Source organism: Rhineura floridana, chromosome 10, assembly GCF_030035675.1.
Source record: "Rhineura floridana isolate rRhiFlo1 chromosome 10, rRhiFlo1.hap2, whole genome shotgun sequence".
NCBI lineage: Eukaryota > Metazoa > Chordata > Lepidosauria > Squamata > Rhineuridae > Rhineura > Rhineura floridana.
The window spans coordinates 84,228,776-84,459,038 of NC_084489.1; the positions used below are offsets into that span (position 1 = coordinate 84,228,776).

Sequence of the window (230,263 nt, forward strand, 5' to 3'; positions counted from 1 at the left end):
TTTCTGTCTCCTAGGCCCCATTTCCCCACAATTCCTAATTCTTCTCTGTTCCCTACTTTTGCATTCCAATCCCCCATAATTATCAGCACATCCTGTTTTGGTATGTGATCAATTTCCTCCTGTACTTCTGCATAAAATCTCTCCAATTCTTCTTCTGCGTTTGCCATCGGAGCATAGACTTGGATGATGGTTATGTTGATAAGTTTCCATTTAATCTCATTGATACCACTCGCTCAGACCTTGCGTTGTAGCTCCTAATTGCTCTTGCTACATCACTTTTCACTATTAAAGCAACCCCATTTCTTCTTAATTTCTCATTTCCTGCATAAAATATTTTGTAGTTGCCTGATTGGAAATGTCCCATTCCTGTCCATTTTAGTTCGCTCACACCAAGTATTGTAATGTTGATGCATTCCATTTCTTGCTTGACAATTTCTAACTTTCCCTGGTTCATGCTTCTCACATTCCATGTTCCTATTGTGTGCGTCTTACAACTCTGGACTCTCCTTTCACAACTGTGTGCATCAGCCTCTGAGCTTCCTTTCAGCTTTGACCCAGCTGCGTCATTAGTCACAGCGCTACTCGTACTTGTCCTTTGTTCTTCCCCAGTAGCTTGGTGAGTGCCTTCTGACCTGGGGGTCTCATCTTCCAGCACTATCTCATGTTGCATTTTGGATACTCTGTTCATAGGGTTTTCGTGGTAAGAAGCTTTCAGAGGTGGTTTACCATTGCCTTCCTCTGAGTTTGGATGCATCTTAGTCTGGTGTCTCAGCTTTGACCATTCCGCCTTGGGTGCCCCTGCTAGAAGTCTAGCCTCTTGGTCTAGACTCTTGACAGCAGTGCTCTTAGCTTCGTCAATGCTCTCAAACCCCCTCACAAATGCTTATTATTCTAGCTTTGCAATCTAAATCTCTTTGCAACCACAAGGGCTCACAGGATCCACTGTGATAGGTTTTTAAACCAATCTTTAGTTGATTTCTTGTATTGCTCTTAAACCTATTGTAGTTTATTTGATTGTATGATTGTAAATCACACTGAGAATTGTGAAAGGTGATTCATAAATTAAAATGCTGATGACAATTATGAAAAAGAAGAAGAAGATTTAAGGACCAGTCCAGCAGCGGCACAGTCAAATGTGGTGTGCCACAGGGTTCTATCCTCTCTCCCATGCTATTTAACATTTATGTAAAACCGCTGGGAGCTATCATCAGGAGGTTTGGGCTGCAGTGCCACCAATATGCAGATGACACTCAGCTCTACCTCTCATTCAAGTCCTCACCAGAGTTGGCTGTGGAGACCATGTCCAAGTGTCTGGAATCTGTGAGTGGATGGATGGGAAGGAACAGGCTAAAGCTGAATCCTGATAAAACGGAAGTACTGCTCGTGGGAGACAAAGGAGGGTTGGGAAATATTGACCTGGTGTTTAATGGGGTAAAACTGCCCCTGAAGGACCAGGTCCGCAGCCTTGGGGTGATCCTTGACTCCGGGCTGTCCATGGAGGCCCAGGTTTCATCGGTGTGCCGGGCAGCTTGGGGTCAATTGCATCTCATCTGAAGGCTGCAACCCTATCTTCCTATCCATCAGCTACCACTCGTAGTGCATGCTCTGGTCATCTCTCGTTTAGACTACTGCAATGCGCTCTACGTGGGGTTACCCTTGAAAACAGTCCGGAAATTACAACTGGTACAAAACACGGCGGCTCGTTTACTTACGAATAGCCGCCGTTATGATCATATTACCCCAGTGTTATACAATCTTCACTGGCTTCCAGTTATTTTCCGGGCTCAATTCAAGGTGTTGGTATTAACCTTTAAATCCCTACACGGTTTCGGCCCAGTATACCTGAAGGAGCGCCTCCACCGTCATAAAGTGTGCCGCCCTACAAGATCGGCCACTCAGGGCCTTCTCTCGGTTCCGCCGACTAAAGTGGCTAGGTTGGTGAGGACTCGAGAGAGGGCTTTTTCTGTGGCGGCCCCCACGATCTGGAACTCCCTCCCAATGGATCTTCGTCATGCCCCTTCCCTAGATATATTTCGCCGGGGTCTGAAAACTTGGCTATTCCACCAGGCCTTTACGACCTTTGAGACTTCCAAGGTGAACTAGTCCTAGAACTGTAAAAACAATCTACTAAATACTGTAATTTTTGTATTATACTATACTGGCTATATTGTTTATTGTATTTTATCATGTTTTATTGTAAGCCGCCTAGAGTGGCCATTGGCTAGATAGGCGGCCTATAAATTAAAGTATTATTATTATTATTATTATTATTATTATTATTATTATTATTATTATTACAGCTTGATTCTAAGGAGAGATATGATAGCACTGTTCAAGTACTTGAAAGGTTGTCACACAGAGGAGAGCCAGGATCTCTTCTTGATCATCCCAGAGTACAGGACATGGAATAATAGGCTCAAGTTACAGGAAGACAGATTTCAACTGAACATCAGGAAAAACTTCCAAACTGTTTGACCGGTATGACAATGGAACCAATGACCCAGGGAGGTGGTGGGCTCTCCAGCACTGGAGGTCTTCAAGAGGCAGCTGGACAGCCACCTGTCAGGTATGCTTTAATTTCGATTCCTGCATTGAGCAGGGGGTTCAACTTGATGGCCTTATAGGCCCCTTCCAACTCTACAGTTCTATGATTCTATGTTGAATGCATAAAGAACAACAGAGCAGCATTGATTTCTGAATTTTTAAAAATGTGTTAGCACCATGAACTCGATGTTGAAACAGAATAAATGCATGGGGCACAATCCATGCAGCTAAGTAGTTTTCAGCTCCATTGATTTCCATGGGAAATATTTAAGTCTTGGTTTTAATTCCCCATTAAAATAATGGAACTTCAAGCACATACTTTTGCAGGATTGGGACCATGACACCCCCTCCCCCAACTTGCTTATCTTCTGGTGCAGAATGGGTTACTGTTGTAAGGTGCAACATCTGCTGACTGAGTAGAACGTGATGAGTTTGTTTAACTACTTAGCATATTAATCAAACGTACTTGGGCCTCATTAAACAATCAAATGAATCTGGTGTAATAAAGCGGGGCACCTCTTTAAACATCCTACAGCAATAAAATCAGGTCCAGAACATCTTTCATCAAACAGAATCTCTATGCTGAAAATGAAAATGGGATCAGCTTATCTTGTTTCAGCCTTAATCCCAATGTGCAAGGAAGGGTTTCACATATTTAAATCTACATTATTTATATTATATATGACTAGTATAACATACATAGCCAATAAATACACATGTTGCAATAAGCCAGTTATATCTATTAATGTCCAGGGTGAATATGGTGCTTGCAAAGTAATAAAGAGAAGCCATATTTTCTGAACACTATTTTTTTATCTTTTTATTTACTTGTATTGTCATTGTCCAACACCAAAACCCTTTCCCAACCTGGCCTTTTAATTTGTTTTGCCATTTCAGTGATATTCAAGGTTTTGGGTTGTAATCATATGCAGCCCAATGGGCTTACTTCTGAGAAGACATGTATAGGATTACACTGTAAGGCTGCAACGCTAAGCCCACTTACCTGGGAGTAAAACCCATTTAATTCAATGGGACTTTACTTCTGGGTAGACATAGTTAGGTTTGGGCTTCTAGTAATCCAATGATTCAATATGTTCTTTGGATTTCTATTTTTATTGGTCTCCCCATTTCTATGCAACCAGATTTCTTGCCTCCATTTATTTATTTCCAAACATATTCATGGTGTTCTGAACCTATTTCCTCATCTCACTTTACAAGTGACACTAGCGTTGGCATTATTTGGCACTGTATAATGGATCCTCACACTTTTAGTATTTAAATTAAAAGCTTTCCAATGTGTCTTACTTTAGGACGTGTCTCCCACATATGTAACATGGACAGACAAACACACACAGCTTTAGATCAACAGCATTTCTATCATCTATCTAATCCAACTGGATAGCGTTTACTAACCTGGGAGTCTGATGCAAACAATATAGCCGTTTCCAGGCTACATGTAACATAAAACCACATCAAATATTATGCAGCACCAATGAGATATAAAACCCATTAAAGTACACCTGCAATTATCAACAATTACGATATAGGTGTTGCCGATTAGGCAAAAAAATATCACACTGGCCGTCTTTAGGGTATATTTGTACCCATGAGATTTCCAGTGTAAGGATGAGATAACTTGGTCCTCCAGAGACAATTTTTGTCTGTGTTGTCATCACAAGCGTGCTTGATAATACCAAAGCACCTTGATCCAAAAAACTCTTATTCAGAGGAGGGAGAATTTTTCTGAGCAGTAAGCACTGGTGCCTTCCCCACGAATATTGCGTAAACAACACAATTTGTCTCCGGGGCTTTTTCCTGGGGTATACTTGGACTCCACGTGTTTTTCGTAAGTGGTAACTGGCTGAAATTTGGGGACATTGTACAGATGACCATTCTTGTAGGTCTACTCACATGTAGAAGTGTGCCTGAGGCAGAATTTTGTCCCTGGGGCTTTTTGCTGGGGTATAGAATCACAGAATCATAGAATAGTAGTTGGAAAGGGCCTATAAGGCCATCAAGTCCAACCCCCTGCTCAATGCAGGAATCCAAATCAAAGCATTCCCGACAGATGGCTGTCCAGCTGCCTCCTGAATGCTTCCAGTGTCGGAGAGCCCACTACCTCTCTAGGTAATTGGTTCCACTGTCGTATGGCTCTAACAGTTAAGGAGGTTTTTCCTGATGTCCAGTCGAAATCTGGCTTCCTGCAACTTGAGCCCATTATTCCGTGTCCTGCACTCTGGGATGATCGAGAAGAGATCCCGGCCCTCCTCTGTGTGACAACCTTTCATGTACTTGAAGAGTGCTATCATATCTCCCCTCAGTCTTCTCTTCTCTAGGCTGAAGGTATATTTTGGACCCTAGGTGTTTTTTGTTTCCAGAAGAAAAATGGTAAGTCGTACCTGGCTGAAATTTGGGGATTTTGTACCAGTTAAAATTTGTGATGGTAGGTGTAGTTATGTGTAAATTCCACAATGAAAAGTGCACCTGGGGTCCGAATGTACCCCAGAAGTCATCAAGTCAGACCGTTGGTTCAGCCCAGTATTTCCTACACTTTCTAAAGAAGTTTTGCAGCCTTACCTGGAAATGCCAGAGATTGAGCTTCAGACCTTTGGTATGCAAAGCACATGCTCCACCACTCACAGGAGAAGCTTGGAGTTATTTCTTTAGCCTTCTATAATTGCTGGATCAGGCCAGTGGCCCATCTAGTCCAACATCCTGTTCTCACAGTTGCCAAGCAAATGCCGGTGGGAAGCCTGCAAACAGGACCTGGGTGCACTCACATCACTCTCCCCTCCTGCACTTTCTAGCAAGTAGTATTCAGAAGCATATTGCCTCTGACTGTGGAGGCAGAGCATAGCCATCATGTCTAGTAGCCATTGTTAGCCTTATTCTTTCAACCAGCCTTATGCTGCTCCACTTTGAAAAATAAAATAGGAACCATTAAAACAGGATAAATGGAATTCTTGCTGTCAATGTTGAAAGTTAATAGCTGGTCCTTCTGAGGCAATGACAAAGTGAATGGCAGGGCTGGTTCCAAAGGGTGGCCAGGTGGGGCCCTGGCTGAGGGCCCCGCAGCCCACAGGGGCCCCTGAAGGTCCCCTTGTTATGGTGGTGGAGTAGCTCTCCCCTTCTGCAGCAGGCTCCCTGCCACGGATCACAGAGAGGGAGCTGCCCGCCCACTCGCCGGCCCGGCCATGCCCATTTGCTCGCTCTCCCCTGTGCCCACCCGCTTGCCCTGCACCCCGCCTGCTCCCTCCCTCACTCTCCCCCCACCTGCTTGCCCTCCCCCTGCCTGCTCACTCGCTTGCCCTCTCCCCCCACTCTCTCGCCCTCCCCCACCCCTTGCTCCTGCCTCCTGCTCACTCATTCAGCTGCCACTCCAGCTCCCATCAGTCCTCGTCAGCACAGCCAATGGTCAAGGAGGGATGATGGAAAAAGATGTTCAGCAACATCTTGCGAGCCAAAGGCTTCCCACCCTTGCCCTATGACATCATAAATGTGAAGTTTCAATCCAATATTGGACAAAGGGTCCAAGGGATGACAACTGCTAAGCTTCCTACTGCCTTATTTGTTGTGTGTTTGTTTGTTGTTTTATTTATATCCTGCCCTTCCTCCAAGCAGGAGCCCAGGGTGGCAAACCAAAGCACTAAAAACACTTTAAAATATAACAACAGACATTAAAATACATTAAAACAAAACGTCTTTGAAAACCTTTTTTTAAAAAGCTTTGAAGACTTTAAAAAAAGGTTAAAGACATAGTTTTTTTTTAAAAAAAAGGTTTGAAAGCATATTAAAAAGCAATACCAACACAGAAACAGACTATAACTTATGCTTCAGCTTGGACAGTTTTCATGCAATGAACTGTCTTTTTGTCAGTTTCAGAAATCCCTCCTATGAGACATAAATGAGAGAATCAAAATAAAAGGATTTAAATTATTTTCTAGTGCCTAGATTTTCATTTGTTTCTCCTAGAAATAAATTAGAAATGAATGGGGGTGCATTTGTTTTGCTTTTCATTTGCTTTAGAAACAAATGCACACCCTAAAGTGAAGATGATGAAAGCTGAAAATCTAGCGGTATTCTGCCACAGACAGTGGTCCCTGCTGGGGGACAGACTTCTAGCCTACGGCTAGGCATGGAGCCCCAGGGACAACCAGGTCACATACTGCTAGCACCAGTTTGAGGTCTAAGTAGAGTCAGGCCACGTTTCAGCAAGGCAAGGCCAGGTAAGCAAGGTAAGTAAGTCAGAGGTCAAAGGCAAAAAGGCAAACAAGCAAGGTAGGTACCATGCTAGATAGATCCAAGTAAGGCCATGCAGGTTTGAATGTTGCACCAACCAACCACTAAACCCAAACTAAGCCTTAAATAGGTCTGCAGCTTCCTTTGAGCAGCTAGCCCCACCCCTGATGAACATTTAATCTTAATCCAACCTGTTGAAGGAGCCATGGATTCTGGCATCATGAGGAGGGCTGTGGTCCTATTATGGCCTCCAACCTGGAATCCCAAGATTCTGAAGACGGTAAGGTGACCTCTTTAGGCCTATTTGTTTAATTAATATGCAGAACTTGTCATATGGAAAGCAAGATTGGACCAAGATGAAGGAGGTGTGAAAATGAGAGGGAGAAATATCAGTAATTTAAGATATGCAAACAATACCAAGAAATCAGAAGGTTAGGCCTGGGGAGGGCAACTATGAGAGAACTAGAAAAGGTTCCCAAATGCAAAGGCGTATCGTTGTTGTTATGTGCCTTCAAGTCGATTACAACTTATGGCAACCCTATGAATCAGTGACCTCTGAGAGCATCTGTCATGAACCACCCTGTTCAGATCTTGTACGTTCAGGTCTGAGGCTTCCTTTATGGAATCAATCCATCTCTTGGAGACTTCCGGGAAGGGTGACTTCGCTTGTGCCTGCTTTTGGGATGGGCTCCCGCCTCAAAAGAAGCTTATTCAGATATAAATCAGTCAGAACATTTTTTTTTTTGACTGATGAAATTTCTCCCGGGCAGGGAGAAACGTAGAGATCAACCTCAAAAGCCTGTTTTTGTTGGGAGGACTGGATTTCATTAATTTATGAGATAAGGTCCAGCCAACAATGCCGGACGGACTTCCTAACAAGCTCTATCTGCTTAAGCGATACGTTTATCTTTTCTTTAAAGAGAGAACGGACTAACAGGCAAGCACCCTTCTTTCTATTTTTTTTTTACTTGGTTTAAATTGTTGCATCAAAAGGAGATTTGTCAGATTGATCGGCTTTGGACAACTTCTGGGTGAGATATAGCTCTTCTCTGTTATTCACGAAATTAACAGCTTATCTCTGTTTCTGTCGCAAAAAGCTGTCCTGGAAGTGCATTCTAAAGATAATAAACAGAAGAGGGATTTCTATTCCTGATTTCTATTCCGAGGAATATTATATTGTCTGGGACTATTCTCTTTTTGGTCTATTTTATTTTGACGAATCTGCTTCTTCACGACGCCACTAACTGTTTTGATGCTGGGAACTAAATTTGTTTTGCATTCTTGAACATAGAGAGATAAGGCAGGTTGCTCTGTTTATACTGTGATGTCATCAAGCCTGGAATATTAACCCAATTGTTGCTGAAATAAGAAGTGGTTCTTCTTTATTTTTGTTTTGCTTTGTTTTTGTGGTTTTAAAAATGGCAATCAAGAAAGTGGCTGAGAATCTGGAAGTAATTATGTTTCAGAAAATAATGGATGAGATTGAGATAACGAAACAAACCCTGCGACAGGGTAGTAAGGAGCTGAAAATTGAACTGAGCAAAATGACGCAGGAGCTTAAAGAAATAGGGGATCCTGTGAGAGAGGAGAATGAGATCAGAGATGAGAAAAGAAAAAATAAAGGGAAGATACAAGCCCTGGAGATTGGAACAAATGTGGAATTGGAAAAAGATCTGGAGTTTATGGATTTTAGAAATAAAATCTACTGTTTGGAATTTAACGTTATCTCTGAAGAAATTAATGAAGATATTAGAGATAAAGTTATCAATGGCTTGGATAATCTTCTGGACTGGAATGATGTGATGGAGCTTGATATAGAGAAAATCTATGGAATTAACTGCAGCCATGTGACAATGGAAAAACTCTTAAGAGATGAGCCAGTGCATTTTGTAAAAAAGAAGAACACAGATATGACTTTACAACAGTATTTCAGCAACTTATTCAGAATGGATGGCAAGAAAATATTTGGGATAGAGGAAATTCCCATCAGACTCTTATTATATGACTATGGCTACAACAGCAAGATTATTATGGAATACTGATAATGGAAGATTGGACACTGAAATTACTGGACTTAACAGGACTATTGAAGAAGGAAGATGGAACTAATAGGGATAATGGAATAATGGCTATTGAAATTATTGGACCTAACAGATTCTGATGAGATGGATTAATCGAAATGTTTATTTGGACTATGGTTATGACAATAAGATTATTATAATTATTAACGAGATGGATTAATTGACATGTTTATTTGGAGAAAAATTGATAGATATATTTCTTAAAGAATTGAAACCTCTCTTTGACTTTTTGTGGAAAGAATAAAGTAATGTTTATGAGATTTGATGATTAATTAAGATAACTACTGGAGGAAAGTGATTTTATAATATGATTTAAGAGACAGGATTGTTATATATTGTAGACCTATAACTGATTTGATATGTGACAAATGGGAAGTCAACATTTTATTTTATTTTTTGTTTAATCATTTTTGTTTTGTTTTGTTTTTTGTCTTTGAATGTTTTATGATTTTGTTTTCTATGTTTTATGAAAATTTGAATAAAAATTATTGTAAAAAAAAAAAAAAGGAATCAATCCATCTCTTGTTTGGCCTTCCTCTTTTTCTACTCCCGTTTTTCCCAGCATTATTGTCTTTTCGAGTGAATTATGTTTTCTCATGATGTGTCCAAAGTATGATAACCTCAGTTTCATCATTTTAGCTTCTAGTGACAGTTCTGGTTTAATTTGTTCTAACACCCAATTATTGGTCTTTTTCGCAGTCCATGGTATGTGCAAAGCTCTCCTCCAACACCACATTTCAAATGAGTTGATTTTTCTCTTATCTGCTTTTTTCACTGTTCAAATTTCACATCCATACATAGAGATCAGGAATACCATGGTCTGAATGATCCTGACTTTAGTGTTCAGTGATACATCTTTGCATTTGAGGATGGACCTAGCTGCCCTCCCCAGTCCTAGCCTTCTGATTTCTTGACTATTGTCTCCATTTTGGTTAATGACTGTGCCGAGGTATTGATAAACCTTGACAAGTTCAATATCCTCATTGTTAACTTTAAAGTTACATAAATCTTCTGTTGTCATTACTTTAGTCTTCTTGATGTTCAGCTGTAGTCCTGCTTTTGTGCTTTCCTCTTTAACTTTCATCAGCATTCATTTCAAATCATTACTGGTTTCTGCTAATAGCATGGTACCATCTGCATATCTTAAATTATTGCTATTTCTCCCTCCAGTTTTCACACTTTCTTCATCTTGGTCCAATCCCGCTTTCTTTATGATATGTTCTGTGTATAGATTAAACAAATAGGGTGATAAAATACACCCGTCTTACACCCTTTCCGATTGGGTGTATTTTATCATATTCTGTCCTTACAGTAGCCTCTTGTCCACAGTATAGGTTAAATGCTATATAAATTATATAAATAAATAAATCATGGCTGGTAGCCATTAATGGCTTAATTTTGCCACATGGGTCTGATTTGTTATGCATCATGTTCTCTCTCTGTGTGTGTGTGTATGTCTCTCTGTGTGTGTATGTCTGTGAAAATGTGGTTGCATTGGGACAAAATTCAGCAATTGCTTAATTCTCTCCTGGAAATGTGAGATTTTATAGTATGTTGCACTTTCAGCTAGACTGTGCACATTGCATGTTTGTATCTATTTTTCTCTTGTGGTTTTCTTTCCAGATTGTGAGCTGCCTCAGAATAGGCATGATAAGACTAAGCAAGCGGATGAGCCAGGGCTGCTATCAATGAGAGACTGAAATATGGATTGGTTAGAAGCAGAGCAAGCACCTGCTCTTGAGAAGAAGAAAGCACGTACACAATTCTCTCCTTATCATCTCTTCCCAGGAAGGAACAATATTTTGGCCGTCATTGATTCCTATCCTCTATCTGTCCTTCACCTCAGCCCGCAGCCTAACCTTTCCACTCTCTGCCTGCCACTTCAAATAGAAGGGTTTTTTTTTCCTCCAGCAACCTGAGAAGACATCTTTCATTCTCATTAGTCCTTATAACAATTCTATAAGATGGGATTGTCCCCTGATGGACATTGTCTCCACTGAGGTGGGGGGAAGAAATGCAGAAGCTGAAACATCACGATTTTCCTGAATTGGACGTTACAAATTACAGGATCATAGAACTCAAGGGGGCCTTCTGGGCTTGGTGTGTGGCATCCAGAGCTTGCATATCCCCAAACAAATGTCTGCCAACCCTCTGATTAAATAGCAAAGGGGAACACGCCACTCCTGTATGTCATTGGCTCGGTTTCATTGTCAAGCTGCAATTATTGCCAAACGTTCCTCCTAAGGTTTGATTGAAACTTACCTTTCTGTCAGAGAAAAATCAACTCATTTGAAATGTGGTATTGGAGGAGAGCTTTGTGCATACCATGGACTGCGAAAAAGACAAATAATTGGGTGTTAGAACAAATTAAACCAGGACTATCACTGGAAGCTAAAATGATGAAACTAAGGTTGTCATACTTTGGACACATAATGAGAAGACCTGATTCACTAGAAAAGACAATAATGCTGGGAAAAACAGAAGGGAGTAGAAAAAGAGGAAGGCCAAGCAAGATTGACTCCATAAAGGAAGCCACAGACCTGAACTTACAAGATCTGAACAGGGTGGTTCACGATAGATGTTCTTGGAGGTCACTGATTCATAGGGTCACCATAAGTCATAGTCAACTTGAAGGCATGCAACAACAACAGATGTAGTTGAACTGTTCCTCTCCCTCAAACTGCCAGTTTCTTTCATCCCCGCTCCCTGGTCTTTTTACATTCACTTTAGAGAAGGACTGCAGTTCAGTGATAGAGCATCCACCTTGCATGCCGAAGGTCCCAGGTTCAATCCCTGGAATCTCCAGGTAGGTAAGGGAAGGAATCCTGCCTGAAATCCTGGAGAGGCCCTCCCAGTCAGTGTGGACAGTACTGAGCTAGATGGACCCAAAGTCTGACTTGAAGTAAGGCAGATTCCTCTGGTCCTGTGTCTTCCTGCTATGATAGCCTTCCTCTCTTATCCCCTTCCTTTCAAACCCCAGTTTGTTCATTTATTATTGTTTAATAATAATAGGTATCAAACTTTTATCTTGCTTTCAGGTTTCCTTCAATGCCTCTTGTGGTCTTTTCCCCTTAGATAACTTCCTTCTCTTGCTACAATACTGCAACCGAGAAGGATCTTGGGATTGTTGTTGATCACAAGCTGAGTATGAGCCAAAAGTGCAATGTGGCTGCAAAAAAGGCAAATGTTATTTTAGGCTACATTTACGGAAGTATAGTTTCTAAATCATCTGAAGTACTAGTTACCCTCTGTTCAACACTGGTTAGGCCTCATCTTGAGTACTGTGTCCAGTTCAGACAAACTGGAACAGAGGAGGGCAACAAGGATGATCAGGAAAGAAAGCCGTATGAGGAGACTGAAAGCACTGGGCATGTTTAGCCTTGAGAAGAGAAGACTGAGAGGAGATATCATTGCACTCTTCAAGTACTTGCAAGGTTGTTACACAGGAGGGCTAGAATCTCTTCTCAATCATCCCAGAGTGCAGAATAAAGAGCTCAAGTTGCAGGAAGCCAGATTTCAGATGAACATCAGAAAGAACATCCTAGCTGTTCAAGTGGTACAACAATGGAACCAAGTTACCCAAGGAGGTGGTGTGCTCTCCAACGTTGGAGGCATTCAAGAGGCAGCTGGACAGCTACCTGTTGGGGATGCTTTTAGTTGGATTCTGCATTGAGCAGGGGGTTGGACTCAATGGCCTTATAAGCCTCTTCCAACTCTGCTACTCTGTGATTCTATGATTCTTCTTTCCCCCTAATTGTCTGTCTCTCAGCCACCCATATTCAGCATGTAAGAAGTTGTTGGAGCTGGTACTGGCCAGTCAAAAGGCTATGACATGGCTAGGGTTGGGGCTGACAGGCAAATGAGGAGGCACTGGCAGGCTATGGCACTGAGGCCCACCTGGAAGAGGCCCAAGGCCCACTGCTGGTTTCCGGCCCACTGTCTGAAAATTGCGGCCAAATCCTTCTAGTGCAGCACCTAGACCCATCCCAAACACATGAAATTGCTACTGAAAATGAGAGTCCTGTTTCTTGTCCTCTCTCATAAACTCTAGAGGTGGTCAAAATGTAGTGACATAATGGTACGAATCCAGAGAGAGAGAGAGAGCAGCCAATGAAGCAGAACAGGGAAGTTTGCAATGGGATGGCCTCATGTTACAGCCAGTGTGGGTACTTTTGGCCCACCAGATATTGCTTAACTACAACTCACATCAGGCCTTGGAAGCATGGCCAATGGCCAGGGATGATGGGAGTTGTAGTTCAGCAACATCCAGAGAGCCAAAGGTTCCTCACACCTGTGTTACTAGGAATGAAAAGACAATCCGAACCTGCAGTTTGCGACAGCTGTCACATTTTTTGCCATAACATCTAGTCCCACTCAAATGCCACCAATTGAGTTTGTGGCTAGGGTTTGATTTGACCCCTGTCTGAGGCTTGGATCTCACACACAACAGATGGCATAGTAAAAGTGCATCTGGTGGACTCCATCTTTGTAGGTGAGGTCTCATGTGATGGGATAGTCTTCCATTAAAAACACAGAAAACTAGTATGTCAGTGAGTACCTTTCTCCCTGACATCTAGTTTTCAGTGTAGGACTGAGTAATCCACCATCTGAGGACACACCTTCAGCGTGAGATAGTCCTTTCAGAAACAGGTTTATTACTTTTGCTGCTGAAGGTAAGACTTAGGACTTAGCCACTTCACTACCCAACTTCATACATTGTTCCCACTTGTATGTTTAGAAGCCAATCAAGGATTTATGGGTGACAGCACAAATAGGCATTGCTGGCTACCCAAAGATTTGAGTTGCTGTCCATGGTGCTGATTTTTCAACGACTATGAGGTGCTGACATGCAGTAGCACCTTCACCATATGCAGCATATGTTGCAATATTTATTTATTTTATTTATTGAAATATTTATAATCTGCTCTTCCATAAAATATATCAAGACAGTATACAACACAAATATAATAAAATCAGTAAAAGTATCCATAATTAAAACATTAGTAGATAATGGGTGGCTTAAAAAGGAATTCATATTGCGAAGGCCTGCCAAAACAATACCATTCAGATGGTGACCAGTTTTGTACAGCTGAAGTCAACAGTCATTATCCAACATAGTAAGTAAGTTTAATGTTGTAACCACAGGTCAGAACACACATCCCACATAGAAGCCATATCCAAATATCTGCTTAGTGGTACTTGGGACCTAAAGCAATTTGCCAAAATGTATGTCTATATTCAAATAATTTCATCTTTATTGTTATATACTTACAGGAAAATGCAGGGTTAATACATAAACAATAGGGAAAACAACTGATTATAACAATATGTGCCATGGCTCAAGTACTTTTAAGACTGATTAATTCCAATGGATGAGATTTAAGCATGTGTTTCCTTCTGTCATTGAAGACAATGGGACCTAAAATATCTGAGTCTGGTAGTTCGTATCTGAAATTTATGCAAAATGTGGGATCACCTTGTTAGGTTGCTGTCAAATTAATCACATAATTTCCCCCCAATTCCAACAACACAATCCTAACCATGTTTGCTCAGAAGTAAATTCCACTGAATTCAATGAGGCTTGCTCTCAAGTAAGTGGGCTTACTATTGCAGCCTAAGTCTCCAAAACATTTTAAAATAGAAAATCACTTTTAAAGAAGGAAAGGCATTAATTAAGAACATACAAAATAGTCATCCATTCCTCCACAAAGCTTCTGGAGTGCTAATTGGCTGATGATGATAACCTTGGCCCTAATTAGCATTCCTTTTTGCATTCCTTTAAATACCAAAAGGATGAAACCTGGCAGAATAGATGACACTGAATGAAGGATATGCAAAAATAAACAAGCCTGCCATAATTTGGATTTTGGGGTGAATTAGTTTCTTTAAATAGGCTGATTGCAAAGGTCACAATTACACATTTCATTAGAATGAAAAACATTACAAAAATGATTCAAAAATATTATTTGATAGTTTGGTTTTAGGTCTGAACTGCACTTGAAACAAATTTGAGGAGTTTGATGGTGAGGGAATCAAGCCACTTCTAACTCAAATTTGTTAAAAAATATCCTGTTTGTTATTGTTTTTTAGAGACAGACAGACAGACAGACAGACAGACAGACAGACAGACAGACAGACAGACAGACAGATAGATAGATAGATAGATAGATAGACAGATAGATAGACAGATAGACAGATAGATAGATAGATAGATAGATAGATAGATAGATAGATAGATAGATAGATAGATAGATAGATAGATAGATAGATAGATAGATAGATAGATAGATGAATGTAAGTTGAGTGACTAATGTGCATAATAACTGGCCATTGTCCATATACACCGGACCTCATGGGAAATGTGCACATTAACCTTTCATGACGAGGGAATTGTGCACATTCCCCTGTCAATATACATAATCTCCAACAGGCTTTGAGAAATGTGCATATATCACCTAAATTTTGTATGTTATCTAGTCATTATGCACGGTTTGGGGACTGTGCATGTATCACCTAAATTATGTACTTTCTCTGGCCATTATGAATAATCTCCAACAGGTATTGAGGAATGTGCAGATCTTGACTACATTTTGTACATTCTCTGGCCATTATGCATAATCCCCAACAGGCTTTGGGGGATGTACATATGTCAACTGTATTTTGTACATTCTTTGGGCAATATGCACATTTTCCGGTCAGTATGCATAGTCTATGCCTTTTTTCCTTTCTCTTTTCAGACATGTACCATCTACATCACCACCCCCAGGCTCCTTCTGGCTCAGTGCTTCATCTTACATGTCCCACAACATACTTTCTCATGCCTGAAAGGGCAAGGATTAAACCTGGGACCTTCTGCAGGCAAATCATGTGCTCTACCACAGAGCTGTAGTTCAGTCAAACTAACATCCCTCTGCCCCACACAACTGTGGACGAGTGCTGCTAATTTGTTTAAAAAATGGCACAGAAATGTAGATCAGAGGAGGAAAATAATACACTCTTCTCTAAAATACACTTTTTAAACCAACTGCATCATGTTACTTCATGATAAGGCTAGCTGACCATAACTCCAACAGATTGCCCTGCTGCAAAAGAAATATGCCTTTAAATTTATTGTTATTATTATATGATAACAACAACAGCAACATTTCTTTACAATGGAAAAAATCATACATGTATCATTAAAAACTATTTAAAAGGTTGTGTTTTTAAATAGATCTCCCCAAATGCATATGCCCACATCATTAGTCACTTCAGTATAAATGTGTCCTTTGAACTGGAGTAAATTGGGTGCCAATTAATACATACTCATTAAAAAAAATCCATGTAAAGTGCCAAATGTGTTGAGCCCTGAGGTCTTTTTCAGCAGCTGTTTAACTGACGGCAATTTATTCTGTGTTGTGAAGGAGACCTGAATTTTAAAGTAAATGGCATGTGTTTGTTAACCAACCATTTTTCAGGTTACGACTGAGAACATTTTACATGTTGAGCTAATGAGTTGTGTTTTTTAAGTGGGTTTTGCTGATATAACTGGATGATTGTTTGCTGTAATCTTGTTCTCCCTAACTACACTTGCTGAATGTGTGAAGGGGGGAATGATCATGCCTACCAGCACCACCACTGGAATTCTGTGCATTTAACAGAAGACGTGGAAGCTGTTCTGTGTGTACATGTAGATTTCCACTGATAGAGCTCCTTTCACACCTTATGCTGTGAACCTGCAGAGGGCAGAGCTGGCAGGCATGATCCTGCTGCTCCCTCCAAACATTCAGCAAGCATTTGTATTGAAAGGGAAAAGAGGGCTTGTAAACCTTTAACTCTCCTTTGTATTAGAATGCTGTGGTAGAGGTAAGTTCCTCCCCCCTCTCTCACACACACACACTTAAGAATATAAGAAGTGCTTGGCTGCTGGATCAGAACAATGGCCCATCTAGTCCAACATCCTATTCTCACAGTGGCCAATCAGTTGCCCATTTATGGGAAGCCTGTAAGCAGGACCTGAGCACAACTCCCCACTTGCAATTCCCAGCAGCTGGCATTCATAGACATACTGTCTCTGACAGTGGACAGAGAACATAGCCATCTCCCCAAATAGGAGCCATTGACAGCCGTATCCTCCACAGATTTGTCTAATCCTCTTTTGGTTGTATTTTGCAGCATAAACAAAAACTCAGTCCCTAAGTGCTTCCTGATGTCTTTTCTTATGTTGAAGGCAGTTTTTTTTCTCCTGTGGAGGGCAGGAATGGAAAGATCTGTCAATTTCAGTTCTCTCAGTTTCTCACTATTCTAATGTTAAATTCAATCCTCCACATTTCTGCAGCAATCAGCAATTTTTTTTAAAAAAAAATCCTCATGAAAATTCTCCACCATATTAGTGCGAATTTCTCCAAATAAAAACATTTTTGTAGGCAGTTTTGACAAAGGTACACATTTTTGCAAGCCATTTCTCATCACATCATGCCTTTTTGCATGTTATTTTCACTCTATTATTAATTCACTATGGCGCAGAGTGGTAAGCGGCGGTAACGCAGGCGAAGCTCTGCTCACGGCTGGAGTTCGATTCCAATGGAAGGAGGGAGTCGAATCTCCGGTAAAAGGGGTCAAGGTCCACTCAGCCTTCCATCCATCCGTGGTCGGTAAAATGAGTACGCAGCATACGCTGGGGGGTAAAGAAAGGCCGGGGACGGAACTGGCAATCCCACCCCATATATACGGTCTGCCTAGTAAACGTCGCAAGATGTCACCCTAAGAGTCGGAAACGACTCGCACTACAAGTGTGGGGACACCTTTACCTTTTATATTCATTTTTATGCACACTTTCCTCTTACATATGCATTTCTGTAAATATTGTGTAGTTGGTGAACTGCATTCCAAAATTCTAATAAATGCAAATTTCGAAGAATGGCTGTGTTTCAGTTCTCATACTATTTCAGAAGTGCGAAATCAGAGTTCTGTGTGCCCTGTGCCTACCATTCACCCCCTAAGCTAGCTTGTTGTCCTCATGAGCAATGGTGGATACTGTCCAATTGCCTGCGTTTAAGTAAAAGTCAACTATCAATCTAGCTTGCTTCAGAGCTTGGAAAAGCTACTTTTTTTGAGCTACAAGTCCCATCAGCCCCAGCTGGATTGGGCTGATGGGAGTTGTAGTTCAAAAAAGTAACTTTTCCAAGCTGTGCCAGGGAATGTGTATAAAGGTGCATACGCTGAGACAGAGTGTATAGAAATGCACACATTTGCAAAAACAACATACCACAATGTATACGGTATGTTCACTAAAAGAAAGAGTAAAAGACGTTCGCACTAAACTGCTGATGTATTTTCATGAGGCCTTTTTTTTAAAAAAAAAATTGAAACGTGATGTGCAAACATGGGGAGTGGAACTTTCAGTTGGAAAAATAAGGAATGGAGAGAAACTGAGGTTGACACATTCATGCATCCTTCCTGTGAACTACGGCTGCGCACCCACGTTGGACAAAGCCCAAATGACAAACTGAAGCAGGCTGCTGTCTTGGTATTTGGACCTCCCCGGAAACAAAGCAAGTCTTCCCAGGGCCGGATTAAGCTGAGGAGGGCCCCTAGACTGATTCTGAGCCGCCCGCTGTCCCGTCCCATCCCATCCCCCCACTTCACCTACCTTTCCGCTTTTTTGCGGCTGCGCTCACTGCGCACGCAGGTTTGCCATCAATCAAGATGGCGCCCGAGGTTTCCCTAAGGGGCTGAAGCCTCTACTGCCATCTTGGTTGATGGCAGCAATGTGCACGTGTAGCACGCACATGTGCCATCAACCAAGATGGCGGCAGAGGCTTCAGCCCCTTAGGGAAACCTCGGGCGCCATCTTGATTGATGGCAAACTGCAAAAAACAGCAGAGAAAAATGTAAGTGAAGCGGGGGGATGGCAGGCAGTTCAGAAGCTTTTGTCCCATGATCCGCGGCTCCTGTCCTGCTTCTGCAGATCACGGGCCCCCAAGAGCTCCGGGCCCCTAGGCTTCAGCTTACTAAGCCTAATGGATAATCCGGCCCTGAGCCTTCCCTGAAGCAGTTTGGTGCAAAGTAGACTGGTCCTGAACATCCAGCTTCCTAGGGTATCAGGGCAACTGTCACAGGCTAACTCTCCTTGCATTGGCACTGAAAAAGATTTCGCTCTGATACGCCATATCGTTTTCCTTGCAAGGAGTTTTCTTTCTCTTCTTTTGGCTTGCATGAGGGAGCTAGGGATTAATATGTAGCTCATACACTAACTCTCCTTGCATCAGCACTGAACAGGATTAGAAGCAAATTTGCTGTGCACAGCCATTATTGGGTTTATTTGCTTGCTTATTTTACATTGTAAACATTGCAGCTAGTTTTATGTATTTAATTTGTGTATGGCTATATTACATGCTGTTTGTAAGTCGCAAGCTCATTTCCCTGCTTTATAATGCCAATGAACACAAACAGTGATTCGGGGGGAAGTGGTGCTGGCTGGCTCATTAGGGCAAGTGGGGAGCTGCCCCGTCAACCTCAGTCTGCCAGCTCCTCCCCGCCCGTCTTCTTATTTACAAGCAGCCAGAGGGAGGCAATCGCTTTCAGCTTCCTCCTTCTTAGTCTCAGTGTTGCCATTGCAGAATTCAGCAGGGAGAAAGGGGGGGGGGGCAAACCAGAATTAGTTGTCTGTGCCTGTCATTGGCTCTTCCTATTGGTGGCCTCCCTGCCTTCCACCCTTCTGGTCCTAATGGGCATCAGCCACCATGGAGAGGGCATTCAAAAGTAGGTCCCCCCACCTGCATTCTGAAGTGGTACGGCCCATCTTGCAACCTTAATGCAGCAGGTCCCAGGTTCCATTCCTGGAATTTCCAGGTAAGACTGGGAGAGATTTCCTCCGCTGCCAGTCAGTGTAGACAATACTGAACTAGATAGGTCAATGGGTCTGACTCAGTATAAGGCATGTTCCTACGTCAATTATGCATCCCACCCCTCTGCCCCATCCCCATCCCCCGCTGTTTCCTCGAACTTTTGCCTTTGATTAGTGGGGGGAAATATTAAAATGATTCCTTTCTTTTCTGGACTGCCTTCAAGTCGATCCCAACCTATGGCAACCCTATGAATAGAGTCTTTATGGTGAGCGGTATTCAGAGGTGGTTTACCATTGCCTTCCTCTGAGGCTGATAGGCAGTGACTGACCCAAGGTTACCCAGTGAGCTTCATGGCTGTGTGGGGATTCAAACCCTGGTCTCCCAGGTTGTAGTCCAATACTCTAACCACTACACCACACTGGCTCTCTATTGAAATGATATGATGGATATGACAGATTAATTAGTAAAATGATGGCTTTTCATTTTTCTGCTATTGAAATGCTATTATGGTTATGATTTTAAATAAATAGATACATATTCATCCAATTTCCTTTGTTTTTACAAGTAGAATACCTAAAACTTGAAACCTTGTAAATAACTTAGCCTCTCCTGAACAGAACAATTTAAGTTTTTCCATCTGGCTTGAACCTGGAAAGGAAAGAACCACAGTGGCTCACACATACCTGTTAAGAAGAAAGGGCCATATCGTCAGTGAAGCAGGCAAGTTGGGATGAAAGTCTCAGTACAAATTGGAACATTCCCATATTGTGGCAGAGGTCTAATGTCGTTACTCCTGAAGTTGGAGTAGGTCATTCCAAATCATACCACGTTCTTGCAAAATTGTCTAGTTTTGTTATGTCCATGTAGAATACTGAGTTTGGAAGTCAGTTGTTCGGGGAGAGCAAAACTCCCAGACCTTGTTATACAAATATGAAATTGCTGCCCCTGTAAGATCTTTCCAAACCTGGCTACCGTAAAGTGAGCTGTAGCCAAAAGGGTGACCTATACGCTCCTTGGTGTGCAGTCTCTCATTTGCACCAACCAAAAGACTGAATGGTGCCGGTTAAGGGATCCTGTCATTCTGTTGGTGTGTGAAGGAGAGTTGCAGTTCACTGAAGATGCGTCTGTGTTAGAATTGCTTAATATGTTTTTAATAATGTTTTTAACCCTTTTTAAAGTTGTTGGGTTTTTTTAAAAAAATGTTTTTAACGCTGTTTTGTTTTAATGTATTTTAAGATCTGTTTTTATGATGTTTTAAAGTGTTTTTAGCACTTTGTTTGCCGCGCTGGGCTCCTGCTAAGAGGAAGGGCAGGATATAAATCAAATACTAAATAAATAAATAAATAAATAAATAAATAATAAATGAAATGAGCGTCTAGAACTGTTACTGTTGTGCATGTTGACAAAGCCACCAGATGAGGTGGAAGGTGCCCTTTGCCCTGTGTCCTCTCTAGCAATTTGCAGAGATAGCTTGGGTGACTTGTGCAATCATTCCTTGTGCAATCATTCATACCACCTATGAATCTCATTTTACAGCATGTTAGCAGAAACAGATTTCAGTTAGGGTCTAGCCCAGGAGTAGGGAACCTAAGGCCCAGAACCTAAGAGGCCAAATGTGGCCCTCCAGGCTGTCTTCCTGGCCCTCAGAACTCTCCTGAGGCCACACCCCTCACTGGCCCTGCTGTGCACCCCGAGTGTTTGTGCCTGGCTGAAATGTGTCCTTGAACTCTGCTCATGCCTCTTGCTTGCCCAGATGGAGGATAGAGAGGGGATGTGTGAGTGTATATAGAAGCTGGCCTATTGCGCAAAGATAAAATGTACATGCATTGCTCCACCCACTTTTCATCTGGCCCCACCCACCACTGGCATGCGGCCCTCAGAAAGTTGCCCAGAAGGACATGAAACCCTCAGTTTGAAAAAAGTTCCCTCTCCCTGGTTTAATCCAGACTCCAATGTTTGTGTCCCAATCCTTTTTCTATATGAGTTTTGAACTTTTAGTGGTGCTGGTGTTGAGTTCTTTCTTTCTTTTCAATGTCGAGCCCTATTAGCAATTTGTAAATGCTTGAAACGAACCCCTTTTCAGATTATTGAGCAAAATTAAAGACTTAAATGGGGTTAAAGCTCTTGCTGCTTGACTCCTTGCAATGTTCTTTGTTACAGAAATGCTTTGAAATGCTGGATTTGTTCTGCTATTTATTGTTTCTGATTATTTGCTTTTTCTGAGCTGTGAGCGACGAGAGTGCAATCTTTTGTGGAAGAGCAACCTACCAAATTAGATGATGGTGGTGATCACACACAATAACTTATTATGTAAACTCAAATATCAAGAGGCCTGAACTTCCCATGAGGTAGATGAAGTTTAATTCAATTCCCTGCCACCGCCCCCCACACACTTCCTTGATGTTGCAATATTTGGCAAAACAATTTATATATAAAAAGAACCTAAGCTGACAAACATTTGCAAACTCTATTTGAACTCCTTCCAAAAAAAGCATTTGCACACAAAAACTGGTCAATCTGAATTACTCTCCGTATTCAAAGTTAATTTATCTTGACTAAGAAAACCAATACTCTGCCCCCTGCATGGGGCTATGTGAGGACTTGCTTCTGTCCATTGTACATACTGAACCAAAATTAAGCCCCTGAGCCAAGGGCTTCTTTTTTTTTAAGTGCTTATTTGCAAAGCTGGTGTAAGGCCAAGATATATAGCCCGAGCCATCAGTTACAAGTCACTGCAACCTTATGAAAACTATGTTCAGCAAGCTTGAAAGCATAAGCCACGATGGCGCTACTAAAAACTGTGTTTCTAGTCCTGCGTAGCTTAAGGCTATAGCCCTGCACACGGGTCCATGGCACAGATTTGCATACAATTTGTGTATGTTAATTTATATGTATCTATACAAATTCAGGCTGCCTTTCACGGGGGGAAAATAGCTCTGGTTGTCAGGGCTTGCTCTGAGCTGCAAGACACCAACAGGCTTTTCCACAAGAATCGATTGCATCTCACAAATGCAGAGAATCGAAAAAGTATCTCTTCTTGAGCTTCTAGGGCAAAGCCAGGCACCCATGATGTCACTGTTATTATTATACCTTCATTTGTCACTCTGTCAGCTTTCTTTACGTAGGGTTGTACACCATTTGACAAGATGTACTGGGCCAAGGAGACAGACTGGGAATCTTGTTGGTGTACCGCCCACCTTGCTGCCCAACAGCTTCCCTAGCTGAGCTGACAGAGATAGTCTCGGAGGTGTTGTTGAGGTCCCCCAAACCTGTGGTGTTGGGGGATATCAACGTTCATGCCGAGACTGTCTTATCTGGAGCGGCTCAGGACTTCATGGCCTCCATGACAACCATGGGGCTGTCTCAATTTGTTACTGGCCCAACGCATGTGTCGGGTCACACTCTTGATTTGATCTTCCCCACTGGTCATGGAGATGGTGATCTGGAGGTGGGGTATTTTTCATCTACTCCATTGTCATGGACAGATCACCACCTGCTGAGTTTTAGACTTACGACGACTCTTTCCCTCTGCAAGGGTGGGGAACCTATTAAGTTGGTCCGCTCCCGGAGGCTTATGGATCCTATGGGTTTTCAGAGGGTTCTGGGAGTTTTTCCAGCTGATAGTACTGGCGCTCCTGTCGAGGCCTTGGTCGAACTGTGGAATACAGAGATGGCCCGGGCTATCGACACGATCGCTCCCGCGCGCCCTCTTCGATGCAGAGCTCATACAGCTCCGTGGTATACCCCGGAGCTGAGAGTGATGAAGCAAGAGAGAAGGAGGCTGGAGTGCAGATGGAGATGAACTCCAGACGGATGCAATTATGCTTTGGTAAGTGCCTCTACTAAGTCGTACATAAAAGCGGTAAGGGCGGCGAAGAAGTCCTACTTCACTGCCTCTATCAAGACATCTGTCTGCCGCCCAGCAGAGCTTTTTAGGGTTGTACGAGGGCTCTTACATTCTGGTCCTCAAGATACCATTGAAACATCTGAAGCTCGCTGTAACGACATTGCAGGGCACTTCCAAAATAAAATTGCATGCATCCGTAGGGACCTAGACTCTGATGTTACGACAGATGAATCCATTGAAGTGTCCAGAACATGGTCTTGTCTTTCATTATTGGATGAGTTTCAGTTGGTGCAGCTTGAGGAAGTGGACAAGGTGCTTGGAATGGTGCGGGCGACCACGTCTGCTCTAGATCCTTGTCCATCTTGGCTGGTCAAGGCTAGCAGGACTGGTACCACCGGCTGGGCCAAGGAAGTGATAAATGCCTCCTTGAGTGAGGGAGTAGTCCCTAGTAGCCTCAAGGAGGCAGTAGTGAGACCTCTTTTGAAGAAATCTTCCTTAGACCCAGATAACTTGAACAATTATAGACCGGTGGCAAATATTCCATTTTTGGGCAAGGTTCTGGAGCGGGTGGTTGCCAATCAGCTCCAGGTGCTCTTGGATGAGACCGATTATCTGGATCTGTTTCAATCCGGTTTTAGGCCTGGTTTTGGCACTGAAACAGCCTTGGTCGCCCTGTACGATGACCTCTGTCGGGAGAGGGACAGAGGTAGTGTGACTCTGTTGATTCTCCTTGATCTCTCAGCAGCGTTTGATACCATCGACCATGGTATCCTTCTGGGGAGACTCGCGGAGTTGGGAGTTGGAGGCACTGCTTGGCAGTGGTTCCGATCCTACTTGGCGGATCGTCGCCAGAAGGTAGTACTTGGGGAACATTGCTCGACACCTTGGACTCTCCATTGTGGAGTCCTTCAGGGGTCGATTTTGTCCCCCATGCTTTTTAACATCTACATGCAGCCTCTGGGTGCCGTCATCAGGAGTTTTGGAGTGCGTTGCCACCAGTACGCTGATGACACACAGCTCTATTTCTCCTTTTCATCTTCTACAGGTGAGTCTGTGGATGTGCTGAATCATTGCCTGACCGCGATAATGGACTGGATGAGAGCTAATAAACTGAGACTCAATCCAGACAAGACTGAGACACTGTTGGTGAGTGCCTCCCCTGCCCAGATGGTGGATGTTCACCCTGTTCTAGATGGGGTCACACTCCCCTTGAAGGAACAGGTTCGTAGTCTGGGAGTTCTTTTCGATCCTTCCTTGTCTCTTGAGGTGCAAGTGGCCTCGGTGGCAAGGAATGCATTCTACCACCTTCGGTTGGTAGCCCAGCTACGCCCCTATCTGGACAGGGATGACCTCGCCTCAGTTGTTCATGCTCTGGTAACTTCTAGGCTGGATTACTGTAATGCGCTCTACGTAGGGCTGCCCTTGAAGACAGTTCGGAAGCTTCAGCTAGTGCAAAACGCAGCAGCCAGACTGCTGACGAGGACCAGCCGGTCAGCACATATACCACCTGTTCTGGCCCGTTTGCACTGGCTACCTATTTGTTTCCGAGCCAGATTCAAGGTGCTGGTTTTGACCTATAAAGCCTTACACGGCGTGGGACCGCAATATCTTGTGGAATGCCTCTCCCGCTATGAACCTACCCGGTCACTTCGCTCAGCATCTAAGGCCCTCCTCTGGGTACCAACCCATCGAGAAGCCCGGAGGACAGTTACTCGATCTAGGGCCTTTTCTGTAGTGGCCCCCGAACTGTGGAACAGCCTCCCCGAAGAAGTACGCCTGGCGCCGACGCTTCTATCTTTTCGGCGCCAGGTTAAGACCTGGCTATGCTCCCAGGCATTTTAAGCGTTTAATGTTATAATTTAATTTTTTTATTTTTTATTTTTTTCTTTAGTTGCTGCTTGTGATTATTGTTTGTTGTCTGATTTTATTGTTGATATTTTGTATTTTAACCTTTTTGTACACCGCCCAGAGAGCCACTCGCTATGGGCGGTCTATAAATGAAACAAATAAATAAAATAAATAAATGGAAGGGTATGAAATTATGCCTGGCGTGGAGGAAGTGGACAGAGGAAAGTTTTTCTCCTCTCATAATACTAGAACTAGAGCCATCCAATGAAGCTGGAAGATTCCGGACAGACAAAGGAAAGTAGTTCTTCACACATGCGCAGCTGAATTATGGAATTTACTCCTACAAGATGTTGTGATGGCCACCAACTTGGATGGCTTTAAAAGAGGCTTATGGAAGATAACATTATCAGTGCCTGCTAGCCATGAAGGCTATGTTGTCCCTTCTCTGTCTAAGGCCATACACCTCTGAACAACAGTGAAGAGAGCCCTGTTGCATTCAAGTCCTGCTTGAAGGCTTCCCAAAGGCATCTGGTTGCCACTCTGAGAACGGGATGCTGGATTAGATGGGTCACTTGCCTAATCCAGCCAGGCTCTTCTTATGTGTTCAGGATTATTTTCTATTAAAGTTGTGAAGTGCTCCATGAGCACTGTTTAAGGTGACTGTTGCTGGGATTTGAACTGTGCTGGCATATTCCCACATGCAGGTCGCTTATCATTTGATAGTGCAGTCATCAAATGATGAGCAGGCATGTATGAACCTCTTCCATATTTATTCAAGGAGTGGCAGTCTTTCCATCTCCTAAGAGAGGGATGGAGAATCTGTGGCCCTCCAGTTGTTGTTGGCCTACAACTCCCATCAGCCCGAGTCAGCAAGGCCAAAGGTCACAGGTGATGGGAGTTGTAGTCCAGCAATATCTGGATTGGCACTGGTTCCCTATCCTGTTGACACCAACAGAGTGAAACATCCCAGGAGGTGAAGCTATCACTGTGTGAATAGTTCGTCTCAGTGTGTTCTGAAGTCTCTGTAGTTTTGGTAATGAGATGTTTTCTCAACACAGCTTCATTCTGGAATCCATCTGTTGCATATTTATCCCCCTTGCATCATCATCCAGACACTTAAAATCACTATCCTCCTTAATCCTAATATTATGGTGTTTGAAGAAAACTTGGATCATATAATGAGGCAAACAGCGGAATGATTCACTACTGACTAGGAGTCTGTTGTTTTTTAACAGCAGAATACTAACAGCAATCCTTCACTATGGCATTTCCTCCCACAAGATATAGAGATGGCCATCAACCTGGATAATTTTGAAAGAAGATTAAACAAACTCATGGAGGTTGTGAGTGGTTACTTGCCCTGATGGCGATGTTCTCCCTTCATTATCAGAAGCAGTGTGCCTCTGAATACCAGTATGCTTCTGAATACATGTAGGGAGAGTGCTGTTGCACTCAGGTTCTGCTCAGAAGTTTCCCATAATGAGCATCTGGTTGGCCACTGTGAGAACAGGATGCTGGAGTAGATGGACCCTTGGCCTGATCCAGCTGGGATCTTAGGTTGATAGGGCTATGTCACTGACTTTTTATAGCGAGTCTTGCAATATTAGTCACATTACTTAAAAGCCTGTTGATCTGGACTTGTGGAATTTAAAGAAATGGAACCTACTCCAATAGGTGCCAAACCTTTTGCTTTCAGGGAAACCTTTCCCAAAAACCTGGGAAGAGAACTTGGAACATATGAGGCATATCCTATGAAAAGCAAATTCATTCTCTGAATGTCAATTGTTAGGTAGCAAAAAAAGGCACCACCCATGCACAAGAGAGAGGAAACAGCAGGCTTGGGGAAATGTATCTGGGGGAGGGGATCCAACACCAGCCCGAAGAGGACTGAGCATGCATGATGGCCACAGAATGCTGACCAAGTCTATTGAGAGGCAATGGAATGGAGCAGCCTGGAAGAGGGAACCCTGAACAGGAATACAATCCATAACAGCAACGTTTCATTTCAGGTTCCATTTGTCTGTTCTGAGAAAGAAAAGTATGATTGGTGAGAAGTGGGGCCTGGAGACAGGGGTGTGATGGAGAAAGGGATGTGGCCTGGGAGAGAGTCTCTATGGCCAGAGATGCCTCAGGGCTGCATTTAGCTACTGGAGCTGAGGTTCTCCATACCTACTGTGGGTCCTCCCCAAATAATGACTTGAACGATGCTTCCCACCTGCATATGAACTCCACCAGCGCATTTGCATAGGTCTTCCGGTCTATGCCTGTCTTGCCGTATGGTCTCTGAATAGAACTGAGGTCCCTCCTGTCACAGCTGCCTGCTAGAATAATCTGTACAAACCTCCTGGTAATGGGCTTGGAAAACCCCTTTCCAGCTCCTCTGGTTTGCTACCCCCAAGAGACAGGTGGAAAAGAGGCACCATTATCAAGATGACTTGGCAAAACTGTGCATGATTAATAGACAAAAGTGATTGCTCTGGCAGATCTTAGGAAGTCCAGCTCCCAGAGGCTCATGATTCTTTGAGAATGGCTTTAAGAGCGGTGTTGCAATAGCTCACTTCCTTTGGAGAGGTGGGTGGATTGCTTGGAATGGGGCATGAATCATCTCCATCTTGGTTATATGAAAAATCCTGCCTATTCCCATTTATGAGTGTGGCAGGTGTATTCATGATGGATATCATGTACACCAGCTTTAATGCTCCACGGAGCTATCAGATGGTAAGCTCATCTGCACCTACACACCACTGAGGATTATGACGCTTCTTGAGAGCCAGCGTGGTGTAGTGGTTAAAGTGTTGGACTACGACCTGGGAGACCAGGGTTCAAATCCCCACACAGCCATGAAGCTCACTGGGTGACCTTGGGCCAGTCACTGCCTCAGAGGACGGCAATGGTAAACCCCCTCTGAATACCGCCTACCATGCAAACCCTATTCATAGGGTCGCCATAAGTCGGGATCGACTTGAAGGCAGGCCATTTCCATTTTGGGGGTCAATTGCTTCACCTTGCTATCCCAGCACTTGCTAAAGCTTAGGTACCTGGGCAACCAAGGCAGGAGATGGGGAAGATCATGGACAGAATCCGTTGTCAAGCTCTCCTGTGCAAATCCTTCACAAGTGCACAGGAAGAGAATGTGCCGGTGGACTGTGTTCACTTATTGGGATTGGTAGGGCGGAAGGCAAGAAGACCAACAGTAGGTGGAGCCAGAGTCAATGTCAGGCACAGCCACCCCGATTAAGTAAAAAGTAAGAAAGTGGGGGCTGGTTGAGGTTGGTGGTGGAGAGCCCCACTCACCCTCATGGACCAACCTCCACTGATCGTGTCATAGAATCATAGAATAGTAGAGTTGGAAGGCACCTATAAAGCCATCAAATCCAAGCCCCTGCTCAATGCCGGAATCCAGCTTAAAGCGTACCCAACAGGTGGCTGTCCAGCTGCCTCTTGAATGCCTCCAGTGTTGGAGAGCCCGCCACTTCCCTAGGTAATTGGTTCCATTGTCATACCGCTCTAACAGTTAAGACTTTTTCCTGAGGTTCAGCTGAAATCTGCAGCTGCAGAGTGAAAGCCAGTACTCAGAATCTGGAATTGTAGGCCAGGTACCAGGAATAATGAGTCTGGAATAGGGATGGGCAAGAAATTTGATTCAGTTCACATTTCAAACCAAGTCTATCAAATTGACACCTTCCAAAAGAATATGAGAACTGAAACTCGGCCATCCTACAAAATATGAACTTATTCAAATTTTGCAATGCAGTTCAACAACCAACCCATGTTTACAAAAATGCATATGGCTGGGGAAAGTGCCTGAAAAGGAATATATGAGTGAAAATAACATGCAAAAATGCATTATATTACAAGAAATAGCTCACAAAACCTTTATTTAATTTATTATTTAATTTATATCCCGCCCTTCCTCCCAGCAGGAGCCCATTAATGTGCACATTAGTCAAACTGCCTACAAAAATGTGTTTATTGGGAGAAATTTGCACTAAAATGCTGGAGGATTTTCATGAGGATTTAAAAGAGATCGCAAATTGCTGCAGAAATGTGGAGAACTGAATTGAAGACTGGAGAAATGAGAAATAGAGAGGACCAAAATTGAAAGATCTTTCCATCCCTAGCTGGGAGTCACAAACTGGGAGCCAGACACAGTGGACACTTGTTGTGGCCCAGGCAAAATCCTAGTCTGACTCAGAAGCCTTTATAGCCCTTTTAAGTTGGAGAGAGCCAATGGGCAGCCTGGGTGGGTGGAGTCCCTTTAGAATAGGGGTGTAGAGTCTCAGGCCCATGGCCCAATGCGACCCTCCAGGCCTTCCTGTCTGGCCTTGGGGACACATCCCCAGGACACATCCTCTCCTTAACCACGTTTGAATGTTTATGCCTTGCTGGAATGTGTTGACCTCTGATCATGCTGTTGCTACCACTGAAAAGGCCCGTTCCCTTGTTGCTATCCCTTAAACTTCTGCTGGAGACAGCACCCGGAGAAGAGCCCTAGATTATGCCTGCAGGGTCCAGGCAGACTTGTACAGAGAGAGAGAGAGGTAGTCCATTAAGCTGTGGGGTCCTGAGCTATATAAGGCTTTACAGGTCAAAACCAGCACTTTGAATTGAGGTCAGAAATGACCTGGAATTGGAAACAGTATAAGTTGCTTGTCCTGAGCACACACAATCAGACACCAGTGGCGGCTGGTGGGTCCATGCCAGTGGGGCAGTGTAATCCGCTGTGGGTTTTGGTCTGAACTTTCAAGGAGCTGTATCACAGCTTTTTGAAAGTTCAGACTAAAACCCGCAGCGGATTCCACTGCCCCACTGGCATGGACCCACCAGCCACCACTGATAGACACCCATATATACCACCCGTCATAGTGATTTTACTATTAGACATTGCACATCTTAGTTACATAGATTTTTATACACACGTACAGTGGGAAAACTTGGCAAATCTGCAAGAAGCCCAAAGCACAGTTTTGATAAAGCCTCATTGTCAGCATGCCAACATTTCCTCTGTTTGCCTCATTGTGGGTGGGTGATGTTTGCTAGTCAAACCTGTTATTCAGAAATGCCCTTCCCTATTCCCCCCCCTCCCATCTTCCTCGGTTTTTTTATCATTAGAAAATTCAGCATGCAAGAAGACAGACTATGGTCAGGCGAGGAATTCAGGGCAGAGGAGAAATGGGTTGCACAGTTATTTTCGCAGTGTTAATACGGATTATGGATGGTTGATGAAGATAGGAAATGAAAAAAGTCTAGCTCTCTTTCCTTTTAATGCAGCAATATCTATCCTGAGTGGCAGCAATCTACCCAGGTCCGAGGCAGAGACATGGTTGGATTTAAAAAAAAATAAAAATAAAATAGAATAGAATAACAATTAAAAATTAGATTTTTTTAAAAAATATTGGATTCTTATTTATCTAAAGAAATAAAAACTAGGTTAATAGAAAATAATCTGGATATAAGGCACATTAACCCTCCAGTTAACCCACTGCGGGGCAGATCTGAACCTACTTGCAGATTTCTGGATGCTTTGCAGTAGATCCACAAAGATTTCTGACTCTTGAAATGAGTCCTGACCCACAAGGGTTCCTTTTCTGTGGTGGGTGTATTTTTAGCTTCATGCCTATTTGAGCAGCCAAACTTGAACATTTCTACAGAGCCATAAGGCTCTGGATAACACTTCCATCACCAGAGGCTCTCAGTCTTCGTCCTTCAGTAGACCCTCATGAAATCAGAGCTTGGCAACGTTACTTTTTTGAACTACAACTCCCATCAGCCCACTCCAGTGGCCATGCTGGCTGGGGCTGATGGGAGTTGTAGTTCAAAAAAGTAACTTTTCCAAGCTGTGCTCATGATTGCCGCCGCCGCCACCATTGCTGACCAGTGGCTCTTTTGCCAAGCTGGTGATCAAGAAATAGCAGGAGCTGCTCCTTCTCCTCCCTGCCAAGGCCACTGTCTTGCTCATCCTCAGGGGAACATTTGGGGTTTTGAGCAAGTGCTGTGGACTCAGGTTTCTTTTCTCTCCCCTGTCCCGTGGATCAGCTCTCTCCTTGTCAGACAGAAAGAGATAAAGTGTATACGGACACACTGGGCTTTTTCAGGGGTTCTGGGTAAAAAAATTAATCTGGGTGTTGAAAAGCACATAGAGGTGAAAGATGACATGGGAAAGAGTGTCCCTCCTTATCCTCCTTTTCATAGGAGACAAGGACATCATCCTCACTCATGATGACAGAGAGGGAAGAGACTAAGAGGCCTTGTGGGTACCAGGAAAAGTCCTCAAGGGTGCCACTGACTCCACAGGTGTCTCTTTGGTGACCCTTGCCATACCACGTCATGGACCTCAGTGGGTGCCCAGCTATGCCAAAGTGCTAATTTGGCTAGTACAACGTATTAGAACTCTCTTGGGTTCTATGGGGCTACTTTATAAATGAATAGTGCAAACACAATTACAATTTTGTACAAAAAAAAAGGAAGTTTAAATCAGGCAGAAAAAACCAGCAGCAACAGTACAACATATCCCAACAGAATATAACATCAGTCTTAGTAATTCCCAAAGTTCCATGCATCCAACAAGGCACCCATGCAGGAGTTGCTTGCAGAAAAGTCTAGGACAGGAAGATCAGGGGTTCCCACAAACAAAAACCTTAAAGTCCTAAATAAAATACAAGATAGATACAAATACATAAAGCCACTAAAAGGAATTTACTCTCGCATTCCCTCCAACGTATATAAATTTAAACCCTGTTACATAATTCAACATGACAAGGGTCTACTTCTTGCTCCATAACATTAAGAGCTCCTTTCCTCTTCAGTTCTTTCTCTTTCTGAACTAAAACTTCCAAGTACAGCCCCTTCCTTAAGGTTCCCCCGCTCACTGGGCCAAACTGATAATCCAGAGGAGTTACACCCAGGGTTGCCAGGTCCATGGCCTGATCCTGATCCTGTATCTTTAGGGGAAGAGAAAGTCAGCCAAGTGCAGGTGTTCTTGCAACTCTGTAATGGGGAAAACCGCAAGGTGGAATTCTCCCTTCCCTCTGCACAGAAGACCTCTTGGAGGCTGGGCCTGGCAACCAAGAGGTCTTCTGTATCTTTAAAAGTTGTGCAGAGGGAAGGGAGAATTCCATCTTGTGGTTTTTCTCATTACAGTGTTGCAAGAACACCTGCACTTGGCTGACTTTCTCTTCTAAAGATACAGGATCAGTCTCAGGCCATGAACCTGGCAACCCTAGTTACACCAACACCTGACACCAGCCCAGAAATGTCAGAGGTTTAGCCCTTCCTGTGTATCCATCGCTACAGGATCAACACGGTAAATCTGCTAAACTCCAGTCCCAATGTCATAAGTTTCTCAACAAACTGTGATGGTGCAGAGTGAGTGAGCTGGGCTGTAATCCAATACATGTCTACTCCAAAGTAAGCTCCATTGGGTTCAATGGGACTTACTCCCAGGTAAGTGTGTATTGGATTGCAGCCTTAGTGAATGAAAGAGAATAGTAGAAGTAGAGCTACGCTTGTATATTAAACCCTTTCTGCTGGCTGGGGAGGGAGCCAGCCAGTAACTATTTTTAAATCCCTAAGGAATGAAATGACCATTTGGTGTCAGCACCAGCATTTATCAATGTGCAGTTAATGGCAATATGTTTTCTGGGGGAGAGGGTGTCAAAATATCTTGCCAGCAACTGGAGAAAATTCATAAGGATAATGGCTGCAGTTTATTAGGGCTAGTGTTGGGACTGCACACCCTTAATTAATTTAGGATGAAGATTCAAATTAGTGTATTAGATGGTAAAAAAAAAGATACCAGGTTTTCGAGCCCAGCTTCCTTCTGACTTCATAATCTGCACAACAGACTGATATATAAGTGACTCTAGCCCTGACTTGCTGTCCCATGCTTCAAGGGGGCTATCTTGCTACATATGCTCCCAACGGCATGCTTATATTTGTGTCCTTTTGTATGCTTATATTTTTGTGGAGCCACCCAATCCTTTTACCCTGGCCTACCTTCCTTTGTCTCCATCTCCCTCCTCCACTGGCCCAGAAGCTCTTAAAAGTCTGTCATCTTGCTGTAGTTTACAGCACCACCTGCTGGCAGCCAAGTGAACTGCTCCATGACAACAGACTTAGGCAAATATAGAATAGGAGATATACAATATATCTTCATGTGTTAAGGTTTATTACAATGATTTTTTTTCTTTTACAAAATTAAAAAGTTGCAAATCTGCTCTGGGAATTTGGAGACGAAGGTGAGTTCTTGATGTTACAGGGTGCTAGCCAATAAATTCTTCCATGAACAGAACTTCTCCATGCAAGTTACACTGTACTGAAAGCCTAAACAGGCAGGTTCTAGTTGGGTTGGGTTTTGGTTTTGAAAATAGGTTGCAGGAGGCTGGTACCCCATTACAGCGGGGTAGTGAATCTTCTTTCAATACCTTGGACAGCTCCTTGAAAGTTTTGAGCAGATTCCGGTCACTGCCTCACTGACATCAAAGCTACTGGCTTCCATTGCCTCTAAGCCAGAAATGAATCACTGAATGTGGCAGAGTCACTACACTACACTAGCTTCCCAGCAAGGGGGGGGATTGCTGTTGCTCATCAGAAGAGAGAATGAGAGAGGTGTGGCGGTGGCATGGTACAAACACACCATGACAGCCAAAGCGGTGCTCCTGCTGGTGCATTTGCACTGTGCCAACTTCCCTGCCACCACCTTACCCGTCCACCATTCCCGCCTGGTAAGGAACAGTGACCCACCTGCTGGGAAGCTAATGTAGGGGTTCCACCCCACCCAGCAGGCCATTTCTTCTCTAAACCAAAGAAATGCATCCATTGACAATGCATTGAAATGGCTTCTGCCACACCCACAGCAGTACATCCTAAATGCAATCAGCTGTGGAGGTTGTGTTTTCTGGTGCCCCCAAGGAAAATCATCCCACTTCTTTCTTGAGCCAACAGAGTGAACTACACAGGGATATAGGAAGGTGCTTTATACCGAGTTGAACCCTTGGTCCATCTAGCTCATTATTGTCTACACTGACAGGCAGTGGCTCTCCAGAGTTTCAGGCAGGAATCTCTCCCAGCCCTACCTGGAGATGCTGAGGATTGAACTTGGGACCTTCTGCATGAAAAAACAGATGCTCTACCACTGAGCTATGCGAAGTGGTGGTGGGTGCCCTTCTTGACTGTTGCTGCTGATAAGTCAGTGGTGGTTACATCTGTTGCCTTTTGCCATTGATTAGGAATCTGCAATGGGCTGGGCAATGTCTATGGTGTTAAATGCTAACTCAGATCAGAATTGGAAGGAGGTCATTGGAGACTTATTGGTATTTTGCAATATTAGTATTTCTATACAAGAATTACCTAGAGTCCTGAGCATCTTCTGGGAGGAAGGGCAGGATATAAATTTAATAAATGAAATAATAACTAAATAAACTAAATAAGCATAAGGGGAGACACGTAGCTTAAACATTCCAACCAATAGCCATTCCAACCAACCTTGGATCTCCAAGGAGACAGCCAGCAGCCTAAGATGTCTATAGCACCCAAGCTCAGCTTTGTCAGTCTCCAAAACTCAAGCTGCAGTTGGCCTTCTTTTGTTTCCTTGTTGCACAGAGGCACCCTACATTGCATCACCCTTAACAGTGGAGGGAGGACATTGCCATCATGGCGAGTAGCCACGGATAGCCTTATCTTCCATGAATTTGACCAATCCTTTTTTGAAAGCCTTCCAAGCTGGTGGCCATTACAACACCATACAGGAGCAAACTCCATAATTTAATGATGTGTTGCATGAAGAAGTACTTTCTTTTCTCTGTCCTGCGCACATGAATTTCACTTTGTAATGCATTATTTGGTTGGCAAATGTGTAGAAGATGCAGATATTTCAGCAGCTTCTCCATTTATCTCTTAAATCAGAAACTGCCATTACAGGGAAACATAGACTTTTTTTCTTTTCTTCCCTGGAAAACTCTCCTTTCATATGGTGCTGTTTATGACTTGCTTCTTTATATATCTATCCATTTGAGGTTTCACATGTTCACTCATTCTCTCTCTCGCATCATCCATCAGCCTTGCTGTAAACTTTTGAGACAGTTCCTGGATCACCGTCAGAAACGTTCATATTGTTTAAGAAATGAGCTGCAGGAGGAACCTGAACACTTGAAGTAACATATACATACGTCCTATTCTCTGGAATGTTCAGCTCAAAGAAAGAGAAGAAACAAAGAGGATGCATCTGCCTTGCATGTAGAAAGGCCGAGGTTCAATCCCAGTAGGGCTTGGAAAATTTCCTGTCTGAAATGTTGGAGAGCTGCTGCCAATCACTGTTGACAGTACTGAGCTAGATAGGCCAATGGTCTTTCTCTGTTTAAGGCAACCTTCTTTGTTCCTGTTTAAACAGCTCTTCGTTTAGAACCATGAGGACTGGAATCTTACTTTTCCTTTAATGGAAGAAACCACAGATCAGTAACAGAGGGCATGCTTTGTATGTAGGAAGTCCCAGGTACAATTCTTGGCACCCCCAGAGAGGGCTGGGAATGTCCCCTGCCTGAAACTCTGCAGAACGGCTGCCAGTTAGTGAAGACAATACTGAGCTAGATGGACCAGTGACCTGACTAAAGCAGCTTCCTATGGTCTATGAAAGACTGGGGATGTTTGTTTGGCTGACTCCTAGACTGTGATCAACAGCATCAAGAAGACCACTCAGCAGTATATACATGTTGTTCCATCCTGTCACTATGTTCTCTCCCAGTCTGCCATCGTCACCCACACTAAACTCTGTTTGGCCAAAAGCGGAATTTCCTCCTGTGCGTTGTGTTTGAAAGGATCTGCCATGTTAATGCCTTTGTTAACTCTGCTTGTCAGTTCCGGCTGCGGAAAGAGCTTCCTCAATACTTAAGCAGCAGAGCATGCGAGGGGCATCGAAAGCCGTCTGCTTTTGATCATCTCTCAGTGCCTCGGACAGCATTTCTTGCATTGTCAGGAGGACACAGAGCCGTAACTTTGTCACTTTACCTCCCACTCATCTCTTGCCTCCTCAGGCTCTGCAATGCCAGCCTCAGCTGTGGCGGGCTTTCCAGTCACTTGGCTTACCTGAAAATGCTGCAGTACAGAATGCCTGGTTGCGTAGAGCAATTTCCTCAAGGTCTTGTTGACTGGCTGGAGAAGTAAAAACAAATAATTAAATAAATTGCCCATCAGACTCACAGCATTTTCTAAAAAAATATCTCAAGAATTATCATCGCCACCATCTGGGAATTATACTTTGTTGCTTCTTGCTTAGAAACAACTGCTCTGCAGCACGGGGTGCGAAACCGCAGGTCTGGGCGGCTAAATGTGTCCCTCCAGGCCTCTTGATCTAGCCCTCGGGACTCTCTAAAAGGCCACACCTCCTCCCCAAGCCACACCCCTCACTAGGCCTGCTCCACAGCCTCCTCTACCTCTTTTGGCTGCCTGGAATGTGTCATAATGAACTGTAAAAAGACCTCTTGCTTACCTGGGTGGAGAGACTTATCTGTAAATACCCCGGACTTTGGTATGACTAGACTGTAGCCTACTGTATAAAGAGTCACATCCATTGCTGCACCCATCACTGGCATGTGATCCCCTGAAGGGCACCAGGTTGGGGAAGGCTGGTTTAGACACCTGCATGCTCTCTTGCCTGCTGGTGGACAAGCCAGGAATCCATCAAGCTTGCAAGTGCAGCTCCTCAGTGCCAGGTAGGTGACTAGAGAAACCTTCTCATCCCGGATTTAATCCTGGACAAGGATGCTGACTTGGCCTGCGTTAGAAAGACCTGAATTGGAGAGGAGGATGGAGCTAGCTTCTTCCAGCTTTGCCCACTGGGTTTCCAGGTGCAGCATCAGCATCAGATTGATGGACAGGAAAGGGCCGTCGTCCATGTTTCATTGAGTTTCCAGCTCACTGACTGGGTGCCCCATCCAACAGGCCACTAAATATGAGTGTAAGCAAGCATGTTATGTTGGGATTTTGCTGCCTCACAGTGTCCCTTCCTGAGCTGACACTAGTGGTCACAGAGGTGGTGTTGAAGACATCCTTATGGCAGGGATAGGGAACCTGTGTCCTTCCAGGTGCGGTTGAACTCCAACTCCTGTCACCCCCAGCCAACGTGGCCAGTGGACAATGATTATGAGAGCTGTAGTCCAACCACATCTGGAGGGCCACAGGTTAAAGCTGGCGGACTTTAACATCCATGCCAAGCCCCCTTGTTCAAAACAGCTGAGGACTTCATCCCCCCGCCAGCAACTATGGGCCTATCTCAAGTTATATGTGGCCTTACACATCAGGACAGATGCTAATGTTGATGTTCTGTCCTGTGCAGATCTAGATGATTGTGGTCTGTGGGTGGGGAAACCTTCACTGGTTTCACTGTCATGGACATAGAATTATACCTGGCCAAGTTTGGGCTGCTACTGATACCTGATGCACTCCGCAGGGATTAAGTTGGTCCACCCTCAAAACTTACTGGATTTGAATGGATTTCTAATGTCCTTTGTGGATTTTCCTACTGACCTGTCTGACCTGTCCCTAGTAGATCTCGGAAATAGGGAAATGGGGAAATGACCCAGGCTAGTGAAACAGTTGCTCCTAAATGTCCTCTCCTTGAACAATGATCAGACATCTCCTTGGCTTTCTGAGCAGACGGGAACTTTTATTAGATGAGCAGGATATAAGTAAATTAATACATGTTATGATTTAATCCACATTGCAAGGTCAGGGATATTGTGCCCTGGTATTTCATAAGGTGCTGGTGTTAGTGTATAAAGCCCAATCCAGTCTGGGACTAGGGATGGGAAGTTCTTTTTATTTATTTTATTTATTTATTGAATTTTTATACCGCCCCACTAGCATAGCTCTCTGGGCGGTGTACAACAAATATAAATGAATACAATAAAATCACATAAGCAATACAAAACAGATATATATAGAAATCCACAATCTAAAACCAGATTAAAACATATATAAGAAAAACTAAAATGCCTGATAAAATAGGAAGGTTTTAACTTGGCGCCGAAAAGACAGCAATGTCGGCGCCATGTGTATCTCTTCGGGAAGACTATTCCGCAGTTCGGGGGCCACCACTGAGAAGGCCCTAGTTCTTGTTACCATCCTCCGAGCTTCTCTATGGGTCAGAGCTCAGAGGAGGGCCTTCAATGTTGAGCATAGTATACGAACAGGTTCATATCGGGAGAGGCGTTCCAGTAGGTATTGTGGTCCCGCGCCGTATAAGGCTTTATAAGTTAAAACCAGCACTTTGAATCTGGCCCGGAAGCATATAGGTAGCCAGTGCAAGTGGGCCAGAACAGGTGTTATGTGTTCGGACCGCCTGGTCCTTGTTATTAGTCTGGCCGCTGCATTTTGCACCAGCTGTAGCTTCCGGACCGTCTTCAAAGGCAGCCCTACGTAGAGCGCATTGCAGTAGTCCAATCGAGAGGTTACCAGAGCATGAACAACTGAGGTGAGGTCCTCTCTGTCCAGATAGGGACGTAGCTGGGCTACCAACCGAAGTTGGTAGAACGCATTCCGTGCCACCGAGGCTACTTGAGCCTCAAGTGACAGAGAAGGATCTAAAAGTATTCCCAGACTACGAACCTGCTCTTTCAGGGGGAGTGTAACCCCATCTAGAAGAGGATAAATATCCACCGTCTGATCAGAGAAACCTCCCACCAGCAGCATCTCAGTCTTGTCTGGATTGAGCCTCAGTTTATTAGCTTTCATCCAGTCCATTATCGCAGCCAGGCAACGGTTCAGCACATTGACAGCCTCACCTGAAGAAGATGAAAAGGAGAAGTAGAGCTGCCTGTCATCAGCATACTGATGACAACGCACTCCAAAACTCCTGATGACTGCACCAAGCGGCTTCATGTAGATGTTAAAAAGCATGGGGGACAGAACTGACCCCTGCGGGACCCCATATTGGAGAACCCACGGTGTCGAGCAATGTTCCTCAAGTACTACCCTCTGGAGATGACCCGCCAAGTAGGAGCGGAACCGCTGCAAAGCAGTGCCTCCAACACCCAACTCCACAAGTCTCTCCAGAAGGATACCATGGTCGATGGTATCAAAAGCCGCGGAGAGATAAGGAGAATCAACAGAGTTACACTCTCTCCGTCCCTCTCCCGACATAGGTCATCATACAGGGCGACCAAGGCTGTCTCAGTGCCGAAACTGGGCCTAAAACCCGATTGAAATGGATCTAGATAATCGGTTTCATCCAATAGCACCTGGAGCTGGCCAGCAACCACTCGTTCCAAGATCTTGCCCAGGAATGGAAGATTCGCTACTGGTCTGTAGCTATCAAGATTTTCTGGGTCCAAGGAAGGTTTTTTCAGAATTTTTTCAATTTCAGTTCTCTCTATTCCTCACGTTTTCCAATCTTAAATGCAGCTCTCCACATTTCTGCAGCAATCTGCACATTTTCTTTTTTAAAAAAAATCCTCATGAAAATTCTCCAGCATTTGAGTGCAAATTTCTCCTCATAAACACATTTTTGTAGGCAGTTTTGACTAATGTACACATTTTTGCAAGCAACCTCTTGTTCTATAACGCATTTTTGTATGTTTTATATATATTCATTTTTATGCACACTTTCCCCGAGCATATACTTTTTTGTAAACATTGTTTGGTTAGTAATTACATTGCAAAATTTGAATAAGTGCAAATGTCAAAGGATGAAAATTGTTTCGGTCCTCATATTGTTTTGGAAACAGCAAATTTGATAGATGAAGCTTCAAATAAGAAAATTAGCTTTCTCACCCATCCCTGCTTGGGACCATGATACTTGAAAGAGCTTCTAATGTCCCTTATATACCCCGTCAATCACTACACTCTGCAGGTGAGGGCCTTCTGCACATCCTATCTCATCAGGAGGTCCGTTCCACACAACATAGGAAGCAGATCTTTAGTGCTGTGGCACCAACACTTTGGAATCCCCCCCTCTTAAATATTAGACAAGTGCCACCTGTTGTCTTTTCAGCACCTACTGAAGACCTTCTTCTTTCAGCAAGCCTTTGACGTAGATGCCCTTTTCCCTGTCTGCATCTGTACTGTAATTGTTTTTAAGATGTTCTGTTCTTAACGTATTTTTAAAGATGCTTTGTTCCTTTGTTTCTTAAAAAGACATTTTTACTGTTTTATCACTTGTTGTTTGCTACTCTGTGCTCCCTTTCTGAGGAAGGGCAGGATATAAATGTAATGAATGTAATAAATAGATAAGAAGAGCTCTGCTGGATCAGGTCCACTTTCAATAAAGGTGCACAATTTAGACTCTGAAACCTCTCCAAATCCATGTTAGGGAAATGCTTTTGTTAACCAAAATGTTACAAAATATTTGTTCTCCAGTACTCATCATCAGGAAGAGTGTTAAAAATGCAAGGTGGGGTCCGGGGATGGAGTAGAGATCTGCTGGTGTTAACTAAACCATCTTTATCTCCCTGAACATCTTAAGATGTCTGGGATGGGGGCTTGTAACACTCACCTTAGAGAAGAGCCTTGTTGGCTCAGATTAAAGGCCCATCTAATCCAGCATTCTGTTCCCACAGCGACCAACCAGATGTGTATGTGAAGTCCACAAGCAGGACGTGAATGAAATAGCACTCTCCCCATTTGTGATCTCTAACCATTGATATTCAGATGCACATCAGTTCTGATAGACTTTCCTTTTTTCCAGTCCCATTTTAATCAATATATTATAGACAGAGGAACTGAGAAGTTTCCCTTCAAGTTTGCCATTAATTTCAATGTAGGGATAGATGAAAGAATGCAATTGGGTTGTCTTCACAGAAATGAATGGGAATGCTTGCTCACACAAAAGATCTGTGTGCATCTCTGATTGTATGTGGCTTTCTACACTGGAATGTGTATCTGGGAATTCTAATGCATTCAGGAAAGCTCTACTGTTATACAAGTAATTTGAGCAGCCGCTTGAAACATTGGTTCAACTGTAGGAAATTAGTATCAAGATACAGTACTGTGTGCTAATTATATGCCTTGTGTACTCCTCAAGATACATCAGATTTCTTATCTGATGTGGATGAATAGGTCCAGTAACCACATCTGGCATTCAGAGGCATACAGTGCTTTGACAGTGGAGGTAGAACATAGACATTGTGGCTAGTAGCCACTGATAGCCTTATCCTCCATGAATTTATCTAAACCTCTTTTAAAGCCATTGAAGCTGGTGGCCATCACTGCCTGCCGTGGAAGCAAATTCCAAATTTTAACTATACTCTGTGAAGAAGTACTTCCTTTTGTTTGTCCTGAATCTTCCAACATTCAGCTTCATTGGATGACCCTGGGTTCCAGTGCTATGAGAGAGGAGGAAAACCTCTTCCTGTCCAATTTCTCCACACCATGAATAATTTTATACATCTCTGTCACGTCTTCTATTGCATTTTCTCTAAACTTGAAAGCCCCAAATGTTGTAATCCTTCATTGCTCTATCCCCTTAATCATTTTGGTTGCCCTTTTCTGAACTTTCTTGTCCTAGAATGAGGACATTTGCAATGATTTCATCTTTGTTCCCCTCACTGAGGAAGGATAATCACCTTCCTAGTTGTTGTTAGGACATTAAAAAGTGGATAAAGCTTTGTATATACCATTGTGGTGATTTAATATGGTAGCAATTATAGTAGCAATGATACATAATGATTTGTTTTAATTTTATTTTATTTATTTATTTATTTTATTACATTTTTAGACCGCCTTATAGCAATAAGCTCCCAGGGCGGTGAACAGCATAATAAAACAGGTTAAAATACAAAAACACAATAAAACATAATTAAAAATTTTCAATTTTAAATTCAAATTTTTAAATTTTTAAAAAATTTAAAATGCCTGGGCGAAGAGGTAGGTCTTTACCTGGCGCCAAAAAGATAGCAAAGAAGGCGCCAGGCGTATCTCATCAGGGAGGGCGTTCCATAGTTCGGGGGCCACCACTGAGAAGGCCCTAGCTCTAGTTATCGTTCTCCGTGCCTCCCTATGCGTTGGGACACGGAGAAGGGCCTTCGACGTCGAGCGCAGTGACCGGGTAGGTACATAGCGGGAGAGGCGTTCCGCCAGGTATTGCGGTCCGATGCCGTTAAGGGCTTTATAGGTAAGAACCAACACTTTGAATCTGGCCCGGAAACATATTGGTAGCCAGTGTAGCTGGGCCAGGACAGGTGTTATATGATCAAATTTTTTTGTCCCAGTAAGAACTCTGGCCGCAGCATTCTGCACCAGCTGAAGTTTCCGAACCGTCTTCAGAGGTAACCCTACGTAGAGTGCATTACAGTAGTCCAATCTAGAGGTTACCAGAGCATGGATAACTGTGGCAAGGTTCTCCCTATCCAGATAGGGTCGTAGTTGGGCTACCAGCCGAAGCTGGTAGAACGCATTCCGTGCCACCGAGGCTACTTGAGCCTCCAGTGACAGGAGCGGATCTAATAAGACCCCCAAACAAACAAAAAACAAACAATCCATCTCCATTTCAGAGTGGATAGGGACAGGGCTCTGTTGTGCCCCTGATAAGGGACATTATGGTAGTGCTGAATTTATTCATATTGGCTGAACATAAGCTGAGCTAGTTTCTGATTGGCAGGAAGTAAATTGCTTGGCTATTCTGAGCCAGTCTAAAATCAGTCCTGGGGAGCTCACTCATTGCTAATTAGACTGCTTTGGAGAGAATGATTTCGGAGCAGATTCTCCCGTTTCAGCATTGATGGCTTGATGTTTAGTCCTCATGTGGTAGATTAAGCTGGAAATGCTCCCATGTTAAATGATTTCCCTTCCCTCACGCACCACCTTTTCTTCAAAGAAGTAGTAACACTGAGGTTGAGGAGGAGGGAGTTGGCAGGCAGTGCAGTTCACTGGGCTGATTTTGAGTAAGAAGGGGGGGAGTTGTCTGAGGGCAGACTGAGGTTGGCGGGGCAGTGCCCCATCTCCCCAAATGGACTAGCCTCCACTGCATCTTTTGGAACAGCAGCAACAGTAATACCAATGAGAGCATATTTATTTATTTACTGTTGCATTTCTTCCCCCTTTCCTCCAAAGAGTTCACATGGTTCTTCCCCTGCTGATTTTTATCCTCACAACAACCCTGTGAGGTAGGTTAGGCTGAAAGGCAGTGAGTGGCCCAAGATCACCCAGGGAGCTTCATGGCCCAGCAAGGATTCAAATCCTGGCCTTCCAGGTCCCAGTCCGACACTCCAACCACTACGCCACACTGGCTGTCATGTAAAAGGAACGGCGACTCTGCCTTATGGCTTTTCCTTTCTTTTCCTTCCTTCCACCCCTTCCTTTCTTTTTCTTTTTACCTTTGCTTGTCTTGCAGCCTTCTAACTCGCATCCTCGGGTACCTACCTGGCCCCGGCCCACCCTAGCCTCGTCCTATTGGCCTTCTGGACCAGCCCCGCCCTCCTTGCTGCAAGCACCGCCCTCGGGGCGGAGCCACAGAAGAGAAGTCCCTCAGCGCGGCGTGTGCGAGCTCCACATTGATTTACGTGTCGGTGGCGCGTCTGCTCCGCTCGGCGGCTCCTGCAGCAAAAGGCGCTTCGCCGCCCCGCCCCGTCCCCGGGACCGGCGTGCTGCTTTTGCGAGTCCCCAAAGCAAAAGAGAGATTGGAAGACGCGGGTGGCTTTTAAAAAGATATATCTGATTTTTCTTGTTTAAGTAACTTCTGTCCCCCGCAGGACAGGATGCAAAGATCACTTTCTCCTGCGCGAAGTTAAACTTGGAGGCGCTTTTTTATTTTAAACGCAGGCGGTGCGATAATGTAATTTGATGCCCGAGAGAAAACCCCGCAGAAAAGAAGCGATTTGCCTCGTGCCTCTCCCCTGCCCCGCACCGTCTCGCTATGGAGTATAAAGGGGTACCGCAGCTGTGGGTTTGGGCGTCCCTCGTCGGCAACCTCCTCTCTAAGGTGAGTGGGCGCAGCCTTGGACGCTCCTTTTTTTCTCGGCAAAGAGGATGGGGGGGGGAGAGAAAGGGTGTCGAGCAGACGAAGCTCTACAATGGGAGGCTTTCTCCCCACGTCCTCATGTTAGGAAGAGAGGAAGCTGCCATTGGATCAGACCGTTAGTCCATCTCATTCAGTAGATCTCTCCCCTGACTGGCGGCAATTCTCCAGGAGAGGTTTCAGACAGGGGGCTTTCCCAGTCTTACTCGGTGATGCGGGGATTGAACCTGGGGCCTTCTGCATGCAGGGCAGATGCTCTGCCACTGAGCAACTACCGTTCCCCTAATAGGACCATAAAATGGAAATGGACTGCCTTCAAGTCGATCCTGACTTATGGCGACCCTATGAATCAGCGACCTACAAGAGCATCTGTCATGAGCCACCCTGTTCAGATCTTGTAAGTTCAGGTCTGTGGCTTCCTTTATGGAATCAATCCATCTCTTGTTTGGCCTTCCTCTTTTTCTACTCCCTTCTGTTCTTCACAGCATTATTGTCTTTTCTAAGTGAATCAGGTCTTCTCATTATGTGTCCGAAGTATGATAACCTCAGTTTCATCATTTTAGCTTCTAATTATAGTGTTGGTTTAATTCATTCTTGTTGTTGTTATGTGCCTTCAAGTCGAATACGACTTATGGTGACCCTGTGAATCAGCGACCTCCAACAACATCTGTCGTGAACCACCCTATCAGATCTTGTAAGTTCAGGTCTGTGGCTTCCTTTATGGAATCAATCCATCTCTTATTTGGCCTTCCTCTTTTTCTACTCCCTCCTGTTTTTCCCAGCATTATTGTCTTTTTAATGAATCCTGTCTTCTCATTATGTGTCCAAAGTAGGATAACCTCAGTTTCATCATTTTAGCTTCTAGTGACAGTTTTGGTTTAATTTGTTCTGAAAATGGAAATGGACTGTCTTCAAGTCAATCCCGACTTATGTTGACCCTATGAATAGGGTTTTTATGGTAAACTGTATTCAGAGGGGGTTTACTGTTGCCTCCCTCTGAGACTGAGAGGCAGTGATTGGCCCAAGGTTACCCAGTGAGTTTCATGGCTGTGTGGGGATTCAAACCCTGGTCTCCCAGGTCATAGTCCAACACTCTAACCACTACACCACACATAAGAAACTGCCTTATACAGTCAGACCTTTGTTCCATCAAGTCCAGTGTTGCCTGCACTGACTGCTAGCAGCTCTCTTGAACTGTCCAACAGGGGATATTCTTCACCCTACCTGGAGACACCACGGATTGTACCTGAGGCCTTCTGCATGCAAGCAGATGCTCTGCCACTGAGCCACAGCCCTGCAGTCTTGCCCTGTTTGGAATCGCTTAGTGGGAAGATGGAAGAAATCAGAGGTTTTCCGCTGCCCACTTAAGAGGTGCCGACTAGGGCAGAGGCTGCGTCTGTTGGTCTAAACATGATACAGCACCAGGCACAAACAACGTTGTCTCAGTGAGAAAGGGCTGTTTTCTACGCCTATCTGAAGTGCTGACTGATGCTTTAAAAGTCAAGTTTGTTTATGTCTGTATGCGGAAAATACATTCACTTTCATGCATACATATGTACACAAACTTGGATTTTTAAAGCATCCAACAGCACTTTGGACAAGTTTACTCTGCAACCCGGAAGGATAACTACTAAAACCTTGTATTTATTACAGTGACGATTGGGGGGGGGGTGTCATTCGTACATATGCATGAACAGGTGTATGTGTGTGGGATGAATAGATGGATCGATAGATATCACATATACATATGGTTATATTGTGCATTTTTATAATTATGTTTTAGTTGTATGCAGCGTAGTGGGTATTTTTCAATATTGAGTGGCACAGAAATGGTTTTAAATGAATAAATATTTGGCACTACAGATTTTTCATCTTTATCAGTCATTCATTTCTAGACAAACAGATGATGAGGCAGATGCTTTCTGCACATGCTCAGAAAAAACAAATGCTTCATTTGTTTTTACTCTGTTTCTGGTTTTGAAATCAACAGATCAGCCTTGGTGAGCCCGGGCACAAATCCAGCCGGCACTGAGGAATTTCATGTGGACTTTTAAAAATATTAATCCCATTTGGGGCTGGGGGAGAGAACTTCAGATTTTTTCCTTGGTGCAGTGTGGAACAAAGCATTCCTTTTTTGTGCCCTTTGAGAGAGGGGCTTATTTGGGGGCACAGTGTTCCACCTGAGGGCCAAACCCACACATGAGTTGTGGTTGGATTTCCTGATGCTTCCTTCTCCAGCAAAAAGCAACTGCTTGGGGGCTCTGGATGTGGTAGAGCGGTGGGGCTGGGGCTGTATGTAACCCTTCCTGCTCCATGCACATCATATTCTGGATCTAAGGGTTGGATTCTACTAACTTTTTACACAAAGTAGAAGACCCATTGAAATTAATGGTCATGACTAACTTAGGTCCATTAATTTCAGTGGGTCTACCCTGAGTAAAAGTTAATTGACGGCAACCCTAAATTTCCATCTCCGTGCCCTCCCAATTTCTACTGGCCCTACAGCGGGGGGAAACACAGCTGCGGTGACTCTCATCAAGAGTTTAATCAATAGATATCCAAGAGGTTTAGACACAATCTATGGGCACAGCCTAGCCACAGTGAAGCATTTCTGAGTCTCGTTGATTTCGGCAAGGAAGTGTAAGCAAGTGCTTAGTTCCGTTCTCTCCCCCCGCACCCTTTGAAAGTTAATAGAAGGGCTTATGTTTGGCTGGATTTTCTCTGATTTTCTGAATGCTACTCTGAATAGAGCGAGCGGAATGCATCTGGAAGTCCATTCATGGTGTTTGTGCAGCACGACGTCCAAATGCCTGTAATCATTCCATTGTCCTGCAAGTTCTATTTTTTTTCCTTTTTAAAGGTTGTTGATTGTTGCTATATTATTCTAGGGTCCTTTTTGAGAAGTACCCTGTCAGCCTGTAATCATTTGATTGTCCTGCAAGTTGTATTTCCCCCCCCCCTTTGTAATCACCTCAGTTTCCCCCAGTTAATGTCTTTTGGGTAGTTCTGTTCAACTACAACATGATATTTGTGCTGGAGAATATTCAGGCTGTTGCAGATTATGTATTCTTCTAGCACCACCATCAATTTGTACAGAGCTTTACAGAGAACAAAAGGGCAGGTCTGTGCCCTGAGAGGCTTACATTCTAAAATCCTACTCTACAGGGGAAGTGGAGGCAGTGGTAATTCAGGTAATTCAGGAAGGAATATACAATTAGTTCAGTTACACATAATTAGATTTAGTTCAAGTTGGGCAGGAGGATGCCCTACAGACGTTGTTAGACTATAGTTCCTATCAGCCCCAGCCAGCATGGTCAGGAATGGTGGGAATTGTAGTCTGCAACATCTGGCTATTCCTGAAGTAGGACATGAGAACAGATGAAGTTGTGGAGTGAAAACTGAGAACAATTAAAGATAAGAGATAAGGAGACCTCTTTGGAGAAAGCTGTTTGAAACTCTCTTGTGTTTTCTGTCATGTAGGGGAGGAATTGTCATTATGTTTCTCATCCACATCTCTTACTTAGAACACTCTCTTGTCACAGTGGGTCATGTGTTGGACAGATCTTGGAGATGGTGAATGCAGATTCCACCTCTGCCATGCATCACGTGGCCTCAGTTCTCCTATTTGTATAATGGATTTGTGCTGTGGATGCATGAAAAAGGGGGGTTGTTGTTGTTACATGTGCAGTGCATTTCTAGGCATGTTGACCCCTGAAGTAAGTCCCACTCAAGTTCAATGGGACTTGCTCCCTAGTAAGTGTGTTTTGGATTGTAGTTTTTTAAACAAAATTTATATGCCACTTGAATGTAAAGACTTCTAAGCGGTTTCCCCAAACAGTTTGAATCCTGTTTTAAATCCCTTACTGTAACCTTGAATATAAAGAGAGACAACTGCTTGATGGTAATTATCAGTAACGAAAGGCATGCTTTGGTACCTTGCCTTTCTTAAAACCAATAATTCTACAAAGTGATTAAAAGCTTGAAGGCGATTCTCTGCAAGCCAGTATTTACTCAGGGTCATTTATAGCTGCTCAATACTGGGACCTTCGCATGGGCGTGATCCATCATTTGAAGAGTGTAACATCAGTGCTGACTTGCATGTATGACTAGCCCATAAGCTCTGCTAGATCAGGTTGATGGGCCTTCTAGTCCATGATGCTGTTTCCAGCAGCAGCCAATCAGAAGCTTTCTGGATGCCCACAAGCAGAGCTTGAAAACAACAAGCTCTTGTGTTTTTCCTCGAGCTTCCTGGGAATGATGGGAATTGTAGTCCATACCATCTGGAGGGCACCAGGTTAGAGTAGGCTGCCCTATTCCAATGCTTTTCAGTGGAGTCCAGTTGCGAACATTCAGCGGGCAGTCAACAGGCATATATAGTTGTCGAGTGTCAAGATTTCAAGTGATGCATCTTTGCACGTGCAAATTGGACCTTGCGTATCTACCTAGCCTAGTTCATCCAGTCATTCCCATAGCCCAAGCTCTTGAGTCAAATTCTAATTTGTTAGCTGTCTGCATCCGAGTGGCAATCAACACATTCCCAATTTTTTCCACTTGTATCAAATTCCTACCTTCCATCCCTCAGTTGTCTCAGAGGGGTTACTTTATTTCACTACTTCATTACAATCCTGTGAAATTGGTTAACCTGCAACATGGGGATATGACAAAATAATAAATGGACCCCCAGATTCCTATATAAAAAAACCCAACTGATTAAGCCACTGTGCTGCCTCACAAGGTATTATTGATGGTTGGAAGCTTAAAAAAAGTTTCTGGGTTCTGTCGCTTGGTCACACACTACTGTGACCAAGAAATCTGAACCCAAGGCAAGGTCGTATAGACTGAAGGTTTCTTGGTTTTCTCAGTGGTCTCCATTTAGTTCCATGGGATAAAGAACACAATGGGAGAGATGTAAATCTGGGATTTGTGGAACAGAGGGGGTGAAGGGTGCAGCTTGGGGACCAGTGGGAACAAGGGGCAAGTTTAATTCCCAACAGTGAGTGTACAACCCTCCTAGCTTCGCCCGGGAAAACTTTTATCGGTTGGCCTTTCTCCTTCAAAACTGCTAAACATGGACTTTCCTGCCGCTAAGGCGGTGGTTAGGCGTAGGCCATTTGATATAGATAACCAAGAGCTATTGACTAAGGCATCTGGCCCTTGCTCTCCTCGGGCTTTGGGACTGAGTGTCTCGCCCTGTGCTGACGGACAGCGTTATCTGTATTGGCTTAAAATCTTTAAATATAGGAGGGCCTTTACTTTAGCCCGTTTTGATACTCTTCCCTCGAGAATTCTCAAGGGCAGATTTGACAAGACCCCTAGAAATTCCAGATTCTGTCCTTGTAAAGCACATGAGATAGAGACCGTTGCGCACGTTTTATTTCACTAAATTTTATGATCGTGTCAGAGACGATCTTTTATCTCCTATTTTTTTAACCTTTCCAGGCCGACCTAAAAATATATTGTTAACTTTTCTTTTACAGGGTACAGATGAATCTATTACCCTTTCTGTAGGCAAATTTTTAAATCAGGCCATGCATATAAGGAAAACCCTAGTTGGTGTTAAGCCTTGACCTTATGTTTCATGCACTTATTTGTATGTATTTTATTTGTTCGATGCTGAGGTCTGTTGACTGTGCAATAAAGAACTATTCTATTCTATTCTATTCCTAGCTTCGCCCATAAAAGCGAATGGGGACAAGAAAGCAGGGTGCTTGAAGATGCTGTTGTGCTGTGAGCAATAGCTTGACCTAACCCTTTGGGCCCAGACCCTTTGACGGTCCAGTCTTCATAGGTGTATGGGGAGCTGCCTTATACGGAGTCAGTCTATCCGTCCATGTAGTTCAGTACTGACGACACTGAGTGGCAGTGACCCTCCAGAGTTTCAGACAGCAGCATTCCTGGCCCTTCCTGGGAGATGCCAGATATTGACCCTGGGAGGAGGAGGTGATGATTACATGTATATGTTAAGGGGAATGTAAGTTGAGAGGCTGATGTGCATAATGACTGGTATCATGCTCTGTTATCACATCAGTGACTATGCACAGAGCCTGTGTTTCCCATTGTCCAACATCAGCAGTGTTGTCAGAAACGATAGCAATAAGAGCTGGAATGGACAGCACTTTTTTCCCTCAAGAGATGAATTCCCTTAGAGGTAATCTCAGCAGGGTGACACTTTCTCCATTGGTTTGCTCTTCCCTTCGCTGTGATTGCAGTGATGATTGACCCCACGGTGCTATGAAGCTTTCCCCCAAGCCTATGACTGTTGGCATGGGGGACAATTTTAATCAAGATTGTGGGAGGGAGAGGGAAGGTTTTAAATTCCCCCCTCCTTGCAATCCATCCTGTGCTGCTCAGCTGACCGGGAAACGGCTGAAAGTGTGGAAAAAGAGGTTGGACTGCAGAAAAATGTTAATCTGGAGTTCCATCTTTCCTTCCTTCTGGTCAGCTGCCCAGTGAAAGGCCCATGTGAGATTAGGGACCAGAAACAGCCCAGGGGCACAAATTTCACACTTCTGAACTAGAGATAGAAAACAAAGGGATGTTTCTTGGAGACTATGCATACTGACCGGAGAATCTGCATATTGCCTTGAGAATGTGCAAAATTCTCCAAACCCTTTTGGAGATTATACATAATGACCGATGAATGTACAAAATTCAGTCAATATACGCACATTCCCCAAGTCCTGTCGGGGATTGTGTACATTGACCTGGAAATGTGCACACTTCCCTCTTCATGGATGGATTATGTGCACATTCTCCAGGAGGCCTGGGGAATGTGCACAATGACTGGTTATTATGCACATTAACTGCTCAGCCTACATTCCCCTTAACATATATACCACCTTTCCTCCAAGGAGCTCAAGGCGGCATTCATGGTTCTCTCCCTCTCCATTTTATCTTCACAGCAACCCTGTGAGGTAGGCTAGGTTAAGAGACAGTGATTGGCCCAAAGTCACCAAGTGAGCTTTGTGGCTGTGTGGGGATTTGGACCCTGGCTTTCCTGGTCCTAATCCAACCCACTTCACCACACTAGCTCTCCAGGGTGGTGATGCCAGGGATTGAATTTGGGACCTTCTGCATGCAAAGCAGGTGTTCTGTCACCGAGCTAATGCCATTGGTCATCACCAAAAGATATTCCACTGTGTGTGCAGTGAGATCTGATACGTCTTTGATGTATCAAAGTCCTCTTTGCCCTCCCTCCTCCAGTTATAATGCTGGGGATTTACCTAATATACCAAAAATTGGCTGCTCACAACTGTTGTCGTCAGTTACCATCGTGACCAGCTACCAGTCGGCTCTTGACCCCTGGAAAGGCAGGTCTCTGGTCAGGGAGAGTTGGCCACAAATTCATGGCCTTTATGTTACTGTGGTGTGAGGTTCGTATACAAGCATGGAGTGGTACCAAGTCTCGTTGTGGCAGCAGATAAAGTTGTATCAATGCAGCTAAATGCATTCAGTGAGAAAGCCAGAAAACAAAAATCTTCTCTAAAGCAATTGGGACTGGGGGGTGGGGGAGGGTGAAATATTCTCGGGGGCGGGAGAAGTGCCTGGTAGTGCAAGATCTTAGACTATAAAAACAGTCTCCCAAGAGAACGTGATGCTTTTCTCCAGGAATGTAAACCTAATCTGGGTAAAATGCTAGGATACATAGCCTGGGGCAACACACACAATGAATCACTGGGCTTCCTTCTTTGACAAGTCTGCATGCTGCTGGCACTCATAGGACTGTGCACTGGCCAGATCTTTTCCCCTCTGCAGAGGATATTTACGTAGGGCAGGCTCCCTGCAACCTGGTTCTCTCTGGATGTTGCTGGATTACAACTCCCATCAGCCCTAGCCAGGATGGCTGGTGATCAGCCTATTTGTTTCCGGGCCAGATTCAAAGTGCTAGTTTTGACTTATAAAGCCTTACACGGTGCGGGACCACAATACCTTGCGGAACGCCTCTCCCGCTATGAACCTACGTGCTCACTACGTTCAACATCTAAAGCCCTCCTCCGAGTCCCGTCCCATAGGGAAGCTCGGAGGGCTGTTACTAGATCTAGGGCCTTTTCAGTAGTGGCCCCCGAATTGTGGAACATTCTTCTTGATGAGGTGCGCCTGGCGCCTACTCTTCTATCTTTTCGGCGCCAGGTTAAAACCTTTTTATTCTCCCAGGCATTTTAATTGCTTAATGTTAAGTTAATTTTATATGAAGTTGTTAAACGCTTAAGCTGTCTGTTTTAGAGATTTTATCTGATTTGTTTTTCACTGTATTGTATTTTATTCCTTGCTGTGAACCGCCCAGAGAGCCATAGGCTAGGGGCGGTATAGAAATGGAAATAAATAAATAAATAAATGATGGGAGTTGTACTCCAGCAACATCCAGGTTGGGGAAGGCTGATGCAGAAAAGTCACGGGCCCACAATAAAAAAAAGCTGCCTATTCTCTCCTTGTTGCTTATTTGGCTCCATTGAAAGGAAGGGTTTGTCTTCTTTTGGGTTTCACAGTGTAATTCTCAAAAGTTGCCCTCCATCACCTGGAACTCTTTTCCCGCCTCCCACGTTAAGGTCAAAACGTAGCCATAACATGAAATGCATCTTTTGCATTTAACGTGCAGGGTTGTTTTTTTTTAAAGCATCTGAAGGGAGAATGGGAGGCTCTTCCCAATTGCGATGCCAGCTTCAAAGTAGGGATTTTCATCAGAGCTGGAGCAGGGGAGGAAAGGGTTACATTCCCTCTTTATGCCTGCTGCGATGCTCTTAATTATCATCCCCCACCCCCCACAGTGCACCGCAGTTGTTGCAAAGGCACATGTTTAACTGCTGCGTACACGTTTGGAGGTGGGCTGTCTTTCATTTCTCAGAAGTGAGCACTGGCATTCAAAGCAAGTTCCAGGACTTGGGCACAAGGGTTGGTTGGCGTTCAGTTGGGAAACAGAAATCACTCTATGTATGCTCAGAAGACTTCTCATCGTTATTTTTCTTCCTGCTGTTCCTGCGGCTGGGCACTGGCAGGAAAAGTTGGTTCTGGTGCTCAGCCTGCAGTGTCTTGGCTTGGATGAACAATACGCTTGCAGCGTATTGAGTTAAAGCGCTGTCCCAGGATTCCCCAAGCTGGTGCCCTCCAGACATTTGAACTACAACTCCCATTATTATTGTTGTTATTGTTGTTGCTATTAATAATAATAAGTGTTCTTGGGGGATAGCAGCAAGAGACTGATATTCAACAGGAGAAGCATTTTTCCCAGCATGGGTGGCCATCAGATAGAAGGTGACTATCTGTTAACATAAGAATGTAGCTAGCTGCCTTATACAGAGACAGACCATTGGTCCATCTAGCTCAATAGTGTCTACACTGTTTGGCAGCAGCTCTTGAGGGTTTCAGACAGGGCACAGAGCTAGGACCCTTCCCTGTTGAATTGCTGCCTGTTAATGTGCCCGCTAAAAACAGAGGGTCGTATCATAAATGTCAGAGCTCCAGGATGTTCCAACTGGCTGAGCTTTGCCCTTTCATTGCTTTATTTCTTTATTTTGGTAGTATTTCTAACCTGCTCTTCATTGAGTAATCATGTGGTGAAGGGCCATAGCTCAGGGGCAGAGCAGCTGCCTTGCATGCAGAAGGTCCCAAGTTCAGTCCCCGGCATCTCCAGGTAAGGCTGGGAGAGAACTCTGCCTGGAACCCTGGAGAGCTGCTGCCAGTCAGTGTCAACAGTACTGAGCTAAAGGGACCAATGGCCTGACTCGGTTTAAGGTGGCTTCCTCTTTTCCTAATTTCAGTCCCAAAGCAGGAAACAATAAAGATAAACAGAAAAACTAGACTAAAACTACAAAAGCACATAAACGGGCCCAGTAAACAAATGAGTAATTCTGTCATAAGGCAGGCAAGCAAAAGAACATAAAGTTTCCAGTTGGATTAAATACCTAGGTAAAAACACATCCAGGACATTCAGATAAAACAACCGATGGTCTTAACAATCGCTCCCACCCCCATTTTTCACTGATAGCAGCCCACTCTCTCCCCTTCTCCGTCTCTCACCCAAAGAGGGCCCCACTCCGTGCCAGCAGACTCTGTGGCTTTTGAGCAACTTCTCAACCCAGCTCTCCAACGCATCCAGGCTCTTGCCCTGCGTTATCACCATGGTGATAACAAAGTATGCACTGCCTTGCGCTTATTCTTATTTATCAGATTGCCAGCTTCGTTTCCGCAAAGTTTTACTTTTGGCTTTTCTGTTGCTGTGAGTTTCTCAATGTCTTTTGAGATTTCACTGCAACTCAGCTCTTAGTCCAGCCGCCACTTCTCCCCTCTAAAACAGCTGTTTTGGTCAGAGCCCCAGAGCTAAAACTGCAGCGGACGAGTTACGAGTATGTTGGCGCCCAAGAGCCAAGAACCTTTCAAGAACCTGGCCTAAAAGACAAATGGACCAATGACACAATTGTTGCTCTGGACTTGCTTAGAGCTGCCAGCCTTGCTCAGGATTTACGGGGGCAGCATTTGAGAAGTTCTTCCAAAATAGCAGTTTTACCGGCTTGAGCAATGTCGAACTGATGTCATAAACCTGTTGTAAAAAGTGGCGTGAGCCAGGGTTTGCTGCAAATATTTAGCTCTGATGCTTCAGGACAGAGGAGAAAGTCAATTCCGTTTGCATTTAAAGGCAAGCCTACAAAATTTGCACTTTCTGAAACAATATGCAAACTGAAATACAACCAGAGCTTGGAAAAGTTAATTTTGAACTACAACTCCCATCAGCCCCAGCCAGCATGGCCACTGGATTAGGCTGATGGGAGTTGTAGTTCAAAAAAGTAACTTTTCCAAGCTCCGAATACAACCATCCTTCAAAATTGACATTTCTCTGGCTTTTGCAGTGCAGTTCCCCAGCCAAGTAATGTGTACAAAAATGTGTATGCTGTGGTAAAGGGTGCATATAAGAACATAAGAAGAGCTTGCTGGATCAGGCCAGTGGACCACCTAGTCCAGCATCCTGTTCTCACAGTGGCCAACCAGGTGCCTGGGGGAAGCCCGCAAGCAGGACCCGAGTGCAAGAACACTCTCCCCTCCTGAGGCTTCCGGCAACTGGTTTTCAGAAGCATGCTGCCTCTGACTAGGGTGGCAGGGCACAGCCATCACGGCTAGTAGCCATTGATAGCCCTGTCCTCCATGAATGTGGCTGATCTTCTTTTAAAGCCATCCAATCTGGTGGCCATTACTGCATCTTGTGGGAGCAAATTCCATAGTTTAACTATGCGCTGAGTAAAGAAGTACTTCCTTTTGTCTGTCCTGAATCTTCCAACATTCAGCTTCTTTGAATGTCCACGAGTTCTAGTATTATGAGAGAGGGAGAAGAACTTTTCTCTATCCACTTTCTCAATGCCATGCATAATTTTATACACTTCTATCATGTCTCCTCTGACCCGCATACCTTAGTAAGAATAACATATGAAAATGCATTAGATTAGGGGAAACTGCTTTGCAAAAAAAAAAAAGTTAGGCAAAGTTGCTTGCAAAAATCTCTGTGTTGGGAGACATTCTCACAAAACTGCTGGCTAATTTTCATGAGGACTTCAAGAAAGATTGCAAATGAACATGGAAATGTGAAGGACTAAAGACTGGAAAAATGAGAAACTGAGAATTTCCCTTTCCTGGTGATACTTTAGGCTCCCTTCATTGAGAGTTAGGCCTAACTAAAACGGGCCATGGAAATGCATGGAATGAAACCCCCTGAGGGCTAGTGTATTTGTTTGTTTTTAAAGAAAAAAGATGGAAGATGATAATTTTAGAGTGGAGGAAGGGGCCAGGGGAGGGCGCTTTTGCTTCTCTCTCTCCCGCCCCCAACACACACACTCTTCCTTTTCTCTTGTGACTTTGCAAACATGTAAGCATAGGCATCCACAGGAGTTTTTCCAAGTGAGAGGCAAAGCAAAACACTGAAAGGGATGAGCGAGCGGCTAGCTTCTCACAGAAAAATGACAAGGACAGTGCCTGTACATTTTGTCTCATATCTCCAGTTCTACAAATGCTAGGGGCTTACGTTTTTTTTTTTTTTTACAGAGTAAAAGCTGGGAATTATGGGCTATCTAGGAAGGGGGACTGCCCCCCTTGTCTCCCCTTGTGAATGCCTGTGGTTGTAAAGGTGAGCTCGTGCTTGGAACCCTGTAGAGGAAAATCAACTGGGGGTTGAGAATGTAAGAAGAGTCCTGCTGGATCAGACTGGAGGGTCTGTCTAGTGCAGAGTGCTGCTGGCCAGATGCTTCTGGGAAACTCTCAAGCAGAGCATGAGGACTGTAGCCCTCCTTTGGAGTTGTTCCCAAGCAACTGGTGTTCAGTGGTAGACTCCCTCTGCACATGGAGGTTCCATGTGTACCACCCCAGTTGCTGGTGTTGCTGCTGGGGGCTGCCCGGTTGGTACAGATACCTGACAGAGCTTTTTTTGTGGTGGTTCCCTGTTTCTGGAATGCCCTCCCTGCTGAGCCTGTCTCCCTCATTATTAACATTCAGGAGGAATTTAAAAACATTCCTGTTCACCCAAGGACTTGATGGCTGAACGGTACTATTCCTGGCGACCTTGAAATGATTAGGACATGGGATTGTTATTGAATGGCGCAGAGTGGTAAGCGGCGGTAACGCAGCCGAGGCTCTGCTCACGGCCGGAGTTTGATTCCAACGGAAGGAGGAAGTCGAATCTCCAGTAAAAGGGGTCGAGGTCCACTCAGCCTTCCATCCATCCGTGGTCGGTAAAATGAGTCCCTGGCATACGCTGGCGGGGTAAAGAAAGGCCGGGGAAGGAACTGGCACTCCCACCCCATATATACGGTCTACCTAGTAAACATTGCAAGACGTCACCCTAAGAGTCGGAAATGACTCGCACTACAAGTGCGGGGACACCTTTACCTTTACGTGCTATGAGGGTTTCAGGTTACACCAAGGAAACCGGGGTAAAGAACTCACATTGCCCAATTCCCCATTTCCTGGAAACATTAGATCCTGCGGCTCTCTTAGGTAACATTTAGACAACTTACAGTACAGTAAGGATGGACAAGAATTTTGATTCAGTTCACATTTCAGGCCCAAACTATTAAATTTGCACTGTCCAAAACAATATGAGAAACTTAGCCATCCTCTGAAATTAGCACTTATTTGAATTTTGCGATGCAGTTCACCAACCAAACGATGTTTACAAAAATGTATATATTAGGGGAAAGTGTGCATAGAAATGAATATATTACTGAAAATAACATGCAAAAAGGCATGATATGATGAGAAATGGCTTGCAAAAATGTGTACAATAGTCAAAACTGCCTACAAAAAGGTGTTTAATAGGGGAAATTCACACTAAAATGGTGGAGAATTTTCATGAGGTTTTTTTTAAAGGAAAATTTGCAAATTATTGCAGAAATGTGGTGAACTGAATTTAAGATTGGAAAAATGAGAAACAGAGAGAACCAAAATTTACAGATCTTTCCATCCCAAGCAGTAGAGTGGCAGAAGAATGTCCATGCTGGCTGGGGCTGATGGGAGTTGCAGGCCAAAACATCTGGAGGGCACCAAATTGGAGAAGGCTGACACACACACACACACACACACCCTCTCTCTCTCCCTCTCTGCAAAGACGGGCAATTAACATGTTCACAAATATCAGATGGTATAGTCTTCCTAGAATTTTATTATAGACTACAGTAGGGCCAGGATGGGTCTCCTGCACCTTTAATTATGTAGAAGAGAACATTTCAGTAGGATTACACAACTATTAAAGGTGCAAGAGCCCTGCCTTTTTCATGTGGCCACCTTAGGCTACAGGTGGAAGATTTGAGGTTTAAATGTCTTCCATGTGAAAAAGAGAAGAATTCTGGCTTTGCATTCTCTCTGACATGCTGGTTTTCTCCATGCAAAAATGTTGTTCTTTGGGGACTATTTCAGCATGTGAGTCCCCCTCTGCTCAAAACCTGAAGTGACATAGACCTAGGGCAGCTGTACACAACTGGCTATTTTTTTTTTCAAATGTAGATTAGTTCTCAGAGTAAAGTGTAGAGGAATTAAAATGGGGCAAAGAGCTTGTTAAACTGAAGTGACAGTGTGAAAATGGGTTTAGTCACCTTGGCCCCACAGAGTAGCATCACCGCAATATCAGTGTCAGTGAGATGAATGGATGTTTAGACAAACTTCATGTTTGACATGCAGGATGTGAGCTTCAGTGTTAGACAGAACTCTTCTTTGCGAGCCCTAATCGAGAATTGGTATTGCACGCCCAAGCTGGGTGTAGTTCCTTAAAGTGAAAAAATGGGTGTGGATACCTGTCTGGACATTTTGACGGCTTATATTGATGTATATAATGATATATTGATATAATATCAAATGAAGATGGATGTATTAAGATAGATGGTTATTGTATTTTTAATAAAAGCTGGTGGGTGTTTCCCCCCCCTTACTTTTTCTTTCTTACCCCTCCTTTTGCTTTTCCTCCTTTTTTTCTCTCTATTAAATTTGTCTATAAAAATAAAAAAAGCAATGAAAGGGTCTATGCATTGCAAACAACCTTCCTCGCTGGAAGAACCATGATACACAAGTCTCTCTACACATTCCCCCCCTAAAAAAACCCACACGTCACAAAGTAAGAAAATTTTCAGCCAAGAAATAAAAAGGAACTTGACTGAGTGCCAGATTTCCATCGCGCCTCAGTTTGAGTACATTGTTGACTGTGAACGTATCAGCCAGCCTTTGCCTGTGGAATTACAACCATGTAAATCCATCCTGCTTAAGAGCCAAATTGAACACATTGTCTTTTGGACACCCAATGTGTACAGTTGGCAAGTTCAGCTGTCTCTCGAGTACATGACAACCGCTTGTGCGTGTTCTCTCTCTCTCTCTCTCTCTCTCTCTCTCTCCATTTTCAGCTTTCTTCATTCTCCCGCCTGGTGTTACTTCCTCTGTGAGGAAGGGTCATAGTTCCTTGCTGTGAACCGCCCAGAGAGCCATAGGCTAAGGGCGGTATAGAAATGGAATGAAATAAATAAATAAATAAATAAATGAGTACAGTATCTGTTTTGCAAGCAAAAGGTCCCCAGTTCAATCCCTGCCATCTCTAAGTAGCGCTGGGAGAAACCTTCATTTGAAACTTTGGAGAGTCACTGCTGGGCTTTATAGATCAGTCTTCACCATCATGGGATCTCCAGGGCTTTCCTGATGAGAGTTATAGTCCAAAATATCTGGAGGGCATCCAATGGGAAAGTCTGGCACATAGAACCCTGAGCACCTTAGAATTAGTGAAAGGTTTTGGGGGGTTTCATGTGCCACCTGTGAATTGCAGGCTGGGGACTTGCAAATCAGTGCATAATGTTGACACACTTTGCACCGTGGCTGTAAGTTTAACTGGGAACTGGGAGTGTTCGTGCAACTCACTTCATTGAGTCTGTGACTCTTGAGGGAAGGCCCTGGCTACTACAAGAGATGTCTGAGATAGGATGGAGAACTTGAACAAGAACTGGATGACACAAAGGGCCGCATGTGGCCCGTGGCCCAATTCTGTATGGCCCTCAGTGTCATCCAACTCTTCAGACATTTGTTCTCTGGATGCTCCTCTTGGAATTGCTATGTCTATATGACATAGCCAGCTTTCTCACTATTTCTCAATAACATCTGAGCGGTGGAGGTTGCCCCATTAGGGTGTATGGAGTGTTGCCCCACCAGCCTCAGTCTGCTTGCAGCCGGCCAGCCTGTCATTGGCTGTGGCTCCACCTATTGTTACTCTCCCCGTCTTCTGCCCTACCAGTCCCAACACCAGCCACCACTGTATTTGAGGTTATTGCTTTTAGGCAACCCTAACTGGTTAAGTCTGTGTTGCCTTTTAGGCTCCTACTGAAGACCTTCCTCTTCCAACAAGCCTTTTAAGTAGATACCTTTATCCCTGTCTGCATCTGTATTGGAATTGTTTTAAAGTTATTTTTTTTAAAATGTTTTTAAAGATATGAGGGGTTTTATGTGTTTTTAAAGATGTTTTTAGTGTTTATCACTTGTTGTCTGCCACACTGGGCTTCTTCTAAGAGGAAGGGTGAGAGATAAATTTAATAATAACAATATTATCATCATCAATAACAGTTAATAAAATTAATAACTATTATTATTAAGAAAACCAATATAAGTAACAAAAATAGCAAGAATGACATTATATGACAATGCTTGATATAAAAAAATGCTTCATGTTTGCATTGTGCTTTCAATTGTCTAAAGCACTTTGCACATGTTATTTGGTTGCAATTCTTACAACAGCCCTGCAAGGTATATTATGAACCATATTGCAAGCCTATGGCCATACTACCCTAAACACTCCGGATCTCATCTGATCTTGGAAGCTAAGCAGGATCAGGCCTGGTTAGTACTTGGATGGGAGACCGCTTGGGAATACCGGGTGCTGTAGGCTTAGAGGAAGGTAATGGTAAACCACCTCTGAATACCTCTTACCATGAAAACCCTAAGAATATATCCAAAAAAAGATTAATAGGGTCGCTATAAGTCGTAATCGACCTGAAGACATACAACAACAACCACCATATTGCGAACGGAGAAACTGAGACTTGCCTAAGGCCACCCAGGGAGTATGTGGGGGAAGCCAGATTCAAACCAGGCACTTCTGATGAGCCACACATTTCAAACACTTATTTAATATGAAGGGAAAAGCTGAGAGATGTATTGGGAGTGAAAATGAATTTGAAAACATGTCATTTTGGGGCTCAGCATTTCATTTGCATTTCACCTTGATCTATGGTGCGGAGTATGCAACTTTAATAAAACACAATAGCTGTCTAAATATTTATGAGCATCATCAGATTTAAATCTCCCTCCTGCTTAGTGAATCTGTATGCTGGAGGTGAGTCTTGGCTGGCTGATCATCTTGTGCCAGTGGCCTTTGGAACTTCTGACCCTGAAAATGAAATTGCTGGAGAAGGAGGAAGATGGCAGATGAACTGCTGGGCTTTGATGAGGGAGTTTGGTAGTATTTCAGGGTTTGGCTTTATTTTCCGGATTGTTGTTATTAAAGCAAGATGGGAGGCTCCTATTCCCCTCACAGATCTGCAATTCCCAAAGTGGTTAACAGTCCATCCCTCTTCCGAGGGAACTCTGGGGATTGTCGCTCTGTGAAGGGAATTGGGGTCTCCTAATAATTCTTAAACTATAGTTCCTAGGGTGTTTTGGGGGAAGCCATGACTGTTAAAGTGGTATTGTGGTGCTTTAAATGTATTGGGCGGATGTGACCTAGCTGGCATTTAATATGTAAGGATGTCCGCTAGGTTAGGGCTGGTCTCCAGAGGTGGCAGAGTCCTTGAGTGGTGGAGTGGACTGTACCACTTCAGTCTACAGTGGGGCAATACCCTTTTTTAAAAAAAAAAATTGTAGTAAAACCAAAACACTTCTCTGCAGTTGGCTTCGTTTTCTGGGGCGCTCTAGCAAAAGGAACAGGATGGGTTAGGAACTCTCTTTGTGTTTTTAATAAGTATGTTTTCTTAAATGTATCTATTATCAACATAGTTTGTGGAGTTTTTAATTATGGGCAGCTTTTCATGCGGGGAAACATTAAAAAATGGCATCCCCTTCCATCTGTGATCTTCTAGCGCACCTCATTGTTTTCCTAATTCACACTGCAGTACGGACTAGACTTTGTATGGCTTTAAAATGGGAATAGACAAATTCACAAAGGAGTCCAGGGGCTACCACCAGATATTAGTCATGACAAGTCAGACCTACAACAAAATGTTGCAGTGTGGGATGCCCCTAGTCGTTCTTCCAGCCGGCCAGCCATGCCCTCCTCTGTAATGCTCCATTCCATTTCCCCTCCTTACTGGTCTTCCATTTCTCCACACACACTAATCAGCCAGTATTCCATGGCCACCAATCATGCTTAGTTCTCATCAGCCTATTTTTGGGTCCTATCGAGCCAGTGTGGTGTAGTGTTTAAGGTGTTGGACTTCGATCTGGGAGATCAGGGTTCAAATCCCTACACAGCCATGAAGCTCACTGGGTGACCTTGGGCCAGTCACTGCCTCTCAGCCTCAGAGGAAGGCAATGGTAAACCACCACTGAATACCGCTTACCATGAAAACCCTGTTCATAGGGTCACCATAAGTGGGGATCGACTTGAAGGCAGTCCATTTCCCTTCCCCCCCTTTAGGGTTATTTCTTTTTAATGTTTGTACTTATGCAAACCTTGATGTACTGCTGAGCCCTGCTGATCACCTTCCTTGTCAGTATGGATGGTGCTGTTCAGGCTTTGTAAGGATTGGCACTCACCTCTGAACTTTGGAAATAGAGAGAATGCTAGCTAAATGCAACCTCCAGGTTCATGGGCACTGCGCTTTCATGTGTCAGCTGCTGGGGACATGCTTCAAAGGAAAGCTGCAGCCTCCGCAGTCCGTACCCTGAGTGGAATTCTCGGGAGCATTTAGCTAACCAGTGTGGGAAAGGATGCTGAAGGAGGCAGGCCTTTGGTCTCACACAGCAGGACTCTTTTCATGTTCTTGCATCTCGATCCATGAAATCGTTACACTTTTTCCTTCCCAGACCTGAAAAACAAGGGTGCATCCTATTTAGAGCCAGTGTGATGTAGTGGTTAGACTAGAGTGTCAGACTGGGACCTGGGAGACCAGGGTTCAAATCCCTGCTTGGCCGTGAACCTCATTGGGTGAACTTGGGCCCGTCACTGTCTCTCGGTTTGACCAACTTCACAGGGTTGTTGAGAGGATAAAATTTGGAGGGGAGAGAACCATGCTTGTACGCCACCCTGAGCTGCTTGGAGGAAAGGTGGGATACAAATTTAGTAATAATAAGAAAGGATGCCATTGGATCATGTTCAAAGGAAAGGGTTCTAGCTCAGTGTCAGAGCATCTGCCTTGCATAGAGAAGGTTCCGAGTTCAATTCTTAGCATCGCCAGGTAGTGCTGGGAGAGGAACCTGTCTCAAACCCCAGAGGGCCACTGCCAGTCAGTGCAGACCAGCCTTCACCATCCTGGTGCCCGCCGTATGTTGTGGACTACAGCTGCCATCAGCATTCCAGCTGGAGGCTGATGGGAGTTGTAGTGCTGGTGGAAACCAGGCTGGCAAAGGCTGGGGTAGACAGTAATGAGCTAAATGGACCAGTGGTCTGACTTGGTATCTAGGGAGGCAGCTAGGAATGTTCCCATGTTTTGATCTTTGTGACATTTGGCTGATCTAACAGGCAGATCTATCCAGGGAGAGTTGCATGGGATCAGTCACAGCCCTGTGGGTCTTGCGCACCAGCCATGAGCAAAATGTTAGCTTCTTCTGCTCCTTCAAAAGTGGGTGCAGATGTAATTTAGAATTGCCACAGGAGGTTGACGTGGCCAACTGAACAGGTTCTCCAGTGTCCCACCACCTGGATATCATGGAGGATAAGCTGTTCAGTGGCCGCTAGCCACAATGGCTACACTGAGAAAGGCAGTAGGCCCCTGACTACCCGTTGCTAGTAATCACGATTGGGTAGAGTGTTCTGCTTGAGGGCTTCTCATTAGGGCATCTAATTGGCCACTGTCAGAACAGGTTGCTGGACTAGATGGTCCATTGGCCTGATCCAGCAGCCAGGCTCCTCTCGAGTTCTTATGCATCTTTTCTGCTGTTCTGAATAAACGTCATGCTTCGACGCCTATGCTTCATGACAGCATTTTAGCTCAAAGGTTCGCACCTGAACTGGGATGGTTTGAGCAGAATTAAATGGTTTGAAAGGCATGGAAGGAGAGGGTGAGGCTTACCATTGGCAGCCCTTTTTTCCATATATTTGTATTTCTTTGTTAAGAAGCAACTAATGCAAATAGATTTGAAAAAAGTCACCAAGGACAAAGCACATCACACGTATAAAAGGATGAAATGCATCACTCATCCTCAGTTATTTCTAACTCTTCCAAACCATTTATAAAGCTACATGTGATAAAAGTGAAAATTATAATCAGGGTAGCTGAGCGGAGTGAATCCCAACAAGCCCTGCTTGCAGAGGAACAAATGGGGGGGGGGGCACGTGTGCGAATGCTCCTGATTTTTCCTTATATTGCTGCAGCTGCAGCTGGGGATGGAGGAGACATGAAGGCCTAGAAGAAGAAAAGAAAAAAGAAAAATTCAGGGGAAAAAGAAGGGCCTTTTTGTTTTCTTTTGAAAAATTGGGAAAACGGGAGGGGGGGAGGTTCCCCCCCCTAATTTTTCTGTGCTGGACTACAACCTGGGAGACCAGGGTTCGAATCCCCACACATCCATGAGGCTCACTGGGTGACCTTGGGCCAGTCACTGCCTCTCAGCCTCAGAGGAAGGCAATGGTAAGCCCCCTCTGAATACCGCTTACCATGAAAACCCTATTCAGAGGGTCAACATAAGTCAGGATCGACTTGAATGCTATCTCACGCCTACAGCCATACTACCCTGAAGACTCCCAATCTCCTCTGATCTCGGAAGCTAAGCAGGGTCAGGCCTGGTTAGTACTTGGATGGGAGACCCCCTGGGAATACTGGGTGCCGTAGGCTTAGAGGAAGGCAATGGTAAACCAGCACTGAATACCTCTTACTATGAAAACCCTATGAATATATATATATCTAAAATTTTTATAGGGTTGCCACAAGTCGGGATCGACTTGAAGGCAGTCCAGTTCCATTTTCAGGTCTCTTTAGCTGAGTGGCAGGGCTGAGGCAAACTCCAAATGAATGGAGAAAGAACATAAGGATCTTCCATGGCACAACTGGGGATCCTCAAGGCCAGGGACCAAATGTGGCCCTCCGGCCCTCTCTTTCTGGCCCTCAGGACTTTCCTGAGGTCACACCCCTCATTGCCTTTGCAGCTTGAGGGTTTTTGACTGGCTGGAATGGATCCTTGAACTCCGATAATGCTGTATTTTAAAATTATTGTAACCCCTGGGACCTTTGGGTAAAGGGTGGGTAATAAATGTCATTTATTTAGTTGTAATGTTGTAATAATTCTTGCCTGGATGGAGGATAGGAAAGGATGTGTGTGTGTGTGTGCAAAAACCAGCCTAGTGTACAAAGGTAGCATTTACCTTTGTTGCTCCACCTACTTTTGCCTCCAGCCTTGGCATTTGCCACCTGGAAGGTTGCTGGGAAAGGAATGTGGTCTTCAGGTTGGAAAACAAAAATCCTCCACCCCAGCTCTATGGAGTTAGCTGTTGGGATGTTCGGAGTTTCTCTCTGGGGACTGGCAGCCTGTTGGAGGGAGCTGCTGTTTGCATATCAGTAAATAAGACAAATATTGCAAAGGCACCCCTGCCCCCCTCCATAACTCTCCAGTGCCCTATTCCATCTAGTGAAGGTCTGATGGCCCGTGGCTACAGGGAATTGGCTGGGGATTGCCAACATTTTAGCATGCCTTTCTTTCTTTTTTACATTGTTGTTCCTGTCCTCCAGGGATGGGTTTTTATTGATTAAAAATGCCATTTCTGCTGGATTTTTTAAAAATTGGCAATAAAGCTTTGAAAGAAAGAAAGAAAGAAAGAAAGAAAGAAAGAAAGAAAGAAAGAAAGAAAGAAAGAAAGAAAGAAAGAAAGAAAGAAAGAAAGAAAGAAAGAAAGAAAGAAAGCCAGTCCAAGTGGTTCATTCCGGTGCTTCCTGGTTTGAGTTCTTGATCTCCTTCAAAAGCTTGAGCTGTTTCTGCTCTGGACGTGGAGGAAAAAATCCTACATCCACCAGCAGTAAATGGAGCACTGTGTGTGCAGTAAGGGTGTGCTAGAATTCTGCCCCATTTGGCACTGAATTTTCCATTAATGTGCTTACTCTCAATCGCTGGGGATCGGATTTTAATGTAGCGAATTTTCGCGGCATCAGCCAACGGATCCCATCACTGGTGTACAGCACTGTGGCAAGGAAGAACTCATTTTATTTTGGGGTATTTATTTAAAAAGCATTTAGATAGCATTTAACATTTCAAAATCTCCAAGCGGTCTGTTGTCTAAAAACACAATCTAAAACCAGTAAAACAGCAATATAAAAGCACATAACAATGAATAAAACAGAAATTCAGAAGATTCAGGCCCATAAAACAGGGTCCAATTTTATGGGTCAGGGAAAGCCTGGGCAAAAAGATAAGTCTGAAGCAACTGATGACGGCTGCTTCACATATGAAGAGGGAAGGGAATTCAGCGTGCGGGGGCCCTAGTGGAAAATGCCTTTTATTCTGGGCACCTCCCTATGATATTCTGTAGGGTGTGTTGCCACAAGTAGAATTTCCCCAGGTGCTCTAAGTCTGGAGTAGAACCCTCTAGATGTTGCTGAATTACAGTTCCCATCAAACCTAGTATTTATAGCCACTAGCAAGGGATGGTGGGAGTTGTAGTCCAGAACATCTGGAGGGCCCAAGGTTCCCCACTCCTGAAGTGAGCGATCTTACAGGAGTACAGAGGGGCAAGTGATCTTTCACTTGTTCTAGGAAGGGTGGTATCTCAGCAGCAGGCTCTGCCCACAACCCAGAGTTGGCCTTACCACTAGGCAGAGTGAACTGGCTGCCTCAGGTGGCAAAATATAGGGGTGGCTGGATGTGTGTGTGTGTGTGTGTGTGTGTGAACAGCAGTGGCAGTCCCCCTGAGCTTCCTAGCTATGTTCCACTTTTGGATGACAGAACTGTGTGTAGGCCACACAGTCAGCTCTGTGCCCCTTAAGCTAGCCGTCTGCCCTTGGAGATGGTGAAGGACATAGTCCCATCACTAGTGTTGGAAGTAAGAGTCAATTTCTAGTCGGCTTCTCTAAATTGAATAGATTTCATCTTGTCCTTCACCTCAGACATCAAGATGTCTTGGGGTGACCCCCCCTACATACATGTGGGGGTCCTTGACAGATGTTCCAATGAATGTACATAGGATCGGGGCAGAAAGTTTGATAATTCTGTCTCCCGCATGCACATTCATTTTCTCCAATAGCCACTGGTGCTGAAAATATTTGACCTGTCCTCCTACTGTGCCCTGGATTTTTGCAGAACTCAGGCAGTTGGTGCATTCTGCTATCTGGCTCCTATCAAATCTAAGTGGCTCCTAAATTTTGCAAACCTTTTTGCTCCCCTTACTTTGCAGAGTCTTAAGAATTTGGCCCTGGGATAGGAGATCAGTTAGTTGCATACTGATCTCCACAAAAAGAACACATGTCTCTGGGAGAAAAGATTGCCACTTTGGAAGATGCGGGCCTGGTATCCAGCTCCATAATTGCTGTTTCCTTGTGGCTTCGCTTCATCTCCTTTCTAAAAGTTCACTACAAACTTTAAGTGCCTCTTAGATTCTTGCAGTGAAAGGGAGGACAGGTACGAAAGTGTCATTTGCCGTAATATTCCACACAGTATGACACATCTCATCATGAACTGCTGTTCCTTGAACAGTTTCACCGCATCAGTGAGAGAATGACCTTTCCCTCATTCAGTCTGTTTCTTCATTGACTTGCTTCATTTTGTGTATCTGCAGCCAAAGCCTGTTAGGGCTAGGGGTGGAAAAAACTGTCCATTTCAATTTCTGGCTGTTATGTGCCTTCAGGTCGATTTCGACTTATGGAGACCCTATGAATCAGCGACCTCCAATAGCGATTGTTATACCCACCCTGTTCAGATCTTGTAAGTTCAGGTCTGTGGCTTCCTTTATGGAATCAATCCATCTCTTCTTTGGCCTTCCTCTTTTTCTACTCTCTTCTGTTTTTCCCAGCATTATTATCTTTTCTAGTGAATCATGTCTTCTCATGATGTGTCCAAAGTATGATAACCTCAGTTTCATCATTTTAGCTTCTAGTGACAGGTCTGGTTTAATTTGTTCTAACACCCAATTATTGGTCTTTTTCACAGACCATGGTATGCACAAAGCTCTCCTCTAACACCACATTTCAAAGGAGTTGATTTTTCTCTTACCCGCTTTTTTCACTGCCCAACTTTCACATCCATACAATGAAATCGGGAATACCACGGTCTGAATGATCCTGACTTTAGTGTTCACTGATACATCTTTGCATTTGAGGACCTTTTCTAGTTCTCTCATAGCTGCCCTCCCCAGTCCTAGCCTTCTTCTGATTTCTTGACTATTGTCTCCCTTTTGGTTAATGACTGTGCTGATGTATTAATAATCCTTGACAAGTTCAATGTCCTCATTGTCAACTTTAAAGTTACATAAATCTTTCTGTTGTCACTACGTTAGTCTTCTTGATGTTCAGCTGTAGTCCAGATTTTTCTGGCACTTTCCCATTTTTCCAAGCTTAAGTCCTGTTTTCTCCATTTCCACATCAATCTGTGAACATCCTCATATACGAATTTTTGTGTGCCAGCTTGCACAGTGTGTGTATTTTTGCAAGCATTCCCCAGAATATAGTGTGCTTTGGTACATTGTCAGTTTAATTCAGTATATAATTCCCATCGTGTGCTGAAGATGCAGCTCTTTACCTTGGCTTTTGACACCTAAGATATATGTTTAGGACCCACCTTATTCATGTGACTGATTTGTTTTAACACTGAGGTTAAAATTGCTGTAGGATCTTATGGTGAAGGGCAGGCAAGATATCAAATAATTAAATAAGCAATATAAATAATAATAATTGAAAATATGCCATTTTTTAAAGTTAAAGGAGTGCAAACTCCGAAGAGCATCTCTGTGTTAGTTCGCTTATTGGTTCAAGAAGGGCAAATGAAGTAGGTTCACATTGAAATGTGAACTTAACTGCACAGATTTCTCCCTCCCCCATCCCTCATTGAAGCCAGAAGAAGTAATCCCTTGACAGTCAGAGATTTTCCTCCCTCTTTACTTGCAAACGCCATTTTGTGTCATTTTTCTCCTTCTTGGGGGCTAAACTAAACTAGCTGATTTGAAGAGGGGGCAAAAACCTAAATAACCAGCATGGAAAGGCATACCCCAGGTTGGGACAGTGGAATTTGGAGAGGAGGGCTGATTTAATTTGGGATCACAGTGAGGGCAAAGGGTTAAAGCCATCCCTCCCCATATGCCATCCTTCCCGTTTCGCTTGGGCTCTTCCATGCTAGCTATTCTGCTATGCAGCGCCAAAGACCTGAACTGCTTACCACCGCTACCATCTTGCATCATTCCATTTATTAAAAATCAGCTGTGCAATGCCAAGCCTATATGACACATGTCATGTTTAGTTTGGACCTCGGCTCAGGAAGTAGGAACTGAAAATAAGTAATGTAATCTTAACTTAGTCAGTGGGAAATCATCAGTGCTTGAGAACTCTTGTTTCAGAAACATCTCTGTCTTGATGAATTCACAACCCCAATTGCATTCTGGGTCTTATGCAATTGGCACTGCAACACTTACGGCTCTACTTTCATTTGCCATGGTCTGTAACCCACAGAGGTTGTTTTCTCCACATGCCTGCTATACAGTCCTGTGGCTGCGGTGATCTCTTCCCATTTCTGCACAACCCAGTATGGATGCTCATTTCTTTGGTGCAAAGGGATGTGTCTGGCTCCAGGATTTTCTGGGGGCCCAAGTCAGAAATCTTTTCTTTGCCTGTGCCCCACTCAAACAAATGCAGCTTTACCAAAATGAGCAAAGAATGATTCCCTTAAACTTCTTTTAGGAACATAGGAACCTGCCTCATACTTAGCCAGAGTATTTGCCTACGCTGACTGGCAGCAGCTCTCTAGGGCAGGGATAGCCCTAGTGGTACCCTCCAGATCTTGCTGGACTGCAACTCCCATCATCCCTGTTGCATGTGCTGACTTGGGGTGATGGAAGTTGGAGTCCACCTGCACCTTGGAGGATCACAGATCCTCTAAGATGTCAGGTAGGGACAGGTTATTCTCATCACCTGTTACCTCAGGGGTGGGAAATCTTTGGCCCATGGGCCAAGCTTGACACACCAGGCTTCACCATTTGGCTTGCTGGATCACTTCCTCAGGGTACACTCACCTGCCCCAAATCTGATATCATATGCAACATTAGGTGTGGTGCAGGTAGAGATGCAGCTGCAGAAATCAAGACTGAACCCCCTTCAGGGAGTTCATTCCTGCTCGGTTTGGAGGCCCCAGCCACTAGCTATATTCTCAAACTCTGCAGAAAGCAGGATTGCGCATCAGCTGATGTGTGGATCCTGCTTGGGCAGGATCTCCCCCAACCCAACCCTGTGAGCCAACTTTGACAGGCAGGTGGACAACAAACCTCACACAATTATGATGTCAGAGAATTGATTGGGAGGAGAGTTTCTTGCCCACCTGCCAGAGGAAAAGGTTTCCTACCATTGTGTTGCCTTCTTCTTTTGAACTGGAGATGCCAGGGTTTGACACTGGGACACAGAAACGTAGGAACTGCATTGTACTGAGTTGTCTGTCTTGGCCATTATTTATCTGCATTGACTGACAGTGGCTGTCCAGGATTCCCGACAGAATTTTATTTATTTATTATTTGATTTATATCCCACCCTTCCTCCCAGCAGGAGCCCAGGGTGGCAAACAAAAGCACTAAAACACTTTAAAACATCATAAAAACTGACCTTAAAATACATTAAAACAAAACAACTTTAAAAACATTTTTTTAAAAGCTTTAAAAACATCTTAAATAAAAAGGGTTAAAAAAAACCATATTGTGTAGGGGAAAAGGTTTTTCTTAAAAAAAAATATTAAAAAGCAATTCCAATGCAGAAGCAGACTGGGATAGGTCTCTACACAAAAGGCTTGTTGAAAGAGGAAGGTCTTCAATAGGCTCCAAAAAGACAACAGAGATGGCACCTGTCTAATATTTAAGGGGAGGGAATTCCACAGGAATTTGAACCCTATTTGAATCCATAGGCGGAGGCGGTATGCTTCTGAATACTAGATGCTGGAAACTGCAAAAGCGGAGAGTGCTCTTTGCATTCTGGGCCTGCTTGCGGGTTTTGCATTGGGACACCTGGTTGGCCACTGTGAGAACAGGATGCTGGATTAGATGGGCCATTCGCTTGATCCAGCAGGCTCTCCTTATGTCCTTTTTGAAGCTGGGACCTTTAGCATGCAAAGCAGATGCTCTGCCGCTGAGCTATGGCCGTTTCCCCGAACTGTAGCCTTTCCTGACCTTTTACTTGCCACTGAGCTATGCTTCTTCCCATCATGCAAGTTGAAAGAGAGCATGAAAGAGTTGTGTTCTGCTGCTGCTTCTAAGCCAGCTTCTCTTGGGTAACTGGACACTGTCCCAGCAGTGGGGGTGGGAGGATGTCTGGTGGAGCATATGACTCTCTTGCCAGCAGATTAAAACACGTGCATGTACTTCTCCCACTGAGAAACAGGAAAGTGGCCCAGTGCCTCTGGTCAGCCCTTTTCTGAGCTGTGAGCATTGGCACAGATGCCCAGCTGTGTCTACCTGTTACAGCAAAGCTGCATGGACAGCTACCTTCCCTTGCCCTTGCACTAGCTTCTGTTCTGTACTAGTAGTGTGTGAACTTTTATCAACGGCATGTGCAGGAGCCTGCTTTAGGAAACTTTAGAGAGATGCTAGAGACGTGAAGGGCATGAACAAAAACATGAAAAGCTTATTGGAAAAGAAATGCATTGATAGAAAGTTGCAGCAGTAGCATAACTAGCTTTTCATGTGCCCTGTGCAAGGTTTTATTTTTGGGCCCCTTAATTTTTTGGGGGGGAAAAATAATAATAAAACAAATACGATATAACAATTGTTTATAAATAATTTTCATTTCAGCAAATAATAATAATAATAATAATAATAATTTAATGTGTGGGTCGCCTATCTGGCCAATGGCCACTCTAGGCGACGTACAATTTAACAACAATACATTACATCATAATAAAATAAATCATAAAATACAATATAACAATAAAACAATAAAACAGTTCCAGTACAGAGTAGTAGGCTATTGGTCGTAAAAATTTAACCCTCCCCGTAAGTCCCAAAGGCCTGTCTGAAGAGCCAGGTCTTCAAAGCTTGGCGGAATACATTCAGGGAAGGGGCATGTCGAAGGTCATACGGGAGGGAGTTCCAGAGAGTGGGGGCCGCCACTGAAAATGCCCTCTCTCTTGTCCCCGCCAACCTAGCTGTTCTAGTTGGCGGGATTGAGAGAAGGTCCTGTGTGGCTGATCTTGTTGGGCGGCATGGTTGGTGGCGCTGGAGGCGCTCCATCAGATAAACTGGGCCGAGACCGTATAGGGATTTAAAGGTTAATACCAACACCTTGAATTGGGCCCGGAAAATAACTGGAAGCCAGTGTAGGTCGAACAACACTGGGGTGATGTGTTCCCGGTGGCGACAGTTTGTAAGTAGTCGAGCCGCAGCATTTTGTATAAGTTGTAATTTCCGGACCGTTTTCAAGGGTAACCCCATGTAGAGCGCATTACAGTAATCGAACCGAGAGGTGACCAGGGCATGTACCACCAGTGGCCCCTTCGTCCTGGGCCCTGTGCCTGTGCACCTGCTGCACCGGCCTAGTTATGGCACTGAGTAGCAGTACTATAGAAAGTGTTTTTCTTACATACAGAAACGAGCCAATAGGCCAACTGTGGAGTCAGCCTGGAGCATCTCTTTGCAAGTAGATTTGCTCACAGGTAGATGCGCCAGCCTGCCATTCCAAGCGGCAAGCACATATCTTACTTTTTACACCAATGAGGGTTATAAAAGTGGTCTGTTCTTACTTGAAATGAAAGAGGGACTGTCCTCACGGTACTGTTGTCCTTCCATTCTGTTGAATGGATACGGTGGTATGGATAACTCGGTCTCAATTTTGCTGCCAAATCCTGGGCACCAAAATGCCTCCGCCATTTCTACATAGCCTCCCTTTGCTTTGGCACAAAACAAAGAGGGCATTATGTTACTCTTTGCCTTCCTTTTTCTTCTTGCATTAATTTGGTTTTGCTAAGAATAATGTTAAAATTCTCATGGACAGTGTATGAACCTTGGCTCCTTAGCTGAGAAACTAGCCCTGGAGCACCTCTCTGTTTTGTAGATTTCATAAAGAGCTGGCTTTGTCTGAGACGTCTCTAAATCTATTTTGGCATCCCAATAGCACTGAATAAGTGGCTAGCCACTATATTACAAGCCTGAGATCTCTCTACTGTGGGGACGATTGTTACCTTTCCAGAGGCCTTGGGGGATTGATAAGATCTTTTATAAATGGGCTAGAGTGATCTTTTACTCCTGCTATAAGAACATAAGACAAACCCTGCAGGATCAGGCCAGTGGCCCATCTAGTCCAGCATCCTGTTCTCATAATGGCCAGCCAGATGCCTTTGGGAAGCCCAAAAGCAGGACCTGAGCACGTCAGCACTCTCCCCTCCTGCAGTTTCCAGGCACTGGAATTCAGAAGCATATTGCCTCTGACAGTGGAGGGACACCAAAACATAGGAGGCTGCTTTATGCTGAGTGAGACCATTGGTCCATCTAGCTCAGTGTTGTCTACACTGACTGGCAGCGGCTCTCCAGGATTTCAGACAGAGGGTCTTTCCACTACCCTGCCTGGAGATGCCAGGGATTGCACCTGGGACCTACTACATGCAAAGCAGATGCTCTACCACTGAGCTACAGCCGTTCCCTAAAGGTATTACGCTAGGACTGGCTGTAGTCAACATATGGAGAGTCTTGCTGGGTTAGACCAAAGGTCCATCTAGTCTAGCAATGAGGTTCCCACTGTTGCCGACCTCCTGCCTCCAGGAACCCCAGATTCAGGGCACGAGTGCAATAGCTTGCTCCTGCTGTTGCTCCCAACAGCTGGTATTCAGAGACAGGTTGCATCTGAACTTTGAGGCTGCTAGCGGTGCAGGTCATAATGTGAGCTGTCAGCTGGGAAGACTCAAGTTCAAACCCTAGCTTAGCTGTGAACAGGGCCAAGCCACTCTTCAATGGCCTGCAATGGCCCCACCTGCAGTATGTGGATCATGATACTTGCCTACCTTAGAGGGTCGTCATATGGATTATTGAAATAATATATTGTGAAGCCTCTAAACTGGAGAAAAGCCTCATGGAAGCAGAGTGAGTTGCCAATGGATGGGATTGCTCTCCTCCTCCATTGGCAGAACATGCTGTCCCTATTCTAGATGGTGAGGGAGGGAGAGGGAGAGAGAGAGGGGGGAGGGAGGGAGAGAGGGGGAGGGAGAGAGGGGGAGGGAGAGAGGGGGGAGGGAGAGAGGGGGGAGGGAGGGAGAGGGAGAGAGAGAGGGGGGAGGGAGGGAGAGAGGGGGGAGGGAGGGAGAGAGGGGGGAGGGAGGAGGAGGGAGGGAGAGAGGGGGAGGGAGAGAGGGAGGGAGAGAGGGGGGAGGGAGGGAGAGAGGGGGGAGGGAGGGGGAGGGAGGGAGAGAGGGGGAGGGAGAGAGGGGGAGGGAGGGGGAGGGAGGGAGAGAGGGGGGAGGGAGAGGGGGGCAGTGGCACAGAGAGATAAAGAGTATACCTGCCCATGTTTGGCTCCAGACCTGCCCACCACCATTTCTGTTTCAAAGGGAACGTGGCTGTCAACTTAGGTTTCCCTGCCCAGCACTATAACTAGTGTCTGGGTGCTAAATAGGATACAGACCATTGCAGGATAGAGTACCTGTTGAAAAGGCATACTGTTAAAACCTATTGGACCGATACAGGCTGGTTCTCCCAAGGACGTACATCCCTTGGTCCCTCATCAGCACTAGATGACTCTCAGCTGAAGGTCTGAACATTGTCTGTGGAACAGCTTTTGTTTTACTACATTGTGGGGCTGCCCATGAGGTTGGTCTGAAAGTGCAGCTGGTGCAAAATGTGGTGGCTCACTGGGGCAGGGTATTGCCAACATGTTACCCCGCTGCTTAAACAATTGCACTGGCTGCCCATTAGCTACCGGGCTAAGTTCAAGGTTCTGGTTTTGGTGTACAAAGCGCTATACAGCTTGGGACCAGGATACCTGAAAGATCGTCTTACCCCTTATATACCCAGTTGATCACTGCGCTCTGCAGGTGAGGGCCTCCTGCAGATACCATCTTATCAGGAGGTCCTTTTCGCACAACATAGGAAGCGGACCTTTAGTGTAGTGGCACCTACCCTTTAGACTTCCCTCCCCTTAGTATTAGACAGGCATCATTTCTGTTATCTTTTTGAGACCTACTGAAGCCCTTCCTCTTTCAACAAGCCTTTTAAGTAGAGACCTTATCCCAGTCTGTGTCTGTGTTGGATTTCCTTTTTTAGATGCTTTTGAAGATGTTTTTAAAGATGCTTTGTTAATGTGTTGTAAAATCTCTTGTTTTTAAGATGTTTTAGAGTGTTTTTAGTGTTTTTGCTTGCCACCCTGGGCTCCTTCTAGGAGGAAGGGCAGGATATAAATTCAATAAACAAACAAACAGATAATGCATTAATAGGCTCAGTGGTGGCTGGTCTATTTGGACAAGTGGGGCAGTTCCCCACCAACCTCAGCCAGCCCCCATCTTCCTGCTTTCTTACTTATAACCTATCCTGTGGGGTGACCCTGGCTGCCAGCTTCCTCTTCCTTAGTCTCAGTGTTGCCCCTTGTAAAACTCAGCGAGGAGGATGGGGACAAAACGCCCAAGAAGTTGGCTCTGCCTTTCATTCGCTCTGGCTCCAATTAGTTTGGGCTCCCTGCCTTCCGCCCCACCAGTCTGAACAGGCACCGGTTGCTGCTGGATAGGCTGCCTTTCTGCCAAAACACCCGAGGTGAGTTGCAGATTAAAATAATGGTCTGCATTCTAAAGAGATGAGAAGAAAGGGGGAAAGAAAGTGTGTGGGGGGGGGGGGGATGAGCAAACTTGGATACCGAAACTTTCAAACATTTACAAAGTGACCAGGATGAATGACTGCTAGCAAGGGGGAGTTCTGGGAGGGTAGGAGCCAAAAGGCATTTGATCCCAGGCTGATGGAGGAGGATTTACTAGCTCTCCTCTCTGATACAGCCAGAGGAATGGTTGCTGATAGAGACCGTTGGGGTTGGGGGTGAGGAAGGAAGAGACAAATGGTAACGGGTCCCAACTGAATTGATGGAGGGGGCCTTGCTGTCTCACCTGTGCTGCATATAAGAAAAAAAGGGGGAGAACCCCAGAATGTCAAAAGAGGGAAGTTCCAAATTATGTAGATTTTTTTATTGATTTCTATAAAAGAGAATAAATTTCTTTCAAATCAAATACCCAACGCGTTTCAGCCCTACACAAGGGCTTTCATCAGGGGATTTAAGTTGTTAAAGTGCTTTATTCAATAGAGTCTTCTGTCTTACTTTTGCTATGAATGGCATCAATGTCTTTATCCACACCTCGTATTTTTTGATCACCTGTGCTGCAGCCAGATGGAACAGCCATGGATGAAGGCTGTTCTGGGAGGGGAGGAGCCAAATGGTGGGTTGGTCCCTGCCAGGCCGACGGAGGGGGCCTTGCTGTCCTTCCTCTCCCTAAGATGAAGCCAGTGGCATGTCTGAAGTGGCATCGGGTGATAGGAGAGTCATTTTGGTGGTGATTGATCAGTGGTGGCCCATTCACACATTCAAGCTTGCCTCATGGACTTCAAGCTTGTAGACATGATGTGACAGTCAACAAGCAATGGGCTTGCACGGTTAAATCTGCCCAAAGATGTGGGAGCTGAGAGATTTTGGGATTTGACAAATGATACCAGGGAAAATCCAGTGTCAGAATTACTTGCCCTTTTGCTCTTTATATGATAAGGACTGGCTCCTTTTATTTTCTGGTGAGGCTTATGATTCTGTGACAGGTGGGCTGAAATCCAATAGGTGGAAATGCAGTAGTGAGGAACGCTACACCTGCTGAAATTCTCATCATCCAGCTGTTGCTTAAGACACTGGAAGAGCCTTTAGTGGCCTGAGCGTCGTTCTTTAGCCCTTTAAAAACTAGATGCCTCAGTTCCACTTTTGGCACCGTTGCCACCTGATAATAACAAATCCCTGTTTGTTTGACCAGTAGTTTTATGGATACTGTGGTCAGAGTTAAATAACTTCTGTGCATCATCTCTGACATCATTTCCTCAGGTTTATGAGATTTGGAATCAGCAACAGGCTGGCTTGGGGTAAGAGAATGTAAACGCTTGGGGCAGTGTGATTGGCAGCTCACTATGGAAATCCAGTCATGTTCTAGAACGTGTGTTTGTGTTTCTAAACGTCCAGCCTGGGCTTAAAGCAACTGAACAAACAATCGCCATGGGAAGGCAAGGGAGACCGCGTCACCATAGTCAGACAAATTGAGATAAGGAATGAAGCAAATAAATAACTGGTGAAGAAGGTTCTTGAAGGTGTCTCAGAACCAGGCCAAATGTGTTACGACTTTCACTAGTTCATCTATCCAGTGTTCAATAGGTGTAGCTTTGCTCATCTTTTTAACACAGGGGTTGCTAACATAGCACCTATGGGTGCAGTGATGCTCTTGAGGTCTTCCTCCTGGCACCCATGAAGCCTCAGAGCCCTCAACCATCTGCCTGCACTCACTGTCCTCTTGGTATCTGGTTACCCTTTTGACACTCTTTCCCACTTCCTCTTTCACTTCTACGGGCTTTTCAGAGCTCAGATTAATTCTTCTGGATCCAAATTTACACTGATTCCTTGGAAAATCCAAGGGTGTGTGTCTCTTCCTGTCAACTGGGTGGGGCAAGAAGTGACCAGAGAGGGTGGCACCCATGGTGCTCACTCAGAAATTCAAATGAGTCCATGGGCCCAGAGAAGTTGGTGACCCCTGTATTAACATCACACTGAATGCCAGTCGCTGGGGGACGGCTATTGCCTTAATGCCCTCCTTGTGGGCTTTCTAAGGCAGCATTGGCATCAGGGGTAGGCATTGTTGGGACCTGCCCGAGGTCCATGGCTCTCCAGGGGGCCCACTATCACTCTCTTTGGCTGAAGCTGCTTGCAGTCATCTGCCATCTTCAAGCATGTAAACAATGACAAATCGGAAGATTCGGAAGCACTCTATTCCTGCCTTGTGCTCTTCTTTTGGGTGGTTGCATGGATGGGGGTCCAGGGAGAAAGGGCAGTGGAGCCTTGAAAAAGAGTGAGACTTGCTGAGGGCACCTTGCCCAAATGCCCTTCAAAAGCCTGGGAATGACACTGTCTCAGAGACTCATGGAGTCTATATTTGGAGTCAACATATCGAAACAAATAGACCTAAGCTAGTCATGTCCATTACTTTCAATGGGTCTCCTCTGAGTAGAGCTAACTTGGGATGCAACCTGTCATTGGCCATTGTGGTAGGCAGGATAGTAGATCTGATGGCTCCTCAGTCTGATTCAGCAGGGTGCTCACATCCTTATCTTCACCATAATCAATCTACAGCTGCACACAAAATTTAAAGCAAGTAATAGCATTTAAAACAACAACAACAGTGTTTTAAAAGGCAAGTCACACTGAATAGTAGCAGGCCAAATCTTTGAGCACTATCAGTGTAATGGTTTCATTTGGTAAGATTTGGCCACAGTAGGTGTGACCATTCATATCAGGACTGCTTAGCATGTGTCTAGGGGTGGTGGAGAATTCCCATCAGAAACAGAAATCCCCGTGATTCACATGTTCGTCAGAGATCACAGAAGGAAATACAAGCAGTATTCACTGGTTTTTAGTCTGCAAATGTTACATTAAAATATATTATTTTTGATGTTTCCATTGAAATAAATTTAAATTAATTACACAAGTTTCAGCCATAGGGGATAGCAAGATGAATAAGGTTCTAGCGGAAGCCAAACTGTAGTGGAAAGGAAACGGTGCTGGTTGCGACAAACTGAGGATGGGACGGAACCTGCTGCCTCCTTACATCCCTTCTGTAACTTACTAAATTGAATGGTGGTTCAATACTAAATTGATACCAGGAGCTTAATAAGCCCGGTTTTGCTACCCACTTGTAAGATGCCTCCAAAGCCCTAGGCTAGCTCACCAGCACATATTCTGCCTTGTGTAGATTAAGCTTCAGTTTGTCAGCCCTTATCCAGCCCAGGGTTTCATCCAGCCATTCAATTCGGGCACTGAACCGCCACTCATGGATTTGAGGAAAATGAAAAATAGACATGTGTCCCATCCCTATACTGATGATGCTGTACCATAAGGACAGTCTATCCCAGCAACTGCATAGTGGTGCTTTAAAAGCACAGAGACAGTGGAACCTTAAAGAACCCCTTAAGGTAGGGGGGGTGGAACCTATGGTCCTCCAGATGTCACGGGAGTACAGCTGCCTCCGTCCCAGTCAACATGGCCAGCAGTGGCAGCTGGTGGCTCCATGTCAGTGGGGCAGTGGAATCCTCTTCAAGGAGCTGTCCAAGGTGCTGTTTGGACTAAAACCTGGAACAGATTCCACTGCCCCACTGACATGGATCTATCAGGAGTTGGAATCCAGAAACATCTGGAGGGCAACAGGTTCCCCATCTCTGCCTTTAGATAAGCCCAGGGGTAGAGCAGCTTTCACCCAGTTTGATCCTCTGGAAGCGACTTGATAAGAATGCAACAGTGCCCTTAAATCTCACCTGTCTCAGGCGATCCATGAATATTTGATGACCTCTGATGTCAAAAGTCACACAGAGATCCAGAAGAACGAGCGCACTTAAGATAAAAGATTGCTGATTGGGGCAACTGATGTAGGTTCACTTCTTTGCCTTGAATCCAGATGGTTTGGGGTCTAGAAAAATCATCTTGCCCAATAAATCCCACAGCTACCCCACTGCTATTTTGCTCAATTACTTCTCACTCAATTAATCCCAGAGCTGACCAACTGCAATTTTGCTCAATTACTTCCCCTAAAAAGACACTCTGGAAACTAGCTTATTATTATTCAGTTCAGCTAAGATTACAAGGAGGTTTTTTGTTGTTGTTTTAGAAGAGATCTAATTCTAGCTTTCTTGCAATTCACAAGAAGTGTGAAGCACTTGTTCCTGTAGTTTAAATAATTATGTACCAAAACTGTTGTGAGCCTAGTCGACTGTATAACCTGAGTAGATTTTGCTTGCCATGATAGTCAAGGATTGATGACCCTCAGCTGAGGGTTTCAAAACTCCAAGAATCTTTTCCACCCTTAATCCATCTAAACTGGAGCAGCTGGACCATAGTTCAATGACAGTGCATCTGCTTTGTGTGCAGAAGGCCACAGGAACATAGGGAGGATTGAACCTACTTTTTTTTCCCCTGCAAAATATTTTGCAACCTGGTCATGTCAAAGAGAGATTCCATTTCTGACACAGGCAGGCGCAGCATGCTTGTTACATGGGGACTGACCTTCCAGATCAGTCATCCTCCTTGTAGTTATAGAGGAGCTCTTCCAACCAAGCAGAGGGTGGGACTAATTCTCCTAGTCATGGCTGCTAAAGCCTAGATTTTTCCTACATTAACAGAGTTGCAGTTGCACAAATCTGGGATAAACTGCAACCCTTTTAGAGGATAAAGTTGAAATTCCAAACCTTGGCAGTAAACTAGACTCTAGTTGCTGGAGGGACGGAGAGCAAGCAAGAAACAATAGGCATGTGTATGTTTTACGTTGGTGCTTATGTGCAAACCCAAAATAAATGAGCACTAACTCTACAGGTAAATTACAGATTAGCTGAGTGCAACCCGGTGGTGTTGTGTGTGTTGTGTGAGTGAGGGAGTGAGTGAGAGTGAGGTCTGATGTATGGATGTGAAAGTTGGACAGTGAAAAAAGCGGACAAGAGAAAAATAAACTCATTTGAAATGTCATGTTGGAGGAGAGCTTTGCACATACCATGGAGTGCGAAAGAGACAAATAATTGGGTGTTAGAACAAATTAAACCAGAACTATCACTAGAAGCTAAAATGATGAAACTGAGGTTATTCTACTTTGGACACATCATGAGAAGACGTGATTCACTAGAAAAGACAATCATGCTGGGGAAAACAGCAGGGAGTAGAAAAAGAGGAAGACCAAACAAGAGATGGATTGATTCCACAAAGGAAGCCACAAACCTGAACTTACAAGTTCTGAACAGGGTGGCTCATGACAGCTGCTCTTGGAGGTCACTGATTAATAGGGTTGCCATAAGTCATAATCAACTTGAAAGCACATAACAACAACAACAACATATTATACTCTCTTCACCTTTCAACTTAATCCAGCAGCCTGGGCTTGTTTACTGGAATGCATTTTGCCCCTGGTAGCTGCCTGCTAAGTGATGTATGCTAAGAAGATGTGCACAAAATCACGATTGTAAGGGATGATATATCTGTGTGTTTGGCTCATCTGATGAGTGGGATGAGTAGAGGGAGAACAGGAAAGAAGCTGGGTGGCTGCAATGAAATTTTCAGCACATGCAAGTGCCCAGAGACCCCTGGGCAGTTTCTCAAAGGCAGCATGCTTCTGAATGCCAGATGCTGGGGATCACAAGAGGGGAGCATCTTTCTTGCATTTATGTCTTGTTCACGGCCTTCCCAAAGGCATCTGGTTCAAAACAAGCTACTGTGTTTTACCTCCACTGTTGGAGGTAGTATGCCTCTGAAAGCCAAATGCTGTTGATTGCAAGGGGGGGGGAGTGCTTGTGGGCTTCCCACAAGAGGCATCTGGCTGGCCAGTATGAGATCAGGATGCTGGACTAGATAGGCGATCCACCAAGGCTCTTCTTACATTCTTACCTGTGCAGTTAGGATCAGGTCCTCCGTACTCCCCCCCCCTGCACCTTTCTTTGCTGCTTAGAAGGGGGATTTATTGACATTCTGGTTCTTCCGACTGTTGGGTTTTCTTATCATTTTACATGTATCCAATCAGCCGCCGAGTGGTGGGTACTCAGGGCCTTGGATGACCTCCACAGCAGAAGGTCAGGATGGATGGGGCAGATCCAGCTTTTGGATGAATGCTCTGATAGCATGTCTCCATTACAAGCCTCAATCCAGCTCTTTTTGTGGTTGTTATGTGCCTTCAAGTCGATTACGACTTACGGCGACCCTATGAATCAGCGATCTCCAAGAGCATCTGTCATGAACCACCCTGTTCAGATCTTGTAAGTTCAGGTCTGTGGTTTCCTTTATGGAATCAATCCATCTCTTCTTTGGCCTTCCTCTTTTTCTATTCCCTTCTGTTTTTCCCAGCATTATTGTCTTTTCTAGTGAATCATGTCTTCTCATGATGTGTCCAAAGTATGATAACCTCAGTTTCATCATTTTAACTTCCAGTGACAGTTCTGGTTTAAATCCAGCTCTAGCCACACTTTAAAAATACTGTTTATTGAAGTTGTGCCGGAATGTAGGCGAGAATGTGCATTTCAATGTGCATTAAAATGTGCATTGCATTGCACTGTTTTCAATAGTATCCACAGTTAGATATGCGTTTCAAGATGCATTTGGATGCAAAATCCAATCTCAGTTTGGAATTCCTGACCTAGCAAGTACTAACACATTCAGAAGCCTGCTGACCTGATTGGATCTCCTTAGCTGGAGTGGGTCAATAGTCTCTTGTGTCAGACCTATGGTTTATTTTGCCCATTTCTGTCAGTGGTCTAGAGTTTTAACTGCAGTCTTTTCCAGGATAGATCCCCTGAGCACAGTAATAGAGTTGGTGATTCCTCCTTGTTGATCTTTTAAATAAATCCAGCATAGATTTTCAATTCCAATTGAGTTTGCACAGGTATTTCATTTATGTAAATCATTCCAAAAGTACTCTGGCGGAGGGAAAATGTCTGCTGGAACTGACTCTTAGCCTTCTTCCCTTAAATGGAAATGGATTGCCTTCAAGTCGATTCTGACTTATGGCGACCCTGTGAATAAGGTTTTCTTGGTAAACGATATTCAGAGGTGGTTTGCCATTGCCTTCCTCTGGGGCTCAGAGGCAGTGACTGGCCCAAGGTCACCCAGTGAGCTTCATGGCTGTGTAGGGGGCTGTGTAGGGATTCGAACCCTAGCCTCCCAGGTCGTAGTCAAAACTCTAACTGCTATGCCACACTGCCTCTGTTCTTCCCTAAGGTAAAGGTGTCCCCGCACTTGTAGTGCGAGTCGTTTCCGACTCTTAGGGTGACGTCTTGTGACGTTTTACTAGGCAGACTGTATATATGGGGTGGGATTGCCAGTTCCTTCCCTGGCCTTTCTTTACCCCCCAGCATAGGCCGGGTACTCATTTCACTGACCACGGATGGATGGAAGGCTGAGTGGACCTCGACCCCTTTTACCGGAGATTCGACTCTCTCCTTCCGTTGGAATCGAACTCCGGCCGTGAGCAGAGCTTTGGCTGCATTACCACCACTTACCACTCTGCGCCCTAAAGAGACTGTATAATATGTAATAGCAAATGGTAAAATCCTAAAGATTATGCTTGATGTGGATAGTGGTAACCTTCCCTTTCCTTCAATATGAAAAAGTTCTCAGTATTTTGTTTATTAAGATGTATTTGCTGCTTCTGAGCTCTCAAGGCAGCTTGCAATGCAATATGTTTAAAATTCGAAGATGAAAACTAAAAGAAACCTCCGAACAGCCAGCAGATATTACTGCCTGAGACAAACAACAACATTGATGATCTACATTGTATTTTGTCGAATAACACAAATGGAAGAAAGGTGGTCTCTGCCTCAAGGCCCTTCTAGTCTCAATGTTGACACTGTAGGGCAGGTGTCCTTTGGCCCTCAAGATGTTGCTAAACGACAACTCCCATCATCCCTGGCCGTTGGCCGTGCTTTACTGGGGCTGAATGTGAGTTGTCATTTGGGAGCATCAGGAGAGCCAAAGCTTCCCCACACCTGCTGCAATGGGACAGATGTGGGAGAGCGAAAAGCAGGTGCCCTTCATTGCGCTTCTCAGACTTTGAGGGTGGAAATAAACATCATAACAAAAAATAGGGGGTTAGAGTCCAAACCAGCCATCCCCCCCAGTTCAGTTCCCTCCCATAACATCTCATACAACTTCCACTCTGTTCAAGCGTCATCTCACGGTGGTGTTTCCTAGTCTCTGCCAGTGGTAGCCAATGGTGTTGAGTAGAAGCAAGGAAACGCATGGCACAATGAGGCCTGGGCGCAGGGTAGGTTGGGCAAGAGCACGGGGTTGCTGACCTGTGGCCCTCCAGATGTTAGATGATCATTCCTGACTATTGGCCATGCTGGCTGTTGCTCTTGGACTCCCACTTCCCATCAGCATCTGGAGCACCACAGGACAGGCACTCTGCCTTGCAGAGAGGAGAGCCTCCAATTTGTGGATCCCACCACTCTGTATCATGCAATGTTAAATTCCAGCCTTAAGGGAATCCACTTGACATGTCTCCCCAGAGCAGGGATAGCCAACGTGGTGCCATCCAGATGTTTATTATTATATTCTGCCCTTCCTCCCCGCAGGAGCCCAGGGTGGCAGATGTTGCCAGACTATAACTCCCATCAGCCCCGGTCAGCATGGCCAGTATGGGAGTTGTATTCCAACAATACTTGGAGGGCCAAAGGTTATCCCAGAGCAGGGGTGGGGAGCCTCAGGTCCAGGGATCATATGTGGCCCTCCAAGCCTTTCTATCCGGCCCTCAGGACTCCTGCTATGCCACAACCTCTCCCCAGTCACATCCCTTCTTCCTAGGCTACGTCTCTCACCTGCCCTGCTCCTTGAATGTTTTTGCCTGGCTGCAACGTGTGCTTGAACTCTGATTGTGCCTCTTCCTTGGCTGGATGAAGGATAGAGAAAGGGTGTGTGTGTGTGTGTAAACTAGCCTGCTGTACAAAGGTAATATTTACATTTGTTGCCCCGCCCACTACTGGGATGTGGGGCATCCCCAGATGGTTGACCAGAAGGAGATGTGGTCTCCAGGCTATAAAAGGTTCTCTACCTCTACCCGAGAAAATCCACTATGGCTTGCAGACTTCCAGCCTTGTTGCTGATGGTGAAGAAATACGGAATTGTGCTTTATCTGATGACCTCCCAAAGCAGGGAGGTTTGTAGGGGAAAAGGTGGCAATCCAGTCTGTGTGTGAGATTTGGAAGTAGGTTTGTTTGCCCAGTAGGCTGCAGAATATCCCTATCTGTATTAATAGCCGAGGTTCATCAGCCCAAGTACATATTGACTTTCATTTTTTATAAAAAACAGTTGGTTGATGCAGTAAGTATTTGTTCAGAGAGCAATATGTCATGCTGGGCAAATTTATAACCCACAAAAGGAGATATTTGCGAAGTCCACATGACTGTGATCTCATAAAAGATGATTTTGACTTAGGCAGAAAAAGGGCATTGCAATGATGGAGACAAGTAAAAGTTTATGCCAGGTAATTGGGCGGATCCACCACTCTTTTGCTGTGTATTTCTTGCCTTCTGGAGCAATTGTCAGTTTGTGTCTCTGTGTTTGTTTTTGCAGTAGAGCTGTAACTGAAAGTTGCCAGCAGCTGTTTCATCTGCAGCGCAACTAGAAGACAGGCAGAACAATTTCTGATTTCCACACATGCCTCCAGCCAACTCTAGCCCGCACAAACCCCTGCACTGAAAAGCAGCCATGGGGGGGCTGCATGGTTCCATTGGGGAATAGTGGGGGGAGGAGCCGCTTAACCCTTTATCTTCCTGCTGTTTGTCCACTCAAATCCTCCCTCCCCCAAACTGCATTTGCAGTCAAACTCATGGCAGGGGGTGGGGAAGAGCCAAACCCCATGTCAATCTTGCACATGCCATGGATGTGATAGTAGCTTGGAGGTGAGGATGCTTTTGAGTGGGAAATAGGCAGGAAGAGAAAGGGTTAAGCAGTCCTCCCCACCATTGCCCTTCCCGAAATGGCTTTTCAATTAAGTTTGGGGGAAATGGGACTGTTCACAAGGGATAAAGCTATGACTGGCTACTAGCCACGATGGCTCTGTTCTACTTCCACTGTCGGAGGAAATATGCCTCTGAATCAGGGCTGTGGAGTCGGAGTCGGAGTCGGAAGCAATTTTGGGTGGAGGTGGAATTGGTAGAAAGGTACCAATTCCGACTTTGGCTTCAAAATAAAATTAATATTTTAATATTAATATTATTTTATTAATATTAACAAATTAATATACATTTGCCATTTGTGAAGGAGTCGGAGTCAGACAGTAGAAAAACGGAGGAGTCGGAGTTCAAGGTTTGACGTACCGACTCCACAGCCCTGCTCTGAATACCAGTTGGTGGGAATCACAAGTGGGGCGTGTGCTGTTGCACTCGTGCTCTGCTTGCAGGCTTCCCATAGGCACCTGGTTGGCCTCTGTGAGAGCAGGATGCTGGTCTACATGAACCTTGGACCGGATGCGACAGGGCTGTTCATATACGTCTCTCCTGTATTCTCCAAAGTTACAGGATGATGGATTTTTGTTGAACGTTAGGAGATGCTTCTTTGCAGTTCGACAGTGGGACCAGTTACTTAGAGGAGCAGTGGGCTCTCTCGCACCGGAGGCCTCCAAGCAGAGGTTGGACTTCCTGCATGGAGCAGGGGGATGACCTTGAAGGCCCCCTCCGACTCTATGATGCCTTGATTTGTTTGGCTCTCTTGAATATGGTAGCTTGGCATCTTTACCAAGGTCCTTAAGTTCATTCCCAGTAAGGTGTGCCTTTGTTGTTTACTACAGTATTAACATGCCAATTTTATTGTAGCATACTTTTATTTGGGGGATATTAGCTGCCCTGGGAATTTTTAGACAGAAGGGGAGCACATTTTAAACAAAAAGACTCTGCCTATGGAAGAAAACTTTTCTCTCTTTCTCTCTGGATTTCCTGTAGGTGTCCAGCACATCTCCCGAATGCTCCATCATGCTGGCCATTGAATACGAACGGGAGAAATGCCTGGAGCACATCGACTTTGATAACCAAACTTTAGGTAATTATTTTTTTAAAAAAAAAATATTTTATTTTAATTATAAGCCCCATGCACCATGACTTACCAGATCACAGTGTCAAATGCAAGGCATGTTGCAGAGCCGTCAGTTGCTACGTTTGATAAATTGCTATAGAGCTGCAGTGCTCCGAGACAGGCTGGTGGTGGTGCGGGCATTGTATCCATTTCTCTGTAAATTTGATCTTTGGGGATGTGTGACTCTTAGTCCTTGGAAGCACGGCTGCCTAAACGATCAGATATTGATCGGAACGGTAAAGGTCTGATCAGCCTGAGTCACTGCTGGGAGTACCAGATGACCAGGTATTGATGCTGTTAGTGTTGTTAGGCTCATCCCACGTCTCCAAGTGCTTGCAGTGCTTGCCTTGGTTTGGTTTCCTTTGGCAGGCGGTCACTGGAGACTTATTGGTGTTTTGTGATATTCGAGTTTATTTACTAATGTACAGGTGAGAGCACAGCTTAAGCAGACAGCCGAAGTCTCCACATCAGATCTTTAGAGAGATAGGTAAGAAAAAGGTAAAGGTGTCCCTGCACTTGTAGTGAGAGTCGTTTCCGACTCTTAGGGTGATGTCTTTCGACATTTACTAGGCAGACCATATATATGGGGTGGGATTGCCAGTTCCGTCCCCAGCCTTTCTTTACCCCCCAGCATATGCCGGGTACTCATTTTACCGACCACGGATGGATGGAAGGCTGAGTGGACCTCGACCCCTTTTACCGGAGATTCGACTTCCTCCTTCGTTGGAATCGAACTCTGGCCGTGAGCAGAGCTTCGACTGTGTTACCGCCGCTTACCACTCTGCGCCACGGAGGATCTTAGAGAGATAGGTAGCACTCCAAAAAGCGGTTAGCTCACAGAGGCTAAAACTCTTTTCTCTGTCTCTTAGGGTAGAGACACACTTACTGTTTTGCTGATTCCGGTGTGTCTGCACCTCTCTTTTCTGAAAACGGGGGCACACAATGCTAGTCAGACTCCACCCCTTTGTACTGTAAAACCTGGTGAGATCAGCTCAATTGCATTTTTTTTATTCACTTCAGATAAATTTTCCAACTGATCGGTAGATCAACCCGTTGCCCCTCCAGATGTGGCGAAACATTTCTGCAGCTGACTACTGTGCTCACAGCCACAGTCTCTTCTAGTCTCGCTCAAACTGCAGTCTGTTGTTCCTCCTTAGTCACAAACACCTAGATCACATCATCCTTAGCTGGGAAATGGAGAGAGGACTGCTTTTGCCCGTTTCAGAAGACTGAAAGGTGTCTAACAATTAGTACTCATGGAAACACATCACCTATAGTTTTCCCTAACAAAAGGATGTGTCTGGCCAGAGCCTGGCATTTTAGTTTGACAAACTTTAAGTAGTTCGTTTGTCCCTATTAACTCTCTCTGGTCCAAACCCTCAGTCCTACAACAGCGTTATTGTGCCAGACCAAGAACTGGAAAACTGCCCCTGCCCATAGCATTTGGGAAGACCAGAGTGGCGTAATGGTTAGAGTGTCGGACGATGACCTGGGAGATCACGGTTCAAATCCCCAAATAGCCCTGAAGCTCACTGGGTGACCTTGGGCCAGTCACTGCCTCTCAGCCTCAGAGGAAGGCAATGGTCAACCCCCTCTGAATACCACTTAACATGGAAACCCTCTTCATAGGGTCGCCATAAGTCGGGATCGACTTGAAGTCAGTCCATTTCTATTTTACAGAGACTTAGTTCCTTCGGAGGTGGTCAGTTGATGTCTGGGCTGTCTCACACACATCCTCCACAGTAGAGAAAACCAGCATTTCAGGAAGAAGACTGGCCTTGAATTATCCTCTCTGTGTTTATTTTTCTAGTTTTGGGTGCAGGGCCATTTGGTCATGTGAGCCACCCGCCCACTAACTGTTGCAGACAGAAGTGGTACAACCAAGACATAGCTTTACACCTCACTGAGAACTCAGTCCTTGTGTGACTTTATTGTGCCTCTGGCTAAAAATGGGTGCCACTGCTCTGGTGCCAGATTCATGAAATCCAGTTGGTTTTGAAACCCAGAATGGAAGCTCAGGCGAGGGTGGCCTGGCCCAGGTCTGAGCTGCATAGACAGAGGGGATTTTCAGCCACAATAGCTTCAGCAGGTGTGTTTGACTTGTCTTCCCAATGTGCTTCTTCTGAGTCACCAAACTAGTTCTTGTTATTTGAAGGAGGCTTACGAAATGTGACTGGTTTGTATGCACCATATACAAACAGCTTTGTGAGTTGGTGTCAGCTGACAAGGAACATTCCCTGGTTTTAGTGTAGAGTTTCTTTTCACTTGCAGAAAGGGCACAGAAGATAACCTTTGTGCATTTACCAGCCTAATAGACTCAGCGCAGACTGTAATCAATGCTTTATGAATCAGGAGGCAACTTCAGGGACGCAAGTGCCCAGCCTTTTCCAAAACCACTCTTGCCCGTACATAGGAGACTGCCTTATCCTAAGTTGGGCCGTTGGGCCATTTAGCAGGAGTGGGGAACCTGCAGCCCTCAGATGTTGCTGAACTACAGCTTAGCCGTGGGCTTCTGCCGGGAGGAAGGGCGGGATATAAATCAAATAATAAGTAAATAAATATAAATAAACTCCCATAGTCGTAGCAAGCATGGCCAATGGCCAGGGATGATGGAAGTTCTTGGAAGATTCAGGACAGACAAAAGAAAGGATTTCTTCACACAGCACGTAGTTAAACTATTGGCCACCAACTTTGAATTGCTTTAACAGAGGATTCAGCAAACTCGTGGAGGATAAGGCTGTCAGTGGCTGCCAGCTATGATGACTGTGCTGTGCCTTCACAGTCAGAGGCAATATGCTTCCAAATACCAGTTACTGGAAACCACCGGTGGTGGTGGTTGTTATGTGCCTCCAAGTCGACTACGACTTATGGTGACCCTATGAATCGGCAACCTCCAAGAGCATCTGTCATGAACCGCCCTGTTCAGATCTTGTTAGTTCAGGTCTGTGGATTCCTTTATGGAATCAATCCATCTCTTGTTTGGCCTTCCTCTTTTTCTGTTCCCTTCTGTTTTTCCCAGCATTATTGTCTTTTCTAGTGAATCAGGTCTTATTATGTGTTCAGAGTATGATAACCACAGTTTCATCATTTTAGCTTCTAATGATAGTTCTGGTTTAATTTGTTCTAACACCAAATTATTTGTCTTTTTTGCAGACCATGGTATGGGCAAAACTCTCCTCCAACACCACATTTCAAATGAGTTGATTTTTCTTTTATCTGCTTTTTCACTGTCCAACTTTCACATCCATACATAGAGATCGAGAATACCATGGTCTGAATGATCCTGACTTTAGTGTTCAGTGATACACACCACAGGAGGGGAGAGCTATTGTTGGACTCAGGTTTGCAGGGTTCCCAGAGGCATCTGGTTGGCCACTGTGAGAATAGGATGCTGGAACAGGCGGGCCACTGACCTGATTCAGCAGGCTCTTCTGATGTCCTTAAGTTGTAGTTCAGCAACATCTGGATGGCCAAATGCTCCTACACCTGGTCTATAATGGCTGGCAGTGATGCTGCAGGGATTACTCCGACGTACAGTGATTTTTCAAGATCTCACACAAAGGGCTTCCTCAGATCCTTGGAGCTGGTGGCACCAGGGATTCAGCGAGGGCCTTCTGCAAATTTAAACACACACACACATTTAAATAGTACACAGTTCCCCCGTAAGATAATGGATTTCTTTATGCATTTTTGAACGGACACTGCACCGCAAAATCTGGAGAAGTGTGCGCAGTCCGTTTAATAACTACTTTGCAATCCACATAAGTCTGAGAACTGCCAATTAAGTCAGTGCTCTTTAAAATGCCAGACCATCTAAGCAACGCTGAGCCAAATGGGCCAGAGGTCTACTCTGTGTAAGGCGGCTTCCTGTGTTCCTATTTAAAATCAGCCCTTTATTCAGAAACCATGAGGACTGGAATATTATGTTGTTTCTAGGGGAGGGGCTGTAGCTCAGTTGTAGAGCACATGCTTTAAATGCAAAAAGTCTTAGGTTAAATCAGAGCTTGGAAAAGTTACTTTTTTGAACTACAACTCCCATCAGCCCCAGTCAGCATGGCGCTGGCTGGGGCTGATGGGAGTTGTAGTTCAAAAAAGTAACTTTTCCAAGCTCTGGATGGCATCTCCAGGTAGAGCTAGGAGGGTCCCCTGCCTGGAATACAGCAGGGTTACTGCCAGTCAGTGTAAACAGTCCTGAGCTAGATGGACTCAAAGATCAGGCTTGGAATAGGCAGCGTCCTGGGTTTCTGTAGAATCACTTCCTCCTTCCCTAGCTCCACCACCAACCTATCACATGACCTGTAGCAGAATCCCCATGCAGGCATCTCTGATCTGGTACTGCCTCCCTAGCCCTTAAAATGCCCTTTTGCTGTGGCAGCCAAAAAGAGAGAGCATGAAAGCCCTTGCTGCCCCAAACCTAATAAAACAGCTTCCTAGGCAGATATGCGAATGGGCTGCTTGCACGGTTTTGCATCCCATTGTCAGGCGGGAATATCAGTTATAGTTAAACAAGCAATTCGTTGCCCTTGGTTGATTAAATGAAAGGTGTCTTTTTTTTTAATAATAAAAAAGTCAACCATAATCAGTACAAACTGGAAAGAACATTGGATTTAGAAACCCCCATTATCAATTGCATTGATTAAAGGTGATTAATCTGTTTGGACAAGTTTGATTAGGCCAGTGACCAGACATTAATCAAGAGTGGCCCTCCACAGTATCTCATCTATCATTCCTGTACCTCTGGACACTGATTATAAAAAGCTGTTTCCTTCTATGAAGCAATCAAAGTTTGTTGCCTGCTGGTGGCTTGCAAAAGTGGCTGCAGAAACATCCGTTCAGCTCCATTGGTTACTGGGGGTGAAGACAGATGTAACATTTTAGGAGTGGCGCTGGCACTGCCCTCCAAACAAATTTGTGGTTTTTTCCTGCCAAGCAGTGAGCACTAGCTGGGGAACCTGTGGGCATCCAGATGTTGTTGGAGTCCAGTTTTCAAGTGCTCCAGCCAGCATGGCCAACAGTCAGAGATGATGGGAGCTGTAGTCCAGTAACATCTGGAGGGCCACAAGTTCCCCTTCCCCATTCTGAAGAAAGCTGGTTCTGGTGGGGGGTGGGGGAGGTCTTCATCATTATAACTGAGACTCGGTTTAAACTGGCGTAAAGGAGGGTGGGGTGTATTGGCTAGTGCCCATGCCAACATTAATGCACTTCCACCTCCATAAAAAAACCACCAGCAGCTTTGCAATTGCGTACAATGTGTGTATGTATGTGGAAGATTAAATATGAATGTGTAAATGCATCTGTGTCGCTTTCTCAAGGTACAGAGGCAAGATGGAAGGATGACGCATCCTTGCATGGGAAGCAATTTGCCGGTCTAGCATTTGACTTCTGTGTGTTTGAGAGAGAGAGAAAGATGCATTTGCAAAGCTTTGTTCATGCTACTAGGAAAGATGCAACCTAGAAGGCTGGGGCACCACAGCCTCCACCACATGGAAGAGTTTTTACAGCAGTAACGGTGTTATGGTCAGGTCAGAGCAGCCTTTTCCAACCTGGTGCCCTCCAGATGTTTTGGACTACATGAAAACATCAGCAGTAGGGGAAAGTTCCTTCCAAAGAGCTCTTTCTCAGACTTAATGATCTTCCCCGTAACACACAGGAACAGGGTGACGTTGGACACATACTGCAGCACATTCAATTTATATGAAGCAATGAGTAACCACATGAGGTCTAGCTAATTGTATTTGTACACTGAGTGAGTTCCTTAGACCTTCCCCCAGAACCCTTTGCAGGGTTGTATGAGAGAAACACACAGCAGACACATTGGTATGGAAAGGGTTCTGCAGTGGTAGAAATCCCTAAAACTGCCAGACTGGAAGATTAGAAATGTGTTTCTTCCATTTAGACTTCCAAACCATAGAAAGTGGTGCTCAGATCTTGTCATGAGTTTGGGGTGGGGTGGAAATTTGTTTCTATTTGCATTTTTATGTGAAACTATCTAATGTGTGAAAATGAGGTTCTAAAATTATCCCAACGGGCAAGAGGGTGGTGACCAGACAAGGCTCAAGAGGTTAAAATCCGTGAGAAAAGATTTATTTTAAAGATATCAGCAGAACACCAGTGAACTCATTTTCGTTAATGAAAAATGTGAGCATAATATTATCAAACAGAAATCAACAGCACATTATATATAAAATGAATCTTCAGGAAGGGAATAAGCAACAGTATATGCAATTAGTGGTTTATGGGAAAACTTTATTGTTGTTGTTGTTGTTGTTGTTGTTATTATATCCCATCCTTCCAGTAGGAGCCCAGGGCGGCATATGAATATACAACATCACATATAAATTTAACTCTATTCAAGGGAACAGTATGCACCTTAACTTTTATGAACAAATGTTACGGCATGCAAAACCAATAATATATTTTACTTTTATGCAATTCTATTTTTTTTGCCCATTTACTACTTCCACCAGGCAAAATTAGTTAAAAGCTTTACCAGTTTCAGTTATATAGTAACTTATCCTAGATATTACTCTGACTAGGGTAGGCACGTGTGTGCAAAGTGTGCTGGAGGAAGGAATGCTTCCCTGTATCAAAAGCAGAGCTTGGAAAATTTACTTTTTTGAAACTACAACTCCCATCAGCCCAATCCAGTGGCCATGCTGGCTGGGGCTGATGGAAGTTGTAGTTCAAAAAAGTACCTTTTCCAAGCTCTGATCAAAAGGAATGTTGGAGGACATTTTGCCCACTCCATTCAGGATAAATCATCACTACGCCTGGCAGGTGCTGGACACAGTCAGGTTTGTTGGACAGAAAGGAGCACCAAGAACCATTCAGCTGGGCAAGTGAACTGTTCACCCAACCCTGTCTGCCTGCTGCTGTTCTCCTGGAACCCACTCTGCCTGATAACACCGGCCTTTACACCAAGGGAGGAGAGAAAACATTTTACTTCTGGCTTCAAGAAATCTGCTTGCTGTGTCCAGCATTTGGCATTTTTGAAAAACTGGCTGCTGCTTATATTTTTGTTGATATTTCACCATACCCGAAATCTTTTTCATGTCTAACTCTGGTTCATAAGTTCTGATGGTGTATTTTAAATGTTATAACATGTATGTTATCAAAATGACTTCTTTATTTGGATTGTTATATTGGGTTTGGACAGTCGTTGGCCTGTTACTGTCATGTTATATTGATATGCATGTTTTCTTTTGTGTTGTCAGCCACTTTGGGCTCATTTGTGCAGAAAAGCGGTATACAAATTGAATGAATGAATAATATTAAGAAAAGAGGAAGGGCAAATATATCATAGCTACTTATCCTGGCAGAGATTCAGAGGAACCGGTGTCTGTGGGTTCTCAGGAAATAACATATAGATGAGTGGAGGATCCAGTGGGTAGGGTCCAGAGGAATCCAGATGAAAAGGTTGGAAAAATAAAACGGTGAAGTATTAACCTCAAAAAAGGGGTCAAAGACCAAGATGCTGGAAAATAGGAACTTTTATTATAGATAAAACCCAACGCGTTTCAGCCTGTTATCTGCAGGCCTTCATCAGGGGCTATGGTAAACCAAACAAAAGGGACAAGTTAACTCTACACACATATAAAATCATACACATATACATAGTACATATAAGTCTTTAGGACAGTCTGATACTCACATAATAGCTTATAAGATTATAAGACCAGCAAATCGCTTTCTGTACTGTGTCAATATCAAATGTCTCAATGAGTAATGCAATGGATTGTCTGTATATATACACAAGCAGTCCAAAGCGAAGTACAGGTGAATACAATAATGTTCCCTATAGCATGAGAAATTTTGAAAATTTCCCGTAGTCCCTCATTTGTTTCTTGCATCCAGGTGTTAGTTGTTTCTCATGCTAAAGGGAACATTATTGTATTCACCTGTACTTCGCTTTGGACTGCTTGTGTATATATACAGACAATCCATTGCATTACTCATTGAGACAGGCATTCAGGCTATTTCCATCATAACCCAGAGTCTCTTGGCTAAAGCTTTCTTCCATTCCATCCATAGCTTTTGGTGTGATCACCTTCCCGATGCATGCGGATCTGCCTGCCGATGCTGAGGCCATTCACAATATGCACTTCCTGAAACGATATGAACCTCACCTCTTCCTCAAAATTCACGCTTCTCTGAATTTTGCGAATTTTTAAAAAGAATTTGCAAACTGACATAGAAAATGTGGTGAACTGATGGTAAAAAAAGAGAACACGAGAGAAATCAAGATTGACAGATTCGGCCATCCTTCCTCGTGAGGATTTCTGTGGCTGTGTTGCCTCAATGCAAAATGCACACTCATCTGTTAAACACTTTGCACACCTTAATTATTTATAAAATTTATGTCCCGCCCTTCCTCCTAGGAGGAGTTCCTTTCCACCTGCCTTCTTTTCTAATGTAATGTTCCTAAAGCACAATAGAGAGCAAGGAAGGCAGAACTGGGAGGTGTGGAATCCTCTCTTCTCAGACACTGCACGGGTAGCCAACATGGTGCCCTCTGAGCATTGCTGGAATTTAGCCCCCATGATCCAGCCCAGCTAGCATGGCACAGAGTAGTCCAGCGATATCTGGAGGGTACCACATTGGCAACCTCTATCCAACGAATGGCCCCTGTTAGTTTGTCAGAAGCATTTGGAAGAAACAGAGGGGAGGGGAACTTATTGATGCAGGCAAACAATATGGCAGCCTGCCATCCCCGCGTATGATCTGATTATCCCATAACAGCTAATCAATTTCCTTCCTAAATGCTGATTCCATTAACACACAGAAACACACACTTTTAGATCTGTTCTGGCTCGTTTGTCAAGCTGCCGGTTCCTCAAGCGGACTGTTCCTTGGCTCCTATTCCCCTCAGCAGAGAGAGGGGGAGAGAAACTCCAGCACGGTACAGAGCTGTTTAGTGGACAAAGCTGGTCAGAAAGCAGTTGGGGGTCTCAGACCAGCTGGTTCTTTGAAAGCCTCACTAGCCCCTAGGTGATTGCTTTAACCAACTGGATGAAAAACAAAACTTAGGTTCCACCGGGAAGATTGCAACAACGCAAGAGAAGTGCCAACAGTGATGGGTTTTGGAGGTGTGAGGGTAACGAGTGAAGCAAGAAGGAATACAGTTTCTTTTGGCTTACAGGATCCTCGCGCCAGAGCTTCCCAGCATTGATTCTACGTGAGCGAGGCAGTGGAACACCCTGTGGAATTTGTATTTGATTTTAAATAAGGCACTAAAGAGCTGCCAAGGCTATTTATGAGAGCGTTGCTAAATTAAGTGGTCAGGCACAAGCAAGCGGGCAGGCACGATCTCCCAGACTTCTTAAGGGTTCAGCCTGTGACTGCAAAGTGCAAACGCACTTCCACTCACACATACACCCATTCCACCACACCACCCCCTGAATCCACTCCAGCTTTGGCAACTCGCACTTTTCCTGGCATAAAATTATGACAGCCGTTGAGGCAGGCCCCTTGTAAATGCTGCGCCCCACATGGTGAATTTGGTGGAGCATTGCATGCTCCCAAGCATCCACGCCTCTGCGCTAACATAAGAATGGAGTCATGATCCTAGCAAACTGCAGTGCCTTGATGCACATATGTGTCATTAAATGCACATGCATGCTTATGGGTGTGTATATACAGGGGCTGAAGGGCCTTTTAAGTGGTAGCTTCATGTATATGGAATTCTCTCCCCACTGAGGTGCATCTTGCCACTTCACTCCATTTTAGATAATAAATGCACCTCTTCCTCCACGATCCTGGGGTGGGGAGTAAGAGGGTTTGGGTGAATCTGATGAGCTTCCCCCCGTTGTACCATTTTATGACATTTTTGTTGTAATTTTAATTTAGCATCATTTTTATTAAGTTGGTACTTGTTTTGTTTCTGTCCACTGCCTGTGACCGTAAGGCAGGAGCTAGGGTAGCTGTGGCCTTCTAAATGTTGCTAGACTACAACTCCCATGACCCCTGACATTGGCCATGCTGGCTAGGGCTGATGGGAGTTGGAGTCCAAAAGCCTTATCCTCCATGAGTTTGTCTAACTCTCCTTTAAAGCCGTCCAAGTCAGTGGCCATCACTGCGTCTTATGGAAGCGAGTTCCATAACTTAACTAGGCGCTGCATGAAGAATAGGAATAGAAGGGTCTGCCAATTTGAGCCCTCTCAGTTTCTAATTTTCCAATCTGAAATTGTGTTCTTCACATTTCTGCAGCAGTTTGTGATTTTTTTTTTAAAAAAAATCATCTTGAAAATTATCCAGCATTTTAGTGCGAATTTCTCCTAATCAACACATTTTTGTATCCAGTTTTGACTAACGTACACATTTTGCAAGCAGTTTTTCCTGATATAATGCATTTTTGTATATTATTTTCACTCATATATTCATTTTCACCTAACATATGCATTTTTGCGAACATTGTTTAGTTGGTGAACTCTACCACACAATTCAGAGAAGTGCAAATTTCGAAGGATGCCTGCTCTTCATTTCTCATGTTGCTTTGGAATGTGCGAATTTGAAAAATTCGGTTTTAAATGCAAACTGAACTGAATTCCCCCCCCATCCCTTGTGAAGAAGCACTTCCTTTTGTCCTGACCCTTCCAGCATTCAGCATCATTAGATGTCCCTGAGTTCAAGCGTTATGCAAGAGGGAGAAAAACTTTTCTGTCCACTGTCTCTGCACCATATCATACTTTCTCCAGTATCCTGCCACTTTGATGTCATGAAGATTAAGGCAATCAGTGGCTATTAGCTATGATAGCTATGTTCTACTTCCACTGTCAGAGGCAGTATGTCTGACTACCAGTTTCAGGGAATCTTAAGTAGGGAGAGTGCTCTATCCACATGTATAATCTCCCTCCCACCACCATTATTTATGCATTTGTTACATTTATACCCCGCCTTTCTTTCCATGATGGAAACCCAAGGCGGCTTACATATAGTTCCTAGGCGGTCTCCCATCCAGGCACTGACCAGACCTGACCCTGCTTAGCTTCAGCAGGGAGCTGGCCTTATGTACCTTCAGACCATAGCCTTTTCTTTAAACTAAAAACCTCCACATGTTTTTATTGTTTATTTATTTATTATTTGATTTATATCCCGCCCTTCCTCCCAGCAGGAGCTGTTGTAACCTTTCCTCATAAGGGAATTGCTCCAACCCCTTGATCTTTTTGGTTGACCTGTTCTACACATTTTCCAGCTCCCTTCTGAGGTACAGCAACCAGAACTGTACATAGTATTCTGAGGGCAGTCTCACCATCTATTTGTATAACATCATTATAATACTGGCAGTTTTATTTTCAGTCCCTTTCCTAATGATCCCTAGCATGGAATTAACTTTTTTCACATCTGCTGAACTCAGGGGTGAGATCTTCATCAGGCTACCCTCTATACCCATGGCGGGCACTCTTGCTCTCTCTGTCTTTGGAAACTACAGGGAAATAGCACCCAAACGGTAACACAAGGCCCCATCTTAAAAGCAGTATTGTATCATTTCAAAGAGTCATGGCTCCACCCCAAAGAATCCTGGGAACTGTTGTTTGTTCAGAGTACTGAGGGTTCTTGGGAGATCCCTATTCTCTTCATGGAGCTACATTTTCTAGAGTTCTCTGGGAAACGAAATGGATTGCTAAATCAAACTGAGCATTGTAGCTGTGAGGGGGCTTGAAGTCTCTTCTCAGCAACCTTAATAAGCTACAGTTCCCAGGATTCTATGGGAGAAGCCATGACTATTTAAAGTGAACTTCTTTAAATGTATCGTGCAGATAGTGCCATAATGCATAATCCCGAACATTTGCTCATCTGCTTCTCAAAATGATTGGCAGAAATGAGATTTTGAAAGGATCTTGTCTTCGGTTCTTTCTGTCTTTGAGTTTTGAATGCGTCACATTGGGAGTCTTTTAAGCAAGGATATAGCACAGCATACAAAAAATGTTAAAAGAAGAATAAAAGCTGGCAAGAAAAGGTTAATGAGTTTTCAAAGGAGGCATCTGTTCTATTCCTCTGGTTCTTGTTTGTCATGTGGCAAGATAAGAAATTAATTAATATGTCTTTTGCTTCCTCAGAGATGAGATGTACATTTCTCACCCTTTCAAATCTAGGTCGCGGCAAAGCTGCTTGCTGGGGAGTGAGGGGAGTACCAAAAAAATTTAGTCTGCGAAACTTTCGTTGAAGTTGTATTTGAAGTTCAGAGATTTCATGTCCAGAACATAGCTTTCTTTAAAAAAAAGAAACGAAAAAGGGAAAAAGGAATAATAGTTTGTGGATGGTATTCAATGCTAGTCCTACTCAGAGTAGACCCATCGATGTTAATAGAGATGGCTAACATAGGTTCATTAATTTCAATGGGTCTACTCTCAGTAGGACTTAGCTGAGTACCGCCCTGTATATTTGGTGTTAGATGTTGACAATACAGAGTCTTCGCTGTAGTTATACCAAGAGAGAACAGAGTAAGAATCTTGTTCTCCCCTACCCTTATCCCACTGGTTCCATTTTTCAGGAGGGGCCTGAAAATGGTTGATGTTCCCACATATGAGGAACAGCCCCCTTGCCAAAGCCTGATACTGGTGATGCCCCATGAACCAGGGACAACCTTTCTGAAGCCTTCATTGGCTGAAGCTGTGGTGCTGGAGATGCACTGAAACTGTGTCTGTACCCTTTGTTTGATCTTTGCCTCATTATTATTATTATTATTATTATTATTATTTACATTTGTGTACCATATACTGGGTGATTTACAACAATTAAAAACATTAAACACAAATATACAAATTTAAAAACGCATGCTAAAATGCCTGGGAGAAGAGGAAAGTCTTGACTTGGCACCGAAAAGATAACAGTGTTGGCGCCAGGCACACCTCGTCCAGAAGATCATTCCATAATTTGGGGGCCACCACTGAGAAGGCCCTCTCCCTTGTTGCCAGCCTCCCAGCTTCCCTTGGAGTAGGCACCCGGAGGAGGGCCTTAGATGTTGAGCGTAGTGTACGGGTGGGTTCATGTCGGGAGAGGCATTCCATCGGGCATTATGGTCCCAAGCAGTGTCCCAAGCCATTGCTGGCACCTAAGGATGTTTGGGCTAATTTCTGCTCTTCCCCTGTTTCTGGGTATACTCTGTCTGGCTTTTTTTACTTAGGAGAAAATCCACCCATCGTTTTTCTTGGCGGGAGCCAGGACAAATGCTAGCTGCCTTTATACAGAGTCTCCCTGTTCGGCCATCTAGCCCAGTACAGTCTACTCTGATTGGTTACTCTCCAATGTCTGAAGTAGAGGGCCTCTCTGATCCCCAAGTGGTCAGGGTCCAGCAGTCAGGTTTCGGGGTACAGTTTCTCAGTCCAAAGGGCCAGAGGTGAGTAGTGCCATCCAAGGCTGGCATGGGTCAAGGTGCAGAGGTTACAGTCGAAAGGGTCACGGGAAGGGGTTGCCAGTATGGCACCCGCATGTGCCAGTGTGCACGCCAGTATCTCCTGTAGTACCCACAAAAGTAAAAATCCCCTTAAACAATTGAGAGTGTCTGAGAGTCTGTTTGCTCTTCCTTCTCACTTCCTCTTTGCACTGGCTCTGCCTCTCCCCTGCATTGAACCATCCTACTTAAACATGCCCACATGCTGGACATCCCCCATTTTGTTCTGAACGAAAGAGAAGTGGGGAAGAGCTTCTCCCTGTGAGCAAGCGCAGCGGTGACCAATGTAGGCGCCTTTCCCCCCATTGATTGGGAGAGGGATGCCTGCCTGCTCCACTTTGTGGTCCTGTCTTCTGTTCTTGTGGAAACCATTTTGTGTTATGCCACACACCCCATGGCAGCCATTTTGTGACTAGCACTTCTGGCACTTTCTCAGAGTGTCAACTGGACCCACACAGATTGACAGCCCTAAGGAAATAAGGGGGCAGGTAACCTAGTCCACTGCAGGAAGACAGGCAGTCGGTTACCTCAGCTCCTGTGAGTAACTGTTCAACTGTTATATAGTAGAATAAGAAAATAAGAAGAGCCTGGCTGCTGGATCAAGCTGGAGGCCCACCTAGTCCAGCACCCTGTCCTTACAGTGACTAGCTAGATGCCTATGGGAAGTCTCATGGCTCCCACCCTGTGGAATTCCCTCCCAAACAATCTCCATCATGCCCCCGCTATGATGAGCTTCTGCCGGGCCTTGAAGACCTGGCTCTTCAGACAGGCTTTTGGAGTGGGTTAGGTTTATCCTCCGTGGCGCAGAGTGGTAAGTGGCGGTAATGCAGCCAAGGCTCTGCTCACGGCCGGAGTTCGATTCCAACGAAAGGAGGAAGTCGAATCTCCGGTAAAAGGGGTCGAGGTCCACTCAGCCGTCCATCCATCCGTGGTCGGTAAAATGAGTACCCGGCATATGCTGGGGGGCAAAGAAAGGCTGGGGACGGAACTGGCAATCCCACCCCATATATACGGTCTGCCTAGTAAACGTCGCAAGATGTCACCCAAAGAGTTGGAAACAACTCGCACTACAAGTGCGGGGACACCTTTACCTTGAGGTTTATTACTACAGTTGAGATTTTAATGTTTTAATGTATTTGTATGTTTTTATTCTGTACGTTGCCCAGAGTAGCTGGACAACCAGCCAGATGGGTGACTAATAAATCTAATAAATAAATAAGTCCACAAGCAGGACCTGAGCACAAAAGCACTCTCCCGTGGTATTCAGAAACATACCGCCTCTGATTGTGGAGGCAGAACATCACCACTGTGGCTAGTAGCCGCTGATAGCCTTATCCGCCACGTATTTATCTAATCCTTTTTTTTAAGCTGTGGAAGGTGGTGGCCATTGCTGCCTCTTGTGGGAGCAAATTCAATAGCTTAACTACGTGCTGTGTGAAGGCATCCTTTGTTTGTCTGCCCTTAGTCTTCCAACATCCATCTTCATGAGATTGAATGACCAGCATGATACTAAGCACTGATCTATTTTTCTGACAGGCCCCGTGATTTTGTTCAGAACTGGCACCTGTTACTGCTTGTCTCCGACAAGCAAACTTGGGGAAAACATATTTCCCCTCCATTTTCATTTTCCACCTCATTGCTTTGTTTGTTTCAGGTTTACAACCTTGTTCCAGAAAGCATGACATTTTGTTTGCTAGATGGCTGCAATGTGAACATTTTTCTCTCTGTGTGTGTGTGCTGCGAAGGCAGCGGCATGCAAGCAAAAGAAGAAGGCTCCAGTGTTTGTTTGACTGGGGGGGGGGGGAATGAGGGAGAGAAAGACAGCTGTCCTCTCTCTTTTTGGATTAGCAGCCTTTTAGCAACAAATCACTTTATGAAAGAAGATACAGTTTAAGTTTGGAGCTGCTTCCTCTCATCCCTCCCCCCACTACTTCAAAAAATAATGTGCAAAGATGTTCGGCATTAGCAGTCGTAAGAACTGGGACAAATGCAGGCAAGCGTCCCATTGCTGCGGTGATTAATAGCAATATGTTGGAGTCATTCACTTAGAATCGTAGAAGAGTTGGAAGGGGCCTAAAAGGCCACCGAGTCCAACCCTCTGCTCAGTGCAGGAATCCAAGTTAAAGCATCCCCGACAGGCTGCCTCTTGAATGTCTCCAGTGTCGGACAGCTCACCACCGCCCTAGGTCATTGCTCTCCCTTTGGGGAAGCCGTGCCTTATCTTTTTCTAGAATTCCAGCCAGTGGGGCAGTTGAATCTGCTCCAGATTTTAGTCCGAACTTTCAAGGAGCTCCTCGAAAGTTTGGACTAAAACCTGGAGTGGATTCCACTGCTCCGCTGGTTTCAGCCACACAAAAGCTAGGGATTTTTATACACCAGGTGTGGGAAACCTGTGGCCCTCCAAATGTTGCTGAACTACAACTCCCATCATCCCTGATCATTGGCCATGATTCCTGATGCTAAGGGGAGTTGCAGACCAGCAACATCCAGAGGACCAAATGTTCCCCATGCCTGCTGTCCACAAACACACCACACGTCTCCATCTTCCATCCAGTGCTAGATGCCCTTTTCACAGTTCAAGGACACATTCCACTTCATGACCAGTGAGAAGCATGTCCGGGAAAGAGCGGATGGAGTCCAGAGAGAGTCCCATGCTTTGATTTGGATTCCTGCATTGAGCAGGGGGTTGGACTTGATTGCCTTATAGGCCCCTTCCAACTCTACTATTCTATAATTCTATGACCAGAGAGAGAGGCCTGGAGGAGCACAGCACTCTCCCCACCCGCAGTTTCCAACAACTGGTATTCAGAGACATGCCACCTCTGACCATGGAGGCACAGCACAGCCATCATGGCTAGTCACCACTGATAGCCTTCTCCTCCATGAATTTATCTAATCCTCTTTTAAAGCCATCCAAGTTGGTGGCCATCACTGCCTCCTGTGGGAGTGAGTTCCACAGTTTCACTCTGTGTTGTGTGAAGAAGTGCTTTCTTTTGCCTGCCCTGAATCTTCCAGCATTCAGCTTCACTGGATGTCCATGAGTTCTAGTGCTGTAAGAGAGGGAGAAACACTTTTTTCTTTCCATTCTCTCCATGCTGTGCATAATTTTATACACTTCTGTCGCCTCTCACTCACACTTAATGATATACAGGGTGCTATAAGCAGGGGATGTGGAAGACATGCAGGTCCCTGCCCCAAGGAGTATACAATATACATTTGGATGGCAGTAGAGATAATAGAGAGATAATAGAGATATTAGGGAGTCAGAGTGGTGTAGTGGTTAAGGTGCTGGACTACGACCTGGGAGACCAAGGTTCGAACCCCCACACGGCCATGAAGCTCACTGCGTGACCTTGGGCCAGTCACTGCCTCCCAGCCTCAGAGGAAGGCAATGGTAAAACCACCTCTGAATACCGCTTACCATGAAAACTCTGTCCGTAGGGTCGCCATAAGTCGGGATCGACTTGAAGGCAGTCCGTTTCCATTTCAGAGATAATAACGGAAGCAGGAGTGGTGTTTGAAGGTACAAGACGGGGCTCCCAGCCAAAGAGGAAACCTACAGGGCCGAGCTAAACATGACATTTCCCATGGAGTTTGGGGTTTGCGATTTTAAAAAGGCTAAATAGCTGGCATTGGGGAGTCAAAACAGGACTGCAGGGAATTTATTATTATTATTGTTATCTTTATTTTTACCCCGCCCTGTTTTCCAAACTGGAACTCAAGGCAGCTTCCAGATAAAAATAGATATAATTAAGAACATACAATAGTCTAAAATAAATAGAATTAAACTATTTGCAATGTTAAAACCGTTCAAACATACACTTAATAAATCATCTCAGTTTAAAATAGTACAATTAAACAATAACAACGCAGCACCCTCTTCAGGCCATGACCTTAGCAACCTTCAGGTCCAAAGGCCTGTTGGAATAAAAAAGTTTTTACCTGCCGAAGGAAGGATTGCAAAGAGGGGGCCATTCTTGTCTCCATAGGAAGGGAATTCCAGAGCCTAGGGGCAGCCACCGAAAAGGCCCTATCCCGCATCCCCACTAAACGTACTTGTGTAGATGTGGGGATTGAGAGAGGGGCCTATCCTGAGGATCTCGGGGCCCGGGCAGGCTCATATAGGGAGATACAGTCTGACAGATAGCCTGACAGATAGGGAAGGCCTTTTTACACTTAGGCCTCAGTTCAAATTGGGAAACCTCTCTATACCCGCTATTTGCAAAGGGTGCCTGACATGCCAGCAATTTAGAGGGAAATCATCTATGCATTCCCAGAATGGTGTGATAAACGTCCTGTCTATTCCCCCTGCCACTGCCAGTTTAAGTCTGCATTAGAGCTCTCCCTGTCCAAGTGGGAAACAGAGGCTGGATCCTTGTAAGGGAGTAAGTGCTGACCTCATGCAGAGCAGGGCTGGGATGTTGCTTCAGCAACAGTCAGCCTTAGATGATGCCTTCTATAGGAGCAGCTGTTCTGTTTCAGTTGCCTGCCTTTATTGAAAGGTGCCTCTTTGGTTAAAGGGACCCAGCCCACTCCAACAGTCTTTGAATCCAACGGACCAGGGGGAAAGATAGCTGTACTCTTAATTCTGTGATGGAGTCCTCTGAGCCAGAGGATGGCAGTGCAACATCCTCGGGCCGGAGATGCACTGGTGTCATGGGCTCATCTTGCAGGCCTGCTTCTGGAGCTGGCTCTGTGCAATTCCCCTTCTGACACAGGGTCTTGGATCTCAGCCCCTGGAGAAGCGGAATCTGATCATGACAATTTTTGTCAATCAGGGGAAACAGCTGGATGGTAGAGCACTTGCTTTGCATGCAGAATATCCTCTGGAGGGAAGCGAAGCATTGTGTTGCTCCTCCCCTGCAATGTCACAGGCACTAGCCAATCGATTCCTGCGATTCAAAAATCCATATTCACTGGAATTCGCTATTGCAGATGAAGTGCCAGCTGGAGACCAAGGGCAGAAATCAAACGCAGAGGATGTTGGGAAAAAAGCAGTTGTCCCCCACACCTTTATGGGAAAATATCTGGATTTCATGCAACAACTCAGTAACAGTTATTATGTATGGGGAAAATCCCATTATCTAGAAAGGCCCCCTCGCCTGTTTTGTACCCGTTTCTCTGGTTTACTCCTCACCTTTTTCATTTGACTTGATTGCCTTATTCTTGCCAACCATTTCAGGCAGAATGGGTCCAAGGAGTGGGGGGGGGTTCCTCCAGGAAGAAGCAACTTTATGCGGCTCTGCCTGTAGGCTCCAGTAGGAAGTGCCCTCCTGAAAGTGTTCCATGCCCTCTGGGAGTCTCTGGATAACAAATCACTTTCACCACTAATCAGCATCATTGGATCACCCCAATAGGGTTAATTATAAGCAAAATCTCTCTCTTTCCACTCTCTCCATACCATTCATAATTTTGCACACCTCCCTCATGTCTTTCCCCCTTAGTCGCAGTGTTTATATTTTGACAGCAGCATTTGAGAACAGCTCATTAGGAATCTACAAATCAGGATCCCAGCTCTGCTGAGTCTGTTGAGGTGTAGTGCAACAACATCTGGAAGGCGCTAGGTTGAGGAAGGCTGTTTTTGGGCAATAACTGTAGTGCACCATATTGCATCCTCCCTTCTTGGAACCAATGGAAAAAAACTAACACTTGCCACTTAGCGATTGTTGCAACATCAGCTTTAACGGAAACATTCTTGTGTTGTTGTTATGCAACCTGATGGATGTGTTGCTTCTTCATCCAATAAAAATATTTGACTTTTAAGAAAGAAAAGCTTGCATTTTTGGCTAGGAGATGTTGCCTCTCCCCCCCCCCCTTCACTCAAACAGCCATAAGCACTTGAATTTCTGATCTTCGTCTGGATCATAGCTTTATTTTGCTCTCCCTAACTGCCCAGGCTATGAGCAGGTTCAGCTGTCTCAATCTGGATCTCAGAAGCAATCGATATCCAAGTGGTCTGGTCCCCATTCAAGAGCGCTGTTTATTATGCACTGCAAGAAACACACCTATCTGTATCAGGTTATTACTGCCATCCTGTGATGGATTACTTCATGCTCAAGTATTGATTAGAAACTCGGATGAGCGTTTTTCAAAACTGTTGCTTAGGTTTATGCTGTTCTTTGCACCAGAGCCTTAAAGGGTGGTAGCAATGCTTTCCTGCCTCATTTGCCCTTCATAGTCAAGCTAGGCATGACACGTCTCAGGCAGTCAAAGGGCAGTCAAAATGATGAGGGGGATGGCTCCCCTCTGAGGAATGGGTTACAGTGTTTGGGGCTTTTTGGTTTGGGGATAAAGGGAAGTCAAGGTGGGGTTTTGTTGTTGTTGTTATGTGCCTCCAAGTCGGCTACAACTTACGGCGACCCCATAAATCAGCGACCTTCAAGAGCATCTGTCATGAACCACCCTGTTCAGATCTTGTCCTTTGCATTTTGGAGGCTCTGTTCACAGGGTTTTTCGTGGTAAGAGGTATTCAGAGTTGGCTTACCACTGCCTTCCTCTGAGTCTGGATGCATCTTAGTCTGGCGTCTCAGCTTTGACCATTCCGCCTTGGGTGCCCCTGCTAGGAGTCCAGCCTCTTGGTCTAGACTCCTGACGGCATTGCTCTCTGCTTCTTTGACACGCTCAAACCCCCTCACCACGTTAAGGTGTGCATCCTAGAGGGGGATCACAACTGAAATGTATAAAAATCCATGGTATGAAAAAAATGGATAGGGAGACGAAACACCAGTGGGGTCATCCAACAAAGCTTAACATTGGGAGATTCAGGACAGACAAAGGAAAACTATTTCACACAGCACAGAGTGCTACCCATAGAATGCCTACCACAAGATGCAGTGATGGGCACCAAATTGGATGTGTTTTATTATTATTATTATTATTATTATTATTATTATTATTATTATTGTTATTGTTATTGTTATTGTTATTGTTATATTCCACCCTTCCTCCCAGCAGGAGCCCAGGACAGCAAACAAAAGCACTAAAAACTTTAAAACATCATAAAAACAAACTTTAAAACCCATTAAAACAAAACATCTTTAAAAACTGTTTAAGAAAAGCTTTCAAAACATTGTCTAAGATTAAAAACATTTTAAAAAAGAAGGTTTAAAAACATTAAAAAGCAATTCCAACACAGCAGCAGACTGGGACAAGGTCTCAACTTAAAAGAGTCGTTGAAAGAGGAAGGTCTTCAATAGGTGCCAAAAAGATAACAGAGATGGCGCCTGTCTAATATTTAAGGGGAGGGAATTCCACAGGGTAGGTGCCGCCACACTAAAGGTCCATTTAGACAAATTCATGGAGCATAAGGCTATGAATGGCTACTAGCCACAGTGGCTATGTTGTACCTCTGCTGTCAGAGGGAGTAAAGCTCTGAATATCAGTTGCTGGGGGTCGTAAATAGGGAAGAGTGCTGTTCATGGTCTTCCCACAGGCATCTGATTGGTCACTGTGAGAACAGGAAGGTGGCTTAGCTGGGCCTTTGACCTGATCCACATTGTTCTTATGTTAGCCATCAGGTGTTTCCATGGGTAGCAGTAGAACAGCAGACAGGACGGATCCGTTGAGTTGACTGATGTGCATTGACAGCCTGTTTTCCCAGCGCATAAACCATACCCTTCTGCCAACACGCGTTGTATTGAAGCATGACCCCCGCATAGAAACCATCAAGATCAGGCAGGCAGATCCCTTTCTTTGGGAGGATGTTGCCTGCCCTGCTGTTTGCATAGGACCTTGGGGTAAATGATGAAACAGGTTTAGCCACAGTATAGTGTGTCCTCCCAAGCTTCCATGCATAAGCAGAGCTATTCTAAGAATATAACACTAGCCCCACTAGCAAACATGAACAAAGCTAGGCATTTAAAAATAAACATGATTGACAACACAGAAAGAAAAGGATTTTGAAACCAAAGAACAACTCTTGAGCTTCAGTAGCATGCAGCAAGACACACAACTCTGTTAAAATGTCAGAAAACAAATCAATTGATCCTTAAAGGGAGATAGTGAGAGTGTAGGCAGAGCTAGCTGCAAACATAAACAGCCTGAATGGACTGAATAGAGCAGTGATGCAGGATCTTTATGCTTGCACAGAGGGGGGAATTTTAAGGGATGCAGCTTTTCTCACTTTAACATGGCAAACAGTACTTGCGCAAAAAAAAAAAAAGATAGCCCATCCATTAAAGGTTCAGCAGTCCTGTCTATCATGCTGGTCACCAGTTGTTGGGTCATGACCTGTCCTAATCTGGGCCATTCCTGTCAAGCTATGACCACGTTTCAGGGAGGAGATTATGATGTCAGATTGGATTGCTGAAATGCAATTTGTGTGGGGCTGCCCTAGGGAGAGAGGAGCAGTCTGTCTGGTCCTTGTTTTAAAGTAAGCTGATGTAATTCCCTGGTACTCGACTTAAGTGTGTTTGAGAAATTTGATTCAGTTCACATTCAAAGCTGAATTTACCTAAATAGCACTTTCGGAAACAATAGAGAACTGAAACATAGCAGTCCTTCAAAATTTGCACTTCTCTGAGTTTTGCAGTGCAGTTCTCAAGTATTGTGTACAAAAATGCATATAGCAAGGCAGTACTTCCCACACTTTTTTCCCCACATGCCACTTGAAAATTGCTTATTGTCTTGACAGACCATAATTGTACTGCTTGTTGTAGCAACTGCAATCCTCTGTGTTTGGTGCTATATGATTTTTAATTGCATCTGTCTGGCTTCTTTTGCTTCTCCTGTTGTATGTTGCTGTGTTACAATATCTATTCCATAAAATTCAAATTGTAATACAACAAAAGACAATATAAGAAATACAAGAAGCAATTAAATTCAATTAAAAATGAATATGAACATTTAATGTGGACATGCCCTGGACCACCTGAATGCAGTTTGCGGACCACTGGTGGCGCAGGGACTGCAGTTAGGGAACCTCTATATTAAGGTAACACGTACATAAACATGCATTGCATATATTAGTGAAAAATGCTTTACAAAAGTGCACATTACGAGAAATTCACACTAAAATGCAGATGAGTTTTCATAAGAATTGTTTTTAAAACACACAGACGTTGATGTGGAGGTGTAGAAAATTTAAGAGAAAACTTAAGTGTAGAAAGCTTAACAGTGAAAAAATGAGAAACAGAGGATCCAAAACTGTTAGATTAATCCATCCCTAGTTATATGCAGGTCAAAATCTTTGATGCAGTTTTAGTTCAAAAAATGTGCACAAATATGTGTATTTAATGGGGGAAATGTATGCAAAAATGCATATTTTAGGGGAAAATACATACAGAACCATAGAAAATGGTTCCTTTTACCACAATAGTTGATATTAGTTATGTTATTTTATGCATTGTTGTTATTTTAATTGTATATGTTTGGTGTGCTGCCCTTTGGTGAGGCATTATAAACATGGGTGTATTCATCCATGGTCTTGGGGGTCTTAGACCCCTTACCTTTTTAGAGCAGGGTTCCAGCAGGGTCCCTATGTCTCCAGCATCCTACAAGCTAATGAGCATGAAAAGGGAGTGTGTAAATAACTGAGAAGAGTCTTCTAATATGCCTCTTTGTCCTTTCTTGCCAATCAGAGTGAAAGGAGGTGAGTCAGCCACTGAGAAGACTCTTCTCAGTAGCTAACACTCCCCTTTCATGATTATAGGCTACTAGAGATTCTGTTGTTGTGGGAGAAGTTATTAACAAGGATCTCGTTCTCAACTCAGCAGCAAAATGTGTGGTGGCTGTGACTAACATGAAGGGACCCCACACTTCTGAATTTGTAACTACAGTACTGGTTATAAACAAATATTTATTATTATTATTATTATTATTATTAAAATGTGCACAATTTTTTTTACAGGAAACTGCATACAATTTACATTTGAATTGTGTGTGTATGTTTTAAAAAAGGTCTTCAGAAAATGTGATGGAATGGACTTACGTTTGATTTATTTCTCCAGTGTATTTCAACCACCCTTTATCACAGCAACATGATCCCAGGGCAGTTTCCAACAAAGCACAAAATGCAATAATATATATTTTAAAAAACACTGTTCAGTTAATAGAACAAGCAATTGAACAGTAGCACGAGAACAATGAAACCAAAGGTGGTTACTAATTTGGGGTTACAGTCGAAGGGGGGGAAATATAACAACCCATAAAATTGCATGACTGAACGGACACATGTGACACTGACATGGCGCAGCAAGAGGCTGATGCATCATCTCTGGGCTGCCCTTGAAGACAGTCCAGAAACATCCATCGGTTCAACATGCTGTAGCCAGAAGTTGGTCTGGGATCAGCAGAACAGACCATGATTACCACACATGTGTTGTTCCAACCTTTTTGGCTACCAGCTTGTTTCCTGGCTCAAATTATTTTTGAGAAAATCAGCTATCCTCTTAGCCTGTTCATGAGAAGAACTGAAGCCACACACCCCATAGCCGTCCCTACGGCCCCCCGTAATTTCACAGAGACATGCTCCACCTTGAACTCATGCTGCTTTGCCTCTCTCCTTGACACACTGCCATGAGGTTCAGAGTGGCAGGAGTCAGCCTGACGGGCCGAGCAAAGTTAAAAGGCATATTGGTGCCTGCTGACTATATTTGCTTCGGACCAGACTTTCAGCAACCCTGAAATAAAAAGAAAGGCGCAGTGAACATTTAAGAAAGTTTAGCAAGGCACTGGGGAGAGGAGACTCATCTGCATTATAGAAAGGGCCATAGCTCAGTGGGAGAGCATTTGCTTTGCATGTAGAAGGTCCCAAGTCCAGTCCTCCTCATCACCAGGTAGGACTGGGAATGTCCCCTGTCTGAAATCCCAGAGAGCTTCTGCTAGTCAGTGTGGATGACTCTGAGCAGGATGGAACAATGGTCTCAGTATAAGGCGGCTTCCTGTGTTCTTAAATGCTGCATTATACAATACCCAAGAGAGCCATTCTGTATCATCAAGGAGCTTCTTTACATTACCTGTTTTTAAAATATTAATGCTTTTGTTAAAAGAGTTCTGCAGCACCCGTTTCTTTTTACATTCCAGCCCTTTCCAGGGATTAAGATAGCATGGCCTTGTCATGTTGACAAAATCTAGAGTAAAATGCTTAGTCTGAGTAATCGCAGCAAGAAGCTGCCTATATTGCATTCATGGGCAGACTTCTTAAGATCTCTAGTTAATCGCAGGCATTTGAAAACATCATTACTAATCAGAGTTTCTCAGCAGAGCTTATAAGCCCAGCTATTCCATTGTGGAGAGAAGAATCTTAAGAAGCGGACAGAATTTTGCTTAGTGGTTGTTACGGTGCCCTTATATAAGGGTGGGTGGATTTGAAAATAGCTGAACTATGGCCTGGCGTGGGGGATGATTGCCAGATTTCCGCTTGTAAAAGTTAGAATTGCACTCAAGGACATCCACTGAGGACTCTATCCTGATGGATATCAGTGAATGGATGCTTCCATACATGCAAAAAAATGCCTAGTGAATGGGAAGCCCTTGAAGGCAGAGTGCTTGTGGTCCTCCATGCGTATATAAAAGCCCACGTTCCTGCAAAGGATTATGGCAGGGACCACCAGCCATTTTAGGTCTATGGACACATTTTGATGATCGATTGAGTGCTGCGGGTGCCACTCCATCCAATCACATCTCTCCCCTTTCCCCCAAATCACCCTGCCCCCAAGAGGCAGAAAGAAAGCAAGTCTGTGCACACAGAAGTCACTTTTCCAAGGCACTTGGGCAAACATCAGATCCAGATGAAACCTGCGGAGAGTTGAAAAAGGAAGCGAGACAGAGCGTCACTCTTGCAACTTCCTCCTTCAGCCCTCCTTCAGATTTTCCTTACCTGCACCCATCCTTTCCCCAACGACATCCCTTCCCAGCAGCCAATGCACCACATTCTGAACACATTTGCTGCAAAATGGGATCCGTGCCAGCGCTGGTACGGAGCAGTCAGAGAATCCAACTGGGAAGGTGGCTTGTCATCACGCCAATGAGCCCGGCCAAGCAGACTGGGAGCAAGTCAAACGGAGAAGCAAGGCCCATGTCAGAAGCTGTATAGGACCAGGGGGAACCCTATTGGTCACCTGCATCTCCTGACTACTGCTAAACTGGCAGCTGCAGTTACCACCATCTGACCATGTGCTGTGGTGGTGCTGCTGTGCAGTTTCCTGCTAAGCTGTCATGGTAACCACAGAGCAAAAGGTTCCTACTAGGTTTTTTATTTTTTTATTTAATTAAGCTTATATACCGCCCGACTAGCAACAGCTCTCTGGGCGGTGAACATTAAAAATACAATAAAAATAACACAAAACTGTACAGTCTAAAATCAAAATATAATAATTTACAATTAACAGGAATTAAAATGCCTCAGAGAAGAGAAAGGTTTTAACCTGGCGCCGAAAAGATGATAGTGTCGGCGCCAGGCGCACCTCCTCGGGGAGACCATTCCATAGTTCGGGGGCCACCACTGAGAAGGCCCTAGATCTTGTCACCACTCTCCGGGCTTCCCTATGAGGTTGCACTGCATAGAGTCCCTGATGCCTTAGCATAAGGCTGAGGATCTGCTTTTGCTCCCTGGTCTACTCTCCAAAAGCTCCATTTTGATCTCCTATCCCCCTGAATGGGGTCTGAAGGATAAAACTTGAATATACTGAGATTGACACTGAGTTGCACTGTAAACTACTCAGATTTTCCTGCTGGCAGATGAAACACAGGGACAAATTAAGACGCCTCGGTGCTTATCAGATGAGCCAAGTTGAAATACTCCCACAGCACTTGTGAAAAAGTCCCCCCTACACACACACCCCACTGTTTTAAAAATGACTCACTTCATGGACTCTGTTTACTTTTCTTGCCTGAGGCGCAAAGATAACCCCCAAGTATTCATGCTGCTTTAATGCTTGCATATGCGTAAGTTGTGTTTGAGATCTAAGAAATATGAGTTCCTTAACGCAACTGGATGTAACTTTTTGTTCTGCTGTGCAAGTACAGCAAACAGAGTTAGGTGATGATGTACTTTGAGAAATGGCTGGCCCTGGGCTGTTTGTTCTTGGGTGGTTTGGTCTGAGAATCTTGCCTCCAGATTGAAGAGAAAAGCTTCAGAATCTGTGAGTAGTGTGTGCCTCCTAAGACAGGACTGGGAAAGCTGTGGCTCTTAAGAAGAGCCCAGCTAGATGGATCAGGCCAGTGGCCCATCTAGTCCAGCATGCTGTTCTCACAGTGGCCAACCAGGTGCCTCTTCTGGGAAGCCCGCAAGCAGGACCTGCGCACAATGGCAGTCTCCTCACCTGTGGCTTCCAGCAGCTGGTATTTGGAAGCATACTGACAGTGGAAGTAAAACAGAGCCACCAGACTCTCTCCCATCATCCCTGACCACTGGCCATGCTGGCTGGGGCTCAAGGGAGTTGTCATTCAGCAATATCTAGATAGCCACAGGTTTCCCATCTTACATGTTAGAAGGCACATACTGATCAATGAGGGAGGTATTGGGGTAGGGATAGGCAGGTAGTGGCCACAAAGCTTTTTCTTCTCTCTCTCTCCCTCTCCCCCCCCCTCCTAAACTGGAGGGATGTCACATTGTCCAAGCTCTGATGGGTATCTCATTGCAAACACTCAAGGAGATAACCTCAGTTAGCAGGAGGCCATCTGTCATTGGCTCTTACCGACAGAACATCAGCCAACTAGCCTGAGTTATTATTCAGCAACTGGCCTAACCAAGGAATTGCTAGTCTGCCCATTCTATTCCCTTCCAACTAGTTCTCTCTAGTTGCCAGCATGGTGCCCGTGGGCAACACGTTGCCCTTGAAGTTTTCCTTTGACACTCACAAATCCCCTGAGGCCCTCCACCCACTGCCCTCCTTTGTCATGAGTTGGCAAGAGTGGTTACCTTTTTCCTCCCTTGAAAAGCACATAGAGCCAAAAGAGGAAGTTGGAAGAATGGCACTCTTCTCCACTTCCTCTTTCTGCTCTATGTGCTTTTCAAGGCTCAGATTAATCCCACGGGATCCAACTTTTACCCAAGTCCCTCCTTAAAGTGAAGTGTGTGCACGCTTTTTCTCTTTCTATCTGGTGGGCGGCGGGGAGGGGATGATCTAGGGAAGGGAGAGAACAGTGACCAGAGTGTGTGGCTCCTTATGGCGCTCACTGAAAAATCCAAATGTGATTGTGGGCCTGAAAGGATTGGTGACCCTTGCTCTACAAAATGGGCTTGCACGTGCCGGGTGCGATCACATTGATTAAATTAGCAAAGCACTCTGAATACACTCTGTGCATTTGTGCACAGTTGTTGGACAAATGAAGTTTAAACTCTCCATCAACATTGTATGCGCTCTCCTTTGCTTTTTGCTAGCCTGACTCACTTCATCCCATTTTTTTAAAAAAATGCCCATCTCACCTTTTCCCTTCCTAAAGCAACTTTTCCTAATGAAGAGATGACTCGTCTCTTTTCTTATAGTATCAATGCGCTTTCCAAAAAGTGTGAAGGAGGCTGAGTCAGCAAAAAAACCAAAATCTGTTTAGGGCAAATTGGATCCCTCTGGCAGTGGAAAGGAAATGCAAGTGCCGCAGGGCTGCTAACATTTCTGAAGCTCATATGCTGTATGGGATTGTTGTAAGGTAATACTGTCCCAAGACATTTTTTCCCCCTAGATCACAGTGAAAATTGCCTTCGGAAATTGTCCATTGTACTCACACGTGATGGAATTGGGTGTGTGTGTGTGTAACATTTTACAGACATTGTCAGGAGCAGTTTCTTGCAACAGTTTAACACGCATCATTAGCTGCATTGGCGGCAACTGTATCAGTAGCCTGGCTGCCATTTTGCAACCTCTACAAGGCCTTGTTGTGTGCCGGAACTAGGATTGTTCTAGGGCGGGGGTCCTCAACATATCATCCTTGGGCACCATGGCTCCCTCACATACCCACAAAGGCTTTTTTTGTTTGATAGGAGGGGGGGTTGCTTGCATTTCCAAGGGACTGCTTTTTGTCTGTGTATTGTTTTGGAAGAGATGGAGGTTTTTTGCCGGAGTGGGGGCGGGGGGAAGGATTCTGAGTATCACCAGTTTTCTTTGCTAGAACAGTTCTTTTGTGGTGTCCACAATAGATTTCTTTGATTTCCAAATATACCTTCAGGCCCAAAAAAGTTTGGGGACCCCTGTTTTGGGCCATTCTGGTGAATGATAAAGAATGTTTGGAGACTAGTCAGCAAAATAGTCTTCTTATTTAGTGGAAGGGGACAACAAAGAGAGAGGAGGGAGTGATGGCCATCAGCTTGGAGGCTTTAAAAGATTAGGCAAATACATGGATAAGGCTGTCGGTGACTCCTAGCCACAATAGCTGTGTTCTCCTTTCATTGTCAGAGGAAGCATGCCTCTGAATACCAATTGCTGGAAACCGCAGGAGGGGAGAGTTGCTGTTGAACTCAGGTCCTGCTTGGGAGCTTCCCACAGACATCTAGTTGGCCCCTGTGAGAACAGGGTGCTGGACTAAATGGGCTACTGGCCTGATCCAGCAGGCTCTTCTTATGTTCTCATAAACATTTACAGAAAAATCATTTCAGAGTTACTTTTGCTTAGGTCTAGTTTTCTGAGAGCTTAGTTTTCAGGATCTGCAATTGCTTGCCCTATGATATATTTTTTAAGAGCAGCCATGAGCAACCTCAGGCCCAGGGGACCAGAGCTTGGAAAAGTTACTTTTTTGAACTACAGCTCCCATCAGCCCAATCAAGTGGCCATGCTGGCTGGGGCTGATGGGAGTTGTAGTTCAAAAAAGTAACTTTTCCAAGCTCTGCAGGAGACAGGTGCAACCCTCCAGGCCTCTCTAGATGGCCCTTAGGACTCTTCCAAAGCCACCGCCTCACTCCAGTGGGTGCCCTCAGGGGCTAGGGTCCCAGCCTTAGGAGATATAGGTAGGGTTGCCAGGCTCAGGGCCTGAGAATGATTCTGTAAGAGAAGAGAAAGTCAGCCAAGTGCAGGTGTTCTTGCAACACTGTAATGGGAAAAACCACAAGGTGAAATTCTCCCTTCCCCCTGCACAACTTTGAAAGATACAGAAGACTTCTTGGAGGCTGGGCCTGGCAACCAAGAGGTCTTCTGTATCTTTAAAAGTTGTGCAGAGGGAAGGGAGAATTCCACCTTGTGGTTTTTCCCATTACAGTGTTGCAAGAACACCTGCACTTGGCTGAATTTTCTCTTCGCTTAAAGATACAGAATCATTCTCAGGCCCTGAGCCTGGCAACCCTACTGTGCCGTCACTCTTTGGCCTGGAGCTGTAGCTTTTGGCACCGGCAAGCTTGAGGGAGGGAGGGGGCAACCTCATCTCCTCCTCTGACAATTCCAGGGGTTCTTTGTCATGTATCAACGCAGAGAGACCCCTCAAGGGAATCCTCAGCATTGCATTCAGGGGGTCCTGCCTGCTCCTCAAGGTCCTTGGCCTGTGGGGTGCCTTGTTCATCCTCCAGGGACTTGGTGTCTGGCACCAAACCCTGCTTCGCACCCTCCTCAAGTGCTTTCGCCTGGCTGGAATGTGTCTTCGAACTCTGATCATTCCTGTTGCTTGCCTGGGTGGTGGACAGAGAGGAGTGTGTGTAGAAGCCAGCCTAGTGCACAAAGGTAAAATTCACCATCGGTTGCTCCGCCCACTTTCACCTCTGGCCCTGCCCACTGCTGGCATGTGGGGCCCTGACCAAATTCGAAAGAGATTCACAAGAGCCCCGAGAATCAGGCAGAAAGAGGGAAACCTCTTTTGCAGGGAAAGAAAACCTTTTGAGAAATTGGAGGCCAGGTTTCAGCAGGGCGCTGTCTGCCACCACATCCCCCATGCGAACCTCCTCCTCCCACTGCTTTGCTGTCAGGAAGAGGCAAACCCTTATTTACGGCCAGTCATCCGGTTCTATAGCCCACCTGGAATGTGCAAAGCTTCCTTCCTTTCAATTGAAGTCTTTCTTGAATTTTTCTCTCCACAGGCTGCAGGAGCATGTGGGATAACCTTACTTGCTGGCCTGCGGCGAGTTTGGGTGAAATCAAAGTGTTGCCCTGTCCGATCTATTTCACCTTCTTTTCGGAGGCTTCAGGTAAGTGGCGCTGGACAGCTTCTTGCAAATCAGAGTTAACAGGGGGGGGTTGTCTGTGGGTTCTTCTGAGCGTCCTTGTGACAGAAAGTTTTGAAAAAGCATTTTATAAACAGGCACCAAGTCTGAGGACAGTCCTTTTGTAGTCCCGAGGCATCCAGAGTTTGCTTTACCCCATTGGCATACTATGGAAAAAGCTGGTGACATTCATGAGGCCTCCTAATTCCATTGATGATCAAGATCTATGCCTTGGAGCCAAACTGCCGGTTTAGAAATAATACATTCATATAGCCATCCTGGGATTTTGGGCCTAGGACATATGTCCTCTGTCAGAGGCAGCGTGCCTCTGAATGCCAGTTGCTAGGAATCACAAGTGGGGAGAGAGCTCTTGCACTCAGATCATGCTTACGGGTTTCCTGTGGGCATCCAGTTGGCCACTGTGAGAACAGGAAGCTGGACTACATGGGCCACTGGCTTCATCCAGCAGGGTCTTCTTACATAAATGGGGTTTATTTTGATTCAGTGATAGGAAAGGATAATACCTACTGTATATAGGGTTATAGAAAGCACGGACTGCTTCAGAGCTGAGTATATTTTGCCTGGAGAAGGATAGATTAAAGTGGGATTCACAAGTGGAGAGAGTGCTGTTGTACTCGGGTCCTGTTTTCAGGCTTCAAGGACCTCTGCTTCACTTTTGTGAGAACAGGATTTTGGACTAGATAGGCTCTTGGCCTGCTCCAACAGGACTTCTTAGTTTCTAACGCTCTATAGATACACTACAGTGAGGTGATAGGAGGTAGGGTAGAAAGTATTGTGGAAGGAAAACTCCTCAGACAAATTTAGGTGCTCCAAAGGACAGAGTTTTATTGTGGCAAGAACATAAAACCAATTATCATTGGGAGGAAGGTTAGCAAATCAGCTCTACCCAAAAGAAGCAAAGCAGGTGCTTATAAATGAGTTATACGTCACACATATGTCATTTCCAAAAGGATACATTTGTTACCATACATAGAAATATCATACACCTTTGGGGTGGTCTTATATCACGTTGGTACCCTGCCCCTTCCATGCGCCAACAGAGAAAGTCCCTAAAACAACTGTGATCTGTTGTCTTAAGTTCCAACCCTGCATTCACCTTAGCATTTTAAAAACAGCCATTTCCGTTCAAGTTCTGTGAAATAGTACTAACCACAACTTCTTTTTTGCTGCAAATTAGTTTCGTTTTTAGGCAGACGGTATTATATTGCTCTTTAATATGAGGCTTTTGCAAACACTCTAGCTAAAGCCAAAGCTATCCTGAGGCCTAATTCCCAGCTCCCAAAGCCAAACCAAAGGGATAAGATTATGAATTCTCTCCACAAATTCCCCCCTTTTGAAACTCAGTCTCAATTGGAATTCATAATCTCATCTAGGTAGCTCATATTACGCAGGCAGATCACACAGGTCTTCCAAGGAGGACATCTGCAAGACCTAGCCTCAGGCTCCGGTGGAGCCTTATACCTGCCCCTCACTATTCTTTGATGAGCGACTTCCGGGAAGGGTGACTTCGCTTGTGCCTGCTTTTGAGACGGGCTCCCACCTCAGAAGAAGCTTATTCAGATATAAATCAGTCAGAACATTTTTTTTTTGACTGATGAAATTTCTTCCGGGCAGGGAGAAACGTAGAGATCAACCTCAAAAGCCTGTTTTTGTTGGGAGGACTGGATTTCATTAATTTATGAGAAAAGGTCCAGCCAGCAATGCCGGACGGACCGAACAAGCTCTATCTGATTAATGCGATACGTTTATCTTTTCTTCAAAGAGAAAACGGACTAACAGGCAAGCACCCTTCTTTCTATTTTTTTTTTTTACTTGGTTTAAATTGTTGCAGCAAAAAGAGATTTGTCAAATGAATCAGCTTTAAAGAACTTCTGGGTGAGCTATAACTCTTCTCTGTTATTCACAAAATTAACAGCTTATCTCTGTTTCTATTGCAAAAAGCTGTCCTGGAAGTGCATTCTAAAGATATAAACAGAAGAGGGATTTCTATTCCGAGGATAAAAAAATAAAAAATATGAGCTTTGGAACATTATATTGTCTGGGACTATTCTCCGTTTGGTCTATTTTATTTTGACGAATCTGCTTCTTCACGACGCCACTAACTGTTTTGATGCTGGGAACTAAATTTGTTTTGTATTCTTGAACATAGAGAGATAAGGCAGGCTGCTCTGTTTATACTGTGATGTCATCAAGCCTGGAATATTAACCCGATTGTTGCTGAAATAAGAAGTGGTTCTTCTTTATTTTTGTTTTGCTTTGTTTTCGTGGTTTTAAAAATGGCAATCAAGAAAGTGGCTGAGAATCTGGAAGTAATTATGTTTCAGAAAATAATGGATGAGATTGAGATAACGAAACAAACCCTGCGACAGGGCAGTAAGGAGCTGAAAATTGAACTGAGCAAAATGACGCAGGAGCTTAAAGAAATAGGGGATCCTGTGAGAGAGGAGAATGAGATCAGAGATGAGAAAAGAAAAAATAAAGGGAAGATACAAGCCCTGGAGATTGGAACAAATGTGGAATTGGAAAAAGATTTGGAGTTTATGGATATTAGAAATAAAATCTACTGTTTGGAATTTAACGTTATCTCTGAAGAAATTAATGAAGATATTAGAGATAAAGTTATCAATGGCTTGGATAATCTTCTGGACTGGAATGACGTGATGGAGCTTAATATAGAGAAAATCTATGGAATTAACTGCAGCCATGTGACAATGGAAAAACTCTCAAGAGATGAGCCAGTGCATTTTGTAAAAAAGAAGAACAGAGATATGACTTTACAACAATATTTCAGCAACTTATTCAGAATCGATGGCAAGAAAATATTTGGGATAGAGGAAATTCCCATCAGACTCTTATTATATGACTATGGCTATGACAGCAAGATTATTATGGAATACTGATAATGGAAGATTGGACACTGAAATTACTGGACTTAACAGGACTATTGAAGATGGAAGATGGAATTAATATGGATAATGGAATAATGGCTATTGAAATTATTGGACTTAACAGATTTGATGAGATGGATTAATCGATGTGTTTATTTGGACTATGATTATGACAATAAGATTATTATTATTATTAACGAGATGGATTAATTGACATGTTTATTTGGAGAAAAATTGATAGATATATTTCTTAAAGAATTGAAACCTCTCTTTGACTTTTTGTGGAAAGAATAAAGTAATGTCTATGAGATTTGATGATTAATTAAGATAACTACTGGAGGAAAGTGATTTTATAATATAGTTTAAGAGACAGGATTGTTATATATTGTAGACCTATAACTGATCTGCGACAAATGGGAAGTCAACATTTTATTTTTTTGTTTAATCATTTTTGTTTTGCTTTGTTTTTTGTCTTTGAATGTTTTATGATTTTGTTTTGTTTGTTTTATGAAAATTTGAATAAAAATTATTGTAAAAAAAAAAACTTCTTTGATGAGCATGTTCACCTATGGTGGATCGAGGTACCCCATAAGCCATCCCTGCCACAGTCAGGCTCATAGCGTTAGAAACCACAGCTTCAACTGCATAATTCAGTGCCTCAAAGCTGTAGTTTCGCTGGTTGCTAAAAGACTTAACCCGGACTGGGTCTGTCTGGGTGGCTTTGTCACATTGAAGTGGAGGTGCTTTCTGAATCACTGGCAGCTGCTGGAGAGCACAGGAGCTCAGAAGAAGGAGATTTTCAGAAGCTTGATTTAGAGCTGCATCTCTGTAGTAACTTGTGCCTTCTGGTAGGGGCTGAGACATATAGCATGACCGGGACAAATCAAGGGGCGATTCCATCTTGACATAGGGGTTGTCTAAATTCGTAAGAGAATATCCCATCCTGTGAAATAAAGAGGAAAGAAACGTTCTTTAGTGGATGAGTCGAGAGGAACCTGAGGTGCAACCAAACCCCTACCCCCAATTCCATTTTGGATAGGGATATGATTCGGTTACAACCCAAACCTTCCTTCTTACTTAATTCTCCATCGGCCAAAGAATCGTACTTTTCCTAATTCTTTGAACTGGGGGGGGGGCCTGTCACGCCATCCTCAACCTGCTCTTCTTCTTCCACACTGGCCTCCTGAAAATCCTTCAGAAATTGCGAGGTAGGTGAAAGTGACCTCGATAAACTGGTTAACGAACCAACACTAGAAATCCTTCCAGATTTCTCACTCAGAGGGCTTGTATATTCTTTAAATCTGTTCTGGAGACCTGTGGGGGCATAGATGGGATCCCGAGTTGTCTCCTTTTCTTTCGGCTTTTCCTTGCAGATACTATCTTCCCGGAGGCAGTACCCAACCCCTTGCCAACAACAGCAGACAAGCAAACCTAAGATTATTAAAAGGAGTAAACCATGCAGTATTATTGACCCAAGGGACTTAGATATTCCCCAAAACCATGAACTCACATCCCAACCAAAATCTGTGTCTGCTATTTCTTTAGCCTCCTTCCCCTGATCCAGAATTCCTTCAGCTAGTGCCTGAATCTGAGAGAAGTTGTCAGGAATAAACACACAACATTTAGTCCCAATTATTTTGCAGACCCCTCCCTGCTTGGCCAAAATGAAATCCAACGCTAATAGATTTTGTAATACCATCATCCTCGTGGCCTGACTTTCAACATTTATTCAACAAAGTTACTATTCATGCTGCTGTCCAGGGTGACACTTTTGTATGCTCTCCTGTGTTCAAAACTCCCTGAAAGTTAAACAGCAACAACACAAAGACTAGAGAAGGTCTAGACCAGCCTGTTTCTTGCTGCACTAGTTTTCTGTTTGCAGGGACTTTTATACACAGGACTATTCTATAGTGGGGCTTTCCAACTGCAGTCCAAGACACTTCCAGGGTTACTGTCTGCAGGTGTGGGCAGCTGCCAGAACTCCAATGCTCTAGCAGGGCCCACTATTGTCTGGGTCCCCTTAAAAAAAAAAAAAGGCTGGCCCAGTGCTCCATGCATCACCAGGTGGCTGAGTCTAGCTGCCATTTTAAGTTCCCCCAATGCCACCCCCCCAAGTGTAGTGTCAGTCTGGGAAATATAAATGGCACCATCCAAATACGCCCACTCAGGTATGCCAAATTGGGTACCCCTTTCTGAAACAGAGTGTGCTTTGCCCAGGTAGCCTGGAACTCGCTTTGAGCATCCCAGAGCATCCCATCATCCCAGAATGATTCACACAGAATATGGGCCCTCGCTCAGTGACAGAACATCTGCTTTGCATGCAGAAGGTCCCAGCTTCAGTCCCCAATGGCAGCTCCAGGTAGGGCTGGGAAAGACGGAAACCCTGATGAGATGCTGCCAGTCAGTGCCGTCAACACTGAGCTGGATGGACCCATTGTCTGGTACAAGGCAGCTTTGTACGATCTTCATGGGTTATTGCTAGAATGGTGTCAGGATGCTTCCATCTCCTTCTGCTGTATACATAGGCTAGCCTCAAACCATTTCAAAATGCAGAAAAGGGTTTGGATGATTTCATTCTCGCTCGGCACATGCATGTCGAAACCTCTTTTGCCTAGAAATCTAGCATGTCAGGTTTGCACACACATCTTCCCTGATGTGCTACTTTTCTGTCCTTCAGAAGTTTTTTAATGTAGGGAGTTTGAATCATCCCCTCAACACACACACCAGAACTCCCTTTGCCTAGAAAGCTAGCATATCAGGGAGCAGGCTAGGCTTGCTTCACCACCTTCCCTGACCTTTAGGAAGTTTTAATGCAGGGACTTCAAACATGCCGCTCCTACTGCATTCTGGAGTGGCGTTGGTACCATAGGAAGATGCCTTGTGCTGAGTCAGGCTACTAGTTTCATCTAGCTCAGTACTGTCTACACTGACTGGCAGCGGCTTTTCTAGGGTTTCAGACAGGACTGTTTCCCAGCTTTGCCTGGTGATGCTGGGGATTGAATTTGGGACCTTCTGCATGCAAACCACATGCTCTACCACTAAGCTACAGTGGTAAAGCATGGAGTACCAGCTGGGAAGAGGGAAACATATTTGCTCTTCCCTTTTGGATGTCTACAGAGTTGTCCCATGCCCTTTGGAGGTCTAACCCCTCCAGTCAGGAGAAGTGAGGTCCTATGGCATTTCTGTGCCCGTTCATTTGGGGGTTCCCCTCCCCACATTTTTCCCCACTTCACACAGAAAATGCAAATAAACATCAAAAGGGCAGGACTGATAAAAGATTTAGCCTACCCGGAACGACAGCCTTGTCAGTTTCAAGTACTAGAAGTCCATGCATTAAACACATGATTGGCCAAGAATTTTTCTTTCTTTCTTTCAGGGCCTTGCAATCTGGAAATGGAATCTGAACATCAGATTTCTGCTCCATGCACAAATTCAAAAAGTATATTGTGATATTCGTCGATAGCAGTCAAACTCAATTATCAGAAAATATCAGAAAATGTAAATTATGCTTCATCACACTGAATGCCTGTCTGTCTGTATGCAGAGATTGCAAATGGCCTCCTGCAGAAATCCATGTGGAGACCACGAATATCATACATACTGAGCATGGTGGAAAGGTTGAATTATTGCACCCCATATAAAGTTAGCGGCTGGGTCTTGAGAAGTGATGTGAAGCAGATTTTTGCCTCAAGGGCTTTGCTTTTTTCACATCAGAAGTTAATTACTGAGTTACCCGTAGACTAGAAGTGAAGAATGGACTCATGCATCAACATGCAGCAAAACTAAGACTACCTGCAGGGAGAGGTTGAAGTGCAGAGGAGTCTAGTTCCCTTTGGGGACTGGTAGGGCAGAAGGCAGGGAGGCCAACAGCAGTTGGAGCCAGAGCCAATGATTGGTGGAGCCAGACCCAACGATTGGTGGAGGAGAGCCAATGAGCGGTGAAGCCAGATCTAATGATTGGTGGAAGAGAGCCAGTGAGTGGTGGAGCCAACCGATTCTAGTTTTCCCCCATCCTCCTCCCAGCTGAATTCTATAATCGCAACTTTGGGTTGTATTGAACTAATTTTTACTGAGAGCAGGCCAGTTGAAATCAACGGACCTAAGTTCATCATGGCATTAATTTCAGTGGGTCTACTCTGAGCAAACGTCAGTTGAGTACAACCCCCTGAGACTAAGGAGGAAGATGCTGACAGCCAGGGCCACCGCCTGGACGAGTTGTAAGTAAGGAGGAAGGCAGGTGGGGGCCGGCTGAGGGCAGAATGAGGTTGGTGGGGCAGCACCCCATTTGCTCTCATGGACCAACCTCCCCTGGGCTGAAGCAACAAAGGATTGTAAAGCAGCATCGGGAAGCATGGTAGCAAAGGTAGTGGCACTACTTGGAGATTTCCAGATCAGTCTGGCAGTTTTGCAAGGACTTAGCTGGGGAGGGAGAGCTACGCATACAGCCCATGGAGCTCCACCTCAAGCCCGTGGCCAACATGCAAGGGCCTCAGAGTGAGCAGAAAGGCTAGAGGTTAAGGAGGATTTACACCAGGGATGAGGAGCCTGTGGCCCTCTAGGTCTTGTTGGTCTCCAGTTCCCATCATCCATATGGCCAAAGGTCAGGGATGATGGACGTTCTAGTCCAGCAACATCTGGAGGTTCACACAAGTTCCCCATCCCCGATTGAAGTGAAGAGGTGACCGGATCTAAGAGAAGCCCCCTGGAAGGTGAGCCTGGGGAGGACATCAGTGAAAATCGAGCGCTGCTTAGCCCCTTTCCTTTGATATGGGGCCTAAGTGGGATCCCCGAGCTGAGAGCTCTGCTCTCCTGAGTACTTCTGCGGTCCCCCACACAGCCACTAATCCCAGGAAAGTGCAACATTTTGCTAGATTGCAACCGGTCTGGCCTGAGCTGCCTCACAGACGGATAGGTGGCTCAGCTATTTGCAGTGGGACCAGATGCATGCAAAGTGGAAACCAGCTGACAGTTGGAGGTTTCAGGCCTTGACAAGGAAGCCAGTACTGCATGCACCAGCCTTCCCCCAACCTGGTGCCCTCCAGACGTTTTGGACTACACCTCCCATCACCCCTGACCTTTGGCCATGCTGACTGGGGCTGATGGGAGTTGGGAGCCCTACAACATCTAGCTAGTTGACACTGGCATTGGCTCTCCAAGGTTTCAGGTTGCCTCCCTCCCTGATTCTTTTAACCGGAGATGCCAAGGACTGGAGCTGTGACGCAGGGGCTGTGCCACTGAGCTAGTTAACTACTGTGGTATGAGTGTCCTCAGGCTTCAGAGGTACAGAAGGAAATGGGTGTATGCAACATCAGCTCTTGTGATTGGCAGGCAGTATGAAGCCTCTGGATTGGGAGCCTGCGCTTCTGCCCTCAGAGGCATAGTTTCCACCAGCTCCCGCCAGTACAAGTGACCATAGGGACCCTGGGCACTGAAGATTATGGCCTCTAAGCCAGCCTTTGTTAACCTGGTGTTTTGGACTACAGCTCGCAACGGCCCCTGCTGGGACTGATGGGAGTTGTAGTCCAAAATATCTGGAGGGCCCCAGGTTGGCAAAGGCTGCACTAGGATTTTTTGGTGGCAGGCAGATCAGTTGGTGGCCCAGAAACAATCATGCTGTGAAAAGTGCCAGACTACAACCCAGAGAACCAGTGTTCAGATCCCCACAGAGTCACAAAATGTACCAAGTGACCACTGCCTTTCCACCTTGCTCACCTCACAGGGTTGTTGTGATGATAAAAGAGGGGAGAAGGCTGTATATTTTTCTGTGTTTGGAGGGAATAGCAGGATAACAATGTAATAAATAAAAAAGCGAGTGCTTTATGTATTAGTGTCCACTTTCTTTTGCACCTTGCAACATATGCAGAGCCCTGCTGGATCAGGTCAAAGGCCCATCTAGTCCAGCATCCTGTTCTCACAATGGCCAACCAGATGCCCCAATGGGAAGCCTGCAAGCAGGACCTGAGCATAACAGCATTAACCCCACCTGCAGTTCCCAGCAGCAGGTATTCAAAGGCAAATTGCCTCCGACCGTGGAGGCGAAACATAGCCATCATGGCTAGCAGCCATTGGTAGCTTATACTCCCTGAATTTGTCTCATCCTCCTTTAAAGCCATCCAAGATGGTGGCCATGACTGCCTCCTGTGGGAGCGGATTCCATAGTTTAACTGTCTGAAGAAGTATTTTCTTTTGTGCATCCTGATTCTTCCAAAATTCAGCTTCATTGCATGGACCCGAGTTCTAGTATTAAGTTTGAGTCTGCAATGCTAAATGCATCAGGTGGTCAATACTCATTGATCACAGTGGGACTTCCATCTGAGTAGACATGTATCAACTTGTGCGGTTAGGCCAATCAAGATGTTCCTCAGGAGTGCTATGAAACTTTCTTTCTTTCTTTCTTTCTTTCTTTCTTTCTTTCTTTCTTTCTTTCTTTCTTTCTTTCTTTCTTTCTGTCTTTCTTTTTTGGACAGTGTGCCAAGAGTTATTTTGAACACATCAGCACCAGTTGTGCCTCTGTCCCACCAGGAGCCCTGCAAATGGAACAGAGATCATTTTTATTCTTGCATCCCCGACTTAAAAGCTTTTCTGGCAAGTGCAGCTTATTTGACAGACAGGTTCGGATCTGTCCAAACACACCTGTGCCAGAGTTGGACTGAGCTCCAATAATCTCACTCCCGCTCAGGGCCTCCAACGCAATCTTCTGTCAGGGCAGATCATACAAACCCCATCCATCTCTAAATCTCAGCCTTCATTACAGTCTTCTGTTCCGTGGCAGTTCACTTAAGGCGGTGAGGAGAAAAAGATTCATCAGTTGCAAGTCGTTTACCACAAACACCTGATTCACTAAATGCGGGCCTGTTGAGGCAGGAGGGACCTACCCCTCCCTCTTCCTCCACCACCTCACACAGATCAGATCAGTTCAAGAGTTTGCTCACTGTAGTTATTCCTCAGTTGTGTGCCAAAGCAGATACGTGCTGGAGAAAAATTAATGAATCAAACAATACCCATCCACAGAGGAGGCTTCCCGCTCTGTCTCTGCATGATTTACTGTCCTTCTCTGGCATAGCATTCTGCTGGTCAGCTTCTGCCAGAAGGAAATCGACATGGACTGCCTTCAACTTATGGCGACCCTATGAAGAGGGTTTTCGTGGTAAGCAGTATTCAGAGGGGGTTTACCGTTGCCTTCCTCTGAAGCTGGGAGGCAGTGACTGGCCCAAGGTCACCCAGTGAGCTTCATGGCTGTGTGGGGATTCGAACCTGGTCTCCCAGGTCGTAGTCCATCACTCTAACCACTATACCACAGTGGCTCTCTAGGAAGAAGGAGGGAGGTAATTTTTAGTGCTGAAAGTTCTCATTTGAAAACGGTTTGCCAAATTTGGGGGACATGCAGAAGAGAAATAGCTTCTCCTCTTTCCCATTTTGGGGATGAAATTTGAAGTGAAGGGACAAAGCTCCTCAGCATTCATCCCCATGCCATTTCAGTGCCACCTCCTCACTGCTGTGCTCTCCCCAGCTGAACTGATGCATCTACTTCAGGGGTAAGGAACCTTTTCTGGCTGGTGGGCCAGGTCCTTATCTCCCCAGCCGAGGGTAAAATTTGACAGGTGGGCATCATTGTCAATCATCTGTGTCATAATGATGTCAGGTGATGCTGCGCTTTGAAGCTCCAACTGTTGGGACTTTGAAGCACAGCACAGGGCTATTTAAAAGCCCTTGTGCAAACAGTCCTGTGCTGTTCTTTAAACCTCTGTTTTTTGGAGTTTTAAAGAACGGGCTGCCTGCAAAATGGCTTTCAAATAACCCTGTGCTGCTCTTTCAACCTGTTTAAAGGGCAGTAAGGGACTGTTTGCAAAAGGGTTTTCAAACAGGCCTGTGCTGAGCTTTGGCTGTGCTCCCCAGTTCCCCTGCTGGGAACAGGTATGTGCAGCCAAACTGATCAGGATTTAACTCCTGCTCATCAGCTGATAAGCGGAAGTTAAATGCTGCTGCTTTGGCTCTGCATGCCAGTTCCCGGCAGTGGTTTTTTAAAAAATGGCCTTGCAGGTCAAGTTTAACTTCCCAGTTGTTGGGCCAAGATTGGCACACAGGCTGGAGGTTTCCCGTGCACACACACACTTTCTACCTTTCCGTGTCTCGGGGTGGCAGTGGAGAGGAGGACCAAAGGGGGTGGGGCCCATTGCACTCACAATTCTCAATGGGCCCAAAAAAGTTAGTAAGGCTAGCTGTGAAGTCTGCCTCTTTGATACACAGATCCAAAAGTATTGCACGGATTTGGTCCAGTCAGAAGAAAGGATGACCTAAAGAGAGATGACAAGACGCACTGTTTCTCAGCAGCAGACCTTTCCTGAGGTGTATTTCTCGACAGAGTTTGGGGCAATTTTTCCTTGCTACCATGAGGACTAGAAACAAGGGGCTAATGAGTAGTTTTGAACCAAATTGCATACTGGGCCAAGCTTTCATGAAATACCCATATCCCATGGAGAAGCCGTTCCATCAGCAGTGAAGTGGCACAAGCTGAAACTCTCCAGAAGCCTTGGGTGAAGGGATTTGTGCCCTCCAACAGCCTGACTGCAAAAGTGTGATATACCTTAACTAGGCAGGATGCATGCAAAGGCCAGCACAGAATTGAACGAGGTCAGAAATGCGGTCAGCCTTAGCTGAAATGATGCTGAGCTGTTGGTGCCTCCCTCATCCCTGCTGATATGTTGTCTACATCAGCAGCAGAGCTTCCTGGCTTTTCCAAGGCCTCTCTCCATCCTCCAGGGCAGCGGGCTTCCTATCGTTTCCCCATTTCCTGGTTGTCGGATGATATTCCAGTAAATCAGTTTGCTCTTGCTGTGTGCTCTTTTGCAGATAGGTTAATCCATTGACTTTAGATTGCATCATTTTTTTCTCCTACATATTAATTCCTGGCTGCATTTCTGCACCTGTGGGTTGAATTAGATGCCTTTCTCTTTTGGAAGTCTTTCTATGCTCTCCGAGTAATGTTAACAGGGCCTAATGAGTTTTATCCCCACAGCCGTCACATAATCTTATTTAGTTTCCTCTTATGGCACAGTTTTCCTGCTGGAGGAGAGGGCACTGGAGAACTGTGGTGTTATGTCTTTGTAAAAATCTGTTTGTTTACAAGTTTACAGGGTGAGACTGTTAGAAATAATAATTGAAGCTAGTGGGACCTGCAACAAAATGTTGTGGCGAGTCCTTCCTGTTTAAGATTCCAACCGTTTCCTCCCCATCCCCCAACACTTAGTCAGTGTTCCATTGCAACTGAGCATGCTCAGTCCTCATTTGGCTACTTTGGGATTTCCCTTCCCTCCTTTAGGGTTTTCCCCCTAGATTTTTTATATTTCCCACAATCCTATTGATACTTCTGTCTTGTGTATGGGTGGTGCCATTTTGGCTACAAAAGCAGCAGTACTCATAGGCTAGACATTGGAAATAGAGGGAAATATATAATATAGGCATGTGCTAATGAGCCTAAGCAGCCATGTTAGCCATCATGGTACCCTCTGGATGTTGTTGGACTACAGGCAATTTCTTTTCCAATTTGTATTTGACACAATTAGCACTGTTTCTGTTCTGCTGAGGTGCGGTTTCTGCCAAATGCTACATTATTTGTCTCGCTGTCTGCTATGTAACATAAGTCATGTAACTCTTTATGTAACTTACATTCATTTCAGTGTAAAGGAAAGGTCAAAACAATATAAAAAGAGAAGACATTAATTATATATCATTTGCAGACTTACAAAAACCCAACAACGGTGTGAACAAATACTGATTGTATTCATCTGACTGATTTCCATTCCTGACCATAGGCAAACACACAAACTGCTCCAATTTCTGCTTCCTTTTCCGTTTTCATCAGAATTCTCCAGCATCTGTAGCCCCAGACAGCATGGCCAATGGCCATGGATGACAGGGTGTAGTCCAGCAACATCTAGAGGGCATCACATTGATTACCCCAACTGAAAGGAAACAGTGCTGGTCATGGACTCCAAACCATTGTGAGCATGCCAGGATGCTTCTGCTAAGCAAGCAAGCCTGGAAGCTAATAGGGGTTGTCTCATAGCAGCTGATTCATCCCTGCAGAAACATGTGGCCCTTTTGGAGAGATCAAAGCAGAATTTCAGCTGTAATCCTTAGTTTAGGTTTATTTTTATTAAATTTGTACATCACTTCCCACCAAAAAAAGTTTGGAAGCAATTTGCAATAATGAAATCATGTATGTACTGTATGAAAACAAATTTACAATAGAACAACATATCTTCGGTGCTTCCCAAACACCTGAGCAAAGAAAAACGTCTTTACCTGGTTCCAAAATGGTGGCAAGCCTGGTGCCAGGGGGGGCCTCCCTGGGGAGAGCATTCCAAAAATGGAGGGCTGCTACAGACAAGACCAATTCTCTTGTCACCCCTCCAGACCTCCTTCAGAGGTGGCACACAAAGAAGGGCATCAGGTGAAGATATCATGGTCTGGGAACCTTGATATGGGGAAAGGGAGCTTTGTAGGTATTGTGGTCTTGAGTCGTATGAAGCTTCCAAGGCCAAAATCATAGGAACATAGGAAGTTGCCATATACTAGTCAGACATTGGTACATCTAGTTCAGGGGTCTCTCCCAGCCCTGTCTGGAGATGCCAGCGATTGAACCTGGGACCTTCCGCATGCAAGACAGATGCTCTACCACTGAGCTATCCCCTATCAGCACTTTGAACTGGGCCTGGAAACAAATGGGCAGCCGGTGCATTCGGGCCAGAATGAGTTCATTCCTTCTTCTTCCAGTTGAAAATCGGGCACATTCTGCGCTAGCTGTCTTTTCCAAACAGTCTTCAAAGGCAGCCTCTTGTAGAATGCATTGCAGTAGTCTAATATGGAGGCTCCCGACATCCTAGACTGTCAGCTGTGCTGGCACTGGGGCTGTTGGGAGCTGGGAGTCCGACAAGATTGTGAGGGCACCACACTGGCTAGCCATGCATTCTTTGCATGCAGAAGGTCCCAGATTCAGCCCCTGGAAGGTCCAGTTTAAAAAGGAAGAGGTGATGGGAAACATCTGGTCAGACCACAGAGAGCAAATCAGGATAGAGAAGACTGAACTAGATGGAGCAAGGATCTGACCATCTCACTCAGTATAAGGTGGATTCCTTTTTTCATATGATTGAATTTTCTGTCTCCAGCTAAGGATTCTCTTCTCTGGAAAAATGTGACCTCCCAAACAGACATTTTTACCAGATCAGAGTTTTGTTCTTCATTTCTTGGCCATGAACATTTATTCCAAAATGGATTGCTGTCTCTTTAGCTCCGCTTCCATATTGGACCACGTACAGGAGAATTTTTCTCCAACGGATCATTTTGTTCCCTTTCTGCTGTTTGCCATGGCAGAATCAATCACACCGGCTCCTAGAAACACAGCAGCAAACATAAACATTTCTTTACCATTTTGCCTCCAGCCCTTTCGTCTTCCAGCCATTCATGGGGAGTAAAAGTGATGCATTTTGGAACTCTTGCTTACATATTGCTGGGGAATGCTGGATAAACATATAATTTTGCTGTTAATTCAGAGTGTGGCCAAGTAAAATGAGCAACAAATCCATGGGAAAAAGAGCAGCTGGAATAAAATATCACTAATAGGCAAAAAAAAAAACCTTGCAGTTTAAGAACGTACCTATAGCCAACAGATATTTCTATCAAACTTTTAAAAACAGGTAAATTGGGCAGCTATAGTGAATGCACTAGGGGAGCGGGAGACCAGACCTCTCTGAGATCATAGAATCATAGAGTTGAAAGGGGCCTATAAGGCCATCGAGTCCAACCTCCGTTCAATGCAGGAATCCAATTTAACGCATCCCCAACGGGGCTGTCCAGCTGCCTCTTGAATGCCTCCAGTGTTGGAGAGCCCGCCACCTCACTAGGCCATTGGTTCCATTGTCATACCACTCTTAACAGTTAGGAAGTTTTTCCTGAGATTCAGCTGAAATCTGGCTTCCTGCAACTTTAGCCCACTATTCTGTGTCCTGCACTCGGGATGATTGAGAAGAGATCTTGACCCTCCTCTGTGTGGCAACCTTTCAAGTACTTGAAGTGTGCGATCATATCTCCCCTCAGTCTTCTCTTCTCAAGGCTAAACATGCCCAGTTCTTTCAGTCTCTCCTGATAAGGCTTTGTTTCCATTCCCCTGATCATCCTCGTTGCCCTTCTCTGAATCTGTTCCAGTTTGTCTGCATCTTTCTTAAAGTGTGGTGTTCAGACCTGGACAGAGTACTCAAGATGAGGCCTAACCAGTGCCGAATAGAGGGGAACCAATACTTCACGCAATTTGGAAACTATGCTTCTGTTAATGCAGCTTTAAAAAGCATTTGCCTTTTTTACAGCCACATTGCACTGTTGGCTCATATTCAGCTTGTGATCAACGACAATTCCAAGATCCTTCTCACATATCATATTGCTCAGCCAAGTATCCCCCATCTTATAACTGTGCATTTGGTTTATTTTCCTAGGTGTAGAACTTTGCACTTATCCCTGTTAAATTTCATTCTGCTGTTTTCAGCCCAATGCTCCAGCCTATCAAGATCACTTTGAATGTTGTTTCTGTCTTCCAGGGCATTAGCTATCCCTCCCAATTTTGTATCATATGCAAATTTGATAAGCATTCCCTGTACATCCACATCCAAGTCATTAATGAAAATGTTGAAGAGCACTGGGCTCAGGACTGAGCCCTGCTGTACTCCGCTCGTTACCTCCCCCCAGTTTGAGAAGGAACCATTGAGGAACTCTTTGAGTATGATTCTGGAGCCAACTGTGGATCCACCTGATAGTTGTAGAAACTAGCCTATTGTGCAAAGGTAATATGTGCATTCATTGGCTTGCCTGCTTTCGCCTCTGGTCCCACCTACATAAGAACATAAGAGCATCAGAACAGCCTGGCTCCTGGATCAGGCCAATGGCCCATATAGTCTAACATTCTGTCCTCACAGTGGCCAGCCAGATGCCTCTTCTGTGAAGCCCACAAACAGGACCTGAATGCCATTGGCATGTGGCCCCTTGAAGGCTCCCCAGATGATCGTGATCAGGGCCGGTTCTAAAGGGCGGCCAGGTTGGGCACTGGCCCGATGGCCCCTGGAGCTACAGGGGGCCCCTCAGCCGCCCCTCCGCTCCCCTTCTGTGATCTGCAGGCCCCCCACGTCCCCCCACGTCTCCCCACTTACCTGTCTGCTGTCTTTTACTGTTGCCCTTAACGAAGATGGCGGCCGTGGTTTCCCTAAGGTACTGAAGCCCCTGCTGCCATCTTAATTGATGGCAGAGATGTGTGCATGTAGCACGCATGCGTGCCATCAACAAAGATGGTGGCGGAGGCGTCATCCCCTTAGGGAAACCGCGGCCACCATCTTCGTTAAGGGCAATGGTAAAAGACAGGAGACAGGTACATAGGGGGTGTCGTGTGCATGCACGCACGTGCGCGCATGCGCGCGTGCACATACACACGCAACGGGGCCCAGGGCAAGCTGATGCCCAAGGGCCCCAGCATTCCTGGAGCTGGCCCTGATCGTGATCATGCCGCCCTTGGGCTGAAAGGAGTTCCCCACTCTGCCTTTATCAGTACTCCTGATAAGGGAGCCTATGTGAATCTCAGGCAAGTTGCTCTTATGTGGAGTGTCCTATTAAGAGGAGCTTAGTTAAGAAAAAGCAAATGTGTAGTGAAAGCCCTGCTCAGAGCATGCAGAAATAAAAGCAGGATGCATTTGAATCCGGGGGGGCAGGGGGGTAGCTTAATGTGATGCTGAAACATGACACTCCCCCAGCAATATTTCAACATTGAAATACATGATGTGAAATGTCATACATTGCACATTTCTTACCTCGGCCATAAACCTTCCCTGCCAACATAGGGACGTTGCTCTCATCTCCTGCTAGTGGGCTTCTTGCCAGCTCCTCTTAATATTCTTAGGTAGGCGAGAGAATTGCTTGATTTGTAAAGTGAGAGCTGGAAACCATGCGCCAGCTACCCTGGAGACTTTTCTTAATCCATGCATGAGGGCCAGTTGTGGGTTTTCTGTGGAGGAAGAAACATACTCTGCTCACCCAGTGAGCTCACCCAGTGAAGTGGAGCCACAACACTACCTTTCTGGCAGTGGAGGTTCTGCTGCTGGCTGGGAAAGAGAGAGTCAAGACAGTGGAGAGGTCATCATGGTGCAGGCGCATTGGGGGAGCCAATCTAGTGCTTCCACCGGTTCATGCACAGTGTGCTGACCTCCCTACTGCCTCGCCACTGTCATTCCTACAAAGCAGCAGTGCCCCCACTGTTGGGAAGCTAGCATTGCAGCTGTGCCCTGCCGGATGAGACACTTCTGCTCTGTGCTTGTTCAGACGATCCCCTTGTTCCAGGGGTCAGGCTGGGGAAAGATTCTGGGGTACAAATTAAGCCCTCGGTAAGAAAGGCAGACAAATCTAGAAAGAGGAGTTTCGAATTACTTGTGTGTGTGTGTGTGTTGTGTTAAAATCCAGATGTGGGTGGAAGGGCCGCAAGACTTTTGTGAATGGGAGGGTGCTTCAGTCAAGCGTAAGGAATAAGAGAACAAAAACATCACAGAGGGGATCAGCTTTTAAGAAGATACAGAAAGTGCGTTTAGATGAGTTGCCTATTGATAGCGGAGCCCACGCAGCAGCGCTAATACGCCTGGCACTTAGAGGCACAAAGCACATCACAAGCGAGGGAGTGCTTTTTTACTGTGCTGTCAAAATGTGGGCAGTTCATAACCCAGTAAGAGTTTCTGGGTGTTCCATGTAGAAATAAAGAACATGCCATATGGCTGCGCAGAGACTTTGGTCATGTTTGCAGACGCTGGCTATTGGGAACATCCGCCTAGAGCGCGGTTTGGCGGAACAGCGGGATGCAAATTTAAGATGTAAAGGGGCAAATAAATAATACAAATGGCTTTGCAGAATTGGATAAAGGATCCATCTGCTCCAGGATTCTGTATCCCTGGGATCATCAGACATGGTGCCCATGGGCACGTGTGTCAACCAGTATCTTCTGTGGCACCCATGAAAGTCAGGAAATATCCCCTCAAACATCCACAATGCATGGGAGATTGTTTACTCTTCCTGCTCACTTCCTGTTTGCATTGGCTCATCCTCTCTAACACTGAATTTGTTGTTATGTGCCTTCAAGTCAATTGCGACTTATGGCAACCCTATGAATCAGCGACCACCAATAGCATCTGTCATGAACCACCCTGTTCAGATCTTGTAAGTTCGGGTCTGTGGCTTCCTTTATGGAATCAATCCACCTCTTGCTTGACCTTCCTCTTTTTCTACTCCCTTGTTTTCGCCAACATTATTGTCTTTTCTAGTGAATCTTGTCTTCTCATGATGTGTCCAGAGTATGATAACCTCAATTTCATCATTTTAGCTTCTAATTATAGTTCTGGTTTAATTTGTTCTAACACCCAGTTATTTGTCTTTTTCGCAGTCCATGGTATGCGCAAAGCTCTCCTCCAACACCACATTTCAAATGAGTTGATTTTTCTCTTATCCGCCTTTTCACTGTCCAACTTTCATATCCATACATAGAGATCAGGAATACCATGATCTGAATGATCCTGACTTTAGTGTTCAGTGATACATCTTTGCATTAACACTGAATGTCCCCCTTAAATATCCCCACATTTCATTGATGCCAGGATTGGACAACCACTTTCCCTTCAGCTATGAACAGAGGAGAGGTGCAAAGCACTTCTCTCTGAGTGAGCATGGTGATGGCTGATGCAGATGCATTTTCCCTATTGATGGGGTCATGTTTGCGTCTTTTTGAGGTCCTGTCTCTTTCTCTGCTCTTTTAGATGTGGTGGCCATTTTGTGTGTCTGTCAGTGACCGTTTTGTGCTATGCCCATGGCAGCCATTTTGTGACTGTCGCCCACAACCTTTTCTCAACATTCCAAATGTGTTGACTGGCCCAATAAAGTTGCTGCCCCCTGCTGTGAGCGGCCTAGATAGATACCTCTGAGAAGCTGACAGGTGAGGCGTGTGACTTGTTGCTTTTCTTTTTTCAGCCTCTGATATTGAGGTAGGCTGTCTCCACCCAAGTTGTAAAGAAGTAAACTCAGCCCCAAGAGAGAAGTTCTACAGAGGAGCCCTCATAGCTCTGGTGTTAGAATAACAAGGTCACCCAAGGAAGTGGGGAGCAGATATCCTTACCTGTTAAGCACAGTGTTTGGGAGGCATGGGGGGGCAGAGTGAGTGAGTGAGTGAGTGAGAGAGAGAGAGAGAGAGAGAGAGAGGTGGGTCCCAAACTAGGGCTGTACTATAATTCCACCCAGTTTGGATTTGGTATCAAATTTTCCATTAATTCACTTATTCTCTGTCATTGCGGATTGGATTTTTATGTAGCAATTTTCCATGGCTATTCCAGTCACTGCCTCTCAGCCTCAGAGGGAGGCAATGGTAAACCCCCTCTGAATACCATTTACCATGAGAACCCTGTTCATAGGGTCGCCATAAGTCGGGATCGAGTTGAAGGCAGTCCATCATTTATTTATTTATTTATTTATTTGATTTATTCTTTGATTTATATCCCGCCCTTTCTCCCAGCAGGAGCCCAGGGCGGCAAACAGAAACGCTAAAAACACTTTAAAACAGCATAAAAACAGACCTTAAAACACTATAAAACAAAACAACATTAAAAACATTTTTTTAAAAAAAACTTTAAAAACATCTTTTACAAAAAAGGTTAAAAACATATTATTAAAGAAAGCATATTAAAAACAATTCTAACACAGACGCAGACTGGGATAGGTCTCAACCCAAAAGGCTTGTTGAAAGAGGAAAGTCTTCAAAAGGCGCCGAAAAGATAGCAGATGGCGCCTGCCTAATATTCAAGGGGAGGGAATTCCACAGGGTAGGTGCCGCCACAGTCCATTGAGATTTTCAAAAACAGGTTTTTTTAGGGGGGGGAAGATCCCTGGGCTCCAAGCTCCTTCTGAGAGGAAGGGCAGGATATACATGCAATTAAGAACGATAATTTTATCACTGTTTCAGTTATCAATATTTCCTTTCAAAATACCAATACTAATGTCAAACAATTTTGTGAGGGGCGGGAAAACCGATTGGTAAAAGCAGCAGCTAGCAGACAAAGAATGAACTCAAATTGATTCCAGCCTGTTAGGTTGACAGAATGCTTTCGAACTGGCGCTGGCCAACAGATGCCGTCCCAAGTCCCCACAATGACTTCACATTGCAAGGATGAGCAAACTCCCCCTCCCACATGTTCACCAAATGTGTAGGGTGCCGCAGGACCGCACACACCCAAACGCCGGCGCGCTGCAAGCCACGTCTCTGGCGGATGCGCATTTAGGACGATTGAGAATGGGCTGTGTGGATGTAGAGCTCCCCCTCCAGTCAGGAACTCTGATTTGCCCAAGGTCCCTGGTTGCACAGAAGATGGCACCTGTGCGCATACCACCTTTTCTCATGGTTGCTGTATGTGCAGCTTTTGGAGAAGCAAGGCACAAAGGCCATCTAGCTCAATGCTAGGGCGCATTATTCCTGCTCCTTCCTGATGCATTCACTAAGTGCATGGGGGTAATTCATGCTCATTAGATATTACAGGGGAAGGAGTAAAAGGACATAACCCCCATTTGTAGCCTTGGCAGTCTTTAGGCACCAGGCTAAGACCTTGCTATTCACCCAGACTTTTGGTTAATGTTGTCTCCTATATTGGTGCTCCACTTTTAGTAGGGTGGGCAAGACCTGGCCCTTATTAACTTTCTGATGGATGAACATTTTATGGATTTTTACGGATTTTGTATTGTCATTGTTTTAATTTTTTTCTGGTTTTAAATTGCTTTTTGGCTATGGCTGTGCTATCCTGAACACGCCTGATCTCATCTGATCTTGGAAGCTAAGCAGAGTCAGGCCTAGTTAGAACTTGGATGGGAGACCGCTGGGAATACCAGGTGCCGTAGCCTTAGAGGAAGGCAATGGTAAACCACCTCTGAATACGTCTCACCATGAAAAACCTTATGAATAGATAGATAGACAGACAGACATATACATATATATCTTATATATTTTTAGGTGATTAACGGAATCCTTACAGGGATCCAGAGCAAGCTTGAGTGAAGTTCTGTTTGTTGCTTTCAAAACTGTCTTATATATATACGTTGTAGGTGTGTGTGTCTATTAGATTTATTTATTTATTACATTTGTATGCTGCCCCATAGCCGAAGCTCTCTGGGCAGTTTACAACAATTATATATATGTGCTTTGATAGTAAAAAGCATACAGGGCAACCTTCGTGCCCAGTTTGGAAGTTCCAGCTGGTGCAAAATGCTGTGGCTAGACTGAAAGTGGGGACAAACTACTGCCAACATATAACTTTGGTGTTTAAACGCTTGCACTGGCTGCTGATATGTTACCGGACCAGGCTCAAGGTTCTTGTATGAATTTATAAGGTCCTTAACAACTCGGGTCCAGGATATCTTAAGGACCGCCTGGTCCCTTTTATCCTGTCCGATCACTGAGATCTTGGAGGGCTTCCCCCTCGGTGGTCCTCCATAGCTCAGATGCTCATCTTATAACTACTAGAAGCCGTGCATGTGGCGTTGTGGGCCCAAGCCTGTGGACCTCCCTCCCAAGGAAGATCAGACAGGCACCTTGCTGAACTTCAGACACGTGCCAAAGACTGTCTTATTACAGCAGGCATTTTAAAGTAGTATTCGGTTTTATGACGATTTTTTAATCATTTTGGTCTCTGATTGGTTTTTATGTTCGCCACTTAGAAATGCTAATGATTAATCAGTATATAAATGCCTTGAATAAATAATAAAGAAATGCATGTTCCATAGACCAAACGCCTGATGCAAGTCTCACGGATTCCTCCCAAATCCTTTTCTACAACTGTCACTGTCAAGCCTTGTAACCTTCTTGCTTTATTTCTATCTAGGTAACGTGAGCAGGAACTGTACCAGCGAAGGTTGGTCTGATATGTACCCTCCATATATAGCGGCTTGTGGGTATGATCCCAACAGCACAAACGCAGTGGAGCAGGTCAGTAAAATCTAAGCAAGGTGGAATTCAGTTAGGTTGACAAGAAAAACTGAATATTCGATTTCTGAAAGGTTTCAGCGTTAGGCTGTATTTGACACTACGAGAATTGCATCACCAGAGGCCTGGGTGAGGAACCACTGCCCAGTGAGGGATTCTTATATCCCGATGGTCTGTTTTATTATATTTAGAATTTATGAATGGGACCAGCAACAAAAGTTTGCAGTGTGGAGTGCTTCAGTCAGCCAGCTAGCTGTGCCCTTTTTCATGATACTCCATTCCATTCCCCTCCCACCCATTTTTCCATTTTCCCCACCCAGCAGTCAGTCAGTATTCTGTGGCCACCGAGCACGCTCACTCCTCTCTGGAGGTTTCCTCCCTGTTAAGGTTTTGTTCTAAAGTATTTCTGTACTTCTGCAAACCTTTGGGTTCCTCCCAGCCAAGATACTTCCCTCTTTTGCATGGGTGGTGCCGTTTTGGCTACAGAAGCAACAGAACTCATGCCTGAACATCAGAAATGATGATTACAAGATGGCTTTCCCAGGGTGAGGCTCATCCATTGCACTCTGGATGTGCTGAGCCCTGCGATTTCCTCAAATGCAGGAAACTCGACTGCATAATTTGTGGTATTGAGAACCTGCATTTAGTAGGCAGAGCATAAATATTTCAAAACAACTAATGAATACCATGTGAGACATGCCTTCCTCCTCCTCCCGGATCCTGCTTTATGAAGGACAGGGCTGTGGCTCAGTGCGTAGAGCACATGCTTTACATGCAAAAGGTCCTAGGTTCAATCCCCGGCATCTCTAGGTAGAAATGGAAAAGACCCATATCTAAAACCCTGGAGAGCTGCTGTTGGTCACTGTCAACAATACCGAGCTAGATTGGCCAATAATCTGACTTGGTATAAGTCAGCTTCCTATGTTCCATCTCCGATAACAAGAGGCAGAGCTGTTGCTCAGTGGCAGAGCACCTGCGTTGCATGCAGAAGGTCCCAGATTCAATCTCTAGCAACTCCAGGTCGGGCTGGGGAGACCATTATTTAAAACCCTGGATAGGCACTGCTGGTCATTGTAGACCAGGAGTAGCCATTGTTGAGCTCTCCAGATGTGGTTTGATTCCAGCCGCCATCAGCCCCAGCCAATATTGCCAGTGGCTGAAGATGGAGGTGGTTGGAATTCCTGGAGCGTGTCATGTTGGGTCCCCCTGGTGTAGACAGTACTGAGCTAGATTGGCCAAGGGTTTCGCTTGGTGCAAGGCATCTTCCTAGGTTCCAAGACTACCCAGAGGCAACTGGCCAGCCACTATGAGAACAGGATGCCGGACTAGATGGGCCACTGGCCTGACCCACCAGGCTCTTCTTATGTCCTCATGTGAAGGCTTCCTGTGATGAGCTTTCTTAGCTGGGAATACGCAGTAGTTGCCGAACTCCATAACTGCACACATGGTTAAGAAGCAGTTGCTGCCAACAGAGCTTGGCAGATGAAGGAGCAGAGCTATGGATGCATGAACTAGTTCTTGAACCCACGGATTCCCTGCCACATGACCGCAGGTCCCATGACAGTTGGAGCAACAGATTTACTCGTGTGTGTGTGTGTGTGTGTGTGTGTGTGTGTGTGTGTGTGTTTGGGATGGATAGATCCTATCAAAAGATGTTAAGCGCTGTCAAAAGAGACAGAGGCCTTACTGAAAAAGCAGCTCTTTTCTTAGGAGTCGGTTGAGGCCACACTTGTGCCAGCTCCATTCTCTCCCTGCTGGTAAAGACAGTTCCAAAGGAAGTGGTGACTTTGGAACAGGCCATTGTGGCCAGCATCATTTGGGGCACTCTTCGGAGCGGAGGTGCATGTTATTCAGGCCAGTGTTCATCCCAGGCCAGCTCATATTGGATGTCATCCCTTTGACCCTTCAGGAGAGTCTCCTAGTGTATAAAAACAGACTCTTCCCAATCCAGATCCAGATCTTGTGCTCAAGGGTTTAAGAAACTGCTGTGGTTCAGGACCCTTGGCACTTATGCTGGAACTAGCCATCTCAAAGTCACACTGAAGTTCATCAATTGTTAAATCAGTTGTCCCCAACCTTTTAAGGCCCACTGGCCCATTTGGATTTTTGAGAAAGTGCTGTGATTAGCGACCCCTCTGGCTACTTCCACTTGAATTAATCTGAGCCTTGAAAAATACATAGAGCTGAAAGAACAAATGGGAAAGACTTTCCTCTTCTCCCAGGCATTTTAGCATGTGTTTTAATTGGCTTTTAAATATGTGTTTTTAAATTTGTATATTTGTTTTTATGTTTAATTGTTGTAAACCGCCCAGAAAGCTTCAGCTATGGGGGGGGTATACAAATGCAATCAATCAATCAATCAATCAATCGTGTCACTCTTCCAAATTCCTACTTCAGCTCTAGGTATTTTTCAAGGAAGAAGCAGGTAACCCCACCTCGTGACCAAGAGTGCAGTGAGTAGTGGGGAACTCAGAGGCTCTGTGGGTGCCAGAAGAAGACCCTGGAGGCCCCATATTAGCAACTCCTGTGTTAAGTTGTTCATGTGGGATCTGGGCTGCAGGTGGTGCTATGCAGAAAATTTCTCCCACTTTTTAAAAATCATTTTCCATCCATTAATAAGAAAAGAAAATGCATCTGAAAATTACAAAAGGGAAGAGAAAGTTCTCTCAGTGAAATTCTCATGGGTGTGGGCTAGAGCTTTTTGTTGCGCTTACCTGACCCTAGTTTGGCCTCCAAAAGGGCCCTCAAGGCAGCTTCTAGAATAGACACAAAACTACGATAAGAATGATGAGATGAAAAACAAATACAATGTCCACAATTCAATTGTTAAAATATCAGCAAGAGAGTGAACTTGAAGGGGCCATCGACCTTTTTGGGCCAGTGGGCACATTTAGAATGTTAGAATGTTAAGGGGATGTGTACTGTGGCCTTTCGGAGCACCATGACAGACACAATGGTATTGTCTACTTCAACCTCTCAAAACCTGGCATCCTCCAGATGCTTTGCACTACAACTCCAATCAGCGTGGTCATGCTGGCTAGGACTGATGAGATTCGTAGCACAAAACATCAGGAGGGCATCAGGATGGTGGAGGCAAGTCTTCTCTGATGGGCTGCCATTCTCCAGGTTCTCATTAGCCTAGGCCTTTTCCCAACACCTAGTCATTGTAACTGGAGATGCGAGGGACTGAACCTAGGGCATTCTGGAATGCTTCTACCACTAAGCTATGGCCCCTCATCAACTCTTCACCTGCCCCCTCAGTGCCAGATGAAACAGTGAATTCAATCAGCTAAACTAGAGCCACGGAGCTGTGTCTCCTCAACAGAGCAATGTGCAATGTTGCTATGGTCAAAGCCACCTTCTCCCAAACCATCACCTGTATTGAAACCATTAAGGAAGAACTGGGAGGCAGCTATGTGTGTGTTCTCTTGACAACGGAGCATTTGTACAAGGTGATCCACAGCTTCCTGAAAGCACACGCCAGGCGTTCCTGTAATCACTTTCAGCCTTTACTATGAACTTCAATCCGCCGCCACCAGAAGGCCAAGGGCCTTCAGCATTTCTGACAGTGAGCAGTCACTTTTAAAGCTTTTCCCTGAGCATTGGAGAGTAACAAGGTGTCACCTGTTGTGATTTCTCCATTAACATTTGTGTGACTTTCCCGTCAACATTTTCAAGTTTTGTACCGAACTGCTTTCAAACAATTAAAAATGCAGATTATGCTATATTATTCAGATGCATGCTTTCCATGCAAAGTCTTGTGATATTATTTGACAGAATCCAGCTGTAATTAAACACTTTTAACTATCACTAATTAAAGCTGGGGAATTTAAATACATTCCGAAGGCCTACAAATTGTAATTCAGTGGTAGAGCAGATGCTTTGCACGCACAAGGTCCCAGGTTCAATCCCTGACATCTCCTCTTAAGAAAAATAAAAGTATCAGGTAGTATGAAATGGGAAAGATGCTCTCTCCACCTGAGATCCCAGGGAACCTCCTTTGGAAGACCCTCTCTGTGCCTGAGATCCCAGGGAACCTCCTTTGGAAGACCCTCTCTCTGCCTGAGATCCCAGGGAACCTCCTTTGGAAGACCCTCTCTCTGCCTGAGATCCTAGAACCTCCTTTGGAAGACCCTCTCTCCACCTGAGATCCCAGGGAACCTCCTTTGGAAGACCCTCTCTCTGCCTGAGATCCCAGGGAACCTCCTTTGGAAGACCCTCTCTCTGCCTGAGATCCTGGAACCTCCTTTGGAAAACCCTCTCTCCACCTGAGATCCCAGGGAACCTCCTTTGGAAGACCCTCTCTCTGCCTGAGATCCTAGAGAAACTCTTTTGGAAGACCCTCTCTCCACCTGAGATCCCAGGGAACCTCCTTTGGAAGACCCTCTCTCTGCCTGAGATCCTAGAACCTCCTTTGGAAAACCCTCTCTCCACCTGAGATCCCAGGGAACCTCCTTTGGAAGACCCTCTCTCTGCCTGAGATCCTAGAGAAACTCTTTTGGAAGACCCTCTCTCCACCTGAGATCCCAGGGAACCTCCTTTGGAAGTCCCTCTCTCTGCCTGAGATCCCAGGGAACCTCCTTTGGAAGACCCTCTCTCCACCTGAGATCCTAGGGAACCTGCTTTGGAAGACCCTCTCTCCACCTGAGATCCCAGGGAACCTCCTTTGGAAGACCCTCTCTCTGCATGAGATCCCGGGGAACCTCCGTTGGAAGACCCTCTCTCCACCTGAGATCCTAGAGAACCTCTGCCAGCTGCAATAGACCAGAGATGGGGAACCTGTGGCGCTCCAGATCTTGCTGGCCTACAGCTTCCATCATCTTTGACCATTGTCCACGCTAGCTGGGGCTGATGGAGTCCAACAATATTTGGAGGGCCACAGGTTCCCTATCTCTTTCCTAGCACTGCCATGGTGTAGACAATAGATGGACCAATGGTCTGACATGCTTCCTCTGCGCTTAATTTTTCCCACTGAGATCAATGGCATTTAAAAGGGCATAATGTAGATAGCTTATATAGATTCTAGGTTCTCAAAAAAAATATCTAGGATCTCAAAAACCCAGGGCTGGCAATGCTTTCTGTGGTGTCAGAGCAGGTAAACCAATGGTAGTCTAGAGGGGCTGTGGCAAATGTGTATGGCCCAAGCTTGTTATCCATTGAGAAGGCAGTTGTAGGTAGCAGACTGCAAATGTACACAGAAAGTTTGATACTGCACATATAACCATAAGATTTGTTTGTGCATAAGAACTCTAAAACCTTTGCTCGCTTTTAAGCTGTCCTTTGAATCTCTATGGACTAGAACCCTGGTGGGCTGGCTTGCAGATGGAGCCTTACAATACCCAGACCACCACTGGTCTAAGACAGCCTTTCCCAACTAGTGGGCCACCAGATCTTGTTGGACCACAACTTCCATCACCCTCAGCCAGCATTGCCAATGGTCAGGAAAGATGGGAATTGTGGTCCAACAACATCTGGTGGCCCACTGGTTGGGAAACGCTGGTCTAAGATTACCTGACTTCTCCCTGCTTTGGCTCTGAGGACATTGTAAAAAATCTTGGGGGCGGGGGGAACAGATTGCAAACAACTGCCAAAGAGTTGTGTCAAAGAGCGTCCCCTTTGAGGAATCTAAAATGCACAGTTGAATACACTCCTTTGTAGCTTAGAGCAGGAGTGGGGGACCTCAGGCCCTCCAGGCCTCCCTATCTGGCCCTCAAGACTGTCCCCACGCCACATGCCTCACCAGTTCAGTTCAATGCCTTCAAGTCCTTTTGCCTGGTTGGAGTATCTCCTTGAACTGAGATGATGCTTCTTGCTACCATGGCTGGAGGATGAGAGAGAGAGGGGTATGTGTGTTTGTGTAGAAACCTCCGGCTTTTGCGTGGCTGGAGTGCAGCCCATGGTACAAAGGTAGCAGTCCCTTCCTTTGCTCCGCCCACTTATGCATCTGCCTCATCTGCTTTTGCACCTGGCCTCAGCCACCTCTGGCAAGCGGCCCCCAGAAGGTTTCCCCTGAGGGAATGTGGCCCTAAGGCTGCAAGGAGCTCCCCACCCCTGGCTTAGAGGATAATGGCATGGAGTTTCTTTAACTGACAACAAAATAGTGGGGGAGGTACAGGTTATTGGATACGGAGAGTGACGCGTCATGTAGCCATTGACATCCCATAGTGAAGAATGAGGTGTTGGGAATGGAGGGAGAGGAAAGAAGCTGTGAAAGTTTTGTTTGAATATAGAAAACTGCCTTATACTGAGTCAGACTATTGGTCCATTTAGCTCAATATTGCCCCTCTCCAGAGTTTCAGATGGGATATTCCCATCCATACCTGGAGATGACAGGGATTGAACCTGGGGCCTTCTGCATGCACAAACAGATGCTCTGGCCCTACCATTGAAAATACCATGAACGGCTCTGAGGGCCTAATGAATGAACGACTTCTCTTTTCTGTGTTGACAGAGCGCGTTTTATGGCACTGTGAAGACTGGCTACACCATCGGACACAGTTTGTCTCTTGTTGCGCTCACGGCGGCCATGGTTGTTCTGTGTTTTTTCAGGTAAGAGGCAAACTGTGAAGGCAGAAGGAAACTTGAGCAAGGGGAGAGAGTTGGCTTGGCTCTAGGTGCACCCCTGCAGTGGTAGAATCTGGTGAACCAGGGGACAGAATGCTAGACTTGGGTTCAGATGCCCACTGAGGCATCAAGCTCACTAGGACCAGGTGTTGTTACTGAGAGGAGAAAACCAGAAATGAAATTAGCATGTTTGTATTGGTGTTTTTGTCTTAGAGTTTTTGCATTGATGTTATATTTATTATTTGTTTATTTATTAGATTTATATCCCACCCTTTCTCCCAGTAGGAATCCTGGGCGGCAAAGTGAAAGGCATACTTAAAACGTATTTGTTTATTTTGTTCACAAAACATCTTTGCCATTTTTGCAGCTAGCTCCGAAGCAGTGTAAAATCAGTGTAATAAAAGCATTAATGTCTCAATAAACGTAACATAAAATGAAGGGTTGCATACAGCTAGGTTTTACTCTGAGGAGACCCCATGGACCTAAGTTATCCATTTCTGATCATTTCAATGGATCTCCTCTGAATATGACTCACAATGGATACGCGACCCGATACAAAACAGTACCGATATGTCCTGTGTAGGTAAAGGGGAGAAATTGGTTCAGTTCACATTTAAAAGCAATCTTACTTAATTAGCCTTTCCTGAAGCAACATGTAAACTGAAATACATTCATCCTTCGAAATTCACACTACGCTGAATTTTGCAATGCAATTCTCCAGCCAAGTAATCTGCATGAAATGCATTTCCCAGGGTAAAATGTGTGCAAAAATAGTATCTTGGTGAAAATAACGTACAGAAATGCATTATGTTAGGGATAATTGCTTGCAAAAATTAGTATATGTAGCAAAATCATCAAAACTATGTCTGCTAGGAGAAGTATATGTGAAAATGCTGATGAATAAAAATGCATATGTTGGTGAAAATGACGTTCAAGACTGCATTATTTTAGGGGAAATTGCTTTGCAAAAATGTATATTAGGCAAAACTGCATAAAAATGTTTATGATGAATGCTGATGAATTTTCATGAGGACTTTTTTTAAAAAAATCACAAACTAATGTGGAAGTGTGGAGAACCAAACTTCAAACTGGAAGAATGAGAGACGGAGAAAAACTGAAGTATGACAGCTTTGCCAATCCCTCGTCTCAAGACACCTTTTAGGAAAGATTGGGGAAGGCTAGGAACTGTCATTTGGTGAAGGGCTTCTCTATGCCTTCCTCACAAAACGGAAGATCCCAATCTTCCCCAGGAAGAGAGAAGGCCTGCCACACCAGATTAAACCTGTGGTGAGGTTGTGCCCTAGCAGACTGATCATCCAGGCTCAATTTCCCACAGGGGATAGAGAAGAGGACAAGGACCCTGGGGGTCAGGCTCTCTCCGCATTGTGGAACCCTTTCCATACACTCCTTTCTCCTCTCTTCCATCCAGGAAACTGCACTGCACCAGGAATTATATCCACATGCATCTCTTCATGTCCTTCATCATGAGAGCAATTGCCGTCTTCGTCAAGGACGTCATCCTCTTTGAGAAGGGAGAGTCGGACCACTGCTTCGTAAGCTCGGTCAGTCGCGGCTTCCATTGTGAGCGATCTGAGGGTATCTGTTGCGTTAGTCTTGCATGCTGCGTTCTGCCTTTCTCCTAACATGTCCTTGCCTGAAAATGGCCTGCTGCTCCTGGACCAACCCTGGTGTCTTCTTCTCTGGAGTTATAGGCTTTGATGCTTGGTGCTCCTGTCTTTGAATTAAATATTTCTGCTTAGCTCTTGCAATGTAGCCCTGGTGCAAGGATTCCTCTGGTTGGCCAGTCATTTCCACTGGAACCATATTTTGAACTGAGCTTGGACTGAAGAGCTGGCAACATAAGAACATAAGAAGAGCCTGCTGGATCAGGCCAGTGGCCCATCTAGTCCAGCATCCTGTTCTCACAGTGGCCAACCAGGTGCCTGGGGGAAGCCCGCAAGAAGGACCCGAGTGCAAGAACACTCTCCCCAACTGAGGCTTCCGGCAACTGGTTTTCAGAAGCATACTGCCTCTGACTAGGGTGGCAGAGCACAGCCATCACGGCTAGTAGCCATTGATAGCCCTGTCCTCCATGAATTTGTCCAATCCTCTTTTAAAGCCGTCCAAGCTGGTGGCCATTACTGCATCTTGTGGGAGCAAATTCCATAGTTTAACTATGCGCTGAGTAAAGAAGTACTTCCTTTTGTCTGTCCTGAATCTTCCAACATTCAGCTTCTTTGAATGTCCACGAGTTCTAGTATTATGAGAGAGGGAGAAGAACTTTTCTCTATCCACTTTCTCCATGCCATGCATAATTTTATACACTTCTATCATGTCTCCTCTGACCCGCCTTTTCTCTAAACTAAAAAGCCCCAAATGCTGCAACCTTTCCTCGTAAGGGAGTCCCTCCATCCCCTTGATCATTCTGGTTGCCCTCTTCTGAACCTTTTCCAACTCTATAATATCCTTTTTGAGATGAGGCGACCAGAACTGTACACAGTATTCCAAATGCGGCCGCACCATAGACATTGTCCTTACTCAGTGCCTGCCTCCTGTGCAAGCTAGTTCGTCAGTCCTCTTCCCTGTCATACAAAGAGCAATGGGGGATCCACTTCCTGTCCGTGGGGACGGGCCGTAGCTCAGTCACAGAGCATCTGCTGTGAATGCAGAAGGTCTCAGGTTCAATCCCCAGCATCTCCACCCTGAGCTCCTTTTTGGAGCAAGGGTGAGATATAAATGTAATAATTGAACAATAATTTAAAAAATCTCCAGGTAGGGCAAGGGAAAGGCTCCTGCCTGAAACCCTGGAAAGCCTCTGTCAGTCAGTGTTGACAGTGCTGAGCTAGATGGGCCAATGTTCTGACTCAGTGCAAGGCAGCTTCCTATGTGTGATCTCCTGCACAAAGAAAGGGCGATGGATCAGGGTCTACACATGCAGGAAAATGAGGCGGGGACAAAATGGCACAGTCCTGAAGAGGGCTTGTATTGTCCATGTTAAACATATATATACAATTCTCTCTACAAACAATCCTTACACTGCACCAAGAAAAGCCGGAACAAAACAAAGTCCAGTCCTGTGCTGAGTTAGGTGTGCCGAAGCCCATTAATTTCAGTGGCTTTGGGCAAGCTCAGTTCGGCATAAGGAGTAGTCTGTTGATTTCTGCTGTCACCTTTTGGGTCAGGAAGCTTGTACAGATGTAACAAATACTGGAGAATACTGCTAAGCAATGGATCATCAGTTGTTCTTCTGCAATCTACATCTTAAGTTCAGCCAGAGGTCTGCATTTAGATTTGCGGTGTTAATGAATAAGCTTACCTGTTCAGACTGTTGCTCATTTTCATATTGTGGAAGTATATTTCTGGCAGGTGTGTCCAGTTTTGAAAGGTTTACATCTACTGTCTAGTCTCGTCTTGTGAGTGTAAGTTATTTTAAATTGTTTTTAAAGATGTATTTTAGATTGTTGTAACATGCCTTGGGACCTCAGGGTGAATCATCATCATCTTCTCACACCATAGCGACCAGTACAGGTATTCTGTCTGGCCTGTTATTGTCATCCTTTGTTCACTCACTTTTTACAAAGCATCCAGGCAACAATGTTACCACATCATTGCATCCCAGTGTTTTCTGTGTTGCGGCAATTTGTTGATTTTTGCAATTAAACACAGGTGCAGCACCAGCCTATCAGTGTGGCCAGACAAAGCCCTATTAAGGATTTAAGGGCTCCTGTGCCTTTAATTAAAGGCTTCCTTTCACAAGAAAACAAATAATGGGGAAAACAATGCAAGAAAACCGTTAATTAAAGAAATACACACACCAGTGACAATATCCAGGCCAGCTCCTTTCACACAGTTCTTCCCTCAGACAGTTGACTGCAGTCCCAAATGTGGGGAGGGCTTTTCTGCCAGATTTTTGGAGGGTGGAATTTGCAAGGTGGGGGCATGCATCCTATTGTCACTACACAGAGCTCCTCCTGGTTCCTATTTTACTTTTTCCAAGGGTCTGGGAATGATGCTGCATCATCACATAGCGACACTGTGAGGGGAGGGTTTTTTTGGGGGGGAAATGGCCACCTCCGAGAGGAGCTCTGTGCAGTGACAGTGAGCTTCATGCCCCCACCCCACCATGCAAAATGTTGTCCCCAACCCCCAATTTTACAACAGGTTCAGGGGGGCGTTTCATGCCCACTCCCCCAAATGCAAGCTGAAACCTCTCACCTGAGAACTTTTAGCTCAGCACGGAACAACCTTCTTGGACCAAGAAGCAGGTGCAACAGACTTTGCTGCAAGGCCACGTAGCCCTCATGGAGACTTCCCGCCCTGTCTCAGTTGCTTCCTAGGAAAATGTGACTCTTCAAAGGCAGTCTGGCAAAAGTAATTTACAGAAAATGCAATAAAAAAGAAAGGTTATATTAATAAGCTTCATACCATAGCATTCTGATTCATATAGGCATCTTCTTCTCCTCCTGTCCCCCGTCTGCTTTCAAAAAGGGAGTGAGCTGGAAGAAACAGCACACAAATAAGGACAAGAAAGAAGGGGGTCACTTACTGCTGTCAGTAATCGCAGTCACAGCCCCCCCCCCAAATCTCCAGCTTGCTCCCAACCTGCACCCCGTCTAGATCCTCATTCGCTTTTCTCAAGGCTTATCTACTCTACAAGCTTTTGTCCATATGATGCCAGTCATGGCTTCCCCCAAACAGTGGAGACTACTCCATTTGGATGAATGGGGCACTGCCCCACCAACCTCAATGTGTCCTCAACCAGCCCCCACCTGCATACCTTCCTACTTACAGCCAGTCTAGGGTTAGGGTCAGTTTATGGAGGCTGCATGTGCACCGTAGATTTACAGCACTATTGAAAACAGTATTACGCCACTTTCACAGTCATGCCTGCCACCAAAGCATCCTGGGAACTGTAGTTTGTTAAGGGCAAGAGTTGTTAGGAGACCCCTTATTTCCCTCATACGGCTACAATTCCCAGAGTTCCCTGGGAAGAGGGATTGATTGATAAACCACCCTGGGAATTGTCTCTCTGTGAGAGGAGTAGGGGTCTCCTAACAACTCTCAGCATCCTTTTATGACCTGGTGATGACTTTATTGTTTCATTTTAGGTATGGTCCGTTTTTATATACACTGCTTAGAAATGCGAATGAGTAAGAGCTACATGAATGTCTTAAATGAAATAAAATAAATCCTTAACAAACTACAGTTCTCGTGTTGAGGAAAGCCATGGCTACTTAAAGTGATATCATAAAGCTTTAAATGTAAACTGTGAGCATGGCCTTAATCTCAGTGTTGACCTTATAAAACGCAGCAGGGAGGAGGATGGGGACAGAACTAGAATGAGTTGGCTCTGCCTGTCATTGGCTCTGGCGCCACCTACTGTTGGTCCTCCCAGCTTTCCATCCTACTAGTCCCACTGGGTGCCAGCCACCACTACCCCCAAGGAACCCTTGGAAATGTTACCTGGTGAGACCCAAGCCCTCAGAATATTGTTCCCATGTGATTGGAACAACTCTGGGTTAAACAAACCCATTTTCCACTGCCACACGTCATCTGGCCCCGACTGCACACATCTTTGTGAGTAAAGCACTGTGTCAGCTGCAGGCTGAGGGAAGACATCCTGCAAGGGCTCTCTTCCCTTAGTGAGCCTACCTCCTCAGTGCAACCGGTCCAGAGAACTCTTGTAAGTGAGGCCCCTATTTGAGTGTGGGTCCACCGCAGATGCCCCACCATACCTACCTGTGATGCCTGCTCCTGAGGAGAGCCCTTGAACTCAGAGGCTTTCTTCTGAGTAAACCTACATAAGATGAGGCTGCTAGGCTATGTTTGTTTTCTAATCCGCTTTTTTTTCCTGGCCTGCCCTCCCAAGTTACTAGAGCACTGAACAAATAGTTAAGGTGCTGAGAAGAACAGGGTAAATTTCTCAAGTTTTCCCATTCGTTTTAGCAACTGGCTCAGCTTGTACAACAGCGGACTTGGCAACCCAGACTTGTTTTAAAAAAATAAAATAAAAAAGCTTAACAGACTAAATTGAGCATGGACCGTATCCTTGGTCCAGACTCAGCCTCTCCCCTCAATTGCAGCCTAAGGCGCTTCGGAAATGAAAAGTTTACAAATGTTGGCCTCCCTTCACTCCTTTCCCTCCATCCCCCCCTTTTTTTTCACCAGCTGCCAAAAACAATTAAGCATGATACTCGGCGCAGAATTGATGAGTTCCCTTGGCAAGCGTGAGAAGCAAGACAAGTGATTCATATAGAAGCATTTCTCCTCCAGGGAACCTCGGGGGCCAATTTGCACAAATGGGGCTCTATAACAGGAGTGAGGAACTGGATTATGCCCCACCCCATCCCCTTCAGGCCCAGTTTGACAGGTGAGCTGGGCTGGGCTGGCCACCTGTCAAGGACCTGACTCACAATGATGTCCCATGCCCCATTTTTGCAGAGCGCTGTGCACAAAAGCCACAACAGTCTGCTGATTGTTGGTGCTCGTAAACTGCTGCAGACAGGGCTTTGCAAGTGAGGATGATCAGCTGACTGGTGGTATCTACAACCCCCCCTTTGTCCCAGCTGTGTCTTTACCTGCCATCATATATGAATCAGGTGTAGGGCAGGAGTGTGTGGCTTGGCAAACAGCCTCATGGTCCAAATGAGGAGGCCTGGCAGTCCTAATTAGGCCCACAGTCCAGAGGTTCCCCACCACTGCTGCATAATAACAGTGCAGACCTTGGAAAAGTTACTTTTTTTGAACTACAACTCCCATCAGCCCCAGCCAGCATGACCGCTGGATTGGGCTGATGGGAGTTGTAGTTCAAAAAAGTAGCTTTTCGAAGCTCTGTAACAGCGGTGGTGATGGCAAGAATGCCAGAGTGCTGGGGAAAAGATTTAACATCGTACACACTCCGGTGCCTCTCTTAGCCATCTGGCACACAACAAAGAGGTGAGCCAAGAGCTCGGTTCCCCCTGGCCTGGATGAAAGGGAGCCCTGCCCCCTAGAATAGTCTCTCCTGGTGTTGCTTGGCAGCACATTTCCTGGGAGGGGCTCTATAGCTGGGATACCACCAAAGGAAGGATGCAGAGGGTTTTACCCTTTGGGATAGCTCTTTGCGGGTGGAATAAAGGAGCTATTTGTAATTGCTTTGCATTTTCAGGGGTCAGTAAATTATGGCTGGGCTTGGTATCCTCATGTTCATTTTTACTAGCCAATCACAAAATCCAGTGCCACCAGGATAAACACATATAATATTTTTGCACAGTCAACACAAGTGTTGGCTGATCAACTTATGCAACTCAGGCTTTAGGTAGGTTGCATTTTTTTTAAAAAAAAACTTTTAATCTGATACTCATTCCCTAGCAGTTGACAGCAAAACATGGGGAAAGTGTGGAATTTAGCCGATAACGATTTAATAAATTTTATTACAGAAATAAAGGAAGACTTGGCCAGTTTTTCGAGAAGGAACTTTAGGCACTCTGTGGCACTCTAGGGGAAGGCCCATAACTCAGTGGTGAAAGGTCTGCTTTGTATGCAGAAGGTCCCAGGTTCAATACCCGGCATCTTCAGGTAGGGCTGGGAGAGATTCCTGCCTGAAACACTGGAGAGCCACTGCCAGCCAGCGTAGACGCTATTGAGCTAGATGGATCAGCATCTCGACTCAATATAAGGCAGCTTCCAATGTTATGATGGTTGTGAAGACTTAAGGTTTGAGAGGTAGGGGCTTTTATAGGCTAGAATCCACTTTCCAGATGCAGGGGTGTTGTTGTTGAGACACATTGGCCATGGAGTTTAGAAAAGCAACACTGGAGTTTGTTTGTTTGTTTCATAAGAGTTCATGATGGAATTATTTTTGGCATGTAAACTCCTTCATTTAGGGCCTTTGGAATGCTAATTTGTTTCCTGCGTGACAAATGATCTGATACAATCATGCTAACATGAGTAAACACCACTTCGCTCTTAATGCCAAGTGAATTTGGCAAGATGTAAAGCTGATTTACATGAAGTGTTAGAGCTTGTTAATACTTCCATCAGCCCAAAAAGTTTAAAAAAAAAGAAATTTGTTTTGAGCAAAGATCTCTGAAGCTGAGTAAAGATCTCTGCTCAAAAGGGTGGTCAGATGGGAGAAATTACTGTATTCTACTTATAAAATGTGTTCTAACCTTCCAACTGTTTTCCAACTTTAAATAAAAAAAAACAGGATTTATATACAGCTTAATCACCATAAACCTCTAAGCAGTTTACATAAAATATAACATATTCATTTAAAAAACAATAAAATAAAGTACAAGCTGACCTAAAATTTATTAAAATATAACTAAAATCAGCAGTTTTGTTTTTTTTTAAATACATTACATATTTAAATTACATGTCTGGGTAGGATTGCCTAAACAAAAGAGTTTTTAGCAGGCACCTAAAACTATATAATGAAGGTGCCTTCCTAATATCAATGGGCAAGGAGTTCCAGAGAGTAAGTATATTCAGACTTTGATTCCAAGATTGCAGTGCTCTGCATGATTACTTAAGAGTAAGCTCCAGTGAACTCTGTGGTACTTACTTCTGAGTAAACCTGCATAGGTCCAGTTTGTACTGGAAGAACAGGGCATGTTTAGCCTTGAGAAGAGAAGCCTAAGGGGAGATATAATCACATTCTTCAAATACTTGAAAGGTTGTCACACAGGGGAGGGCTAGGATCTCTTCTCGATTGTCCCAGAGTGCAGGACACGGCATAATAGCCTCAAGTTGTAGGAAGCCAGATTTCAGCTGAACATCAGGAAAACCTTCCTAAATCTTACAGCAGTAAGACAATGAAACCAATGACCTGGGGAGTGGTGGGCTCTGCAATACTGGAAGCATTCAAGAGGCAGCTGGACAACCACCTATTGGGTATGCTTTAAGTTGGATTCCTCCATTGAACAGGGAGTTGGACTCGATGGGCCTTATAGGTCCCTTCCAACTCTATGATTCTATGATCTCAGAGAGGAGGTCTGGTCTCCTGCTCCCCTAGTGCATTCACTATAGCTATTTTATGAATCTATGTACAACACACAGAATATTTGTTTAATAAGGGTCTTCTTCAGCCAGCTGAAATACAACCACTGGCTTTTAATGAGAAAGGCAACAATCTTGGGAAGTTTATCATTTAAATTGCTTTTCTAAAGTGAGGACCCCAACAACAACAAAAGGAGTGTCTGCCTTTTGCCTTACTGTTTTCAATAATATTTGAATTGGCCTTCAGACATTTGAATGTAAGAACTCTATTGGGTCAGTCCAAAGGTCCCTAGACCAGACGTCACCAACATGGCACCCATGGATGCAATGGTTCCCTTGAGATCTTCCCCTGGTGCCTACAAAGCATCTGAGCCCCCTAAAAATATACATACACACACTGCCTCTTTGGTCATGAGGTGGTAAGGGTGGTTACCCTTTTCTCTCTTGAAAAGTATATCAAGCTAAAGGAGGAGGTTGGAAGAATGACACTCTTTCCCACTTCCTCTCTCATGTCTGTGTGCTTTTCAATGCTCAGATTAATTCTACTGGATCCGACTTTTACCTAGATCCTTTGGAAAAGTGAAGTATATTTGCATGTGCTCTCTCTCCTTCCATCTCAGGAGATGGGACAGAAAGCAGAGACCAGAAGTGTGGCACCCATGGCACTTGCTCAAAAATCCAAATGTGCCCACAGGCCTCAAAACAAGTTGAACCCTGTGCCCAAACACACATTATTTGGAAGCCCACTTGTAAGTGTTTTATGCTCTTCCAAAACCATCAAATCAGTGGTTATTTCCACTTACTGCAGCAGTGAGTTCCATAAGTGAATTAGATGCTTAAGAACATCACTGATCTGAGCACCTATCTTGTTTTGCCCCTTCCACTGATTTTTTATTTTAATTTATCATATTATCCCCCCCTTCCAAGAAGTTTAGGGCAGTTTACTCAGGGTTCCCCCAAGAAATATTCTATCAAGGCAATTTATAGAGCCAGACTTGCTTTCCTCCCACTATATAATACCATTATGCTGCTTCAGGCCATTCACACGTCTGCACCATCGTTACTCTTCTCCCGGCCGTGCGCTTATAATTCTCTTGCCTTTGTAGCTAAATATGTATTTTCTTAGGTTGCAAAAGAACACAGACAGACACACGCCTTTCCCTTTGATGTCAGTAGCATGCTGATTTTCTCTTGGCAAACAAATATGACCTAAGAAAGGCATTAAAAACAAACCATGACTGATTTGCAGGACCACCACTATGTGCAGGACAATGGCCTCCTTTCACTGCAGCTGATGGAGGGGATTATTCTATTTTTATCTGGTTTGCTAAAGTTGAATTTATCCATGAGCTGAGGAGGTCGATCTTGGCTAGCATCATCGAACCAAGTTCACAAAGGGTAGGAAAAGCCTGTGCCCAGGAGGGGGAGGGCAGTGGCATTGAAGTAGGCCTTAAAATACATACATTTCTAAATACTTTGGAGAATTTGCATCCAAGAAGAACAAGTTGCTTGAATCAGAGAGGCCGGTAGTGGTGTGCTGTGGTGGAGGTGCTTATCTGACCTCCCAACAGATGAGTCGCTGCTGCTTACTGGGAGGAGTGAGGGGGCAGAAGGGGCAGCATGGTGGAAATACATCAGTAGGCAGCCCAGATTGCCTCAGCTGGTGTGTTTGCACTGTGCCACTGCCTCTTCCCTCTCCTCGATAAGCAGTGATGAGGTCAGGTAAGCCATTCTGCCCCACCACTCAGTAGCTCTCTGGTACTGAGAAGGCCAGTATAGTCCCTAGTTCATATCTTAGCTGATCCATTATCCTAGTTCTCATTGAGGAAGTAAAGCTATGTCTGAGCTATACCACTTCAGATGGCAAGTGGGGGCTCACATTACTGACTTGGTCTCCCACACGCAAACATTCCCAGCACTAAGGAAGTTATTGTGTCAGAGAGAAGGGTTCAGGCTTCACTTTCTTCCTGATGTGCTAAGTTTCTATGTGCAGAGGTTTATGTATTAAAACAGCTGACTCAATTGCCATTTATATGAAACACAATGATTTCATGTTCTACTAGTGAAGAGGGGTTTCTAGAAATAGTTGCATTCGTAACATGCCTGTCACATGCTAGCCACTTGCAAAGCCAGCTCGTACACCCACTGGCTTGACTTGTGGTGTTACAGAATGTTCACAGTCATCCCAACTGCTGTCACCAAAGGCCAGTCACCAGATTTTAAAAATCATGCAGGAAATAAGTTCATGGGGAATCATGAATCATGAAGAGGAAAGAAGTTGTTCTGTTTACTGACGAAAACCTGTCAGAAAGCCAAGAAACTTGAAGATTTGTGTATGATTTGGAGGGGGTCAGGCAGTGAGTGTAGAAAGCCAAGAAAACAAGGATACAGAACAGAGATTGGATTAAAGTTCCTCACATAGCACCCTTGTCACAAGAGGAATTAAGTGCAGTGCATCATGGAAAGGCTTGCGGAAAGCCGAGGTTGGCTAAATTTCATGTTTTGATTTCAATTAACTAGACACATCTTTTCTTTGGATCTCTAGTCCAAAATAATTTTGTACATGTTAGATGTTTTCAGAACAGTTAATCTTGGGCCAAGACTGCTTCAGTTCTTGTTTTGTTTGTTTTGAAGAAGGATGCAAACTGCGAGGCACTTAAGAAATGGTGTTGGGATGTGAGAATAAATGGGGAGGAGAATAGGTAAACTAAAATAGATAAAAAGTGTGTTTGGAGGAGATTACAGTTGTTAGTGTGACATCCTCCCAGGATTCTCCACAGATTTGGGGCGAGCCCTGTTGCAACTTTAACATATTGGGGGTGGTCATGTGTGTGGACTGTGTAGCTATTCAGAGAGATGGATGATTTAAATGTCAGAAGAGTATTAAGGTCAGGTAAGAGCTGATAGTGCGCAGATGGGCATGGGAGCCCTTTGGGGGGTGGGGGTGGAGACAGTTACCTACCATAATCTTTGCAATTATAGCCAAGATGAAACTGGTAAGTTAATAATTCACCTACCAGTCACCTGAATAGGATTAAGAGTTACCAATAGAAGCCTATCTTGCACACAGAGAGACAACCCATCCATCTAAAATTCAGTCCTGGCCCCATTTTATTCCTAGGAGGAAAAAAAGTGGAAGGCATCCAATAAAAAGAAACAGAAAAAAGGTTGCAAACCAAGAATGCCAAAGATGAAAAATTTATAAAAAATATTTATTGTAAATCCTTAGTAAGATGCCCAACGCGTTTCAGCCCAACATGGGCTTTCATCAGGGGATTATAATAGCTCAAAACTCAATATGCGCCAAAGAGGTAAACTTTCAGTCCTGCATCAGTCAAACAAATTTTACAATGAATCAATGACTGATGCAGGACTGAAAGTTTACCTCTTTGGCGCATATTGAGTTTTGAGCTATTATAATCCCCTGATGAAAGCCCATGTTGGGCTGAAACTCGTTGGGCATCTTACTAAGGATTTACAATAAATATTTTTATAAATTTTTCATCTTTGGCATTCTTGGTTTGCAACCTTTTTTCTGTTTCTTCCCATTTTATTCCTGGCTACTGATTCATAGAATCATAGAACTGTAGAGTTGGAAGGGACCTATAAGACCGTCAAGTCCAACCCCCTGCTCAGTGCAGGAATCCAACTTAAAGCATACCCAACAGGTGGCTGTCCAGCTGCCTCTTGAATGCCTCCAGTGTTGGAGAGACCACCACCTCCCTAGATAGTTGGTTCCACTGCCGTACCGCTCTAACAGTTAGGAAATTTTTCCTGATGTTCAGTTGAAATCTGGCTTCCTGCAACTTGAGCCTGTTATTCCATATCCTGCACTCTGGGACGATCGAGAAGAGATCCCAGCCCTCCTCTGTGTGACAACATTTCAAGTACTTGAAGAGTGCTGTCCTATCTCCCCTCAGTCTTCTCTTCTCAAGGCTAAACTTGCCAGGCTCTTTCAGTCTCTCTGCGGAGGGTTACTACATTTTACTGAGTTCAAATTGAGCAATGTCCATTGACTAAGCTCTAAAGATGACATTTAAGAAACTCTTTCTAGGTGACATAAGCCATCAAAGCTTTTTTTTTTTTAAATCAAGAGTAAAAAAAAAAATCAACAGAGAGACAAAGTTAACCCTCTAGAAAAAAAAACCCTGCCCTCCCCTTACTGGCCCTGCTTTGCACCCTCCTTGATTTTTTTTGCTGAGCCAGAAGGTGTCCTTGAGCTCTGAGAATGCCTCTTGCTTCCCTCGATGGAAGGTACAGAGAGGTATATGAGTGAACATAGAAACTAACCTCGCATACAAAAGGTAAAATTTACATTCTTGACTCTGCCCACTTTTCCCTCTGGCCCTGCCCACCACTGGCACGTGGCCCTCCGGAGGTTTCCCAGAAAGGAATGCGGCCCCTTGGACTGAAAGAGTTTGCCCAACCCTGTCGTGGGTGTACAGAGTACTGCTTTAAGGCTTAAAGGCCTGAGGCCATTCAGCCATACAGAGGCCAACTGCAGGAGCTTTTGCATGAAAAGTTCAGTCTCCACATTTTCGCTTTGCAGGGTTGAGCGTGCTTTGATCTGAAGTTTGTTCTTGTCTGTTGTGGCTGCCTCTATTGTATTTTACTGATGCTGTGTTATTTATCGTGAGGTTATGATTTTTATTGATGGAAGCCAGCTTGATTGAGCCATAGGCATCATAAAGAGTTTAAAAAATCTAATACGGTAGGGCCCCACTCATACGGCGGGTTACGTTCCGGACCCCCTCTGTAAAGTGAAAACTGCTGTAAAGCGGAACTCATTGAATAGAATGGCACGCGATGCCCGAAAACCACCGTAAAAGCGGAACAAGCGCCATATGGGTGGGGCTTTAGTCTAATTGTGTCTAATTGAGACCGCTGTATTAGCAAAGCGCTGTAAAGTGAAACGCTGTAAAGCGGGGCTCTACTGTAAATAAATAAATGTAAAGCTCTTTTATGCTGCCTACCTAGACTAGTACTGCCTGCTCTTATTGGTAGCAGGTCTCCAAATCCCAAGAAAGGAAGAGGGTTCGCTTTTTTTTTCTGCAGCTGCCCTTCCTGATTTCCCACACACACACACACTGGTAAAAGGTAAAGGTGTCCCTGCACTTGCAGTGCGAGTCGTTTCCAACTCTTAGGGTGACATCTTGCAACGTTTACTAGGCAGACCGTATATATGGGGTGGGATTGCCAGTTCCTTCCCCGGCCTTTCTTTACCCCCCAGCATATGCCAGGTACTCATTTTACCGACCACGGATGGATGGAAGGCTGAGTGGACCTCGACCCCTTTTACCGGAGATTCTACTTCCTCCTTCCGTTGGAATCGAACTCCGGCCGTGAGCAGAGCTTCGGCTGCGTTACTGCCACTTACCACTCTGCACCATGGAGGAAATACAAGTTATTGCTCTTGAAACTTTTTGGATGCCAAACATAGGAATCTGCTTTATGCCAAGGCAGACCATTAGCTCATCTATCTCAGTACTGTCTACACTGACTGATTGATTGAGTTTATTGATATGCCACCTTTCTACAGCATGCTGTACCCAAAGTGGCTCTCAACGAACACTCAAAATATCAAAATACAAAGCACTGGGGTGCGGAGAGAAGCAACAATAAAGCCAACAATAAATTCCAATTCACTAATAGGCAAAAAAAACCTTGCAGTTTAAGAACGCACCTATAGCCCACAGATATTTCTGTCAAACTTTAAAAAGCAGGGAAATTGGGCACCTATAGTGAATGCACCAGGGGAGCAGGAGGCCTGACCTCCTCTCTGAGATATTGTACTGCCCTACAAATTTATCAAAATGCAACCACAATTTGGGTTTGTCTTTCACAGTCCAATCCACTTCCTGTGTAGCTTGGAAGAATTTGGTAAAATGTGCCTCTGACTTTGAACTCTCGATTCTTTGTGACTGTTTTGTGTATCACCATGAAAATTGAGAGGGTTGTTAAGCAAGCGTTTCTGAGTTCAGGACTATAACTTTTGCAAGGTTTTGTTTTGAAATGAGCTTATGGGAAGCATCAGAATGGCATGGGGTGTATTTTCAATTTAACAGTGCAGAATGTAAAAAATCCACCCTGGCAATTGTATACAGCCACTCTTGTGGCTGTATAATAAAACAAAAATCAATAATTTTTGTTGATGTAGAATAAATCATATTACAAACTGATAGCTAAATTGGATCACATTGGCAGTCAAGCTGCAAGCAGCTGAGCCAACACACATGCATCCCCTCCAGCTACAAATGCAGATTGCAGAGTCCAGACTGGCAATGACCGAGGGAGGTGGTGGGCTCTCCAACCCTGGAGGCATCCCACAGGTAGCTGGGCAGCCACCTGTCAGGTAGGCTTTAAGTTGGATTCCTGCATTAAGCAGGGGGTTGGACTTGATGGCCTCATAGGCCCCTTCCTACTCCACTATTCTATGATTCTGTGACCCTTGAGGATTTTAGACAGGGGGTCAATCCTAGCCCTACCGGGAGATGCTGCAAATTGAACATGGAGCCTTCTTCATGCAAAGCATGTGCTCTACCACTGAGCTATGGCCCTTCCTACCCCTCAGTTCTACCCTCCCCTGGGCTTAATCTGTGTGGGTACAAAACAAGGCCTTTTCACTGGTTGCCCTTCTTCTTTTGAACAATCCACCTCTAGACAGATCCCACCTCAGGCCAATCCTTCTGGCCTTCAGGAGGGAAGTGTAAGGCTTTTCTTCCAAAGGATGAGGGCCTGTTTTTAAATGGTTTTTTAGTATTTGATCATCTGTTTGCTGCCCTGGTCCGGAGCCCAGAGGGAACAAGGGCAAGATATAAATTTTATAATAATGGTTTAATTTCGTATTGAAGTATTATACTGTTGTTCATAGTTAATAGGTTGTTTTAGTGTGTCATCCATAGTTTCACCTCCATCGTTTCAAAAGCCACATAGAGCAGCTATACCAAATCAAGGGGTATTGTGGCGGTGAGGATGATGGGTGATGCACCTTGACATCATTAGCTATGAGTGCAAGATCAAACAACTCAATATGCGACCCTAGCTAGCCTGAACGTCCATGTGTTTCTTTAGTGGTAGTGATCTAAATTATCCCGGGGCAGTTGTGCTTGCTTGCCCAAATCTGGGATTAATTTCCCATCATGTTGTCCCGTGCAAACTCCTCTAACTAATGCACAGCTTCTGTTTGTCTCCCACGCTGGGCCTTTTCAGGTTTATGTCTACAAGCACAAAGGTTAATGACTGATTTATTAAGTTCATGCTGAAATTCTCTCAGGAGTTTGTAAACTACGCCATGAATTCTTGGCAACTGCAAGTGGCCTGAAGGTGTCACAGTAGGAAGAGTAAGTAATTATACTCCTGATCTCTGCACTCAGACCAGCTTGAAGTCTGTGGGCACTCCCAACAAGAGCCAGGATGATTTCCATGGGAGAATGCTGCATCTGCATGTAAGATTCCAGAGCCTGGAGTTCAGAGTGGCTTTTGTGGTAGACTTTTCACATTTGGGGGGAACCACAGTAACTCCCACTTCAATACTGTTTTCACCATTTGTTTCTCTCCTTTCTCCCTGGTCTTTCAAAGAGTGCATGTGCAACTTCTGACATCAGATTTCTCATTCCAGAAAAACTCAAATCTAAAATTCAGGTTTTGAAATGGCCTCATTGTAAATGTGCACAACATTTTTGCTTAGAGTCGAACAGAATGGGAAAGACTTTGGTAGCTGACAGTTTAAAGGAACTGCTCAGTGGCTAGGACACAAGTGGGCAGGCTTCAGGCTTGGGGATCAAGTCTGCTTTTTTTCCTAGGACCCTGAAGTTCACCAGCTGGATTCAAGTGCAAAATAGCGGCTTACAGAGCAATCCAACCCAGGAAAGCTGGCTTAAGTTGTGCTGGAGCAAGAGAAGTCAGTGTACAACTTCCACCACATCCAGTTGCCATTCAAGAGCTTCTGGGATGGCTGAATGCCAGTTCAGCTGGGAGTTGCATGCAGGGACCAGAAAGTAAAAGTCTGCTCTCCTAAGTACCCCTAGCAGGGAACAAGCCCTCTCCTTCTGTTGCAATTATTTTCTTAGACCAACCTTTTTCCTGGCATAATTTTTGCCTGGATTGGAACCTGCAGGAGTGCTCAGAACACGAGTCGGGTGTGGCCTCTCACCTTGGCCCCTCCCCTGACATGCCCCTTTTTGGGCCTTCTGCTGTCTTCTGCCAGCTCCTCTTGTGCCAGTCTCTGCTGACTCGGCTGAGCCGGACTGAGGGATTTATACCGGCGTAGCCCAGCTCAGCTGGAGATCTGCCACATTCCCTCAGCCAGGCATAAATGCAAGTTGGATTACCTCTTTAAAATAAGGGTAGACATGTCGTTATCATTAAGGAGCAGGGCACCTCTGAGTGCATCTGAGCCCAAGAATTTATTTTCAGTAACAGAACTATCTCACAATCCTTGCACATGAAACTCAGCTCTTGGCTTTCCACCACCCCACTCCCTCAAATTTTCTTCATTTCAGCAGCCTCTTGGAATTAAAAATGTGTTGCTATTATGAAACAGTTGGGAGTCAGAAATCCTTGTTGACTGACTGCAAATAATCCAGAGATCTACCAGTACGTCCCAATCTACCTTTGGCCTACACCTGGCTAGGAATTATTGTTGTGGTGGTTATTATTGTTTAATCTATTTGTATACCGCTATTTCATTTAAAAAACAAACATCAAAGCAGTTTACAACAAATAAAAAAAATACAGTAAAAAGTGGTTTACAACAAATAAAAAATACAGTAAAAAGTGGTTTACAACAAATAAAAAAAATACTGTATAAAAACAAAGGTCAACTATTGTAAAAAGACATCTTCTTAATTGCTTGCATAAGCCTGGCAGAACAGAAAGGTTCGCAGCAGGCACCAAAAGATCAAAAACCTGCTGAATCTCTGCTGGCAGAGCATTCCAGAGAATTGGGCTGATGACACTGAAGGCTCGATTTCATGCTGATGTTAAGTACGCCTCATCAGCTCAGGGGACAACCAAAACCGTTCCTGAAGATGATCTCAGTGACTGAGCTGGGGTATAAGGGTTTAGGCAGTCCTAAGATACCCTGGATCTAAGTTGTTCATCACTTTGTAAATTAATACAACAACCTTGAACCTGATTCAGTAGTAGATAGGGAGCCAGTGCAAATGTTTTAAGGGTGCTGTCCAGATGTCTTCTAAGCAGTTTACAAAACATAAAAACCAATTGCACAACATTATTGAAATACAGAATAACTAAAATGCACCATAGTAAAATATAATAATACAATCCCATTAAAATTTAAACATCCATGATTATTTTATTCTCCCTCTCTTACAATATTAGATCTTGAGGTCACCCAGTGAAGGTGTTTGGCAGACAAAAGAATAGACAAAAGAAAGTGACCACACAGAGCATTGCTGTGTGAAATTGATGACCACAAGATTTGATAGGCAAAGTCGATGCTCTGTGTGAAGGAACCCTTTCTTGCTTCATGAAAAAGATGTGCTGAATCTGAAAATGTAAGGTGCCAGATTTTCCAATGCTTGCTTATGAGCTCCAGAGAAAGGGTTTTACAGGAAAACTAGATAGCCAATCCTGTACTATTGCTATGTGTGAATTAACACGTTTATTGAAGGGAATGTCAGAGGTTTTTGAGAATTGTGCGGATTGCAACTTTGGTTTTAACATAAATAGGCTGTCTTTGCTAAAAAATGCAGTAAGATGATCTTATAACTGCATTTGGTTTCTTTTTCCTAAGTGTAGAACTTTGCATTTATCCCTGTTGAATTTCATTCTGTTGCTTTCAGCCCAATGCTCCAGCCTATCAAGGTCCCTTGGAATTTTGTTTCTGTCTCCCGCGGTATTAGCTTTGCCCCCCAATTCTGTATCATCTGCAAATTTGATAAGCATGCTGTGTACCTCCTCACAAGCCTACCTATTTCTTTTTTTCACAACGGCGATGGAATTAGACGTCGGAAAATTTGGCAATCTACATTTTCAGATTCAGCACATGTTTTCCATCAAGAAAGACCAATTTGCCACTAATTCTTCAAAAATGCTCTCAGCGAGTTTCCCAGTGATCTTTCTGGGATTTTGACCCAGTCTCCTAGCGGCATCTGGCTAAATGTAATTTGTGTTTTCAGAGCTCCAAAAAAAGAGAGGCAGTTCCGTAGTTCAGCCTCTGTAAACAATCATGCAAGAAAAGAGCCAGTGGAGACAACGATGGTGCGAGGACTTGGGAAAGGAGAGGTTACATCAGCCCTCTTTGCTCTGATGGGATGCCAGTGTCACAAGCTCCATTGCACCCACGGAGAAATCTTTTCCTCGTGGCCACTATCCTAAAATGCCCTTGCATCATCCAGCTTTCAGTGCCATCTGACAAACCCGGTTGACTTGGCACATGAGTGCTTTTGAGACAACTGCAGCCTGAGAGCAACTCTGTTTGATCCTGGGCAAACTCTGCCCTGTCTGCGCTCTGCTTCTTTCCTCCTTGCATCTCCCCCTTCTGTGCCCTGGATGGTTTCCTCTGGGTTTGCTTGCTTATAATCGCTTGCAAGAGTTTTGGAAACGGCAATGTTAAGAAATAGCCCTTCTCTGTACAGGAAAAGATAACTAGACCTTTCCTGCCTTTTCGATTTCACCTGGCCACCCAAAGGGGCTGCACTTTATGACTTCCAAGTTACTTATTACCCTTGTTTTTCCTGCATATAGCAGCATCGAGGCATGTGGCTCTTTAGAGAGTAAAAAAATGTAAATGTACTGCCTTCAAGTTGATTCTGACTTATGGAGACCCTACGAATAGGGTTTTCATGGTAAGTGGGATTCAGAGGGAGTTTACCATTGCTTCCCTCTGAGGCTGAAAGGCAGTGAATGGCCCAAGGTCATCCAGTGAGCTTCATGGCTGTGTGGGGATTCGAACCTTGGTCTCCCAGGTCGTAGTCCAGCACCTTAAGCACTACACCACACTGGCTCTCTTTAGAGAGTAAAGCAGGCCAAAATAAAAAGAGAGGAGCTTGTCTAAATGTCAACAATGCGGAGGAGAGACAGAAATGGGGTAGAAATGAAAGGAAAAGGAAGAATAGCAAGAGAGAGGGGGTGAATTGGGTCGAGCAAGGGAAGGGCATCATTTTGCAGAATGCGTTACCCACTGCACCTGAAGTTTCATTGCCTGAAACAGCAGGGTGGAGTTCAGCTCCCTCAAACACTCCTATCTTCCCTGGTGCTGGGTAGGAGATAGCATCGTCCTGCTAGGTCTGTGGCAGCATCTGGGAAAGCAAGGAGAATAATACCAAGATGATTCCCTCCTCCCACCAAAAAAAACAAAAACCCAGCAACATCCCAGCAGACAGTTGCACCCTGGTTTGCCCCATGCAATTTCTGCAAAGGCTGTGACTGTGCTGCCAGTTAGGACTGCTAGGTTTGCTCAGTACTGCAGCACAGAAAATCCAGGATTTGGAATAACAGATCCAGCCCTTTCATAAGCCCTATGAAGTCCTTCCTTGGGGAAGGGTGTTAGAGCATCTGCCTCACATGTCCAAGGTCCCAGGTTCAATCCCTGGTGTCTCCAGGCAGGGCAGGGAAAAGCCCCTGCCTGAGACCCTGGAGAGCTGCTGCCAGTCAGAATAGACAATATTGAGCTAGATGGACCAATGGTCTGACTCGATATAAGGCGGCTTCCTATGTTCCTGTGCAGTTACTCTCATGAAGGGACAACAGAAGTGCAAAGGTACACTGTCTAGAACCGACACAGTCACGTCATGTTGGAAGTCAAGTCTCCCATGTGCTCAGATGTGCCTAACCAAAGTTTGCTTCCAATGTAGAAATAGCCCGTGGTAAACCAGTTACATTTCTCCATCAAACTTTGTTCTGACCTTTTCTTTCAGGTTGGCTGCAAAGCGGCGATGGTCTTCTTTCAGTACTGCATCATGGCCAACTTCTTTTGGCTCCTAGTCGAAGGCTTGTACCTTCACACACTTCTAGTCATCTCCTTCTTTTCAGAGAAAAAATACTTCTGGTGGTACATCCTGATTGGCTGGGGTATGCAATCTCTCTGGTCATTGTGCTTTTTAAATATATTTTTAAAAAGTGACTATATTTTTATGAAAACAGAAATTGGTCGCAGCTGATGGCTCAGTGTCAGTGGGGCAGTGGAATTTGCTCTGGGTTTTAGTCCGAACTTTTAAGAAGCTGTCCCACAGCTGGCCCTCCCACAGGTTGTTTTCCATGAATGTAGCGCTTGAAAAGTAGCTTCCAACAATACATCCTAGTGTTGTGATGCAGCCTGTAAATGATGTAAATAAACACATAAAATAAAAAATATTATATACCAGGTGCATGCATCAGATTTGCGAAAATCCAAAGGCAAAGCAGAATGCTGCAGAGGCAAAGCAAAATCTGCAGGAGGTATTGAGAGTCAAAGCTAGGATCCCCGAAGCACTTCATGGCATTAAAAAAAAATCTTCAGACAAGCATCTGCTAAAAGCAAAAGCAATGTCTGCCTACGCTTGCCATAACAGCAGGATAGGATGATGAGGAAGGGGAGAGCAAACACCAGATTAGGGAGAAGGCAGAGGCAGAGCTCTCCTTTGACTGACTGGTCAAGCTCATAACCAGAGAGAATGATGATGATGATTTTATTATTTATTAAATTTATATCCCGCCCTTCCTCCCTGTAGAAACCCTGAAAGCAAAACTCTTTTACTTCTTCCCACCCCCAAGATAAACTGTAAAGGTCTCTAGCACAAAAGCACCTTGACCTTTTTTGACTGCAATTTGGCAGTTTTCCTACCCAAAGGCATCTCTCTTATTTCTGCCATCTTCAGACTAATTGCCTACAAAACAATATGGGAGATTCGGGACTTCTTTTTTTTACCTACACTGAAACTTTAATGCTTCTTGCTCCTGTAGGAAAACTACTGAAGCTGTCCTTCTGAAATTTGTGTAAAGGATTTGGGTGCTTAGAAAGGGCAAACTTGCCTGCAGATTTCATCAGTTTCTGCCCCCAAAATTAAAAAAGTTATTGATATTTCTTTAAACAAATTACATGTGTCCTGTACAAAAGGCCCTTGGCTCCATATGCCTATTATTTGGACAGGCTTTATGCACACTGAACAGACTAGTATTCCTGCAAATTTCTTCCACCTGTCAAAAGGGGAAAAAATTATAGCCAGATGTAAGATGGACCCTATGTTGATTCTGTTTAGTAGAATCTGCCAAACCTCATTTGGTAGAGCTACCCAGATAAGAACCTCAGAGGATTATCTTAGGTTCCAAGTACAAATATGTGGTAGGAGGTGATCCTTCAGGTAAGCTGCCCCCAAGCCATTTAGGCATTTAAAGCTTTTAACTGGGTCCAGAAATTGCCTGGAAACTAGTGCAGATGGAAGCTATCTTTCTATAACTCATGTTGGGGCACTTCCTCTCCACCCAGTGCTGCGACATGTCATTGGCAAGAAAACATGGAAAGTCATGGTACCAGAACATGAAGTTAAGCTTTACCAGACATCACAGGTTCCATTTGTGGGGCAGCCATGTGTTTGTTATTATGTCTAGTTTGGCCCTAAGTCAAGGAACCTTTGGCCCACTTGATGTTGCTGAACTGCAGCTCCTATCAACCCCAACAAGCATGGTTAATGACCAAGGATGATGGGACTTGTTGTTCAGCAATATCTAGAGAGCCAAAGGTTCCCCACACACCTGCCCTAAGAAATCTTTCTGACTATGACTCTCTGGTTTCAAGAAGTCACATTGGCAAAGATCACTTGGGGACAGACCCGTAGTTTGGCATATGGCATAGTGTTCTTTATCGTCCAAATGCAACTTTTTAGAAAAAAACTTCTAAATAAATAAATAAACTCCATCTGGGCAAGGTTTAGTCTTCTTGCTGCATTCAAGGCTTTTTCTAAAAGCTTTTATACCTTAATCATACTTTTCTAAAATCCCCTGATCCTCCACTCCATGAGAGGAGACAGCAGGCAAGAAAAATAGGCATTCTTTGCAGATTCTTGCACTGACTCAGGATCATACACTAACACGCAGTAGTCAGGCACTGCACTCACAGAAAGAGGCTGTCTCATTCCCTTTGATAACAGGCAGAGCTATGGACCTACTGTGAGAATGTGTGCACAGAGGATCAGACTCTCAGAAATGCAATTGTGACATCAAAACTAGAACGTTGTGAAATTTTGAAACAACCCTATTGTTGGGCGTGTGTTGGGGGGGTTGTGGTGTAACTTGTCTGTACACTGTGAGTTGCTTGCTGCCCAGCTTTTGCAGCATACAATTTTAAAATCTAATTGAAATCTGATCCTCACTTGGCAGGTGCACCAACCCTGTTTATCTCTGCTTGGACCATCACTAGGATCCACTTTGATGATGTTGGGTAAGTGGGCAAAATCGCGTTAGAATTTTCCTAATACCAGGTTTCAAATCAGGAGACAATTTTGGAATGATTAGGAGGACTCCATCAGTGGTAACACTGGGCTTAACTGCGTCGGCGGAGGAAACAAGAGGACTGACTCTCCGTGCAGTCATAAGCAGAGGTTCAGGTGCTTGTTTTCTACCTGTATTGAAGAGATGCTCATTCAATATTTTTCCAAAAGAACCTGGCAACTTCAGTAGCTGTCAGTCTCTGAGCCTGGCTTCTACCTTGAACATTATTAGGGCCAGCCGTACCATTACACGGAGTGAGGCAGCAACTCCAGGTGGCAGGTTTTGGTCTAGGGAGGCAGGCAGCGGTAGTTAGAGACCAGAGCTGTGCATGCCACAAGGCCTGTCCTGCACCTGTTGTTCTCATGTGTGCCAGCTACTCCTACTGCTAAGTCATTGGTTGTCGATTGGGTTCTTCAGAAACCTATCGGGTTCCTCAAGGAGAAGATCAGCAATAGCAAGCACCTCGGAAGGGAAGCTTGTTTACTGCTACTTGTAGAAGGCTATGGTTCAATGGTAGAACACTTGCTCTGCATGCAGAAGGCCCCAGGTTCAATCTCCAGCTAGGATTGGTGGGAAAGATCCCTGTCTGAAACCTTATGGGGGCAGCTGCTGCCAGGCAATGTAGGCCAGGGGTGGAGAACCTTTTTTCAGCCAAAGGGCCCCATTCCATCATGGGGAACCTTCCGGGGGCCACATGCCATTGGTGGGCGGAGCCAGAGACAAAAGGGGGTGGAGCAGTGGATGTGACCTTTACCACTGTTCAGTGGCTACATTCCAGCCATACAAAGATCAGAGTTTGCCACAGAAAGCACATGCGCCACTCTTCTCCATACAGGCAAACGAGAGGTGTTCTCATATTCCAGCGAGAGGGCATGAGCTAAGGGTGGGGTGTGGCTTAGAGAGAGTCCTGAGGGCCAGATAAAGAGGCCTGAAGAGCCACTTTTGGCCCGCAGTCCTGAGGTTCTCCACCCAGCCCTGGATGTCTTTTGTTTTTAAAATGGCTTAGAGTGCTTTTAGTGACTTTGTTTGCCACCCTGGGCTCCTTCTGGGAGTAAGGGCAGGATATAATTTTAAATAATGGTGGTGATGGTGATGATGATGTAGGTGATACGGGGCAATGGTCGCACTCAGTCTATCGCAGCGTCCTCTGTTTTTCTTTTTCCCTAAATTGTGCAGCAGTTGGGAAGCCATCTAGAGCCGGTTATCATTCATATGGAGCATGAACATATCAAGCTGGCTTATTCAGAGTCAGATCGCTGGGTCCATTTAGCCCAGCCATTGACTATCCAAATTGACAGTGGTTTCCCACAGTCTCAGGCCTTTCTGGGCTGTGCTACCTAAGGTGCTTTCACAGAGATGCCAGGTGCAAAGCATGTGCTTCTGCCACTGAGCCCTAGTCCCAGCTCATGAACCTTCATGTGCCCCTGCAAGATTCAGGAGTCTTGTTTCGACATTGTTTGGAATTGACACATATCTTCCTCAACTACCTCCTCTGTGCCTAAGAAGATGCAGCTCTTGATCTATTCATATTTTTTTTTACAGTTGTTGGGACTTAATCGAATCTCCCTTTTGGTGGATCATCAGGGCTCCCATTTTGGTTTCTATATTGGTAATGTATCCACATTTCTTTTTCGCCACTGGTAAAAGCCTGCTTTCGCTAGCCTCCTCATGCTTTGCTGTTGCTTCTGGGTCCTGTGCAAAATACTAATACTAATGATATACATGATGATTAGAGTGGCAGCTGGTGGCTGCATGTCAGTGGGGCAATGGAATCTTCACTGGATTTTAGCTTGAACTTTCAGGGAGCTGTCCAAGGTGCTTCAGCAAGTTTGGACTAAAACCCACCGCAGATTCCACTGCCCTCCTGACATGGACCCATCAGCTGCCCCTGATAATGATGATGATGATAAATAATCCAGTGGTCTTTTATTGGAATGTAGAAAGGAGTTGTGACAGATGTTCTTGGAGGTCGCTGATTCATAGGGTCGCCATAAGTCGTAATCGACTTGAAGGCATATAACAACAACAAAGAAAGGAGTTGGCTAGGGAGTGTTTTGCCTAGCCGGAAGAGAACTGGAATAACTCTTATCAGTTCTAATGCACACCTTTCAGAAGTCCAGTTCATGCCTGTGTTGTGAACCAGGCAGTGGTTGCAAGTAGCGGAGCGGGATCTAGCCCACGTGGGTGCATGTGCTAGGCACAAATGCCAGGCATGCAAGGGGCATGTAGCACTAGTCCCAGTTCAGGATCCATTAAGCAACATCAGGTCAAATAGAGTTCAGGTTCAAGCAGGGCAAAGTCAAACAAGCTGAGGTCAGGGTTCTGGCAAGGTCAGTCAAGCAAAGCAGAGGGTAGGTCTGGATAAGCAAAGTGTTGGGCAAAGCGAGGCTGAGGTCCAAAAAAGTAAAGTGGGTAGTAACCTAGATAGCTCCCGAATGGAGCCTAGACATCAGACAAGGCAGGCTTAAGTATTCCTCCAACAAGCCTTAAATAGGACCGTCACTTCCTCTGGGCTATGGAGCTTCTGCTTCCTTTCTGAGGACTAGAGCCTCTACCCATAAAGGGGATTGGCCAGTTTCAGGAGCCATTGACTGCAGTGGCATGGGGGACACCAGGGTTCCACTCTGGCCTGCAAGCTGGAGGCCTTGGAAGGCAACGTGACCTCCTCAAGCTAGATAGGCTCTGGCATCACGGGTGCCTCTGGTCCTGGAACTCCGGAAGGGACAGGGACGTTGAAGGCTGGTTTTGAGGGCAAATCTTCCACCTGGTCAGGGGTAGTCAGTATGGTGCCCTCTTGAGATTGTTGAATTCCAGTGCCCATCAGCCCCAACCAGCATGGCCAATGGTCGAGGAGGATTGGAGTTGTAGTCCAACAACCTCTAGAGGGCACCATGTTAGCTACACCTGATATATACAATATCCCTCATGTCAGTGTTTTTTTTTAATGGGGGTCACCTCACACAGTCATGTGTGTCTCAGCAGTTGCTGAGGAATTGCATGATGGGCATGCATTCATATATGTATGAACCAAAGCTGTATATCCAAGCACTGTTGAGGTCAGCTGGGCCACCAAATGTCTTATGTCCAGCTTTGTAAACAGTTAACTTGGAATCCAGTTTAGTTACATGTTTAACTAAATGCTTTTGTCCCTTTTGTGTCGGATGTATCCAGTTCCTTCACTTTACATTGTTCTGCTGTTTGTGGGGATAGTTATTGCCAGGGACAGCTCCATGTCAGTGGGGCAATGGAATCTGCTCTGGGTTTCATCTGAAGCACCTTCGACAGCTTGAAAGTTCGGACTAAAACCTGGAGCAGATTCCACTGCAGCTGCCACTGGTTATTGCATCTGTGTTCAGAGTTCAGGGTCTGCACAGGCTGAGCCACTGCCTTAAAGACAGAATTTTGCATTCTTTGGTGGGGTGCCAAGATGCTGTAAAACAGGATTTCTGCTAGACTTTGAGATTAGACATGTCCCCAGGTCCTGTTTCCCTGAAATTCCAACTGAGATTTATTCCCTGCATTTATTCCTGAATCCTCTTTGCTTCCTGTTGATAGTAGTTTTTTTCCTTATCAACAGCAAATCTGTGCCTGAAAAAAATAGGATGAATTCTTCCAGGGATCCTAAAGAAGAAATATGTACAACTATCAGTACATACCTAAAACACATGTCCCCTCTTTTGCATTAGTTTTAATTAATTACTAAAACTCAACAACAACAAAATGATGAATGTACAGTCTACCTATAGTAAAGGAACAACCTGTTTCCTGCATTGCTCTTATGCCAAAGTAAAAATTAGTATTTTGATTTGCCTGCCTATGGGGTGGTAGAGCGGGAGGGATGGGGGTCTCTCTTTTTCCAAGAACATCAGGCAGAAATTGTGGGAGGGCGGGATATGAGTGATGCTCATCCAGTAGTGGATGGCAAGGCATTGGCACCTATTTTACTTCCTGATAACTGAGTTGCTGCTGCTTACCAAGAGGGGGAAGGAGGAGGTAGCAGGGAGGTCAGTGTGATGCAAACACACCATCAGAGCCAATTTGGTGCTCCTGCCAGTGCAATTTACACCATGCCAACCTCCCCACTGCCTCATCCCTCTGCCTCCCATAAGCAGCAGCAACTCAGCTGTCAGGAGGTCAGGTTAGGGCCAGTGCCTTGCTATGCTCCCCACTACTGCTGTCTTCCCTTTAAGGGAAGGAAGTGAGCGATGCCTGCCTGCAGCTAGGAATGGCTATTTTTTGCCATAGCATTACTGGGAAAGTGAAGGGCAAGCCCTGTGGCTGAATTCAGGATCTTTTTCCTGGTGCCGCTCAAGACCCCAGAAGTCAAGCTTACTTAACAAGACAAGCAGAAATGAGACTTAACAAAAAACGAACATCATAATCCTCCAGCATAAGCTTTTGAGGAATACAGACCACTTCACCAGATGCACGAAGTGTTGTCCTGAGTTGCGGGTCTTTAGGGTTGGGGGAGGACTTGTAAATGTTGATGTCAGAACAAAATGAAATGCCGAAAAGTATAGGTGGTGATAAGTACCTAATAAAATATTATTTTATTCCAATAGAATAAATGAGCACAAATCTGACATCCAAAAATGGCAATATTCAAAAGGCTGTGAGGAAGTATTTCAGACCCTCAGGATACTAACTGAAAGTGACCTTAGAGTGGCCATCCTGGAACAAAGGAAGACTAAAATCCCTGTGGAATTCCCTCCCCTTAAATATTAGACAGGCGCCATCTCTGTTATCTTTTTGGCGCCTGTTGAAGACCTTCCTCTTTCAACAAGCCTTTTGAGTAGACCTTATCCCAGTCTGTGTTGGAATTGCTTTGTAATATGTTTGTAAAACTTTTTTAAAAAACAAACATGTTTTTAACCTTTTTTTCTTTTTTAAGCTGTCTTCAAAGCTTTTTTAAAAAAAATGTTTTTAAAGGTGTTTTGTTTTAACGTATTGTAAAGTCTGTTTTTATGATGTTTTAAAGTGTTTTTAGTGCTTTTGTTTGCCCCCCTGGGCTCCTGCTGGGAGGAAGGGCAGGATATAAATTAAATAAGAAATAAATAAATAAAACACAAAACTGCTGAATTACAGTACATCCAAGAAGTGTAAAGCTATCACTGGCGGACTGCAAGGATTTGTGGCACATTATATGTGTTAATTGGTTTACCAATGCTAAGATGTCTGCTATCAACAACTGTTTTATGAATTACCACTGTTAATTAGGTCCTTATCACTGCCTGTAGTGTTCTGTATATCAGTTCCCTCTGACTTCATAGTTCGTGATTTCCTCTGCCCCCAAGAAAACCCAACAACAATGGATTGTATTCAGCTAAATCCTACCCAGAGTAGATCCTTTGCAATGAATGAACTTGTTAGTCATGTCTGTTAACTTCAACAGGTGTATTCTTTAGCATTGAATACCACCCTAAGTGTATATCAGGATAACACTTCATGCATCTGATGAAGTAGAGTGTAGTCCACACAAGCTTGGGCCATAATCATCCTCGTAGTCTTTAAGGTGCTACAAGTTTCCTTGTCGGTTTTGCTGCAAGAGACTAACACAGCTACTGGAAATTATAGGAAAGATGACTCTACAGCACGTATGTTTCCCCAGTATGTAGAAAGAGCAAGCCTTCTCAGAGGGTGTGAATTCCAAAGCAACTCACAACGCGCTTTTACTCATTCTCTGGCTTCAGGGCACTAACATTAGGCCATGGTGGTGCACTGTGCTAAACCATACCTCGCCGTCGCCTCCGACTTCTGTTCTTCCCGACTAACCGAAAAGGCTCTTGACCTGTCCTGCCGTCGACACGTGCATAGCTGTGCTCTGTGGGCTTGACATCATCATACTTGGGATGTTATAACACAAAAGTTCCAAGCAGGCCGATGTCAGGCCCAAGATGGCTGCCGTCCTGTCTTGCTTTCACCTTGTCACTCTCTGAGCGTTGTTTTATCTTTGTTGTCTTTTAACTATGGTAACCCAGGGGAGCAAAAAATGTTGTGGTGGGCAATAGCATCCTTCTGAAACAGTGTCGTTTTATAAGCTCATACACATGACTGTTTTACCATGCATTTTCTCACACATCTGTACATACAGCATGGCAAAAATTTTACTTGGCAAGATAATACAGATGACAGGGCTAACCCAGTATCAACGTTCATCCCCAGGGTGGTTTGGTGGTATTTATAGATTCTGTTTGGCAGAAAGGGAATATGCACCTCTTTTTTTACAAAAAAAAATATGTTTCCTTCCTTTCTTTCCCACACAGATAAATTTTGTTCTCTTCATTTGCATTATCCGGATCCTGGTTCAGAAACTTCACTCTCCAGATGTCGGACGAAATGATACGAGCCAGTATTCGTAAGTCTGATTTTACTTCACAGCTCCTGGTAGGATGTTTCTTCGGAGGGGGGCTAAGCTACATTCATGCATTTATTGTTAATATTTATATCCCACTTTTCCTCCAAGGAGCCCAAGGTAGTGTACATGGTTCTTCCCCTCTCCACTTTATCCTCACAACAACCCTGTGAGGTAGGTTAGGCTGAAAGAAGGGCCTACTGGGCTAAGGTCACTGTGACCTTTCCACAAGAACATAAGAACAGCCTGCTGGGTCAAGCCAGTGGCCTATCTAGTACAGCATCCTGTTCTCACACTGGCCCACCAGATGCTCATGGGAAGCCTGCAAGGAGGACTTTCCCCTCCTGCAGCTTCCAGCAACAGGTATTCAGAAGCATCTTGCCTCAGACGGTGGAGTCAGAGCACAGATAGCACAGGGCTCCTGCTGGGAGGAAGGGCGGGATATAAATTAAATAATAAATAAAATAAACAAATGAAATATCATGGCTAGTTGCCATTGTTAGCCTTATCCGCCATGAATCTGCCTAATCCTCATTTAAAGCCATCCAGGTTGGGAACCATCATTGCCTCTTGTCGGAGCGAATTTTATAGTATGTGAAGAAGTCTCAGTCGAAATGGAAGGGGGGCAATGCCTGCTATTCACAATGAGAAGAAAACTCCCACTAACACCAGTGAAAACTTTCCTCTTATTGTGAATAGCAGGTGGAGACAAAGGGTTAAAGCCCCCCTCACCCACACCCCATTCTTCTGATCTACTCCACGCTCCAATGCACCAGCTGTTTATGCATGTGTGTGTATATATATATATAAATGAAAACAATGAAATGGACTGCCTTCAAGTTGATTCCGACTTATGGCGACCCTTTGAATAGGGTTTTCATGGTAAGTGGTATTCAGAGGGGGTTTACCATTGCCCCTCTGAAGCTGAGAGGCATTGACTGGCCCAAGGTCACCCAGTGAGCTTCATGGCTGTGTGGGGATTTGAACCCTGGTCTCCCAGGTCATAGTCCTAGGATAGGTAAAACTAACCATGGGGGAGGACAGAGGGGAGGGGAGGGGAAGGAGGGGCTTGGAAGGGAAGGGGGAAGGGGTGAAGGAAGGGGGAGGGAAGAGGCAAAAGGGAGGTGATGGGAGGGAGGAGGAGTGGAGGGAAAGTTTGATCATTTGCATGCTTATTGAGTTCAATGGGATTTACTCTCATGCAATCATGCTTGAAAATGAAATGGACTGCCTTTAAGTCAATTCTGACTTATGGCGACCCTACGAATAGGGTTTTCATGGTAAGCGGTATTCAGAGGGGGTTTACCATTGCCTCCCTCTGAGGCTGAGAGGCAGTGACTGGCCCAAGGTCACCCAGCGAGCTTCATAGCTGTGTGGGGATTCAAACCCTGATCTCCCAGGTTGTAGTCCAGCACCTTAACCACTACACCACACTAGATAGATAGATATTTCTTTAATTAGCCACACAAGGGCAAATTACATCATGTCTAGTTTGGCCCTCAGTTTAATATAGGGTGGGGAACCTTTGTGAGCCCGAGGGCCTCTGTCCCCTCTGGATAACCTTCTGGGGGTCACATGCCAGTGGCGGTTGTGATGAGAGACAAATTGGACAGGGCAACTAATGTTAAATTTCCCTTTGTACAGTAGGCTAGTTTCTGCACACTGTCACACACACCCCTCTGTCGTCCATCCAGGCAATCAAGACGGATGATCTGCATTCAAGGATGCCTTCCAGCCAGGCACAAACACCCGAGGAGGGTTCAAAGGGGTGTGTGGCCTGGAAAATGTCCTGATAGGGGTTCTTTACCTTGCTTTAATCACATGGGTGATCGTGGTCTGTCATCCTCCAGAATGTCACAGGGTACCTCAAATAGTCTATACACAAACAAATCATTATGTGTTGTGGAAGGTGCTACGTCTCCTGGGAGGATCAAAGCATCTGGAGGGGCAGGTAATGGGAGAGATGGCGCTGCCTGGGTCAGCCCTCCCAAGGGAGAGGTCCAGCTCATGATCCTTAATTTGAGAGAAGAGCTGAATCCGACAATGAGAAGCCAAGCCAAGGTCACTTCCAAAAGAACTGCTCAAGAGGAGATGATGGCAAGGCGCAGGGATGTAGCACAGAGGAGCAACAGTTGAGATTTCAATTACCCCCACCTGCAGACCATTAGGGGAGTGAAATGCCTTACCCAAGACTTTAAGTCATTGTCTAAAAAAGGGAGGTACAAACACAGCCTTAAAGTTCCGTTGTTAATTTTTTGGTCTCACTGCAAGAAGACTGTAGCGATGACCACTAGCTTGGATGTCTCTACAAGTACCAGTCCATGGGATCTCGAGGAAGGGCTGGGAATGTCTACTGTCTGAAATACTGGAGAGCTGCTGCCAGTCCCAATACTGAGCTAGATAGACCACTGGTCTGACCTGGTATAAGGCACCCTCCTATGATCCTAATATGCTGAAGGGCTGTGGTTAGTGGTATAGCCTATGCGTGGTATGCAGGAGGTTCCAGGTTCAATTCCTGGCATCTCCAGATAGGGCTGGGAGAGACTCCCTGTCTGTAACCCTATAGGGCCATTGCCAGCCATTGTCAACAATACTAGACTAGAATGGACCAATGTTCTGACTTGGTTTAAGGCAGGTTCATTTCACTGTGCTGGATGGACCTTTTGGCTCTTAAGGTTGTTCTTATGGTGTCGGCTTTCACAAACCATTCCCCAATTTTGTTGGCTGCCCAGGCAAAGGACACTGTGGCCAATGTAACTTTCACTCCTTCAGCCTGCTAACAAGTTTCTGGGAAGCAAAAATGAAAGTGCTTCGGTTCAGAAACTGGGTCCAGTCATTTGGTTAAAACTGTCAGGCTGATCTGGAGCCATCACACCTGCAGATATTAGCACAAACAGCTCTTGGAATTAACTGGCAACTCCTGAAGCAAGGGCTTCAGGGAGCTGCCGCGCTAATCAAGAGTTTGCTTGTCAAGCTGCCGTTATGCAGTCCTGCTCCAGAGTCTTGCTTCCAGGAATAGTGAGGAACAGGTGGGCTCACTGAAGGCAGTTCATGTTGGAGAAGGAGGGGCTTGATTTCATCAGTTATCATGAAGATGAGTTGATTGAATAGTTCACTACTTGTTGCATTAGCAATGGTGTCCCCAAATGTATTTTTAAAGTCATTTCTGGAGGATGGAATTTGGAGTGGAGAAGCAGCTGAGGACAGGAGTTTGCTTAACCCCTTCCCCATATGCCATTTTGCTACTCCAGATTCCTCCCAAAAACCTTTATTCTCCAGGAACATACAGTTACCCTTGTAAACACCACTTCTTTGGTATAATAGCTACCTTCTCAACGCAGCTTTGCATATATTCTCTGTGTGTGCATGTGTGTGTGTGTGTACTTAATGGTGTCAGAACACTGTTGCGTGTCATGTGAAGTGCAGCCTTGCCAACCTCGTGTCTGGCATGGCATCACAGTGAGGGGTCCATAAGAGCAGTCAACATCCTATCTACCTACCCATAGGAGCGGTCCTTCCCAAAGGAGCAACCAGTATACACTACTGGCTTTAGAAGTCAAGCCCAGCCTTTTTAATTGGACTCAGAAGCAGACCAGGAGCTGGCAGAGCTGTTTCATCGCTGGCAAGAAGTGTGTGTACACCCCAAAGATGTCAGTGCCTGCTGTCAGAATTGTGCTCCCTCAGAGCCTCAGGTTGTCCCTTCCTGCCAGAGACCACCTGGTGAGACCTCATCACAGGACCTTTCAGCTAGCCTGTTTTCCATAGTGTAGCCCTGCCTACCCACAGCCCATAAAGTTGTCTCTTGCATAGTCGTTTCCTTCCCCCACCGTTGCATTTCTTTCTTTCTTCCTCTTGGCTCGCCAGTGGACTTATGAACCCAGACACGTGTCCTTACCCTTCCCTGCAACCTTATCTCTCCTTGAAATCTGACTCTTTTTCTGATTCATTTTCCTTGCTCTGCAGCCTGTCCATGTCCTATAAATCCTTCCAATATCTGTCTATTTTCTTTTGCGTGCGCTCACACTCTCTCTCCCATATCCTTGGGACCTCTCCTCGATGTTCCAGTGCCCTGCCTTTTATGCAACTGCTGCGTTTGAGTAACGCTGCACAGGTGCTGCCATCCCACCACCTCTGGCTCACCTGTGTCTTCATTTTGAGCTAGAAGGGAGAGGGAGAGAGACAAGACAGAAGGCAGCAGCCACGCCAGCATCTTTCCAACAGCCACATTTATTTTATTATTTATTTATTTGTTTTATTTGTATCCCGCCCTTCCTCCCAGCAGGAGCCCAGGGCGGCAAACAAAGCACTAAAACACTTTAAAACATCATAAAAACAGATCTTAAAATACATTAAAATAAAACAGCATTAAAAACATTTTTAAAAACAACCTTACCAAAGGGTTACAAACATTATTAAACAACATATTAAACAATTCTGACACAGATGCAGACTGGGATAGGTCTCAACCTAAAAGGCTTGTTGAAAGAGGAAAATCTTCAATAGGTGCCAAAAAGATAGCAGAGATGGTGCCTGCCTAATATTCAAAGGGAGGGAATTCCACAGGGTAGGTGCCGCTACACTAAAGGTCCGTTTCCTAATGTCACGTTCAACTGTCTTGGAACCTATTGCCCTTCTCCAGCCTGGCACTCTTTAATGGGCATCAGTCCTTGCCCCCACATTCACTTGGCTGTCTGTGATGAATTGCAAGGGTACAATGGGGTTAAAGTCTCATCACTTTCACTGGCAGATGTCACCAATACCTTCCTAGCTCTAACAAGAGGGGTTAGCCTGTTCTTCGATCAAAGAGTTTAATTTTCAGCCGTTGGTCATCAGGAAAGAAATAAAGAAGCAAAGGATTAAAGTGATTCTTAACTCTTTCATCAAAGCCATTCTACTCACCTCTCAAACAAGCACATTGAAAGAAAGAGCCCTTTGCAGTTGGGAAACATAAAGACTGAGGACAGCCCTGTGGGGATAAGCAGTGGTGCAGCTATTTCCAGCTTGAACACCGGTTTTAGGTTCCAGAGTAGGCAGACACAGATCTAAAGAGAAAATTGGGGAAGGGTTGGTCGAGCACCTGTTTGGCATGCAGAAGGTCCCAGTTTCAATCCCGGGCATCTCCAGGTGGGACTGGGAGAGCCCCTTGCCTGAATCCCTGGAGAGCTGCTGCCAGTCAGAGTAGACAATATTGCCCTAGATAAACCAATGGTCTGACTCAATGTAAGGCAGCTTCCTGTATTCCTATGTAATATTAATGATTCCACATTTATGCAACATAATTAAGCAACAAAAATGTCTCAAAAGGATGTCCATGAGTGAAATAAATAAGAACCAGAAAAGGAAGTTATATATGAAACATCAGAATACTTCAAGACACAGGATCGCCATTCCGTTCCTTAGAAGTGGAAAATATCCTTTCCTCTACCACAAGGGTGGGAGCCTTTTTCAGCCTGAGGGCCACATTCCCTCATGGGAACGCTCCAGGGGCCATGTCCCGGTAGGTGGGCGGGGCCAAAGGCAAAAGTGGGCAGAGCAACGTATGTGTGACTTTTGTATATTAAGCTACATTCCAGTCATGCAAAAATAAGACACACACACACACACTTCCACCCCGGCACGCAAGAGGCGCAGTCATAATTCAAGGGCGCATCTTAGCCAGGGAGAAGAGCTTCAGGAAGGCGCAGAGTGGGGCTAATGAGGAATGGCCTGGGGGAGGGGCTTGGTCTGGGCAGAGTCCCAGGGGCCAGACGGAAAGACTGCATTTTTTAGCCCCTGAGCATCATGGCTGGATTTGAACCACAACCTCCCCGAGCCTAGTCTGACGGTCTTGCTCCTGTGCCACGCTGGCCCCTCTGCCTTCTCCGACGTCCTCCCAAACGTTTGCAGCAGCCTATCATTCCCAATTCAAGATGCCACTTCTCTGAGGAGCTTTGATTAAATCAGCATATGGAAAGATGTTCCCAATCAGGGCAGCGTCATAATGGTGTCAGAGGCTGCTTTCTTAGAGTGTAAGCAGACCTCATCAGGGGAATTGGTAAGTCTCACTTTAGACCAGCATTTAGATAATTCATTAGCTAAGGACCTTTTACAAATGAAGCAGTAATCATGGAAGGAAGTTGTCCTTAGTTGACCACCACCACCCCTCCCCAAACCACAAATAATTCAGCAGAAGAGGCAGTCAGCCAGGATAGAAGAAGGCACTCATCTTGGCAAAGGCTCATTCTCGGCCCCAGATTTCACCAAAGAACAGGAAGGGAGGGGCTTTTGCAAAGGAAGACTGAAGCCCATCTGCTGAGATGGAAGAAACACAACATATTGTAGCATCCCAACTAGGGATAAACGAATCTGTCAGTTTTGGCTTATCTCAGGTTCTCATTTTTTTCCTATCTTAAATTCTGTTCTAAACGTTTCTACATCAGTTTGCGAATTTGCAGGGTTGGGGTTTTTTTTTTAAGTCCTCATGAAAGTACATCAGCCATTTGACTGAAATAACTGGGCATGTTTAGCCTTGAGAAGAGAAGACTGAGAGGAGAAATGATAGTACTCTTCAAGTCTCTGAAAGGTTGCCACACAGAGGAGGGCCGGGATCTCTTCTTGATCGTCCCAGAGTGCAGGACACGGAATAATGGGCTCAGGTTGCAGGAAGCCAGATTTCGACTAAACATCAGGAAAAGCTTCCTAACTGTTAGAGCCATCTGACAATGGAACCAATGACCTAGAGAGGTAGTGGGCTCTCCGACACTGGAGGCCTTCAAGAGGCAGTTGGACAGCCATCTGTCAGGAATGTCTTGATTTGGATTCCTGCATTGAGCAGGGGGTTGGACTTGATGGCCTTATAGGCCCCTTCCAACTCTACAATTCTATGATTCAGTGTGAATTTCTCCTAATACACAGTGTGCCGAATATACACATTTTTACAAAGCAATGCCCCCTAATATATTTTTCACGAATATATGCACTTTTACAGTCACTTTATATGCATTTTATTTACATGGCTGGAGAACTACGTTGCACAATTTGGAGAAATGTGAATTCCAAAGGGTAGCTGGGTTTCAGTTCATATATTCTTTTTGAGCAGTGTGGATTAGGTAAGCTTGCCTTTAAATGCAAACTGAATCAATTTTCTCCACTATCCCTAGTCACAATACAAAAGAAGTTTTTCTAGATTCACGGACAAGGAGCTAAATATGTCGCTGCTGGTTTTCTGATGGATTCATACATACAGCATTAACGTCTAGTTAGTTATTTTGTAGTACCCTTAAATAAATATGAAACCTTTTGGAGTAGTATGAGCATTGAAATATGCCAGATCCCTGCTCCAAAGTACTTACGGTTGGCACCACTCCTTCCCCATCAAATAGTTTCTGTCTGTTATGACCCCAGAATCCTGCTGTCCATCTTTGGGGAGCCCTCAGAGGCTGCCCTGGATGTTTCCACTGCCCCAGAGACTCCGTGCAAAGAGGAGCCCATTCTCATAGATTAGATCGATTGGTCAATCAGTCAATCAATCTGGCCTGAGCAGATCATGTTGGCCTCCTCTGACTTAGAAGATTCCAGATCAAAAGCTCTGTCAGAGTCAGTGGCTATTGAGGCAAGACTGGCCCCTAACTGAAGAGGCTTCCCACTGGAGATGGCACTCACCACCGTGATGGAGCCATAGCTCTTGTTAAGGCTCAGTCCTGGGATGACTGTTGCTGAAGCAACATGTCAGCCTTGCTCCTTTGAAGTCTCCAACTTGAGCTCCACTTGTAGCTTTTTGCATACTGAACTCCTTCCTTGCTTTAATTTGACTTGCTTTGCCAGTGTTGTGTAGTGGTTAGAGTGTTGGACTACTACCTGGGATACCAGGGTTCGAATCCCCACACAGCCATGAAGCTCACTGGGTGACCTTGCGCCAGTCACTGCCTTTCAGCCTCACAGGAAGGCAATGGTAAAACCACCTCTGAATACCGCTTACCATGAAAACCCTATTCATAGGTTCGCCATAAGTCAGGATCTACTTGAAGGTAGTCCATCTCCATTTTGCTTTCACTTAACAGAGCCTGGACCTTTGTTCAACTTTCCGTGCCTTGATGAAACCATGATTTTGCCTTGTTTACCTCGCCTAATTCTGTTTTTCTGGACCCTGAACTTGGGCCAGGACACACATATCCTATTAGGGATATACTAGAATTCTTCCCAATTCAGATGTGGTACCGAATTTTACATTAATTCATTTATCCACTATCATTGTGAAGTAGATATGTATGTATTTTCTGCAGCTATCTTCGGAAGCTGTTTTATTTATTTATTTATTATATAAGATACATTTATAACAAAAAAAGAAGTCAGAAAACTATTTGATGCAGTACAATACATAAGAAGTGGTTCGGAAAATGCATAATTACAGCTTAAACAGTTTCAACTTAGTGTGCATCGGGGGAAGTGGGGGGTAGGGTATATTGCTTCTCAAATTATTAAGGACCTCACAAACCATCGAGAGTACCAGATAAAGTCATATTTCATGGGAATAACCCATCCATGTGTCTGTCAGGCCATATAAGATGCAAAGGGCCACTAAATCGCAGCAAAGACCATTGAGTCAGCCTCACTTCTAGCAGTCTGCAATTGGTGGGTGAACTTCTCAGAAATAGCTATACATAGCACTTCCCTAAACAAATTATCAATTTGATATGTTGAGGGATCTTTCCACGTCTAAAATATTGATAATGTTGATATTTTTCTTGATATTTCGTTCAATGTGTCAGCATTTCCTTTCAAAATATCTATATTTCCTTTTAAAAATCAATATTAATATCAATTGTTTTCCTGAGGGGGAAAAAACAAATCAATAAAAGCAGTGGCTTGTGGAAAAAGAACAAACTTGAATCGATACCAGCCTGTTAGATGGATTGTTTTTGAATCAACACCAGCCAACCGATCCCATCCCTGTCTCCCATTTGGGCCAGAACTCTCACAGTGCTGTGGCCATTGCTTGGAGCAGAACACTGTCACATTGTGAAGGGCCCACACAACACCATGGTGGTACTGGTGAGCACAGTGTGCCAAAGGAGGCTCATTTGCTGTTGCCCAGTCTAAGTGGTATTGTGGGAAACGTGCTCTGAGCATGGATATCTAATGTTAGGATGAAGCTATCAGAGGTTCAAGGATGTAATTTGGGCTAAGTGGCTAGTAGGAATGGGGAAGAAATTAAATTCCATTCGCATTTCAAGCCAAATCACCAAATTCACACTTTCTGAAACAATGTGAGAACCAAAACACAGCCATCCTTCACAATTCAACTAATACAAATAAATACACAATACAAATAGAATCATACAATCATAGAATAGTAGAGTTGGAAGCGGCCTATAAGGCCATCAAGTCCAACCCCCTGCGCAATGCAGGAATCCAAATCAAAGCACTCCCGACAGATGGCTGTCCTGGTGCCTCTTGAATGTGTGTGATAAAATCACACTTATCCAAATTTTGCAATACAGTTCTCTAACCAACGTTTGCAATAACGCATATCTTAGGGGAAAGTGTGCATGTAAATGAAGCTATTAGTGAAAATAACATACAAAAAATTACATTGAGAGAAAACATATGCAAAAATGTATGCATTAGTAAAAACTGCGTAGAAAAAATTGATTAGTAAAATAAAGAATGTTCATGAGGATTTTTTTTTTAAAAAAAATTAGATTGCTGTAGAAATATGGAGAGCTGCATTTAAGACTGGAACAATGAGGACCTAAGAGAACCAAAATTGACAGAGCCTTCCATCCCTAGTGTCTAGATTCAGCCTTTCCCAACCAGTGTGCCTCCAGATGTTGTTGGACCACAACTCCCATCAGCCTCAGCCAGCATTGCCAATGGTCAGGAAAGATGGGAATTGTAGTCCAGCAACATCTGGAGGCACACTGGTTGGGAAAGGCTGGTCTGGAAGCTTCATTCCACCTTCAGATATTAGTAGTGCTTAACCAAAGGTTCCCAAACTTATTTGTTATGGTTTTGGATTCTTTTTGCCTCTGCTGGAATAGGAGTATTTTTTAAGTGGGCACAGTTTTGGCAATCTAATCCCTTCTCTCTTTCTCTCTCTCTCTCTCTCTTCTCACTTCTTCCGAGCATTGGTGTTTTTTTTTAAGAAATCATTAGCCGATATCTCAACAAACATGCTCTGCTTGCCAATTCCATTTTCACCTCAAGCCAGCCAGAAGGCAAGATGTGCTGTGACCCACCCTCATCCCCTAATGCCATGCATTAAGGGAGAGCTGGGAAATGACCTATATTTAGAAACAAAAAGTGTTTCACTTTGGTTGCAGGGACCATGGGTGTTGTAGACCAACAGCATCTAGAGAGCCACAGGTTTCCTGTGCAGTACGACTTCTGAGCCTGTAATCCTCAATCAGCTGAGGGCAATGCAGTGTCCCTAGGCCGGAGGGGCTCTGAAACCATGGCCTCTCCTTGCAGGAATGCTTCCAGTTAGTTAGGTTTGCTGGAGTTGGCCCTGAAGGTAGTTCCCTCTCCTGCTCTGAATCCCTGGCCTTATCCCCTGCAGACAAGGAGTCTGACCCCAGGGTCACGAGAATAGCAGAGTGAAGTTCTCCCAGTGTGAAGGTCTTTGCTAGAGGATTGTTTGCATTCAGATATGTAGCAATCTTACATTTGGTGTGATGCACCGTATACAAAAAAACTCCATCATATGATTCTACTACTGCACATGCAGGTCAACTTCTAAGTCTTCAGGTCTTCCTGCAAGCTGGTTCTTGCATTCTCTCCACCCTGTGCACCCATCCCACCTTGTTTTTTTTTCTTCGTCTCAGGAGACTTGCAAAATCCACCTTGCTGCTGATCCCGCTCTTTGGGATCCACTACACCGTGTTTGCCCTCTTCCCCGATGCAGCAAAGAAGGAGCTGGTGGAAGTGAAGCTCGTCTTTGAACTGGTGCTGGGATCTTTCCAGGTAAGGCACTCCCCACCGCTTCCACCACTGCAATACTTCAGGAATTTATCAGTGGATCTTGCAGGAATGATCATATTTCATTTATACTCAGCTTCTATTCCCATCGAGACATCAGTGAGATCATAGGGTGCCCTTGCCATTGGGGGTTTCCTGCTTTTGTTTCTGCCACTGTTTCATGGCCTTAGTAACATGGTAGGGCAGTGGCTTTTCAGATGTCCTTATCAGCTCATCTGCCACAGAATCACAACACATTCCAGAGGATTCTGGAGCCCGTTCTAAGAACATCAAAAGAGGCCTGCTCGATCAGACCAAAGGCCTATCTGGTCCAGCATCTTACTTCACATAATGGTCTACCAGATGCCTATGGGAAGCCCACAAGCAGGACAGGAGTGCATGTGGAGCACTAGCAAAAGCAAGTTGAACTTTATTGTTGCCCCACTCCATGTGGTGTCTCCTAGAACACTCTCTTTGCAGCTGTGCATTGCAGAAGATTAATAGCAGATGGGGTAAAATAGGAAAGGAATTTATCTCAGGCTGAAATTCTTCAAGTTCTTGTGCTGTAGCTGCATCAGCAACAATAGCGCTTGTATCTCCCACAATGCACCAGATAGAGTGTCCTTGTGAGTAGGTGGTGGAATAGTGGCCACTGCCAAAAATGGCAGAGAATATGTTGCAAAGAGGTGAAGAACAAGATCCAGCCAGAAGATTCACTGAAGAGCATTTTGAAAGGTTGGCGGGGCACCCTACCTATCAAACACCTTGACATAACCATGACATCAGGTGAAGCATTTTCCTTTGCCCGTGCAATCTGAAATCAAACAATGGAGGCAAAGGCTCAGGAGGTTGCAGGTTGATCACTGGTGCTTGCAAATCCCATTTCCTTTTGCAAAGGTGTTTTGAAATCAAACAGTGCAGACAAGGGCAAAAGGGTTTAGTGGTGCCACCAATCCGCTGGTGAGTAGTGTCTACAAATCCCACTTTTGGCAGGGAAACACGCCTTTTACCTGCACCACAACAGACACACACACATACACATATATATATGTGTGGGTGGGTGTATTGGTTTTATTGAGTTTCCAATAACAAGAACAAAACAAATAATTAAATTGTTTTGCCAAAGGGTTTTTTCCCTTCCCTGAGGCAAGAAAGTTCAGGATCTGAATGACCATGAAACACACTGGTCAGGAAAGAAGATTTAGTGCTTTATTGCAGCAAAAGCTATTGGCTGTGACAAGCAGGCACATACACTTAATGAGCACAGCTTTTCTCTCACGTTCTCCATTTCCCCTGTTGGAAGCTCCCAGACAGCAACAGGCAGAGAGATCCCGTTTATGGCCCTGTTTGGATTTACACTGTGCTGCTCTTCCCTTCAGGCCGGTGTGGATGCTTATCTGCCCAGATCGAGGGCCCTTTATTTATACCCAAAGAAAGACCCTCTGGGAAGGGGCAGAGGTGGCACCTATACCTGTGAGATTTTTATCTTTCCCAGGGGTTAGCGTCTTTAGATCTCACACTTCTAACTTTTGTGGCCTTGCAGTTGTTACATGCTGGCCTGAGAATGCAGCCATGAAGGCTTCCGCCACCCCTATTAGTGTGAGCTCATGCTGTTTGTTTTGACTAATTAAATTGCCTTGTCCTGACTTCTACTGCGAGCATCGGCTGAGACAATCAAGTTTCTTCCCAGCTTTTTATCCTACACAGGGTCAGAAAGTCTGCAATTTCTTGAACAGATCTTTTTCAGACTCCAGTACTGTGCAAGCAGTTTGCAAAAGCAATAAACCATATAGATCAGGGGTGTGAGACAAGAATTAAGGGATGGGGGAAATGGGACATGTCACTCTTAACCTCCTCGGATGTACATCTAGATGTCTTGCAGAGGTATTTGCCCCTACATAAATGAAGACCACTTTTAGCATCTGAATAAGATACAGGATCAGGTCAACACATTAAGGAAGTAAAAGAGAGAACAAATGGAAGAAATAATACTCAAAAATATAAAAATTTAAAAGCCAATTTTGTCTTGCAAAAACTCAAGACTATTCTTTGCATTTTCCCCACAAAATCATTCTGAGACATCAGGTAGCTTCAAAATCATTGAAACCTTGAAATTCAAAGGTTATATAAATTACTTATGAAGAGTTCCATTGACTATGTAGTTGGCAGTTCTGGGACCTCGGCTTCTTTGTTGACATATTTAACAAAATCAGACCACATTAAATAAAATGAAGCTTTCTTTGATGTGCCTCTAAAAAATGAATTTTTGAGGGTATTTTTCTGATAAATGCAGCTGCATCAGCCATAATAGAGTTGCACATTATTACAAAATGCCATTTTATATCTCCCACAGTGGCCCATGCAAACCTATATTTATGTGACATTAGGTGTAGAGCAGGTAGGCATGGCTTGGGGAAAATGGCCTTATAGGCCAAATAAGGACCCCTGATAGGTTTAACTAGGGCTGCGGGGCAGATTTAGCAAGCAGCCGTCTATTTTCTGATGTGGTTAGTGCTGAAGAAGCAAATGATCAGAAATGGCCTCTGAAAAATCTCTTCTGAGAAATTTCTGCTCAGTTTTGCCAAGGAGGGAAGAGGCAGACTACCTGTTGATGAAGCTTCCTTCTGGACTTTTACTGACGTTCTTCTGGAGAACCTCTGGATGGGTCCCAGAAAATCAGTTTGAATAGTGTACAGTACTGCTGGTAGACTGAGTAGGAGGAAGGGGTTGGGCCTGTGTGTGGAACTAGAAGGAAGGCCAAAAAGGAAGATGAACCAGACTATCGTCCTCTTCACATTTTAAATTTGGAAACAGTTCCATGTTTCCAAGGTTCACTTTTATTTCTTTATTATTTATTTAATACATTTATACCCCACCTTCCTTTTTTCATGAAACCCAAGGCGGCTTACGTATGGTTCCCAGGCGGTCTCCCATCCAGGCACTGACCAGGCCTGACCCTGCTTCGCTTCAGCAGGGAGCTGGCCTTATTTATTTATTTATTTATTTAATTAAGCTTATATACCGCCTGACTAGCAACAGCTCTCTGGGCGGTGAACATTAAAAATACAATAAAAATAACACAATACAGTATATCACAATACAAAACTGCACACAAAACTGTACAGTCTAAAATACGTGCCTTCAGACCATGCAACACTGTGGCAAGTGTGCCCCCTGTGTATTGACCAGGAAACAACGCCGAGTCCTGCCTTCCTGTAATGTTTGCTTGATGAGACACACTCACAGCCAGAAACACAAGTTTAATTTGTGCATATGTTGACGCTTTACCAGGCTTGTATTAAAAACAGCCTCTTCTGCAAAATTAACGAAGGGCAATCTCTGCCGTAAGATGTGATGACGGCCAATGCTTTAGATTGCTTTATTGTTAAAAACTGTACAGAAAGCGATTCATAAGTGGAATTAATTAATTTAATAAATAAAAGGAGATGAGGGAAAGTCATGGAGGAGGTCTGTCAATGATTAGCCATGATAACTAAATGGATCCTCCAGTTTCAGAGGCAGTGTACCTCTGAATAGCAATTCCTGGGGAACACAAGGAAGAGAGGGCTGTTGCACTCATGCCCTGCTTGGGGGCTTCCCAGAGACATCTCATCAGACACTGGGAAACAAGATGATGAGGACTTATTGGTCTGATCCAACAGAGGTCTTCTTATAACCCTAGACAGCTCCTGTTGTGCCTTTATTAAGCAGCTAGTTTTGCTTTATTCTATTTCTCTCTCTCTCTCTCTTGTCTGGAAATTGTTTGTTTAAATGGAATATTCAACTGGGATGTAATATGCCTTTATTATTACTCTTCTCTAGCTTTTGAGATGTGAGGGTGGAGCTACACATTGAAATATGTCACCCCTTAAATTAAGACAATGAAATAAAAATCTTATGTGTCTGTTCTTTTCTGTTCCACCTCTCCTATTTTCTAGGGCTTTGTGGTGGCTGTCTTGTATTGCTTCCTGAATGGAGAGGTAAGCTCAGTGTCATTATTTGCTAAGGGTGCGGAACTGGGGGCTGCCAAGCAATTAAAGAATGCTTCGTTTGTTAATCATCTGCCCTTTAACTGCTTTGCCAGCAACTTCATTGATTAGATTTTAATTGAATTTGCTCTTTATTTTTGTATTATAAAACATAATGCAGGGATTAGCAAATCATGACACATCATTTCACAGTGAAAAATAATTATTTCTCAGCTGTTAGAACAAGACGTACACTAGGGGGGAAATCAGACTACGATCAGATATGAATAATTACAAGGTGATGCTCCAAATGAGCCATTGAGGCAAGTTGCAACTGGACTCCAAATTTCCACGGACTTTTTTCTATAATTACTGCTATGTTTTTATATGTAGTTCATTTTCAGAAATTTTAGTTTCCTTGTTAGTGATCCAAAACAAGGAACAGAGACCAAATGAGGATAGTGTTGTTGTTGTTTGCTGAGCATTAATATTGTTGTTGTTGTCATTTTTTTATATAGCACCATCACATGCACATGGCGCTGTACATAAAATAAAACAATAATAACAAGTCCCTGTCCAAAAAGACATACAATCTAAAAAAAAATAAAGTGAGGACAACAGAGGAAGGGAGGGGAAACAGAGGACAAAGCGAGGACTTCACATACACGCTCTACACAGATTAAAAATGAGACAGTCTCATGCCCATAGTCTTATAATCTAAAAGGCACAACTACAGTCCCCTGAGTGGTTTAACAGTCAGTCCCTCTTCCCAGGGAACTCTGGGAATTATAGCTCTGTGAGGGGAATAGGGGCTCTCCTAACAAATCTCTGCACCCTTAAACTACAGTTCCCAGGATTCTTTGGGGGAAGCCGTGACTGTTTAAAGTGGTATGATACTGCCGTAAATACCTAGTACAGATGGGGCCTTTATTAATTCACTCCTAATCAGAGTAGACCCTCTGAAATCAATGAGCCTGGGGCATATTCACACCATAAATTTCTTCCACTATCATTCCACTTTAAACAGACATGACTTCTCCCAAAGATTCCTGGGGACTGTAGTTTGTGAAGGGTGCTGAGAGTTGTCAGGAGACCCTTGTTCCCCTCGCAGAGCTACAATTCCCACAGTGGTTTAACGGTCAGTCCCTCTTCCCAGAAAACTCTGGGAACTGGAGCTCTGTGAGGGGAATAGGGGATCTCCTAACAACAGCACCCTTCACAAACAACACTTCCCAAGATTCTGTGGGGGAAGCCATTAGCGGCATAATACTGCTTGTATAGTGCAGACGGAGGCAGAGAAAGAGAGAAGGAAGGAAGGAAAATAATAAGCAGAGGAAAAAAGAGAATTAAAAAAATTAAAAGTAATAAAGAACAAAAAAGAAGAAAAAAGCATGAAAGACAGACTTTGGGTGGTGGGAGGGGGCAGGGAAATGCAATATATGGTCAGCAGGAGTCACAGTATGAGTCGTGTTAAATGACATGGCTAGGAACTTTGTTGCAGGGATTAGCATCCCCATGATGAATGTAATGTCTAGAACAGCTCCATGAAGCACACCCACAATACACAAGTCCTCTCTTTGTTTCTATCCCAATTCATCTGCTCTTTTATCCCCTCCCCCCTCCTTAGGTTCAAGCTGAGCTGAAGCGCAAGTGGCGCAGGTGGCACATGGAGAGGTTCCTGGGCTCTGACATGAAGTACCACCATCCATCCTTGGGCAGCAACGGAACCAACTTCAGCACCCAGATCTCCATGCTGACCAAGTGCAGCCCCAAGACCCGCCGATGCTCCAGCTTCCAGGCTGACCTGTCTCTGGTCTGAGACCCAGGGGTGAATGACCAAGGGACAAATGGGTAGGATGGAAGGCAAGAGAGAAAAGATGGGGCCAGCCAGGACTTTGCACTAAGAATGACAAGTGTGAGGTTGTCTGCTTTTTCAAAGACAAAACGTTCTTGTGTCAGCCAAACCTGGACAAAATACTGGAAGCCAGATGTTCTGAATGAGAAGAGGCACATCTGGGTGGATTCTCTATTTTGCTCTTCCCAGGTCTCCAACTGTGGTTGGAGCACTTGTGGATGGAAGAGAATTTCTTGTGCATGATGAATGAGAGAGGCCTTGCTTGGCGAGGTCCATCAGTAGGCTTCACCAACAGATACAAAATGAGCCAGTGAAAAAGGAGGAGGTCTTGTGACCTCATCAGCCAAGAACCTTCATGGGAAAGGGCTCAGAAGAGATCATTTGAGGGAAGAAGCATTCCCTAGGCCTGACCCACCCTAATAAGCTATTTTTTCTCTCCAGATAAACTTCAGAACTCAGAAAGTCATCTCAACTCCAGAGCCAGCGTGGAATCTTCCTGCATGCTCTGTTGATTATATCTGAAGCTTAACTTGGTCCCAAAAGGCACAGCCAAAATACTGTCTTCTAGATGGTAGAAAAAAGAAATCATTGGTCCAGGTAGCCCAGTATGCTTACTCTGACCAACAGAAACTCTCAGCGAGAGACCTTTAATAGGAGATGCCAGGGCTGATTTTCTGCATGCAGAGCATGTGAAGTGCAGTTCCAGCCCTTCCCCAAGTGAAAAGCAGTGCTTTGCATACTGTTTCTGAACCAGCTACATTGCACTCTGCCTCCCCATCTTCAGCCGACAAGCATCCCTCCCATGAGAGGTCTTCCATTTCCTGGTGTGGAGAGCATCTGCTAGATGGAGAAGAAGAGATTCAGCAGGTTGTTCAACCTCGGCAGGGGGTTCGCGGGTGGGTTGGATGTCCCCAACAAGGCTTGAACTTTCCTTCTCTGGAGGTTGGGGCTGGGTGATGACATCCTCAGGAGGTCTTTGAGCAGCTTGGATGGGGAGACTCCACTCCCACTCCCAGGCTGAAGAAGTTGGCCACCCTTGTTTTAGATGTATTATTGGGGAATCAAGGGTCCATTGACGCACACCCAGATGTTACTAACTGAGTCTGGTGGAAGGATCACTGTTTTCATGTATCTCAATTGTTGATATTGCAAACCCTTTAAGTATGAAGATTCTGAAGAGGACAGAAAGTGGGGAGAGGGGGAGGTGAGACTTGTACGCCCTTGATCACACGTGGACTTTCATTTCATGACCCTGTTTTGCACATGATTCAAATGGAAAGAGGAGGAAGCTGGCTTGGTTGCCTTCACTTGCCTTGCCAGCATCCTTCACACTGCCCTGTTGTAAATGTTCTGGAACCTTCTGGGCTGCTCTTTGGAAAAGAGCACCTAGTGCATATTGACTAACGCCCGCCCCTTTCCACCGACAACCGTTTCTCAATGTGAAGCTTCTTGCAGTCACCTCGCAACCACAGCAGACAGGGAGCCCATCTTGTTTCTCATGGACTTTGATCTTGTGTCATTTATTTACCCAGACTTGGAACTGTAAATATTTTTGCTTCCTTACCCTATTACTGGCTCATCTCAGAATGTGTTTCCACCCGCCGCCCCATCTCAAAATGGAGGACTAGGATGGGAGGGAAGGAGGATTACTTTTGTGGCTACCATTGCTGAAAGCAAACAATAAAGTGGTAAGGAAAGGTGCTGTGCTTAAACTCTGCTTTTAGGAAAGTGGTTACCAGACTTTTCTTGGCACTGGACTACTATGATTGCAAAGCACGTTTATAATACCAGCAGCCTCATACTCAGAAAAAGAAATCAAAAGATTGGTGCTCTTTTTAAACCAGTGATTAAAATCAGTGCAGTTTGGAACGTTTCAGTCCACCATCTTGATTCAAAATGGCATCCAATTGTATTTGAACATAGATGAAAACCTGCTCCTTGATCTCAGGGACCATCACGCAAAATTTGGTTACAGTTTCTTAAGAGGTGTCCAAAAGCATAGAAAACAGACCACTGTCCAAAATACATAGTGTCCCAGGCACTGTACTGCACATAACACAGTGCAGGGTAACATAAGAAGTGCCTGCTGGATCAGGCCAGTGGTCCATCTAGCATCCTTTCCTCATAGTGGGCAGCCAGATGCCCATGGGAAGCTTACAAGCAAGGAGTGAGCATCAGCAATTTCTCCCCTCCTAGTTTACAGTGAGTGGTATCTGGAGCAGCCTCTGACCGTGAAAGCAGGGCATAGCCATCATGGCTAGTAGCCACTGATAGCCTCATGCTCCACGAATTTGTCTAATCCTCTTTCAAAGCCATCCAAATTGGTGGCTGTCACTGCCTCTTGGAGCGAATTCCATAGTTTTAACTAAGCTCTGCATGAAGAAATCCTTTCTTTTGTCTGTCTTGAATCCTCCAAGAACTTCCATCCTCCCTTCATCAGCTTCATTGGATGTCCATGAGTTGTGGTGGTATAGGAGAGACAGAGGAAGAAAAAAATCTGCTTTCTCCTTGCCATGCATAATTCTATACCCTTCATTTTTCTAGTCTTCAGTGCAGTTCTCCATGTTTCCACCCTAGTTTGCAAATGTTCTTTTTTATAGTCTGCATGAAAATTTGTCAGCATGTTATTGCAAATTTCTCCTACCATACACACACCTGTGTGCACTTTTGCCTAATATACACGTTTTGCAAAGCAATTTTCCCTAAAAACATGCATTTTTGTATGTTATTTTCACCAAGATGTGCATTTTTATGGACATTTTATCCTAGTAGAGGCATGGGTTTTTTTCTACACATTACTAGGCTGGAGACCTGCATTGCAAAATCCTGACAAATGCAAATTTTGAAGAAGGCTCCGGTCTTGTATTGTTTCAGAAAGGGCAAGTTTCAGTGTGAACCGAATAGAAGTTCTCACCCATCCCTAGTCCAGGCTGCTCCTTGGGAGTCTGCCGAGGCCATACTCCCTCATTAGGCCACCTCGCTCATTGGCCCTGTTCCAAGCCCTCTTCAAGTGCTTTTACGTGTACTTGAACACAGGGCCTGTGGCTTGCCTGGATGGAGAGACACAAGAGTGTTTATAGAACGACTCTGGTTTCATGTAGCCTACTGTATAAAGGTCCGAATAGCACCTGTTGCTCCGCCCACTTTTTGCCTCCAGCCCCACCCACCACTGGTATGTGGCCTTCAGAAGGTTGCCCGTTAGGAAATGAGGCTCTTAGGCTGAAAAAGGTCCCCCTGCCACCTCTGATATTAAAATTGGCAACAAGCCACAGTTCTCTCAGCCGTTCATGGAGCATAAGGCTACCAGTGGCTAGTAGCCATGATAGCTATGTTCTGCTTCCGCTGTCGGAGGCAATAAGCTTCTGAATACCAGCTGTTGGGAATCCCAAGCGGGGAGAGTGCTCTTGTGCTCAAGTCCTGCTTGTGGGCTTCCCATCCGGGCATCTGGTTGGCCACAGCGTGAACAGGATGCTGGACTAGATTGGCCACTGGCCTGAGCCAACAGCCACACTCTTCTGATGTTAGCCTGCAATGTGGCATATATAATTCTGACCTTCCTTAGACGGCTCTTGTAAGGATGACTTACGCTCATGTATCTGAAGTGTTCTGAACAAGCAAGGACAAACTATGTGTTAATGTTGGAGTTCTGTGTTTGGAGGTCCCAACATAATTTGTGTGTGTTTGATTTTGGGCAAGAGGAATGTGGATCAGGGCTGTGGAGGGAGGATGCCTAACCATTTCTCTTGCACCATGGCCCTCATCCAGACTGCCCCCTTGGGGCTGCTATTAGCCATGGACAGGGAAAAATGGTAAGCTTAAAATTTTTACTTTGCCTGTCATCCTCTGTGTGGTTAATAGCAGCTTTCTGGGGGTGAGTAATCTACTTCAAGGCCACAGCATGGGGAGTGGGGCTAAAAGCCACACACAGTCACACACACAAACACACACACATATGCCTTGAACCACTGTCCCAGGCAAGAATCAGGCCGAGGAGCTGATTTCCCAAAATGAAAGTTATGTGGAAGACCCAAATCCTGAGCTAATGTTTCCTTTGACTTTTAAAAAAGCACAAGTTTACATTTTCAAAGCATTTCACCTACCTTAATCCTTGGAACAATCCTGAAATATTAACCAGGAGCATTATACTTCACATGGGAGACTCAGATGAAAAATGTTGTGCCTAAGACCACCCAGAGATATATTTGTGACTGAGCTGAGATTTGAGCTGGGCCTTCCAGGCTCATAGCTCAGGCTCTTAACCGGAGGTGTAGTCATCCAGGGTCTCGGGGGGACTTAGACCACTTTCTTTTTTAGGAGCAGGGTCCCAGCAGGGTTTCTAAGACTCCAACATCCTGTGAACCAATCGGCATGAAAGGGGAGAGCGTTAGCCACTGAGAAGAGCCTTCTAACATGCTTCCTTGTCCTTTTCTGCTGATTGAAGCCAATCAGAGTGAAAGGAGGTGAGTCAGCCACTGAGAAGATTCTTCTCAGTAGCTAACACACTTCTCTTTCATATTTAGTGACTCCTAGGAACATCTGTTATGGTGGATGAAGGCATTAACAAGGATCTCATTCTCAACCCAGAAGCTAAAAAGGAGGGGGCATGGCTGCAACTATCATGCAGGGACTCTGCACTTCTGAATTTGCCACTACACTACTGCTCTTAACCACTCTACTATTACAACAACTCCCAAAGAGGGGATGTAAACAAGCTATATCATGGTCTGCATGTACAGTTGCACAGCACCTTGGACAGCTCCTTGAAAATTTAGACTAAAACTTGGCGAAAGCGCCACCAGCCACCATTGTATCCCCCACCCACCCCCTAGAGGGACCTAGAGCTGGGATGGAGAACCTTTCTCATGGGCAACCTTCTGGGGTCCACATGCCAGTGGTGGGTGGAGCCAGAGGCAAAGTGGGTGGAGCAACAGGGATGACTCTCAACTTTGTACAGTAAAGGCCAGAAGTATCTAAGTGTACCCCACACCCATCTCACTATCCTCTATCCAGGAAAGCAACATTTTCACAGATGATTGACATATTTGATCCTGACAAAAACACTCGAGGAGGGGCGAGAGCAAGGCCAGAGAGGGTTCTAGCCTGGGGATCGGGGGTGTTGACTGGAAAGAGTCCCAAGGGCCAGTTAGAGAGGCCTGGAGGGCCGCATTTGGGTCCCGAACCGTCAGCTGGATTATTACTAGAGTGCTTAGCAAAAGACGACAATTCATAATTGAGCTCTCATGAGGTTTTTAGAGGACTCTTATCCATGTCTGAAACAAAGTGGCTTTTACCCATGCCTTGAAATGCTTCCAGAGAGGAAGGAGGCTGTGAATGGGAAGAAAAAATAATAACCTGTAATCTCTTTGCCGCATTAACAATTTATATCAAGAGGTTTGCAAGGCACTAAAGTCCAATAAAACCTGGAAAAACAAGGATCATCTTCCACAGAAGTGCAGGTGGCAGCCAACTTGACCACTTTAGTTAATCTCCTTTTTGCTATTAACTGACTAGGCAGGCAGTTTGCTGTTGGCTGTGAAAAAGAGTCTACTGCAAGGCAATGACAAAATACTTGGGATCCCTTTGGGACGTGGCTAGAAACCAACAGAAAATGATGGGCACATCCTCCTAGGAAAGATGTTTTGTTTTAATATGTTTTTAAAGATGTTTTGTTTTAATCTATTTTAATGTCTTTTATGATGTTTTAGAGTGTTTTAGTGTTTTTCTTTGCCGCCCTGGGCTCCTACTGGGAGGAAGGGCAGGATATAAATCTAATAAATAATAATAATGGGAGAAGTCTTTCCTATTGGACCCACACAAATGGACTGGATTTGTGCAATTGCACTTTCGTATAGTTCTGGGGATATCATAGGAAGGCAAAGCAGCCCTAGTCTTTTCAGTAAAGAGAGCTAGTGCCAAAAATTTCTCCCACTATTTTTCAACCATGCTCTAGACATTAATAAGAGCATGCATTTGAAAATTATTAAAGGGCAGAAAATTATTAAAGAGGACTTTACATATGTCAGTAGCTTGCCTAAACAAAAAAGGTTTTACCTGCTGCTGAAAATAGTACAGCAAAAGTGTCTGCCTTATGTCAATAGGCAGGGAATTCCAATGTGTTGCCAAAATAAGACCAATTCTTATTTTTACAACCTTCAGTTCACTCCAATTCTGCACCAGTTTGCCATTTTTTCTTTTAAAATTCCACATGCAAATTCTTATGCATTTTCATGCACATTTTTTAATACATGCACTTTTGTGTACTTCCCCCCCCCATACTGGCATTTTTGCAAATACCTTAATGTAGTTTTGTATTGTATTTTCACTAAAATATGTTCTTTTCTTGGCTGGAGAACTGCCTCACAAAATGCAGAGAAGTGTGGATTTCAAAGGATAGCTGTGTGGCATTTGCTTCTCAGCTTATGAAGTACAAATTGGGTAGGTTCATTTTAAATGCAAACTGAACTAATTTCTCCCCAATCTCCTCCCACTGAGCCTAGTCTCCTCCCTCTACAACCCAGTGGTGGTTAGTGGCTCCATGTCAGCAGGGCTGTGCAATCCCCTCTGGGTTTTAGTCCAAACTTCCAAGGAGCTCCTTGAAAGTTTGCACTAAAACCCCAGAGCAGATTCCACTGCCCCACTGATAGGGAGCCACCATCCACCACTGCTACAACCCCTCCTCTCCTTTGCAGCCGGTAGCCCTGATCCTAAGAACCACACATGGAACTCTGTGGGTGCAATAGGACTTCAGAGAGTGCCCCCGCCTTCTGAAAGTAGACACACACACACACAATCCAATATGCTGTTTGGGAGGCCTGTGGGAGTGCTCTCTGATGCACCGCACGGAGCCTGCTCAACACGCATTACTGCAGCCATCCTCTGAATTAAAATAGTGTACATTCAAAACACTAGATGAAAAGTGGTTTACATTTGCTAAACTCCGGGTTACTCATCCGAATGGGTTTGGAATGTGCCTTTCTATTTGCTTTCTGTTTTAAATCCCTCAAATTTGCATTTGAATGTCACTGACTCAACTGCATCTCTGCAATTTTAGAATGAATCTGGGTTTTTTGGGGGGGTTGTTTCCAATGCATTACACATTTTGCTTCTTCACTGCTGACCTGTTTAGCATGAAGGAAGCTGTTTGCCCTCCCCAGTGAGGCACTTCAAAGCCGGCTGTTATTGGCAATCTGAAATGTCACAGATATCCAACAGCCTGGACCGAAAGGCAATCCAGATCTTCGTTCACCTGCTCTAATCCTCTTGCATATGAGCTAAAAAGAGATGCAAAAGCTGTGTTATTCTGTCATTCAGTGGTGGCTGGTGGATCCATGTCAGTGGGGCAGTGGAATCTGCTTCAGCACCTTGGACAGATCCTTGAAAGTCCAGACTAAAGCCCAGAGTGGATTTCACTGCCCCACTGACATGGACCCACCAGCTGTCGTTGCAACTTTTGAGGAAAGCTTGGGGGCAGGAGCTTGGCTTTATGCATGAAAAACATGCAACAAGGTGTTGGTTTCAGCCTTTAAGGCCCTAAATCAGGGGTGGGGAACTTTAGGCCCAAGGACCCAATGCAGCCTTCAGGCCTTTCTGGCCCTTGGAATTATCTCCTGGCCACACTCTGGCCACATACACACCATACATTTATTCCACCCCTATTCTCACAGATTGGTTCCCAATCGGAAAGGGTATGAGACAGGGGTGTATTTTTTGACCGTATCTGTTTAATCTATTTTAAGTATCATTTCCAGTCTTCTATTTTCTTGAATTCTAAGCGAAGCCTGGATATTGTACTGAAGTCATGTTTAGAAGCTGAAATGTTATATTTAGGGTGCACAACACTAACTCATTCTGTTGCCTGAGTTTCTAGTTTTTGCTGAAATCTGCTGGCTCCGGCAAGGACTGCAAAATAGAGGCCGTTATTTATTAGCAGTAATAACCATGCTTTGGTAGTTGCCTTCCCCCCACCCCAGAGCTCTTAAAGGCCTCCATGGGGGGAGCAGAGAGAAAGTGGCCTTTTACACAGTAGAACTTGCCTTTGGTTTGGCACTTAGAGGCTTTGAGCAATTTGTTCCTCACATCTTTTGAAAAGATAAAAGGGGAAAGGCTTTTTTTAAAAAAAAAAAAAAGCAAGGAAGTTCTTGAAGGGAATAATGTAATGAGGAGAGTGCTTCATCAAACCTTTTTTTCCCCCAAAAGAGAAATGAGAGTGGGGAGGAGATCCTCTCAGATCTGCAGATAACTTTCTTTAGACACTAAGATCATATGTATACCATACATTTAAAGTACACTTGATTCACATTGATAGCATATGTCTTCCCCCAAAGAATCCTAGGAACTATAACTTGTTAAGGGTGCTGGTAAACTACGGTTCCCAGGATTCTTTGGAGGAAGCCATGTAATTTAAATGTGTTTTAAATACAGTAATCCCTCGGTTAACAAAGCAGATGCATTCCTGGACATTCCTTCTTTAACAGAAACTTTGGTACCAGAGGTAGGAATAACATGGAAAGAACAGGGATAGGTTCCTACATCCACTCATAGATGGTAGGGGCAGCTTCAACAGGGGCTTTAAAGGATGCCTAGCCAGTGTGGTGTAGTGGTTAAGGTGTTGGACTATGACCTGGGAGACCAGGGTTCAAAGCCCCACATAGCCATGAAGCTCACTGGGTGACCTTGGGCCAGTCACTGCCTCTCAGCCTCATGAAAAACCTATTCATAGGGTCACCATAAGTCGGAATTGACTTGAAGGCAGTACATTTACATTTACCCACCATCCACCCCTCCCTCTCCTTCTCCTCCTCCAAATTGTATTGGATCCTTTTCTCCCCAGGCCTGGGAGAAAGCAGAAGACCTCTTTAATGCAAAGGAAACACACAGGCTTATCAGTTTCACCCTAGCAAAGCCACAGGCTTGAAAGTTTATCCATAGCAAAGCCAAGACACAGCCTGGTCAGTTTCACCTTAAAGCAAAGGTATGGGCTTGTCAGTTAACTAACAGCAAAGCCAAGACACAGGATGGTCAGTTTCACCTTAAAGCAAAGGTATGGGCTTGTCAGTTAACTAACAGCAAAGCCAAGACACAGGATGGTCAGTTTCACCTTAAAGCAAAGGTATGGGCTTGTCAGTTAACTAACAGCAAAGCCAAGACACAGGATGGTCAGTTTCACCTTAAAGCAAAGGTATGGGCTTGTCAGTTAACTAACAGCAAAGCCAAGACACAGGCCAGTCAGTTTCATCTTAAAGCAAAGGCACAAGCTTGAAAGTTTATAGCAAAGCAAAGCTTGTCAGTTCCACCTTTAAAAAAAAGCCTAATTAAAGAGCTTGGTTCCTGGAGGATTCGTATTACTGTATATGGTATGGATCCACACCTTTTCCCACTAAACAGGGGCCCCATTTCATGTTTTTTAAGGTTCCACAGGGGGTAAGAGGCTAGGAGAGATATCTTTGAGAAGCAAGATTTGCAACAAGATTTGTTTACTTTTTATTTATATAGCAACATTTATATACTGCTTAATCAACAAAAAGCAGTTTACATAAAATATAAAATATTCATTAAAAGACCAATAAACTCAAACATTTAATGACAAGATAGCATAAAATATAAATTTTAAAATTATACATTTTAGGCTTGCCTAAACAAAAAAAAAGGCATCTAATATCAATGGGCAAGGAGTTCCAAAGAGTAGGCACTGCCACACTGAAGGATCAATTCCTCACAACTGCAGAATGGACATTATGTGGCATTTGTAAAAATGCCAGTTTCGCAGGTCAAAGCAGTCGAGTGAGCACATACTGTATCTAGGGTTGTCAGGCAAAGGGCCTGAGAATGATTCTGTATCTTTAAGAGAAGGGAAAATTCAGCCATGTGCAGGTTTTCTTGCAACCCTGTAATGGGAAAAACCACAAGGTGAAATTCTCCCTTCCCCCTGCACAGCTTTTAAAGATACAGAAGACCTTTTGGTTGCCAGGCCCAACCTGCAAGAGGTCTTCTGTATCTTTAAAAGCTGTGCAGGCGGAAGAGAGAATTCCACCTTGTGGTTTTTCCCATTACACTGTTGCAAGAACACCTGCACTTGGCTGACTTTCTCTTCTCCTAAAGATACAGGATCAGTCTCAGGCCCTGAACCTGGCAACCCTAGTCCCAAATGGTGTAGGGCTTTAGAGATAAACACTAGCACTAAAAGTTATTTTATACCAGCACAATATGTTCCTAACTACCAGTCCCAGTCAGTCAAAATCCTAGCAGCCATATTCTGAACCAACAGAAGTTTCCAAACAGTCTTAAAAGGCAGCCCCACGTACAATGCATTACAACAGTCAATCCAATACATTACCAAGGCATGAATAATTGTGGCCAGGATATCTCTGTCCAAGAGCGGTCACAACTGCCACACTAGCCTAAATTACTCAAAAGCATTCCTTGCTACAGAAGCCACCAGGGTCTTCAGTGACAAACCTGGAGCACTCCCAAACTATGAATTTGATCCTTTAAGGAGACTACAGCCTCATCCAGAAGGTTGAACATCATTTCACTGAATAGATCAACCACCAACCCACAGAAAAATAATCTTGTCATGATTTAATTTCAGTGTATTAGTCATTATCCAGCCCATTGCCAATGCTAAGCACCAATTAAGCATTCAACCACTCCTCCTAAACATGAAGGAATAAGAGAAATTTAGTTGGGTGTCATCCATATTAATGACACCTCACTCCAAATCCCTTGATGACCTCTCCCAGTGACTTAATGTGGATGTTTAAAATCATGGGGTTAATGGTGGACAGGAGAAATCCCTATGGGACCCCATAGGATAACTACTATGGAACCAAGCAATAATCACCCTGCACCATTTTCTGAACCTGGATCTCCAAATCACCATGTCCCCAACTCTCAACTTGGAAAGGTTATCCAAAAGTATACCAAGGTCAATGGTATCAAAAATTGCAGATTCCACACCCAGACCTCCAAACCTTGAAGGTGCACTTTCCCTATAGACCCTGAGTAATGGATAACACCCCTCCTCCTCGAATAGCACTGCCACCAGTGGAGGTTGGTCTGCTGGGCAAATGGGGCACTGCCCCACCAACTTCACTCTGCCCTTGGCCAGCCCAAACTGCCTTCTTACTTACCCGTCTAGCGGGTAGCATTGCCTGTCAGCTTGCCCTTCCTTCGTCTCACTGTTGCCTCTTGTCAGGCAGGATTTTGGGGTGGGTTAGGTTTTTACTGTTATGGTTTTAAATTTTAACGTTTTAATGTATTGTTTTTTATCTTGTACGTCGCCCAGAGTGGCTGGACAACCAGCCAGATGGGTGACTAATAAATTTAATAAATAAAATAAAATAAATAAATAAGTCCTGGTAGCACAAAACTTCACCATAAGCCAACATCCAATGTGGTTTGGAAACAGCTGCAGCACTAGGTGGAAGAAGATCTGCCCTAGAAGTGAGTGTCTGAGCATCTGACTGCTTGCTCCTCTAGGTTGTTGTCTTTTGAGACAGCTGAAGTCCCTGGTAAATGCTGCAAGGACTGGGACCCCCTGCCTAACCCTTGCTCCAGAGAGAGGCTGCAGTTAATATTACAGCCTCTTGCATCAGCTCCTGGCTGTGTCGGGAGGCATAAAAGCCCAGCTGCCCTTTGGGCCCTTGGGAACAGCTGCAGCCCTACCAGGAACTTCAGCCACCAGTGAGTATCTAAGCATCTGGGTGCTTGCTGTTTACATCCAATGCTGACTTTTTTACTGGCACATTACAGCACTCAGAAGGTAGGGCTTCAGTCTGATCCTCCAGGCCAGCCTATAAAGCTTTGGCACTTGCATCAAACCAGTGCTGAAGCAACTTGTTCCTCCTGTTCTCAGTTGCATGATTGCTGACCGTGGTGCTGAACCTCTTGCGCCGCCTTCTGACTGAGCATCATTGTTGCTGTCCAGGGTCCTGACCAAATTCCTGCATGAAACTAACCCTGATGGTCCTAGCCCTCCCAGCCATCATCTTGTCTGGGCTAGTAGTGTCTTTTGGCAATGGAGATTGCTATGGATCAGGACAGATACAGTCAAGGTTAAATTATTAAAAACAATGTGCTTTAAGAGCATTTGTTGTGCTTACTGTTTTATAATTCAGGGCAATGCTGCATTACCGCAGCATCCACGTCTTTGCCAGATACAGTTTTTCAAGAGAGAATTGACACGCAGGAGGGGCTGCTTGATGTTATTGGAAGTAAGCAGATTCCTAAAAACAAACAGCAACCCTGCTAATCCTGCCTCACCCCCACCCCAAAAAGCCATATACGCTTTAATATTAGGCAGGCGCCATCTCTGCTATCTTTTCGGCACCTTTTCAAGACTTTCCTCTTCCAACAAGCCTTTTGAGACCTATGCCAGTCTGCGTCTGTGTTAGAATTGCTTTTAATATGTCTTTCAATATCTTTAATCCTTTTTTTAAAAAGATGTTTTTAAAGGTTTTTTTTAATGTTTTTAACGTTGTTTTGTTTTAATGTATTTTAAGGTCTTTTTATGATGTTCTAAAGTGTTTTTAGTGTTTCTGTTGGCCGCCCTGGGCTCCTGCTGGAAGGAAGGGCGGGGTATAAATAAAATAATAAATAAATAAAATAATATATACGCAGCCCTGCTGAGCTACATTCTGTTTTCCCTCAGCCCAAGGCAAACTCGCTCTGAGCCAAAAGCTCCACAAGCTAGAGGGAGCCCCAGCTGACGAAGCGTCAAGGCGAGTTAAGCAGCAGAGCGAGTTCGGCAGCAGGGCAAGGAGGCCAGGGCCCCCCCACTCTGCCCGTCTGTTCCCTGACCTCAACTAAACCGCAGTCTCCAACCCATTGACGTAATAAACCTTAAACAAAACTATGCAGGTAAGAAGCCAGCAGGGGTGTGGGGGCTTTCCAGTGTTTTGCACAGCCTGCAGCATGTACGACTATCTGCCTGTTGGACAGAAGTCGTGGGTATGCTCTCGGTGCAATGAGCTCCTGGCTCTCCGGGAACGACTTCATTTCCTTGAGGCCAAGGTGGCAGACCTGGAAAAGCTGAGAGAGGCAGAGAGGTGTGTGGAGGAGGCCTTCAGGGACGTTATAGCTGTGTCCCACTCCAGCGATGATAGCTCTCCTGCTATCATGGAGAACGATGGTCTCGGGGAAGAAGAGCATCCAGCTGAGGAAGAGGGAAACAATCGCTTAGAAGGGACCCATTCCTTGGGGGATGAGCAGCTATCCTCTCGTGCCGAGGATATATCTCCAGGGGGTGGAGGGATCCTTGTAGTGGGTGATTCGATCATTAGGAACATAGACAGTGGGGTGTGTGATGGGCGTGTAGACCGCAAGGTGTTTTGCCTGCCTGGTGCGAAGGTTGCGGATATCGCCCGTCGTTTAGATAGTTTGGTAGACAGTGCTGGGGACGAGTCAGTGGTCGTGGTGCACGTTGGCACCAACGACATGGGGAAATGCAGCCGTGAGGTCCTGGAAGCAAAATTTAGGTTGCTAGGTAGGATGCTGAAAGCCAGGACCTCCAAGGTGGCTTTCTCTGAAATGCTACCGGTTCCACGTGCAGGACCAGCCAGACAGGCCCAGCTTTGCAGTCTCAATGCGTGGATGAGACGATGGTGTCGGGTGGAAGGGTTTAGATTTGTTAGGCACTGGGGAACATTTTGGGACAAGCCGGGCCTGTACAAAAGGGACGGGCTCCACTTGAACCAGAATGGAACCAGACTGCTGGCACTTAAAATTAAAAAGGTAGCAGAGCAGCTTTTAAACTGACTGAGGGGGGAAACCTGACAGGAGCTGAGAAAGGTCCGGTTCGGAATAAACCTCCCCCCTGGGATAAAAACCAAAGAAATGATGAAATTTTAAAAGGGGTAGGCCTAGAAGTAGGCATTGTGAGAGCAGGGACACAGGATATAAATTCAGAAGAGCAAAATTACCACAGGCCAAACCACAAGTGCCAAAGACACTTGAAGAGAGACACTGCTTACAAGTGCCTGTACGCTAATGCTAGGAGCCTCCGAACCAAGATGGGAGAACTGGAGTGCTTGGTCTTAGAGGAGAGCATTGATATAGTGAGCATAACGGAGACCTGGTGGAATGGAGAAAACCAGTGGGATACGGTTATCCCTGGATATAAACTATATCGGAAGGACAGGGAAGGACGTATTGGTGGCGGAGTCGCTCTATACGTGAAAGAAGGCATTGAATCCAGCAAGTTCGAAACCCCAAAAGAGGCAGACTCCTCCACAGAATCGTTGTGGGTGGTGATACCATGCCCCAGGAGGGACTTAATACTGGGAACGATCTATCGTCCCCCTGATCAAAATGCTCAGGGAGACCTTGAGATGAGATATGAAATTGAGGAAGCATCCAAACTAGGAAATGTGGTAGTAATGGGTGACTTCAACTACCCGGACATAGACTGGCTGCATATGTGTTCCAGTCATGACAAAGAAGCAAAGTTTCTAGATATTCTAAATGACTATTCCCTAGACCAGTTGGTCATGGAACCGACCACAGGGACGGCAACCCTGGACTTAATCCTCCGTGGGGACCGGGACCTGGTGCGAGATGTAAGTGTTGTTGAACCGATTGGGAGCAGTGACCACAGTGCTATTAAATTAAACATACATGTAACTGGCCAATTGCCAAGAAAATCCAACACGGTCACATTTGACTTCAAAAGAGGAAACGTCACAAAAATGAGGGGATTGGTAAAAAGAAAGCTGAAAAACAAAGTCCAGAGGGTCACATCACTCGAAAATGCTTGGAAGTTGTTTAAAAACACTATATTAGAAGCTCAACTGGAGTGCATACCGCAGATCAGAAAAGGTACCGCCAGGGCCAAGAAGATGCCAGCATGGTTAACGAGCAAAGTCAAGGAAGCTCTTAGAGGCAAAAAGTCTTCCTTCAGAAAATGGAAGTCTTGTCTGAATGAAGAAAATAAAAAAGAACACAAACTCTGGCAAAAGAAATGCAAGAAGACAATAAGGGATGCTAAAAAAGAATTTGAGGAGTACATTGCTAAGAACATAAAAACCAACAACAAAAAATTCTATAAATACATTCAAAGCAGGAGACCATCTAGGGAGGCGATTGGACCCTTGGATGATAAGGGAGTCAAAGGTGTACTAAAGAACGATAAGGAGATTGCAGAGAAGCTAAATGAATTCTTTGCATCTGTCTTCACAGTGGAAGATATAGGGCAGATCCCTGAACCTGAACTAACATTTGCAGGAAGGGATTCTGAGGAACTGAGACAAATAGTGGTAACGAGAGAGGAAGTTCTAGGCTTAATGGACAATATAAAAACTGACAAATCACTGGGCCCGGATGGCATCCACCCGAGAGTTCTCAAAGAACTCAAAGGTGAAATTGCTGATCTGCTAACTAAAATATGTAACTTGTCCCTCGGGTCCTCCTCCGTGCCTGAGGACTGGAAAGTGGCAAATGTAACGCCAATCTTCAAAAAGGGATCCAGAGGGGATCCCAGAAATTACAGGCCAGTTAGCTTAACTTCTGTCCCTGGAAAACTGGTAGAAAGTATTATTAAAGCTAGATTAACTAAGCACATAGAAGAACAAGCCTTGCTGAAGCAGAGCCAGCATGGCTTCTGCAAGGGAAAGTCCTGTCTCAGTAACCTATTAGAATTCTTTGAGAGTGTCAACAAGCATATAGATAGAGGTGATCCAGTGGACATAGTGTACTTAGACTTTCAAAAAGCGTTTGACAAGGTACCTCACCAAAGACTTCTGAGGAAGCTTAGCAGTCATGGTATAAGAGGAGCGATCCTCTTGTGGATAAGGAATTGGTTAAGAAGCAAAAAGCAGAGAGTAGGAATAAACGGACAGTTCTCCCAATGGAGGGCTGTAGAAAGTGGAGTCCCTCAAGGATCGGTATTGGGACCTGTACTTTTCAACTTGTTCATTAATGACCTAGAATTAGGAGTGAGCAGTGAAGTGGCCAAGTTTGCTGACGACACTAAATTGTTCAGGGTTGTTAAAACAAAAAGGGATTGCGAAGAGCTCCAAAAAGATATCTCCAAACTGAGTGAATGGGCAGAAAAATGGCAAATGCAATTCAATATAAACAAGTATAAAATTATGCATATTGGAGCAAAAAATCTTAATTTCACATATACGCTCATGGGGTCTGAACTGGCGGTGACCGACCAGGAGAGAGACCTCGGGGTTGTAGTGGACAGCACGATGAAAATGTCGACCCAGTGTGCGGCAGCTGTGAAAAAGGCAAATTCCATGCTAGCGATAATTAGGAAAGGTATTGAAAATAAAACAGCCGATATCATAATGCCGTTGTATAAATCTATGGTGCAGCCGCATTTGGAATACTGTGTACAGTTCTGGTCGCCTCATCTCAAAAAGGATATTACAGAGTTGGAAAAGGTTCAGAAGAGGGCAACCAGAATGATCAAGGGGATGGAGTGACTCCCTTACGAGGAAAGGTTGCAGCATTTGGGGCTTTTTAGTTTAGAGAAAAGGCGGGTCAGAGGAGACATGATAGAAGTGTATAAAATTATGCATGGCATTGAGAAAGTGGATAGAGAAAAGTTCTTCTCCCTCTCTCATAATACTAGAACTCGTGGACATTCAAAGAAGCTGAATGTTGGAAGATTCAGGACAGACAAAAGGAAGTACTTCTTTACTCAGCGCATAGTTAAACTATGGAATTTGCTCCCACAAGATGCAGTAATGGCCACCAGCTTGGATGGCTTTAAAAGAAGATTAGACAAATTCATGGAGGACAGGGCTATCAATGGCTACTAGCCGTGATGGCTGTGCTCTGCCACCCTAGTCAGAGGCAGCATGCTTCTGAAAACCAGTTGCCGGAAGCCTCAGGAGGGGAGAGTGTTCTTGCACTCGGGTCCTGCTTGCGGGCTTCCCCCAGGCACCTGGTTGGCCACTGTGAGAACAGGATGCTGGACTAGATGGGCCACTGGCCTGATCCAGCAGGCTCTTCTTATGTTCTTATGTTCAAAATGCGTCCCCCAAAAAAGGCTTCTTTTCTGGCATGCCGAACTAGACAGAAGTTTGCAATAGTCTCCCAAGTTCTTTTTTTTAAAAATGCAAAGCCATTGGGAGAAGCTGCCATTTTCCGTATAGCAGGGTTTGAGGATCTTTGACCCAGGACTGGAGGCACCCTTCCAGTCCTCTCTCTCTGGTCCCTGGGATTCTTCTCAGGCCACACCCCTCGCCAGCCTTCCCCTGTGCACTCCTCGAGTGCCTTTTGCCTAGCTGGAATGTGTCCCTGAACGGTGATCATGCTTCATGCTTGCCTGGATGGGGGAGTGGCCGTGTGTGTGTGTGTGTCTGTGTGTCTGTGTGTGTGTGTGTGTGTGTAGAATCTCGTCCTTCTGTGTGGTTGGAATATCGGTTACTGTATAAAGCAAGGAGGGAGAACCTCAGGCCTGGAGGTGAAATGCGGCCCTTCAGACCTCTCTCTCTGGCCCTTGGAACTCTTCCTAGGCCACACCTCACACCAGCCCTTCTCTGCACCCTCAAGCAATTTTTGCTTGGCCCAAATGCGTTTCTGAACTCTGATAATGCTTCATGTTTTCCCGGATGGAGGGGGTGAGTAAATTAACCTTTGTTGCCTCACCCACTTTTGCATCAGGCCTCACCCATCACTAGCACCCATCACTAGTATTTCCTTTTGTCTGTCCTGAATCTGCCAACAGTGAGCTTCATTGTCCTGTTACCTGTCCATCTCCACACCATGCATGATTTTATACACTTCTGTCATGTTGCCTCTGGCTCTCCTTTTCTCTAAACTGAAAAGCCCCAAATTTGCTACCTTTCCCCAGAGGGAAATCGCTCCATCGCTTTGATCATTTTGGTTGCACCTTTCTGAACCTTTTCCAGCTCTACAACATCCTTTTTGAGGTGAGGCAACCAGAACTGTACACAGTATCTCAAATGCGACCACACCTTAAATTTGTATAACAGCATTATGATATCAGAAGTTTTATTTTCCATTCCTTCCCTAATGATCCCTAGCATGGAGTCTGCCTATTTTCACAGCTGCCGCACTCTGGGTTGACATCTTCATTGAGCTATTCATGATAACCCCAAGGTTTCGTTCCTGGTCAGTCAGCACCAGATCAGACCCCATGAGCGTATATGTGAAATTAAGATTTTTTGCCACTACTTAGAGGGCCTTGTCTCTCAGGTAAGTGTGTATAGGATCACACCCATAGTCATTCAACAGACATTGCTCTAATTTTAACGCAATAGCCTACATTTCAGAGGAGGCTACTGAGCTGCTAACCAGGAGGTGCCTGGTTTAAATATCTCCACAGACCACACTAGGTGGCCTGGGCAGTTTGTTTATCTTTCTGCCTCCTCACCTGCACCCCCCATCATCTGCAACATAGAGTCAATTCCACCACTGTCCTACCTTTTAAGGATTCTCTCTCTAATGTGCGGTATAAATGTTATGCATTCTTTTCTTTTTTTATCCTTGGCTTCCTCAATCGCTGTGCAGCAATGCTACATACATCAATCCATAACTGACAAGGGAGTTTAATTAGGGGACACTGCTGTCATTTGCCATGACAAACCTGCCAGCGTTTCTCCCATAAATTAAAAAGAGGGGTTGGAAGTCAGCTTTTAATTGCAGGCCAAATTGATTTTGCAGCAGCAAGATGAGATAAACACAGGCAACGCAACAAGCTACGTTCACCCATAAAACCCTCTTCATTTGGAGTCGGTGAACAGAGGGAGATGCAATTAGCTTGCAGCGGTGGGCATCTCCCAGTTACGAGTGGTGGAGTTAAGTGAGTCACAGCCCAGCTAATCAGAAGCAAAACTAAAAACTTGTGTGATTCTGCCAGCAGCCTTGTCAAGGGAAGAGCCAAGGGGGGTATCCACAACTGTAGCCAAGGGTTGTGTGGCTAATGTGTCTGTGTGAGACAGGGTGTGCAAGGGGGGGGAGGTGAGAGAGGGATTGGGGAGGTGTGTGTGAGAGAGAAATTGTGTGTAAGAGAGAGGGGGGTGGAGAGAGAGAGAGATGGGGAGTGTGTGTGTGTGACAGAGAGCGGTGTATATGTGTGAGAGAGAGGGGGTGTATGAGTGTGTGTGTGAGAGAGAGGGGGTGTATGAGACGGTGTGTGTGAGACAGAGAGAGAGAGTCAGGTGTGTGTGTATGTGTGTGAGAGAAAGTGTGTGTGAGAGAGGGAGATGTGTGTGTGAGAGAGATGCTGTTTGGAACTGAGAGACACAGTACGGGAGACAGCAGTGAACTGGGTGAAGGTGTTTTGGGGTGCCAGATGTAAACTGAGGTAGCAGACCTGCTGCTCTGGAGGGCGGCCTGCTCTTTGCCTCGACATACATTCTGCTTGTGTATTTGGAAGTAAAACAACTATTGGATAGAGCCATAACTCTCCAGAGTCCACTCTCTCATCTGAAGGGAACCAAACCTAGCTAGTGGTTCCCCTGGAATGTCTCACCCCTTGGGGAAGTAGGAAGGATGCAACAGGTTGCGTTACCAGGGCAGCCCCCATGCAAGCAAGCACACAGGGTCCCAGCCTCCAGTAATATCTGTGAAGAGTTAAGAGCACCCTAAAGCAGGAGTGGGGGATGTCCAGCTCTCCAGTTGTTGCCAGACTGCAACTTCCACCAGCCCTGACCATTGGCTGGGGCTGATGGGAGTTATAGTCCATGCCCGCCTGAGTATCTAGGGCAGTTGATTCATTCAACCTGTAGCCCTGGTGGCCCATCAGAGCAGCACCTGACTCACAACGCTGCTGAAGGATACAGGAGCCTCGCTGATTCCTTCCTTTGCTCATGGACATCCTAGAGAGAAAAAGAGAATGATGGACCTGTGCATGAATTGATTTATTTTTTATTGCTTTTCATCACACTTTACATTGTGACATGAAACTCATTTAAATTGGGTCCCAGGAGGCAGGCGGGTATATTAAAGGCAAATAACAGTGAAAAGCCCTGCCCTCGAGCACTTCTAAATGCAAAATATTAATATTAATTCACATTTATGCAGGCAACTATGAGTTATGTTATCCAGTCCTTCTTTTCCCAATGCAAATTTGCTACCATACTGGCCATATTGATTTTCCTGGTCTTTATTGGCCGTGCTTCCACTCCTAGTTCATCAGCCCTCCTCTCTACTGGAATTTCCTACATATATAGCAGCAGAGTGCATAAACGAGTAATGCTGGTGGCTGAAAGAATAAAGAAACCTTTATTACTCCTGGGAAATAAAGCCAATATGAGTTTACAGGCATGCATGTGGCCATTATGGAGTCATGAGGTTAACGCTAATGCTAATACTTTCCAAGAAGAAAAACAATCTGCATATCAACAAGTGGTTACTAAAAGAAGGAATCAGTGAGGGGATAATCCGTTGCCTTTCTGCCTGTCGACCCCCATTGGTTCAAGTGACTTGTTACAAGTCTTGGTGCTTTACACCCAACACCCACCCCACCTCAAATTTGCTTCTCCTGGGCATGCCGTGACTCCCTCACGCACCCCCCAGCATAGCATTTCACAATGGTTTGACTTGGGATTCAGGCAACATTATATGCAGGGCTGGCCCAAGACATTTTGCAGCCAGAGGCGAAGGGCAAGAGGGCAGTCTCTCCCCATGCCATGTACAGAAGGTGACTAATTCATCTCAGGCCCAATTCAAGGTGCTTGCAGTAAATGTCTTTTGCAGAAGCATATGGAAAGCTTGGACTCTCACTTAATATTAAAAAAACCAAAGTGCTTCATCACAGGTGCGAACTAATCCCTCTGTAGCACCATCAATCCAGCTTAATGGTGTGATGCTGGAGAACGTTGATCACTTCCTCTATCTCTGTAAAAGCTGACATCGATGCTGAAATTCAACATCATCTGAGCTCTGCAAGTGCCGCATTCTCACAGACGGACTAATGTTAGTGTTTTGGAAGAAGCAAAGACTACCAGTGTTGAAACAATGATCATTCAACATCAACTTTGCTGGACATGTTGTTTGAATGTCTTCCAAAGCAGCTACTTTACTCCCAACTTAAGGATGGAAAATGGAATATCGGTGGACAGCAAAAGAGGTTTAAAGATGTTCTTAAAGCGAATCTAAAAAAAATGTAACATGGACATCGACAGCTGGGAAGTCTTGGCCCATGAACGTCCCAAATGGATGTCGGCTATTATCAAAGGTGCTATGGACTTTGAAGAAGCACGAGTGCAGGGCAAACGGGACAAACGAGTTAAGCGGAAGGCACATCAAACAAATCCTCATCGCGACCATCTTCCACCGGGAAACCTATGTCCTCACTGTGGGAGGCTGTGTGGATCCAGAATTGGCCTCCACAGTCACTTATAGAGCGTTAAAGACCTTATCTTGGAAGACAACCTTACTCTGTAACGAGTGATCACCAATGAAATGAACGAAAGCCCTAAACGACTCAGGCCCTAAATATGTGAGAGACCATCTCCTTCCCTACAGACTCTCTCAGGTGTTAAGATCAGCAGAGGGGGCCTTCTTGGTAGTTCTCAGAGATAAAGGGGGTGGCGACCTGGGAGAGGGCATTCTCTGTGGCACCCCCTAAGCTGAGAAATTTTCCTCCCCACAGAGGAACATCTGGCACCTTCACTATGCAGCTTTCATCACATGCCAAAGACACACCTCTTAACCCCGGCCTTTGACATTCGAGACGTATATCTTTTTAGGACCCACCCTATTCTTGTGATTGTTTTCAACAGTTTTTAACGTTGTGTTTTAAATTGTTGTGACCCGCCCAAGACCTTAGGGTGAAGTGTGGGTAATTTATGATGATGATGCTTGTGATGAGATGACATCCTCCACTGCACCTGAGGCAGGGCTGGATTATCCATTAGGCTGAGGAGGCTGAAGCCTAGGGGCCCGGAGCTCTTGGGGGCCCGCAATCCACAGAAGGACAGGAGCCGCGGACCACGGGACAAGAGCTTCCGAACTGCCGGCCATCCCCCCGCTTCACTTACCTTTTTCTCCACTGTTTTTTGAGGTTTGCCATCAATCAAGATGGCGGCCGAGGTTTCCCTAAGGGGCTGAAGCCTCTGCCGCCATCTTGGTTGATGGCACACATGCATGCTACACGTGTGCATTGCTGCCATCAACCAAGATGGAGGCAGAGGCTTCAGCCCCTTAGGGAAACCTCAGGCGCCATCTTGATTGTTGGCAAACCTGCGTGCGCACGGAGCGCAGCCGCAAAAAAGCGGAAAGGTAGGTGAAGCGGGGGGGATGGGATGGGATGGGATGGGACAGCGGCCGGCTCAGAATCAGCCTAGGGGCCCTCCTCAGCTTAATCCGGCCCTGACCTGAGGCAGCAGGCTGGTTTAGGGGAGTGGGCAGGGCAGCATACACAGTTCTGCCTTCCAACAAAAGGGAATGGCTGAAGGGCTTAGGAGGAATAGCCAAGAGGCAAGCACCACCATTCCCTAGTATCTGCCACTTGGGGCTTTTACTCACTTTGTCTAAAGGTAGAGCCGGCCCTGTTTATATGTGCCCGTGCTGCTTTCCGCAGCAGCCACGCATCTCCTGTAATATCTTGTTCCAGTCCAGGGGTGTTTGGTTTTCAGCTAAAACAGCTTTTCTTCTTACAGATGTAACCATTTTCATTGTTTTTTCAGCAAGCTTATCTTTGCTAAAACAAAGAAGAGGGAAAAGAAAGGAAAACGTTGTTTTGAAGTGTGTGTAGAGAAAAATCCCTTGACGACGTCTCTTAGCATTAAACAGCCTTCAAAGATCCACAGGAAAACCGACAGTATCTTGATGAGATTTTTTATATATATAGATTTAAACCAGCTATTGTTGTTGACAAAGAACAGTTGCAGAAGTGTTCCAAATCTTGTTTTAAATTCAAAGGAAGCATGCCACTAAAGCACAACCAGAGGGGTGCAGGTTATAAATAAAGACTAGAGCTCAAAATCCCAAGAGACTGTGCTTTGCTGGTGACAGAGGTGACGGTATTTAATTTATATATATTAATGTGAATATTCTGCTCCCAATCAACTTTAAAAGCCACAATAAACTGCCTTGCTTCTCAGATCATCTGAGATTCTCATATGAAAACATTGTTCTTGCTCTCCCTATTCTGGTTCTGTTCTGTGACCTGCTCAAGAGAAATCCAGCGACATTAAATCAACAATAACGGTAAAGAGCCAGGCATCACCAGGAAATGGATGATTTACTCAGAAACAGCTGCGAGCTTGAGTTGCAGCCATAACCGATTGCCAAGCAGGAACTTCACCCACCTTAAGGAAGGACCTCTTAGGGGCCCCTCTGGGCTGCAGAGATCCTTGACCAGGGCCCAACCTGACCGCCCGTTGGCACCAGACCTGCTGGGAGAGATTCCTGTCTGAAACCATGGAGAGTTGCTGCCAGTCAATGTAGACAATAGTAACTAGATGGACTAGATGGACTAGATGGACTAATGGTCTGACTCTATATAAGGCATCTTCCTGTGTACTGAGATATCATTTCACCCTCCCTACTTCTGCACAATGCATGGGATAGTTTTGCATGATTTAACGGCCAATAGAAACAAGGAGGACTTCAGCATCTTCTGTTTGCTGTAACATGTGAAAGGGAAACTCATGCGTGGAAACCGCATGTGTCTCCCTGCACTGGGTGTTGCATGAGTTCCAAATGTATTTTGCTTGCATTTGATGCGCACGCATGCATCCAGGAGAGATGCATAAGCTTATTCTTTTCTGATGTTAGACATCTGGCATGTTGCTCAGAGACTTGGCGAAGCAGACCCTGCTCATTAATAACTATGGAAATCGAAGATCTGAGCATATGGATGAATCCTATTCAGAGGCAGACCTCTGGCCCACTTCGCCCCGTCTGCTTTGATTGCCAAAGGTTTTCAGAGACATCTGCTGCCTGAGATCCTTTTAACTGGAGACAGAACTTGAGACCTTGCGTATGCAAAACACGGGCTCTGCAACTACAGCTATAGCCACTGGATGTAGCAACAACAATGTGAACTGGATAGATGCCAATTGCCTTCAATTCTACTCTTGCCTTTTCCGTCTTGTGTGCAAAGCTGCCCGCATTGCAAAAAGCTACAAATTCCTTCCACATCTGAGGCTACTATAGCTGTGCTGCATTAGCCCACAGGGAGGAAGAGAAAAATGTAGGAAGGGTGAACTCTCTAATCCAGAAATGTGGCGCCCTCCAGATGCTGCTGGACTCCTTTCATCCTTGATCGTTGGCCATGCTGGCTGGAACTGATGGAAGATGGAATCCAACAGCATCTGCAGGGCCTCAGGTCCCTCATTTTTGCTCTAAGCAATCAGGATAAGCAAACAGAAGCAGCCTTTGTTTTTGATTTACTCACCATCAGAAATGGATGAATATCTCAATATCAGTTTCTCTGTTTCCCATTTTTCCAGTCTTAAATTCAGTTTGCCACATTTGTACATCAAGTTTTGCTTTTAAAAAAAACTGGGGAAAAGAAGTCCTCATAAAAATTCATCAGCATTTTAGTCCAGATTTCTCCTAACATATTTATTTATTTATTTATTTATTATTTCAATTTATATACCGCCCTTAGCAGAATAGCTCTCAGGGTGGTGAACAAACAAGATAAAATACAATATATCATAATAAAAATCATAAAAACATATACAAACAAACAACAAAAAACACTACAAAAACACAATACGACAAAAATTAAAAATACGGATTAAAAGATTAAAATGGTTAAGAAAATTAAAATGCCTGGGAGCATAAAAAGGTCTTTACCTGGCGCCGAAAAGATAAAAGTGTAGGCGCCAGGCATACCTCTTTGGGGAGGCTGTTCCACAACTCAGGGGCCACCACAGAAAAGGCCCTAGATCTAGTAACCACCCTCCGGGCTTCCCGATGGGTTGGTACCCGGAGGAGGGCCTTAGATTCTGAACGAAGTGAACGGGTAGGTTCGTGTCGAGAGAGGCGTTCCACAAGGTATTGAGGTCCCACGCCTTGTAAGGCTTTATAGGTAAGAACCAGAGCTTGGAAAAGTTACTTTTTTGAACTACAACTCCCATCAGCCCCAGCCAGCACGCACTGGCTGGGGTTGATGGGAGTTGTAGTTCAAAAAAGTAACTTTTCCAAGCTCTGGTAAGAACCAGCACCTTGAATCTCGCCCGGAAGCGAATAGGAAGCCAGTGCAGACGCACCAAGACAGGTGTTATATGCGAAGACCGACTGGTCCTCGTCAGTAGTCTGGCAGCTGCGTTCTGCACCAGCTGAAGCTTCCGAATTGTCTTCAGGGGCAGCCCTACGTAGAGCGCATTACAGTAATCCAATCTTGAAGTTACCAGAGCGTGAACAACGGAGGCGAGGTCGTCCCTGTCCAGATAGGGGCGTAGTTGGGCTACCAGATACCATATATATCTGGCTGGAGAACTGCATTGCAAACTTCAGAGAAGCGCACCTTCCCAGGAATAAAATGTAAATGTACTGCCTTTAAGCCGATTCCGACTTATGGCGACCCTATGAATAGGGTCTTCACGAGACTGAGAGGCAGTGACTGGCCCAAGGTCACCCAGTGAGCTTCATGGCTATGTGGGGATTTGAACCCTGGTCTCCCAGGTCGTAGTCCAACACCTTAACCACTACACCACACTAGGTCAGGTGTTTTTCTTTGGGTATTGTTTTGGGAAGTGCCAATTTGGCAGATTTGCATTCAAATGGGGACTGAACCAAATTTCTCCTCGATCCCTAAGCACCATCGTCCTGCATGCATGCATGCTGCATGTGCCCAGCCGGCACCACTGTAGAACTCATCAGAGGAGTTTAGTGACTCCAGCCGGGGAGTGAAGCCCGTTGTGCTTAATCTGTTTTGATGTAACTATGTTAACTCACAAGGTGAACCCAGATTCACAAGTTGTAAATTAGTGCCATGTGTCACAATCAATTTGTGTGAGATTTCCAGCCGGCAGTCAGCCCAGGCTGGCAGCAAACTTTCCGTGAGCAGATGAAGAGTGGATGTGTGTGTTTCTTGGCAATTTCATAACTCCATAGCATTGTCTCTTGAATGAATGCCCAAAACTGTCTTGAAGCTAAGTGTTGCACGTGGAAATAAAGAAAAAATGGCAGTGTGGTGTAGTGGTTAGAGTGTCAGATTAGGATCTGGGAGCCTAGGGTTTGATTCCCCACTCAGCCAGGATGTTCACTGAGTGATGTTGGGCCAGTCATTATCTCTCAGCCTAACCTACCGCACAGGATTGTTGTGAGGATAAAATCGAGAGGGGGAGAACTTTACGCACCACCTCCTAGGAGGATAGCTGGGATATAAATATAATCAACAAACAGAAGTAGAAACGGAGGCCACAAAAAGAAGGGCAACAAGCTGCACAGCATGAGTTAGAATTCCATCATCTTTTTAAACTTCTGTTTCCAGAGAAGGTTGCCATCTTTTCTCTGGCCTCGCTCCTGTGCTTTTAAGTTTAACATTGCATTTATAAACAAGTAATAGGGAACTCCCTATTTTTTAAAAGAGCTGTCTCTAGTAAATATTATTTTGTGAGCATGCTGCTGTTTTTGGGACTGTGCTTAAATTATAGATGGATGGGTAGGCGGGGCCTTAATGAAATCCACATGGCCACCGCTTGGCTTCCCCCAGTAACCTTCTAAAGACAGTCATGAGGAGTCTGGCTCTCCTCTTCCCCCTCCTGTAATGTAGGCCCTGTCTTTGGGGCTTCAGCCCTCCATCCTCTGACTGTCCAGGGGAGAGTGGATGCCTCTTGGCCCTAGTGCGCATGCCAATGAATGCCCACACGCATGAACACCGAGGCACCATCTGGAGCACAGCCAACTGATTCATACGCTGCAGCTGGCCAGGTCCGCTTGGAAACACAGAAGTAAAATATTTGTTTACTTGCTTATTTATTTATTTATTTATGTTGATATACCACTTGATCATTTGCATTTCTAAGTGGTATCCATAAAAAGAACCCATACATGAAATGAAGCAATAAAATCATCGTAAAACCAAACACTGCCTTCTCAGCTGGGGGAGAGTTCCACAAGCTTGGGCCCACTACACTGAAATCTAGTCATGATCAGCCATGCATTAGCCACCTCTCCTCTGCCAGTATAAAATGGTGCATTGGTATTTTTTCCTGCTGTGAAATCAAGAGACTCTGCTCCAAATCCCTGTCCATCAGGAATAGGGCCTTTTCTGTTTCAGCACCTACATTATGGATAACTTGCAGAGCGAGGTCCTTCCAGCACCATCACTATGCTGCTTCAGGTAGCTGGTGAAGGCCTGGATCTTTCAAAAAAGGTGCTTGATTAATTGTGAGCGGTTTTGCCGGTTTGGTTCACTGTTATTTTTGTGCTGCTGGGATTTGTTTAACACGTTGGAAATGGTTAACATATTAATTCAAATATATAGAAAAATAGGAACATAAGAGCCCTGTTGGATCAAGCCGAGGGCCCATCTGGTCCAGCATCTCATTCTCACAGTGGTCAGCCAGATCGCTACAGGAAGCCTGCAAGCAAGATCTGAATACCGCAGTGTTCTTGTTAAATGTAATTCCCAGCAATTAGTGTTCAAAAGGGTGCCACTTCTGACAGTGGAGGTAGAATATAACCATATACTGAAGGTGGTGTTTGGGATCATGTTTGCTTTATTATCTTTTTAATACTCTTTTGCTAGCTGTCTTGAGTCTCTTTGCATGAACAGATGGGATAGAATTTTGTTAAATGAAATAAAATTACAAGCCCCCAAGATTCCTGGCAGGAACATCAATTGCGGCCAAGGAGGCAGCCCTCTCAAGGTTTCCAGACAGTTTGTTAAAGTGGGCTCACGCAGTGCTAACTGCCCTCCCGAAAACTCTCTCTGCCAATAATAACAATCCCTATAAAGATGCTCCAAGCTGCAAACGCTCCCTTGCTGGTTGTGTGCCCCGTTCTGCGCAGTCGAAACAACGGTGACCTTAGTAGATGGGACCAGCTGCTCCGCTGGAGCCGGCAAGGAGGCAGGCTCTCCTGCTGAACACCCGTTAATGCCAGCGCAATCATACGCTGCCAGAGTCAGGATGTGTCATTAATGGTGCATAAAACGCTACTGCCTGGCCCCTAAAACTGTCACTCCGAGGACTTGCAATGGCCGGCAGGTGGTAGCGCACATAAATACAGCCTCTGTTGGTGTAAATCAAGGCAGCAATAAATGCGGGTGATAGATGGGTAATAACATTGGGCTGCATTAATCCCCAGCAAACTGTGCCTGCAGTGCTCAAGAACTGTGGGAGGAAGAAACCATGTCCCCCCCCCCGCTTAGTTTTTTGCTCTTGCCTTCCTCTTTAACATCTCCAAGGTGATGGAGATGATTCTGCCTATCTTTTTCAACTTTTTTGAGGGGGGGAAAACCCTCAAGGCAGCAGCTAACAAAAGGGTTAAAGCAGATCACTGGAGGCAGCCTTCCTCTCTCTCCTGGGCCATTTCATTTCATTTTATTTTATTACATGTATATTAATACATGTAACTCGCAGCAGGGCTTTCACTGTGGCGGCCCCTGTTCTGTGGAACAGAATTCCTGCCAAGATAGGACAGGCATCCCGTCTTTACTTTCTGTAGACAATTGAAGACATTTTTTGGATGAGTAAGTCTACTTTGTGCGTCTACTTTGCAAACTCATTTGCTGCTACTTTCTGTGTTTCTCCTTTTTTAGATGTTTCTGTTGTACTTTGTGGGTGTGTGTGGAAGGCGCTCAGATCACACTTGAGACATATGTGTGCCATTGTGACGCCTCCGTACCCTCCCTTCTGGTCTGTGAAACCCCAGCCAAGGATCAGGCCTTTGGTAAACCAAATTATGTATTTATTAAATAACACAGATAACAAGCTAACAAGATTTCTTCATAAGGCACATAAGCATATGGTTTTATCTAATACTAATCCGAACTCCACCCCCCTCCTTCTCCACGCTCTCCTGACAAACCACTCTCGCAAACCCACCAAACAACCCACTCTTTCTCTTCTCCCCCCCAGATTCCACTCTCACTCTTCCTTTTATACTGTCAGCCATTTTAAACATTCAGCCAATCATCCAGCATTCTACTGCCCATTCACTCCCCCTTCCTCTTACATTCCACTTACCATGTATCTCCTATACAAACAGCACTTACCATATATACAATAATAGAGGATCATCACATTTCCCCCCCCCCTTAAACAACGGCAGAGTATTATTCCTGTTCCAGGATTTATACGTCGCGTTAACAAGTAAAAGTCTCTATGGGGAAAATGTCTTTCTTTGTTCCTCTGTCTGGTCACGTCACTGCAGTCCCAGCCACTTGCCTCGAAAGTCCATCGGCCAGTACATTGTCCTTGCCTTTTATGAACTGGAAGTCCACTTGATAGTCCTGTAGGGCCCAGGACCATCTCTGCAGCATAGTGTTATGGTTTTTCATAGTCTGCAACCATAACAAGGCCCGATGATCCGTAGTTACCGTGAATCTTCGTCCCCACACGTATGGACGCAACTTGTTCAGTCCCCACACAACCGCTAGGCACTCCTTCTGGACCGACGAATAGTTCTTCTCCCTCGGTGTCAGCTTGCGACTCAGGTACGCCACTGGATGTCTGGTGCCTTCTCTCTCCTGCAGCAAGACGACTCCCAGTGCCAGGTCCGACGCATCTGTAGCCACGATGAATGGTTGCTCATAGTCTGGTGCTATTAATATGGGTCCTTGGCACAAGGCTTGCTTCAGCAGATCAAAAGCCTTCTGACATTCATCCGTCCATACCACACACTCAGAACACTTCTTCTTTGTTAATTCATGCAAGGGGGTTGCTATTTCCCCAAAATTTCTCACAAACTTCCTATAAAAACCAGCCACACCTAGAAATGCCCTAACTTGCTTTTTGGTTAAGGGGATCGGCCACACTTGTATTGCCTCCACCTTGCTCCATAAGGGGGTGACTTTCCCACTCCCCACCCCATGTCCTACACAGATTACTTCACTCACAACTTTCCCATTCACACAGCACGGTACAGATCTGACTGGGGCATGCTCTCCAGTATCAATGGAATGTCTGGCTATACTGGTTCGGCCAGGTTTATTACTAAAGAGATTCCTATAAGTTTTCAAAACTCTCAGAATCTCTTCTTTTACTTCCTCCTGCACCTCTTCTGACCATTCCACTTGATCTACCCCTCCTTTGTCTTTGCTTTCCTGTACCAAATCTGGAAGTTCAGGCCCACTTCCCTCAGGGAATAAGGTAACTTGCAACACCTTTGCATCCCTGGTATGGTAAGGCTTTAACATATTTACATGAACCACTTTGCTTTTGTTTAATTGGTCTGTGGTGATTACATATGTCACTGTGTCAAGCCTTTCTCTGATGGTATATGGTCCTTCCCAGTTAGCCTGTAATTTGTCATGTTTCCTGGGTATGAATGCCATAACCATATCTCCCACATCATACACACGTTCCCTGGCTGTTCTGTCATACCAGTAACGTTGCTTCTCCTGTGCTTGACTCAAATTCTTTTTCACCACCTCCATCATTGATGTTAATTTATTGCGGAATTCCAATACAAAATCTACTACAGATGTTTTGTACTTTCCCAGGGTTCCTTCCCATGAATTTTTTAACAGTTCCAAAGGTCCCCTCACTTTTCTAGTGAACATCAGTTCAAAGGGTGAGAAGCCTGTTGACTCCTGAGGGACTTCTCTGTATGCAAATAAGAAGCATCCCAACCGTTCATCCCAGTCTTGTGGGTGATCTTGAACATAGCTTCTGATCATGCCCTTCAAAACGCCATTGAATCTCTCTGTTAACCCATTAGTGGTGGGATGGTAAGTAGTGGTCTTTAGATGTTTTAGACCACAACATTTCCACATACATTGCATCACTTCTCCCATGAATACACTGCCTTGATCCGTCAGCACTTCATGAGGGAAACCCAGCCTCATAAAGATTTTTAATAAAGCCTCTGCCACTACAGCGGCTTCTACAGATCTTAGTGCTTCTGCGTCTGGGTACCTGGTGGCAAAATCCACCACCACCAATAGATATTTCTTGCCATGCCTTGTGGGTTTGGAAAAAGGGCCCACCAAATCTATTCCCACTCTATAAAAGGGTTGTCCAATTATAGGAAGGGGCTTTAAGGGTGCCTTAGTCTTTACTCCACTTTTCCCCACCTTTTGGCAGATACCACAAGATACACAATGTTGTTTTACATCTTTGGAGATGTTTGGCCAATAATAGTGTGCCGCCAATCTCCTCTTGGTCTTTTTTATTCCCAGATGTCCTGCACATGGGACATCGTGGGCTACCTCTAGCAATCTGGTTCTGTATTTGCTAGGTACTATCAATTCACTGGTTCACATTCATCCTTTCTCTCAGCAGGCATCCACAGTCTATATAAAATCCCATTCTCACACACAACTTGACTCCTCAGCTTGTCAGTGAAAGGAATCTGTTGGGTCAGGGCTTGTTCCTTTATTTGGTTCAAACTTATATCTTTATGCAGCTCTTCCCTGAATTGATCTGCTTCTTTATTATCAGAGACCACTTGATACAGTTTGTCTCCTTCAGCAGGCCTGCTAGTGGTTGCTATGGTGACCTGAGGCTGGCTAACAAATTCCACCCTGCTTGCTTCAGCCCCCCTTAACACAGCTTCTGTTTCTCTGCCAAGTTGTTGTCTGGTCACTACATATATTTTCCCTTGGGCTCCCATAACAACTCTTCCCAGTATTACTGGTTCTTGTTGCTGGGCATTAATGCCTACTTTATATTCTCCCCCTTTTCCTCTCCACTCCATTTTCACCAGGGCCACAGGCAAGCTTTCTGGTTGACCCCTCACTCCTTGGATAGTCACAGTTTCCTGAGGTAATATTTCCTCAGATTTTATTAAATCTGGCCTCAGTAATGTCTGAGCGGCACCAGTATCAAGCAATGTCCAATAATTTGCCCCTTGAACACACACTTCCTCTCTTAGACTCGAATCCAAGTCTGTTACTTCTGTCCAGTTTATCTGGCAGAACTGAACCTTTTTCGCTGTTTCTAAAGCCTTGGGCTCTATTTTCACTGCCCTTGTCTGAGCAGGATTACTAATGGGGTTGGCAACCTCACATTGAAAACGTAGGTGGCCTGGCTTCCCACATCGGTAACAGATTTTCTCCTCTGTTTTAGGGAACACAGACCCAAACTGAGGTGTCTTGTGCCCTTCTGATTTTATTTGAGGGTTTACTCTCTGTGGTACCACATCTTTTCTGCCATTGTTATTTGGTCTAGCTTTAAAATCTCTTTGTGGTTTTGCCATCCACCCAGATCTGTTTGAGGCGAAATGATCGGGCAGCTCCGCTGCTTCTGTTACAGTTTTAGGGGAACGATCTTTCACCAGCAGCCTAATTTCGGGCGGCAATTGATGGTACAACTGATCCAATATCATGAGGTTTTTCACCTCCTCCACAGACTGAGCTTTTGCACTTGTCAGCCATTTCCCAAATATGTCCATCAGTTTTGCCCCCAGCTCCACGAAAGACCTCCCTGTCTGTATCTGGCAGTTTCTGAAAAGCTTTCTAAAATAATCAGGCCCCAGTCTGAATCTTTTAAACACTGCTTCTTTGAATTCAGCATAGGTGACGGGCCTGTCTGAGGGGAAATATACCTCAGCCAATTCCCCTTTGATCAGATTTGATAAATACTGCATGTATTTATCTTCAGGTAGCCCCCACAACTGAGCTGCCTTTCAAAGGTTGTGAGATAAATTTGAGGATCTTGACCAGGCTCATAGACAGCAAAGTCCTTTGGAGTAATTTTTATTTTTGCTCCATCTCTGTCTTTCCTTGTCTCATCAGAATGAAACTTCTCTCTTTCAAATTTTAACTTTTCTGCCTGTAATTCCACATCCACTCTCATTCTCTCAGTTTCCATCCTCAATCTCTCAATTTCCAACTCCCTCTGTTTGTCTTTTTCCTCAGCCTCAAAGACCCGCTGTTTATCTTTCCCATCAGCTTCCATCCTCCATCTCTCAGTTTCCAACTCCCTCTGCTTGTCTTTTTCCTCAGCCTCCCATCTTAACTTTTCTCTCAGGTACTCTATATAAGCGGGATTGCTTAAGTATCCTTCTGGGATCTCTTCTCTGACAGGTTGTTTTTGCTGGGCAGTTGCAAATCCTATAAGTGCTACCCTCAATTCATCTACCCCTTTACCCTCGTGAGGTAAATTGAATGTTACGCACTTCTCCACCAGCTGCTCTCTTTTCATTTTTATGTATTCAGCCATGGTGTTTGAGTTCACTCACTCTTTGCCACACACTCTTTGCCAGTCACTCTCACAAATAATCTTGTTTTGTTATTTCTGTTTGCCACACCACTGTTAGGGATTCTCTAGTATTCGTATCTCACTGCTACAGCCAACACCTGTGACGTAGTCTCCTTTGTCTTTGGGATTCTCTTTGGTTCGTATCTGGATTCTCTGTTGTTCGTATCCCACCGCTACTGCCACCACATGTGAGGCTTCCTTCCCTGGCTCTCCCTGTCAGGCTCCTACCTGCTCGTGGTTACTGCCTGTCTCTAGGCACCACCAGGGACTCCACCAGTCCGGACCGTCCTCTCTTATGGTTTCTCTCCCCGCTCTAGCACAGATCCCAACAGATCCCCCTGCTAGGCAGCACCACCAGTCACGTCCTATAACCAATATTCCCAGAGACTCTGCCTGAGTCTCCCTCAATCTGGTTGCCTCTATGACTGAGTGCTTAAGCTGTCCCCAATCCCTTTGATTTACTCAGACTGCTTATAATTCTGGTTTGCTCTGAATACTTGTGGTGTTATTCTTCCCTTCCCCGCTGCCACCATATTATCCTTTAGCCTTGGTATTTACCTCACCCTCCCTTCTGGTCTGTGAAACCCCAGCCAAGGATCAGGCCTTTGGTAAACCAAATTAAGTATTTATTAAATAACACAGATAACAAGCTAACAAGATTTCTTCATAAGGCACATAAGCATATGGTTTTATCTAATACTAATCCGAACTCCACCCCCCCTCCTTCTCCACGCTCTCCTGACAAACCACTCTCTCAAACCCACCAAACAACCCACTCTTTCTCTTCTCCCCCCCAGATTCCACTGTCACTCTTCCTTTTATACTGTCAGCCATTTTAAACATTCAGCCAATCATCCAGCATTCTACTGCCCATTCACTCCCCCTTCCTCTTACATTCCACTTACCATGTATCTCCTATACAAACAGCACTTACCATATATACAATAATAGAGGATCATCACAGCCATCTCTGCTATCTTTTCGGCATCTTTTGCAGACTTTCCTCTTTCAACAAGCCTTTTAAGTTGAGACTGGTCCCAGTCTGCATCTGTCTTAGAATTGCTTTTAATATGCTTTCTTTAATAATATGATTTTAACCCTTTTTTTAAAAAAAGATGTTTTGTTTTAATCATAGAATCATAGAATCATAGAGTTGGAAGGGGCCCTGCAGGCCATCGAGTCCAACCCCCTGCTCACAGCAGGAAATCCACAGCTAGAGCATCTCCCGCAGATAGCTGTCCAGCCTCTGCTTGAAGACATCCAGCGAAGGGGATCCCACCACCTCCCTAGGCAGTCGGTTCCATTGCCGAACTGCCCTTACTGTCAAGAAGTTCCTTCTGATGTCCAATCTGAATCTATGTATTTTAAGGTCTTATTATGATGCTTTAAAGTGTTTTTAGCATGGGCTCTTGCTGGGAGGAAGGGCAGGATATAAATCAAATAATAAATAAATAAATAAATAAACATGGTAGGTGATCAGATGACACTTGAGACATGTGTGGAAGGTGCTCAGAGCACACTTGAGATGTGTGTGGAAGGTGCTCAGATGATGACGATACATACATCTTGTCCATTACTGCAAACAGCAAAATGTTTTGGACCAGCTCAGATGGAACCAATTACTTTGGGGAGGTGCTGGGGGGCTTTCCCTCCCTGGAGGTCTCCAAGCACAGATGGGACAGCTAACTGATGGGGGTTATCTAGTTCTGGATTTCCTGCATCAAGCAAGGCTGGGGGTGGAGTAGATGACCTTCAATGCACCTTCCAAAACAACTCTATGGCTCTATTATCTCTTACAGGGTGGTACCTGAGGAAAAAAACAAAACACAGTGAAAAGCACTGATTCTGACAGGCAAATCCCAGAGCTGGCATTGCCTCCAGTCTTGGCTGATCTAATGTTCCTATTACCAAGCCACTTTGCAGTTGTATTATATCACTGCTTGTAAAACACTAAAGGATGGAAGGTGCTTCATCAGTGTTACATATCGCTGTGAATTATTAAAGTGCACACAAAGCACCAGCGCTGGAGCCTTCGAAGGCTATGCCATTCTTTAGGAAATACCAGCCCCATTAGCTACCTTACAGGCCTTGGTGGCTGGATGCAGCACAGCAACATTCATGCTGCTAGCAATTCTCACTTTGCTGTATTACCATAAGAGCCACCCAGTCCACCCTGATGTCACCTGTGTGTCCCATATCACAATGATTGGGATTTAGAGAGTCCTGGATCAGGATTACTCTATCCACTACTGGCCAGGAGTTTCCCTAGATGAGAGGGTGCTCCAGACTTGTTGGAATGGGCTCTTTTTTTCCTTCCCAGGAACCTCTGTGTATTAACAATGGCTTGTTGGTTGATCATCTCACTTGTCAAAAACAACCCTGCTTGACCTCACAGTGGCTATGTTTTCCTTCCACTCTCGGAGGCAGTATGCTTCTGAATACCTGCTACTATCACAAGTGGGGAGGGGGCTATTGCATTCAGGTCCTGCTTGCGGACGTCCCAGAAGCATCTGGTTGGACACTATGATGCTGGGGTGAACTAGATGGAGATTTGGCCTGATCCAGCAGGGCTCTTCTTGCGTTTTCACATGTGTGGATCAAAATGTTACAAACATCAGAAGAGCTCTGATGGATCAGACCAAGAGGTCCATTTAAACCAGCATTCTGCTTCCCACAGTGGTCAACCAGATGCCTATCGGAAGCCCATAAGCAGGGCTTGAAGATGGTCATCCTCCACTGCTGTTGCTCCAAGAAACAGATATCCAGTGGTAGACTACCTCTGAACATGGAGGTTCCATATTACCATCATGACAAGCAGCTACTTGTGGCTAGGGCTAGCTCACACAAGCACATCATCATCATCAGTACCAAGTGGTGACTTCATGTGTGAATGAATCTTTCACTATACATTTAAAGCACATTCCCCATGCCCTTAAGAATCCTGGGAACTGTAGTTTATCCTCACAGAGCTACAAACTCCAGCACTCTTGATAAACTGCAGTTTCCAGGATTCTTTGGCACAGGGGAAATGTGCTTTAAAGGTATTGTGTTTGCACATCATCCAGCACAAGTCATCAGGTGTTGGGAAACCCAAGTGATGTGTGAAACAACCCTAAACGTCTGACTCTGCAGACAGTTCTGTGCATCTGAAACCTTATGCATAAGTTTAAAAAATTTTTTTTGACAAGTTCCAAATTCCAACCATGCTGAACATAATATTTACTGTATCCAGAGACAAATGTACCACTACTGTTCAGTTTATTTTCCCTTAAACTAAGATGATCCCCTTGCACTCTGGTTCTTCATCACAAAGATCTGCTTCCAGCACAGTTTATTAAAGAAAGTAATTTTGCTCCTGACTGCTCTCGTTTATAGTTGCTTTCCATAGTAGGACACAAATCCATTTGTTTGAGGCTGCCTTTGCTTTCACTGAAATGCCGCCAGGGTTTCTCATGGCATCGGCAACACAGAGCGGAGCAGACAAATCTCTGGCCATCTCTTAAACTGCCTCTTTAATCATCTCCACCCTTCCACCCCACCATACGTCACCCTGAAAAACGCTTTGAGCAACAGTGTGGCCCCATCATATTTACTAAGACTGCCGCCCAATTTCAAGAGAACATAGCTGATTCATTGTATGGTATTTAAATGGGTGAATTGTTGAGGTGGAGGCAGCCTTGTAAGCTGTCTAGTTCAACCTCCTGGTCAGTGCAAGAAACCCAGAGCTAGAATATCCCCAACAGATGGATGTCCAGCCTCTGGCTGAAGACCTCCAGCCTCCACCAACTCTTCAGGCAATTGATTCTATTAAGCAAAAAAATAAAAAATAAAAATCTTCTAGCAGTGCACAGAAGTCAGACACAGTTTTGCAAAACGGAATTCATCTTTTTATTTCCCAAAAATCAATTTCACCAGTCGACTTGGTTCTCCAAACCACCCATGGAGCTCAGTCTGGAAGGAGACATTTATTCCTCTGCCACATCAAGTTCTTGGTTTCCTTAGCAGACTAATAATTGATAGAAAAAGCCTCCTGATTCAAAATTGCCATGGTGATCATGATGATTAAACATCTCATAAAAGTCCAAGTGATTGATGCCCCTGTGAGTTTTAATCTCTATAGTGGGGAACAACCTAAACCAAACGTTGGAGGTTACACCATGGAAGAAGAACGATTGATATTAGCAAAGACATCTGCTCAAATCCCTGCTCTAGGTATAACAGGTTTTACAGTCAGCTTTGACCACATTACCCAAATGCTCTGCTGCTTCCAACGCTGTCTGTAGCTGTTTGGGGAATATGAATTTCTCAAGCCTGGCAGATTGCAAGTGCTTTATCCAAAGGTTGTCGACAAAAAAAACCAGAGCCCTCTGCTTGTTTAGAGATGTATTCGCACAGCACGGTTCCTAAATATTTTAAATTTATGGCTCAGTCTTATCAGCTTGTTTTAGATGGATCCAGAGGAAACTGCGGATAGTTTTTCTACAGCTAAAGTGTATGGTTAAGCTAAGTAGTCCACTCTAAAGCAACCTTCTCTATCCTTTGCGGTTGATGTGAGTTAGAGACCAAAGCATCTGGATGTCCACAGTT

At 44.8% G+C, this 230,263-nt stretch overlaps 1 protein-coding gene, 1 non-coding gene and 2 pseudogenes across 2 annotated transcripts; all 4 read left to right on the forward strand.

The window, feature by feature from the left end:
* The first annotated feature begins 43,840 nt into the window (after window positions 1-43,840).
* On the forward strand, window positions 43,841-194,452 carry LOC133365212 (vasoactive intestinal polypeptide receptor-like). Its single transcript, XM_061586768.1, has 13 exons — window positions 43,841-44,295; window positions 86,822-86,918; window positions 117,278-117,385; window positions 139,242-139,345; window positions 145,794-145,891; window positions 147,336-147,468; window positions 166,768-166,921; window positions 169,205-169,265; window positions 170,858-170,924; window positions 175,579-175,670; window positions 186,470-186,608; window positions 190,541-190,582; window positions 192,198-194,452. Exons 1-13 carry the CDS (start codon window positions 44,230-44,232, stop codon window positions 192,387-192,389), a joined length of 1,353 nt encoding a protein of 450 aa, XP_061442752.1. The 5' UTR covers window positions 43,841-44,229; the 3' UTR covers window positions 192,390-194,452.
* Window positions 60,600-60,718, forward strand: LOC133365720 (5S ribosomal RNA; annotated as a pseudogene).
* On the forward strand, window positions 64,699-64,817 carry LOC133365708 (5S ribosomal RNA). The gene has a single exon (XR_009758300.1). It is a non-coding gene; the product is annotated as a 5S ribosomal RNA (ribosomal RNA).
* Window positions 138,147-138,264, forward strand: LOC133365675 (5S ribosomal RNA; annotated as a pseudogene).
* Window positions 194,453-230,263: the final 35,811 nt, after the last annotated feature.

Excerpts from the sequence above, each read along its gene's own strand:
- LOC133365212 (XM_061586768.1), top strand. The coding sequence starts at position 44,230 with ATGGAGTATAAAGGGGTACCGCAGCTGTGGGTTTGGGCGTCCCTCGTC. Across the intron at positions 117,386-139,241 it reads CTTCTTTTCGGAGGCTTCAG|GTAACGTGAGCAGGAACTGT; the intron begins GTAAGTGGCGCT and ends ATTTCTATCTAG. Across the intron at positions 190,583-192,197 it reads ATTGCTTCCTGAATGGAGAG|GTTCAAGCTGAGCTGAAGCG; the intron begins GTAAGCTCAGTG and ends CCCCCTCCTTAG.